This window comes from Pectinophora gossypiella, chromosome 19 (genome assembly GCF_024362695.1).
Source record: "Pectinophora gossypiella chromosome 19, ilPecGoss1.1, whole genome shotgun sequence".
Classification (NCBI taxonomy): domain Eukaryota; kingdom Metazoa; phylum Arthropoda; class Insecta; order Lepidoptera; family Gelechiidae; genus Pectinophora; species Pectinophora gossypiella.
The window spans coordinates 4242315-4530672 of record NC_065422.1 but is presented as its reverse complement, the minus strand read 5'-3'; the positions used below and the strand labels follow the sequence as shown (position 1 = coordinate 4530672).

Genomic DNA, 288358 nt, shown 5'->3' with positions numbered 1-288358 from the left:
AATCCTGTGGTTCTTTGGCTTGCTTCTCAAACGGGGCGCCGGTTCGAACCCCGTACTTACACCAATAAGTTATTATTTATCTTAAGTGCAGTTTTCACTAACATTGGTAACTTGGCTCGACCATTACCCGATTCTCTAGCCATAGAGGCAGCCAATCCGCTCGCGACACCAAACACGTCAGGTCCTTGATATCGACCCCGCCGGCGTGTTCGACGATTTCCCTCATTCAGCGCTTATCGCTATCGACCCACTAGGGTCGATTAATTCTTTCAAATATTTTTCCTCTCAGACGACGCCCTGAGCCGAGGTTTGCGCCCAACTGGGCACCCTCAGGCCTGTTGTCTTAAACGTTGTACCGGGTGAGAGCCTTCAGCGCTCCCCATTTGTCCGGCCAAGTAGTTAATGCCATCTGCGGCAAATCTACAATAAGTCACGTCAAAAAAAAAAGAGCTCGACCATTATAGACGGCGATACGGCTCACCACCTATTATGTTGGTCTAACAGAAAGCTCGGTTAGGCGTGGGTACTTAGTTCATCTTACGATGGATATATCTCTGACTATTCAATTTGGGATATAGTCGTGAGCATAAGTTGTGTTATGTTATGAAAAAAAAAATTATAAACTTACGTTGCCGACGCTACCTGTCACTATTGAATCAATGTAACAAATCGCTAGCTCTCTTTGTGCTGACCGTACGCGGTGCATTCATATCTGTGATTTATTTCTTTTCTAACCGTACTTCTGTAGTGCACTACAATCACTTTTGATTCAATATATTTTGTAGACGGTATTATTAAGACCATAGTTTTAGTTATACGAGAATTTCATTTGGACGAAATCTATGATCGCTAATTAATAACTCAAAAACAAAACTGCATGTCATGAATTTCTTATTTTGGATTTTATTTTGGTAGTCATAGTCATAGTCATTTATTGATAATAATAATTACACGTCACAGATTTATTACAAAATTCAATGACATTAAATATTATTACGGAATTCAATTACAGGTCGTCAAAACTATAGAATGCCTGCTCAATAAGCCATTTTTTAAGTTTAAGTTTAAATATAGTACAATTCTTTGCTTGTATGATATGGTCAGGCAGTTTGTTGTACACACTTAGTGGTATTGGAGATGTTATTAGAAAAGGTTCAGTAAGATCTACCTTGAACCGGCGTGCGTGTATGAAACGATTGATGAATGTGGAGGAAGCAAGAGAAGTGTGTCAGGATCGAAGCAAATGGAATTCCGTAATCTCTGCTTACCTCTATGGGAAATATGCTTGAGTTTATGTATGTATCTATGCTGGAATTTCTACAAGAAGTTACATTTACCTTACTGTTTAGTATTGTATGACATGTACTTAATTGTCTTTATAATCTATTCTGTATTTACTCAAAAAACTGTATAAAGAAATAAATCTTCTATCGTGTGGGTTGTGAGGTGGATAACCAACGCCATCAACCATGGTGTCAGGGTTACTATGTGTGTATGTGAGTGAAATAAATTTACCGTAATTAAAGTCGTTACCCCGAATGTCCTTTTAAAATTCATATATGCATTAAAATACTTCTTGAATAATATTAGTAATCACATTTTATCACGACGTTTTCCTTCATTGTTACATCCCCAAAACCATTTTGCTTTAGCTTTACAATAATAAAAAAAATAAATAAAAAAAATATGAATTTATTTCTGTAAATCAGTTACAATTATTGGACAGATCTCCCCAGTAAGTAATCAGATACTTGTGTTGGGAATGACCCGCAACTTCCCTTAAGGCTAGGTAACTACAGTTTTACAGATAATTGAGCCTCTTAATTTTATTTAGATAACAACCAGTTTAGATAATTTAAGTTAATTAATATAAGTTAGTGTTTAATTTATAAGTAAGTTATAATTTTTGATGTAGGTAGGTTTATATTTTAGTTACATGCGTGTGTGTGTATATGTGTGTGTGTGTGTGTGTGTGTGTGTGTGTGTGTGTGTGTGTGTGTGTGTGTGTGTGTGTGTGTGTGTGTGTGTGTGTGTGTGTGTGTGTGTGTGTGTGTGTGTGTGTGTGTGTGCGTGTGCGTGTGCGTGTGCGTGTGCGTGTGCGTGCGTGTGTGTGTGAGTGGGTGAGTGTGCGATGGTACAGTACAATCCACATATATACAAAAATAACATTTATAAAATGCTATTTGGAATTAAAAAGAAAACATCATACGCGAGTGATGATACTTCAGATTTCAAAGAGCCTACTAAACAGCGCATATACGACATTACTTTGTAGATGTCATTAATAATATACATGTGTGTGTCTGTATGTTTGTTGCTCCGAAAGTGCTTTTTTATTTAAAAACGTAGTGAATGGGAAGAGCTTTGACGTTTGCAACTTGCGCAAGAGCCCTCAAAGAGGGAATGTTTTCAAACGATGGAATAAAGAAATGAGGATTAAATTTGTATGTCTTTGACGAATACTGTCTGTATTTAAATACTGTGTAAGTAAATGGCTTTAACGGAATCATCCCTTATCCAGAGTTTGTGCATCCTATAACGATTTATTTTTCGATTCACAGCGAGCTCTCAAGAGCAAGCTGACAAGACACTATCTCCATTAAAAAATTGTTATATTAGTATAAGTAGTTTATTTGTTTTTTTTACCAATTTGTGGAATAATGTAATATTATGATATATTCATGTTATTAACTTCATCGTAACAGTTTTTTTTTGAAGAATGTTGTGTTCAATTGGCTTACACATTAGTACTGTTTTACTTTGTTTAATTATGAATAATAATAATATGGCGATACATTTGCTTGGACGATAAAAGTGCAGGTAAATTAATAGTCCATATAAATTCCAACGTTTCGCAACTTTTAACTTTAATCTAGTTAATATTCATGTTAGATATTGAGATATCTATTTGCAGATAATTAAACTTCTTTTAAAATACGCGGGATCATGATACCATGAAGTAATTTTTTCGCCTTACGCTCATGTGATGGTAGCGAAAAGGTGCGATATAGTGAGCCCACAGCGAGATAATGTCTTCAGATCGACTCAGATCGGTGGCTATTGGTTGTATAATCAAAGCAAACCTAATGAGGTGTCCAAGCGGATTCTAGAATGATCCAGAAGATCCTAGTATCTATTGAAAACGACTGGAGTGACACGATTTGCATTATTGCTTTTGAGATTCCATATTTGAATGTACACTTGTTTCTTTTTTACGTCGCCGGGTTCTATACCTTACCCCGATACCGACCCGGCCGGAGTAGTCGACGTTTTCCCTCATTCAGCGTTTATCGCTATCGACCCGCTAGGGTCGATTCATTCTTTCCAATATTCTTCCTGTCAGATGACACCCTGACCGACGTTCGCGCCCAACTGGGCACCCTCAGGCTTGTTGTCTTAAATTTTGTACCGTCAAAAAAGGTGGGAAATAGGCGTGTATGTATGTTTATTTGTTGAAAACACCACACACTTTATCTATCGACAATGAATACCAAGGTGTTACCATCACACCTTATCCGCTTAACAAACTACCTAACTACTAGTGCTGGGTGATTTCAAACATTCGAATATACGGTAAGTAAGTAAAAATGATTCGAACTCGTCGTTCGAATGAAAATTAATCATACGAATGATAATTCGCTGGAATGTTTTATAAACGAAATAACTTTTTCAAATGTTTTTTTGTTTTATTTAACACAGGTATATAATAATAATAGTTTTTTTGGTCACAATAGATAACTTGAAAAAAACTAACATAATAAAGTACTTTTAACATTAAATTACTATTCATGCGCACGATGAAAATTCATTCAAAGAATGTATTTTATTCATTCGAATAATACGAATAGTTTTTTTCCTACAATCGAATGATTCAAATACATGCACCTTCGAATTAGTCATTCACATTAATACGTCACTACTAACGACATAAGATCACGACAATATCCCAATTGGGGTAGTCAGAGTACATTCATCGCAAAATGAACTAAGTACCCACGCCTCACCGAGTTTTCTGTTAGACCAACGTGATAGGTGGTGAACCGTATCGTGCGGCTAACGACTTCATCAAAAACGTCACTATTAGTTGTATAATCTCCTTCGCAACGCTTAAAAACACATAATCCACATTGAGCCGAGGAAATGTACTCGTAAGTACATAAACGTGGGGAATGTAAAAAAAAAACTGTTTTTCTCTAAGTGGCTTGGCTCAAAGGCGAATCGTAGACTGCATGTTAAGCACTCGGTACGCAAACGGTATAGCTTCGTTCAGATAACTTTGGTTTGGCGATGGAGTTGTTTTTTTTAATCCTTTTCTAGTGACGTGACTTTAATATGAAATTATGTAAGCAAGTCAAGTTCGTTTTTTTTTTTAATAATGCAATGGCATTGGCATTGGACACTTGCGAGAGGAACTGGCTGGAGTACAGGACCGCGAAAAATGGAAAGAGGAAAGGGAGGCCTTTGCCCAGCAGAGGGATCTTGTAGGCTAGATTAGATTAGATTAGCAATGACAAAGCAACTACGAAATATAACCTTAAGTTGTAACTGTCATAAGTGACAGATAAATCAATTAAAAAAAAATATATGAAGACACCGACAAGAGCGTGGCTCTTAAATTGATGATGATTATATGAAGACAAGGAATTTGCATGATTAAAATCCTAGGCTGTTCGTTTTTACGCATTTTTCTTCAAATATATCTCTTATTTGCGTGGATAATGAATTCTGAAAAAATAAATATTGTGTTCAGAAAGACAAAACCTCATAATATATTTATAACACAGTGAATTTCACACTCGATTTATAATATAATATGATATAAGACGGCAAGTAACATACTGCATACACTCTGTCAGCTAATTATCGTAATTAGAAACAACTTTTTGCCGGAACCCGACACCAACCGATAAGTGGAGTACGGCATAAAGACGCCGACGATCGTAAGATAACGCTAAACCGTTGCCCACGCGCAGAGTGGAAGGGGTTCTTTGATGCAATATACTTCCTTCAAATACACAGGGTGTTAGTGACATCGTAACGAAAACTACGAGGGATGATTCAGACCATGATTCTGAGTTGATATCAAGGGGAATTTTCCGTCGTTAAATTATGGAACTGAAAATAATTTTCCGATAGGAGATTCCACTTGATATCTACTCAGAATCGTGGTCTGAATCATCCCCGTCAGTATTCGTTACGGTGTCACTAACACACATACCTACTTGTATGGCTACCTGTATTTACTTGGAAGGGATGTAAGTGACATCGTAACGAATATTGAGAGGGCCTAACGCTCTAACTACTAAAGCACGGAGGCTGTTAATATACTTAACATAGTAAAGTTACCACCACCAGTATTTCGGACACTCCTATTCTATACAAAACCTCAATAAACGCTAATAATTAAAGCACATAATAACGGGTTCTTACCGCGTTTAAATGGGGATATGAGACTCCCGATATTTCGACACTGTTGCAAGTGCCATGATCACGGGATGACTGATGAGATTGGAGTGGAGTAGGTAGATCCATAATTTTCTACGGGCATATCTGTCTACCCTCTTTCTACGCGGTAGGAACCCGTTATTATGTGCTTTAATTATGATAATAACCGCGTAAACTTAAAACAATGAATAAACGCTAAGTCACAAGTAACGGACAACTAGGCGGCGCCAGGCGTTTTTTTATTATTTTTTATTTATTTTATACTTATACAAACTTATAAACTAAAAACAATAAATCTCATCAATAAACCCCAAAGGGGTTTGTCCTGATGAACATTCCGCTTTAAAATTACTAAAATTTACTTAAACTAAAATAATATTTATATTTATAAACTAAGATTATAATTAAAATTATAATAATTATGTATTTACTTAACATCCATACTTATGTTGTGGATATACCACCAATCCCCACTAAACGTTTTGCCTCTTCCTTTTTGATGCGAACTGCAAAAGTCTGGAACTGTCTGCCGTCGTCTGTTTTTCCAACTCGTTATGATCTGGGAGTCTTCAAGGCTGGAGTGAATAGGCATTGGCTAGGTAAACGTGATCCACCCTAGACCACATCGTCACTTAACACGAGGTGAGATTGTGGTTAAAACGCGAGCCTATTATGTTAAAAAAAAGTATTCTCGCCATTAGTCTGGCCACGCGCCGTCAAAGTAAGTAAGTATACTTTGACTTTTTGATCAACTCTGTCCTCTTACTTTGACGTTGACTAAATCAAAATAGGTCCTCGATAGACCCTTTATAGACCTCTGGTCCATTGTACATTGGAAGGGGAAATATCAAAGTGAAATCACTCAATTGGGACTTGAAAAGATCAAATACATGTATTGAAGTAGGTAACTTTCGAATGTAATGCGATAGGAATTGGATTTGCCTGTTAAGTTTGCAGAAGAATTTATTTATAGTTATGATAAGTAACTAAGTAGGAGTGGAAATCTGTTATTCGAGCCATACATCCCAACAGGGGATAAAGGGATTGAAAGAATAAGAGAGGATAAGCAACAGTCTCCGTGGTCTAGTGGCTAGAGCGTCGGACTCGCGATCTGGAGATCTGGGTTCGATTCCCGTTGGGGACATTGCCGAAATCAATTTGTGAGACTGTCCGTTGTTTGGTAAGGACATTGCAAGTTTGATTCATCGGATTGTCCAAAAAAGTAAGATAGTTGGGCTTCGGAGGGCACGTTAAGCCAGGCTACTAGCCCACCTCCAACATCCTGCAGTGGAGCAGCGTGGTGGAGTATCTACTTCCTCCAGCTGATTGAATGGAGGCCTGTGCCCAACAGTGGGGCGTATATAGACTGTTTTATGTTATGTACAGTCATGAGCAATATAATGTACCCACTTTAGGACTCTGTCGCACTAACATATTTGACATTTAGTGAGACTTACAGTTCAATTTGTCAAAAAAGTTAATGTGACATGATACCAAAGTGATATACATATTAATGCTCGTGACCGTATGTATGTATGAAGAAATAAAATTACAATAATTGGGATCCCCTAGTAGGTAAAGTAATTTACCTGTGTGAGGAGTATCCACCACTTTCATATGTCTTTAATATTTCAACTGATATTTTTACTCTTAAAAAAAAATAGTAAGAAAGAAATTAATAACACAATTTTATAATATGTATTTATGCATTTCGAATTTTTTCAACCGTATTTTTATTAGCTTCTCTATTCTCTTTTTTATATCTTAAACAAAAACTCTTGTCTGCTTGTAAGTACGAGCACTTACCTACCTGCCTACTTGCCTCACGCATGACCTAATCACTCCCGACACAACATCTCAAGTCATACTTAAATAAAAGAAATCAAACACACCGCCGACTACCGTTCGGTTGCAGCTCTATGGGTGGCGCAGTATCTTACCATCTAACTTCATTATGATCCGGCGCAACTCATCGATCATATCTATACACGCAACTATTTGTACTATCTAACAATAGAGGGCGCTTTCCAACTAACAGACTAACACACAATTCAGCAGTATCATCTACCAATTAATGTATCTACTTCTCTTTCTCACACGTTTATTTACCATACGATAAAAAGAGACAAAACATTTGGTGGCTTCAAAGGACCGTAATGACGAAGCCTTGATTGTAATTGATGATGCGTTTGTCTATGCCGCTTTGAGGTCGATTTTTTAAATCGTGCATTTCTTTCTTTGCAGGTCACGAAATGGCGCAGTTTTAGGTGCTCAAGACGGTCGGAATCGGGTCAAAGATTACGCTTAAAAACAGACTAGACTTTAGGTTAATCTTTACTGTTATACTCGCGAAAATTTATGTTGGTTTAAGTGTAGTTTTTTTTTATTCATTTTAATATTATCGCAAAGATTAAGCACAAAACAGAGGGGCAACATACCTAGGGGCAATTTAAAGTTTTTAGACGGGGGTTTATAGTGGTTGCGCGCAAGTTTGCGTGGTGGCGCTTCACGGGGGGTGGGGGCGGCCGGCGCCGGCGCCCGCGCACGCCGCCACCACGCTGGTTGGCGGGCTGGTCGCGCCGCCGCGGGAACCCACCACGGCGGCAGAAGCATTTTGGAAGATGCCCCACAAAGGTATGTCTTATCTGATTTTTATTGTTTGTAAGCTATATAATAAGCTATTAGAGAGATATGTATTGCTCACAGAAGTAAGAAGACACAAATAAAAAAATACTTAAGTTTAAAGTAGGCAAAGGTAAAGGCTAGGGCAGCCTATTGCCAAAAAAATCATAAATAAATAAAAATTGAAAATTTTAATATATTCATAACAGACTGAAGGAAGGTCTCCAATTGAGGGAAAATACTATTAAAATACATATTTATTTATCTGTTATATGGGGTTTAAACATAGCTGGCGAGGAGTTAAAAATATTGTTCTCCTAACCTCTGCCTAACCCTTCGGGGTACTTTATTATGATGCTATTTTATGTTATTTTTTTAGTTATTAAATATTATTTTATAACGATAAAATAAATTGTTATCGATAGCGTTGATGTCTTTTATATAAGAACAGATTATTTTAGGTTAAATCACACCTCGGACACTTCATACAAAACTCCTTGTCCTACACAGACACTACACATTTACGTTATTGTACACCTTTAATAGTACCTATATCTTCTTCTATCGGCTGGGTTGTGAAGTAACCAACCTCATCAACCCTGGTACCAGGGTTATTATTGAGCCGCCAAAGGCTCTTGACATGGCTCATGTAACGACTACGTACTTATACCACTAACTACCTAACAGGACCAACGGCTTAACTTGCCTTCCGAAGTACCCCCTGGTACGGCTGCCGAATGCATCCTATTTAGGGACATTACTGAAAAATATCGGCGACTGAAGGACTTACACGATCCGATTTTACATTTATTTTGTTTTTTTTTTTTACTTTTTTTTTGACGATTTTACGATCTTGACGAGCCGATTCATCATTCGATCGAGACTAGCCACAGAGGCAGCCAATCAGCTCGCGACGACAAACACTTCAGGACCACGAAACCGACCCCTCCGTCGTAGTCGACGATTTCCCTTTCGAATCTACGTCATTTCGCAAGGTATTACTGAGGAAAAGAAATAACAAGAAACTACAACAGCAACTCGTTATTAACCCTTTCACGAACAGAGACCATGGGTCATTGATGGTTCATAATAGATAGTATGACACCTTGGAATCGGAACGTCCGTAGACGTTCTGTCCTTGAAAGTGTTAAATCAATGTAGGTTTACATTCCGAGTTATATAATAATTACCCAAAGCAACACATTTTATACTAGATCACAGTCTTAATTTCTTTTACGTAAACGCTTGAATAATCTTGAAAAAAAAATAATTGAACAAAACAAAGTAATCTGGAGTAGCATACAATAACTTAAACTTCAGCTGTTGAAGTCGCAAACAAGTTATCTTCCAGCAATGAGATAACGCTAACAAGTGAAGTTGTCGTGTTTACTACAACGACTACAAGTGGCGAGTGAAGTTTACTATGAACCAAGTTCACCAGTTTTACCGGCTTCCTAACTAACGGTCTTGGGATTGGGCTTTGCGAGTTCTTACTATGGAAACTCGAATGTAATTCACCTTCTGAGGGATAGTGTACGGTCTACAGCCGCACACTGCACTTTCTGCACTTTTGCCACGTTTTTTTTAATTAGGAAAGGTTTGCTCTTGCCTTCATTCTTCCACGAGGAGAAGAAGAGATCGACGTTGGAACGAGCTTACCCAGAAAATGCCTATTCACCCGTGATTACATAAACTGCCTATATACGTCCCACTGCTGGGCACAGGCCTCCCCACAATCAACCGGAGGGGGTATGGAGCATACTCCACCACGCTGCTCCACTGCGGGTTGGTGGAGGTGTTTTACGGCTAATAGCCGGGACCAACGGCTTAACGTGCCCTCCGTAACATGGAATCACCTTACTTTTTCGGACAATCAGGTGATTCAAACCTGAAAAGTCCTTACAAAACAGTCTCACAAAGTGATTTCGACAATGTCCCCATCGGGAATCGAACCCGGACCTCCAGATCGTGAGCCTAACGCTGTAACCACTAGACCACGGAGGCTGTTACCCGTGATTACCGTTTTGTAATAATTAGGTCATTACCAGTCAGTCCGCGTTTAGCAAGCATTCAGCGTGTACTCATATCACTCTATCATATAGCATTCTTCTTCTTCTATCGTGTGGGTTGTGAGGTGAATTACCAACCTCATCAACCCTGGTGTCAGGGTTATTATTGAGCCGCCAAAAGCCCCTGATATGGCTCACGTCGATAATAGGTTAAGGTCACGCTAAGGGTTGCATCACATCTAACAGCTCGGAATCGCACTTTCCTACGCTTCTATATTTTTCTCTCACTCAAACTCGTCATTTGCTAGTGAGCCGCAATTCACGGGGCAGTTGGAGTGCAGTCTCACTTCTACTCTTTATCTCGTCAATAAAACACAATCGAGAACCAGAAGTAGTGGTCCCAAGTTTCCATAAAGCGTCGCTAACGGCGGCGTGGTAACCGCACGAACTTGGTCTTACAACTACCGTGCCCCGACTTCTACGGATGTGGCTACTTGATCTAATTATTGTTCGGCTGGTTTCGTCACGGTTTGTTTCTTAGGGGGTAGGTGGTGGATAAAAAAAAGATATTTTAATCATAATAAAATAACATCTGTGTACGAGTTAGAAAATGTTCACATATCATCAGGTGAGGTTGTGGTCAGAAACAATCCTATATTAATAAAAAAAAGTAAAATGTATCTTTGAGTGGATACACCTCCAACTGACTTTCACGACATGCCAAGAGTATACGTTAAGTAGTTGAACGCAATCTATTGATATTCCTTTTTCGTTACTTTAAATACATCAAAGAAGTACCCAGAACACCCGTTAGATACAACGATAAATACAAATACATCCACAAATACGGATACACTAACGACCAACTAATTACCCAGAACATAGTATTGTAGAGCAACTCGAACCAAGTTGGGGGCCGACTTAAAGTTGCCAAGTCGTTAAACTTAGCTGACCTTTGATCAAATACTGCGCGGGTTATACGCAACTTTGTGTATCTTACTGTTTGTACGACTGTTTGTGATTAAATGCCTTTATTACTTCTTAAAGTAAGATTTTACAGTGTAAGTAATTACTTATCATATTTATTTTCTTCTTCTAAAACTGCCATGCCCTATCAGGCGTCGATGACGTCGTAAAGACTTCCCTATTCTGGGTCAGTCTGGAGAGCTTTTTTTGACGTGACTTATTGTAGATTTTCCGCCGATGGCATTAACTACTTGGCCGGACAAATGGGGAGCGCTGAAGGTTCTCACCAGTCTGCAAAGCGCGGCTACGTCTTTCTTTTGAGTACATTTTGTTATACTATCCAGCCAGTTTATATATTTTTGTTTATTTTATATTATTATATTTCACTTTTAAAAATGGAAGGAGCTTGTTAAATGAACATCACTTTACTTGGTCTCTGATTTTCACGCTCGTAAAAAAAAAAAAATGCTATATCACACCTGAATTTTGTTTTTAAAGAATTTTTTTATTAAAAAGTATTTTTTTTATGTTTTTTCACCAGTATAATAAATATCTATAGTATAGATATTTAAAGACACAGGTAACACAAATTACAAATGATGGGTGTGTGAAAACTATATATCGATTCAGGAATCAGTCAGCAAAATATTACCAAGATAGGTGTCCATAGATAGGTCATAGATAGGTCAAGGTGTCCATATTATTCAACTTTTTTTACCGTGACTTATTCTAGATTTGCTGCATATGACACTCACCCAGTCGATTATGTGTTTAATAACCAGTACACTACAGTATATTATCTCCTACATAATGATTTATCGTGATATGTTTCGTTACACTACCCATCTGTGTTGTTACACACAAAATTGTGTATTTTTGTAATATAGCAACACCGTAGTTTTTTCTCTGTCTTCTACCCTATATTTGTGTGTTGATTTTTGTATAATAACAGATAATAACCGTTTTCATTTAAATATTACAGTCCATATTTATAACTTTTTTGTTTTTCCCGAATGGCAAGGCAAAGGGAACTATGCCCATACAGGCAAGTCCTATGTATTTTTTTCTTGATGATGATCAATGAAATGATGAAAGGTGATGGCGATGAATGATGAAACCTAAGCCCACACTATCTGAGCAGACTCTTCTCCGAACCCCAACCGAATTAACTCAGTTTTCATAAACTTTCCAAGTTATAAAGCGGCTTCTTGGCACGAAGCGAAAATAGATAGATACACTTTATTGAATATTCCGATATAATAACACTATCGCGAATGTTTTCCGACTAACTTAATACGATTATTAACCATAAAACACCACTTCGTATTAATTATTTAGATTATTGAATGAAGAAAGAAACCATGTCATTCACGTACCCGCCAAAAAAAAAGTTCCCGCATTTATTATAACAACTTAAACATTCGTTTTCATTTAAGTACCTAAGTACTTATGACCAGCGATGCACGTGCTTTTGATCCTTCTAGTCGAATATTGTACAGAAACTTTCTTTACCTTGTTAAAACCTCCTTTATTTCCCTGTTATCCCAGTAAACCCTGTCTCTATCGCTTCATTCAAAATGCATACTGCAAAATTAATAGTGCCTTAACTCTTGGCTGGTACAAAGATATAATTACTACGCTACGACAAGCCAAGCAAACGGAGCATGCGACAATCCCGTCACATTACCCGCTAGATAAAGACAAATAGACCGGAAAAACAGCCGTTAGAGTGAGATAAATAGCGTTTTCTTTATCCCGCTTTAAGTGAGTTTTAATGATTTAATGCGAGCGGTTAGTGTTCGTATGTCGACGCGTTCAGGCTTCCAATGTAGGATATGCCGAAATGTTTTCGGTGTTTATGATATCCTGGTACCTATTTATTATCGCTCTTCCCTGTATCATTATAATTTGGAAAACATACCTAACACGTTTATTTAAAGTAAGTAGTATAAGTAATATTTCAACTTACCTACGTGATAATGTTCAAAAGAAATCAGTTACTTTTACTAAACGTCAAAACACAAAATTACTGTGGATTTTGTATGAAATAGCACACTGTCACGTCATAGACAAAGGTGATGTCGAACTTATTATTACGTTTTTTTTTTTAATTCGTAAGTAAGTTGAATAGAAAAAAGAAAATGTTTTTCGTTAGTTCTAGATCTGTCGTTATTTAGTAATCAGAACTTCATAATTAATCTTGAACCTAGTACACGACCCAATTGTCAGACTTAAAGTTGATTAGGCAATGGAATACAGTCGTACAGCCTGATCTGCAATTCCGACTTCCATCATAATGACTTTTTGTATCTGCATTTCAAATTGCCAAACTTGATTAATGTAAAAAGTGTATTTTGTCCGAATCTATGCAGTAAGGAAACACGAGTACATAATGTGTATGAAATTAAAGTTATTTGCAAATTTTAGAAAAAAATCCTTCCGCTTATCATTCTCACAAGTGAAATCAATCATACAAGACCCTTTTTCTGAATGGCCAGTCATTAATTGGCCAGAAAATGTCACTCGGTCACTTTAAATCCGATATAAGTTTAATAATCCTCATTATGAGTAAGATTTTATCTCGGATATGATTCACAAAACGCCCGCAGTTCCCAGAAGCCGCCGCCTTGAGTCGAAAAAAGTAAAAAAGGTACAAAGGAGTTAGGACGCATGCGCCAACCTTTTTAGCGTATGACGTTTGCTGACAGCTGTTTAATTATGTGATAACGCGTTAATTCTATTCTAAGGATGAATTTCCCTTACCAGCCATCGAGGATCATATTGACAGACTATCAGGAGCCAAGGTTTTCAGCAAGCTTGTTCTGAAGGATGCATTCTTTCACCTGCGAGTTAGTGAAGTATCCGTAAAGTATACGTCTTTCGTTACTCATCAAGGTCAATATGAATTTTTGAGAGCACCTTTTTAATATTCGTATTTTTAACAGCCTCCGTGGTCTAGTGGTTAGAGCATTGGGCTCACAAACTGGAGGTCCGGGTTCGGTTTTCGATAGGGACATTGTCGAAAATCACTTTGTGAGACTGTTTTTTTTTGTCTAAGAAACCACATATTGAATCAATCACCCGGTCCGAGCTACTAGCCTAAAGGCTTCCACCAACCCGCAGTGGAGCGTCGTGGTGGAGTATGCTCCATACCCCCTGTGGTTGATTGAGGACGTTTACAAGCTATTCATGTAGATTTGTAATTAACGTAGTTGGCAACATTTTCTCAAAAATTCTGAATTCTGTTTTATGGTTTGTATGTAGCCTAGTTGGTAGAACACTTGACTCTCATTATGAGGTCGCAGGTTCGAATCCCCGCATGGGCTTAAACCAATCATTTTAGAAATGATTATCACGTGCTCAGCGATGACGGGAAACATCGTGAGGAAACACACATTCCCGAGAAATGCGTTTCGGGGGTAAGTGATCTAACCTGATTGGGCTGGGTTTTCCTTCGCGGGTTGAAAGGTTAGGCAGTCGCTTCTGTCTTCAGGTTAGGTGAGCGGACGCTATGAGAAACGGGATAACGCTAGGGTGATGATGATGATGGTTAATTAGATGTGTTTTTGTCTTTGGAAATTAGTTTCTAACATTGACGTAAAAGATGTTACTATTGAGTTCATAAGTGAGTTCATCGATTGTCAAACTACCTTAGAAGTTTGGGTACCTACCTACTATCTAAGTTTGATAACATACGCATAACATAAACATAGACTACTCTGGGCACCATTCTACTCTCGTCAGACAGAGTACTGGGGGGCGGAAAGCAAGAGGGAAACCACTGCCCTATTTTTCCCTAAAAAAGTAGCATGGAGCATGCTACATCGACAAGAGCGTGGCTCTTAAATTAATGATGATGATGAACATACATACATAAACTCACGCCCGTATTCCCTAATGGGGTGGACAGAGCCACAAGTAAAAAAAGACATCTTGCAGCTACTGTTGACACGATGTAAGCTGGATATGATGAACCTTATGGTGGTAAGGGATCAGCCTGTCGCTCATTAGTCCATCATTTTAGAGGACACAATCCCTCTGTCGGATTTTACGACATGCTCGGGAAGACAAGCAGCTGAACGTGTTTACGTACGTCGAGTATATGTTAAGAATAAGAAAAGGAATAAAATAAATTTATTGCCAGTAACAATTTACATTTGCTATAAGAACTAGGTAATTATGAATATTACGAATACGGGCAAAAGGAAATGGCGCAGCTTGTGCTGTGATGGAGCCATACTATGGCGCGTTAAGTAACTGGTACTTACACAAATATCTAAAATCTACTTATTCAGAACATAAACAATTTTTGCTAGGAACAGCTTAGATAAGTTACCTATTACTTTTCGGATTACTTACTCCATAAAAATATTATGAACAGAAGAGTAATATTATTGCATATAATAACTTTTTTTTGGAATTTCTCACGATCATACTGCCAGATCTGCAGTTTTTTTTGTATTTTTTTTTGCGTTAAATAAGTCTGATAGTCTCATTAGTCGTTTTTTTTGTATTAATATGACAATCTAATTTAATGAGGTTACGGCGAAAAGCTAGTAATACTTCAAAGAGTATTATAACTACTTAGGTATATTTAAACACTTTTGAAGTCTTTGTTATTTTAGAAATTTATAGAAGCACAGTTACAAAACTTTTCAAACATTCCGAGTACTTACTTGAAAAAGTAGTTTTTAATCTTTTATGGACTCAACAAAACAGGTTAATACTTGAAAAACTCTTTTCTTTTGTCTTTTAGTGTTAAGGCTTAACATTACTAATATTTTAAATCCTTTTGTGTATAATATTTCGATTTGCTATTTAGTTATTACCTTTTGTATTTGGAAACCGTTAAACTTTTATCAATCTACCGTTACTTTTGTCATTAAGCTGAAAGCACATCAAGATTCTTCCGAATCGTACGCGCTTATGTTTTGTTTATCTTGAAAAAATCCGATGTGACCCAGTACGATATTACACACTGATTTTTTCAAAACAAACAAATCCAAAATCGACCCTGTTACGTGATAGTGATAATAAATCCAAATAAAACTGAAAATTCTGATTGCGCAAACGATTCGGAAGAATACAGCGCGTGGAAAATGACTTGCACACACTTTTGATACCTCTTTCTAAGAAGGTAAACGACGCCACATTATTAAATCCCTGTGTCGATTTTTAAAACCAAAAAGAAACAGCATGTATGAAAATACATTTCTAATTCATCTTTGAACTTTTGAAATTAAACTTAAGTAAAATTTATGTACATTTATAAAATGCCCTCTGACCATGCTATATGATCACCATAATTTTATTTTTATTTTCTCTGTCTACCCCGAAAAAGGATATGGTATGTATTATTATTATCTTATTGTACATTCTTTGCTGTGTTAATTTGATTCATTGCTTTGGTATATTATTTTTTATTTAATATTCGTCAAAGAAGTTAAATATTTCATTTTCAAAAGTCTTCTAAAATAATTTTGTCAATTATTAAAGTTTGCTAGTAGATTTTTCTTTTGGACAAAAATCCTTTTACCTTTTATCTGTCAAATTACTTCTGTTATATGTGTTAGTAATAAAAATAAAGAAAATAGGTAATTAGTTCATGGATGGCATAAAATACGTTAAACTGATTCAGTTTTTTCAACACCCTTTAAAAAGAGATATTAAAAATCTAGAAGCACTGTACCTAACATTGTTATAACAAAAAATCACAATCTTCAACTTTACTGTTTACAAAGTCGTTAATAAATATACTTTTTCCAAACGTGTCTATCCTCTGGTACTAACGATTGAACTCGTCCGTGAATGGATGGTATTTTTTGCACCACTAAAGGGGCGTGGTGGAGTATTTCACATAAATTATGTCGCGGGAGACAAACGGTCGTTGTTCAATGGAGAGCTTCTATAAAACGTGTCATTTAAAATAAAAAAAAATTCCGTGAATGTTTTTTTTAAACGCCTTTTGCTAAAATTGATACGCATTTAATTTTTTTAATACATTTTTGAGGTGAATAATCTGGGTTTTTCGCCGCCAACCAGTGGATAAGCGTGGTGGAGTATGCTTCCTACCCGTTCTGATCTATACGTAGATGGCTGTGCCCAGCAGTTGGACGTAGCAGGCTCATGTCATTAGTTTCCTTATTCCACTTATACGAGAAAATCGCTTGGCCGATTTGGATGAAAATTGGCACGCAGTTATATCGGAATCCATGAACAGTCATGAGCAATATCATGTACCCACTTTAGAACCCGGTCGCACTATCATATTTGACATTTAATGACACTTAGGGTTTAATTTGTCAAAAAAGTTTATGTGACATGGTTTCAAAGTGGTATACATATTAGTACCTACTCGTGACCGAACACAAGTATAGGCTAGATATCTACTTTTTAAGATGAAAGCAGAACAAAATTCTTTCTTAACGTACGCGCAGTCAGAATTATCAGTTTTATATGGCATTATACCACTGTTAATACGAAGTCCAAAGATGGATATGATGAACCTTATGGTGATAAGGGATCAGCCTATCGCCCATAACATTAGTCCATCATGTTAGAGGACACAATCCCTCTGTCGGTTTTTACAGTGGCTGCAAGTTGTCTTTGATTACTTATGGCTCTGCCCACCCCATTAGGGATTACGGGCGTGAGTTTATGTATGTATGTATGTATGTATATGGCATTATAATCACTATCATGGAACAGATAAATGTCAATTTATGTATTAAAAATTAAAAAAAAATCTACTTTCGTCATCAAAAGATTTCGAAGCGTAACGTAACTGGATTCTACTAAAATGAGCATTGTTGATCAGTCCATACACAAAATTACAATTTGCCTTAATATTATCGTGTTGATGGCAAACTAAATAGTATCGGCCCAAAACTTGGCAACAAGTATGGCGCTATCTGCAGCGCTCATCAGATCCTAGAGAGATGTTCCATCGTCTGGGGAACAGTGCCGCAGTTGCACTATAAGTCCGAGCCATCCGAGAAACCCCACCTGAACAAATTGTCGTTACTTCGGCCCACCTGAGTCCGAAGTCTATTTAGAGACTTCCAGGTAAGCCAAGGCAAATCAAGACCTGGCGGAGGTCTCTCGGACGGCGAAACAAAAGGGTTTGGGAGGTGTACCCGTTCCTGCCAGATCCTGCATCTTTCCTTAGAGCAATCATCATTATGTAGAGGCGATACTTTTGCGACTTTTCAGCCTTAATGTTCACTGTCTATTTATTTGTACTCTCTCGTGTAAGTTGTTTTTATTACGTGATTTGATTGTAAGTTATGTGTTATTCCGTGTTTTGTTTTTAATTTGTTACTTTGGTGTCCCTTTATAATAAACGTTTCTTTTTTAAATTTGGAATTAACAAAATAAAGAATCAATAATCGATCTTCTCTATGTGATACTTAGTGATTATAATTCCATGTGAAACTGAAATTCTTATAACGCGTACGATGCGGAAGAATTTTGGGTGTGCTGGCACCATTAGGAACAAAAAAATATTTATTAACAACTTACATAGGCATTAAACATAACTGAAGTGCAAACAATTCTCCCTTCTATCGTGTGGGTTGTGAGGTGGATTACCTACCTCAGCAACCCTGGTGTCAGAGTTATTATTGAGCCGCCAAAGGCCCCTGACGTGGATCATGTAACGATTACTCACTTACATTAGTAAGAAGTAACCGGGACCAGCGGCTTAACGTGCCTTCCGAAGCACAATCAGGTGATCATCCTGTAATGTCCTAACCAAACCAGGGATCACAAAGTGATTTTTGTGATATGTCCCTACCGGGATTCGAACCCGGGACCTCCGGATCGTGAGCCCAACGCTCAACCACTGGGCCGCAGAGAGAAACTGACTAAATAGAAGGTGGAAAACTAGTGAAAATATAAATTTTCTACTTCAACAGCTAATAAGCCCTAAATGCAGTGTTTGTGGCCACAAACGCTTAGCACCGCTTTATGGCCCAACGGGACTTGGCGCATCGAAAATGGCGCTTGCTGTCACAATTAAATCTCCCCTTTAGATTCGAGCAATAAGCAATTCAAAAACAGATACAAAATAATAATAAGCCGGTTTAGGGGGAGTGCAGACCAGGTGCGCCGTCGAATGCAGGGATGGGCAACGACCCTTATGTATAGTCTAATATACGATTATGTAAAAGTGTTTGATTAACGTTAAAAGGACCGTTTTATCATCTGAAAGAGATAGGGATAGAAAAGAGGTGATGTAATTGTCACTGTGTATTGACTGTTTAAAATGTAGAGACAAATAACAAATGCAAATTATTTAAAGAAAGAAAGAAAGAAACGTTTATTATAAAGGGACACCACAGTAACAAATATAAAAAATTTAAATATTAAATTACAAAATAAAAATTAAATAATAATTTATATGTATTTTTTTTTGTATTACATAAGTATTGTAAACACGAGGAGCTCGGTGGCGCAGCGGTTAACACGCTCGGTCTGCGTTTGTTGAAGTAAAGCAACTTTCGGAAAGGCCGGTCATAGGATGGGTGACCACAAAAAAAAAACAAAAAAAAAACTAAGTTCATCTCGAGCTCCTCTGTGCTTCGGAAGGCACGTTAAGCCGTTGGTCCCGGCTGCATTAGCAGTCGTTAATAACCATCAATCCGCACTGGGCCCGCGTGATGGTTTAAGGCCCGATCTCCCTATCCATCCATAGGGAAGGCCCGTGCCCCAGCAGTGGGGACGTTAATGGGCTGATGATGATGATGATGATTGTAAACACGTTTCTCTGGTCCTGTGGTACACCACCGGCTTGCTTGTCAAACGAGGATCGCCGGTTCGAACCCCGGTATCGGACTTACACCAATCAGTTATGAATTTAAGTGAAGTTTCACTAACAGCGTTGGCTCGACCATTATAGACTGCGATACCACGCAGCTATCACGTTGGTCTAACAGAAAGCTCGGTGAGGTGGTACTTAGTTCGTCTTGCTTGCGATGGATGTATGTGACTACCCCAATTGGGATGTAGCCGTGAGCTTATGTTACGTACTTAGATAACTAAGCCCAAAACACGACATTAATAAGTTCTATAATATTTTATTTTTAATTATAACCATCTACCCACTGAGATTAAAAATACTTAAACTCTAAATATCTTTAAAAAGGCATTAAAAGCCCACATTCTTAAACATTATTAATGGTTTTAATCGTAGTGTGAATCTTGTGTTGCTGGTGGATGGAACAATTAAAGTGTCAACGCATATAGAACACAGATACCTACTAATTAGTATAGTAAGTCTCGGAATGTTATTTAAGTACCTACCTACCTTAGTTCAATTCCAATGCTGTTTAAACTACTATATTAGGAAATTGATTGTTTCTCAGTAAGCGAATCAAATGTATTCTTTTGAGAAATAAAGTATCTTAAACCTATAAGAATAAGATTTACTTACCAGAATTTTCTAAGGAGACGCCTATTCAATTTATTTTCGTAAACTAATTCATATTCTTTGCTTAGTATTATTTATAATAACATAATATAGAATCACGCGGAATTATTATTTATATGCATAAATGTCAAATAGAAATATTGGTTTTTTGGATGAATTGTTTCGATGTGGCTTTTTTGCATTTAGTGTATTTTTGTTGTTGGATTTAAAAAAATAATATTATGGTCACCTTAAAAATTTCAAACAATGTAAGTAGATAAATAATTGTCTAAAGTCTTCTGGCCTCTATTTTTAGACTTCTTTAGACTTAAGTACTTACCTCGTTTGCAATTTTAAGCTAAGTATATATACATACACACATATAATATAAAAAAATACACTAAATGCACAAACGGGTTAAAAGACTGCATCGAAGCAATTCAACTAAGATTATTTAGATTATTGTTTCAGTGTGGCCTTTTTAACCCCCCTATTCATTTTATTTTAATCCAAAACAAAAAAAAACTAACGTACGAGAAAATAAAAATTGACACGGTGAAACTGAAAATAGCTCCCGCGTTCTACTAGAGAACTATAATAAAAATAAAATACCTTACAACTACGTGGGGGTGAAATTTATGGCGGCGCCATAAAAACGGGGATTAAAAATAAATCGCTTGAATAAATTGCACTGCTGAAATTAAAACACTCCCCACGATATGTGTACTGTACTTGCGCTATAGCTGCAGGTGCGAGCTACAGGCGATAGCGGAATCATTAGCGGTAGCAGGGAACAGATTTGTTTTTATATTTATTATGGATAACTTACAAGCTACACATTTTATTTTATTTTTATTTTATTTTATTTTATTCGGGTAGCTTACAGCCTCTTTTACAAAGTAGATATTTATATATGTAAACAAACGCCAATTACAAAGCTACCACAGGTGAACCTAAAACGTTTTACATGTCAAACGGGCTCAGTCACCTAACCTAAAATTAAATAAGGTTCCTTGTTCAGCAAGGTTTTTAAACTTTGAGTACTACTGCAGAACAGGTCAAAGCGAGAATCAGTATTGAGCTTATTAACTAATCTTAATGTTCTAGGAAAGAAGCCATGCAAAGTTACATACAATAAAAAAAAGTTAAAATATAAATCGTAAAACTTACACTTATTGAGACTTCCCAGTAAGCAAAGACATTTATAACTATGATCTAACTTATCATATCAGTTTTGTTGTTGGTGTGTTTGTTGTGACTCCATGGTGTCCTAATATGGCCCTAAGTGAGGAACCGTCCGCTTGTCACTTGCAACACCACTCGATGACTAGGAGTGTGCCCCGCCGATGTCCATTGTTCTTTTAACAGCCGACTGCTCGTTAGTTCGAGGTGACGGTGAGAGTTCATAATAACGAATTTTGGCGTAAAATCCAACACCTAATTGGTGTAAATTAATTTGCAGGGCGTAAAATACCCCTTGAGTTTCCAGTACGAAAAATATAGGTACGGATTAATTGAGGATTTGTGATGGTGCAGGCTATTCTATTATAGGTTTATGTTTGAAATTACAAAGTCACTTATGTATGTTTTAGCACTATTCCATTTTTCCCAGGGTCCGCTTACCTAATCTGAAGATTCGATAGGTCCGGTTTTTTACAGAAGCGATTGCCTGTCTGACCCTATAACCCGCGAAGGGAAAACCAGCCCAATACAGGTTAGGTCACATACCTCCGAAAACCTGAGCAAGTGATAATTATATGATCCAAACATGAATTGAAGCAGCTCAGCAGCGAGTGTGGCGGAGACACGAAGCATAAAAGACCTAAATCTTGAAGGCCTCTCAGACCATACTCCTCACATTTTTGAATACCTCTTCTTAGCTATGCGATATTAGTAAAAACTTATTCGCGGCGTAAAAAACAAAAGCGAATCTCTTATTCGATTCACGCGCCGCGAAAATTATCCTGACCACAAAAAAGGGGCAAAACAGTGTGGCACCCCCTTTAAGGTTGTAATCAAGGCGTGCCCCAAATTCGCCCACAAATTGCACCCAATTGTTCATTTTTTACCCATGTTTGGAGGGTGTGGGCCTGTAGGAGAATTATCCGTGTAAACCCGGTTGAACGCATCCTGTCTAATGCTGGCATTGAAGAGTAGTGGCGTGAAAACATCGGCCGGCGATCGTAATTGAAGACAACTGCGCTGGTTAAAACTGTATACCAGAGGCCTTTCTGTACTCTGTATAATAGAGGAACGTCTGTTCAAATACTTAGGCATTGGTACAGTCATGAGGAATATAATGTACCCACTTTAGGACTCTGTCGCACTAACATTTGACATTTAGTGAGACTTACAGTTCAATTTGTCAAAAAAGTTAATGTTACATGGTACCAAAGTGTATACATTATTATTGCTCGTGACCGTACCTAAAGAAAAAGGAAACATAATATAGATTGCGTTCAACTGCTTATCACACCTAGCATGTCGTAAAAATCGGTTGGAGAATTCTGTCTACTCCAACATGATAAACATAGCATCGCGCCTGTAACCCCGGAAGGGTAGGCAGAGATGTATAGTGTACACACCAGGCTCGCCAGCTATGTTTTAGTCCCATGTAATAGGAGCGAGCCTAAATTGGGTGCAAATCCTGAAAGCCACGTGATATCAATAAGAAGTACTCTTTAGAATGTTTTTGAATTTTTTTTTTATTTTTTTTTTTATTTATTTGGATCAACCAACAATGATACAATATGGTTTAATAATTAATATTAAGTACAATATTTGACTTGATTTTTTGATTTTTTTTGTGTACGAAAAAGATAAAATAACTTACCAATACCTGACAATTTTGGTAGAAATTGTACACGTTTGAAATTGGGTGTAAGCAATCAATGATAAGTAACTGTATGACTTCACGACAAATGTTTGAAGTAAGTAACTGAATATGTTTATGTCAATATCAAGGATATACACGAAGGACCTAATATACGATCCCGACAACTCGATTATTCTAGCCATAGAGGCAGCCAATCAGCTCGCGACACCAAACACTTCAGGACCCCGATACCGACCCCTCCGGTCTGGTCGACGACTTCCCTCAATCAGCGCTTATCGCTATCGACCCACAAGGGTCGATTAATTCTTTCAAATATTTTTCCTCTCAGACGACGCCATGAGCCGAGGTTCGCGCCTAACTGGACTCCCTCCGGCCTGTTGTCTTAAACTTTGTACCGAGTGAGAGCCTTTAGCGCTCCCCATTTGTCCGGCCAAGTAGTTAATGCCACCTGCGGCAAATCTACAATAAGTCACGTTAAAAAAAAGGATATACATATTTGTTAAAAACTTCTGAGACTATTTAATAAAAATCGCTTTTTATATGACTCCGGAAGGTTTATTTCTATGTTCATGCATCTGTCTATTTTTTACGAAACATAAGTAGAAACTTATTACCAAGATTCAAAACCTTGCGGCCTATTTTATACCTCAAGTGGTGCCAAAAACTTAAACCCAAAAAAGGTTTATTTGAATCGCGGTTCTTTCAGATATTTATCTGTACAAAAGTTCTATCTACCTTCGGAGCCCATCTTCACAAAACTAGTAAAAAACTTAACCCGTTTAAAAAAATAATCCGCTTTGCGAAAAAAAAAGGATTTGAGTTCTGCGGTACTTCTCTTGAAACCACAATTTTTATCTAATCTCAGAATTTGCGAACATTTTTGGTTCTATTGTACGGGAACCGTTAGGTCAATTGCAAAATTGTTTTTTACTGTAAGCACAGAATACATACAGGGTGCTAGTGATTCCGTAACGTAAACTTTGAGGGATGATTCACACCATGATTCCGAGTTGATATCAAATGGAATTTTCCGTCGCAAAAATATGAAACTAAAATAATAAAAAAGAACACAAAAACTATCAGTTAAGTAGATTTTGATAATCAAATCAAATCAAATCAAATATACTTTATTGTACAGAACTAAAATTTCAACAAACAGACATAACACATGAATACAGTACAATTTGGGCGGCCTTATTGCTCTAGAGCAATTTCTTCCAGGCAACCAACAAAAGGAAACAAACATTTACAACTTGGATGCGGGATGGTGCAACAAAAAATAAATAAATAAATACCTAAAAGTAAAACTAAAGTTAATATAATAAATACTCTATACTATACGTACAATACACTGTACGTACGTACGATAATAGGTTGAGATATTAAAATTTATCAAAGGTGGTTATCCAGGTACATAAACAACCTATGCATCTACTGGGCACAGACCTCCACCTCTGAGAACCGTTAGGAACCATTATTAGGGGCGATGAGCTGACTCTGCGCACCCAATTATGGATAATCGGCGTGATTTGTATTCTTACGATTCGTTGCTCTACTCCGGATAGAGATTTTACTTACCATATACTTTCAACTCCGGAGTTCATGACAGTCTGCTAAACCCAAATCTCCTTTGTCCCCAGATGAGTTGATGCATAGCGCGGCGATGGGGGGCGGAGCCCTATTCGGGTGCTCCTCTGCCGGCCACAGCGGCATCAACCAACTGGGAGGGGTGTACGTCAACGGGAGACCCCTGCCGGACTCCACGCGGCAGAAGATCGTGGAGCTGGCGCACTCGGGGGCGCGGCCCTGCGACATCAGCAGGATCCTGCAGGTCTCCAACGGATGCGTCTCCAAGATACTCGGCAGGTCAGTTGATAAAACTCACTGTTGACTTAACAAGTTATCAGTATTATGGTGGCGAGACTCCATTAGGGTGCTTCTCAGCCAACAATATGGGCATTCACCATCTATTCTGGGAGAGATATTATATGTCAATCGGAGACCCCTGCCAGACATGAGCAGGATCCTGCAGGTCTTCAACGGATGCGTCTCTAAGATACTCAGTAGGTCAGTTGATAAAACTCACTGTTGACTTAAGAAGCTGCCAATCAGTATTACGCCACGCACGAGTGGCAAAGATCCTTTCGCGTGCTACTCTGTCGACCATATCGGCATCAACCAGCTGGGAGTATAATTATTACGTTAACGGAAGAGAGAGAAAGAGAGAAAAAAAAATATTCATCAACTTGTGACACATTACTTGAGACCCCTTGGGAGACCCCTGCCGGACTTCGCCAGTCCTACAGGGTCATCAGCAAGATCCTATAGGTCTTCTACCGATACGTCTCAAAGATACTCGGCAGGTCAGTAGTTCCTCCCTGGTTTTTGAAGCGACTGGTATTAGGCCGCGTATACATACCTACTATAGGTACGGTCACAATCACAAACATTAATAGGTACACACTTTAGTACCATGTCTCATTAACTTATTGATAAATTGAATAATTATAAATCCTACTAAATATAAAATATCTTAATTCAACAGGGTTCTAAAGGTATGACTGTACTATTTGCGCTCTAGCATGGGGCGTTATAGAGGACATCGGAAATGTACAGTGTAGACTAATACAAATAGACATACCAAGACAATATACTATTCTGACTGCTGTCCTAAGCACCATGCTATACCTAACACAAAATTATTATAATAAATGTACCTACTTAATATTATTTACCTTTCCTTGGTACAAAATTTTACGATGAAGTTTACCTATCTACTTTCGATTTCTTTCGAATAAGAAGATGCTTATAATAAATTCTTTACCCGTATTTCATTTTCAGCTTACTAAAATTTTGTAAAACTTGTCTTCGCTTCTGATTCCCTCTCAGACATAAACGTCTCAGATTCCATTTCTATACAATCATAATGGACGAGTCTAAATCTTATTAAAATGCTTTAGAAACTCATGTTATTATGTCAGCACCCAACACAATTAAATCGAGTACTATAACAGCGCGAATGAACGAATTATTTAGCACAGAACCCATTGTCGTATACGAATACAAAAATCGATTGAGAACAAGAAAGAACAAGATGGGGTCAAAATCTCGCCACGCGTGGCCAAATTGACAGAATTCCCATAATACCGCCCAAGGTAGCGCACAATGGTCCGGACAATGCTTCGCGGGCAAAATTCAAGAATATTTCAATGACTTAATCAATACAATGAGAGTTTGCATTCCCATAGAGTATTGTTTTTGGTCGACGTGTGCTCGACGGGGTGTTGGGTGGTGGGAATCGACATCGGGTGCTCATGGGGTGCCGTTAATTTCGCTCAATTTTATTGTTTGATTGCGATTTTATCACGCAGATCAAGACCCTCGCCCTCACAAATGCCGTAAGTGCACGATTGTTTTCGCTAATCGAAATGGCGTTGACAAGCGTAAAATAACCAGAGCTAGGTACGCTACTGGAAAGCAGACTTATTTATTAAAAAAAAAAAAACAATTGTGGAATGGCAATAAGGTTATTGAGTATTGATATAAGTAGTCAAAGAAAATCTGTTAGATTTCTAGATACTTATAGCTCAAAATAATGTAAATAAATGTGGTGATGAATGTTAAATTAACAACCCGTTTCTATAGAATATCAAAAGAATATTCCAAAATCACGACATTCCCACATTTGTTTCTAACCGAACATTGCATAATAGCACCTAGTCAATGGGAACACAAAAGTCAAAAGTCAATTTGGGACAATGAAAAAATGTAAAAGACGTCAATCAAAGAAACTAGAGCTATTTTAATGTAGGGTGTGCCTTTCAGGGCTGTCCCACCACCGCCCCTAAATAAAAATCAAAATAAAACATTATTTTCTAGTAATTGGCACCCCTACTGCTAGACTGCTTGACGCCACTTGAAGAGATCTTATAGGAAAGCAAATTTTGCCAGGGGGCCCGAATTGTGCCCTCCGGGCGCATGTTATTATTTTGTAATGTTTTACTTGTCGGAATTGGGGCGACAAGTTGATTCTTTCAAGAGGTTTATACTTGACGCTAACATATGACGCTAGAATATCGACAGCAGCGTTTTGGGCTATAGCGAATTTCCTGACTGAAAAAATCGTGCTTAGATTTGCGTTCTTTTTAAAAAAAAGTTATGTACTTTTCCTATAACGATTTTGTTTCTTAAAATATACCTACTTATACAAATGTTGGAAAAAACCTGCCTGCTTTTTCCCGCAAATCTTGCTGATTCGATCCTTGATCCGGCTGCAAGTGCTACTTTCTGTATTTTTCCCACACACCCCAGAACATTCTTATCGTGCCAATTACGAGAGGAAACCCCTTTCGATGTTCCTTAGGGCTTATAGAAAGGGCAAGCGTGGCAGGACTCCTAATTAAGGAGGCCCCCCGCTGGCTACTTGCGTTATTTTATTCCCGACTTTTACTGTTTGTGGAAAAAAATGGTCCAGTTAAGTGTTTTATTTATTGAGAGTAGCGTTTGTTTATTTTGCCAATTTTTTCGTTTTCATTCGTAAGCTTAAAATTTTTCAAGCTTATACATTGTTTTAAGTTTACGCGGTTATATTATCATAATAAAAAAGCATCATAATATCATAATATCGGGAGTCTCATATCCCCGTTTAAACGCGGTAAGAACCCGTTATTATGTGTTTTTCAAGCTTGTTTTGCGAATTTAGGTTTTAATATTAATTTAAAAAATGGTCCAGTTAAGTGTTTTATTTGAGAGTAGCGTTTGTTTATTTTGTCAATTTTTTCTTCTACATTCTTAACTCAGAATTTTTCACGGTTGTTTGGCGAATTTAGGTTTTAATATTAATACAAAAAAAAAATATTTGAGAGTAACCATTGTTTATTTTGCCATTTTTTTCGTTTTCATTCTTAAGCTTAAAATTTTTTAAGATTGTTTTGTGAATTTAAGTTTTTTAATTGTACTTTTCCAAATTAAAATTCGAGTGGCTCACGCTTAAAATTCGATCGCCAGATGCTGTTTTCGCTTCTGTCGCCGACATGTTTAGCAAAACGTCGGTTGCACCGCTAACTCACTTACATCCGAATAACCACTTCAAAAACAATCTCAGATAAGTATCCCATTTGGTTTCGCCCCCGGAAAAATGTGCTATCTGCATCGGATCTGTGGCCCCCTGGCTGCTGAGTTTAATCTACATCGCTGGTGCCGCTCTTGGGGGCTTTATTAGCGCAATACAAAACTGGTAATGGAAGGTGCATTAATAGCTCAGTTGGCAAGCGATTTCGATCAATTTATTATTGTTTGACGGAATAATTGCTGGGTCGATCGGCATTTGTTTGCCAATGCAATTGTGGTGGAAATGTAGTTAGTAGATACACAATTTGGTTTGGTTTGCGTGCACCGCGCGCCTATGAAATCGGTTTGGCTAAAATGTTAGGACGTTTTTTTTGTTTGAAATCTATTACGAGACCAACCATTATCAGATAGAAAAAGGTAATGAAAACATAAAAACTGTTATGTTTTTATAAATTTTTACAAGTCGAATCGTCGATTTGCCGTTTATACATATTCGAGTGAGTGCATAAGTGGTTACCTCTTCATGGGATTATTCCAGCCTCAAATGATTACATTTACGTAAATTAACAAACCGCACTTGATTACACGGAAGTAATGCACTATATACAGTCCTTATGATATTTGACATCCATTCCAAAACAAAATGTACTAAGTGCATTTATTTTTCTTTCCTTATAGGCAAAAACCGAAATATACTAAGTGCAGTTATTTCGTTTCCTCTTTGGCAAAAAATCGTTTACCGATTGCCTGGAGCATCGTGGAACATTGTGGGGATCTTAGCAATAATAACGTTCTAATGGTTCTTGTATAAACAACCGGCAGATGACACGATTCCGATTTGATACTGTTTACTTTGGGGTTGACATTACTCTGCACAGTGGTTACGTTATAACGGTTTTTTGGACAAAAAGAACAATGTTTTTTTGTTTATTGAACACCAGCTTTCCGCCCGCGACTTTGTCAGCTCCTTGTTCAGTCTTATACGGGGTGGTTTTCGGGATTAAAAACTATCCTATCTTCTTCCCTTAAAGCGTTTTAAGTGTGAAAAGGTTACAGAGAGACTGAGTTATTTTCGCATATAATATAGATGAAACTGAGATAGTTTCAACTATATATACGATAGGTTATCATTTAATTCGCAATTATTATGTAAATAAATTTTTTAAGTACCACTTTTTTCTGATAATATGGATAAATAAAATTTACAGTCCTACTGTGGTGTGGTATGAAAAGGCATAATGTAAGATTTAATAACCCTACTTAATTTAATACAGATATTTTCGACCACTGTGCTAAATCAATATACCTAGTTACTTACCTACATAGAATAGTAATTGACGGGTCATAATAATTCTATGCAGATATTAGGCTGTGGCCACGGGATTTCTTTCGTGGTGCAGACTCAGTTTGCTCTAATCTTATATATTTCTAATAAATGCTTCTAAAGTCAACCGTCATTGAACTTCAACCCTAAAACCGATACTCTTTCAGTGGCACACATAACGATTGAACCGAGCAAGAGCGCGCCCTTTGGATTGAACGTCTCAACATTGACACAGTATTGACAATCGTATCGCTCCCATATTAGTTGAAATATCGACACATGTCGATCTCACAACAATAGAGCCGCTTCAAGTACATCCTGATTCAATGCCAAGATTATTTACCGCTCGCTAAATTTCATATAGAATCCCCTTTCATACTTTCTCTTTGAATTACCAAGGAGGTTTCACTTACCGAACCGCAAACGTAAGTTTGCTCTGTAGATGTATTTGTATGGGTACTCGAAGTTAAGGGGATAGATGCGGAGATTATGTTTTGTAATTGTGTTTTAATGCCGTTTAAGTAGTAAGGGAGGTTGATGAATGAAATGGTTTTCTTTTGTAATATTCCTTTGCTAGACTATCGGGCAAAAAGTTACTACTAGATACCTATAGGTATATATCACTTACAGGGGAGTTAAAAAGGCCGCCACATCTATGCAATTCATCTAAGAAAGCAATATTGCAATTTGATATTTGCGTATATAAAAGTAAGTGCGCAATGCACAGAAATATCAAATAGCAATATTGCTTTTTTAGATTGCTTCGATGTGGCCTTTCTACATGAAGAAAAAATAATTTGATATTGACCATTTTCCAACCAGATCGCTTATAAAACTATGTTAGCACTAACACGTTTTGAAGTGGCAGTAAATTAATATTGTAAGAACTTAACATGAACTAAAGCATAATTGAAATTTTAACTTTCAATATTACACTTGTCTTTGATGTTCCTAAATACTTTATAGAATATAAAAAAATAAATGAATTTGTTCATCACCACAATTTCAAATATCAAAACCCCTCGCTTACCAGACTACGCTTTCACCATTTCCCACAATCCAAACTAAGGTCAGACTTGCACACAGATACTACGAGACTGGATCTATCAAGCCTCGGGCGATTGGCGGGTCAAAACCTCGGGTGGCCACGACCCCAGTGGTCCAGAAGATTGCCGACTACAAGAGGGAATGCCCTTCAATCTTCGCGTGGGAGATCAGGGACCGTCTCCTCAGCGAAAACGTGTGCAATAACGACAACATTCCAAGCGTGAGTACTTATTTGCTTTTTTGACAGCATGCTATCAGGTTGCGCAGCCAGTGTGTGGTGGTCGACTTTTAAGCTTGACGCATACAGAGTTTGCACCGGAGGCGTTCCAGGCTGAAAACATTTTGTAGTGTTCGAGTTTGTATGTGTGGATATAAACATTTGTGTATGCGTAATCATACAAACTTCCGACTTCCGTTCCGCAACGCTCATGGTACGCCTCTTGGTTTTTTAAAAGGTTTAATTTTGCACGAGTATATAATTAAAAGCATAAGTAGATTTAAAATAGTATTTAACCATTAAATGGAAGAAGGCTTAATTACTTGAACGTTAAAATTAATTCAGAATCAACAACTTGCTGGTTCAAAAACTAGCTACTTACCCATCTTGGATAAAAAAAAAATAATACTCAAATCTATCTAAGTTTACCAATCGCCTAAAGATGTCAATCAAAATAGCTCTCTTAAACAGCAGTTCCATTGACAGTCGAAGTTACATTGTTACGTCAAAACACTTCCAAACATACACTGAATTTAATTAAACCAAGCCAAACATATGTCCCGGTTCCTATTGTAGCCGTCCCGAAATAAGCTGGACAAAACCATCTTTAATCCAATTTCGCAATTTCAAAAATATCTGGGACATATGTTTCGGACATGGGTCCATTGTCCGAGCGGCCTTTTCAAGATGGGTAAAGGACTCCATTCTACCAACGTTATTGATGATGGCTTATAAAATTTTCGGCTGTCTCCTTTAAGGCACCGTTTTATTGGGCCTTTGTTATACCGAAGACACGCTTGTCTATTATCAAGTTTGAGAGTTCATAAATTTTGTGTACGCCATGTTGTTTGCTTTTGCTAATAATCTGACAGTATTGTTAGACCTCTGATTTAGACGTTGAGCAATTCGGCCGTTAAGTCGCAGCGCACGGGTTCGATTCCGTTTTTCTTTCTCAATTCTTACTGGTGTTGGTATTTTTCGTGATAGTGCAAGGTCTTAGTTTATAAAAGTACTGCCCAACTTTTGTAAAAAACAAGTCGCGTCATAGTCTATATTGCTAGAGCTAGATAATTAGAAAACAAACAGAAAGTAAAAAGCACCAGCTACATGAAACTGTAATTGCTATACACCATAACACGCTTGTAAAACAACCACAACGAAGCAATATCCTATCTCGCGATTAACGATACGAGCAAAAAAAATAAAACCGAGATCCCTATGAAAAATATCACATACAAGATATTAAATAAAGCTGTGCTCGAAGTGACGCGGTCGGTAATCGAAGCAGACGGAGCGACATCTGCCCGGCCAATGAACGCAAAAAATATCAAAGCAAAATTGTAAATTTCATCCATTCACCGAACCAATTTTTCTGTTAATAACGTCACAACTTCAAAATGCCGTTTTTGTAATTCGTCCCATCGCACGCTATAGTGTAAACACTTGGCGACACAATGGCACGATCAAAAAAGTTGTTTTGTGACATCGACTGTCGAAATTGTTGGTTTTGTGGAAATGTTAACATAAAACACAAATAGATATGAAACTATTTTTTACAACCTTTGATATTCAAATCGGTTTATGTACGGTACGATATTTTATAAATCAAATAAGGAATAACCAAAAAAGGACGCTAGACAGAATAAAAGGAAAAAGACACGAGCAAAACAAAAGAATATCATCATGAAAAGAGAAATGAACTTCAGACGAAAAAATGAGACAAGCTCGTAACATTGGATAAAACATCTCCATCCCTATAGCTAATAACAGCATACCTATAGGTATATTATCCACCCTCCGTGTAACAAGAGGACACAAAATCGAAATACCGAAAGCCCCTAGAAGATTCGGCGCCAAAGGGGCTATTTTTATGACTGTCGTACCTACGCACTCGGCCCACTGGGCAAATAGGTGAACAGCACGGAGGATTCACTTACACATGTGTTAGAGTGAGATGGTTATATTTTGTACGTCACGTGGCCTAGTCATAACGGTCGAATGGGCGTGATGTTTCTTACCAACTGAAAGCGGACAAAAATACGTGGAACAATCGATTTTTGCTCAGAAGCAAAAGGGCGTATGTGACAGCTGTATTTACTGGGGTAGAGCTCATTTTTGAAATGGTTTTTGTTTTATTTTATTACAAAATACTATGAGTATTAACCTATTATTATTATTATATTATAAATTAATATATATTATTGATTCATGTTTTGTAAATTAATTAACCTTGTTTGAGACTGATAACGCAAATGTTTCTAATTCGAGATTCCTGTTAATAAAGTTATTTTGGTAGGCATTTTCAACTTGTTTAAGAGTTATAATTAAGTTTCACGCCTATTTATTTCGTTAACTTCTCAATTACGTCTCAAAGATGTTTTAACTAAAATAGAGGTTTTATGCCTTTTTTGAAGACTATTTACTTGGAAGTAAATTTGAATTTCTATTAAAAGTGTCTGCAAGTTGTCATCAGATACCTTGTGCCTCTGCCTACCCCTTAGGGATAAAGGGCGTTAGTGTTAACAATGTGTGATAGAATTGTATATTTTACTACAGAAAATTCGAGACTCAAATATGTAGTGAAGAGAAACCGAAGTGAGTGCTCGAACGCTTACGTCGTTTTTATAGTGGACAGTTTTACTATAATATTCTGACTTTACGCGTGAGTGCACAGAATATTTGTTGTCACTTTCACACCCGCGGTGTAGCCATCAAGATCTGCATTGGGTCGTATTGCTTTCTTTGTCAGGCGGATTAACGTCAACTGCCTGCGGTATACGAATTGACAGTTGTGTAGGTAGATATTTTATGGTAATGTTAGGTTAGGTTAGACGCATATGATATGTATGACATGGAATTAATTAAAAGGTGTAAAGATTTGATTTTTTATTAAATTGTATTTATACTTGTCAAATAGGATAACATTGTGGTCAGTAACTACAGTTGTTAGGCATACTGTTACGTGATAGAAGCTGGTACTAAAATATAAAACTTTATACCTATAATTTGAAAGTTCAAGGTCAAATAATATATAATAAACTAACAATAAAAAATTCGTTAGCATTGTGAGTCTTGCGAGTGACATATAAATAGGTACACATATATGTATAGGTAGGTACACATAATATTTTACTAGCGTTATAAATATACGAAGGGAATGGTAGATAACCTTATTTACAAACCTAGATAATTGAATTACCTACTTAACAATTAAAAAAACACTGTTAGGTACTTAGGTAAGCAATCATCCAACAAACCACCATTATCGTTAAACATGATTTGGAGACATCAAATTTAAGAATTCATAAGTTTACAGCCATTTTCTTCACAAAAAATATATTCGAATTTGTACGAAACTTTGCTAAGAGGTTTTTACAAATCGCGCTACTTGTTGTTACCGCCACAAAGTGGACAGAGCAAGAGCTCTGCAGACAGTTGATAATATTTTGATAACTGCGTAAGTATGTCAAATGAAATACTTACGTGACATAAATTCAAGCCCATAAAAATTTTTGAGATAGTCAAGTCCTCAAACGATTTACTGATTTCCATACACTACAATTATTTTCATTTTTGACTCAGCAGTTTTACCTACAGGCAAAACAATACCAAATGTTCCAGATCATGTCGTCCTAAATTGCGTGAATAACCCCCCAGTGGGCCAGGTAACCCGACTCCGTCAAACTACTGTGCAGCATTTCGGAGGCTTCCGAGTAACGTATTATGTATACAAAGTATTACGTAGCGTTATGTAGGTTTCGTTTCGTTTTCGTTTACACGCAAATCGTTCGTAACTCGAGAATATTTACCTCACACAGTGTGAAGTGAGAACTGCGGGGCAATTTGTTAGATATTAAACACGAATTTCGAGGAGGAATTAGCTCAGTTAGGACGTCCGTTCTTTTTATTTTGGTGCAATAAAGTGTATTTGTATTGTATTGTAACGTCAGAAACACTGTGCAATTTTTAAGTTCTATGTCATACCCAGCCTATTCTATTTGTGTTACGTACTCCACTGTGTATGAATAAAAACAAAGATGAAAACCAAAAGAATCCTGAATATATTATGTTGAAACAATCTAATTAAAAACAATATTCTCTAAGTAGTATTAAACAGAACGTCTTGTTCAGCACAATTAGTGACTATATTTCAATATACCTAAATAATGTTTTACAACAGCTTCAATGCACGGTACGAGTTAGATTTGTCATTCATTAGCATAGTGATTTATCAGTCGAGATTAGGCCGTTTGATTCTATTTTGTCTAATAGTAGCTACTGGATACATTCACACCAATGAACTAACACTGGAAAGATCCAAATGTGCTCTTCAAACTAAGCTATAACTTACGTCTAGTCTTTCAATAACAATGTCATAACTTTAAGTTATCCTTGGTAATATAAATGTCACCGTAAAATTGTAAATAACGTTAGATTATAATCTATCTCGCGAGATTGTGAACTGTCGAATAATTATGAATCGTATCATATTGCTTACAATTTAACGTATTATTTTTCGGTAGATTATAATTTATCGAAGTGAAACCGTCAAATTGTGATACGAAACGCACCTCGCGTGCTATACCATAGAGTTACAAAACTATTAGAGTGAGCATAATGTTAATTTGGGATTCTCTTAAAATGCATAAATGTTTTTGTCATAATTCTAATTATCATAATCCTTTTTGCATAACGTTTTTTAGCATAATAGTTTTACTTTCCCATAATAACATCTAGGAATACTGGTTTGTTAGGTATAACTTATTTTTGGGATTAATAAATAGATATCCATAATTCTTTTTTAGAATAATAGTGTTTTGTCATAATTTTTACAAGGCATAACAGTAGGTTAGGGTGCGGCGGGGGTGGCCCTTGGGCCACCCCTATGCCGCCAACATGTTTATCTTACACACGAAAAGTATACTGAATGATACGTTTCAGATTTTTTAATTTTGATACATTTTTTCTTACCATGTGATGTCAGAATTATTGATTACTTACTAAATAATTAATAAATACGTACTTGATTTCACAATCTTGAAGAGCATTTATTTTATTTGACTGACACCTGTGTTTTATTCCTAACTACTACTACCATAATGTTAATTTGGGATTCTCTTAAAATGCATAAATGTTTTTGTCATAATTTTAATTATCATAATCCTTTTTGCATAACGTTTTTTAGCATAATAGTTTTACTTTCCCATAATAACATCTAGGAATACTGGTTTGTTAGGTATAACTTATTTTTGGGATTAATAAATAGATATCCATAATTCTTTTTTAGAATAATAGTGTTTTGTCATAATTTTTACAAGGCATAACAGTAGGTTAGGGTGCGGCGGGGGTGGCCCTTGGGCCACCCCTATGCCGCCAACATGTTTATCTTACACACGAAAAGTATACTGAATGATACGTTTCAGATTTTTTAATTTTGATACATTTTTTCTTACCATGTGATGTCAGAATTATTGATTACTTACTAAATAATTAATAAATACGTACTTGATTTCACAATCTTGAAGAGCATTTATTTTATTTGACTGACACCTGTGTTTTATTCCTAACTCTATGGACTCAGAACGGTCTACTGTAAGGCCGACCAATCAGGGACAGCCGTCGGACAGTTGACAATTTGACAATTGTAAGATTGTGATTTAACAGTTTTACTTCGATAGATTATAATCTGACGAATAATAATACGTTAAATTGTAAGCAGTATATTACGTTTCACAATTTTTCGACAGTTCACAATCTCGCGAGATAGATTATAATCTAACGTTATTTACAATTTTACGGTGACATAAACACCACGGAAAACATCGTGAGAAAATCCACATTCCCGAGAAATGCATTTCGGAGATATGTTACCTAACCTATATTGGGCTGGTTTTCCCTTCACAGGTTAGGTCAGACAGGTCAGAAACCGGACCTGTTAAATCTTCAAATTAGGTAAGTGGACCCCGTGAAAAACGGGATATCGCTCGGGAGATGATGATGAATATAAGCACCAAGTGCAAGGTATTATTCTGAACGGTGACGACGTGTTTAATTCGAGGAGTTCCCGCCCTCCGTCACGCAGAGTTAATCTCGTTTACTCGCCAGCTTGCGTGACATTTCAGAGGGTCCTGATGCGGGGGAAAACTGGAGAAACCTAGAACAGGCTGAATTTCGTCTAGTAGTTAGGCCGTAAAAGGCGAACGAACGAATGATAAACGACGGGAACGATAGGTTTATGTGAAGGAAGTAAGAGTGTGTCAGAATCGAAGCAAATGGAATTGCATTGTCTCTGCTTATCCTGGTGGAAAATGGGTGTGAGTTTATGTATACTTGTATGTATGTAGTTAGGCTGTGGGCGCATTTGTTACGATTAAGCTATAATATTGCTTTCAAGCTCATTTGTATCCAAATTTTCAGAAAAATTACGTGTTGAACATGGGCCACCAGAATCACATATAGACGCGCCATCAGAAATTCACCCTGGTGTTGATATATTTAAAATCATCTGTAGGTATGAAAGTCTGGTTGCAATTTTAGATTCTTATTTTAAATTGCTGGGATGTTTGACTCGAATAACAGATTATCACACCTCGCGTTTTTTTGCAGCCTCTGAAGCATGCCTCCATGATATGTGATGCAATTGTTTAGGTAAATAATGATGATTGTTATCTTTATTGAAAGATTACAATCTTTAATGTAGATTTTCCAGTAAAATATATCTTTCTTGAATAGGTAAAGCCACACCTTTCCGAAAAGTACCTGAAATTCCTTAATCATTTAAGCAAAATCAGTAAATGCGACCGGAATCTGTCACCATTTTAAACTTCTTAATCAATAACCAACAATTTTTAATTTGTTAAATTTGTAACACATACATAAAGATCCAATACTATTGAGCTTCATTCCCGAGTATTCCACCATCTTGTCTGTTTCCTCTACGTATGGAAGGTCCGTCCCTTTTCTCTATCTACAAGCACAATATCTTCAGTTATACATATATTATCTCTAATCCCCACATAACGAAACGTCCTTAGCCGTTAATGAATAAATACTTTGTGTGTAGAAACAAATAGTAGGATGTACATTTTGTGCTTCCTTTTTCCTATATCATTTGTTACACTAATTGCTTTATTTAACGTATTATACATTAAATGCGTATCGCATTTAAATTATACTAAAATAATTGTCTTTATCAGTTAATAGGTAAGTAATGAATAAAAAAGTATTAGCTCTAGACTATTAAAATCATTATTCTTAAAAAAATATTGAAGATTACTATAGGATATGACTTGTCACGAAAAGGAATCTTTGTACTCGTTCCTTTAAAAATAAAACTTAGCAAAAATGTAACGTTCTTATTTTAAATTAAACTTATTAATTAATTGTTTTGTCTTTTATCTTTATTTACTGTAATTGTCGTGAATGTACTTTTAAATAATGTTTATTTTTTTAAAGGGGATGTTTTCCAGAATTAAAAACTAAATAAATTAAGAAATGAAAACTTAAATAAACTTTTATATAACAAATTATTAGCATAACAAGATAGTTTCTCCGAAACTGCATTATGTCACAGTCAAAAACCTCCAGTCGAAATACCGTCAACAATTTAACGGCCATAATGAACTAGCGAGGGTCCATTCACGAAACAATCTCAGACCCTTGCAAAAAACGAAACCTCACCCTAACCACTTTCCATAGGGAATACAGAATCACAGGTCTCCTCGGGTTAAGCGGGAACGCTAAAATGTTTATAGATAATTCGTAATAGTAATTCCACTCTTAATTCTGAGGGGATGCGCCCCTAAAGGTATGTGAAGTAATAGCTTTGTCCGGAAATCTCGTAAGTATCGGTTAGATGTTGAATAGGCAAGGAAAATGTATTGAAATGGTCCTGCGTTGGGGTTGGTCGGACCACTGTGCAAGAATTTGTGGAACGATTTTTTGACTAGAATTTTCGCATGGGTGGAACACTGTGTTTGATGTATATTTGTAAAATTAAGTTAATGCTTTAGTTAATAAAGGTAATTTATTACGTAATTGAGTAAAATGTACTCTGATGATGTGACCTCTTCTAGGCACATCATCTTGGTTGCCAGGCGCGGTATTTTTAAAGTAAATTAAACCTTTAATAACGTCTTTATACAGGAGGTGTAGACGGCACCGTGTGCCTAGCGCCATGTTGATTGTTTCTGATTAGATTAATGCTTCTACTCAGTTATTTTTCTGTTTACAAGTTTATGAAAAAAACGAAGAATCAATGATACAACTGCGATTACCTGAAAATTAATTATTTCTGTATGAATATCCCTGACACAATAAACACTTTTAAGTACAGTACCTATAAATGCTCTTGGCTACACTTTATCAAAAAGGACCAGTAGGTAAGTACACCAAACTTCTTAAAATTTTAACATTATCATCAAATGCGACCGAATCCTGTCACCATTCCAAAACTCTATAATCAATAACCAACAAATTAAAAATTAAACAAATTCGTTTAACCGCATAAACGTCAGTTTTGCTCCACATTATACTTGCCGGACCACCAGGAAGGTGGATCTCTAACACTATCGCTCGCTAGATGATCTATCGCCGTGTCGCTGTAATGTGCGCCGGCGCAGGCCGCGTGACACCTGTCAACTGTCAACGGTGATGCGGGAACGCCCGCGCATTGATATGATGTATGGGCTAGAGATGCGTTTCGTGTACTAGTAACTTGATATCTAGGTTGTTAGATTTTCTAGTTCTAGAATAGTTGTAATTTTTTGCTATACTTAGGTAGATTTTGCTACCTAATAATAAGTAATAAGTAGGGCTGAGTGATCAAATAAACTTAAGCAGCCTAAGGGTTTACTTTTATAGCTCAAATACTATTAAGGTATTAGCGTTCACGCCAGAAGAATAGAAAAAAAATGTATAGCATTAACATAATAATTACCGCGTCGTTTGTTAAATAAAAATTGTTATAATTAAACTTACCTGTAAGTAAACTTCTAACTTAATTATACGAAGCTCCTTGTTCGAGACGGTTAACAGTGTAGTCTACGTGTATAATCATGTATTTGTGTATAAATACTAAAAAAACAGACATATAATTGGGAGCGATTATGTTCAAAATAGTAAATGACTGTGTAAATAGTTTCGAGTGCCGTCCTCTTCACATACGAAGCTTTGAAAAAGTAGCAGTAGCAGTGTCCCCAAAAATATTAGGTACTCTAGTATCAGCTCTATCACCCGCTATCACTAGTGTCCGTTGCGAAACCTGATACGTTCACTTGTAATTAGAAACTACGGTTGATAATTTGATTTTATCTTCGTCTGTGATAGCAATGACGGTTTTAGACTTTCTAGCGTTAAATGTTTTCCTTTTGAAATAACGGCCTTTGTGGTCAAGTCGTTGAGCTTTGGGATCACGATCCGGAAGTCCCGGGTACGAATCCCGGTAACCTGCACTATTAAATACCTTCACGAAGCCACTGACAATGCCGTAAGTGTTGACAATTATTGATCAGCAAAAATATAGTATCGATCACCATCGACCCGCAAAGAGGAAGAATCCCGGAGGGGACATGTCACAAAATCACTCTATGATTTACAGGCTGATCAGTGAGATGATCCGTGCTTCAGAAGGTACATTAAGCCATTGGTTCCGATTACTACTTACTCATATATGTAGTCGTTACATAAGTCATATCAGGGGCCTTTGGCGGCTTAATAAAAACCCTGACACCAAGGTTGATGACATAAAGTGTCTATTGATAAGGATGCAGCGCTAAGGTGGATATGATGAACGTTACCATAATTTGAATCTAAAACGTACGTAAAAGCAGGGTCCACATAAAAACAGCGTCGTGGTTCACGCCGCGACTTGTGCTGAGTGAGGCCCTTTTATCTCAGGACGTCCACCACCACCTTATGACCATTCTAATGAGCATCCTCTATGCTTTTCGCACCTAATTATTTTGTGAAAATTTTTAAGTGATGTTATTGTCTTGTCTTTGTGTGTAGCGTCTTTTTATAATAATTTCTATTCTAAGTATTCTATTTTAAAAAAATTGCGTGATATTATTTCACCTGTCATATAAGGCGTCAGTTTAAGATAATCGATGTCAGTATCATGTTTCAGAATGACTCGGAACGCTCTACGGTAGTTGGTTGCCGAAATTTCAGGCTTCATTTAAAGTTTAATGCTTGATTAGGTTTTTAAACGGTTCCGTTTTTGAGTGAACGCTGAAGAAAGTATTTTATTACTCGTGGCTCAGCCCACCCCATTACAATACAGAACTCTTTATTGCGCTTAAAACAAATATTAAAAATACATTATGATAATAAGATAGGTAGTACAGGGGCTCGGTGGCGCCAGGTAAACGCGCTCGGTCTGCGATTGTTGAAGTTAAGCAACTTTCGCAAAGGCCGGTCATAGGATGGGTGACCACAAAAAAAAAAGTTTTCATCTCGAGCTCTTCCGTGCTTCGGAAGGCAGGTTAAGCCGTTGGTCCCGGCTGCATTAGCAGTCGTTAATAACCATCAATCCGCACTGGGCCCGCGTGATGGTTTAAGGCCCGATCTCCCTATCCATCCATAGGGAAGGCCCGTGCCCCAGCAGTGGGGACGTTAATGGGCTGATGATGATGATGATGATGATGAGGTAGTACAACAGGTGGCCTTATTCCTAAGGTAGCAATCTCTTCCATGCAACCCATTAGGGATTACAACGTAAGTTTATGTACCTATGTGTGTATTTCTGATTTTGTATTACTATGTTACCTATTAACTATTATGTAATTTCTAGTGTTAAATTATCTCTCTCTCTCTCTATTTAAGAGCTGCGCTCTTGTCGGTGGAATAACCGCCATTCCTCTCTTCTTCCCGCCAAAACCTTCACCTCCCGATACGACACGACCTGCACCTTCTCTTTTATTTGTTTCATAAATGTTATCCTAGGTCTACCCCTTCCTCTCTTCCCTTCAATTTTTCTTTCTATAATGCCTATTTTTGCTTCTATAATGTGTTAAATTATAAGTACTTATAATTATTTTTCTAATTATCATATTTTAAATGCCTACAAATGTAACTAACTAGATATGGAACTTGAATTTGAAATTAACATTCTGAATTTGAATTAGCGACGTTCGAAATTGCGATGTTTGAATTAGGCAGAATGATGATAATCGAAAACTGCTATAAAAAAAAACTATTTCAATTTGCGACTTTTCACTAACTTTTCTAGATTTTACTGGTCATAACAATTCAATCCAAAACTAAAAAAAAAAACAAAATTGCATAAGATGAAGAATAAAAATAAAATAAATTTATTGTCAGTAACAGTTTAAATAAGTTTATTTGTTTCACCATGCTACATACCATTTTAAAAACATGTTTTAAAAAGCGTGTTTATTTTAAAATCCTGTTTAAAGCCCCCTCCCAACACAAGCGTTCGGCTCGAGCCTAAAACTGCCGAAAGTTTTAGACCCTTTACACACATCAGTGAACACTGATTCGGGTGGCTCGGATCAAAAAGGGTGTAAGTCCAAAAAGTGTATTTTAAGTCCACACCTAAGAAGAAAAGTTGTTTTAAACAATAATATAATTATATTCTTGTTTGGTTAAGTAGGTACTTTTAACTTAGAACGGTAAGTTATATCATTTTGAGTATTTATTACTTCTTAATAGGTACGGAATGTGGTGAAGTATTATAGGTTGGGAGCTCTCAGCGCTCCCCATTTGTCCGGCCAAGTAGTTAATGCCATTTGCGGCAAGTCTACAATAAGCGACATCAAAAAAGAAAAAAAATAAGTATCATCATCATCTCCATAGCATTATCCCGTTTTACAAAAGGTCCGCTTTCCTAACCTGAAGATTTGACAGGTCCAGGTTTTTCTAATCTGGTCATTAAAATCTATAAATCGTACAAAAAACAGTATTTTAAGCTATTAAAAAGTAAAAAGCTCCAATTACCCAATCTTCTTCTTCTTATCGTGTCGATGGCAAACTAAATTGTATCGGCCCAAAACTTGGCAACCCAATCTAACACAATTCTATTTTCGTAAAACCAATTAGATAGATAACCAAAATGACAATGGAAGGCATACACAAAGCCAATTAATCGAACAAAGTATACAAAAGATACGTTAAAAAAAAGCAGCTGCGTTTGTCCTTGCGTAATAAATGTGATAGGTACAAGTCGCATTCGATTTTACAAAATGGTGACATCTGTGTAAATAACTAAGACATTCTTTAAATAAAAAGTTTTTTACTCTTTTTTGCCACGTGCTATTTGTACATAGAGATCGGAAATGTGTTCTTATTAACACGTACTTTCCATCGTGATAATCGATGATTCATTCCAGCAAACAATAATTCTAGTTTGATTATCCACGGAATAGAAGAAAGATGTTGGAAGGGTCAAGTGAGCAAAACGCGCCATACATGCGTATGAACAAATTATAGTTCATACTTCAACTTTGCACTCCACTCGACCGCAAACTTTACGACACACGGAGCTCCGCGATAGTATATTAAAAGATCGTTTTAACAGCCTCCGTGGTCTAGTGGTTAGAGCGTTAGGCTCACGATCTGGAGGTCCGGGTTCGATTCCCGATGGGGACATTGTCGAAATCACTTTGTGAGACTGTCCTTTGTTTGGTAAGGACTTTTCAGGCTTGAATCACCTGATTGTCCGAAAAAGTAAGATGATTCCGTGCTTCGGAGGGCACGTTAAGCCGTTGGTCCCGGCTATTAGCCGTAAAAACACCTCCACCAACCCGCATTGGAGCAGCGTGGTGGAGTATGCTCCATACCCCCTCCGGTTGATTGAGGGGAGGCCTGTGCCCAGCAGTGGGACGTATATAGGCTGTTTATGTCTTGTGCATTATAACCTGCAGGGCAAAAAATGAAATATCGACTATCATGCAGGAAGATCCGTCCTTATCACAGGAAAGCTAAATAAAAAAAACATTAGAATGATCGGCTATTTATCAAAAAAGATACTTTTGTATGCAGTATCTTTAGAAAAGTAACGATAAAATTGCTGCCTATCACATAAGATATACATTGCCAGTAAAGTGGCTATGGAATTTGAGAAGTAGTAGAGCTATCGTATTAATCAGTTTGCAGGAGTAGTAAAAGAGAGCGGGGTTGAACCGGCGACAGCGGTTCTCATGCAAAATGCGCGTTAGGACCTTTCCATCTTCTTTCTTCTATTCCATGATCTAATCCAACACAGTAAAAAGCCTGTAAGGAAGTGTAGTCAAAGCTGGGTGAGTCCGGCATAGAAGAAAGTAAGTACTGTTATATAATTGAATATTTAGACACTTTCGATAATATTTTCGTGCTTTACAAATACAATTAGAATAACGAATAAAAAACTATAAGAATCGAAGATGTAGGAAATTTCCTCTATGCCGGTCTTCCCCGTATTAGTCAATACGGGGAACTAGATATTATTTAAATAATGATGACCAGGTTGATGAGGTTGGTACTCCACCTCACAACCCACACGATAGAAGAAGAAGATAATATCTAGTCTATACTACATAGTAACACTTAACGTATAAAACAACTCGCAACCTAATAGCAACTCTACTCTTAATCTCTTGGCTCTGATTGGCGAATATGTTGTCAGAAACAGAATTCTTTTAAATGCGCTTTCTTATTGGCTCGCCCCGCATTCTATATTTGAAATGTTTCACTCTAGCTTTTAGAATTGTAGTTTTTTATCGATTTTTGTTTCTGATTCGAGTCTAATGGCTATTCTAATTAGACTGTCAATCTAGAGGTATTAATCTAGTTGGAGATAAGTCTACATTAGAATGTGTTTGAATTGACCTTTCACTATTGTAGAATTACTACTTACTAGATTAGATCAAAGTTTTTTACTTGTTATGTCATATTTTAAATAGTAAGTTGGTTAGTTAGTATTTCTCACGCTTGTTTAAAATATACATTATAGATAAAAAAGTAAAATGTTTAGCAAAAGATAAGAACTAAAGATATCTAATTTAGTAAGAAAATTAAAGAGATATATACGTATATATATATATTCAGACCAGCAGTGCCCAGCAGTGGGACGTATATAGGCAGTTTATGTTATGTTATATATTCAGACAGTACTAAATCTTTTCTAAGGACATTCCCCATATTTGGTCTTTGGTCTTCTAGGTCTTCTGCCAGCTCTACGAACAACCTTCGCCTATACTTTATATAGGATATGAATAACATGAATCACGTTTTTGTATCTTTAAACAGAGTAGATATCTAGCGGGTTACATCAAAGTAATTCGACATTTATTGATATTGAAAGAAAATGAAATGTGTTAAGTATCACTTTGCGCACTTACATTTATTTGTGCCAACGTCAAATTGTAATATTGCTTTTTAAAGTCGTAACCCCGACAGTTCTTTTAAAATTCGAACTCCATTGTTTTACTATTGTGTCTGGAAACCTCGGCTTTACGAGGTTAAATGAATTGCTTCAATGTGGCCTATTTAGACACTCTAAACTCTTCGCTAAATAAGGAGAGAAATATCAATACTAAAAGATTAAATTGTCTTTTAACTCGTGTCTCCATCTTATTTATTAACTATTGCAAACCTCAGTCCAAGTAGATTGTCATTCAAGGCTAATCAAAAATATTTGAATCAAAAAATTCCTGCGACTTGAATACGAACTGAACTTTCAAACCTTTTATCCTAATAGAGCTTTGGCAATCCTTTTACGAAACAGGTTGTAAAATGGCAACACAGTACTACGCATTGGTTTAATCCCGTGTAGCGCTAATGGAAGATAATGTACCACTACCACTATACCACCACACAACCTACCTGAATGGGGTTGTGGGGAACCCACTATTTCATTTCGAATAATGTGAGTGGTCCGATATGTTTATACCTACCCACATCTGTTTTGTAATGCAGACATTTCATCGGAGTTTAGAATCGATCAACTTTTTGGGAAACTGAAAATTGTTGTTGTTAGTTTTTTTTTTAATCGTCATACAGGGTGATAGTGACATCGTAACGAAAACTTTGAAGGATGATTCAGGCCATGATTCTGAGTTGATGTCAAGTGGAATCCCCATCAGTAATCGTTACGAAGTCACTAACACCCTGTATATACAGCGTAGGTATTAAATTAGTAAAACCATAGACTTGGTATAAAAAATAGACAACCAAACTCTGTAAAAGTGTCCGTGGCTCATTTTGTAACGACACTATTTGAACAATTAACAAGTAGTTAATGCCATTTGCGGCAAATCTACAATAAGTCACGTCAAAAAAAAAATGAGTGGACGAAGTTATACTATTATACATATTGCAGGTTTGACAATTTTTTTCAGTTTATTTTCTGAACACTTCGACATTGGCAGAATGGTCGTACTCCTAAGCGACCCATTGCCATAACTTAAAAAAAATACATAACATAATATGTACGTATTCATAATACTATTCGGACGCTTTAAAAAAAAAACTCGTTAGCGTATATTCTATTTGTTTACAGAATGTCAATGAGTAAAACATAAAATATGTTTATAAATAGAACTACAGTCTTCGTATGTTCTAAGATATCTCTACCGTTTCTTAGCTTCAATTTGCAATAAAAACAAGGAAATAATATAATTTATTTAAAAAGAACTGACTGCAGGTTGGTGGAAGTGTTTTTTTTACGGCTAATAGCCGGGCTTAACGTGCCCTTCGAAGCACTTAATCATCTCATTCTCATCGAAATATAGTAAACTAACCGAGAATGCCTACATAAACATACATAAATATTAATAGTATTTATTTATTTATTTATGGATCACTTACTGCTATGCATATTATAACATTTAGTTAGAATATAATTAAACAAAGTAAAACAGTACTTATGTGTAAGCCAATTACAAGTGAACACAACATTCATCATAAAAAGAAAACAACATCTAGTCTGTTGAGACTAATTTCTCAACAGCTAAAATCTCACTATTAATAACACTAATATATCATATTATTGCACTAGTTGGTACAAAAAAAGAAATAAACTATACTAATTTAATACATTTTTAATGGAGATAGTGTCTTGTCAGTTTGCTCTTCAGAGCTCGCTTATGTGACAAAAGTAATCTAATTAGGTATAACGAACCTTCAACGCTCCGAACAAGACATTGAATCCTCTACAATGTATTAAAACAAGGTTGCCCGACTATTACCCGGCTAAAACTGTAAGGGACCACGATTTCATATAACGCACATTCTCGCCCCGCGCACCCCACCCCCGCCCTACCACCCCTGACACAGGGAAAAATACATTTTCACCGTTGCCAATGGCAACAAGAAAACAGATAGATATAATATCTATGAACGCCGCACATAACTATAACAATAGCTAAGTACTACGTGTTAAAATGGACATATATTTGTGTGAGTCAGGTTTTTACGCATGCGTGGTTTTTCGGCGAAAGTAGACAGATATTCGTACTACAGATAAATAGGTATTGGGGTCTTTAGACCCATAAGGGAGGGAGGGGTTGCCCTAATCTGTGTCCCTTTGAGGCCCCGCGATTGGAATTTAGTAATCATATTAGATTTTAAATTACACGTGTTTGTAGTTTAAAGGGGCGTTTCGCAATTTATTTCCTATTAGATAGTTATTTACAGATTGAAGGGTGGGTGAAGCTAAATTACTATGTCTACCTTTTATATACTATGTGGCAATTTATTCATGATCGTATTGGAAATAATGTGTTTAAAATATTCATTCGTTATCGTTGGAAATGTTGGAATTAAGAGTCGTATTCAATGTGAATTGAATTTGATAAGTGCTCACGTAATATTTATGCTTTCGATGCCATTTTATAAATTACTTTGGTTTGGGCTTTGATTTTCAATAGGGCTACATTTTTGCTTGTTGTATTTACGGATATTCGGGTGATCAGCGTGTAATGTTTTAACCAAACTGTGGATCACAAAGTGATATGTCCCCACAGGGATTCGAACCCGGGACTTCCGGATTCGATTCGAAGTGACAACTTGTTGGAGTATTTCGCCCGATATGAAGAAGGCCATTGTACCTTGACTTTTATAAACTCACATTAAAACCCGCCTCTTCCCAGGTATCTTCAATCAACCGAGTACTAAGGAACCTGGCCTCGCAGAAGGAGCAAGCGGCGTCTGCGCAGAACGACAGCGTATACGAGAAGTTGAGGATGTTCAACGGGCAGGCGGCGACGGGCTGGTGGTATCCAGGGCTGCCAACCGCACCGACGGCGCCTGCGCTACCAGCGCCTCTACCGCCGCAGTTGAACAGGACAGGCAGTGCCGAGGAGCATAAAAGAGGTAAGAATTTCAACCTTAATAAGGTTATACATTGTTTTAAGTTTCCGCGGCTAATATCATAATTAAAACTCATAATAACGGGTTCTTACCTGCTTTGAACGCGGTAAGAACCCGTTATTGTCTTAATACGGTTACATAAAACCTACACACCTTTCGACCCACTAGGATCGATTAATCTTTCAAATATTTTTTCCTCTCAGATGACGTCCCGAGCCGAGGATCGCGCCCAACTGGGCACCCTCAGGCCTGTTGTCTTAAACATTGTACCGGGTGAGAGCCTTCAGCGCTCTCCATTTGTCCGGCCAAGTAGTTAATGCCACCTGCGGCAAATATACAATAAGTCACGTCAAAAAAAAGATGTTATGTGCAGAGTCGTATGCGGAGATTTGAGTACAGAGACAACCGTATGATGTTCTTTTTCCATTTCGCTTTGACGCCGTCCTGAGCTCTCTCGGATCAAACGGAAAATGTAGGGTTGCCTGGCCTATATAGAACATGGCCTACATTTACTAGTCTTTCGTACGTACATCACTTTCTCAACACTCGTAATATAGGAAGTCTACTGACGCAAATTTAAGCAGAGTCAAAGAATAAAGAGTAGGTAATAACGAATTGTAGCGTTAACAGTGACTCCCCGAACAGCGACTGCTTGACATCACATCTGTCATTTAAGTACATGTACAGTTCAAAACACAATTTTAATCACGCTACATAAAATAGATATGAATGGACACCTAATAAGACACGACGAATATATTAAAAACATCATAGAAGGAAAGCTAGAAGGAAAAAAAGGAACGGGAAGACCAAGAAGAGCTTACATGGATTAGATTAAAGAAAAGGTTAACGTTGTGTCGTATAGGGAAGTCAAGGAATTGGCATTTGATAGACAGGAATGGAAAATGCTACACAGACAAGAGCGTGGCTCTTAAATTGATGATGATATATATAAAATATTTTTTTCCACTGATATAATTGCATTTTTGGTTCATTTTTGTTTCATAATATTTTTGGAAACTTTCCAGCCTATTTTATAAATGCAGTCTTCTCTTCTATCGTGTGGGTTGTAAGGTGAATTACCAACCTCATCAACCCTGGTGTCAGGGTTATTATTGAGCCGCCAAAGACCCCTGACATGGCTCATGTAACGACTACTTACTTACATCAGTAAGTAGTAACCGGGACCAACGGCTTAACGTGCCTGCAAAAATCAAATCAAAATTAAATCAAATGCAGTAATCTTATGGGATTAATAAAATATGTGATACAAAGCCACTATATATACTACTTAACATCTTATCTCGATAGAACAACATTTCTCCGCCCTGCACCGTTTCGCACCAATTTCACCCCCTCTAACAAAAGACCAAACTAAAGACAAGAAATCTGCTAAGGAAAAAGGTGAAACGCGCCGATTGTCTGTCTCATTCGCACTTGCGCGTTAGGCGGCTCACGGTAACTTACGACTTAATTCAAGCTCTTCTGACGTCTACCCCGCAAGGATTATAAGCGTGTATGTATGAAAAATACCAACGGTAAGACGGGTTGTGTAAAATTATATCGCAAGCAATAGACAGTGGAAATTATATTGCAAAGTTCAATACCGCGGGTAACCCTACCCACCCCCCTTGGGAGGGGTGGCGTTGTTACCGAGTTTCTTCCCAAACAACTCCGCAGTAAGATTATATGCCTGTTTTGTGTTTTCGACGCTAATTTAGGTATTTATTGTGAGATGAAAATTTTGAAAATGTTTTCATAACAAATAGGTAGGTAAATATTTACATTTGGTTAGACGCCTTCGTGCTACTAACTACGTAAACAGCCTATAAATGTCACTTTTCTGGGCATAGGCCTCTCCTCAATCAATCGGAGGGTGTATGAAGCATACTCCACGACGCTGCTCCACTAGCGAGTTGGTGTAAGTGTTTTTTTTACGCTACGGCTTCACGCGCCGAAGCACGGAATCATCTTACTTATTATTTATTTATTTAGGTACACATACAGCAATACATATTAAACTTTTACAGACAGCATTATAAATAGAAAGAAAGACTTGATATATATGCTTGCTATATGCTGCTTGTTATTCGAACAAGCAGGCGATTCAAACCTGCAAACTCCTTACCAAACAAAGGACAGTCTCACAAAGTAATTTCGACAATGTCCCCATCGGGAATCGAATCCGGACCTCCGGATCTGTTAGACTAGACTACGGAGGCTAATTATTACACATAACAGATTATTATACATCATCTGTCGATCGTTAAATTGGGTCGATCGAGGATCTGCCTAGGCAGATCGTGAAATGCCGGCATTTTATATAAACCCCTTCACTCGGGCTCTAAATTACTAAATTCGACTTTATGAGTTTAAATTCATGTTTGGATAATTGATATCACGTGGTTTAAAGCATTTGTGACTCGTCCCCTGTATACTACACCTCTGTCTACCCCTTCAGGGATGCAGGCGTGATGCTACGTATGTTATAAAGTATATAAGTACGGTCACAAGCATTAATATGTTTACACTTTAGTACCATGTCACATTAACTTTTTTGACAAATTGAACTGTAAGTCTCACTAAATGTCAAATATGTTAGTGTGACAGGGTCCTAAAGTGGGTACATTATATTGCTCATGACTGTACAATACGGAATCCTACGTACTTATTCTATTTTAGTAAAATTTCTATGGCTGAATTTTCAGCTAATACTTTCGTAAAACCTGACTGTGGGTGCTATAAATTCATTGTCCTTAGCAATTGCAGACATTATGCGATGAAATATAAGCCTTTTGATATATGTTTTACGGGTACCTTTTGGATGTAGAATAGGTTTTATTTTATACTAGCTTTTTCCCGCGGCTTCATTCGTGTTAAATTCGTAACACGGTTCCCCTTTCCTTATATGTCATTTTTTAGCTTCCAACCTTGAAAACTGCGAAGAGTCCCATATAAAATGTGACCCCCTCTTTGAAGGGGTTGGAGGCAGATTTCCAAAAAAATTATGTAAGTAAGTAAGATGATCCGTGCTGCGGAAAGCATGTTAACTTGTGTAAGCAAGTAGACGTTACATGAGCCATGCCACGGGCCTTTGGCGGCTCAAAAGTAACCCTGACACCAAATTCGGCCAAGTAGTTAATGCCACCTGCGGCAAATCTACAATAAGTCACGTCAAATAAAAACCTGATACCAAAGTTGATGGGGTTGGTAATTCACCTCACAACCAATACGATAAGATGGACCCGCTATTACTGTGTTAAGTTTTCTTTTATTTGGTAAATAAATATTTTTTACTTTTTTAAAATTTTTAACATAATATAGATAAACTCACACCTATTTCTCACCGAGGTAAATAGAGACTACGGAAATCCATTTGCTTCCATCCTACCACGTCTTTTGCTTACTCCACATTAATTAGTCGTTTCATACACGCACGCCGGTTCAGAGTAGATCGTACTAAACCTTTTTTTAAGGACATTAAAAAGGGGATTTTACTTTTAAAGTAAGTAAAAACACAACAGTAAACAGTTTTAAGTTCTGTGCAGTAAAATATATTTGATTTGATTTAAATAGGAATCAAAAATGACAAGAGGAGCGAAACAACGACACTTCATACAAAACACCTCATTTTACACAGACACTACACATTGACGTTATCGTACACGCGCATCTGTGTGTGTAACGTCTGACGCCATACGATTGCAGACTAAAGTGTGAACTGATATTAGTTAGGTAGCTAAATTACTCAATTGTATAATAATATTTTATGTTTTTTTTAAAGAATGTCTAGGGCCCTGTGCCGAGGTTTTTCATATACACTATACAGGTTGTGAGACGCTGCAGTAGTTTTAGGCGGATGAGACGTTCGTTATGTAAAAATTCAAATTGTGACTATGTTACCTACTGAATAAAGATATTTTTGTTCTTTTTTTTTAATTTGAATTTGTGACCGAGGGAGTGTGGTAAACCTAGCTCAGCCGCTGGTGGGGAGCGGAGAGTTGCCGTTCTACACGTCGTATTTTATTCCTTTTTCTATGCTCAAGGGTCCTGTTGTTGTCGTTTAGTGACCTCACGTCCTTGACTCCTACTCCGGCGTTGTTTAGCCGTACGTGACGTGAATCTCGCACCCTGGACAAAAGTCCGGAGTCCCGGAAAGAATTCCAAGCACATTCTTGTTGAAAACTACCTCATATTATCAGCTATTTTTTATGATAAACAGTGTTAAAATGTATTATTCTTTCTTTGGTGTGATAACCAGGTACAGTCATGAGCAATATAATGTACCCACTTTAGGACTCTGTCGCACTAACATATTTGACATTTAGTGAGACTTACAGTTCAATTTGTCAAAAAAGTTAATGTGACATGGTACCAAAGTGTATACATTGTATTAATGCTCGTGACCGTTCTTAAACTAAACAAAAGTTTATAATATAGGTATCCGCTTTAAAAACACCACAGATAGGTACACGAAAGCTGTAAGATTGAAAGTAATTTTTAACATTGAAATTTTTATAGGTTTTTATAGGATACACTTCGGTGAGTGTGCGCAGGAACTTTACGAGTTAATTCCACCCACTCCATTCCATCTACGGACAACTAGATATCGGCGGGCATTTCATCCTTTTGTTGTGGATATACCACCAATCCGCACTAAACGTTTTGCCTCTTCATTTTTGATGCGAACAGCCAAGGGCTGGAACTGACTGGCGTCGTCTGTTTTTCCAACTCGTTGTAATCTGGGAGTCTTCAAGGCTAGAGTGAATAGGCCTTGGCTAGGTAAGCGTGATCCCCCCTAGATTACATCGTCACTTACAATCAGACGAGATTGTGGTCTTTTTTTTGACGTGACTTATTGTAGATTTGCCGCAGATGGCATTAACTACTTGGCCGGACAAATGGGGAGCACTGAAAGCTCTCACCCGGTAACGAGGTTGTGGTCAAACGCGAGCTTATAATAATATTATTTAATAAACAAATAATTTCAATAAGACGATCCGTACTTCGGAAGGCACGTTAAGTTTGATCCCGGTTACTACTTACTGATGCAAATACGTAGCTGTTATAAGAGTGAAGTCGAGCCTCTGGGGGCTCGATAGTAACCCTGACACTAGGGTTGATGAGGTTGGTAATTTACCTCATAACCCACACGATAGAAGATTGAAATTTCTATGACAATGACCACGCGTATGCATCACCTAGACAGTAGTTACATGGTAAAATATGTAAATTTAAATTTATATAATTTGAGTTTTAAATGTGAAAATATATTTCTCACTTCATAATCAATAGAGGACTGCAGCAAAATAAAATCCACATTTAAGAATAACCAATTTTAATGTTATTACTATAAAACCCATAGAGGAGCTCGGTGGCGCAGCGGTTAACGCGCTCGGTCTGCGATTGTTGAAGTTAAGCAACTTTCGCAAAGGCCGGCCATAGGATGGGTGACCACAAAAAAATATTTCACCTCGAGCTCCTCCGTGCTTCGGAAGGCACGTTAAGCCGTTGGTCCCGGGTGCATTAGCAGTCGTTAATAACCATCAATCCGCACTGACCCCGCGTGATGGTTTAAGGCCCGATCTCCCTATCCATCCATAGGGCAGGCCCGTGCCCCAGCAGTGGGAACGTTAATGGGCTGATGATGATGATAAAACCCATAGTAACGTTACCAAAAGCCATATCCGCAACATTGAATGCCTGTATTTATATACTTTGTGTACACATACCTATCTGTCGCTTTAATTAACTTTGGTCGATGTATTCAGCTTCATAAATTCGATTTGTGACTGGCCGGCTCGCCGCCGTTTTTGCAAAGTTTGTTTTTATTACCTTTTCACTGTAATGAACAACAAAGTAGGTATTCCTTCTTCTCTCGTGAGGGTCGTGAGTTCAATAACCAACCTCAACAACCCAGTAGGGCTAACATGCGAACGTGATAATATTTTGTCACAGTCATTGTATCGATTATGACGTTTTGTCGATTGGTGCTAATATGTGAACCCAAATAAGTCAAGTCGTTCTGTCAAAAGACGAACATAATCACATGGCACGCATTTTAGGGAAACATACAATCCCTAATGGGGTGGGCAGAGCCACAAGTAATCAAAGACAACTTGCAGCCACTGTTGATACGATGTCGTAAGCTGGATATGATGAACCTTATGGTGATAAGGGATCAGCCTATCGCCCATAACATTAGTCCATCATGTTAGAGGACACAATCCCTCTGTCGGTTTTAGGAATTTTAGGGAAAAACCAAACTTATCGATTACGACAAAATTTATTGAATCGATCGATAATTTTATCTCGATGCGCTTGTTAGCCCTGCTGATGGTGTTATTCGTTTGTCATGTTGTAATGAGTTTACAGTATGACAGTTGGGTCGACCATTATAGATGGCGACTTACCACATTTATATCACGATGGTCTAACCGAAAGCTCGGTGAGGTGAAGGTATTTAAATAGTTCATTTTGCGATGGATGTACCTCTGACTACCCTATTAGGTTGTAGTCGTGAGCTTATGCTCTGTTTCATAAATAGCCTATATATGTCCTACTGCTGGGCACAGGCCTCCCCTCAATCAACCGGAGGGGGTATGGAGCATACTCCACCACGCTGCTCCATTACGGGTTGGTGGAGGTATTTTTACAGCTAATAGCCGGGACCAATGGCTTAACGTGCCCTCCGAAGCACGGAATCAACTTATTTTTCAGACAATCAGGTGATTCAAGCCTGTAATGTCCTTACCAAACAAAGTACAGTCTCACATAGCTAGGTTAGGCGTTCGAGGAATGCCTCACATTGTTTCGTAATTCTAGGCACGTTGTGTATCTCAACTCTGATGATATGCATTGTTTGAGGTTAACGCGGTTATTATCATAATTATAACACAAAAAAAAATCAAATAAAAATAATACTTAATCGTTAAACTTTCACTTTCACAGGCCTACTGGAAGAAATTTCTGTTAGAAATAAGCTGTGCTTTTTGTCTCTCGTCATGTTGGCATATTGTTTTATCCTGTGTACAATAAATTATTAAATAAAAAATAATAATATCGGGAGTCTCATATCCCTGATTTTAACGCGGTAAGAACCCGGTATTATGTGTTTTAATTCTGATGATTGATTGTATGTAAATAAATAAATAAATGAATGTTATAAATGTGACGAACGGCGATAAACTGACCTATAATCCAATTACACATTTTTTTTTTTGAAATACGAATTATGATAGCGAAAGCCTATAATCCAATTACAAATTTATATTTAAAATAATACGAATTTTGATAGCGAGAAATTTGATGCAGGTTTTCGTGTTCGTTAGCTTACCAAAAGAACATCGCTTGGAGAGATTTATATTTTGAACTTTGAGGTCCATTCAGACACATGCAACTAAAACAATCCAAATACGTTTGAAATCCGGGAGCAATTCCGCTGGTTCCACAATCAATTAAACACGCCAAATCCAATGTTTTCCCTATCTTTGTTTGGTGGCCTACATTTTTTTAATATTCCGCGCACTGTTTTGTTCACGCGTCGATAACTTTAGCCAATGTTTCGGAAGTATGAAATAAAATAAAAATTCAAAATGGCCGATGCGTTTTCGTGATTGAACGACACCAATAAATGGGGAAAATTTTACGCGTGACGGGTGTAAACAAATTCAATTTGCACTAACGTTTATCTACTTATTATTTTGTAGTTGGTGCAAAAAAGTTACCTTCATGCCTGTATCCCTATAGAAAGAGGTGTACAGTACATCCACTCCTCGCCAGCTATGTTTAAGTCCCAAGTAATAGGGGGCGATGCCTATTGGCGTAAACTTGGCCCAAATGCTGGACACTACGTGATCAATTTTATTATGATCCAAACATGAATTCAAACTTATAAAATCGAATTCGATGCTAGTGCACAATAAATGTTAAACAATAGTCTATTACACGTTAGTTCCTAAACAAGTGTTTTTGTTAGCACAATTTAGGCAAAATTTGTGCAATTATTTGTGCATAGCATTCCACTGTGCAAATGTTGCATGATTTTGTGCTGGGCGATTTTAGTTTGTTTGTTTACGATATTACTGTGGCATAGAGTGCATTCCTGACAGTTTAGCGGTAGTTATGAATTAGAAAGTTGCTCGGTTTGACTAATCGTCCCAGGAACTTGTATATCTACGGGCCCCGATTCCTGCATGCACCTCCTAATTTTATTTTAAGTTATGCGCGTGTAGTGAAAAACCTACTGCTTTAATCGTGTTTAAGCCACGCGTCCACGTCAAGCAAATGAGACTGATTTACCGGATTGTGCGTCGGTTTAACAGTTTAAACATTTATTTTATACTAGCGACCCGCCCTGGCTTCGCTCGGGTGCTGAGGAAAAAATGAAATTATTTACGACATCACATTAAAAACCTCAAAAATAACAGTATTTCTCCACAATTTAATGATGTTATTATACATATAAACCTTCCTCTTGAATAAATCTATTGAAAAACCGCATCAAAATCCGTTGCGTAGTTTTAAAGATTTAAGCGTACCTACATAGGGATATAGGGACAGAAAAAGCGACTTTGTTTTATACTATGTAGTGAAGCGCAAGCCAATACCGCTATGGAATGGCAATTTCACCAGGTCATTACAAAAACTATTTTGTTGAAGACTACTAAGTCCTAAGGGAATATGTCTAAACCACCATTATGATACCGGACTGTTAATAAGCTTCTTCTTCTATCGTATGGGTTGTGAGGTGGAGTACCAACCTCTTCAACCCTGGTGTCAGGGTTACTATTGAGCCGCCAAAGACCCCTGACATGGCTCATGTAACGACTACTTACTTACATCAGTAAGTAGTAACCGGGACCAACGGCTCAACGTGCCTTCCAAAGCACGGATCATCTTACTTTCGGACAATCTGGTGATCAGCCAGTAATGTCCTAACCAAACTAGGGACCACAAAGGATTTTTTGTGATTGGTCCCTACCGGGAATCGAACCCGGGACCTCCAGATCGCGAGCCCCACGCTCAACCACTGGACCACGGAGGTCGTTCACACGGGGCACTCAGTTCCACTTTCAGGAGTTTGTATTCATGTTTGGATCGTAGATAATTAATATCACGTGGTTTCCAGCAAAAGCCTCGTTCATAGGACTTATACAAAACTTGCGAGAAGTGGGTGTATATAATAAACACATCTGCTTAATACAATACAATACAAAAACGCTTCATTGCACATATAAACACAACACTAAAAACTCCTTCTAGCTTACTCCTTTGAGGATACAGGCGTGATGCTATGTTCTGTTATCCTGAACTTGATCAGATTATGTCAGGATTGCAGTAAGTTGAATTCCGTGGTTACTGCACTGCCTATCTCAATGAGAAACTTATGTATTTAAAACAGATTAATAAGTAACCTGCATTCTATTCCTGTAAATCCTATTCGAAAATCAACCAATCAGAAGCGTGGAGGATGACGTGATAAAGTTACGCTATTGGCCCGTTTCTCTTCACTTAAACGGTAGCAGGTGTTGCCATTTCACGAGCAATTACAAAACACTATCAATTTCATCGCACAGCCACCTAAAGAGCCCTCTGCCATCCATCGGAGTAATATTGAAACAATACCAGTTCAATTGGAATTGCTAAGTGGTTTCAAGTCGAGTCGACTCTGATATTACAAGTACACTTCAACAGTGTAACACGTGTTATAGTTAACATTTTTTTTATTGCATGTGTTGTACAGTCATGAGCAATATCATGTACCCACTTTAGAACCCTGTAGCACTATCATATTTGACATTTAATGGGGCTTACGGTTTAAATTGACAAAAAAGTTAATGTGACACGGTTGCAAAGTGTATACATATTAGTACTCGTGACCGTACTATTAAAAAAAATATTCGTAAGTACGCTATTAATAAGGTCTTAGTCTAATCGTAACGAATACTAAGGGGCATCCCTTCAGATTATGATTCTGAGTTAATATCAAGTGCAATTTTGCAATTTGACATTTGCGCGTGTAAAAGTACCTAAGTGCGCAATGCAAACAAATGTCAAATAGCAATATTGCTTTTTGCTTTTTCAAATTGCTTTGATATGTCCTTTTTACCCCCCTAGTCGTTTTGCTTAATAGTCGGTAAAGCTTTTTTTATATAATGGAATTGTCTGGATTCTATAGAAAATTTAAGGTATTTTATACATTTCGCCATCCACCAGAGGTCCCCCTCAAAAAGACGATCCCACTCGTACATTAGTATCAATTGGTCCACTCGAACTCACAATAATAAAAACTAAACCTTATCTACCCTCAACTTACTTAGATGACCCTACATTAAGCGAATGGTTGATTACAAACAACCAATTTATTTTGATCTCTCCCCTCGACTCGTCGTGATGATAAATGTAAAGGTGTGGCCGTGAGTTGGAGGTCTTGTGAAATTGGACAGCGTTAGTTAATAACATTTCTTTATTAAGGCGCGTAGAACGTATGAGCGATTAATTTCGTAAATTATTGGTATTAGTCTTATTGTTATATTTAAGTTTGGAAACTGTCAATTATTTTTATTAGGTACTTATTTGTTGTTAGGTACCTATGTAATTACTGTGTAACACGTTCACTATGTAACTGAAAATTTATTTATTTATTTAAGAAACACTAATAAAATTCAACGGACAATGACCGTATGTTATGCCATTACAGGCGTATACAACAGCCCTAATGAGAAGTAGCCCTAGTGAGAAGAAGCCCAAGTGAGAAGTAGCCAAAATGAGAAGTAGCCCAAATGAGAAGTTGCCATAATGAGAAGTAGTCCATTTGCGAGTCGGTTGCCATAATGAGAATTAGCCCTAATGCGCCTAAATCCATTCAAGTTAGTTTTAAACAAATAATAAAACAACACGCACCCCTGTTTGAGTTAACTTAAAGCTAGAGAACTTAACCTGAAGATAGAGAGAAAAAAATTGGATAAAAATTAAATATCGACCACTCACTTGTAATGTTATTTTTTGATAAACACAATAGAATTTATGTACATAGACACGATGGTAAGAAAAAACAATCTGAAAAGCCTTCCGTCGGTTTTTCCGATTTTCCCTAGTGCCCCACATATGGGACATGCACGTATGAGTTTCAAATTTAGTGCCTCACATGTGGTTCTCACACAGTGAACATGTTAATAGAGATGTGCTGACTACAGTTTTAGCGGACAAGCGCCATCTATTTAAGTAGTTATTTATTTTTAGGGAACGTAGCTTGGAACGTCTCTCATTATTAGATAGTCTACGTATAACTATGATCGAAGATTCCTTATTATTACTTGTGGATTGGTGAATAATGCTAATATTACTTAAGTATATTATATTTAGGTACCGAGTTTTAATACCAAGTATTTCGTGTCCAAATGTCACCAAGTTTGGCTGCGAGTTCTTGCCTGATGTCTTATTGTTCTGCCTTACCCGATAGGGATTACGGTCGTGTATGCTTCTGTCTAAATTCATGGAAGACCGCGAACTAAGACACGATTTAGCACTTCTTTCAGGGCGTAACGAATTAGACTCACGCCTGTACGGTTGTGGGCTCTTCTGTGAGTGGCTTAAGCTATGAGCGGAGTGGCTTGGAAAAATAGTTTTGAACTTAGAAACCCCACTTTCTACTCAGCCTGTATCCACCCTCTGCCACTGCCGTAATACGCGAAACGCCCACTTTATTTAAAGTTTTGTCAATCATAATCGTATCATTTATTGCCTTCCACATGGTAGGAGGTTGGTAATTAAGGTAAGTAACACATACGGACCCGGATTGTGCACAGCAATTTAAAGGAGAGTTACAGCAAATGTTTTTAGGCTTAAACTTATAAAAAAGAACAAGTATACATAATTTAAACATAAAACTAAAGTAAACAATTAATCATTAAAAAACTCCTGCAGAGTATAAAAACTTTTGTCTATTAGATACTGTTTACATAGATGACGATACGGCTCACTACCTATCACGTGGGTGTAACAGAAAGCTCGGTGAGGTGTGGGTCCTTGGTTCATCTTGGGATTAATATACCTCTGACTGACAGTGAGCTTATGTCCTGCGGGCCTAGCACCGTAACCACGCGACTCTTTCTCGCCGCGACAGAAATCATCTGTCTCTCTTTGTGCAGTACTGTGAGAAAGGGACGGGTGACGTATGTCGAGGCGAGAAAGAGTCGCGCGCTTACGGTGCTAAGCCCGCAGGTATGTGTTGTCAACTATATCCTCGTAAGGCCCGGATTTCCAGACACAATAGTTAAACAATGGGATTTGGATTTTAAAAGGACTTTGGGCCTTACGACCATATTCAATGTCCTCGATTTTCACATTGGAAGATTTGATTATTTCAAGTTTCAGTTTTAACTTCGACGTGCTTACTCTACATGTATTATTTTTTACATCATTAGAATTTAATTACAATTCTAAATTGCTAGAGAAACCCTTATTTTTTATGGTATTTCGAAAAACTATTTAAACTAAACTAACTAAAAACTGTCATTGTGATCTCATTGTCTAAAAATAACTTCTTGTTTCCTAGTACTTCACTGTGCTTACACAGAATTTGCATTAGCATAATGATGTTGCTTTTGGGACGTACTCTTTTGAATTAAGTACCTAATAAGCGTACATAGCTGGACATTATTGAACCTCTGTAGCCCCCCCCCCCCCCCTCCACTTCCGCTGTGTCTCGTGTCTCGCGCGACCGTTGAGTGACAGTATCGATCACGTGATCGCGGCGGCGAACGGTGCTCGCCCCGATGACTTCAATTCCGCTTTATCTCCCCGACCCGACTTTCTTCCCCTTTGTGCTTATTTTCTCCAATTTTTTTCACCGCCCCCACTTTTATTTCTTTCCCTTTTATTTTCTTACTATTATTTTCTCCTATGTATTTTTTCGTGTTTCATCCCGCCCTCCAAGGAAGTTTGTTTCTTCAATCATTTGTAGGTCGTTATTGGTGGAATTGCGGGTAAGTGCTTGGCCGAATCGATATTTTTAATGAATTCTTCCTTTATATTCGCCGAGACGATAACAATAATGAAAACGTGGATTGTTAAGATGGAAAATATTCGAGTCTAACAAACGAATGGGGATGAATATTTTTCCGGTTTTAATATTCCGCGGAGGCTTCGGGGTTTACCTGTGGATTGCGTAAAAGATTTTCCCTCTCCAATTGGACTTTTTGTAAGGGACTTACTAAGATATACTTTGATCAAATACAAAAATGTTTGTCTATTTTTGACTTTTCTTTTCTTATAACATCTTGAAGCTTCTCGATATAATTATGTGGGCGGATGTTTGCAATTCCTTTTAGTGAAGCTTTAAATACCAGTTAAGTTTCTCTATTAATAATTTCTTTTCATCCCAGTATTTGCATTATTACGATTTAAAATTTTGTCCAAATTTTCGCCCGCACATATTTTGTGGAGGGTATGTCGAAGAATTATTCTGAAACAACTCATTTGTGATGACACGATCTCATTAGAAGCCGTCACGGGGCGTGCGAGCATTGGCGACGATCAATCAAAATTGTCAACCGATTGGAAAGCCCGCCATGTTTCGCTGGCGAATGCCGCATCAATCATGTCACACTCGTGAAACGGAACGCGCCATGTTCTAGTTTTAAAATGTTGAGGTTTCGAGAGGCGTCGACGTGCTTTTTTCTTTTTATTTTTAGGCCACACACGATGTTGTATGCTTAAAATAGTGATGTTGACAAAAATTCGACTTGTTTGAGGTTGGATTTGTCAATCGATTACTGAAATGGATTTTTCTGAGAATTCTTTATTATCGAATACTCTTGTTCCTTTTTCATGTATGTATTTATACCACCGAATTACCAACCTAAGTATCTCCTATTAGCACAATATCGTCACCTTATATCGTGACAGTTGTAACAATAAAATATGAAATATATCGCATATGGTAGTGTATTTTTTAACGATAATAATTATCAAATTGTTTTTTTTTTTAATAAGATTATTTTTAAATATTTTATTTTTACAAAATAAGAATGCGATTTTTTATCTGTGTATTACAAGACCCGAAACACGGGCGGCCTTGATTGAGCTTTGTGTGACGTCATATTTCACAAGTTATACTGTTTGACAGTTTCTTTGTTTGTTGAAACGTGACGTCACTGGGCAAAATGTCACGTGACCAATTTTTTTCGCGTGAAATTGAAAATAATTGAAGAAAAATGAGTTTTTTTCTATTGTATAAAGCTTTTTTTAGAAAATAAAATATTTTAAGAGGTATAAAATAAGCGTTTGTAATTTTTTAAATACTTATCCGAAAACTGACCAGTAGCCAATCGCGTGTATTTGCACGCTTCCATTATAGATATTAGTCACATGCCCACATGGAATCATCGGAAAAAGTGACAGATTGCGTAACAGTCCTTCTATTCAAGCGAGTCAGTAACCCGTGCACCATTACCGAGCCGGGAATCGAACCAGGGTTCAAGTGGTCCGACCATAAAGCAAATTAATCAATTAGCTAGGGGCATGTCGACAACATTACGAGCAACGTTTAATTTTGCTATCACCCTTACACGGGGGCCGTATGCAACCGGCTTAACATGACCCTTTCTGGGGATACAACAGTTCGGACTTACAGGTCAAGATGACTGGCTGTCTACGTAATTTTTGTCTGTAATTCTGGGGGGTAATTTGTGCAATTCTGCTGACGCATTTGGCTGATAGCCGTCGAGTGTTCAGTGCGAGTGCTTTGTGTTGATAGTTCATGATGAAGAGCTCTAAACTCCCCCATCTTCAAAAGCTTTTTGTTAACAGTTAAACATTCGTGAATTGGCGCCCAACATGGGGCCGGCAACAAGTCGCGTTATGAATATGCTTGGGGCATAGTCCCTTGTAAAACACTGTTATTATCATCATCGATCATAATTAACTTGTCTCTTGAATGCAAAATCTAATTGTCCATTGACGTTAAAGGAGTACTGTTAATAAATGCCTTTGGAGCGCTTTAATTTTGCAAATAAAAGCATCGGTAGGTAATTGATTTCCTTATATATATACTAGTAATTATTTAAACATATACATAAACTCATGCCCGTATACCCTTATGGGGTGGGCTGAGCCACATGTATTAGTCAGAAGACATCTTACAGCAGCAGGATTTGAGGAACGGTTTATAAAAAATATATTATTATATTAGAAATGACACATTAACAATTTGCCATAAAAACACAAAATACACCAAGATACTAAGGTCGGTTATTGGCCCCACAACCTATACGATAGAATTAATTACCAAATAAACAATATGTACATAGGATTGGTTTTACTTAGGATGCAGTAAAAATGCTACTAATCTAACCTAACCCCCAAACTTATTGTGTAAAATATAACCTAACCTCTAAAATTATTGTGTAAAATATAACCTAACCTAACCTCTAAAACTTATCGTGTAAAATAAAAACATTTCCTTTCATCTCTCAGCAGATCCCCTACAGTCAGAAGCTGGGTCGGACGGGAACAGCGAGCACGCATCATCAGGCGACGAGGATAGTCAGATGAGGCTCCGGCTGAAGAGGAAGCTGCAGAGAAACCGGACCAGCTTCACCAACGACCAGATAGACAGCCTTGAAAAAGGTAATAGAACAACTTTAGATAAATACTGGAACCGATTCCTGCAGACACCTCCTAATTTTATTTTAAGTAATAGGTACCCGTTATTTTCTTATCCGCTGAAAAGGAAAGGGACGGGTGATTGACAATTGTTAATTTTAAAATGAATGAATAACCCGAGCGAATAAAATAGGCTCCTCGCTGGTATGCAACCCGTTTGACGTGTGCTGTCGACTTAATTCTGTCGGGTTATTGGCCAATATATACATTTTGGGAGGATTTTTTAAATTCCTGCCGTTGACGTGTGTTCGATAAATTTTATGCCTGTCGATTATCCGTCCCTTTCCTTTTTGGCGGATAAGAAAATGACTGGTATAACTTAAAAAGCTAATTTTCATGTTCATCAGTTATTACATTTATCGTGTATCAGAATTTGAATTCAAAACTGAGTACTTTATTGTTTCAAATACAACCAATAAAATACTTATTTCTGAATTAAAATTCTAATTTCTTAAATTTTATCAGATTTATCGTACTTATATCTGAATTTGAATTCAGAAATAAGTACTTTATTGTAGTTTTTTTTGCAAGAACAAAACAATGTATTAGTAAATTATTTACATCTTTGGATGTCGATTACCATGTAGGTATATTGAAGTATATTTTACATAAAAACCTATATGGGTACATGGGTCATCGTGTACCCATGGGACAGACCTTCCTGACAGGGTTCCTGAAAGGGTCGTTTAATGAAATGTACCGAGCTGCGGTCTTTTGAAGTTTAAAAATAGGTTTTTTTCTCTTTTGTCGCCGAGGTTATTGGTATATACAGGCAGGGGTAGATATTATACATTTACTTATAGATGTTTTTTCTATCAATACAATCATCTATGAGTGGTATAGATACTATATAACATACTTACTGTTAGATAGCAAATAATCGATCGACTTAATAATTTTGTTTCGGAAAGGGTTAACGGCTCTGGCCTAGTATTTTAATCAATAATCTAACATGTGTTGTCATGCCGAAATAAGAACAAAAAGAAGGATTTTCCAAATCGTCCAGGCGTTTTCGAGTAATCGGGGAACATACAAAAAAAAAAAGATCCCGACGAATTTAGAACCTCCTTTGAAGTCGGTTAAAAAGGAAGGTTAGGATATTGCAGGCTGTTCACCTGATTGTCCGAAAGTAAGATGATCCGTGCTTAGGGAGGCACGTTAAGCTGTTGGTCCCGGTTACTACTTACTGATGTAAGTAAGGAGTCGTTACATGAGCCATGTCAGGGGCCTTTGGCGGCTCAATAGTAACCCTGACATCAGGATTGATGAAGTTGGTAATCCACCTTGCAACCCAAACGATAGAAGAAGATTTACTTACTCGTAATTATTTCATTAGTAATTCCTTTGTGGCAACACTAAATGTTATTGGCAATTCCAAGCAAAGCCAACACTCGTCATAAGGGCTCCCTAGGGTCTTCATAAACCTATTTTTGTCCCTTGTTTACTTACGGGACAGTTATTAGCAAACAAATAAATAATATTGTCCCTCCTATTTGCTCAACTCTCGAGCCAACGCAGAGGCCAATTATTAGTGTTATTTTCGATTCGCTTACTTTTTGCTCTGTTTATTTACACAAGCATTGTTGGTTATTGCTTTAGTTATGATTTTGTTTTCATATTGATGTTAATAAATTATCCGCATAATATACTGTACTAAAAACAGACTTTGTATTAGGCAATGAAATCGGTGTGAATTCGACTTTATGAGTTTGAATTCATGTTTGGATTTTAGATGATTGATATCGTGTAGTGTCTAGGATTTCTGCCCGATTATTGGCATTACATACATATACGTCCTCCGTCTGCCTATATACGTCCCACTGCTGGGCACAGGCCTCCCCTCAATCAACCGGAGGGGGTATGGAGCATACTCCACCACGCTGCTCCACTGCGGGTTGGTGGAGGTGTTTTTACGGCTAATAGCCGAGACCAACGGCTTAACGTGCCCTCCGAAGCACGGAATCATCTTACTTTTTCGGACAATCAGGTGATTCAAGCCTGAAAAGTCCTTACCAAACAAAGGACAGTCTCACAAAGTGATTTCAACAATGTCCCCATCGGGAATCGAACCCGGATCTCCAGATCGTGAGCCTAACGCTCTAACCACTAGACCACGGAGGCTGTTCGATCGATCGTTCGATTGGCAATAGACTCGTCCCCTATTACATGAGATTTAACCGTAGCTGGAGAGGACTGTATATTTGTATATTATTAATTTGTTACTAAGCTTAATATATATTATAGACCTCTCTCTACCCCATAAGGGATACAAGCGTAAGCGGTCTTCTCTCGTGTGGGTTGTGATGTGGATTACCAACCTCATCAACCCTGGTGTCAGGGTTATTATTGAGCCGCCAAAGGCCCCTGACTGATGTAACGACTGTGCATTTACATCAGTAAGTAATAATCGGGACTTAACGTGCCTTCCAAAGCACGGATCGTTTTACTTTTGGACAATCAGCCTGTAATGTCCTAACCAAACTAGGGATCACAAAGTGATTTGTCCCCACCGGGATTCGAACCCGGGACCTCCAGATCGCGAGCACAATGTTCAACCACTGGACCACGGAGGCCGTTATGTTTAGTTATGTTGTTCAATACGGTGGAGTCAGAAAAGAAAGAGCTTAATCTTTTCTTTTGTTTAAATAGTGACTTCTATAGAAATATTTGTTCCACTTTGACAATTATTCCTTATTTCTATGACTATGATTAGATTTCTTTTGTCTCAAATATTATGTACTTAAATAGATAAATGTTTAGACGCATGATCATAGATACAAAGTTTTAAGCAATATTTTACACCTATGGGTAGGTATTTAAATTGTGAATAAAATATACGTATTCAATACGGTAACGCAATGAAAGGAAACATCTAGTAATGTGCTGATGGCTGCAAACCGTGTTTCTCTGTTCAAATATTTCCAAATTCGAACTGTCCCGTTCGAAATTTAATCCCGTAATGTCTGTCCACAGAGTTCGAGCGCACCCACTACCCCGACGTTTTCGCGAGAGAACGACTGGCCGAAAAGATTGGATTGCCTGAGGCACGTATCCAGGTAAAATAAACTCCAGTTTACACGGTAAGGTGGCTGTATCGATGAAAGTCTTTGCCTCATTTACTAACCATTAAAAAGTGAAAAGGAAAATGGCGCCAAGGGACGTGTATCGAATTGTGACTAACTTCACTCGCTTACTTTTTAACGTGTTTTGTAGGTAAGTATATAGATTTGCTTTAGTAGTAATACGAATTAACAGCTAGTTTACTTATTAATTAAAGTACTTATTTAAGTGTTTCGAAATACTAGGTACGGGATATTATTAAACTAATATGATAAATATTAACTTTAGGATTTTACCTTAACTTTTCGCGTCCATGGCCGAATTCCACTAAAAGTATTTAACCAATCAGCGCTTGTTAACACATCAGAATTAAATCCACTGAAATTGTACAAGGGCGTTTTATTAAAAGCGGTTCATGAATGCGTTCATAAGGGCTTGTTTACATTCACTGTTTGCGTAGGCCCGTCCGCATGTAGATGCGTCTTTAGCAAACAAGCTAAAAAAACAAGGGCCATGCCCCACCAACACATCGTGCAAATAATCTATATGCGTATTACATAGCTTAAGTAAATATATCAGGATATTGCGGAACAATAATATGTTAAACAATGTTTTTGTTGTTTGAATTTTTCATCGGGCAGTGTTTACTATGGTGCTTTTAAAATGTTGCCAGTTTTCACAGTACGCAAACTGTTTGCCGTAATAGGGTTCAAAACTGCCTACCTATTTCCCCCACCAGGTGTCGTTACTGTTGAGTGTTCCTAAACTTTGACAGCTCTCGTTTCTATTTGCGTAAATAAACATATTTTTTGGTTATATTTTCACACTATAACCCTTTGCGCAGCGTTTAACTGCAATCCCTAAAAATCGGAATGAAGAAAACTTAGTAAAACTTATTTTCAATAAAAAGGCTGGTTTTCTTTGTCGTAACTCATCCTTTAGACGGGATGCACTCCACGTTGCTCCACATTTTATAGCAATTTATTAAGTTACCTACGAATTTTAGCTGGACTGTATGGAGAACTGTCAATATTTAGGAACACTCAACTGTGCTGCCGCCTACATTTGAGTTTCTAGTTTTTATCCTCATTGGTAAAAAAAAAAACTACACGTGCAAAGAATTACCGTGAATGCAAAGGCTCAAATTTTTATCACATAGTCGATTGAAATATACATTATCTCAGTAACTCAGTACCTATGAATAACTACTTGTTTTTTAAAAACCATTAACTGGCAACGCAAACAACATAAAGATCCCATTTCTACTCAGGACGGTGTTGCCAACATTTTAAACGATCATTTATCATAGCTCGGGAGTTTTATAATGGCTTGATGCAATTTACACTGCAACCTTTTAACTATTTTTACAGCACTTAGCAACGAGAAAAATTGAATTAAAAGATAAAATGCAGTGTAATTCTAAACGCATTATAGAATATAAATTATTCTCAGTTTTTTAATGTTCCATCATTTAAAATGACTTTTTGAAGGTTGCAGAATGCAGCCATTGACCTTTTTCGCTTTTAGAAATATTGGAATATTGTATAAGTAGTTAAGATATATGGATCGATGTAGATGATTATTAAGTATAAATTTTATTATCATCCAGTTTTCGGGAATAGTTTTCCGCTTCCTGCTTCTTTAAACTTGGGTCCCTATATACTTACTTCGGTAGATAAGTGGAAAGTTTTAAACTCCAAAAAAGGGTTTTACCCTATCATACTTTACTGATCTGTGCTGTGACACTAAACTGTTTATTAAGTATTTTTTATTTTAAGATAACAGGTATCAAAACTAAGTACTTAGTTCAAAATTATTTTTTCTGTTACGTATCTTATTTTTTAGCAGTCCTCGTATTAGTAGGCACTCGTAAGTCAGAAAAACAGTATTGATTCACGCTTTATATAAGTATACCTACAGTCTATTATATCACAATCATACAACTTTGTATTTCCTTCCTTATTCATCCTAATAGCCACGAAGTTGGCAAAGAACAGCCATTTTCCGAAACTCCGATACAAGTAAAGTGCGAAACTTCGGACCGGAGTTTTCTTCAAAAAAAGAATCCAAAATGGCGTCGACATTGTTTTGAGCGCGAGCTAAGCGTTCACATTAACCTCTGTCGGGCGGTAGTTAACATTCGCGGTACGTACGATGCAACGTCACTTCGCCCGCCAACCATTGAGAAGTAGTCTTTAGGGCTGCCAAAATTCAAAATTAAATTTCAGGAACTATGGTACCTACACGAATATGACATTTTGCCAGGAAGATATGCATTTTTTAATAGCTGTGTTAGGTACATGTACTTGTCATGGCATGCTATGCCAGGGGCATGTCAGGAGTTTATAGCGGCATAATAATGACCCTAACAACGCGGTAGGCGAATCCGATCACTGAAATTACAACCTATACAAGAGATGATGTCAATTGGGTATAATACAACTTTTTTAAAGGATTTAGGGAACAATTGGTCTGGTGGAGCGTAAAGCAAGTTCTGCCCTAACACGTGTTTATTTTGGTTCTGATTGGTTAGCCAATGTTAAAGTTTTAATTACTTAGTCATTAACTTCTCGGAAACATCAAAAATACTGTTTATTACCTAAAACAGAATGTATCATCTGACCTATAAAGCGGACATGTTAAAAATCAACACAAGCAGAAATCAGAATAATTTTGAATTAAATACCTACCTTACGCGTCAACCTTACCTCGGTGCGGAGTCATCACAAGCCACATTAGACTCTAACAGAGACGTGTAAAGCTCAATTTGAGTGTAAAACGGTGTAAGACCGGCGTGAACATCGTTTTGTATTCAGACGCCACGTGTTGCGGGGTTCAAGGCTGTGCAGGAATGTTGTAGGGGGGATAAGAATCTGGGGGGTTCTCGGACTTGGGAAAAATTTACTTTTTTCATCAAACGAACGGAGAATACAGACGGAAAACAATTTCTTTGTAGGATTAAAGACGCAGTTAGACACTACCCACGAACAAAGGTACTGCTTACCACGTCATCCCTAACGGGGTGGACAGAGCTACAGTAAGTAATCAAAAGACAATTTCCATCCACATTGCATATGATGTCTTAAGTTGAATGATGGACACATCATATGAACACCTCTACTATAATCCCTATAGGGGTGGGTAGAAGTACAAGTCTCCTGGAAAGAGAAATCCTATGTATCTATTGAAGGATTTATTTTTGACGTGAGGTTTGTTTCGGATAGCATTAACTACTAGACCGTACAAAATATTGAGATTGAAAACAGAATTATAATAATATAGGGTGTCAGGGATATCATAACGAATAATGAGGGGGATGATTCAGATCATGATTCTGAGCTAATATCAAGTGGAATTTTTCGTCGGAACTTGATATTAACTCAGAATCACGAGCGAAATCATTCCATTCAGTATTCGTTATGATGACACTTACACCTTATATGTACGGGTGTTAGTGACATGGTAACGAAACTTAAGGGGATGAGTCAGACTATGATTCTGAGTTGATATCAATTTCCTGTCGGAAAATTGATGAAAATTTTAGTGTTTTGTTTATTTTTAGTTCCGTACTTTTGTGAAGGAAAATTCCATTAGATATCAACTCAGAATCATGGTCTGAACCATCCCTCAAAGTTTTCGTTACGATGTCACTAACACTATACCTACTATGTATTTTATATTCATTGCATGTAATGTAAATAATTAATGATATTAGTCTGGAAAGTTACAGTTCAACGTATTGGAACGAGGTAAAGAATAAAACTTTGAATAATATTTAAATTAGTTACGAAAATAATTTGTTACTCAATTTTGCCTGGTGACTACAAGATTGATATCCTAAACGAATCATTCGTTTTCAACTGTTTAGCAAAACACGATACTTGTAACAGTTAATATTAATAGCTGCCACGCGTAATAATTTGTAACATTGACTTTAAAAAACTTTCTTAAAATAATTAAACACACATCGAACCTAAATAATAGGGTAGTTTCTAACTAGTCAAATCAGTTACTATTTACTAAACGTCAAAACACGACATTACTGCGGAATTTGTATGAAAAAGCAACCTGTGACGTCATAGAAAAACGTGACAAAATGTCGCACGTATTACATTTTTCTTTATTAAAATTCATAAATAAGTTAAATAGAAAAAAAGACACCGTTTTTATTTATTAATTAGAATTTCATAATTTATATTTGACCTAGGAAACTACCCAATCCTGTCTAAAAGGACACTCGACCATTTCACAGAGGTCACCTTAAAATACATGATATTAAAATATTCATACTTACATATTTCCATCTAGTCACCCTAGTGAGGGGTCGTATCGATCCTTCAGCCTACAGGAAGCGGGGGCGCGTTTCCGCTCACGAGAGGGAGTGTTTTGAAAAATTGGCACCCGCACAAAACTGAGCAGATTTACCCCAAAGCGGGGAGATTTTTACCCTAGCCCTCTAGATATAAGGGTGAAAAACTGCTTCAGACATAAATAAGTGGCGAGGCTTGTGGTGCAACGGCTTTCAGATTTATCTTGTTTTTATGTTTAAGGTGTTACGATTAATTGTTTGTTGCTGATAGAGACATTCAAAACTTGTTTCGCGTTGTATAAGTCATTGCGTTATAATATGAAAGTCTTTAAAACATAGTATGACACAATATGTAGGTACTTACTTATAACAGCGAGGGACTTTTCAGACTAAGTTCCATCAAAAAAAATATAGATGGCGTTGTACAGAGTTGCCTTCATTTAACTTTCTAATTACATTGATAATAGACAAAAAGCATCTTTTATCTTTGTTTTTGGGTATAAGTGATGGCCCTTGTTATTACACCCAGGCACAACTCATCTTCCCATTATTATTCTGATCAAAATAAAGAGAAGCAATATAGGTGGCAACATAATTCTATACCACATCTGATCCGAATAAAAAGCAATTATTTTTATATATATCTCTACCATTACATTATATTTTTGAATAAATAAGTTCCCGAGGAGCTCGGTGGCGCAGCTGTAACCGCGCTCGGGCTGCGATTGTTGAAGTTAAGCAACTTTCGCAAAGGCCGGTCATAGGATGGGTGACCACAAAAAAAAAATTCTCGAGCTCCTTCGTGCTTCGGAAGGCACGTTAAGCCGTTGGGAACGGCTGCATTAGCAGTCGTTAATAACCATCAATCCGCACTGGGCCCGCGTGATGGTTTAAAGCCCGATCACCCTATCCACCCATAGGGAAGGCCCGTGCCCCAGAAGTACCCGAGCAATGAAAAAACAGCTAATTATCACGTAAAATCTGGACAGCGCCATCTATTTTGATTTTGGGGAACGTTGCCTGAAAAGTGTCTCATTGAAGTTGGAATAATACGTTAGACGTGATGTTTTATCTATTAATATAACTTTTAAAATATATTTTATTGAATATCTAATATTTAATATACAGTTCATTCGCTGTATGGTTAGGTTTTGCCATTTTACATTCACAACCATGCATTACCTCGTATGGATAACGAGAAAACTTCCTAATGAGGAAAAACAAGTCGAAATGAACACAACTAAAATACATGTTGCAAACAAAATTTAAAACTATGGTTCCAAGCAATAATCTTGTTAGACACAAAAACAATTATAAGCGCGCAACTCGACTGCGAAATAACGGAATTATGGTAAATTCCATTTGGTAAGAACCCTTCTGTAACATTATTTCGTCCGAACTATGAGGGTTGGAACAATTTATAAAAGGCCAACGGGAAATGACAGGAGAGGCGGGAAAGGGCCTGTCATCGCTGTCAGGGAGAAATATCTATAGGCGGGATGGGAAAAAACGAGAAACGTCATAATGTTTTATTTTACTGTAACGTAAAGTGTGTTGTACAATAGGAGGGTGAATCTCTCTCGTAAATTGAAGTATTTTGTATGTGTTCATTTGTATATGAAGGGCCTCGTAGAGGTTATTTCATACTTTTAAATGGTGAAGCTTATTTCCACGTTCAAAATGCGTCAACTTTGTCAGCGTGTATTTTATTCTAATTAGCCGATTTAGTTGGATGGAGTTTTGCGTAGAGTACATATGTCAGGAGTCATTTCCGTAGTAAGGTATTGCTTATGGGACAGTGTAGGTATAAGTTCCGGTTCCGCTATTCCTATTTCACTATTCACATAAAAATATATATTCGACGAGCATCTTTTGAATATGTACGAAATCGTTTGAAGTTACAACTTACTAATACTTTTTCGCCTGCCTCCTTTCCTCGTATAAGCATACATTTTTGCGTAAAAGTAGTGGTATTGAGCCCAGAAGGACCTTTATGTAGGGTAGGGATAAAATATTGTAGGTAACATTTTGCCGATTTTGTTCGAGGCCGAAGCAATAATATTATGACATATTGCCTTCTGTGACCTCTTTGAACGCGGCTGGTTTTTCCGAGCGTTTCCTTTAGGAAAAATATTGCTTGATAATGTTACTATTGTTATAGATGTATTGCTGGAGTAGGTACCTAATCCTTGTGTTGGTACAAAAGTTTGTTTGAGTCAACATTGGAGTAAGTATTTAGTAGGTAAGTAGGTATATTCAAAGTAGATAGGTTTCTACTTCAAACAAGACGTAATAGCATCTCCAAGGTAGCCAGTAGTCACCCTGTATGTACATGACATACATATAACTATTATAAATAATTTGTCTAAAGATGATTAAAGGAAATGAAATAGGTATCTACCTAAATAAAAGTGACCTGATCAGTAGAAACAATAAAATTCAAAATAAGGAAATCTTTTAATCGGATCTTAAGGAAACACGACAAAATAGAAAGCATTTACAAACAATTAGATTAAAGCCGTCTTCAAGCTCCACTGAAAGCGCGGGAAAGCCGTCCGCCATATTGCCGTCGCCATGACTGTCGGCAGCGGAAGAGACGCGCACGTGAGCGCTACTTCCGCTTGCGTTCCGTTTCACGCAGCCCAATGTCACATAGCACGGTCGAATTATTCAACAGTCCATTCACAACTTCAGTTTTCAAGACTCCTAACTTTATTAAACCGTTTTGTTGACAACTTGACTTTGTTATTTGATGAAAATATACGAAAAAAATTTACTTGTTAACTCTTGTTAAGTAGAATTAAAATACTCTGGTAGTGTACCTAGTTCGAAATAAAAGATATAAAGCAAACAATAATTTTGCTGAAACCACCGCAATACCATCCCTGTAAAAGAATAGAATAGAAATAGTTTATTATTAAAGGGCGCCACGCACAAAAAAAGACAATAACATCATATCAAATTTCCACTAAACAATTACAAAATAAGCAAGACGGATGTTTGTCGAAATGATCATTTGGTGGTGGTCGACGTCCTGAGATAAAAGGGCCTCACTCAGCACAAGTCGCGGCGTGAACCACGACGCAGATATTATGTGGACCCTGTTGGGTGACGCACATCAAAAGCATATCAAATCTACCTAGGTATCTATGGAGAGGAATGAAAAGAAGATTTCAAGTGGTGTCTGTGTTTTTCCGTTTCATAACATTACAAAAAACAAATAACGAAAAACAAGGAGAAATCTAACCTCAAGTACGTAATTACGGTTGAAGTTAATTAAAATAATGGAGTAGATTTTACATGTGGCCCCCTACGAGACTATCACCGTCATAATTACTTAGTTTCAATTTTAATACAAGCCATAATTAGCAGCGTAGATGACACGCCATCGTTAGTTAGCGTTATTAAAATTATGACGTCATATACGTGGTACTTATGTGTTATTACTTACTTAGACACTTTAAAGAGCCAAGCCCGTTATCGTAAGTAGTAATTTAAAGGCTAGGTAAGTACCTATAGAAGTGATTTCGTAATCATTAAAATTTGTAGTTATAATAAAGTTATCGCAAGACGCCCGTTTGTTCCCTGGCAGCCTAGGTGGCTTATATTCAACACATACCTACGTAATATTATACTAATTGCAATTTATTAACATAACAAATATTGCACAAACATTAAAAAACAAAAGAGAAATAAAAAGAGTACAACAGGCGGCCATATTATTCGATTTTTAAAATTCAAATTGGTCCCATGCGACTAATTAGAATGCCTAATCGCGATGAGAATAGTGAAACGAGTTAGAATCATTTATTCGAATTAAAATAAACGATTTTCCTATTGGCGCCCAACCAGGGACTGGAGTTTTTCACTTTTATGTTTTGGTTAATAACTAATAGGTTCAGAAGTTCATCATACACGCAACTTACTCAAAAAATTAAAACGGTGGTGGGGTTATAATGTAAATATTGTCTTATGTGTGTAATTATGCTAAAGTAATAGCAAATATACTTACTAAATGTAATGTCTATACCTAGGTACCTAGAATTAAAGATTGGCCTGTATTGGATATGTCAACAAATAACCACATTCTAAAAACAATTTGGAATTGACTTGTGCATACAGTTATAAAATATTACACTTTACAATTGATTTCTCTACACTATTCAACCTGCCCACATAATAAAAAGAAATTCAACACTCAAAATTGGAACGTGACAATATTTTAAAAGAAATTACTTTTTCATTACGCGCAATTTATTAATTATTTTTTTATACACAGGTTTGGTTTTCGAATCGGCGCGCGAAGTGGCGGCGCGAAGAGAAGCTCCGAAGCCAGAGACGGGACGCGCCGGCGGCTTCGCCCCCCGCGCCCCCCGCCCCGCGGCTCCCCCTCAACGGAGGCTTCAACTCCATGTATAGCCCCATACCACAGCCCATTGCTACTATGAGCGATTCTTATAGGTAAGTCAGACAATAACCAAGAAGTATCAGGAACACTCTTGTCGGTGTAGCATTTTCCATTTATCTGTATCCTTCAATCGAAACTTTTTTCTTATCTCAATTCTTTGTTATTTTTTATGTGACATGATTTGAACAATAAATACCTAATAGGTACGGACTACGGACAAGTAATCGGTATCTAAGGTAAAGGTGTTTTTGGACATGTGCGTTTTTTACGTAAAGTATACCTAATTAATGTAAAGTATAAAAAAACTGAATTTAAAAAAAAAATCTGTAGGACATTGAAAAGAAAACAAACAATTTCTTTATTTTGAAAGAAATAATAGGTTTAAAGAAAAACCACCTCCGATATTTCTTTTGTTGAAACTAATACGAAACAATGTCTAAAGATTGAAAATACATTCATTTTATAAATTCATTTGACGACGAAACATCAATAACGAACCGCAAGTCCAATAAGCACGGGTTTTCAGTGAGTCTATTGAAATTCTCATACGTGACCTCCTTACGCCATCTATCGGCGGGTAGCAGCACTAATTGAATTGCGCGCGAAATCGAGCGGCAAAGGTCGCGCCTCCTTGCGTTTTCCCGCCAATGCACCGAGACGTTCTAAAGTTCCGCCGAAGGTCGTCCGACTTTCCACTTGGATTGATTTTTAATAGTGAACTACGGGCTTTAGCTTTTGTCGTCGAGCAAATTAACTTAGTGAGACGAGAAGTTGCCCCTTTAGTTCAGTCTACGGAATAAATTTCGTTATATCCCTTTTTTGCAGTGTTCACACTTTTCCTCCTCGTAAGTTTTCATAGGAACTTGAATTAGTTCTCGTCTCGAAGAATACTTAGCGGTCGTTAGTTTGTCGGGTAATCATAAGTAGGTACCTACTTACTTTTAGTCTGCACTAACAATTTGTTGTATGAGGTTTACTGCATTTACTAAAGTAATTTTATCGTACCTATAAATAAGTATAAAGAAAGAAAAATAAATAAGCATAAAGTAAGATGATCCGTGCTTCGGAAGGGACGTTAAGCCGTTGGTCCCGGTTACTACTTACTGATGTAAGTACGTAGTCGTTACATGAGTCATGCCAGGGGCCTTTGGCGGCTCAATAGTAACAATGACACCAGGGTTGATGAGGTTGGTAATCCACCTCATAACCCACACGAGAAAAGAAGAATAAGTATATTGTGATATCATGACCAATTTTAGTTTTAATTGTAAATATAAAATGTATATTTTTTTTTCATTTATTTATACCATTTTCTTACTGTATTCTGTCTAGGTACTTTTTTAATTTTGATCACAGACAATATTTTAATTATTATTTTCACTCCATTCTGTCTATTTATTCGTATTTGTTTTTCGAATGTGTATTGACAGTGCCATTGCTTCCGACAGTTCGATGTCGGGTGGGCTGTCGTCGTCGTGTCTGCAACAGCGGGACGGCGGGTACCCTTACATGTTTGGTGACGTGTTGGGTAGTGGAGGGTACTCCAGAGCACCGGCGGCGCATCAGCAGCACGGGGCTTACTCGCAACCGCAGGCTGCTGCTAGCACAGGTAAGCATCTTTTTTATTTATTAATTTTAAGGAACATTAACTCATTCAATTATGTAGTACTAGTATTATGTTACAAAGCCTAACCTGTTGACATTACCAGAAAAGTTGGGATTTTTAAGGGTTTTTACCGATCCGAAAACAGAGAACGCGATCTGAATCTACATTGTCCGTCAGTTCATACTTTTCTTATTCTTAATTAAAATTTTGTGCTTGTTCGTAATTTAAGTGACCATGGGGCCTAAATACAACATCATTGTCATAATTCTGTACGTCTAATTTGTGTCACAGTTGTGTAAAGTAATACGGAAGTAAGAAAATAGAAAGACCAACCGCTGAGCGTTCGTATCTCCGATACGACCACCTTTATAAAATACAATGTTATATAGATTACAATGTTAAAGTTATGCTAATTATCACATCAGCTTAGTAGACAATGAAAGAACGCCTAACTTACATAACGTCTAAGCAAATTGGTTAAACCTCAATAAGATATTCTTCACGTAGCTTGCAGACTAGAAGCTTAAATAATGAAACGTCTAGATATTAATAAAACCCGCATAACTACAATTATAGAATTCAAAGCAAAAGTATAAAAATGTTACAAAATCGACAAAATCAAGAGAGGCCTCGGAAAATATTTACCAACTTCCTAATAAAATGTAAAAAACGCTGAGTCAAGAGCAAGGGGCGTCTAGCTCACAAGACCGCGACATGACGGGGGAAACAAAAAAATAAAAAAGGGAGGAAAGAGGGAAAATAGGAGTTCATGCCCCGATTGGATTTGCCGTTGTCTGTTCCTTACAAATGGCTTTTAAATTGATTTTGAATATCGACTGTTTCCGTTAACAAATATCCAACATAAGCACTATTTAATTTCCGTATAGATACCTACATAGATACCTACCTACATATACAAACACACAAATTAAATTTCGCAGCAAAAAGAAGCGTACGCAGCGGCGCTTTAATTTCAGCGCTGCTACAAAAATGCCTAAACATAAAAGCAGATTTATTATTCAGGAAAAGAACAAACCGTGAGGCGTTGGCGTTGCCATTGTTTTAAAAAGCCGTAACTTTTCCATTTGATGTTATATATCATGCGGCGGACATTTTTAGCCGTAGGTGGCGGAAAGCGGTATGAAATATTGTTGTTTGGGGCGTTTCGTGGCATTGTTCGACTGCCGAGTTTCCACTGCTAGAAAGAACAAAGGAGTTTTTCAGTTTTTCAAAATGCACGCTCTCGTTTCATTTACTCTTTTGCGCCGTTTCGACGGCTGCATTTCCACCATTTCCAGCTTCGCGGTATTAAATAATGCGAATTGTGCTATTTTTTCGTATTGTAAAGCGTTCTTTCACGATTTCAGAGTTAATGTGGGGTTCTGAATATTTCTGTCCTGACTGTCATTTTTGTCTTATTCTGTTTTTAATGACAAAAGTCTCTACTAGTGTTGTGACTGCGATATGCTTTCGCATGTAGACTGGCCATACTTTGATGGAATGCTGTTATTCATTAGGTATCATTATCTACCCAGTGTTATCCCGTTTCACAGGGATTGGTTGTCTGACCTTCCAACCCATGAAGGTAAAAGCCTATAGGTTAGGTCACACATTTCAGAAACGCATTTTTCGAAAATTTCCTCTTCACGGGTTCGCCGCGGAGCACTGATACACAAACATGAATACGAAATAAATTTAGGAAATCATCGGTTTAGGCCCGTGTTAAGATTCGAACCAGCGACCTCACAATGAGAGTCAAGCATCCTACCAACTGGAGTACCACGGCTCTAATGGAAACCTATCATTAGTACTATAAAGATTATTTTCATTTGTTAATTCAGATCATGGTCTTTATTTTCTGTTGAAATCCTTGAACACTGTTCAACGCTTCAGGTTATTTCGATATCTAGCTATCTACCAAATCAAATCTCAATGCAATCAGGAAGGTCCAGCCACATAACTCTGGCTACAAGTGACGTCACTCAACACATGCTCGGTCCAGTCTAGGCTATTACGACCGTGTACCGTCATCGATAACAGGATTCTGATCGTATTCCGTTTATTACACACAATCGTATTACAGCACGAGACGATTGCGTTTGATATCCGTAGCAGGATGCTATTAGGCTACCTAGCTTGCGGGTTTGGTATCTGTCTAGGAATTGGAACAGAATTTGAAGGGGTTTTCGTATCTGCAGATCATCTGAGGTAAAGTTAAGGAAGAATTAAGAATACTTAGGGGAAGGCTGGCCAAAGTGAATACCCCGGGCAAAGCGAATACTCCCCACTACTCCTAAAATATTAGATGTTAATTCAACACACCACTACTGTTACGTCGGGCCATCTTGGATTAATACGCGGCAAACATAGAAACGAGAGGCCGCGTCGTGTCCCTTCCGCGGAGTGGAGATTTGTGTTTTCGTAAATAAAAGATTGATTTTAAGCGGTAAGTACATTGATTAATTCTCCTATATTACTAGTTCTTGATTATTAGGAATGTCTTAATTCAGTAGCATACCAAAGTAGATTTTTATGGTATATTTAACAGAAAGTCAGAATTATTAGTTTTTGCATGAAATGTGTTAAGCTCAAAATTTACCTAGTGGGGCAAAGTGAGTAGGGCAAAGTGGATACCATATCCACTGATGACTTATTATCTAAAAAGGTGTTTTACTTGTTTCAGATTATGAATAAATATAAAAAAAAACTGTTTTCACCGATGATTAGGAAAATATATACAAAAGAAGACGGTAAATTAATTGAAAATTGGATTCGATGTGACATTTGTCAACAATGGTGTCACGAAGATTGTTCTGCTTTTGATGGCACATAAGGGTATACCTGTGACAATTGCCAATCTTAATTTTATAATTTTATGGTCAATAAAAGTTATTTGTTTCAGTTAATCAAAGTTATTTCTATATTTTCAGAGTCTGATTATGGGTATTCACTTTGCCCAAGTGCGGTATCCGCTTTACCCGGGGTACCGGGCAAAGCGAATACAATCGTACTTTTTTTTATTTTAACTGCAGTTGATTATTGTTTAAATATTCTTGGTTACTGATATTCGTATTTGTAAGAGCAATAAATAAAGATTGATTTGTGATAATTATTTTGTTTTTGTATTGTAAATCTTTTCTGCTATAACCTTAAATACCTTAAGGTATCCACTATGCCCGGCCTTCCCCTACACTATTGTTTCGTTTTTGTATTGTGATATTTTCCAAGATATCCATGAGTTTAATTGACTTACAATTCGAATAGTACTTAAAGATAAAAACCCTAAAAACGCCTGTTTAGAGCTGGTTTTCCTTTCGTAGGTTGGAAGGTCAGACAGTTTCTTTTGTTAGGTAAGCGCACCCTAAGAAAAAAGAGATAACGCTAACGTGATGATGATGAATTAGTTTCATATAACCTAACACAAATAACCCAACATAACCTCAACGCCAATTTTCGCGCTCCTATTTCCCCTTTCCCGCCATCGCCGGCGTGCAGACGCGCGATAACGGCTCGCGCCACGGGGGTTAGCGTTTACACTCATTACTCGTTATTATCACCCCTAAACACGTGAATAACTACACCGTTTTCGCGGCTATAGTTACGCACTTTATATGGTGCTTACAAGATTCAAACGTCGATTAAAATAAACGAGCATTAATAAATAAAACTGAATATATAAGAGACTACTCACTTCGAAAAACAAAAATAAAAGTTTAAAATCTAAAACCCGACTAAGGAAAAAGGATGAAACAAGAAAATATTTCTCTGAAATTATCCCGTGGTCGTATACCGTGGTAAGCAAACTCTTAGGACAGATCTTAGATTGGCATTCGTCCACGGCTATCTCGAATATTTTGTTATGTACTTTTTCCGTAGTTTTTGTTTTAGTCTTTAAACTTTTATTTATATTATTTTGGGGTCTTATTTATGAAGATAACGTGCTTCCATTAGAAGTTTTATGCAAGATTTGGAGATAAAACCTATCCGGAACATACATAGTTAATGTCCACTTAAGAGCCTATTCAATTTAGGTATATTACGAATAAACTCATTTACTTAATTTATGAAAGGTTGTTTAAAAGTTAGGTGGCAACAGACGTGCATACACACATACATATATACATATATAGCAGTCAAACAAATGACCCTTTTTGTTTGCTTCGCCGTAATCGGGTTAAAATACGGAAATTGTAGCCATTGCAGAGTTACATAGGACCTTATTATACATTAGGATATATTGGAACAGACAGGCTACACTTTGATGATAACCGATTTCGCATTCAATTACGAACCTTGCTGCATTATCGAATTTTGTGAATCTAATGATTTAGTTTAAAATTCTTAGTATACCTACGTATAGGTTAGGTTTTTATTATTTACATATAACAATCTATTGAAAATGACATCTATTCCATACAGTGGATAATTATTATTCCTGCATCCATTAAAGGGTTGACGTGTAGATTCGTTAAGGTTTATTATCTGTTGTAAACAAGGTCTTCAAAGTTGGAGTCTATGACCGCTGGTTTATGGTATATCGTGAATCGTTTAGATTGTCTCTTTTACTGTCTGTCTCGTACTTACTTTGTAATGTCGAACTGAAACTTTTATATAGAAATCTACTATTAAAAACAACGAAGTATTCACGTAACTTTACACCATAAATGTTGTTCATTCTTGACAGATTGAAAGATCTGAATCTTGAAAGATTGTTATCAGTAACTGTCTGATAGGTTATCCAGAACATATTCGGCATATAGAATATCAGGCAGTTTATCAGCATGTGGTAAAACAGGGCCATAATCTTGTAAAATACAATATTTGTCAACAGCAAAAGTCACCCTCGCAACAGAAGTAAAATACTAGGTAATAATCCGTCGCAATCCTTTATTTACCCCATTCCTTTTGTCGTAGGTGTAATATCAGCGGGGGTGAGCGTGCCAGTGCAAATACCGTCGCAAGGGCCAGACCTCGCGTCGAACTACTGGGGACGACTTCAGTGATCTCAGCTATTCGGGTTCCCGCATCGACTCCTGTCGATGTCTGAGAACCCGAATGCGGAGTCGCCATCTAGCGGCGACCTCGCGCACAACTACGCCGACGCGCATTTGTCTATGAACGCACTGAACATGACGGCAGGACAAGACGCCAACGTGTTGGCGGGTGAAATGCAACAAGAGAACAACTCAGTATCGTAATTCGTAAGTTTGAGACTGTTATTCAATTCGAAGTATTTTCCCAGTGATTTCATTAGTACCTAAAGATGTTTGTTCAGGACTTTTTAATTCTCAAATTGGAAATGGTGCATTATTATTATTAATTTGTGTACAATAGAATGTCAGTTATGAATGTAAACACGATTTAAACGTTAAGAAGCAACTGATGATGTTCAAACCTAGTTTTAAGACTGACTGTTTACTGTAAAGTTTTTCACTCGAGCTAGGTACCTAAGTAAATTTTTTGTGTTTATAGCAAAAACGCCAATTTAGTTTAAATTTAAACTAAGTACAGTCATTGAATAGAAGTGGAAAATTTGATAGAAAACAGTCGCATTAAGGAAATTAGTAAGCTAGTAAAACTGAATACATTATATTGTAAATATAGATAAGCGCCATCTATTGTTGAGTAGAGGAAGTTTCGCGCCGAGTGGCGTGTTCGAATAAAAATGTAAATTGTTTGTGCCAACGTTTGTAATAATTGAGTGTGCCCTTTGCACAACCCTTTTTCTTTGATGTATGCATGGGGTGCGAGATATTAATGCTTTGGGAAACGTGGCAATGGGCTTCGTTACAGCGATTTGTTTTCACACCCCTGCCGCCGTTGAATAGGCAACTGGGCGATTTTTGTTATTACCCACATAAAAAAAAGAAAAGTAGAATATAATTAAGTCATTTTACTGAGTTATGAACATTAGTATTTTTCTTCATAGTGACAGGAATAATGTCTCTTTGTAACTTGGTGAGTCATAAAAATAATGATACTGATTCGGGCAAACACCCACTTAATTTTAACTGAATTTGACAGGACTAAAACTAGCTCTATCTCTTTCTTGTACTTATTGTTAGTGAAGGACGGCACTAATTTAAGAGCAGTCGAACTAGAAATTAGGTTAAGTTTGTGTGCGCCCGAATAGGCACCATTGAAAAATCTCTCAGCTGCCTATTTCTAAACAAACTTATCTCATTTATAATTGTATAAAGATAATAGATGTTGTACGTACTGTGTCTCCAGCTCTTCTATAGAATACCTACTCCGAAACGAATTAATTTATCTTATTTATTACTGTAACGATAAGAGATCAATATTGCTGTGATTATAATGTAGTATAGATTATTTTTAACTCGGAAAGTTTTTGGAAGCGTTTGGATATTCAAAAGTGACGTACAAAACTGTATCAGGATAAGTACAGCTTGTTCTTTTTTTAAATCATCACTGGTATAGTTGGCCACATGACTTCCGCCGATTAAAAAAAAGGAGTGAAAAAAAGTGCGAACGTTATGATTTTCTTATTCTGGCAACATTTAATTTAGCTTTTGCGTTGGTAAATGATTAGGTACATTTAATTTCTATGATGCACTGCAATAAAAAAAAAAAAACATTTCCAGTGCTATTACGAAACGAGGACTAAAACATAAACTAAAAAAATATAGTCCGTGCGCGAAAGTCCCGCGGTAGCGGCGCTACTGTCGCATATTGTATGTCGAATTATTATGAATTTTCAAATAGTTTCATTAAAATCTCTCGTGGCGCGGATTATTAATTTAAAACTAATTTATCTTTAGTCTTCGTTTTGTAATAAGACTATATATTATATCAAATTGAATATAATATTTTGTACATAATAAAGAATATTGCGATATAAACAATAAATAACATTGAATATTATTCAAATTATTCTTTATTTGCATACTATACTGGTAATGTTTGCATTTTTACAGTCTTAAATTATAAAGGTAACTTAACTGACCATATTTATTATTGAATAACACTGTGTGACCAACTGTCCCGGTTGTAATTTAACAATTTGTAAAAATAGTATAATTATAATATATTTTTGAGTAAAAAAAAACGCAATACAGACGTGGTATAGGCGGTAACGTGTATGTATTCTAGTGTGGATAAGTGTAAAATAAATTATTACTCGTTTATAAGTGCATATAGATTGAGGAGATAACAGTGAAATTTATTAATAAATATTGCATTAACCATTATCTGTTTGTTTCTATGAAATCCCTGTAATTTGCGGGTGTAAGTGATAGAGTTGGAAAATGAAGGCTTAGGCGTACGGTCACGAGTACTAATATGTGTACACTTTGAAACTATGTCACATTAACCTTTTGACAAATTAAACCGTAAGTCTCATTAAATGTCAAACATGATAGTGCGACAAGGTTCTAAAGTGGGTACATGATATTGCTCATGACTGTACAGACTGGGAACACATTCAGGACGTCAAGAGTATTCTAAACCATCATGTATGAGGACTTCGATTAGAGTTGAAGAAGCGAAAGTGATGTCAGGATCGAAGTAAGTCAAATTCCGTGGTCTTTGCCTACCCTACCCGGAGATAGGCGTGATCTTACGCACCTATATTTACGTACCTTATTTTTAATGTTACAATTAAGTTTTGGCCTTTATTTTTTTATCTTCTATCGTGTGGATTGTGAGGTGAATTACCAACCTCTTCAACCCGGGTATCAGTGTTATTATTGAGCCGCCAAAGGCCCCTGACATGGCTCATGTAACGACTAGTTACTTACATCAGTAAGTAGTAACCGGGATCAACGGCTTAACGTGCGTGCGTGTGTTTTTTATGATAACTGTAGAAGTAATCATGTTTCCAATTCTAACTAAAGTCAATAATATCACTCAACAACCCTCAAATACAGTTATGATCGTTTATAATGACCGATGGGGATGCTCAAGTGTTACTAATACGAACACAATGGCCCAATAAAGAGGTGCATACAATATTATTATTAATACAGGCGCACAGTCGCCAGATGGCGCGCAGCGTGCCGATTGGCAACCTTATTGCGCAGTGTTGCCACCCCAAAAATATTTGCCCGAAATTATGCCGTTAACTATATTTGGGCGGTACATATTAATTTTGTGTGTTGGCACTTTATAGCGGTGTTTTGTATGGGGTAGTTACCCCTGGCTTGCGTAGGGAGGGTCCGATGACAATGGGATGGGATTAAACGTGTTGCATTGTAGGCATTATACTGATCTAAGCTTTGTAGGGCGGGCAGGACTTTGCAGGGTGTTCATTTCCTACTATATTAAAAAAAGATTGTTTTTCTGATTTTACAGTCCCACTTTAAATCACTTTCCGTACCATATCAATCCGTTATTTTTCCTTATCCGATGAATTACCTAGTTACGGCCATATGCGGCAAATTTATAACAAGTGACGATAAAAAAACATTATAAAAAAAAAATATATCGCAAGTCTCATATCCCTGATTAACGCGGTAAAAACCCGGTATTATGTGTTTTAATTTAAAAAAAATAATGATACGATACATATTTTTGGTAAATTAGCATAAAGTGTAAAAATCTATTAAAAACTCTGATTATTACCTACTGAAAATCAAGAAGCTTTTTGTTAACTCAGACAATACCTGTCTCTCTATTACCCTAAAGGTATCTATCTCCACGTAATTTTCCTTGCGTAGGGGTACTTAACTTTCTCCACCCCGTATAGGAGTATAATGGAATTTTATCAAAAACACGCAACGAGGAGGCGGACGCCCTCTACCGAAGCCCCGATGATCGTCAGATTACCAACGCATATAATTGGTTTAGATCTGTCCCCGTCATCAATTGATTCGGGCCTGACATCTGCGCTTGATTTCAATGCTCTAATCTCCATACTTTGTGTTCTGTGCGTAAGAATGGGACGTTCGTTTATATTTGACCCTGCATGTATTTTAAATTAAAACAGACAACATGCGTAATTCGGTGCGTGACATAAGATTAAGCTGCATTTAGTCTGTGAAATTCTACTAATATTATAAACGCCAACTTTTGTCAGTATGTATGTATGCAATGTTAGGTATATATGTATGTTTGTAGCTCTTTAGCAACGTGAAATCTACTGAACAGACTTTGATGACACCTGCCAGTAATATAGCTTAAATAAATACAACAGAATAACACAGGTCAAAATATATGAATAAAATTACTTATTCGTAGATTTAAATTAACAGTCTATTGAAATAGGAAGTGTACCTATAAAAAAATAGATAATTGTATTCGTTCTTAAATTAAAATAGTTTTTAAAACTCATAAGAATTTTACTAAGAGAGGAAGAAGCTTTTATGGAACAAACGTTGTCTTATAAAGAAGTAAAAAATCCTTTGCTAGACAAGAACAGACCTGACAGAGGACAGCAGTCTGTCAGTACTATTCAGAGGCAGAGAACAGGAGTCCTAGTACGGCTTAAACTACTCTGGGCGCCATCCCACTCGCGTCAGACAGAGGAATGCAGGGCGGAAGGCAAGAGGGAAACCACTGCCCTATTTTTTTCCCTAAAAACTAGCATGGAGAATGCTACACCGACAAGAGTGTGGCTTTAAGATTGATGATTAGGAAAACTACACAATTTATACAAAAGATAAAACTTTATTGATCCTTAAATGGGAATGCTATGCTTACAAAAACATCACATGAAGCAGTCTTGCGATATTATTTATATTTGGTTTTCTAGACAAATTGTGATATCGAGACAGCTTATAAAATATTAATTAAAATTATCTCGTTAAATATAGTACTAAATATTTATTATGACACTAGGAAGACGAAGTAGTAGACCAAAATATTAGTTTTTTTTTGTTGTAATATCGTTATATTTCGTTATATCGTTATCTATTATGATTTGAAAAGTTTAAATTATTTTAAGAACAGTAGATAATGGAAAGGTTAAAAAGAAAAGTGTTTTATTTTTTATTTTTAGCGTATTAGCCACAGACAGAAAAGAGTAGACAAGCAGACGAAGAAGAATAAGGTGTTGCCATTGCATAAAAAGTATAGGTAAGTACTGTATTTTTTGTAAAAGAAATATGTGGTGAAAAAAACGAGATGACACTAAAGGGATCGTAATACACTTTGGAGATCGCAGGAAGTAAGTACACCTATCTAATAATTAAATCTCGAACGTATTTGACGAGAATAGAAAAGTTTCTATTTTAGTTTCAAAAACGTTTCAACGGATCGATTGAAAATGTTCATAATTTTAAGCAAACGATACGCGCAAATGTTGTAGCATGCAATTAAAATCTTTATAGGCACGCATGTACGTAAAAAAAATACAATAAAAATACCTAGTTAAAAACTATTACGACTAAAATAAATAGGTAAATATAATTTACCGATAATATTGTTTGTATGTTAGCTTATCAATGTAGGTTATTACAATAAAGGAGTGCGTTCATTGGTGTTGTAATCCACAATTGTCGGGTCTCCGCCTGTCTCCACACTCAAGTTCCTGTAATTAAAAAAAAAATGTTTACTACTTCATGCATTAATACAGTATAATATACTTATACAAGGGAGCGACGTATCCTGGGCATCAAAAGAACTGGGGGTATAAAAGGCCAAATTGAAGCAATGAGGATACTACTGCCCATTTCTCCTATCAGGTGTTGCTACTGTTGAGAGTTCCCTATATTTTTTGAGTCATCATCACTAATTTAAGAGCCACGCTCTTGTTGGAGTAGCATTCTCCATTCTTATCTATCAAAGACCAATTCCTTCACTTCCTATTATTATTTGACTAAACAAACTTATTGTTTCGGTTACATATTTACACTATAACCCTTTGCGCAGCGTTTAACTGCAGATTCATAGATTTATATTTATTCCCTGAAGATCGGAGAGAAATTTTGAAGAATTTTTTTCCAATCAAAACTGCCTTTATCCAACTGATGGCTTTTCTTTTTCGTAACTCATCCTTCAGACGGGGAAAATTTTATATTAGCCAATAACCCGACAGAATTAAGTTGCCAGCACACGTGAAACGCTGCATATCAGTGAGCTTAGATGCCTATATCATTCGCAAAACAGTTGTCAATCTCCCGCCCCTTTCCTTTTCAGCGGATAAGAAAATGACGGGTATAACTTAAAATAAAATTAGGTGTCTGCAGGATTCGGGGCCATTATATTTTTATAAAGAATTATAGAAGTAAAATACAATTAGGTATACAAAACAGAGGATGCGGTGTCGTCGGTTAAAATAAAAACCGTGTATTTGACTGCACCCTTATCCGAAATTACCTATCCGAAACTTTTAAATCCTTTTACGTCATTTTCCGTTAGGTACGGTCTCGGATAGTTTTTATTTCGGATATCCGACAGTTTTGATTAACTTTCCGGATCTCCGTAACATCCCAGAGAGCCCCGGAGCGGCCCTGAACTTCGACTCAGGGCAGAGTACATAGGTTGTATTTTCGTTGCTTGGGGAGGGACAATTATCGTCATCTCGCTTTGAATTAAAACGATCACAATTATGATTGCATTTTATAAAATTAATAAGGTATTTTGGGTAAAGTTTCGACGTAAGTAAAGGTGCTTCAGTTAATGATTTACATATTTTTTTCTTCGTTTTAGGCAATTTTAAGAAGCCGCGTTATTTAATTATTCACGTAAATTAGTTAAGATCGTTTAAGCGCTTTTTATTTTTACACGAATTTGTTATTTCATTAGTTACTTAAGCATTTGATATTTGCAACAAAAAAAATATTATTCTTTATTTAGCTTTCACCTGTTTATTTATACGAATTCGATATTCGTTTTATACGAATTCGGTATTCGCTTTATACGAATTCTCGTATCAATTTCTAGAGGCTCGTCTAAATCTAAGACGGTCCTCGTAACTGGTGCGATCCATCCGCATAGGCAAGTACGATTGTTGTGATATAGTCCTGTTGCGACTGTAAGAAATATTAAGACAAGATATACAGGGTGTTAGTGACATCGTAACGAAAACTTTGAGGGATGATTCAGGCCTTGATTCTGATGATATCAAGTGGAATTTTTTGTCGCAAAAGTTATAAGGACTGGGAGTCTTCAAGGTCTAGAGTGAAATAGTGAATAGGCCTTTGCTGGGTAAGCGTGATCTACGCTAGAACACATCGTCTCTTACCATCTATATTATAAAAAAGTATGAAACTGGAACTATGAAACTGAAAATAATTTTAAAAAGTCTTGAATTTTCCGACTGAAAATTCCACATGATATCAGCTCAGAATCAAGGTTTGAATCATCCCCTCAGTATTCGTTACGATGTCACTACCACCATGTATAGAATGTTATTTTATTTATTAAAACCTCGATTTCTTTTAACTAAAATCATTTATTATTCTGAGTTGATATCACTCAGAATCACGGTCTGGATCATCCCCCTCAGTATTTGTTACAATGTCACCAACACTTTGTATGTACTTGTACACGTTTTAAGTGAAATCGTAACAAATATGATTCAGCTCATTAGTGGAATTTTCCATCGCAAAAGTATAAAAAAAAACCATGAATTTTACGACTGAAAATTCCACTTGATATTAACTCGGAATCATGGTCTGAATCGTCTCCCTCAGTATTCGTTACGATGTCACTAACACCCCGTATTTATTGCATATATTTATATTTTTTTAAATACCAATTAATTTGTTTTTAATGATTTATTTATTCGCTTATTGTACCTACACCCTACAGACAAAAGGTTCAGTCTTGTTTGCTTGACTGAAGTAGTTTCTTCCTCCTAACCATATATGGAGAACAATTGTGCCTATTCGGACATAAAAAACTTATTACTTTGACTGCTCTTGAACTACTGTTCTCCTTTACTCAATATAAGTGTAAGAAAAAGATAGACTTAGTTTTATTCCTGTCAAATTCAGTCAATATTAAGGTGGTGTCCTGAATCGGCAAAAACATTTTTTTATGTTTATGGATTACGTACCATGTACCTGCTTAAGCATAGCATAGTAGACATAAACAAAAAAAAGCGGCCAAGTGCGAGTCGGACTCGCCCATGAAGGGTTCCGTAGCAGCAAGTAACATAATATTAAAGTTCTTGTAGTTCGTTAAAATTTTAATACTGTGCATTTTTTTTAAGTGGAAGTATCTCGCTCAGGATCGGGTATAGTGGAAGGACATAGGGGGACGCCTTTGCTTAGCAGTAGGATCGAATGGGTTAATAATAATAATAAATTATTGATAAGTAAACATAATTAGGTGGTATAATAATTATACCACCATCCCTAATTATTAGGGACAAGAGGGGAAGAAAGGCGGATGTTGGATGGTGAACATTTGTATAAAACAGTGAAAAAGAACAATAAATTCAGTCTCTCAGTGAACATCCACAGATTGTATTCACGATACCCTCAATTTCTACAGAATGGGGGTTCGTCCGGGATTTGAACCCGGGACTGTATGTATATGATGGTTCAAAAGATTTCCTTACCGTCGTCCCCTGTTCCCAATAGTCCCGTAACTTGTAGGTTCAGGCATTCTAGTGCTGATGCTGCGAGGTGGCGGCGGGAATGGCGGTTTTCCGCGGTTGTGGTAGTGCTGGAAGAGGAAACCGCTGGTCGCCAGGAGTACCCAGAGCAGAGTTGCTATTGCATCTGGAATTAATTTCACCACGTTATTACAGTGGTATTGGCGCTAATTCCTGCAGACACCATCTAAATTTATTTTAAGTTATACCTGTCATTTTCTTATCCGCCGAAAAGGAGGACGGGTAATCGACAGGCATAAAATATATCACACGTCAATTTTAGGCAGAAATCTAAAACAACCCTTTACAAAGTTTTACATTGGTCAATAACCCGACAGGATTAAGATGACAGCACACGTCAAACCGGTAGCATATCAACGAGATGCCTATTTTATTTACCCGGGTTATTCATTTATTTTAAAATTAATAGTTGTCAACCATCCGTCCCTTTCCTTTTCAGCGAATAAGAAAATGACGGGTATAACTTAAAATAAAATTAGGTGTCTGCAGGAATCAGGGCCATTGTATGATTATTATTTTTTTACAGTTGGTTGTCCTGTTTATAATACTTTAATTTTGGAATCACGATTTCAATGGTTACCTTTTATCAATGGGTACCTTAAAATACTTTAGAACCAGTCGCGCTTTGCTTGCGTTTCTGTACGAATTCGACTCGTGCGCATATGTAAATAAACGCTACAACTATTCCAATCTTGCAAGCAAGGACGAGATCCAATAGCGAGAGCGAGACAAACAACCCCTGCGCTCTCCCTTACTACTTAGCAGCTTACGGCCATTTACGACTAAAGTAAGACCCAGAGGGGGTGAGGTCAGCGCCCGATACGAATTGGTGCGCGCGGGGGGGGGGGGGGGGGGGGAGTTACCGTTCTTTACGTCGCGTTAATTCATTTCTATGCTTAAACCTATGTCATTATGAGTAATAGAAAAGAAGTAAAACGTACTTAAAAGTACCTATATTATTCATAACGAATGTTACCATCATAATTTATTATCGTTTTCAATTGCCTACGTGTTTCGGTTTGGTTTTCCTTTAATGAATGTACAATACAATAGGGACGTGAGTATGGTTTGTGTAGCATTTAGTAGGTACAATGAATCTCTATTTATTTAATTAAATATTGTAAATGCGAATGAATGTTTTCAGCAATGCATGTAATTACGTGTCGACGCTAAAGAACCTCGAATAATACCAGTAATAGAAAGCTAAGTTAGTATGTCTATAATTAACACAGGAGCCATAACCGCAAGGAGAGTGTCTATTTGTTTGTCCGTCTTTCACGAAAAAATGAAGGGGGGGGGGGGGGGGGGGGTGAGGTTAAATAGATAATGAATAAAATCAAAACAACACATAGTACTAAGTTTTGCGGGTCTAAAAAGGCCACATTGAATATTGCCGCTTAACTTCGCATTACGCACTCACTTTCATATGCGCAAATGACAAATTGCAATATTGCTTTTTAGACCAATTGCTTCAATGTGAGCATTTTAGACCTCTGAATTCGAATTCTGAAAATGAAATTAGCATTCGTTTGTACCCGGAACTGGGATGATTGTCGAGTGACATTAAAAATAAAGATAACATAACACACTGCTGGGCACAGATCTCCCCTCAATCAACCGGAGGGGGTATAAACCGTAACCTGCTGACCTAGATGTTGGTGGTATTATACTGCTAATAGCCGGGACCAACTTCTTAACGTGTCGAATCACGGAATTATCTTACTTTTTCGGACAATTAGGTGATTCAAGCTTGCAATGACCTTACCAAACAAAGGAGTCTCAGAAAGTGATTTCGACAACATCCCCATCGGGAACGAACCCGGACATCCAGATCGTGAGCCCAACGCTCTAACCATAAACTTACCTCTCCACTGATACGGTGGTGCCAATACAGCATTATTGAAGCTCTCTACCACGGCACGCCTCATGGTATTGATCACAATGTACTTCAAATTCGAGCCGATATAGTGGTCTAAGGCGAAGACTGTGGCGTATGCGCCGAGGAACGCGCAGCATAGTATGTTAGACAGGTACGTCACGGGAGAGAGCGAGACAGCTGTTAGAAGCATCAGGACTACGAAGATAGTCCAGAAAGTGCCGTCGTTTTCGAATATTGTCGGCCCGGCTGAAAGGTAAAGCTTGATTAGGAAACTCAGGAAATTCAGGGTGTTAGTGACATCATAAGGAAAACTTTTAGGGATGATTGAGCCCATAATTCTGAGTTAATATCAAGTGGTATTTTCCGGTATGTATGAATTGGCATAGGACCACGGCTATTTTCTAAACATCACTATTTAGAAAATTTTCTGAGAAATATGCCTATTTTCTCGTAGTCGGGTTTTAGTTTTTAAATATATATTTTAAATGATAAAAAAAAAATCTTACCTGGAGCCCTATAATACACGATGGCAGCCAAAACATACCCCAGATACATGGTAGACAAGAACACAGACAACACAGGGATCCCGTAGAACCACCAGAATAACAACCATATAGCCCCCATGAATATTCCTGACATGCCTGAGGCGAATAGCAGTGCTGAAATTGAAGGTTTTGTTTAACAACATAAATTCACGTTTATATTCTCAATTGGACATCACCATCATCATTCTGACAGACGGCAGCAATAACTGTCAGTACTATTCAGAGGCGGAGGACAGGAGTCCTAGTACGGCTTTGAAATAGACCACTCTAGGCGCCATCCCACTCGCGTCATACAGAGTTACGTACTGCGGGGCAGAAGGCAAGAGGAAAACCACTGCTCTATTTTTCCCTAAAAGGTAGCATGGAGGATGCTACACCGACATGAGCGTGGCTCTTAAATTAGTGATGATTCTCAATTGGGGTAGTCAGTAGTGTTGCCTATCGATAGGCCACTAAAAATCAATAGTATTGATAACGATAGCTCATTTAGAGTATTCGTCCTACTGGGACGGTGTACAGCAATACTAGTAGCCGCCGTGAGCCATGGCAGCCCAGTTGGTAGAACGCTTGCCTCTCATGTTGAGGTTACAGGTTCGAATCCAGCACAGGCCTAAATCAATGATCGTCGAATTTGTTTTCGAATTCATGTTTGGATCATAAAAGATTATCACGTGCCTAGCGATGAAGGAAAACATCGTGAGGAAACCTACATTCCCGAGAGAATCCCGGAGGTATGTGACCTAACGTATATTAGGTTGGTTTTCCCTTCGCGGGTTGGAAGGTCAGACAGGCAGTCGCTTCTGTAAAAAACCGGACCTGTCAAATCTGCAGGTTAGGTAAGCGGGCCCTGTGGAAAACGGGATAATGCTAGGGAGATGATGATGATGACTCACCAGGTCGATCCAAATCAGTCCACATGGGTATTATCGTGTATGTTATTAAGATTCCAGAAAACATGCCGACTAAAAACATCTCTGTCGTGAAGAATCTATGGCCGAAGTAACAAATGAAGAGACCGATGAAGAAGAGCGCAGCACAGAAGAATTGGGATGTTATGTCATCTGCAAAGAGAAGTGTATTACAGAAGGGGACACTATATTCAGGGCGTTAGCGACACCATAACGAACATTTTGACGGATGATTCTGACCCTGAGTCTGACCATGATTCTGAATACTGAGGGGGATGATTCAGCTCATGATTCTGAGTTAATATCAAGTGGAATTTTAAGTTGCAAAATTCATGAACTTTTTTTTAAATATTTTCAATTCCGTACTTTTGCGACGGAAAATTCCACTTGATATTATGAGCCGACTCATCCCCCTCGGTATCCGGTACGGTGTTACTGACACCTTGTATAAAAGTGTAACTAAGGTCACTGACTGACTGACTCACTCACTCATAACGAAATCTCAGAAACTACAAGTTAGGAGTCTCAAATTATGTATGGGGGCTCCTTTTAGGAGGTAGGTGCTCACCAAGCCAGGATTATGCAACATTCAACGATAAAAAGGGTGGCAAAGTTGGTACGCAACTTCTGTAAGTTTTAATACTTAGTAGTCTTTCACGCGTACCTACATAGTTTGATATAAAGAGAAAATTAAATCGTTTTTATTGACTCACGCGGGATTTGAACCCGCAGCTCTCGTCAAGCAGACCAGCGTGTTAACTATTGTAACAACGGGTCCTCATAATAAATATCAATTTTAGGTGTTGTCCAATATAGACGTAACATAGATAAACGTACGAATATTGATCAAAACCCGCGAATTACAACGCGCCGCGCGCGATAGCGTAACCGTGCAGCCACCGCGGCGAGACGTCGTAAGGTAAATATGTACTAACCAAGAATTTCGCATCCTTCCAACGGCGAACAGGCGTAAGTGTGCGTAGGCACATAAATGGAATAAACACTATTGTTCAATATATGATAAGCGACTGCTACGTATATGGACCCTGTACCGGGATATGCACCCAGTAAACGTCGGAGAAACTTCATCCTCAAGGTTTGTGGTACCTAAAATTTAAAAACAATGCTGTAACAACAAAAAGCATTTACTAACTAATATACGTAATATGTAAATAACTATTTATAATCAACATCAACGATATAACATCTGCACTCGCGGCACAACAAACGTGCCGCGCGCGGCGCGTTTTATATCGAGGGCTTCGACCAATAGCCGTACGACGTTTATCTACGTAGATAACATTCGCTGCGTCTATTGGTCGAAGCCGGCAACGCGTTTACCGTACTGACCCTGCCAATGGACAATGTTAGTGTTTTTTTTAAATGGCTTTCCTCAAAGTTACTCTTAATTCTATTAATTACCATTCAGGGTAAGAAGCATACTTAGTCTAGGTATCTAGGAACGCATCTCATGAAAATAATATGAAAACAATACTATACAATTTTGACCATACTACAGTCAGTATGGCCACTTCCTTAATAAATTATTTCAATATTTTCAATTAACCAACCTCATCTCCATTCTCTTGAATCTTAGCCAACGTCATCATATTTCTCAGACCTTCAAAGTAACTGTCTTCACCAAAGTTTCTCTCATACAGATACAACCTATAGAACTTCATAGTAATCAGTTTATTTACTCCAAGACAATCTGGATCCTTAGGATGTTGGGCCGATGAAGCATCGACTGAGATCATATCTTTGGTGTACTTTACGTACATGAACGGGGAAATGTAGAGTGGGAATTCCAGATTGCATCCACCCGGTATAGGATCTAAAATAGTTTGAATAAAAAAAAAATAGATATTAAGAGTGGCAACACTGTTAGCGTTTTGAGCACCTTTGCTTCAGGCAGAGATAGTCTGTTCAATAAGACAGTATAATTTTATTGTAATGTTTTTACTTTTTTTAGTTTTATGCATTTGTTTATTTTGTCCTTCTATAAATATTTTTTTGTGAAACAAATGATATAATATAAATATAGTAACACACATAGAATATCTTAGAATTGGCCTGGATTGTTGAGAATGTAACATTATAGCTCTCAATGAATATAGTTATCATTGCCAAATTATCATTGATAAAGTGTGTTGCAAGGTTTTCTCTTATAAGGCCTTCACTTTATATCTTCATACATCATTACAGAACCATTCTATACAGACTTCTCCTCAATCATTTGCAACATGGAGACTACAAGTTAGTAGAGACTCTTTGACAGTTCTGACGTTTTCACGGTTATGATCTGCATTTTTTCATAGACTAAAAAGAATGTATCTAGCCAGGCGCAGTCGGTCAGTCTCTACATGTATATGTATATTTAAAATGGTCACAATATATTCAATATTAATGAGGGAAGGAAACTACAAATTAATAATTGTATAAACATAGCTACGCAAGCAAAAGCCACTAAAATAGATATACAAGGTAAAACTTACCAGAACTTCTATATCCATGTATGGAAATGTATAACTTTATGTCTATTGTATTATTGTTTATAACATAATAAGTATCCGGAGGTTTAACTTTTCCATATAGGCCAATATTTGTTCCCGATATGAAGGAGTTTTGCGTTAATGTATTGTTGTAGAGAGTAACATTGTACAGGTGGCTATGTACTTGAAATATGATAAAACGAACATATTTATTTATATCTGTTAGACTTAACCGGATCACAGAATTGCTTTTTATTGTAACAAAGTCTCCATACAGCTCCTTATCAGCTAAAGTTATTGTTTTATTCAACGGTATTGTGATATTTGCATCTGCAATAAAGATGATAAAAAAATTAACTCATATAAGTAGATGGTACCTTCGTGATACGAAATAGGTCATATATACTCACTGTCTGCACTAACTACTACAAAGGTCGCTATGAACAATAACAAATAGCTTAAATAACTAGGCTCCGATGTGTGAAACATCTTAATTGCCGCATCTAATAACGTCGATTGATTATAATCATAGTTTTGGCAATCCTGTACACGAAAAACTGCCAAACCACATCAGCTGATTATTTTTTACAAATCAATAAGATTACGAGTTTTCTTGTCGATAACTTTCAAATGGCACTGTTTCACATTGGTTTTGTAATCTAAAGAAAACAATTCACTGAACCCAAATAGTTCGACGTTCGATAAACAATGAAAAATAACAACGGGCAAAATTCCCTCCCACCACAACAGCTGATAAATGACTGATTAAAAGAACGAATTATTCCAAGAACATCGAATGGCGACCGAATGAAATATGTATGAAAGAGAAAACGTTAGGCACTTCCTACATACGTGCGAGCAAGACAAGTAATTCGTCGTTATCATTAACCATAGAATGTAAATAATATTGGGATTTTATGTCATTTCTTTAGTTTTTTTTAAAGCCTAAAAATATGAAACACATAAAATTTTAATTATATTAATTTAATTAGTAATCTTGCTGTAAATTATTAAGGAAAACAAAAAAATAGCACAAAAATTAAGACCGAATATACAATGGGAGGTTACGTTCTAAGGCAACACGGCGATCGATTCCGTCACTGGCCGCTAGAGCGAGCGCACTCACGTCAAATTAGTAAAATATGGCGGCGCGATCAATGAAGTTGTGAAGTGTTGTGTGAAGTGAAACGTAAAATATTGAAATGATTGTACTCTGTGTTGATTTTGTGTATGAAAACATTCTTTAATGGGCCATGGGAAGAGGCCAGGAGTTGCTGGACGCGGCCCGGGAGGACGACAGGCGAACGGTTGAGAAGATTATTGGGCAAATATGTAAAAGGAGTGGTCCGTTTACAAGGTGGGTCTTATTCATGTTTTGCTGAAATCTAAGAAACTTTTCCAATTAGACATGATTCCTGAATCATTCATATGTCACGTAGTACTTCGCAAATTTTTACTTTGGCGTTCTGGACATATAAACTAATAGTAAGTATTGTTATCTTTATCAACAATCGATGTTATGTTGCTTGTAAGTTTTTGTAAATGTTTACTTGCTTTATCTCTTTATCTTGGGATTATGGTGGTTCAACGATGATGACTGGTTGGTCTGTTAGCTAGATACCTATCTAGTACAAATACGAGCATTGAGTTGGCTACTGAGAATCACCAATTACAGAATTGATGGCAAGGCCAAGGTATTAACTTGTTTCGTCTTATAAATTGATAGAACGCTGTCAATAAGCATTTATATGAAGGGCATTATGGTGTTTTACGTAATAATTTATATGGAAAGTCCAGTATTCCAGCATTTAGTTTATTCCCCATGTTAATTTTACGACAACTTGCCACATCAATCAGGGATTGGTGCCAAGGCATAATAGTCTATATTACCAGTGCTTAAAACAGTAGGATGTTATGTAAACATATGTACGGGCATTTCTCTGTAAGCTTGCACAGGTCCCATATAAATGCTGTCCTGGTATATTTTTTGTACATTTGTCATAAAACCGAGTTGTATTTTGAAGAAAATTAACTAATATTTTAGTTAGATAAGGAAGCTCACTGAATTTATACGTATTTTCTGAGATATTAGCGATTTTAAAAAAAAATCATGACAGGGGACTTTTTGAGGCATCAGGGGACTGTTTTGAACGTGATAGGGGATTGTTAAGTCAGAAAGAGGACTGTTATACTTAATGAAAAGCCATTTTACACTCTTCAATATTTTTTTTATTTCTTCCAGCAATTTCTGGTGATTGTTGTAGGTCAGTATGTTAGCAGTATGAAGTGCGCTCAGCTTCATATCCACGTTGGTGTGAACTACGCATAGACATGTATCGCGGTTTTGAGTGTTTGGTTTTACAACCCACAAGAGATTAAAAACTGTATCAAGAAGATACCTCTTCTGTTTCCTGACAGTATTTCTGCTTATAAATTCTTTTTTACCGGCTGCCATACGGCTATTACTATTATCTTCAAAGAAATTCTGAACAGCCCGTTTATAACTTTCAGGTATTTTACAACGTCTAGCTAAAGGTACGTCCAAGCCACTGAGATTGTCTTTTTTGCCGTTTCTAGAAAACAATTTAATGTCCTTAGGTATCCAGTGCCTGTACTTTTGAACAATACTGCCCTCAACAACTTTTTTAAAGATTTGTCTCTCTTTGGTACGTTTCAATGTGGAATAATTCTGTACCGTCGGTGAAAAGTAATACAAGTCCAAAATTCAAGTTTTGAGAAAATCGAGTTTAAAGTTAAAAACATTCTAGTTCGCGACTTATAAGGAATAATGGAACAGAAGTTAGATGTGTCGATAGGTGATGATGGAAGGTTTCTTTTCTAATATTTAGTTATATTTAGAACCTAAACAGAAATGGTAGAGGATCAAAATAAATTACATGTATCACTTGACACCAACTTTTATACCGTGTAAATTGATACAAGTCTACTTATACCTTTTTACACACATAAGTATACAAAAGTCATCGTTGATATATCATATTTCAATTAATAATTTTACAGTCTTATTCTACAAAAAACAAAATGTCTTGGAAGAAAGTTTATTTCATAAAGTTGTAGAAAGGCAAAATTCTATTTATTTTCTTTAAAAAGTAAAGAAACTTAACTTATATCAATTGACACAAACGATAAACTATAACGAATTTGTGTCAAGTGGTTTAACATGACTTATTTTTTCGGTTTTATTGTGTAAAATGATACATGTTTAAGGCCGCCTATTGTGCTTATGTTTTATTCGTATGTTTATGTCCTTTGTATATGTTGTTGTGCAATAAAGTATTATTGATTGATTGATTGATTGATGTTTTTACGAATTTCTAGTAATAAATACATATAAAGATGGTACACGTATATATAGTGTAAGGTGGCGATAATAAGATATTTTTTTATGATTTTACTCTCAAAACTCATAAATAACCGGTCAAAACCACCACTGCTGCCCGCTACAAACATATTTTGTCCACTACACTACGCCCCTAATCAAAACCACTTTAGGTTCATTTTATGATAATATTTCCACCCCTAACAAATGAAGGTAAGAAAAATCATATTAAGACTGGTCATTAGGAATGTTTCGAGCTAGCCAGGCAGTATGACCTGGAGATAAAGGTGATGTACCTACGTACTTTTAAACCAAAATCACACAAACGGGTAAATGTTACTTCTTTCCTGCTGAAACTATTTAAAAGATCACAACTCATTCCACAATCAAAATCCCCTAAAGTAAAGTAAAATTCGATATTTCGAATTATCAAAATTCCCGGTGTAATGGTAGCCCGCAACATTGACAGAACGATAAACGGAGTCGAATCAATGTTGACGATAAGAATAGGTAGTGAAAATGAAGATCATTGGTTCACCTCCAAACCTATAGGTTACACAGGGCTATCCTCAGGGTAGGTCTTATCACCTTTACCATGGTCTGTTATGGTTAAGCTAAATGAGCTCGTTTCCGCAAAACTCTACACGTAAGCACACGTGGGGGACTTTCCGCGTATCCTCGCGTATGGACCACTATTGTGAAGTGGGCAAACTTCCCACTATATCATCATCATCCTCCTGCCCTTATCTCACTCTAGGTGGGGTCGGCACAACATGTAAGGGCAAATATCCCATCTTCTTCCCTTCTATCGTGTGGATTGTGAAGTGAACTACCAAGCCCATCAACCCTGGTGTCAGGGTTATAACTGAGCCGCCATAGGCCCCTGACTTGACTCAATGATAATAAATACTCGAATGTCCCATATGTAATATTATTTTAATGGGCTCAGTTTTCCGCATAAACGCAAGTGGTCCATTATGCGTGCTTTTATTGACTATGTAAGCCAACTAACTCCTTTCAGAAGCTCAAATACCTCCTGGGATTTTTACAAACTTTGTGACCTGGTTTAATTAAGGGTTTATGCCCGTGGTGTTGCCAATTATTTATTCTAATCTAATCTATCCTACAAGATCCCACTGCTGGGCAAAGGCCTCCCCTTCCTCTTTCCATTTTTCACAGTCCTGTGCGTAATTCTCTCTTATGTAATCAAAATACAGAAAAAAAAATATTACTGGTGGTGCTCAAGAGTTCAGAGTAGTTATTCCCTTTATAAAAATGAGGAAGCTCGACAAATTTACACCATTCAACGTGTTTGAGAAACTGGTAATCTTCTCTTGAGAAGATATGGCAGATCCCGATGCTGCCGATGCCGAGCTGGATCCCAGTAGGACCTTAAACCCAAAAGTATGTACGATCATCTACGGCTGTGTAGGTTCAAAAATACCACTACCGGCGCTTGCATCAAAGATCTAACCAGCGTGTATTGAATGGCTTGCTTATTAATAGGAGCTCGATAATATTTGGAGCCATTATTTCACGTCTACAACCTCCTTAGCAATGAAGGCAGCATTCAATCTGCCACCGCTTAACCTGCATGTAATCAAGAAAACTATGTAAAACAGCTTTGCTTCGAGCTAAGGGAAGGAGACTAACGCCAGTTATTACAAATCTCAAATACCTCTTGACTAACCCTGCCATGGTGATAACAGCGCCATGATCAGGACCCACAACTTATTGAGGTACTGTAATTAAGTACTTCAAGGTGGCTATAGCAGAAAGAGAAAAAACACGGTTTGGTCTGAAGTACTAACTTAACCTATACCCATTCGCAATGCGGATCAGATATGGTTTGCTGTGGCTCTAGACAAAATGTCTTCCCATAGACAGGTTTATGCGGAGGTCACCCTAGGATACATACTGGTGGCGCATGGAATCGAACTTGTATGTATCATTATACACGACACGTTATTGATATCCAAGATCGTATTTTCTGAAATATTTTGATATATATTAATTTATATTACTTTTCACGAAAATTTAAATTTGGTGTTTGATGTTACAACTAAAATTATATCATTAAACACTGACCGTGAGAATTCAAGGATTGCGTGTATTTTAATATATGTTGAGTTGCATTTACTTACACCAAAATATTTCATGAAAATCTTCATTTCACTTTAATGCAAGTTAAGATGAATTATGTTACACGTATTATAACAGCATGAATCCTTCACAAACAGTACTTATATCACTAAACACAAAAATTATCTCCGTATTTATAATAGCTACAGTTACGAGAATTAGACAGAAAGAAAGAGAATTTTTTGAAAATGAAGTATGTGCTAATAACTCAAAAGTGATACAACTCGAGTTGTATTACTTTTCACCGACGGTACAGAATTCTCTTTCAACTGTTCACTAATGACGTCACCAAATAATGCTTCCTTGACTACTTCTTTTCTTTGATCGGGCTCGTCTAACATTTTAAATATTTTTGTCTTAGGGGTATCTTCAACGTTCTTTTTTATTTTACTTTTAAATCTCGCTAATCTTTTCTTGTACTTCTCAATTTGCTTTTCTAAATTTGCGATCTTTTCATTTCTTTCTCTATTATACTTCTTTCGTCTCTTTGAAGCTTCTTGTTTTCTTTGCTGTCGTCTAGCAATGGAAACGGGTAAGCTTGGCGCTGGGGATATTTGAACTGGAACTGGAGTGGTAGATCTTGAAGGCGGAGTATCTACTTCTGGATCTGACAACGGGGTATTTTCTCGTAAAAAAGTGTTCGTGACGCTTTTAAGTCTCAGTCTTTTGGCTCAGTATACGGTACAATGTTCTTTCCACTTCTTTAAGGCAGCTCTATGCTCACGTGGCGTCATATCCTTTACTAACTTCCGTAAACCTTTTTCTTTCTTTTGGTATTTCAATTTCTCCTTTTCTCTCATTTCTTCTCTTTTTTGTGGGTCATTCTTTCTTTTTAGGTATCGTAGTTTTTCTGCTTCCCTCTTTTTCTGTAGCAATTCCTCTCGGGATAACTTTTTCTTTTTAGGAACCATTTCATGTGTGTTTGATCAACCTGAGTAAAAAAAATGAGTTTATCAAAAAAATATGCTGCAAATTATTAATCCTGCAATCAAATTGCTTATGTAATTTTGCAGGACAATGCATTTATACCAATGTAATAATAATAATAAATACTGATACTTTGATGATTCTTACATAAATAAAACTAGCGGATAAATTAACACAAACAATACATCAAAATAACAACCAATACACAAGTCTTCTGTTAATCAGAACAGTCCCCTGCTCTATTTTCAGGCAGGGTACTGTTGCCAGGGGACTGTGTATTTTGGCTAAATTTCACTACGATTACAAAACTAAAGTAAATAGTTTTTTAAGAAATTATCGATCAATTAAAACATAAATGATAAACCAATAAATTATATCTCCAAATAATTAAAGCAATTTAAATAAATATAACTACTTACCAGAGGACTGTGTGTGGTAGCGGTCCTACCCCATCTTTACCTCACAAATGGTGGTCTGACACTAAACAAAATGGCTTCTCGCCGCCGCCTTCAGCATGGTTGCCAACTTCACAACAATTGCGTTTTGTTTCACTCAAAAAAACGTTTGTAAACATTACAGTTTTGTTTTATTATGGCTTAATTTTTTTGACAGGGGCCTGTATACAAATTCTGGGGACAAAGTTTACAGGACTTTACAAAATTAATAAAATAGATAATTAGACCTTTTTTACTACAATAACATAATTTAATTATTTTACTATATGATATTAACTGCCAGATATATTTAGCTTCACTAACTTTTCCGTAAATCTCATTTCGAGAAGGAAATACAGTGATGGGGACAACCAGGGGACTGTATTTTTAGAGTTTCTATTAAGTCTAGACAAAAAATTAAAATAATTATGGCTCTAAAACAAAATGGCCCCTAAAGTTTCGGGGTTGAATTTTCATTAGAAGTGATTTCTTTTTAAATAATTTAATTACTTTCTGAAAAAATTTGTCGGGACAGCCGATTACGACCTTACAGAGAATCGCCCGTACCACACATTTAACTATTCTTGGTAATTTAAGGTTGAAGTGTAGCTAGGTAGGTATCTAAATACAAAGATTAGGTGCAGGTTTTTCCTTGATTTATTTTTCGGTGTTTTTGCCTGAGCCTTGATAAAATTCTAAAATCATAAGTAGAATTTTATAAGAAAGAAGTATTCAGCAGTTCTTGGATTTATGTCTAATGTGATGAGGTGACTCATCAACCTTGGTGCTTATGTTCAATTAACATAGATTCCTATTTTAGTTTGATGATTAAATTGAATATAAAATCTTCAACATTGGTTTAACTGAGTATTACTAACAAATACCTATTTCTGAAAAAAATATGTAATTTAATCACCTACCCAGTTTCAAATGATTGAGTAAATGTGTCAGTATTAATTGTGAGAAATAATTAGTTATTCTCTATTAAGCCATTGTATTCTAGACCTTTCATGACTAAAGGGAAAAATTACGCGTTTTGTATTAGGTAGGTACCTACTTGCTAGCTGTATGGTAACAGATGTGATAAGGTGCGTTTTCAAAAGGCAGGAATATTATTTTCCTCTTTCACTCTTTAGTTAGACATGGGTAGTTATATTATATTAAAACAAATATTGTTTTGGTAATGATGTGCCTCATTTTATTATGTAATACCCAGTTTTTAATGTTAATTTGAAAGACAAAATATTTGGTATTACTTTTTTAACTTTGTTTTTTTGACATAAAATATATGCACTGGTCACCGTACCTACATACTAAAGTTATTTGATTGTCAGGTATGCTCTCTTTGAGAAAGCATAAGTACCTACCTTGTACCTACTAATCCTTTGTCTCATTTCAAAGACCTTCCAGTTTTTCTACCTCTACAAAATACCTTTTACAAGTAAACAAAGCCATGTCATTTTCTTATCTGTTTTTTTTTTTTTTATTGAATGTGTCAGTTTTGGATAACTCTTATCTAAATTTTAAGTTTGGAATACTTCACTTAAAGAAGTACAATAGGATTTAATGTATTAATTGTATACAAATGTTTTTATATATTTTTTTGCCACCAAGATGTTTTCGTTTAGTTTCCTTTAACTACCTGAGTAGACAAAAAGGTAAAATAAAAAAAAGGAAAATATGCCCAGGTAAGCAGGAATGTTGGTTCAAACATAATTTAGGGCATTGCTTGGAAATGGTCTTGACACTCTATGAACTCTAGTCTCTTTAAATCAAAATTAATTGAAATTAAAAAAAAAGTGAGTGTCAGGAAGTCAAAAAAAATACATGACAGAAAGTAGTAGGTTAGGTAGGTCCTGCTCTGCACTTATACCCTACAAAACACTACATTAGAGTGACATAATATCTCCCGTCTCTTTCGTACTCAGCTGTATGTACAGTTAGTACGAAAGAGATTTTCGCGTTTTTCATACGGGCCGCTTACCTAACTTGAAGATTTGACAGGACCGGTTTTTTACAGAAGCCACTGCCTGTTTGACCTTCCAACCTAAGGGAAAACCAGCCCAATGCAGGTTAGGTCATATACCTCCGAAAATGCATTTCTTGGATTTCCTTCACTGCTGGGCACGTGATAATCATTTATAATCCAAATATGAATTGAAAAATAATTTTGACATACATTGGTTTACGAATGTGGTGGGATTCGAACTTGCGACCTCAAGGTGAGAGGCAAGCGTTCTACCAACTGGGCTACCACGGCGTCGTTTTCGCCCGACTGAATTGCTCAATATAGATAGGTCATATTAATATTGCTACATTGTCAACCGATGCTTCTAGAAATGAATCTTAGTTTCATGTAAACTATAAAGTAGGTATCATATTGTAGGAAATATCAATAGTATAATACCAGCATTGAAGATTATCTTAAAAGGCGGTAGTTATCTATTTAAGGAAGTATAAAGTGGAGTGTTGGCTGCGAGCCAGACGGCAATCGATGATCGGCACATTGAACTTTTGTTCGTCTGCTTGTACCTTCTCACCTATACGTAGTGATGCACGAAGCTCGACTCCTGATGGAAGACTGCCGAAAAATGGCTAAAAACTATACTTAAGTAATTAATCTTTCTCCTTACCCCAAAAATTTAAAGAGGAAGGGAGGCCTTTGCCCAGCAGCATAGAATAATACTACGTATAGAACAGCAACTCTCCGCTCCCCACCAGCGTCTGCGCTAGGTTTACCCCCCTCGGACATAGTTTAGACTTGAAACGTGTGGCGTCAAACGTCACACACAGATGCGTGTGTACGATAACGTAAATGTGTGATGTTTGTATAAAAAGAGGTTGTTTGTATGATGTTTCTGGGTGTACCAGCAGTGAGATCTTCTTCTTCAGCCCCAACCCCTTCAAAGAGGGGATGAAATTGTATAATGGGACATTTCGAAGTTTTCAAGGTAGGACGCTATGCTATATAACGAATAGGGCAAAAGCTAGTAAAATGTAAAATACCGATTTCCAAGTTGTGTTCTTTTAGAATCTTTTAATAAAAGAATCAACTCTTTACTACGGATGTATTTTTAAATAACTTGACCTATATTTTATGCTTGCACAAGTTGCTGGGTTTAAATATTTGAGTCCAAAGCCTGGGATGTATTTTCGCGAGATTAAAACCGTGGGTCCCTTATTATGTCTAGATCCTGTTGAAGCACTCTTGATCATTAGCCTTTGTTACTAGTCTACTGCTTGCGTGGCAGAAGCGTATCCCAAGAAGTCCTAATAAGCCTGATCTTCGGATCTTCTATTCCATAAATTTGCGTAAATAACCTCTCCACTTCACTTAGCTACGGACGAAGCTTAGTTATTCCGTTAAAATACGTGCAGTCATTCACTATTTACCATAGAGTTTTGTGCATCACCATCACTAGCTTCGTATCCATATGTAGCTATGCATTTGTATGCAGAGTTCGTCTTACCACACAGCGTTTACGACTCAAGTCTCACATATCTACAGGTACATTCAAAAACTTGTTCTTTAGTACGGCTGCCTGGATTGCAATTGTTATGCACTCACTGTTTGGTTGTTATCTGGATGTATTTTGCATTTGACAGTAGAAACACTTCTACTATTAAAATTAGACTTAACTTTTTATCTTGTAAGATATTGGCCATCTGATGGGAGCCATCGGTACGGCAATGCAGGACGGAAGAGGCGAGTCACAGGGACTGTAACCTGGGACCTGATAGAGGTTACCAGTAACTGTCAGTACTATTCAGAGGCGGAGGGCAGGAGTCCTAGTGCGGCTTTGAAATATACTACTCTGGGCGCCATCCCACATCCCACGTCAGACAGAGTACTGCGGGGCAGAAGGCAAGAGAGAAACCACTGCCCTAAGAAAGTAGTATGGAAAATGCTATAGTGACAAGAGCGCGAACACCATACATTTTATTCCTGTCGATTACCTGTCCCTTTCCTTTTCGGCAGATAAGAAAATGACAGGTATAACTTGAAATAAAATTAGATGTTGTGTACTGGAATCAGCATCTATGTGTAGGACAGGCAATCTGGGCAGTGACTCCTGCGTTTTTTATCCGACACAAAAGCGACTTTACCGTACAAGAAAATATTTCAGAGTTCGACAAACTTTCTAAAATCCGAAACAAAGTAATCGATAAATACAAACAAGTATACTGACCCTTTTCTGTCGGAAATTTTCGTAGAACAAGGGTTTAATTTAATACATTTTGGAGATAACGAGTTGATCAAGTTACGAAGTTTTGGGTGTGAGTACGTATTAGGTTTCATCTTTAGAGAGATGGTTTAGCTGATTATGAAAGAGATGGTTTAGTTTTCCGTCGCAGTATTAAATGACGCAGACACTTCATTAACAACGCGTGTCCTGTCTTCCTTAATCACTTTGAAAAATGAAAGTTTTATGTCTTTTGAACTTACTTTTTAGGTCATGATTAAAGTACATTATTGTATGGGTACAATTGATGTACCTATTAGGTACGAATTATTTTCGCCCTTTTAACCTATTGTCTGAAAAAGTAAAATGATTCCATGCTTCAGAGGGGACGTTAAGCCGTTGGTCCCGGCTACAAGCCGTAATACATCTCTACCAACCGGCAATAAAGCAGCGTGGAGGAGTATGGCTTTATTCCGGTTGATTGACAAGAGCTTGTGCCCAGCTGTGGGACGTATATAGGCTGTTTATGTTATGTAGATAAACCTTTTGCCAATTACCTTGTAACATATGGAAGTACAAAATATGCTAAAATAAAGTCCACCCAAAAAATACTGTACACCTCCGGAGTGTTAATTAAAAGCTACTTGTAATATAGCACAACTGAAATACCAATTTCCTTTAAACAATTGAATTTAGATATCCGAAAATAGACGCAGAAAATTCGGTTTCACGTCGAATAGCAATTTGATTGGATAATTCTCTTATCAATCGGGCTCACTTTGTGCGATTGACGCTGATTAATTTGCTTAACTGGTTTAGCGTTGTCCAGTACCATTCCTTGCCACATATTTATTTGATCATGAAGCAGGAAAAATAATGATTTGTATAATAAACCTTTTCATCTTGTTGGGTCTACGAAGCTTCCGATTGAGATGATCATTCCAATCAGTGGGTATCTACATTACTTCAAAAATATAGTCACGAGAATTGAGAACTGGATGCGTAGATATTGCTTGCGGACATGTAGAGATAATGAAGAAAAGTAGACTTACGAAAGAGAATTAGGTATGATGCAGGTGTAAGTTGGTTGCATGAGGAAAGCCTAGGCATACATACATACTGCGATTAGAGCCAGGATGTTTTAAAGACCAGGGGGGTTAAAAACGCCTCATCAAAGCAATTCATCTAAGGAAGCAATATTGCTATTTGACATTTGGTTGCATTGCGCACTTACTTTTATATGTGCAAATGTCAATTTTCAATATTGCTTTTTTAGATGAACTGCTTCGATGTGGCCTTTTTAACCCCGCCAGGTACCCTAAGGCGGCGATGCATGAAGTCTTCTGATGACAGTGGAGGAAGCGAAGGTGGTGTGTCAGGATTGTAGTAAGTGGAATTCTGTGGGTTACTCTCGGAAATAGGGGCGATCTTATGATATTGTAAGCAGCTATTTGTTGCTCTGAAAGCAACTTCACTGCTATCCTCATATAATTTCCACATGTCTGTTAGTTCCATACTGCGGAATGAGGTGCGCACGTAATGTTGTCTACGTATACAAAAGTACTGAATTGACGTTTGTCAACATTAACTGTTGCGTTATGTGAATGTGTCTTCCAAAGACTGCTGTGCGATTATATTTCTTCTTCTTCGAATTAGGGATGCGCGATCCAGATCGTCGATCCGATTTAATCCTATTATCTTCAGGTGTAGGGCTTGAATAACAGATATTTCTTCGCGATCTTTTGTAGCCTCTGTAGCTTGATGCCATGACATTCCGAGAGCTTTTAGTTCTCGGTTAAAAGAGCATCGCCAGGTCCCTTTGCCCCCTTTTCCGTTTTCCATGCGCACACAAAGTCAGACCTCGCCGGGATGTGTGTTCCATAGGTCTTCTAAGGACATGATCAATCCACTGCAGAGAAATATATTTATTTATTCGGAATCCATCTTCTCTGACGTAATAAGTGTGAGCTTACGTATGCATCGCAGATTTTTTTTTACAATTCTTCAAGTAGCTTTAATTATCATCATCATAACGCCTTAAGTAACGCTTGTATTAGATTACAATAAATGAGCAGTTCATGCTGGCAAATGAATATTCATTTGTTGCTGAGGCGGAAATGAATGCCATCATTAAGGAAACAGAGGATTAAGTCTTTGTTCCAAAGAAACTTGACTTGGTAACATATTTGGAAAATTTAATAAAAAAAACTCGCGTTTTAAACAGAAGGATGAACTCAACGACCGGATGGAGCCCATTTAGAAATAGGTCTGATTTTATCTAATACCTTGAACCAACTCAATGTAGCGGGCGCGGGCAAGTCTAATGCCCTTGATGTCATCATATCAGCGGCTATTAATTTAAAGGCATTTACTTTTGTCATAATAATAGACAATTCTACTATTAAATAAGTAACATTTTAAATCATTAAACAGTGCGACATTAAGGCGATACCCAGAAATTTGATTTGACCTATAAATACATAAAGTACCTTATATTCCATTTACGTATTTATATACGGGAAAACAGGTTATCGTACTGTCAAGCTGTCAATGGTTTTTCCCGTAGGTAGGTATTCAACACACATCGCAACAATTTCGTTTTCAGCGGAACCTCCAGATACTCATCGAGTGAAGTAATTGTTACGGTCACATTGTTAACATTGCAAACGGAAACATCGATTACGTGTTGTTCTATTGTTGACTAACAATGATTGGCATAATGTGAGTTTGATCAATATGCTCCAAAACTGGCAATCATAACGAATTGAATTCCAGCACAACAGGTGTTAAATCATGACCGGGTCACTGAACGACAATCCAGGCGTAACATTGTCAAAGTTGACACTAGTGCCAACGTATACTGTCGATTTACAAGTAAACACTAGTTTCTTGGACGTTTGGTTTTGAAAGTACAGTTTCGCAGCTATTAACGACTTTGCGAATAGCGTTTCTTAGGTACTGGGAAAGGTGTTGGCGAGTCAAGAATCATGTAGCAACAGGATCGGCCAAGTTTTTACCAAACAGAATCGTGACTTGGAGATGAAATCGTTTCCAGCAACAAGTTTCTGGTTTCCTTTGGTATCACACTCAGCCGATCGAGCGCAGTAGACCATGTCTCCCTCACATAACTATTACAGGATAACAAAGTTTACAGAAATTGGAAATTCTAAAACGCTATGAATGTTTCGCAAAACAACAATAAACAATACGTCGCTCATGAACAGTTAATGTTCAAACATGTTTACAAATGACAGTAAGTTACTTACACAGTTAGATGAATATACGTTCTAAATTCTAATTAGACCAGCGGCCCAAAACCCGAACAACGGTTACTCGCAAAAAAACCGCAATAAAAAAGTTCTAAGTGAAGCGACCTGTTGGCCGTACCTATGATTCATCAACTTGCTCGGTTAGTCACTTACCGTCGTTGGGCCGCTCTGTTCGCTTTCTTGTAAATATTTTTAAATCAATATTTGACCTGAGACCGACCATGATAACATAAACGGCGTTTCAATCTGTTTTTAAACGGTTCGACAATCATTGTTATGAAGTTATGGCGTTAAAATGTGTGTAACGATTTATTGGTGATCGAAGTGAAAGATGAAATTCAAGATTCCCTTCGTGACACAAAACAGCATGTTTAGGAAGTTTAAGCGCAGATTCAGGTTGGTGTGTTCATTGTTAATTTACGGAGATCGCGAGATAGCTGCAAAAATTAACGGGTCGTTCAACTTGCAGTGCGTTAGGTATCTAGGTTTCTGCTGCATTAGTGTTATAATAAGTTTAAGTCACTGTGGTCCTGTGGTTTACCGGCTTGATTCTCAAACAGGGAGCGCCGTTTAGACCCGATACCGGACTTGCACCAATGAGTTATTAGTTTATTTCATTGCTGTTTTCACTAACACAATTGGCTCGAACATTATATACGTCGTTGGTCTAACAGAAAGCTCGGTGAGGAACTAAGTACCTACTTAGTTCATCTTGCGATGGATGTACCTCTGACCCAATTGGGATATAGCCATGGGCTTATGTTATGTTCTTCTTCTTATCGTGTGGGTTGTGAGGTGGAATACCAACCTCATCAACCCTGGTGTCAGCTCTGGTGGAGCCGCCTAAGTCCCCTGACATGGCTCATGTAACGACGACATACTTACATTAGTAAGAAGTAGCTAGTAGCCGGGACCAACGGCTTAACGTGCCTTCCGAAGCACGGATCACCATACTTTCAGACAATCAGGTGATCAGCCTGTAATGTCCTAACCAAACTCCCTAGTTTGAGGAGCTCGGTGGCGCAGCGGTAAACGCGCTCGGTCTGCGATTGTTGAAATTAAGCTACTTTCGCAAAGGCCGGTCTTAGGATGGGTGACCAAAAAAAAAAAAAAAGTTTTCTTCTCGAGCTCCTTCGTGCTTCGGAAGGCACGTTAAGCTGTTGGTCCCGGCTGCATTGGCAGTCGTTAATAATCATCAATCCGCACTGGGCCCGCGTGATGGTTTAAGGCCCGATCTTCCTATCCATCCATAGGGAAGGCCCGTGCCCCAGCAGTGGGGACGTTAATGGGCTGATGATGATGATGATGATTACAGGTTTGGGATCACAAAGTGATTTTTGTGATATGTCCCCATGGGGATTCGAACCCGGGGCCCCCGGATCGTGAGCCCAACGCTCAACCACTGGACCACGGAGGCCGTAATGTTATGTTAATATTATAATACTAAAACTATTTCCATTATGCACGTAACCCCGACCAGATACGTTGCAATAGTCCGTTATCATAGCTGCACATGGCCCGACATTAGTTCAATATTTACAAAGTGTAACAGGTGTATTTGCGTGAATGATTAATTTGATATCGTTTGTCGGTGTTTCATTAGTCGATGTATCTATTCTGTCCTGTGGATTGATGTGTTTAGTTTCACAAGCTGCGTGTGTGCGTGCAAGAAAACTATTAACACCTTACAAATATGTTCTCGCTTCAGTGATTCAGGAAATTTGCATAGTTGGCTGTTGGATTAAGTCGTCTGTTTTTGTTGGAAAGTGTTTGGGAGTCATTGTCTTCTTCATTTGCAGTTCATTGGCGTGATAGTCTTTAAGTCACTACACCTTATAGGTAATTACTTGTCATTAGAAGTTTTGCATTAGGAGTTATGGTTATAAAAATAATTTGCTTCGGTTATTGAACATTGATATTGATGGGAGTCGAAGAATGTTGTATTTTCAGTAAAAGTTGAGGTAGTTTCTGAATAAAACATACCTACCTACTTACGATACTTGTCAACGTTCTTTTCTTATCCTGAGGTGTTCCACTGCTGGGCAAAAGCCTCCCTCTATTTCTTCCAGGGCTCTCTCTCCAGTGCTTCCTCCGGCCAGCCTTCCAGGAAAGCATCCAAGTCATCGCGCCATCTCCACCTCGGTCTGCCGCGCCTGCGTCTGTCTCTATTCGGAGACCATTCTGTGGTGATCTTAGCCCACAGGTCGTTAGGCATCCGACGTTAACGAATTACTGTTACATATACATATACATGTATAACTAAATATAAACATTATCAGCAACTTGTATAAGTTGCTCAGTGCTCACCATTCATTGATACTATTTTGATACTTGCTTTATATTTGCTCCTAGATGTTTACATGTAAATGCAGTGATTATCAATCACGTCTCTACCAGCTCACTACAGTAGAGTAGGTGTTATGTAAATTTTATCACGTATAGTTCATTCATGTAAATCTTTAGTCAGTTGTATTAAGTTTACCGACGAACTGTTTATTTCCAAGCAAAACGTTAAAGGTTGCCTGGTAGAAGTTGCTATCATTGCAATAAGTCCGCCTCTTGTACTAACTAACTGATTATACTTAATTGTTTGTTTTAAATGGAATAGTTTTGTATTTGTAACGTACCGTTTATTGCTATTTTCCAATGCGATACGATATTGTTAAAATATTTATCGGATGACGGAACATATTCCTGGTTCCTGCACGTACCTGCTTCTATTTGAAGTTTATTTTAACTTTTCAACTACCTATTATATTAGTTACTAGCTTTTGCCCGCGACTTCGTCCGCGTGGCGTGTTATATAAGAGAGAGATCTTTGTGTGTGTGGGAGTGCATACTTATGCAGTTTAGATTTTTTCATACAATTTTTTTCCTAATAACTCCCATTTTTCAAAATATTACAGCCAAAAATAAACTTTATATTTACTAAGGTATGCATGCATGCTAGATTGAATTAATTGATTGAATTGATTTTTTTTTTAATTGATTGTTCATTGAGTTTTAATTTTAATACACACTTCCTCTCTTCCCTTCAACTATGCTGTGCCCTACAGGGTCCATGTTTTAGTTCCTATGCCTATGTAACACCCCATTGTACTACATGGAATGCAATAAATAATTTAATTGAATTGAAAACATCTATCTTACGCGGTTTCGATTTTTTCATACAAATGTTTTTTTCCCGCTAACTCCCGTTTCCGTGGGAATTTTGCAATAACCTGTTGCAACTAAGCTTTAAGTTAACTAAGGTACCTGCATGCCAAATTTCAAGCGTCTAACTTAAGCGGTTTAGATTTTTCATACAAAAGGATTTTCCCGCTAATTTCCGTTCCCGTGGGAATTCCGGGAATTCCTTTCTTAGTGTACCTCTACGGTACCTAAGCTATGTCCCTTCCAAATTTCAAATGTCTACGTTTAGCCGTTCAGGCTATGCGTTGATATGTCAGTCACTGAGTCAGTCAGTTTCTCCTTTTATTTAGATTTGACTTTTTTCATACAAATGTTTTTTCCCGCTAACTACCGTTCCCGTGGGAATTTTGTAATATCCTGTTGCAACTAAGCTTTAAGTTTACTAAAGTACCTGCATGCCAAATTTCAAACGTCTAACTTGAGTGGTTTAGATTTTTCATACAAAAGGATTTTCCCGCTAATTCCCGTTCCCATGAGAATTTCGGGAATTCCTTTCTTAGTGCACCTCTACGGTATCTAAGCTATGTCCCTTCCAAATTTCAAATGCCTACGTTTAGCCGTTCAGGCTATGCGTTGATATATGTCAGTCACTGTGTCAGTCAGTTTCTCCTTTTATTTAGATTTGATTTTTTCATACAAATGTTTTTTCCCGCTAACTACCGTTCCCGTGGGAATTTTGTAATATCCAGTTGCAACTAAGCTTTAAGTTTACTAAAGTACCTGCATGCCAAATTTCAAACGTCTAACTTGAGTGGTTTAGATTTTTCATACAAAAGGATTTTCCCGTTAATTCGCGTTCCCGTGGGAATTTGGGAATTCCTTTCTTAGTGCACCTCCACGGTACCTAAGGTACCTGCATGACAAATTTCAAAGGTCTAACTTGAGTGGTTAAGATTTTTCATACAAAAGGATTTTCCCGCTAATTCCCGTTCTCGTGGGAATTTCGGGAATTCCTTTCTTAGTGCACCACTACGGTACTTAAGGTATCTGCATGCCAAATTTCAAACGTCTAACTTGAGTGGTTTAGATTTTTCATACAAAAGGATTTTCCCGCTAATTCCCGTTCCCGTGAGAATTTTGGGAATTCCTTTCTTAGTGCACCTCTACGGTACTTAAGGTACTTGCATGCCAAATTTCAATTGTCTAACTTGAGTGGTTTAGATTTTTCATACAAAAGGATTTTCCCGCTAATTCCCGTTCCCGTGAGAATTTTGGGAATTCCTTTCTTAGTGCACCTCTACGGTACTTAAGGTACTTGCATGCCAAATTTCAATTGTCTAACTTGAGTGGTTTAGATTTTTCATACAAAAGGATTTTCCCGCTAACTACCGTTCCCGTGGGAATTTTGTAATATCCTGTTGCAACTAAGCTTTAAGTTTACTAAAGTACCTGCATGCCAAATTTCAAACGTCTAACTTGAGTGGTTTAGATTTTTCATACAAAAGGATTTTCCCGCTAATTCCCGTTCCCGTATTGCATTAAATATTGTTGAAAAAATATTTAATGTACAGAATTGACCTCTCTACAGATTTATTATAAGTATAGACTATGTAATGAGTATTTGTTTGTAAATGTAGCGGCCCGGTGCGCGTTGAATTACGAACGTGTTACGTTTAAACCCTTATATAAATTATTATAACGTGCTAAATATATCTCGATAAATTGACGGGAAAACCCGCTCAAGTTTGTTATAATATACATGATTCAAACCCACTACGGTTGAGTGAGGAAAGGCCAGTGACAGGAGCACATTGGGTTTTTAAAGTGGTGAAATCCTTCGAAAATAAGTGTTAGATTGTGGTCTCAAATCCGGCCCATTAAAATTATAGCGGCCTGATTATGCCAATGAGGAAAAATTGGTTCGAGATCGATGCCCACGCCAGCAACTGACGGAGTTCATGACTAATGGTCAGACCAACTGACCCGCCTTTGTGTCAGGCTGCAATGGATGTTGATAAAACACCAGCCATTTCACCAAGACCTATTGCAGAGCCTACATTCTTCTATCGTGTGGATTGTGCGGTGGATTACCAACCCCATCAACCATGATGTCAGGGTTATTACTGAGCCGCCATAGGCCCCTGACATGACTCATGTAACGACTACATACTTACATCAGTACTAAATAATAACCGGGACCAACGGCTTAACGTGCCTTCCGAAGCACGGATCATCTTACTTTTTGGACAATCAGCCTATTTGCCTGGACACGGGCACCGCCTCAATCAACCACGTTTGTTTGCGAATTGGTGGAGATGTTTGGTCTAGTAGCCAACTCTTCTGCCAGAGTTTTCAAATGGTATTTTCCTGCTTGTCTTTCCCTGGTTTTAGACAAATATAATTGTCTTAATGAACTCTATAATATTTCAATAACAAAAGCGTAACATTTGCGATAAGTACAAACAATGAGGTGTACATATATATCTCTTCCTTGGTCCACTTCAGTGTAATCTTATCTTTGCATAATCTAATCAACTAGGCGATTGTTAATATGTACGTTCTCACTTCAATTAGTGTCTCTGCTTTCTTTTACTGCTTGTGTTATTTTGGTTTTAAGCCATGTATGGTATGAAGCCCTATCATAAACATTTATAGTGTTTGTTTTCCTGTGCGTCACACTACCAGCACTATTCTTACCTTTTAGTTACGTGTTACTGGTCATTTGAAAAGGTTTAGTGTTATAATTTCGTGTTGAAGAATCCTAATTTGTGCAGGAAATGGGCGAGTTTGGAAAAAAAATGTGTTGTGGTGATGAGTTCTCTTATATGTCTGATATTGTAAAGTTCAGTTTCAAAAGGAATTGGATTATCACAAAGAAGTTAGGTGCCAAAATTTTTGATACTGATAGGTAAGTGAGGATAAATTGTCTTTTTTGTGAGTATGTTTATCTGTGTGATTGACTTCAAATATCAAATATTGATGAGTCAAAATGATACATATATCTAGTACCTATTGAGTCATTTCTTACTGTTGAAATTAATAAAATTAATAAAATTCTAAACATCAGTAACTGCTGTCGGTATGAGCTTAAGTTTAAAATTCAAAGGTGGCTATTGGAAATGGACTACGAAAAAACGGAAGACCTAATAAAGTTTGTTGCCTGATGTTTCCATACACACTCACACACACACAAACACACATACACTCTAACAAATATGAACACTAATATTAAGTATGTATTTTAAATCCGAACAAGCTGTTATAACACTGGTACTGTACTGTTATCTCGCATGCACCGATCACTGCTCCTTAAGATTCAGGCTATCCTAGTTTAAGGAGCAGGGTTCATGTTTTGAAGCTTATGTTTTTAGTTTTTAATCTATTGTCCTAAGTTTGTTGTTCTTATGGTCAAATAAATATTTTTATTATTATTAATTGTGACGACGCACGAGTATTCCTGAACAAAAATATGTTAATAAAATAATATTGATCATTTAATTAAACTCCATGTAATGTAATTCCATGCCTTATAAGTAACTCTGCTGCGACTTTTTCGTCATCATCACCATTCTGTTGTTTGTCCCAATCTTCTTTTTACTCAGCTTGCGATTTATATCAGTTATTTTTTGCCCCCAAAAGTCCGAATCGAATCAAGATTCCAATTCAATTTTCGCTTTATTTTGTCAGAGATCGTCGACAAATTATAAACCGATTGCGGTGTCTTTCTTGGTGCCTTCTCAGAAATGGTCGGTGGAGCGTAATTTCCGGTTTTTGGAATTCACTGACTATTATAGGCTGGTTTTGTAGCTTAAGGCGCGGGCCCACTGCAGTGCACAGAGAGGCTACGCGCGTGTATTGATCTTCGCTTTTTAAGAAAATGTATGTGGTTGTGTCCACTGCAACGCACGCATAAATTGGCGTCATTGACACATGTGTAGCTTGCTCGAATAGGCGGTTACATAGCTCAACGCTGTCGACTTGGGTCTACGTTTCCACTCTTAAATCGTCTGGGTTGTGAGGTGCATTACCAACCTCGTCAACCCTGGTGTCAGGGTTACTATTAAGCCGCCAAAGGCACGACATGGCTCATGTAACGACTACTTACTTACATCAGTGAGTAGTAACCGGGACCAACAGCTTAACGTGCCTTCCGAAGCACGGATCACCTTACTTTCGGACAATCAGGTGATCAGCCTGTAATGTTCTAACGAAAGGGATCACAAAGTGATTTTTGTGATATGTCCCCACCGGGATTTGAACCCGGGACTTTCGGATCGTGAGCCCAACGCTGTAACCACTGGACCACCGAGGCCGTTTTACGTTTCCACTGGAATACACGAATATGACCCACGACTAAAGCAAATATTGACTAAATAAAATAAAGCCGCCTCTCCTGGTCATCAAACGCACGAGTGCACCACGTAACCCAGCAATTGGGTAGTTTCCTGGGTCAAAGATAAATTACGAAATCCTGATTACTAAATAAAGACAATTCTAAAGGTGACAAAAAGTTTTCTTTTTTCTATTTAATTTATTTATGAATTTTAGTAAAGAAAAACGTAATAACAAGTGCGACATTTTGTCACGTTTTTCTATGACGTCACAGTGTGCTTTTCATACAAATTCCATTGTAATTTCATGTTTTGACGTTAAGTAAAAAGTGACTGATTTGACTAGTTGGAAACAACCCTATTGAACCCTCCAGAAATGGACCCCGTGTCCGTGGATTGCCACTGCAAATGCACGTGCGTAGCCTCCGTCTTCCGTGCACGCTATACATAGTCGTGTGTGGGTCTCTCATCATCATCATCAGCCCATCATCGTCCCCACTGCTGGGGCACGGACCTTCCCTATGGATGGATAGGGAGATCGGGCTTTAAACCATCACGCGGGCCCAGTGCGGATTTATGGTTATTAACGACTGCTAATGCAGCCGGGACCAACGGCTTAACGTGCCTTCCGAAGCACGGAAGAGCTCGAGATGAAAACTTTTTTTTTGTAGTCACCCATCCTATGACCGGCCTTTGCGAAAGTTGCTTAACTTCAACAATCGCAGACCGAGCGCGTTTACTGCTGCGCCACCGAGCTCCTCTACTCCAATGGAAACGTAGACCCACGTTGTCAAACAAACTAATACTCAGCATGCGTCGCTATGGGCACCCGCCTTATGCTGTATAGAGTCCAATGTAAAAAAGATGTCTGTTATTCATTCGTGCGTGGTTATTAATTTAGCATGGTTGTCATCGACCTTGAACGTTATTTATGGATTTACTTCTGATACCTTGTTACCTGTTTTATATTTCGCATTTTATTGTAATCCCTCCATGTATTATCCTATCATTGTCTGAGAGTTAATTTAATTTCATATTAAATATATTATGTCTATCATCTACTATAATCATTAACGGTAGTTTTCATAATAAGTACTGAAATGTACTGAAGTATGTCAGGATCAAATCCATGGAAATCCATATTCTCTGCTCACCCCGAAAAGGAAATAGGCGTGAGTTTATGTATGTATGTGTCTACTGAAATGTGAATCGATGTTTAAAATATTCGAAACTTTGTTAAGACAAGTGGTATACTTACTTAAACATATAACAAGACTTAATAAACAAGAAGATATAAACCATGCTCACAAGAAATGGAGTTGATATTGTTATGAGGCTAAATTTACGACATGAGAAGGTGCATTGTTAAGGAGGTCGTTGACCGTACCATTAAAGGTCAAGGACGGATGCCTTACTTTATAGAGTTACACTTATTTTTTTCTTACTAAAAATCAAGTTTTAAATATAGGTTTAATCAATTCACAATGCTTACAATTACGGTCCCACGACCCGATTACTCTAGCCATAGAGGCAGCCAATCAGCTCGCGACACCAAACACTTCAGGACCGCCGATACCGACCCCGTCGGCGTGGTCGACGATTTCCCTCAATCAGTGCTTATCGCTATCGACCCACTAGGGTCGATCAATTCTTTCAAATATTTTTCCTCTCAGACGACGCCCTGAGCCGAGGTTCGCCCCCAACTCCACCCTTAGGCTTTGTACCGGGTGAGAGCCTTCAGCGCTCCCTATTTGACCGGCCAAGTAGTTAATGCCATCTGCGGCAAATCTACAATAAGTCACGTCAAAATTTAAAATTTAAAAAATGTTTACAGTGGGTTATAAAATTACATGTCATATGCATGATTTAGCATTAAATTGCTCTTAATAAGTCAAAGATGTAGATGGTCAACAACAACAACAACAACAACTAATTAAGCTTAATTTACAAACATAAAATGCTACGTAATATTTTTATTGTATTAAGTAGGTGACGTTCAGCTTGTAACGGACTTTTTCGCGACTTTACACATCAGCAGTCGTGGCCGAGCGGTTAAGGCGTCTGACTAGAAATCAGATTCCCTCTGGGAGCGTAGGTTCGAATCCTACCGACTGCGAACTTTTTGAGTTTTATTTTCTTGTTTTTGTTTTTCAATTTGAAGACTATTTTGTCTACGTTTGATTTTAGGTGTTTTGTGTGCTTTTTGATAATTATTTTAATTTATTGCAGTCTTCGACGAGGCGCGGGCGTCAACGTTCAAGACGACAATGGGTACACGCCACTTCACCACGCTTGTTTGCGGGGGCATAAGTAAGTAGAAAAAAATATATATTTATTATTTACTACATTATAATTTTGGGGCCACCAACAATTCCCATTGCCTTAGCTACAGCAGTAACTTGTATTTTATAGTACGGCTATGTAGTTAATACGATCTGAAGCAAATTAAATAATTTAAAAAATATATCTGAAAAAGCTAAATAAACAGAGTACTTAATGCAAGCGCCTTTTATTAAAGAAACGCTTTGACAGTCTTAGAATTCTTTGCTCGGAAAGGAAGCACAGGCGTTACAGTCGGTTCCTCAGTTGAGTTGGATGTTATAATATTGCCATACAATACTATTGTTGTAAGACATTGACATAAATATAACAATGTCAGTCAATTCAAATAACGTGTTATAAGACAGTAAACATTGACTGCATAATGAATTTATTATCAAATAAAATATTAAGAAGTAAAAAATTATAGTCACATACGTAGTACCGTTTTTAGACGCAGTTATTTTTTTATTGTTTTCCTGATTCCCACGTAGTTCGTTGACTCTATTTTTAAAACTGCCATTGCACTCGGCGATACTATTTTGAGCGTAAGCAAATTTTTATGTTTCTGTCATACATGATTTGGACTTTTGACAAGTTGTTAGAATTAAACTAAAGTAACTATTACTTTTACTACTACTACTTTACTATTACTCGTTACTCGTTTTACTATTACTTTTTTTGCTTCTATGCTGTTCTGGGAGCATATAAAAAACATAGAACACGTTCAGCTGCTTCTCTTCCCGGGCATGTCGTAAAAACCGACAGAGGGATTGTGTCCTCTAACATGATGGACTAATGTTATGGGCGATAGGCTGATCCCTTATCACCATAAGGTTCATCATATTCATCTTTGGACTTCGTATCAACAGTGGCTGCAAGTTGTCTTTGATTACTTGTGGCTCTGCCCACCCCATTAGGGATTACGGGCGTGAGTTTATGTATGTATGTAACTATTACTTTTCAACTTTTTTTCTATTTTGTTATTTTCTCTTGACCATGACTTTCTGGAGGTGGAGGCCTGGAGTCCTAAAACACAGGGTATCCTAGTTTAGGCTCCAGCCTCTACAAATATTACCATGTACTTTTGTAAAGATAATAAAAAAAAAATATTTACAACACTAGTCATCTTGCAAGCACTCTTGGCATTTCGGTCTTTCATTAATTTCATTTATTCATTGCAAAGTCACAAGCAGTTAGGTGTTACATATATGGTATTAGGTACTTATATCTGATCTAGATATAATGTGTAACCTGTGTATATTGGCTCTTATACCCTTCTATCCCCTCCCCCCCTCAAGTCACACACACATACACACACAGAGATTCAGTTGTTTATCACACCAGCTTTTCTGTTCAATACAAACCATAAATTCTATCACTTGGGGATTCCATATTTTTTTTCCTTTTTCCTTGTTCACCTCATAAAGGGAACTTCGGTACATTATTGTGTTTTGTAAGTCCCAAGGGTTAGGATTTGATTTTTGGTATAACATAGCATCACGCCTGTATACTCATAGGGATAGGCAGAGGTATACTCACACACTCCTCGCCAGCTATGTTTAATTCTCTTGTAATGGAGGACGAGTCTAATGACATTACCCGGACACAAGTCCTAAGAGCCATGTGATATCATTTATGATCCAAACATGAATTCAAACTCACACAGTGTTACTACAAAACACAAACTAAAAATAAACTAGGTTTGAAATAGTATTTCGCGCCACGAAAGAAGTCGGCGGATTTTAATGAAACTAACTTGACAAGTTATGATAATTCTATGCAGAATCTGCGACAGTAGCGCCGCGGCCTTCGGGACTTCTTTCGTATACGGATTATATTTTAAACATAGTTTATCTTTTAGTCTTTGTTTTGTGGTAACACTGACAAAGTTTAACCAGTGGTTTAGAGCCCGCGTCGGTATTCGAACCCGTGACCTTAAAATGTAAATCTCACGTTCTCCGAACACAGATATCACAGATTTCGAACACGGCTATCATTGGTTATTTTTTAATTTTATTGTTGTTGGAACATAAAACCCATCAACTGTTATACAAAACCATGAATCCTATGCGAATAAATGATTTGATTTGATTTTGATTTTGATTTTCTTGTAGAGAGATAGTCCAACTTCTTCTGTCGGTGGACGCGTCGCCATGTATCGTGGACAAGAAGGGAGCGACTCCCCTCCACCTGGCGGCGTGGAAGGGGGACGCCGACATCGTCAACATGCTCCTGCAACACAACAACCCCCCCAACATCGACCAGATGGTGAGTTCTCGAAAATTTTTAATAAATTTTTATTTTTTTATTTTTAATAATAATTAAAAAAAAATACAATTCAATTCAGGCATGTAATCCATATTTAAATCCATATTTGATTATATTTCAGATTATAATATTAAATTTTTTTAAGTTACAATTTCGAAATCAATAAAAAATAAAAATAAGTCAAATTAGAAAATATTTAAATAAAAATGAAATAATTAAAATTAATTAAATACATTTTTCATTTTTTCATTATTCAGACATTCATTACTTATAATGACTATAAGCTTAGCCTATTGCCCTACTGCTCCGACCGTACATAACACTACTTTTATGGTATGTATTGCGAAGTATGCCGGAAAGCAATGGGTACGACTTGCACAGGACCGGAAAGGATGGCGTGAAAGAGAGGAGGCCTATACTCAGCAGTGGGTGGATACAGTAGTAGATAGATAGATAGAATGGATATTCCACTCTTTCTACATTATTATAGTGATTAGGTGGTCCACCAGCTACTTTGATGTGTTATTGCTAGGTTTTTTCTTCTTCAAAATAAAGCAAGATTAAGGCACAACTTTCTTGGCGCACGAGACTAACTTCCTGAACTTTTGAAAAGTGTGGTTTTCTACTTTCCGTCATGATATTGATTCGATCAATTCCCCCAACAGACATCCGACCAGGAGACGGCGCTGCTCATAGCTGCCAGGTCGGGATTCGTAGTGGTGGTGGAGCAACTCCTGGCGAATGGAGCTGACGTCACCATCAAGAACATCAAGGATGAAACGGCGCTGGACCTCGCCGCTTTCTACGGCAGGTCAGTTATTTCATGCAGCTTTAATAAGGTATTTTACTGGATACACATAAACTCACGATTATATCCCTTTGAGGTCATCTTCATCATCATCATCATCAGCCTATTAACGTCCCCACTGCTGAGGCACGGGCCTTCCCTATGGATGGCCCAGTGCGGATTGATGGTTATTAACGACTGCTAATGCAGCCGGGACCAACGACTTAACGTGCCTTCCGAAGCACGGATGAGCTCGAGATAAAAAAAAAATGTTTTGTGGTCACCCATCCTATGACCGGCCATTGCGAAAGTTGCTTAACTTCAACAATCGCAGACCGAGCGCGTTTACCGCTGCGCCACCGAGCTCGTCACCCTTTGAGGTGGTCAGAGGTATTTCCAACGTAAGATGATCTGAATACCCCACACCTCATAAAGCTTTCTGTTAGACCAGACGCTTGTGTAAAAAACCGGACCTTTCTAGTTTTGCGCAATTTTTTTTTGCCAGTGCTGCATTGGCCCAGATAACAAAATCAAATCAAATCAAATATACTTTATTGCACGCAACATACAAACCAAATTCACACAGATGAAGATAGATACAGTACAATCTGGCGGCCTTATTGCTAAGCAGCAATTTCTTCCAGGCAACCAGTGGATAGGAAAAATTATTACAATTTGGTGCGGGACAGTGTAACATCTAGTATAAAATAATAAATACTATAAATAAAAAAAACAAAACAACAACAGTAATAATAATATGAATATGTGTCCGTTAGATTAATTTCATTGTTAATCATAGATAAGCTAAGCACCAACATACTTCTACTGCGCGTGATCATGGGTAGGTAGACGATAGGTTTATGCTAATTAATAAACTAGGGCAATAACATAGCACATATAATATTGTTTTAAATTTACGCGGTTATTATCATAATTAAAACACATAATAACGGGTTCTTACCGCGTTTAAAGTAGGGATATGAGACTCCCGATATTTCGACACCGTTATTATGTGTTTTAATTACATATAATGTTAACAAAATAATATAAACAAAACATAACATAGCCTGGCATCCCCCCGAAGGGGTAAGCAGAGGTTTATAGTATAATACACACTCCTTCACGACAGCTATATTTAAATATATAACCTTTACCCCCCCCTTTCATATTGTCCCCTTTGTCCCCTATCATATAGGTCTTAAATCTCATGCTGTTGCAGTTTCTTGTCATTTCTTCTCCTCAGCCATAACACCTTGCGAAATGACGTAAATTCAAAAATGTTACATTGACCTTCAACAAGTTTGTCCATGATAATTACGTTGTATAAATGATTCTGATTTCTGATTTCATGTAATAAGAGGAGGTATAGCCATTACTGGGGCACAAATCATTTTCATCTCCCTGGTATTATTCCGTTTTTCACAGGGTCCGTTTACCTAACCTGAAGATTTGACAGGTCCGGTTTTTTACAGAAGCGACTGCCTGTCTGACCTTCCAACCCGCGAAGGGAATACTCCGAAAATGCATTTATCGGGAATGTGGGTTCCTTCCATGGTTCCCGTCACCGCTGAGCACGTGATAATAATTTATGATCCAAACATGAATTCGAAAACAAATTCGACAATCATTGGTTTCGGCCTGTGCTGGATTCGAACCTGCGACCTCAAAGTGAGAGGCAAGCGCACCGAGGCACAAATGGAAACCAATAATATATAATATCTATGATTCAAACAAACTAGAGCGTATAACCCTTTTAGATTAATATTAGACATATCAAACATAATTCACATCTTCACAAATATGTGACCACAAATTATCTATAACGACCAGGTAACTCAAAATGAAATACCGGCAGGCAACCTCATTTGCGGGGAATCTCGGAAAAGGCCAAGCCGTGAGTTGCGAACTTAAGTTTTTGACTTTATATTCCTCCGCCAAGTTTTGAAGTTGGAAACTTGGCAACCGGTCAGGGTTGCCACACATACAGGGTGTTAGTGACATCGTAACGAATACTGAGGGGGATGATTCAGACCATGATTCTGAGTTAATATCAAGTGGAATTTACCGTCGCACAATTCATGATTTTTTTTAGTTTTTTGTAATTATTTTCAATTCTATACTTTTGCGATTGAAAATTCCACTTGATATTAACTCAGAATAATGAGCTAAATCAGCTCCCTCAGTATTTGTTACGACGTCACTTACACCCCTTACCAGTACATACAGGTAGCCATACAAGTAGGTATGGGTGTTAGTGACACCGTAACGAATACTGAGGGGGATGATTCAGACCATGATTGTGAGTTGATATTAAGTGGAATTTCCTGTCGAAAAATTTATGATTTTTTTTATGTTATTTTAATATATTTTCCGTTCCATACTTTTGCGACGGAAAGTTCCACTTGATATCAACTAAGAATCATGGCCTGAATCATCCCTCAAAGTATTCGTTACGATGTCTCTAACACCCTGTATATTTTGGAATTTCCCCATTTCTTACAAAATTCTCCCGAATTTGATTAATATTAAACTATGCACACTACTTTGACCGCGCATAACTAAAATTCCCAGCTAAATGGCCGAAGTAAAAAAACTTTAAATTGTATCAAGTCAATTTAAATTTAATTATCTGTCTCACCAGGCGTGGGCTAAATAAATAAATAAAAAGCGTTTATTTCGGACATGTTCCATAGTGGTTAGTAACAAGCAATAAACAACTTAATCTAGTGTTAGAAATAAGTTAAAAAAATTAAAATAATTTCACCCTAATACGTTCACCGTCGTTCATTTTCCCCCACAAAATTTCCCCAACATGTAATTTTTCCCGAAAATTGTAAACGGCTCCCAATCTGGCAACCCTGTAGCAGGGTAATTATACGAATGGAGACCCGACAAGTTGAAAAATTCCAACTTTTCAGATTTCTTATGTTTGTTACCCAATTTCGTAACAGCTGTGGCTAAGTATTTTGGTGGTTAGAGCGTTTTATGACTAATAGACTTAGATAACACGTTACCACAAAACACAGTTGGCTAGACCATTATAGACGGCGATACAGCTCGACACCTACCACGTTGGTATAACAGAAAGCTCGGTGAGGTGTGGGTACTTAGTTCATCTTGCGATGGTTACCTCAATTGGGGTAAACTTATGTGTTAGACTTAGATAACTCATGCCCACATGGTTTCCAGCATTTATGCCCGGTTAATGGCAATAGGCTCGTCCCCTATTACATGAGACTTAAACAAAGCTGGCGAGAAGTAGATGTATGTATTTATGTACTATACTGCTCTGCCTACTCTTTCAAGAACGCATGCGTGTCGCTATGTTAACTCACGCCCTGTAAACCCTATTAGGCGTAGAAAGTTTTTGTTTCAAATAATATTATGAAGTAAGTCTTTGATGAAGAAAAGGAGAATATAAGAAACGAAATACTTCATGAGTTTTTAACTAATACTTACTTAAAAAAATATAATAAAACGTACTATTAAATACAACACCAGTTCAGTACAATAAGTGATTATATTTCAATAAAGACAACATTTCACAATAGCCTCAATGCGCGGTAAGAATTAGATCATATAAAGTATGTAAGCTAGTGTTGTGACGTTCATTAGTATAGTAATATTATATCAGTCGAGATTAGGTCATCGATTGTTTTCTATCTAACAGTACCTATAGGGTGTTAGTGACATCGTAACGAATACTCAGGGGGATGGTTCAGACCATGATTCTGAGTTGATATCAAGTGGAATTTCCTGTCGGAATTTTTTTGTGTTTTTTTATATTATTTTCAGTTCCATACTTTTGCGACGGAAAATTCCACTTGATATCAACTCAGAATCATGGTCTGAATCAGCCCTCAAACTTTACGTTACGATGTCACTATTACCCGGTATATGTAAAGTTTCGTCATAAAATATCAATACTATGTAACTTATGTCTTCTATGTATAAGATGTATCTCTTAATATAAGTACGTGTAAAGTTTAACAAGAAATTAGTTAACCACATAAGTTTGTAACCCGGCTCCCTGTCCATACTGCCACAAATTACATTTCACCTCTTCCCGCTTTGAGGTCGGTTCTGCGAATAGTTTTGAAGACGACATCTTTGGCGGTTTTCATAGTTAATAAAGTATGATGTTCTCTTAATGTGGTTATACAAACTAACATGGACGTTCTGAAATACATCGGTTTGAATCTTAACAGACTTTATGAGGTTTCTTTATGAGAATTCATGTATAGATCATAGATAAGTGATATCAGGTGGTTTCAAGGATATGTGCCCGGTTGCCGTCACAGCTCGATGGGAGGAGCTCGGTGGCGCAGCGGTTAACGCGCTCGGTCTGCGATTGTTGAAGTTAAGCAACTTTCGCAAAGGCCACAAAAAAAAGTTTTCATCTCTAGCTCCTCCGTGCTTCGGAAGGCACGTTAAGCCGTTGGTCCCGGCTGCATTAGCAGTCTTGAGGACCCCGATACCGGTGGAGTATGGCCCATATTCCCTCCGGGCCCAGCAGTGGGACGCACCTATATTCTTGATGTAGTCATAAAGAGCAATACTATGTATAGACTGGCAACTCTGCTCTCCACCAGCGGCTGAGCTAGGTTTACCTCACCCTCTGTCTTACTTTACTATACGTTTTTAGTGTTATAAAAAAGTCATGCAGACTATTAATTTCACGTTTGATCACCAGATTGGAGACAGTACAGCACCTGCTAAGAGTCCGGCCTCAGCTCGTGGACCCGTACAAGTACCCCAAATGCAGAGGTCATGTCTTCTCCGCCACGCCTCTGCACCGGGCCAGCAAAAATGGACACAAGTAAGTATTATTTAAACGCATAGTTTAGTTAGGACCTTACAAGCTGATCACCTGATTGGTCCAGACAGCCAGATTGGTTCAGGTCCGGTGGTCCAGTGGTTCCAACGTTGGACCCATGATCAGGAGGTCCCGGGTTCAAATCCCGGTGGGGACATATCACAAAAGTCACTTTGTGATCCCTAGTTTGGTTGGGACATTACAGGATGATCACCTGATTGTCCAAAAGTAAAATTATCCGAGCTTCGGAAGGCACGTTAAGCCGTTGGGCCCGGTTACTGCTTACTGATGTAAGTATGTAGTCGTTACATGAGCCATGTCAGGGATGTGAGCTCCCAGTTGTATGCTTAACTGGGAGCGTATAAAAGACTGAACACGTCTCTGCTTGTTTGCCCGGGCATGTCGTAAAATCCGGCATAGAAATTGTGTCCTTTCTAACGTAGACAATCAATTGTTATGGACGACAGTCTAACCCATGTTACGTCTTCGTATCAACAGTGGTTCCAAGTTGCCTTTGATTACTTGTGTCTGCCCACCCCATTAGGGATTACGGGTGTGAGTTTTATGTCATCATCATCATCATCATCATCACTCAGTAGCATTGTGTTTAACTCTACGTCAAAGTACATACATTAATATATGCAAATGTAAAGGCGCGCACACGGTGACAATCGCTTGATATTCATATTCATTCGTTCGTTATAACGCTCCAATCGGTCTCTGTGCAAATTACGTTGGCGAGACATAGCGTTATGTAACGCTAAGTTTGTGTGGATGCCGCTTTGCTATTCGGTTTACTAGTACAGTTAGCATGCATGATTTGAAATATTACATTTTTTCTTCTTCTATCGTGTGGGTTGTGAGGTGGATTACCAACCTCATCAACCCTAGTGTCAGGGTTACTATTGAGCCGCCAAAGGCCCCTGACATGACTCATGTAACGACTACGTACCTTACATCAGTAAGTAGTAACCGGGACCAACAGCTTAACGTGCCTTCCAAAGCACGGATCGTCTTGCTTTCGGACAATCAGGTGATCAGCCTGTAATGTCCTAACCAAACTAGGGATCACAAAGTGATTTTTTGTGATATGTCCCCACCGGGATTCGAACCCGGGACCTCCGGATCGTGAGCCCAACGCTCAACCACTGGACCACAGAGGCTGTTTTTCTTGGTTTATTTCATACTTGTTCTATCTTGGTATATTTCGTACTTGTCCTATCTTAGTATATTTCATATCTGTCCTATCTTGGTATATTATTGATATTTCATACCTGTCCATCTTGGTATAATTCATACCTGTCCTATCTTGGTATATCTATTCTGGGACTTTGCAACAAATGTTATCTTTATTTTGATCAGCATAATAGTGGTTGCAACAGCCTCCGTGGTCTAGTGGTTAGAGCGTTAGGCTCAAGATCTGGAGGTCCGGGTTCGATTCCCGATGGTGACATTGTCGAAATAACTTTGTGAGACTGTCCTTTGTTTGGTAAGGGCCTTTCAGGCTTGAATTACCTGATTGTCCGAAAAATTAAGATGATTCCGTGCTTCGGAGGGCACGTTAAGCCGTTGGTCCCGGCTATTAGCCGTAAAAACACCTCCACCAACCCGCAGTGGAGCAGCGTGGTGGAGTATGCTCCATACCCCCTCCGGTTGATTGAGGGGAGGCCTGTGCCCAGCAGTGGGACGTATATAGGCAGTTTATGTAATAGTGGTTGGAAGATGTGTTGTCCCTGGGTGTAATGATTATTATGTAGTCTGACATCCATGCGATTAAAAGAGTAAACAAAAGCAACGTTATACAACGCCATCTGTGTTTTTATTAGGAAACCTGGCCTGGAGAGTTCCTCATTCAGAGTACAAGGTTAATGGACGGACGGTTTAAACTTTAAATAGCACACGTTGAAATCTTGACATCTTACAAATTAGGTAGTTTCCTAGATCAAAGATATATTATGAAAATCTGATTAAAAACAAAGACAGATCTAAAGGTGACAAAAAACATACAAACAGCCTATATACGTCCCACTGCTGGGCACAGGCCTCCCCTCAATCAACCGGAGGGGGTATGGAGCATACTCCACCACGCTGCTTCAATGCGGGTTGGTGGAGGTGTTTTTACGGCTAATAGCCGGGACCAACGGATTAACAAACAAACAAAAAACGTTTTCTTTTTTCTATTTAACTTATTTATGAATGTAGTCATTATTGCGACATTTTGTCACGTTTTCTATGACGTCCAAGGTTGCCTTTTTATGCAATTTCCATAGTAATTTCGTGTTTTAGTAAAAAGTAAGTGATTTGACTAGTTGGTAACTACTATATTGATTCCACGAAATGCTGCCGTCCTTTATCTAAGATAAGTGCAAGAAAGAGATACTGCTATACTGATGCTATTATACTGTAGACGAATTTTTAAATGATAAGTTTTAATTTTAATACACACTTCCTCTCTTCCCTTCAACGTTGCTGTGCCCTACAGGGTCCATGTTATAGTTCCAATGACTATGTTTTACATGCCCATTATACCCATTATACTACATGGAATGCAATAAATAATAGAGAATTGAATTGAATCGAGAGCTAATTGTAAAACTTTCAAAAAATAAAATTAGTTTAGTGTCTGTCAGAATCGGTATTAAAAGCTTGATTGTTAAATGTTACTCTTAAAAATACACATTTCATTTCTAACCTGTAGACGCTCCAGCCTATTACAGCATATTTATAGGCTATGTGTACGCGTGTCAATTTTCCGCTTCACGCCACCACGGCTGAAGGGGTAAATTGACACGTGGTGATGCTCGCCTTGTGCTTGATGACTTGGGAACCAAGTCATAGGGGTTAGCGGGAAACATACTTTATATCGAAAACCACATGAGCGCCTTTTTGAAAAATTGCAAGCAATTGTGATTTTATTCAATAAAACATTAATTTCAATTAATTTAATTCCGGATAACAATTAAAACCACAAACTGCACTATATAAATAGTTACGCGGTCAGAAGATTTGTTAGTCGCCCTACGAACTGTAAAACATTCAAATCGATTTTTCTATGCGATGTGCAATAATTATAACAGAGATGTACAAAATGCGATCAAACAGCGTTTCCTACTAATCGAGCATTCATTCTGTTCGGATGTATATAGGGTGTTAGTGACATCGTAACTAAAACTTTGAGGGATGATTTACACCATGATTCTGAGTTGATATCAAGTGGAATTTTCCGTCACAAAAGTTTGGAACTGAATATAATTAAAAAAAAACTAAAATTTTCATAAATTTTCTGACAGGAAATTCCGCGTAATATCAACCCAGAATCATGGTGTGAATCATCCCCGTTAGTATTTGTTACGGAGTCACTAACACACCCATACGCACTACACAATATACCTGTACGTACTTGTACGGGGTGTAAGTGACATCGTAACATATACAGAGGGTGATGATTCAGCTCATTATTCAAAAATTCAAATTCAAAAATATCTTTATTCAGTTGGTAACAGTCACACTTTGAATCGTCAATTTTTACATAACGAACGTCTCATCCGCCTAAAACTACTGCAGCTTCTCACAACCTGTATATTCTGAGTTAATATCTGGTGGAATTTTCCATCGCAAAAGTTTAGAATTGAAAATGATTTAAAAAAGATAAAAACACAAATACGCTAAATGCTTGTGACTTGTGTGCTTGTTGTCATTACAATATTAAGCAAATTGAGGTTTGTTAGACTACCAGATTTGATCTATTGTTGCAAATCAGTCCTGTATAGAGAATTTGGATCGTTACATCTTTACTTATAAGGGAATAAATTCCATTTGCACCAAAAAATAAAAAGCAAAGAGTTACAAAAGGCTCCACATAAAATCATATAATAAACTAAGTGCAAATGAGATGAATTTTATATTTGCTTGAGTACTTTATTTAACTTGTATAGTAGTCATGTAATATAAGTAAATAAATAATATAATTTTAAAAATACCTATATATGGGATGGGGCATGAAGGAAACGATTATTTTCGTTTCATCATCATCATCATCATCAAGTTAAGAGCCACGCTCTTGTCGGTGCAGCATTTTCCATGCTACTTTTTTAGGGAAAAATAGGGCGGTGGTTTCCCTCTTGCCTTCCGCCCCTATATTTGTTTACCTTTGTTTATTTAAAACGTATTATAATTTTGTACGTTTTCCCTTTTCAAAAACGACCGTCCGCCATTTCCCTGTCATTCCGCAATACACTCTTCTCTCTCGCTCACTCCTCGTTCTCTCTTTCACACACCTTTACGTTACGTTTCATTCGGCCTACCATCCCACATTATATATTTTGGACTGTATTATGAAGCTGCTATCACTTCTTACGTCGCTGTGCTTCTGCATGGCATCACATGTACCTAACACCTTAACTGCTTGTGACTTTGCAATGAATAAATCTTTTATCGTGTGGGTTGTGAGGTGGATTACCAACCTCATCAACCCTGCGGGCTTAGCACCGTAAGCGTGCGACTCTTTCTCGCCGAGGCGAGTCGCGTGCTTACGGTGCTAAGCCCGCTGGTGTCAGGGTAAATGAATGAATAAATGTATATGAATAGATAGTCATCAATAGAGAGACAGATAGTCCGCACGATTTCACCCTTATTAGAGCGGCTTGCGACCATTTGGACTAAAGTAAGTCTCAGAGGGGGTGAGGTAAATCTAGCTCCGCGCCCGATACAAATTGGTGGGGGGCGGAGAGTTACCGTTCACGTAGTATTTTATTCTTTATTCTAAATAGATATTTATTTACCTACCTATTCACACGTAATAGAAACAAAATAAAAAAGGTACGTCAAAATATGCGATTTTTACTGTGAAAAATACAAAATTTCGTTCATATCACGCCGGCATTGGATTCGTTAGTCGTATGAATATTTATGAGTGATTTTTGAACGTGTGTACCAATAGCGCCAATGCGTTTGGAAAATCACTTTTTTATACCTGCGCTTTCTAAATGGTTATTTCATTAAAAGTTGTCCTGACTCCAGTACACACCATCCAATTTTGTTTTAAGTTATACCGTCTCTTCCCTTTTCGTTGAATAAGAAAATGACAGGTACATAACTAAAAATTAGGAAGTGTATGCAGGAATCAGGGCTATGACTACGTATTTACGCGTTAACTTACCTTCCGAAGCACGAATCATCTTACTTTCGGACAATCGGGTGATCAGCCTGCAATGTCTAAAACAAACCAGACTTCATAAAGTGATTTTTGTGCTATGTCCCCGCTGGGACTCGAACCCGGGACCTCAACCACTGGACCACGGAGACCTGTTACTGTTCTGCAATAATTGATCACATGTTTTCTCCAACAGGGACGTAGTAACAGCTCTGATCAAAGCCGGCGTGGACCCCAACATCCGAACATACAACGGTACACCGCTCCACGAAGCTGCGTGCTTCGGCAAGGCTTCCGTAGTGCGCATCCTCCTAGCCAAGGGCGCTGATCTGAACGCGGTAGACAGGAGAGGGAAGACTGTACACGATCTGCTGGCTGATTACTCCGAAGAGGCTACCAGGAGGGTCAAGAAAGTTATTAAAGGTGAGTTTCTAGTAGGAAAAAACTTATAGGGGTCGTTTTTCTTTTTTATCGACAATAAAAAGACATTTTCTCGATTTATCGGATTTAACATCTTTAAAATTATAACGGCAATAAATATTTTAAAACATCATATAAAGATGTGTCTGTAGAGGACTATTTAGTGGTTCTCTTTATCTTGGTAACATACTTTTCTTTGCAGGCGCATTCCAAAAAATATTGTGACAGAGTGGCCCTTTTCATCGGAGACAGCATTTCAATTTACCACTCTGTCACATAATTTTTGAAAAACGATCAAGCTACGTTAATAACTAATTGAGGAACCGATTAGTATTTTGCTTGTATTTTGAGTATAATAAGATAACTATATTTTTCGACAATCAAAACATGAAATAAAATTCTAAAACATAACTTATCAGAAGCAGAACGAAGGACAGATCATTGTCGATAAAAAAGAAGAACAACCCATAGGTAATATACGTCATTTGCAAAGAGAAGTGTATCAACGAATGGAACAATGTGAAATGAAGAGAAAATTAGATTACACAATACGACATACACAAGCTCACGACTATATGCCAATTGGGGTAGTGGGGATACATCCCTCGCATGATGAACTAAGTACCCACACCTCACCGATCTTTCTGTTATACCGAGCCAACTGTGTTAGTGAAAACTCATCTCTAATTTAAGAACAGTTTTCACTAAGTCAAGGGACTGTTACCTGGAATCTAACAGGGCAACAGTAACTGTCAGTAACGGCCTCTGTGGTCCAGTGGTTGATCGTGGGGCTCACGATCCGGAGGTCCCGGGTTCGATTCCCGGTGGGGACATATCGCAAAAATTACTTTGTGGTCCCTAGTTTGGTTAGGACATTACAGGCTGATCACCAGATTGTCCGAAAGTAACATGATCCGTGCTTCGGAAGGCACGTTAAGCCGTTGGTCCCAGTTACTACTTACTGATGTAAGTATGTAGTCGTTACAGGAGCCATGTCAGGGGCCTTTGGCGCCTCAATAGTAACCCTGACACCAGGGTTGATGAGGTTGGTACTCCACCTCACAATCCATACGATAGAAGAAGAATGTCAGTACTATTCAGAGACGGAGGACAGGAGTCCTGGTACGGCTTTGAAAGGCAGCTCCATATTTCTTAAAAAATTGCATAGATAACGCTACACCGACAAGAGCGTTGTTTTTAAATTATGATGATGAATGGAATACTTACTTAAATAGGTCACTTAGGTGCTTACTTAATCACTTCCTAGATTTTTTTACTTTTTTATTGGTGGCACATTTTTTTTGTAACGGTAAAAGGACAGTAATTGCTCATTACATAATAAGGACTCAGTAGCACAGTTAACAAAACGTAATCACTGGTACATAACGAATAATAAGTGTCTGTAGTATTTGCAAATAAGTTGCATGGTCCCGATACCTGTAGACGATGTCCCCCATTCAGCGCTTATCGCTATCGACCCGCTAGGGTCGATTTATTCTTTCAAATATCCTTCTTCTCAGACGACGCCCTGCGCCGAAGTTCACGCCCTACTGGTCACCCTCAGGCCTGTTGTCTGAAACGTTGTACCGGGTGAGAGCCTTCAGCGCTCCCCATTTGTCCGGCCAAGTAGTTAATGCCATCTGCGGCAAATCTACAATAAGTCACGTCAAAAATAAAATACCTGTAGAGTAGACACCTCCTAATTTAATTTTAAGTTATACCCGTCATTTTCTTATCCGTCGAAAAGGAAAAGACGGATGAATGACAACTTAATTTTAAAATGAATCAGTGAATGAATGAATAACCAGGACGAATGAAATAGGCATCTCGCTGATATGAAACCCGTTTGACGTGTGCTGTCAACTTAATTGTGTCGGGTTATTGGCCAATATAACATTTTGGGAGGGCTTTTTAAATTTGTGCCCAAAATTGACGTGTGGTGTGTTCCATAAATTTTATGCCTGACGATTGCCCGTCCCTTTCTTTTTCGACGGATAACGAAATGACAGGTATAACTTAAAATATAATTAATGGTGTTTACTAGAATCAGCACCATTGAGTGAAAGTTATTAGTGTAAGTGTATATGTGTGTGTGAATAAGAAGTAGTATAAAATGTTTTAAATTTCTCTTTTGGCCAATTGGCCATTGGCTATCCACGGAAAGTCAGATTATCATTCACAAGGCTTAGATTAATATTGGCAATCTCCAAAGTGTCGATTAAACCCGGGTATTTGTCAATATGACTCATTCAAGAATGCCAAATTCGCCGCAATATAACTGGTTTTAGTATTTGCACCGTATGACGTCTTTTTCCTTATCTCGGAACTAATTTATCTCGCATTCAGTTTATGTTCGAACGTGCTATGCCTCGCACGCTATAGAAATGTTATTTAAAATAATATTTTACGAAGTTTTTGGAAGTGGTTTTTAGTGTGTAAGGATGTTGAAGCGTGTAAACTTTGGTATGTATTTACTTTACTTTATCCGTAGTTTTGTATATTTGACTATGATGACGCTTTGACATAAAAGAGTACAGCTATTTGCTCCTTTAACTTTATTTATTATTACATTTATTTCAGATTGTACTCCATATTATTGTTAGTAAGAAAAAAGGCGCTTATAAACTATGTTAGTAAAGTAACACTAGGTAATATCTATTTTTCGTAGGCACCAGAATTAGGCATAATAAGTACCTTCATCCAGTGTACTACGATAGGGCAGTCAACCCTCTCGGTTAACGCGCTCAGGTACATGTTGCCGCTGCCCCGCACCCTGCGCCTCAGGGAGAAGATCCGCTTGCGCACTATGGTCTCAAAACTATCCGTGCGTGCCTCAGCAAACATTAACGTTAACGTTATTAACAAAGATAAGACTCGAACGGGGTTTCCAAGATTTGTGCCCGGTTAATGGAAATAGGCGAGCCCCCTACATGGGTGGTATTAATAAACGAATCTCAGCTGAAATTGCCCTCGAGACCACGCTCAAGTCTCCTTTTTTATATGAGAACTGTCACATTGACATGATCTTGAGAGCAGTCTCGAAGCTGAGATTAATTTGTTAATAACTGGTACTAAATATGGAACTAAATATATCTGGTGAGTGGGTGTTAAACTATACACCTCTGCCTACGCCTTCAGAGATACAGGGCGTAATGTTATCTTATATAATGTTTAACCTACTATCAACATTCAGGCAAAATAACGTTTACTTCATAAAAAAAATTGTGTTTACTTCATATAAATATATGTGTATCACCTACTGATAACAAGCGTGTGTTGTTATGTTATCATTGTTAATATTTATTATGTTACGAAGTTATATTTAGATGCCTCGTTACAACTGTAATGTTCCTTATATGTGATGTATGAAAGTGTAGGTAAAAGAGTAAGATAATATAAGACGAACGAGTTAGAGAGAGACAGGTATGTGTGTGAAAGAGAAGAGATATGAGTGAAGACGTATTCGGTTGAACAGAGTGGAAGAGCGAGGGGTATGAAAAAGAAAGGGACAGAAGAGGAATGGAGGACGACGCGGGTGCGCGTCGCTGAAGGCTTTTTTCTCTAATTCGAATATTAAGGTATTACTATTATGTGCTATATAAAATCATTTTAAGATAATATAGCTGGTTATAAAGGGCGAGGTATATAAACTAACCTGTATTGGGCTGGTTTTCTCTTCGCGGATGGGAAGGTCAGACAGGCAGTCGCTTCTGTAAAAAACCGGACCTGTCCAAATAAATTTAAAAAGCTCATGTGAAGCTTACTTTATATATAAAAGCTTATTATAAGATTAATGATTACCTTAAAATGTCTCGTATTAAATGTGTTCTTCTAGTTATTAAATAACTTGTAATGTATACCACCATTGATTTAAAATATGTGTTGCCTGCAGTTTCTTGTCATTCTTCTCCTCAGCCATAAAACACACATTCTTATATTCTATCGTGTGGGTCGTGAGGTGGATTGTCAATCTCATCAATCCTGGTGTCAGGGTTACTATTGTGCCGCCAAAGGCCCCTGACATGGCTCATGTAACGACTACATACTTACATTAGTAAGTAGGTAGTAACCGGGACCAACGGCTTAACTTACCGTCCGAAGCACGGATCATCTTACTTTCGGACAATCAGGTGATAAGCCTGTAATGTCCTAACAAAGTGATTTTTGTGGTACGTCCCCATCGGGATTCGAACCCGGGAACAAGTTTATCTATGTTAATTACGTTTAATGAATGATTGTGATTCCTCTTGTTCTAGAGTATGAGAGCTTGGCTCGGAACACATATGAAAGCGAGGAGGACCTACCTCCCTTCCCGGTGCAAGACTACAGCCCCACTGGCTACCCGAACCCCGCTGGAATGTGAGTTCCCATTTACTATGTCTACTTGGTATACACGGTGTACAGTCATGAGCAATATAATGTACCCACTTTTGGACTCTGTCGCACTAACATATTTGACATTTAGTGAGACTTACAGTTCAATTTGTCAAAAAAGTTAATGTGACATTGTACCAAAGTGTTATACATATTAATGCTCGTGACCGTAAGTGACATCGTAACGGAAACTATGAGGGATGATTCAGACCATGATTCTGAGTTGATATCAATTGATTTTGCCATCGCAAAAGTTATTTCCAACTCGTGGACTGAGAGTCTTCAAGGCTAGAGTGATTACGCATTTGCTAGGTAAGCGTTATCCACCCTGGACCACGTCGTCACTTACCATCAGGCGAGATTGTGGTCAAACGCGAACCTGTATTATAAAAAAAATATTGAAAATTATTAAAAGACACTTGAATTTACATGAATTATCCGACCGGAAATTCCACTTGATATCAGAATCATGGTCCGAATTATCTCCCTCAGTATTCGTTACGATGTTACTAACACCCTGTACAGTTAGGCATGGTATAGTATGGTAGCTTTGTAGACAAAACCGCGTAAGCGCCTTTAGAAAAATCAAATTCGAATGTCATCAAGTCAAGAAGAGAAAAATCAAATTCTTTAACAAAACCTAGACTTATTTTAACTTGAATTATTTCATCGCTGACGTCGCTAAATGACATATCTGAAATTTTTGGCGAATCTGATTTGACCTTTTTGCTATTGTCAATAATACACAAATTATTTTAGCAAAAAATCGCAGATACGTCAGTTTGTAAAGTCAGCTACGATTTGCTGGGTAACCGTGATCCCTAGACCACATCGTCACCATCAGGTGAGATTGTGGTCAAACGCGAGCTTATATTATTTTTAAAAAATCCGCGTACTACTTACATTTTTTCCTGGATTAAAGCTAGCGTGTCTGTTGCGAGGTTTTGTTAACAAAAATCACATCCGAATGTTATGGTTCAAATAGGCGCTTTCGTGGTTTTCACTGTAAGACAACGAATTATGTTACTATCTAGTGACTATTGATTATTATTGCCATTGATAATGAGTTGTCAAATTACACAAGCATTGAGTGCGTAAATATGCAACATAACATAAACAGCCTATATACGTCCCAGTGCTGGGCAAAGGCCTCCCCTCAGTCAAATGGAGGGGGTATGGAGAATATTCCACTACCAAGTATGCAAAATTTAATCTAATTGTCAAATGATACGATTGAACTTTGTCTGTCAAAAACTTACGCGTATCTTCAACGCTTGTGTAATTTTTATTAGTAAGTTTGTCATAAAATCCATTGGTTTCCGTGAAAGTTATCATTGGTGTTTAGTGTGTGTGGTGTATGGGGTGTATTCTTTTCTTATTAGTTTGCTTTTTAATCAAATTAACAGCACGGTTTTGCGTTTTCTATTTTCTTTTTCTTACTTTTGTCTTTTTCTAATAAAGATATTAAATACATATTTTTTTAAAAGAAACGTAGTAAAAACTTGCATAAGTGTAAAGCGCCTGTCTATAAACAACATAACCGTCGGCAAAATAGTCACGAGTATCCTTTTGAGCAAAATAAAAAGACCGTAGTATTCTCGCCGTCCTTTCAGACTAAATATTCGTGTCACAGGGCACGGTAAGGGCTCCCTGTAATTACTTTAAAGATCCGAGCAAGAAGCTCTGACTCTAAACATTCGGGCTTAATTGGAGAGCGGCATCTCAATTACGACACACGACGTGTCTCAATCTCCCCACCTTTGACTTCTGATTGCTCTCTCAAAAACTCCCTTTTCAAGTTACAAACGACGATAATTTCTAGAAAATTTACTCAAAAGCAAATCTCATTCGTTTTAGTCAGCAATAAATAGAGCACTCCTAAACACCTCATTAAGGCCATAACTTTTCTTAAAAAAAAAAAAGATAATTAATACCATTTTTACGAACACTCAAAAATGTAAACACGAAACGACGTAGCGTCTCTTTGAAATAAATATAATTGTGGATTCCACAAAAAGTGTGCAAAACAAAACTGTCGATGTAGGCGCCTCATTAAAATCTTCCGAGTGTTTGATTTTGTCTAGATACGGTCAGGTGAGAGGCTTTCGTAGGAAAAAGACTCTCGTACCGGCATCCTTTGATAGCGGGCGAGAGCCCCCGCCTGAGACAGCTTTCGAGTAAATGATATGCAAGTTTAAAGTAAACGAATATAGGTACACGACATGAATTATTTCATACGAATCGCAATAAACGATCTCACTATGAAGGCAAAATAACGTCCTAATTATTGTTTACATACAAATTACAATTTGCAGGTCTAACGAATCTATCCACCTCAATCAATCGCTTGCCTCTCAAAATGCTTTGTCCACTAACTTTTATACTGCATCACCTCATAATTCTACTACCAAAATTGAAGTGTTGCCATTACCACCATCAGGAGTACTGGCCAGTTTACGCAGATCTACAGATGAATATGTTCAACTTACTCACAGCGATTCGAACCTATCTCGTAATAAGAACAGCCTCCAAGATCAAACAGAAGAATTTCAAAAAATAAGGAATTCTTTACGCTGTGCCTCATCTGAGCATTATGAAAATATTATTTTGCAAGTACCAGAAAAACGTAAAATGAATAAAGACGTTAAAAGTGGAAATAGTGAATTTCTTATGGATTTAAAAAATGCTTTAAAAAAGAGGCCAGCTACAACACCAAAGCCCCCGAAAGAAATAATTCGAACTAGTTCAGACGTAAAACTAGCCTATCAAGATAAGCTAGATTCTAAAATCGACAGCAAAGTTTGTGCTAAAGAAGATGTGAATGATGTTGTTAAAGAAGATGGCTTTGTTAAAGAGGATGACAATAGTCGTGAAAATGATTCTGCTAAAGGAGATGTCGAGGAAGTTTATGCTAAGGAAAATGATGTCGAGGAATGTGACGGAACTGCGCATACTGACATTTATGAAAACATGACAGTATCAAATGTATCTGACGACGTCAAAGCTAAACTATCCAATATTTACGGGGATAAAGCCCAGTATGTAGCAATGGATAACCATAAAAGACACCAACGTAGGAGGTCTACGTCTGATGCAGTACCTCATTTTCCTCTGACCTCTTTAGGGATATATGCTACAATGGACGGAAACACCAGACAGAAAATTAAATCCAAATTTAATTTGAAAAAACATTCCTATGAACCTTGTACTGAAAACTTTCACATAAAGGGCGACGACGGTTGCATTTATTGTCCAATAGATGTAAGCTACATTTATGATTGTAACCCTAATACTGTCGATGGAGACTCACTATTTGTTAGATCTAAAGATAAAATTTATGCGCCGCCGTGTTTTTGTCCCAGGAACGGCGACAATTCAATACCGATTGAAAAAGACATATTCTTTAGCTGCGAAGATATTTATGTAAATTTCAATAATGTTGCCATTAATAATACTGATGAAGAAATAAATGTAAACACTGATTTTAAAGAAATTAAAAGTTCTATTAATCTCGATGAAAGCGACGATGAAGAATATGTCATTGAAAAATTTGATAAGACTCCTACGGCTTCAACTAACTCAGTTCCAAATAGTACCGGTAGCAATGATGTACCCAAGTCTAGTGGTGTCTTTAAGAAAAAGATAACCCAAATAAAACAATTATTTGTAGACTGGTAAATGTTCATGGTAAAATAAGTGTCCCAGTGTTGGTGGTGGTAATATAAAACTTTCGTTACTAACATTATAAAATATATAACTTACTTATATTACTTTATTTTATAATTTATTTTATTTTTGTTGCTTTATGTGTTTTACAGGAAAGCCCCAGAGACCCAGAAAAACACTAACCCTAATGTTGGCATTTCCCCATCCCCATCTTCATCGTCAATAACAAAGAATCATCCTCAAAGTTTTGTTAAAAAGCTTGCTTCCAAATGCTTGGGCCTTAAAGCAAAGTTCAACTCTGCTCCTAACATTTCTAACAGCGCAGGGTTAGAGTCGGTGGTCGAAAATAAATTAAAAAATTCTGACCACAAAAGTACGAACACTCTGCTAATTGGCAACAGCAAGTTTTTCAAAATACTGTCGAAGAAGGAGGATTCGGGTGAAGTCGTATGCAACGAATTTGATACTATATCGTTAGACAGATTAGGTACGCTAAACAGGGATTCGACTGTAAATAGAAGTAATAGAAGCTGCCCAGGTTTTAAAACATCACTTCCTAATATATCCGAAAACACTGAACTCAGCGAATGCGAGTCTATTGCGGAATCCGTCGTTATAACGGAAATTGACTGTGATAATATTAGTACTGACCTCAATAAGGTTACAGAAGCTGTTAATCCTAATGCAAAAGATATATTTGAACCTAGAACTAAAAGTATCAGAAGGTCGATCGTGTCAAATGCATCTTGTGAATCAACACATTTACTAAATGAATGTTATGAACCTTATGAATTTTCGGAGAAAGAGATGAAGCTAAACGCAGCTAATAATAATAATGTTACTCCAATACCCCCTCCGCGACCTACGATAGCTACGTTAGAGGCAAAGAAAACAAATGTTATATACGAAAATGTGGTAATGGAAAGTAAAGTTACTAAACCTACTCCTGCCGCAAGAACTCACATACCGCCGAAAATACCCCTTGATGAGGTAGAAAAAAAAGTCGTTTACGAAAATGTTTCTCTGTTGAGGGAGAAAAAACCTGATCCGCCAAAAAGGACGATTATACCAGTGCCTGTGCAAACTACTGATTTAGATGAAGATAGCTCACCAAGCGTAAGTAGAACTTCTACTCTTTCAACGGATTCTATGATAGATGAAACTAATTTAGAAGATATTTTGCTGTCGGAAAAGTCTAAGTCATTCCGCCACAGTAAACAAGTTAATTTGTATCCAAGTTTAGGTGCAGTCGAGAATGTAGTTAGTAGGACAGTATCAAATGCATCTGAATTGTCAGATGTTACACAAGCCAGTGCTATAGAGAATGTTGATTGTACGGAAGACGCATCTATATATTTATCAATGACAGGCACTTTGCCCAATAAGAAACCAGAACGCAGGGTCAAGAAAAAAGTACTATTTAGACACAAAACTTTCACAAACATCGAAGTAGACAGAAATTCCACAAATGTAAGGGATTTACCGAAATGGAATAATGAAGTTTTAAAAGATACTCTAGCTAACTATCATATAAGAGGAACCGGGCATTGCATGTACAAAGCACCTACAGTACAAGAATTTATATATATTTTCAATAGAGAAACATTGTATAAAGATGTAGAACCATTTACAAAGGTACCCAATGATAAAAGAGATAGTTACTTTGAAACAGCAATATGCTTTTGTAAACCTAGGCCACCAAAGCATCATAGTAGCGCTGAAGATTTATTAGAAAAAGCGCCTCAAGCTAACGAATCAACAGTATCCATAGATTTAGATGCGTTGAAGAGTAGGCAGGAGATAATAACGTCAACATTCCGTTGTTTTTGCGATTCAGAAGAATGCAAATTGCACAATAAACGACGTGAGTCTGCTAGCGACTTCGCTGTCAAGTTCTCTGTTATCAAAAGAAGTATTTCTACTCCCGATATCACCTTAGACTTCACTCCTAATTCGACAGTTGATAAAAAAGGCTTGAAACACATAAAGTCCGTTCCTTCCTTAGAAGAACCCTATGCAGTAGTCAGTATTGAAAATATAATTTTGAGAAACAAGCAAAACGAAAATCGGAACACTGAAGATGTCCCAAGTAGTCCAATTTACACTACAATGTCACATCCTTCCACGTTGTCTTCATCATCAGCTCGTCCTTATTCCATCAAAGATATTTCAGAAGTGATTTCTTTAAACGATTCCTCTTCATCAACCGACGCTAGCCTTACCCGTGCTTATGGTGTCTCGCTACGAAAGTCGTCCTCGGAACATTCTGGTCATTGGTCGTTGCATACTTGCAACTCGAATGTTACTATCAAATCTGACGCGTCCTTCAAAACTTGTTTCGAAGATTCAGAAGAAGATTCAGACGACGGAACCTTACATTCAGACGATAATTCGGACGCAGAAACCGTTAAATCCGATGTTAGTACAGCTAAACGACCTTGGGTTCACAGTGACTCTTTCAGGTTTGGTTCGAAAGATACTAAATCTGAAATGAGCATGATTACCGAGGAGAATTCGTCTAAAGAGTCAGAGTCAAAGTTTGAGAGTGGGATTAGTGTGGAAGGGTCTGAGAGTTCGTCTGAGGGTGGGGAAGACAGTGGTGTTCCGAGGGCTGACGATGTGTCGCTTGGTGCTTCGCTTGAGCGGGGTTGCGGGGTGGTCGGGGGTGTTCGCAGCGGGTCGGGGCGGCGGCGGTGGGAGGAGGCGGAGGGTACAAGCGAAGGCGACGCACTCAGCGTCTCCAGTGCCGCCTCCAGCTGTGCGCCGCTACATCTGGCACATCATCATGACTACAGTAAAGTCTCGGTGAGTTACTTTTGTGTATTTTAATATTGTTTTTGCAGCAAAATGTAGAAATACGTTACAATGTGGGCACAAGTCCCCTCGTCACATGGCTATCCCGTGGCCTTGGTTCTTTTAAAAAATCATATGCACACTGAATTATTAATATCTAAACTGTTTTGTTGCCGATCCGTACTTTTCACGTGTAGGTACATCACATTACGAGGAAACAAACCAGTTGGCATCGCGGTAATTTGCGACTAATATGATGATCACAATAAGCTAGATGTCATTTATATTAATAATATAAATAATATTAACCCATCTTAATTAAAAAAAAATATTTATATTAATAATATAAATGACGACAAAAGCCGTCAAATCATTTTAAACAACATATTCAAGCATAGATAAAACGTGGTAATAATATTCAAGAATTTTGATATCTCCAATAATGGTGTTTTTCTTAGAAATAGAATCAAACCGGGCAACCATTGTTATAATGGTGACGCAAGTTCAAACATTATTCTATCTCCGTCCCCACCATAAAAAAGATGTTTAATTGCTCGTGAGAATATTCTTGTAATTAACACCAATTAGAATTATCATTGTGACATTGTTAAGAAGGTACTTTAACCGCGTTTATCGTTTCATAGGTCTAAATTAATTTATTAAATTCAATATAATTTATTTTAAGTCATTTAGGTTTACTTGTCCCTTTTATGCTTTAGGTAGATTATAAATAATAAATTCAATATATGGTAAATTCTAGAAAATGTCTCATATTGGTTGTACATTTATTAATACTAAAATGTTTATGATCTTAAGGCTTAGACCCAGCGCCTTCCGATGTGACTACTGCATTCATTCATTCACACTGATTCTAAAGATACATCACACAGGGTCCGCGTACCCAACCTGAAGATTCTACAGGTCCGGTTTTTTTACATATGCGACTGCCTCTCTGACCTTCTAACCCGCGAAGGGAAAACCAGCCCTATACAGGTTAGGTCACATACCTCCGAAAATGCATTTCTCGGAAATGTGGGTTTCCTCACGTTGTTTTCTTTCACCGCTGAGCAACATGAATTCGAAAACGAATTCGATAATCATTGGTTTAGGCCTGTGCTGGATGTGAACCTGCGTCCTCAAAGTGAGAGGCGTTTTACAAGCTGGGCTACTACGCCTATTCTAAAGATACACAGAATACGATATAATAAGATAAATAGAACAGTAAAAAGAAAATATTTTAGTTTACAGTTTTGTCGACTTATCTCTTTGCGACGCAACGCGTTTGCGTCTAAACCGCAAATGGCTGTTAAGCACGTTTCTGACAATCTGTGGCTCTGTCTATCCCACCAAAGATAACTGTTGCGGTTTTATGTTTTGAACGACTTATTCTTCTACTGTATAACAATGGAACGAACTTCGTATCTGAAAACTTTTCAGTAGAACTAACATGCGCGACGTGATAAAATTTTGTCATGGTCATTTTATCGATCCTCACGATACAATTATGTCGATTGGTGCTAATACGTGAACCGAAATAAGTCATGTCGTTCTGTCAAAATACCAAAAAAGTCACGTGGCACGCATTTTAGGGAAATTCTCAATTCAATTCTCAATTATTTATTGCATTCCATGTAGTACAATGGGGTGTTACATAGGCATAGGAACTAAAACATGGACCCTGTAGGGCACAGCAACGTTGAAGGGAAGAGAGGAAGTGTGTATTAAATTAAAACTTATCATTTAAAAATTCGTCTACAGTATAATAGCTCTTTTTAATTAGCATTGTTTTTAGATTTTTTTAAAACCAACAAAAAACCAACTTATCGATTTTGACAAAATTTATTGAATCGATCGATAATTTCATCACGTTGCGTCGTGCGCCCTGCTGGTCAAATAACGTAATTTACTACCTTATGTTACACATACTACCATTTCAATTTCAAATCCCTATCGCTCACGAATTCATAACCAGGCCTAATGAAAAACAAACTGGCCATAATTAAATTCATTAATTATGGAAGTGTTATGTTTAGTTTACGCCCTGTGACCTGTTGCTTGACCGTCACGCTATGTTGGTGACGTCATCATAGTGAAATTGGTTTTTGATGTAGTGCAGGACATTCGGGGACTTTTCGGGTGAATTGCTAGGTAAAGTTTTGTAAAGCGTTTTGAAAGATACTATATTTTGATTACAACAAATTGACATATTTCGAAATAGCATCTAGTCTAGGAGACACAAGTTTGTATTCGGTTAATTGGGTTCTGTACTAGGTTCAAGATAAATTGTGAAATTCTGATTACTAAATAAAGACAGGTCTAAAACTAACGATGAAACATTTTCTATTTGACTTATTTATGAATAATCAAGAAAAGCGTAATAATGAGTCCGAAATTTTATCACATCTCTCTATGACGTCACAGGGTGCTTTTTCATACAAATTCCGTTGTAATTTCGTGTTTTGACGTTTAGTAAAAAGTAACTGTTTTGACTAGTTGGAAACTAGCCTTTTATCTATTTATCAAATACAGCGGGAAATAGGCGTGATCTTATTTATGCATGTATCCAAAACAGGATAGTAAATAGCTGTTGGAAGAATTTTATGGTTACTTTATCGGTTTTTAGGGTTGTTAATTTTTTTCTCCCAAAAAGTTCCGACTTAATACTTAAACAGATGGAAGAAAGATTTTGAAAATGTTTACTCATTCGCTACCTACATCAATCGTTTGTTGTTTAACTTTTTTTGATTAGTTTAGTTCAATGAACAAGCGCAATTAGACCAAGAGCAAAAACTGTTCTACTTTAAAAAAACAAGTCTATTTTTATTAATATTGTAAGCTGTAAAATCTAAAGAAGCATATTGAACACCACTGGCCTTGTAGACACAAAGATATTTATACCATGATTCATTACTTAAATGATGAGAGTATTAATGAAAAGTTATGGAGCTTGACAAAAAGTAAAATGAGTCGTGAGAAAAGCAATAAGCAGCGTGATCGTTATAATTCTTGCCAGATGGCTGGCTGGTACTTGGCTTGTGAAGATGTCTTTTTGTATCGTAATTACTATACTTGTAATGAATGAATAAACTTCTTTGCTCAAATATTAATAGGGGTCTTAATAAAAAATACTTAAGTTCGCAAAGGTGACTTGATTTTCTTCTTCTCTCTGTTCTTCTGTTGATTCGATGATATGCAGCTAGATTTGATATTAATCTTGAATTACCTAAGGTTTAATCTTATGTTAGAATAATGTGGTATACTTTTTCATTTTTAATTAGGGAGAGAGCTTACATAGAATCTTTCATCTTCTTATTAGGGTTGTGAGGTGGAATACCAGCTTCATCAACCCTAGTGTCTGGGTTATGATTGAGCCGCCAAAGGCCCCAGACATGGCTCATGTAACGATTACTCATTTACTCAGTAAATAGTAACCGGGACCAACGGCTTAACGTGGCTTCCGAAGCACGGATCTTTCATAAATTGCATCTATTTTTCAAATCTGACCCTAGTGATGCAATATAAACATCCTGAAAATATCCACATGCAAATCTTTATTAATTTTTCACGAGAATCCATACGGTCCCTGCAAACTTTTTATAACAGTTAGGACAATGGAATTTCAACTCAACGAGCTAGAGTAAAGCAACCGTTTGTGTAGAAATTAGTTTGTGAAGTAGTGGGACGTGTTAGAGGAAAGATATTCGTTAGCCAGTCGCTCCCGTGCGTAAGACATCGCCGCATGCGTTCGGATTTTTCGGTCCACATTTTCGGTTGGTTTTCGCGTGCGTTCGGGTTTCGGTCTAAATCGGTCATTCGGTCATCGATTTAATTGATCGTAATTATGTTGTTGACAAATTCGTGTTGTGGCTTGTTTGTGTGCTGTGATGTGTTGTGATTGTGTTGTGTTGTTAACGGATTGAACTGATTGAATATCATGTAAGTTTGATTGGAATTTGTCAATGCTATCATTAAGTACGTTTAAATAAGTTTCATTTAAAAAATGTGGTTATTGAGTCGGAATCCATTATTATTCTTGATTCATTGGCGTTTTCTCAGCTCATTGCTGATTACGTTTGATCTAAAATATGTAGTTTTTGAATTTTTAGAATTACAAATTATTTTGTTTTCATTCTAAACAAATTCTTTGCTGAATCCTTCTTAATTTTCTAATTATTATCTCAGTTGTTGGTAGGTAGCCCTTATCTGTTTCCGAAATCGATACCGGAATGATAATTGTTCATATTTGGCTTTTGTTTCTCTGGACTTAATGGTTTCTTCTATCTTTGAGTATCCTAATTTCCAATAAGTTCAGACTCCTCAACTAACTCAATATAACATTTTGTTTTTTCAGCAACGTGGTTCAGATCTCGTGTATAGTTTATTTTTAACTAATGAGTCATTGAAAGGGTAGGTCACTGTGTTAGTGGAAGTACTATAAAACCCGTGTCAAGGGTGCGATAACCTAATTTTGTTGCGTAAGTTTCAGCATACTTTGCTAATACATATCCACAGAGTTTAAAATTATCGACTGGAAGGATACTGTGTTTGTATTGTAAAGATCAAAAAAATTCACTAACACAGTTGGCTCAGCCATTATAGACGGCGATACGACTCGCTACATACGTTGGTTAACAGCAACCTCGGTAAAGCGTGGGTACTCAGTTCATCTTGCGATGTTTGTACCTATGCCTACCTCAGTTGGGAGTGAACTTTTGTGTTGTAGAGCGTTGTGTCGGTTAGTTTTCATTCAAAAATATTGTTTACAGTGACGAGTTACAAGTTTATCTTAATATTATTTATGATTATGTTGATAAAAGTCATTTGATAACTACTTGATTTCTTACTCAACTTCATAATGATAAGCTGTTAAATTTTCTGTTAGTTCCATTACTACTACAGGTTTTCTTATTTTATCTTTATTAGTTTTTAAAACAAAATTACCAATCCTTTCACCTACTTCTATCATTTCATCTAATTCCTAATTAACCGTTGTGGCTGATGCAATCAGTAATAGTCGCCTAATCGCCAGACGATTATCTAAACATCTGGTTACGTTTTGTTTATTCTTTGGCGTGGTCATAAGTTCGGTATTCACGAAAATAGTACCGATGGACTCGCGTTTGGCATAATGCCCGATAGTATACGAAAATACGGACTTAAATGTTTACATGTTACTATTGTTACTAGATTCGCAATGGGCGCCGATGTGTGTTCATGTTTTATTAACTACTAATTGATAACTGATATCGTCATCTCCCTAGCCTGACGATTTGACAGGTCCGATTTTTCACAGAAGCGACTGCCTGTCTGACCTTCCAACCCACGAAGGAAAAACCAGCCCAATAAAGGTTAGGTCACATACCTCTAAAAATGCCTTGGGATGTGGGTTTCCTCATGATGTTTTCCTTCATCGCTGAGCACGTGATAATCATTTATGATCCAAACATGAATTCGAAAACAAATTCGACAATCATTGGTTTAGGCCTGTGCTCATACAACAGATCAATTAGTAATTATATTTCAATATAGATGATAATTATTTAAAATAGCTTCAAAGCGCGGTAGGAATTAGATCTGTCAAAGTACAGAAGCCAGTGTTGTGACGTTCATTAGCGTGGTAATGTATATAAGTCGAGATTAGGCCGTTAAAATCCTGTTAACTGGTAAAGTATATTTTAGGCGGTAGAGTAAGTTATTGCCTAACATTATAATATTAATGAAATGAGATTATTAGCAGTAGATAAGCTGATCTTGAGCAACCATTAAGATCTTATTATGGATAAGTAAAATATTTTAAAAATATTTGTGTAATTAGGTACTGTCTTTTGGATCTATAATCTTGAGTCCAAAAATCTTACAGATTTTGCTGTCTACCGAGTTGACGTTGACAAACACATTAAGGCCTATCCAGATATGCATCTCTGTGTTGTTGGATACTACAATAGTTGACTGGAAGTTTAGACGAGTTGTGTTAGCTGCCAAATTACCTCTTTACTTTCCTCTTAAATTAGCTAAAGGGAAGCAATGGCTTTTGTTTATTAATAATTTAATTACTCATCCTTTTAGTTACGTACGTCATATGACGCATATTTCCCCTTTGCAGATAGAATAGGTTTGTCAGGATCAAAAACTCCATGGTCCCTGCATGGAGTTTTTGATCCTGACAAACCCCTTTAACACTACCATCATCATCATTGGCCTTATATGTCTGTCTCAGACGATTTATGACGTTATTGTCAACTACCATCAAAATCCTCCCATGTTTTTAAAATATCCTGAATTTGATGCCCGTATGTTCATCTACGTATTTCTCTTCTGTCTCTGTGCGCAGTTTCTCCCCCAAATTTAGCGATCATTTGAGACTAAAGGAAGACCTAGGGGGGGGGGGGGATGAGGTCGACGCCCAATACAAATTGGTGCGGGGAGCAAAGTTACCGTTATATTAGCATTGCGTTGAACGTGAAGTATGCCAGCAAATCAAAGTAGACTTAGAGCTATGTTTTGTTTTGTGCCATGACTGTATAAGTATAATCAAAGGTTTTATGTCATGCTATAATGTCAATAGCACATCTCCTACCTGATACTTCAATTAGACACAAGGTTTTATTGTAATATAGTGTTTAAATATCTCGGAAATTAATAGTTTTGTGCTAGGCCGTCCATTGTCTTCAATGTGTAATCTGGCCGTATGTATTATTTACGCAGCGTCGTCATCAGTGTTCCTCCGGTTAGGGTTAATAACAGAAATAATTCGGTTATTAACCGAAATAAATATGTGTTAACAGTACAGGCGTATACCGAAACATTTCGGTATTCTTTATCAAGGGGGTTAATGCGAACACTGTTAACAGAAATTAAAGGTTAACAGGAATGATAGGTTAACCGCTTTACAAACGGTTATTTTTGCATGTTGCCATTCCGTCGTGCGAAAAGAAAGCTGGCAACGCTGCGCCAAGCAACCTGCAGGCACTTGTCGGCGTCGTTTAATCGTTCCACGCGCTTTGTTTTTTACTATTTCGACGTTTACTTTTTAACCAGGGACGCTACGCGGAAAGGTCGTAACGTAGTTGCAGAACGCATGATCCGATTTGGTTACGTTTTTTTTTTGTTTGATAGGTGATAATTACGAGAAGATTTGTAGACATGACGGAAGGATCCAGGGTCTGATGATGACCAGGTTATATTATATTATTATATATACTCCACAAAAAAATTACGCAAGATCGCCGAATTGAGTTTGTTTGACTTGTCTTGATGAACACTCTGACCCTAGGTGGTTGTTGGTGGTTGATACTCAGGGTGTGATGATAACCAGGTAGTTATAAGGATAGGAGCTCGATATTAAAATAACGCTAGACCTCCGAGTTTGGGCTTGTTTGATTTGTCTTGATGAGCCTTTTAGCTATACTTCGCTTTGGTGGTTGGTATTCAGCGTCTGATGATGACCAGGTGGTCATAAGTTAGGAAATCGATATTAAAATAACGCGTAACCTTCGAGTTTGGGCTTGTTTGAATTGTCTTGATGAGAACTTTATTGGTGGTTGGTATTTAGGATTGGATGATAACCAAAAGGTAGGAACTCGAAATTTAAATGACGCAAGACCTCCAAGTTTGGGTTTGTTTGATTTGTCTTGATGAGAACTCTGACTCTAGGTGGTTGTTGCTGGTTGATACTCAGGGTGTGATGATGACCAGGTGGTCATTTGTATTGTCAACTTAGAAACTCGATGTTAAAATAATTTGCCTTGACGAGCATTCTAGCTCTGGTTAGTATTCAAGATCTGATGGTAACCAGGTGGTTATAGGAACTCCATTTAAAAATGACGCAAAATATGGTTACTAGTATCAAGTCGGAAGGTAGTCGTCATGGAATCTAGACAATATAATAACGCTCTCTAACTCACTTGTTTGAGTGATCTTGAATATTACTCTGATCTGAGATGGAATTGGGATGCATCTTAATATGTAGCCATAGGATGAAGTCCGTATCGCATGGTTTAGGCGTATGGTACGTTACGGTTTTGTATGATGCGTATATTCATTTAAAGACTTGAATCGAGTCTATTTTTTAGTCGAGGAATCGACTGGATTCGACTAGAATCGATTAAAATGGACTGGATTTGACAAGCACCTAGAATCGTCACAATCAGCTTGAATGGACTTAAACTGACACAAATGACTTGAATCCACTCCACTAGACTGGATTCCACAAAATCGCCTGGAAACGACTAAAATCGACAGTTTTTTATTAATAATATAGGCTCACGTTTGACCGCGTTTGAAAACCGCGTCAGTCTCACCTGGTGGTATGGGACGATGTAGTCTAGGGTGAATCACGCTTACCTAGTAAATGCCTATTCACCCTAGCCTTGAAGAATGCCAAATTATAACGAGTTGGAAATGCAGACGACTGTTCCAGTCCTTTGCTATTCGCATCAAAAAGGGAGAGGCAAAACGTTTAGTGCGGATTGGTGGTATATCCACAACATGAAATATCTGCCGACGACTAGTTGTTCGAAGATGGAATAGTGTGGGTGGAATTAACTCATGAAGTTCCTGCACACACTAAACCGCACACCGAAGTGTATCCTATAAAAAACCGCTACCCTTCGTCTGTGTTTTAGACTTTGGAGTCGAGTCTTCACTAACGACTCATTGTCTACGAGCTTTAATGCTCAACGCTCCACCAAGTCGAGAGCGGCCAACCGAGAGCTGGCAGAGCCTTGCCAAAGGTGACAGCAGTACTCCATACAACAACGAACCTGTGCTGTGTATAGATCGAGCAACTGCTCTGAGGGGAAGTATCATCTGACTTTAGAAAGGATGTCTGATTTTTGGCTGCAATTTTGTTATCGACTCGGTGTAGCAGCCGAATTTTAGGTTGGCAATTAGGTCCATACCATAGAGCTCGAGATAGTTGGTAATTGTCGTGGATATTAGTGATGGTGTAACGAATGTAAATTTTTAGACATTCGCGAATGTGTATACGAATATCTGCAAAAAATATTCGCGAATGCTAATATTCGTTACATCACTAATGGGTACACTCCGAAACATTGGAGCCAGATTCGTTTCGCGGTGAACAGACATGCCTGGGTTTTGGAAGCGCTGAATTCGACCAAGTTGTTGTCACCCCGTTCTGAGACGGACTTAAGAGTCAAATTCACACGATTCATAAGATTCTGATAACAAGTTCTGATAACGCTGACATCCCTGGTGCTTGTTCTCCGTCACTGTGCTATCGTCTGTATACCCATAGGACATAAATCAGCAGATAATTGATCTGGAGCAGGAAGATAGTGGGAGAGAGAACAGATCCCTGAGGGACTCCGGCACTAATACCATGTAAATCAAACGAGCACCCATCGACGACTTCCCGAATCCGTCTATTCCTCCGGAAGTCAGATATCTAATTACACAGGCTTGAAGGGATCCCATATGCCGGAAGCTTTCCAATAAGCCTATGGCTATATTTCCAATAAGACTCTCCCAAACCCTATCAAAAACCTTTGTGATATCAAAGGACACGGCAAGAGCCTCGCAAGTGTGTAGCGTACACAAGAAGATCGCCAGTTGACCTATTACGGCGGAAACCAAATTGGCGGTCACTAAGTAGTCGATCGAGTAGAAGGGAATTGTTCAAGTTCGCTGAGATGGGGCGGTAGTAAGCAGGGTCGGCACGGCACGACTACCTTTTTTGGACACAGGCTGCACATAGGCAAGCTTACATGGGTTCGGGACTAGTCCTGAACCCATAGAGAGCCGGTAGAGCCGTGTCAGTACTGGAGACGACTCAAGTGCACAGTTCTGCTGTACGATTGCTGGAATACCATCTGGACCACGGAACTCATTCACGTCTAGAATGTGAAGCATTTTTAGGACCTCATGTTGCCGGATACAGATCTCTGCCATTCTTCTTCTTCTTGTAGTTTCGATGGCATTCAATTTTTTTTCAGACCAGTATTGCCATTGCCAGATCACAAGGAGGTACACTAGGTGGAATATTGTTCTCAGCATCTAGACGAGAGTCGCAGGTGAGGAGATAAATAAATTTGCCTTCTCGTGCGCGGTATAGGTCAGCGATCCATCAGGTTTCAGCAATGGCGGCAACAACAGACGGCAGAAATTAGCTAGATAAATACCAGTTGGGTACTTAGCCAGTTTCGCACCGATTTGGCCTACTTATATGGTCGAAACGAGCTCCGCGTATTGTCCTCTTGCAAGACTTGACGGCGTTATTCGGAGTTTTCTTCAGAGTTAGGAGCTTTGCAGGTATATTCTTCAGCCCACACCCGGTATGCGGGTCTGCGCAGCTCGTCGGGTCTTCTGAAGAAAAGCATACCTCACTCCAAGGATAGGACGCGAAGAAGTGCCGCATCTCATCCCAGTCTGCTAACTTGTATCGTCATATTCGCCTGGATTCTCTGCGGTTAAGATCAGATGGGGGATAGACAGATAGAGATCTCACCAAACAATGGCCGGAAGTTCCTAAAGGAAAGTCACTGATACTTGATATCGGTCCGGATCAGTTGACGGCAGAAGGTCCAAGCAGTTGGCGGTATGATTGGCAACGTCAGGTACCCTTGCAGCGCAATTTACCAGCTGTGAGAAACTTAGTGACAAGGCAAAAGCCTGCACCTCTTTGTCAGCCTTTGTCAGCATGGTCGGTCTTCTGGAACGGGTACAAACACTCTTGATGGTAGGCGTTGAAGTCCCCCAGAAGAAAAAGTTGCGTTGAGGGATACTATACTCCGCATTACCAACTCCACTTTGCCAACTCCGATGTGTCATTAAGGTAGGTGAATAACCTGGAATCCAGTCGAGCGAAGTGGAATCAATAAATTTTAAAAAGAAATAAAAAAATTTTACTCGAATCCAGACGATTTTAGCCGATTTTTAACGATTCCATTCAATTTTGTCGAATATAACCGATTCTTCAAAAACGCTTGTTTCCCGTTTATACCCATCTTTCTCTTTCCAGCTGAGTTTGTTTTAATATTTTACTCTTCGTTAGTAATAACCTATAAAACCGAGGTTAACCCTTGATATGTGTTAACAGGTTTCAATAGGTTAACAGATTAACGTGTTACCGTAATAAAAGGATACCGATTGAATCTGTTAACCTTTTATATCGGTTAACTTTTTAAATGGGTTTTCCGAACACTGGTCGTCATTTGCTTCTTTGGTAATTTACTTCAATTGCAGTAGTATTATTTGCAAATGCAAGACTATCAGTTTTGACTTCGTCCTCATCTTGCGATGGATGTACCGGTGACTACCCCTATAAGATAGGTATAGTTGTGAGCTTATGTTATGAACTACTTTATTGTGCATAAAAACAATAATCTAACTAGTGTCAATATCAGCCTATCGCCCATAACATGTTGGTAAGGATCCCTCTGTCGCATTTTACGACATGCTCGGAAAGACAGGCAGCTGAACGTGTTCTGTGTTTATCAAAATATTCGTAAACTCTTTTATCGCCTAATCATACAAAAAAACATCGTTTTACAGAGACACTCCACATTGAATATATAGAAGTGTATCTCTGTTATTGTGACGTTTGACGCCCATACGATTGAAGACTAAAGTAAGACCGAGGGGGTGAGGTAAACCTAGCTCAGCCGCTGGTGGGAAGCGGAGAGTTGCCGTTCTATACGTAGTATTATTCCTTATTATGTCCTTCTTCTTATCGTGTGACTTGTGAGGTGGAATACCAACCTCATCAACCCTGCTGTCAGGTTTATGATTGAGCCGCCAAACGCCCCTGACATGGCTCATGTAACGATTACTCACTTACATCAGTAAGTAGTGACCGGTATTATGTCCTAATAGGTAGGTATCATTTGGCCTACACAACATACAACGACCATTTCCTTCAAATTTCTATTTAGTTGGGTATAGCATCCGTCTATCAGTTTCCTTTATTCGTCCATAGTTTCGAAACCAATAGACAAATGGGTATAGGTAATTATTGCGTCATGCGGACACATGGCCAGGCGTATGCGTTTGTTTGGCTTTAAGGCTGGGGGTTTGAACACGAGCGGAGCGGTGAGACGACACGCTTTAAGATTTTGTATAGGATAGGCGACAGCGGAAGCGTTTGTTTTAGACCGCGAACAATAGGCAATATACAAAAAAAATACTTTAACTCTGTATAGGTACGTATAATTTTATTAAGAATTTTTCTGCTAACATCTTATTATCTACTTTACAATAGTGGATAACTGTAATTGGCCTCATAAGTACGGTCACGAGCATTAATACACTTCTCATCAAAAAAATCGAAACACTTCCGTTTTCATTGTTTCTGTCGGAATTTAACACAAAAAAGAATTCATACGATGAAAAAAAATACATAAATGTATAGCTGGCAGTGTGGCCATTACAGTAATAAGCGAAAATTCTAAATTCAAAATTAGAATTTCATTTGTTTATCTTATAAACGAAATGAATCACTGTTTTGAGACAAATGTGTGTTTAGGGTTGGAGTACATTTAGCGTTTAAAAACTAAAAATTGGCGCCTATCCTTAAACTTTTTGTTTTTTATTTCAATACTGTGACTTTGGGACGTCTGAAAAAAGGTTTTTTTTCTAAAACGTATGGATACTTCGCCCACAGAAGCCGCCCAAGTTGTGGCATTGCTGGATTCTGGCCTTAGTCAGCGTGTTGTGGCTGCAAGACTGCATCTAAGCCTGTCATCTGTTCATAGAGTCTATAAACGTTATCGGGAGACTGGTTTGTTCACGCGCCGTTCAGGATCTGGCAGGAATCGGGTCACTTCTGAGCGAGATGATCGATTTATTGTAACAACTTCTTTAAGAAATCGACGCCTTAACGCTTTTCACCTGCAGCAGCGGCTTCGTGTTGTACGAAGGGTGGCTGTAAGTGACTCTACAATTAGAAGAAGGTTGAAGGATCGTGGACTGGTACCGCATAAGCCAGCAAATGGGCCGAAATTAACTGCAGACCATCGAAGAGCGCGCCTTAACTTTGCACGTGAGCACCTAAATTGGTCATACCTACAGAACCGCCACCATAGCTGACCTTTTCTTCAATGCAGCATTGTGCATAGCGTTCTCCGTCTCTTCTGTAGACCTTGTTCCTTCCGTCGTTACCATACAGCATAATTTTACACTCATCAGAAAAGAGAACTTTGCTCCACTGTAGGTATGACCAATTTAGGTGCTCACGTGCAAAGTTAAGGCGCGCTCTTCGATGGTCTGCAGTTAATTTCGGCCCATTTGCTGGCTTATGCGGTACCAGTCCACGATCCTTCAACCTTCTTCTAATTGTAGAGTCACTTACAGCCACCCTTCGTACAACACGAAGCCGCTGCTGCAGGTGAAAAGCGTTAAGGCGTCGATTTCTTAAAGAAGTTGTTACAATAAATCGATCATCTCGCTCAGAAGTGACCCGATTCCTGCCAGATCCTGAACGGCGCGTGAACAAACCAGTCTCCCGATAACGTTTATAGACTCTATGAACAGATGACAGGCTTAGATGCAGTCTTGCAGCCACAACACGCTGACTAAGGCCAGAATCCAGCAATGCCACAACTTGGGCGGCTTCTGTGGGCGAAGTATCCATACGTTTTAGAAAAAAAACCTTTTTTCAGACGTCCCAAAGTCACAGTATTGAAATAAAAAACAAAAAGTTTAAGGATAGGCGCCAATTTTTAGTTTTTAAACGCTAAATGTACTCCAACCCTAAACACACATTTGTCTCAAAACAGTGATTCATTTCGTTTATAAGATAAACAAATGAAATTCTAATTTTGAATTTAGAATTTTCGCTTATTACTGTAATGGCCAAACTGCCAGCTATACATTTATGTATTTTTTTTCATCGTATGAATTCTTTTTTGTGTTAAATTCCGACAGAAACAATGAAAACGGAAGTGTTTCGATTTTTTTGATGAGAAGTGTATGTATACACTTTGGTACCATGTCACATTAACTTTTTTGACAAATTGAACTGTAAGTCTCACTAAATGACAAATATATTAGTGCGACAGAGTCCTAAAGTGGGTACATTATATTGCTCATGACTGTACAACATTAATGTAACTTTTTAAGCTTAAGGTGCTGTTGTTATCCCAAATATATAAATAAACTAGCTTTTGCCCGCGACTTCGTTCGCGTGGCATGTTATAAAAGAGAGATATTTGTGTGTGTGGGAGTGCATATCAAATTTCAAGCATCTAACTTATGCAGTTTAGATTTTTTCATATATTTTTTTCCCCGCTAACTCCCATTTTTCAAAATACAGCCATAACTGTGGGAATTCCGGTAATTTCTTTCTTAGTGCACCTCTACAGTACCTAAGCTACGTCCCTTCCAAATTTCAAATGCCTACGTTTAGCCGTTTAGGCTGTGCGTTGATATGTCAGTCAGTCAGTTTCTCCTTTTATATATTTAGATAAATGCTCGCTCCCTTATTTCATGTCGGGATTTCAAGGATGGCGCGTGAAATGCTCCATCTCTTCTCTACTTCGTTGACTGACTTTGCTAACTGACGTATCTGTATTTTTTTTTCTAAAGTGATATGTGTACAATGAGCGACTTTCCAATCGGCGTTCCCAAAAACACGATAGATGGCATTGTTAAGTTTTTCTTCGTTTAAACTTCTAATTTAATTGATGACAGACATATGCATCTTTAATCTTTGTTGTTGTGTATAAATGATAACCCTTTTTATTACACCAAGGTACTATTACAACTTCCACCCATTATTATTTTGGTCAATATAAAGAGAAGCAATATAGGTAGCAACATCATTCTATACATAATGTGATCATTCTATACAAATATCAAACAACAATTCGTTTTATATATGCTTCTGCCATTCGTCACCAGCCCATTAACGTCCCCACTGCAGGGGCACGGGCCTTCCCTATGGATTGATAGGGAGATCGGGCCTTAAACCACCACGCGGGCCCAGTGCGGATTGGTGGTTATTAACGACTGCTAATGTAGCCGGGACCAACGGCTTAACGTGCCTTCCGAAGCACGGAGGAGCTCGAGATGAAAACTTTTTTTTTGTGGTTACTTATCCTATGACCGGCCTTTGCGAAAGTTCCTTAACTTCAACAATCGCAGACCGAGCGCGTTTACCGCTGCGCCACCGAGCTACTTAGGAAACGTCGATTGGAAAGTCCCTCATTGTAAAAGTTACAAATCAGTTTCGCCAAAAATTGCAGTTACGTCAGTTCGCGACATCAGCGACAATATCTCCCCGCTCCCCGCTGTAGTGTGGCCTCGGCCTAACGGCACTGATTTCATGGTTATTATGTAGGTTACTGGGACTAAGGAAACTGTTTATTAATATTGAAACTTAACCCATTTTCTTGTCGAATTTCTCAACGCTGACTTTGTTTAGTTAGAAGAAATGTGGCTATGAGTTCTGGGGGGTTATTAAGGCCACATCGACACAATTCGTCTAAATGCGAAATGCAAACAAATGTCAAATACCAATATTGCTTTCTCAGGCGAATTACTTTGATGGGGCCTTTTTAACAGCCCTGGATACCTATTCAGTTATAATAATGCACGTCGCACCATATTCCATTGTACCGCACCTATACAGTGTTAATTACATCGTAACAAAAACTTTGAGAAATGATTTAGACTACGATTCTGAGTTGATATCAAGTAGACATTTCCGTCGTAAAAGTATGGAACTGAAAATATTAAAAAAAAACAAACATTTTCATGAATTTTCCAACAGGCAAATCACACAAGTCACTTTAAATCAACTCACCATATGTACTTGTATAGTTACCAGTACGTACTGAGTACTGAGAGGGATGATGATACACCTCATTATTCTGAGTTATTATCAAGTGTAGAATTGACAATAATTAAAAAAAAATACTTTACGATGTCACTAACGTAAAAAATAAGATATATAATAATTAAACGAACGTTTCAAAAATACTGCTTTAGTTCGTTTACCTTGTCTACCGGGAAGACGTAGACATGACAGGTAAACATGTGGGTGTCTTGAAAATATTTTCAAGAAGATTGTCACCTCTATTTCCTGTTTTTGTAGTTATTTTTCTTAAATAGCCTGTAGTAATAGCCAGGGTTAAACAATAATAAAACACTAATCGCCCGATTTTCTAATAGGCCCTTAAGCCGTTGGTTCCGGTTACTACTTACTGATGTAAGTACGTAGTCGTTACATGAGCCATGGAGGCTTTTCGGCTCAATTACAACCCTGTGGTGTTGCTGAGGTTGGTCATCAAAGGGACACTCCCCGCCCAGCTCCAGTACCAATTTGGAGTTTGATTTATCTCGCCCTCTTATGATATTGGGTATTAAATAGCCACCTACTTACAAAATAATTAAATTTTCTCTTAAACAAGGCTTGACGAAATTTGGGATAATTTGGGATAACCTCATTTTCTTTTGAGGACATTTAAAAGGTTTTAAGGCTTTTATATCTGCCCTAATCATTGGGTAATGATGATAATAGGTCCTTAAGCAAAGAAATTGTGATTTCAGTCGCATAGTTATTATTTAAATAAAATGATAATTATATCAATAATTTATTTATATAGTTTCCGTTTCATGAACGGACCTTTAACACTGCAATAAACATTTTTTAAATCAATGAACCTCATTGGTCATGGATGATGAACATCCGCCATTCCAAATTCGAACGCGCCAATCACGGCGATCCCGTTGGCGCCATATTAATGCGTCTGTCAGTTAGCAGCGTGACGGTTGCGCCTGCGCATCTAATTTATATCTAGTCCTTTGATGTACTTTGTTGTCTGAAATGAGCTTGTTTTCTCAGTAACACGCTTCGTTAAACGGTCTATGGATAATTGTTAAATCATGGGCAGGACTGAGTTAACATACATTAATAAACTCACGTCTATTTCCCACCGGGGTAAGCAGTGACTATGGTATTCCATTTGCTTCGAGGGAAACCACTGCGCTATTTTTCCCTAAAAAAGTAGCATGGAGAATGCTACACAGACAAGAGCGTGGCTCTTAAATTAGTGATGGTGATGCTTCAATGTGACGTTCTTTTTTTTTTTAATTTTTAGACACCCTGGTTATCTGGGCATATCGTAGAAATAATACCACTTAGTGGTCTAATTCGTAATGATGAGGTAAGATAGGTTTATTTCAGTATAAAATATAGAAAAAATTGCTGCTTAAGAGTATTTTGTGAACTAACTAGGTAAATTAATCTTACCTGTCGTAAGTAAGTAAAATGTTTATTTTTCATAAAAATACAGAATAAGTATATTGGTACAATAAAAACCCCATAAAACCTGGACGTTCGTTTAAAGTGAGGCGTTCGATACTATCATACCAAAAGCTGCCAGCTCCCGCGCAAATTGCCGTATCTAAATAACAAGAACTATTCATGCACTCATTTCATTGTTTCCAAAAATAAATTAGTTCGCTTCTTAAAGTTCCGTGTAAGTATTTATTTACGCACGCAACGAAAATAGGACACAAAGGAGTAGAGGAAAGAGGTAAATATTTACGTTTTATTGACTAGCAACTCAGACGCTTCCTATATTGCAAGAAATATAGACAATAAATCTAAACTGCTAAATCATTGACCTCGTATATAAACAAATAGACTACAGGGGGGTTAAAATGGCCACATCGAAGCAATTCATCTAAAAAAGCAATATTGCAATTTGACATTTGCGCATATAAAAGTAAGTGCGCAAAGCAAACAAATGTCAAATGGCAATATTGCTTTCTTCTTTCTTTCTTTAGTTTTCATCTCGAGCTCGTCCGTGCTTCGGAAGGCGTTAAGCCGTTGGTCCCGGCTGCATTAGCAGTCGTTAATAACCATCAATCGGCACTGGGCCCGCGTGATGGTTTAAGGCCCGATCTCCTTATCTGTTTAAACAACAACAACTCCTTAATATATTATGAGGGAAAGAACTTATAGTACCTTTTTTCTACTTCCTAATTACACATTTCATAAAACGAAAAATTTTTCATCAAAAGAAAATTACTTTCTACAGAATATAAATAATAAATATAACAAAAAAAATAGAAATAGAAGATGGAATTATATAAATAGGTAATACGTATTACATCTATAACAATTTACACTCCTTATGCTACTCGCTCAGTCTTTTTGTCACTCTCTTTATTTTATTATTTTTCTTATACGGTTTTTCCTGGAATTCAGTGAACAAGTTCAAAATTACATTTCAAAGGACAGTGCGTGTCCATTAAATGTAATTTTCAATTGACGATTACAATCATCTAATTATCGACCTCGTCCTGAACTGTATCCAAACCATTATCAAACAGTCCTTCAGATTCCGATCCAGTCGTTATTGGCTTGTTCGTCTCAGTATCGTGTCTCGAAAGGCTGTTGTGCAGAAAATTGACCATTCATTGACCGGCTGTAGCCAATTTGCCCCTCATCCGCGGCTCAATATTGGATTACCCGGCTTGGGACGAAGGGTTTGGTGCAAACGACGGGATTTGATATAAGCGGACCATTTTTCGCAACTCGACGTTTACCGCTTATTTTTACCCGACTGACTATTTTTTTTATTATTATTAAAAATAAGTACAATACAGTTTTAACAGTTGACGGTGCAACAAAAACCAAATTTGGTTTGTCCTAAAAATTTGCTTACCACGGCATACGGTCGCGGCTATCTCCTAAACATCACACTATTCAGTTCATTTTCTTATTTCATACTTTTTAGAGCGTGATTTTTCCGTAGTTTCAGTTTTTTAAACTTTTATTTTTGTATGAATCCTGAAGTGGATTAGATTTTGTCAAGCCAGCTCAATTTCCAAATTCGCATAAAATGTTTCGCCTCCTCGTTTTTAATAACCGGGCCCTCAGCACTCGCCAAATCTCTGGCCTAATGCCATCTGCGGCAAATCTACAATAGGTCACTGTTGCGGCGTCGTTCGTAACTTGCACCACATTTAATGTTATCTTCGTCGCCATTCTAATTCCCTATTACTCAATTGCGGACACTTATCCCGGTTGCGATGACATCGAGATGAGCTAAACATAGAAACCCATTTAGAATCTAGGCGGACTTTTCTTTAACGGGACTAAATTGTTCAATTGTCGTGGTAAAATAGTTTAATGTTTTGTTGTGGCTTAGATTGTCTTCATTCTACATCTGCATTAGATATATTATATAAACAGCCTATATACGTCCCACTGGGCACAGGCCTCCCCTCGATCAACCGGAGATGGTATGGAGCAAACTGCACCACGCTGCTCCACTGCGGGTTGGTGAAGGAGGAATAATTAATACAAAAAAAAGGAAATTGCTGTTTAGCAATAAGGCCGCCTATTGTGCTTATGTTTTATTCGTATGTTTATATTTTTATTTATGTTGTTGTGCAATAAAGTATTATTGATTGATTGAATAATAGCGGGGATCAACAGCTAAAAAAATAAAAAAATAAAGAAATAAAAAAAATTCAAAATGAAAGCGCCAGGATTCAAATCGTAGTGTCACGGGTTCGAAACCCAGCTCGGGTACTAAAGCACTGAAATCGGTTTATGACTTTGAATTCATGTTTGGATCATAGATGATTTATATCACGTGGTTTCCAGCATTTGTGCCGGATAATGGCAATAGGCTCGGCCCCTATTACATGGGGTTTAAATATAGCTGGCGAGGAGTAGATGGACTATACACCTCTGTCTTCCCCTTAGGAGATACAGGCGCGAAGCTATGCTATGTATTTTGGATGTCACCGTACCTTTAAACTAAGTGAACCTCAACTAACGATTCCACTCTTGTTCACAGCCCACACCTCCAAAGAAGCCCCCCCGGAGGAACCTGTCGGTGTCCCCCACTCACGCCAATTCCCCCTCGTCCGGCTACAGTTATGAACTGAGGGCCCACGCAAGGAGTCAGGACGATTTGGATGATATTCCGGTAAGGTTATGAATTTGAAATTCGTATGATGTTGATCTTCCAGCGTGTAGGTTGTGAGGTGGATTACCAACCTTATCAACCCTGGTGTCAGAGTTATTATTGAGCCGTAAAAGACCCCTGACATGGCGCATGTGACGCCTACTTACTTACTAACATCAGTAAGTTAAACTTTCTTAAGCTTACCGTGCCGTCCGAAGTACGGATCATCCTACTTTCGGAAAATCAGGCGATAAGCCTGTAATGTCCTAACCACTAACAACTAGGGATCACAAAATGATTTCTGTGATATTTCCCCACCGAAATTTGAACCTGGGACCTCGCGGGTTGGAAGGTCAGACAGGCAGTCGCTTCTCAGGTTAGGTAAGCGGACCCTGTGAGAAACGGCATTATGCTAGGTTGATGATGATGTCAATACGTTCTCTTGTTGCAGGGTGCTAAACACTACCTCAAACACGGTCGTTCCGTCGACCAGTACGTGGACGGGAAGCTGTCCTACTCAGAGTACGAAGAGAACCACAACTCGCCCCGACTAGCACCTATACCCAACCCTCGGCCCAGTCTCAAAAACAGGACACAGCCCGTCGCAATCACTGCTATGTACGAGAACGTCGTCATCAAAGAACAGAATCCTAGACGAAAGTTACGAAGGAACAACTTACAATACGAAACATTCGAAAATAGAATGGAGAACCGCGTCCGGAAGTATTCTAACCAAGAGAGGTCATCACTTGAGAGTCTGTTAGACGATCAATCAATGAGTCCCAGTGATTGCGAGAGGTATGAGGGGCAGGTTCCGTTGTCCCCGACACATTACGACCAGCCTCCTACGCCGGACCACCCGCCCCCTTCAGCCAAACAAGCGGAAAACAGCATACACGAGAGGATAAGGCCGCTAAGTCAGGTTAGTAAGCCTGATTGAGCATGATTTGGTAGTTAGCACCTATTTCCAGTGCCATAGGATTCACTTGAGTCACGCATCGCATGCGAAATTCACACATTACAGTAAAGTAACATTTTCATGTTTGTAAAGCAAATGTGTTCCTTCTAGAACATTCATTTGTTTAACACACTTAAGTAGTTACTTCTAATTTTATTTATGCATGTACACAGTTTATTACTTTTTAATATAATAACCATCCTGAACTTGAGAAAAGCATTTATTCTATAATTGTCACAGTAAGAGTATATTTTCTATTTTAAGTAGTGTTATGTATTAACACAGTTTTATAATTGTCTATCTCTGTTTATATTAACCTTATATTAGTAAAAATGTGAGGTTATTTATAATTGTATCGTAGTAGTCTTCTATTAACAGATTTAGGTATATATTTGTTTATAACTTTTGAATAATAATAATAGACGCCTGATTAAAAACGTAAAGCAAATTAATAGAACATCAAATATTACGTCACATCACAACAGGCACTTTTGCAATGGTTTTGTGTAATTCCCTTTAATTTATCAAGCATGCTTTATTTTCTTTTAATTTGAAGCTACATCTTTGTTTTTCTAAATATTTCAGCTTATAATGGAGGTTGTAGAAGAAATAAGAATTAGAAAAAAATCGCAGGGTGACCTAACCAGTAGTTAAATCGTAAGCCAATAAAAAGCCTATTTTATCAATCAATAATGAATTGATTTTATAAAACAACTAGCGACCAGCCCCAACTTCGCGCGGGTGCGATGCTGAGGAAAAAATGAAATTATTTACATCACATTGAAAACTTCAAAAATAACAGTATTTCTTCACTATTTAATGGATGTTATTATACATAAAAACCTTCCTCTTGAAACACTCTATCTATCAGTAAAAACCGCATCAAAATCCGTTGCGTAGCTTTAAAGATTTAAGCGTACATAGGGAATTAGGGATATAGGGACAGAAAAAGCGACTTTGTTTTATATTATGTAGTGATGCAGTGTCTTAAAAGTCTAATACCCTAGTCTTAAACACGTGCTATGGTGCTGAAAAAGTTATGATTTTTTTCTTCAAATTATATAATCTATGTTGTCTGTAAATAGTTAATGTTTTATTTTAATTGAATAAAGTATTTCATAAGGTGCTACTACATAGGTTAGGTATTAGTTCTACTAACAAACAAGTTATAGTTAATAGACAAGGTCATTTTGAACTACTTACATAGATGTATTGTTTTTTCTTGTTTGAAAATTACTTAAAATGAACAGCCTATATACGTCCCATTGCTGGGCACAGATCAATCAACCGGCTTGAAAATGATAGGCATTTATAGGTCTTCAGGATATTTTCTTTTATTATTTCTGTTACATCTGTGTGAATAGATATCATAGGTACGTGATTGTAGGATCCCATACTCGACATAATGTCATAAAAACGTGGTATAAGAAGACCAGGTATGCTCAATCCTATGACAAGCCACAGAAAGATAAAGGTCTCTCAAACCTTTTTAAAACATAAAATAATAGACATAAGGTGCTGGATAGTTTTCAAAATGATTTTGTTTGTGTTTTATAGTGCTACCTTCATGACAGTATCTTGATGAACTATTGATATCTACTTATTATAAGAGTTATTGTTATGCGCTGTGATGTGCTGTTCTCAAAATGGGAACATTCCCGCCAGTAAAAGGGCGCAAAAGTTGTGTAAAAAGCAGTGATGTTCCGAATATCCGTATCCGTATCCGCGGATATCCGAGATAAAATAAAAATCCGTATCCGTGTCCGTTACTTTTCACGCGGATCTTTTACGGATCTTTTTCAGGTGATTAAGTAGAATTATAAAATAAAAAGGCTATAAAATTCCATTCAGATTGTTTTTATTTCTTAAAATCAAATATATGGCACCTTCATATTGCAAACATTTAGATAGATAGATCTTTATAATGAAAGCAAGATATAATATCACTTTTATAACAATGAAATAACTAAAACTTTAATCTTTTTGTTTAAGAAAGTAAAGATCCGTATCCGCGGATCTTTACACTAAATATCCGTATTCAGATCCGTATCCGCGGATATACATTTTTAACGATCCGGCACATCACTAGTAAAAAGAGCTTTATTACCTAAACCTTTAGGCAGATAAAGGTGCTAATTCCTGTAAATACCATCTAATTTTATTTTAAGTTATATCTGTCATTTTCTTATCCGCCGAGAAGGAAAGGGACGGGTAATCGACAAGCATAAAATTTATGGAACACACGTCAATTTTAAGCACAAATCTAAACCAACCGTCTAAAAATTTTACAACCGTCAATAACCCGACACAGTTAAGTAGACAGCACGTCAAACAGATTGCATACCAGGGACGTACCTTTTGATTCGCCCGGGTTATTCATTCATTTACTCATTCTTCCTAAAATTAAGAGCTGTGAATCATCCGTCCCTTTCCTTTTCGACGGATATGAAAATGACGGATATAACTTAAAATAAAATTAGGCGGTGTCTGCAGGAATCGGGGCCAAAGTCTGAAGAACAATTTGAATAAAGAAAAGCAGCCAGTGTCCTTACCATTGAAGCGTCATTCCCACTTTGGCAATATTCCCGGGAACGGCACATCACTGGTTATGCAAATAAAATAAGTAACTTATAAAATAATTGGCCACATAATAGTATTACTACGGTTAGATTTTTTTCACATAAAGTTAGTGGAAAATACAAAATTAGACTGAAAAGATAATTCCTAAAATTGTCCAAAAGAATAAAAAGAATTTAAGATTCTGTATAGTTAGGCATTTGAAGCTTCATTTAATTTTATTGTAAACATTTTTATGTTAAGCTTTTTGTGTATTATTTACGATTTTATTAAGTTACTGCAATAAATTACTTTTTCTTATTTTGTGTTTGTTTTATTTTCTTTATTCAATTATTTATTATTTGACGTAAGTACAGACGTTTAAGGTGTTTCTAAACGCGTCGTGCGAGAAACGCCTGGTCACGGTGACGGAGCAATTTGGTAAGACGAGCTTCTTTGACTTTGCTTGTAGTAATAAGACAGGATAATTTTCACTTTCATACCTGAGGCAAATATATCTGTACTATAGACAAGTAAAACTTTAACACGTTTACAATCCACATACAAAATGTTTTGTTTTTGACTTCCTTATAAGTCCCGCATATTACTTTAATTTTATGTCATTTTAGTTTACTGAAAAGTAAAGCTGAATAAACAGACCATTTTTGATTATTTGAATATTTTTACTAAACCTTCAGTCACTTCAGCCTTTATACAGGTAGACAATAGCATTCCTCAAACATACTGTAATACAAACCTTTGCTAAGTTACCCGGGATCCAAGTGGACCATTCGCCCTGAGTGCGTATCTGGTCGTTTTTAGTGACCCATGTATGGGCCACAGACGAATGCAGCTAGTCCGTCATGGCCCGTATATGGATCACTGGACTGTCAACGTGTTAAATATGAACTGCCTTACACTTAAATTCCGGACTTAGGCATGTGATAGACACCATATATATTGTTTGTCAAAGTTCTCATATTTAGTGAAGTTTTCATATTTTGTTTTCCTAAACAAACGTACATATTTCAATAAAAGAATAATAAGAGTTTTTAACAAGTTAATTGGAACAAATCTAGGGTGAACGTTCGTTCAGCGCCAGGTTTTATGGAACACACGTCAATTTTAGGCAGAATTAAAAAAAAAACAAACTTTTATGTTTGCCAATAACCCGACAGAAGTTGACAGCCCACGTCAAACAGGTTGTATATCAGCGAGATGCCCATTTTATTCGCCCGGGTTATTCATTCATTTTAAAATGAATAAGTAGATACTTAGTTGTCAATCATCCGTCCCTTTCCTTTTCGCCGGATAAGAAAATGACAGGTATAACTTAAAATAAAATTAGGAAGTGTCTGCAGAAATCGGGGCTAGTATGGATAGGTAAATAGTTAATGTACTATATTATTTATGTGGAAAGAAGAATAGATGAAACAAGAAAAGAAAAAAGTTCAATTAGGAATTTGAGATAGGTAAGTATGTAAATTAGAGAGTAAGTACATAAACCCCTGGATATGCCAAGCAGTCGGTAAGTATTATTTTTAATTTCAAAACCTTAAAAATAATTACGACTATGTTACCAAAAATGACTAGAAGTTGTCTATAGCACTTCTTTGTTTAACTCTTCTAGTGCCTCTGCCATTTTTTGGATTAAGACTAGAACTACTTAGCATAAGCGTTTTAACCCACTTACCTACCTACCTACTCCACCTACCTACCCCACCTACCCACCTACCTACCTACCCCACGTACCTGCCTACCCCACGTACCTGCCTACCCCACGTACCTGCCTACCCCACGTACCTGCCTACCCCACGTACCTGCCTACCCCACGTACCTGCCTACCCCACGTACCTGCCTACCCCACGTACCTGCCTACCCCACGTACCTGCCTACCCCACGTACCTGCCTACCCCACGTACCTGCCTACCCCACGTACCTGCCTACCCCACGTACCTGCCTACCCCACGTACCTGCCTACCCCACGTACCTGCCTACCCCACGTACCTGCCTACCCCACGTACCTGCCTAACCCACGTACCTGCCTACCCCACGTACCTGCCTACCCCACGTACCTGCCTACCCCACGTACCTGCCTACCCCACGTACCTGCCTACCCCACGTACCTGCCTACCCCACGTACCTGCCTACCCCACGTACCTGCCTACCCCACGTACCTGCCTACCCCACGTACCTGCCTACCCCACGTACCTGCCTACCCCACGTACCTGCCTACCCCACGTACCTGCCTACCCCACGTACCTGCCTACCCCACGTACCTGCCTACCCCACGTACCTAACCTACCCCACTATATAGATTTCTATAGAGACCCAGGAAGCGATCTATACGTACTTGCGTGCCAATTTTCATCTTACTTATACATATTCTTAGATGTGAAAGGTAGGTAACATAGAGTTAATGGAATATCAAGAGTTAGCTTTGGGATATTCTCCCTGGGACATAGCGAAAAAAGGACAATAAGCTTTGCAATAAACTATAAACACCTCTGTACGCTACGCTAAGCGCAAGTCACAAGGAAAAGGGCGATAGGTACGTATCGTTTTATTTCGACGCTTAAAGCACACAGGTCACACTTAACAGTTTCCTAAGTAACATAAGTACGTCTCAGGATACATCTGAGACTTGAAGGAGCTAAATTGGTATGTATGTTAACACATAATGGGTCTGGCTGAAAATCGGCGTCGTATTATCCCTTATGTGGGTCGATACGACATTAGCCGAGCTAGTACCCTTTTTAGTTTTAAGTCTTACATTTCATGTAAGTATGTTCAAATTTTAATATTAAGAAGTGTATGTAACGTCTTAAACCTAAACAAAGATTCTATCTATCTAATACGATAAATTATACGTACCTACTTACTAAGAGCCATAATACCACGCCAATTCCCGTTGGGTTAGGCAGACACCACGGAGATCCACTTACTATAATCCTGGCACACAATTATCACTTCTTCCACTCTCATCAAAAAATTCACGCACGCTCGCCGGTTTATAAATCAGAACATTATAATTAATAAGTACTTATGAAGATTATGAGAAAGGTACTTCAAGATAGGTATGTCAGAATCGTAGGAAGAGTTCCGAAATCTCGTCACGGGTGGAATCGAAAATGACGAGACTTTTCTTGAGTTTTAATTCATCATATCACCAATTTAAGAGCCACGCACTTGTCGGTGTAGCATTCTCCATGCTACCTTTTAGGGAAAAAATAAAGCAGTGGTTTTCCTCTTGCCTTCTGCCCTGCAGTACTCTGTCTGACGCGAGTGGGATGGCGCCCAGAGTAATATTCATTGCACACAAACTTAATTTTGTTTTGTTATCTGTCTTTGTGCCTAATGTATATAACACGTAAATATTTACTTACTGAACTTACAGTGAAAGATGATAATAAATAGGTAATCTTGCCTTAAAAATATCAAAGTTTAATTCTTATCTATCATTGGGTACTCTACTGATTATTTAATAGAAACATTTTGCTACTTCAACAATTAAGGTGAATGAAACAAAATACTTGAGAAGTGTACATAGTGTACCTACCCCGGTGGGAAAAAGGCTTGAATTTATATATTACCTATATGATACTGTAGACTGAAAATCCAAGTGTTATGTTGATAAAAATCGAAGACGTGGTCCCGTCATGATATTGTAATAATTTCGGTAAATCGATTTCACCTCATTCTTATAATTATATTCACATAATCATTCACAGAATAATTATTATTATGTCAATGGGAGATAGCTCGTACTTACGAGTATAGCATAGGTTTTAGGTACTTACCTAAGTACCAGCAGCTTGTATCTGTTGTTTCTTTCACTATCATAACTGCACCCATAGTTCTTAAGTTGATTAGTCCAATAAATACATTTTACCTATTATTATTGTCTGGACGGTTACATACATTCAGTTAGTCCCAACTTTCCACTTCCTCAAGCAAGTCTTCTTCGACAGGAATATAAGCGGCGCTCCGCCCTCCGAGACAGCTACACGGAGACCGAACTGTGTCTCCTAAGAGCAGCATCAGCCGCGTCTGTCGCCAGCGGCGCCACAGACAGGAGCGGAAACACCGACAACTGCGTCGAGGAGTACGTCTGCGATGTGCCTTTTGCTGGTGAGTCTTAGATTTAGCTTCATCATCACTAATTTAAGAGTCACGCTCTTGTCGGTGTAACATTCTCCTAACTCTCCATGCTACTTTCTTTAGGAAAAGCTAGGGCAGTGGTTTCCCTCTTGCCTTCCGCCCCGCAGTACTCTGTCTGACACAAGTGGGACGGCGCCCAGAGTAGTCTATTTCAAAGCCGTACTAGGACTCCTGTCGTCCGCCTCTGAAAAGTACTGACAGTTACTGCTGTCCTCTGTCAGGTTGTATGTTACAGTCCCTGTGACTTGCCCCTTCCGTCCTGTATTACCGTACCGATGGCTGTCATCATCGCCTCTGCAACCGTTTACCGTGAGATTTAGTTTATGTGGGGTAAACCAGGCGTCCGCGGCTCCGCGCGGGATCTACCTCCGCTGGTGGGATATCTCAGCCGTATCAAGCAATAACCTTCGTTTTTGCTTCGCTGTAGTCTAGTCAAAACTAGTGCTCCAGAGCTGTTATCCAGGGTGGACCGCTATATATAGTCCTCCTTGTCGTATCCGATAACGGCGACCTCAGTCTCTTCTCTCGTGCGCTCGAATTTGACTGGCAAAGCCAAATTTTGTTCTGAAAACCCGGTCACATTGGAGGCAGAATAGGTGGACCGTTAGGAGGTACCTAAAACACCCATTACTGAATACATTTCCTAAAATTAAGTGATGACGCGGCCGGATTCCTTGCATTTTTTTACAATTATGGCAGAATCACACAGACAACTGCCTCTGTGGTAAAGTGCTTGACCGTTTGGCTCACGATCTAGAAATCCTGGGGACTTATCACAAAAGTCCCTTTGTTTGGTAAGGACTTTACAGGCTTGAATCACCTGATTGTCTAAAAAAAATAAGATGATTCCGGGCTTCGGAGGGCACGTTAAGCCGTTGGTCCCGGCCTTTAGGCATTAAAACACCAATCCGCAGTGGAGCATGTCTCCTTCAGACCTCCAGATCGTGAGCCTAACGCTCTAACCACTAACACGGAGGCTGTTAAATAAAAAAATAATAAGTTGACAATTACAAAATATGTGTCGCTTATGTATGCAGCTGTCGAGAGACATAATGAACGCGGCGTTGGAGAATCGTTTATGATTAAATCGTGAACTAAATCACTGACGTTCCAACGACAATTTGATCCCAATTGGTGACCAATTGATATTATGATTATGTTGGTACTCGTTTGCGGTGTAAGCATTAATAAATGTCGCGCGTATAGGAAACAATGAGGAGTTTTCCACTTAGTTCCATCATTATAGAGAGATGGCGTTGGCATTTATTTTATTCTTCTTCTTCTATCGTGTGGGTTGTAGGTTGGAATAGGTACCAACCTCATCAACCCTGGTGTCAGGGTTACTATGGAGCTGGCAAAGGCCCGTGATATGACATGGCTCATGTAACAATTATTATTTACTTACATCAGTAAGTACCTAATAACCGGTACCAACGGCTTAACATGCCTTCCGAAGAGATCATCTTACTTTCGGACTATCTGGTGGTTAACTTATAATGTCCTAACCAAACTAGGGACCACAAAGTATTTTTTGTGATATGTCTCCACCGGGAATCGAATCCGAGACCTCCGGATCGTGAGCTTAACCGCTGGACAACGGAAGTCGTTATTTTTATTTATTTATTTATTTTATGACATCACATTAGGAGAACTTTAACGATAATTAGCGTTTCCATGTTCAAGGGATGTAATTATTAAGTAATTGAGACTGTTTCATTTTGTTTACATTTATTTGCTTAAATAAACTTCTAAAATTAATTTGAGCGCCATCTCTTCTTATTAACAGAACTAAAATTACTTACTAGGTTATCTTTAGGCCTGTCTTATCATCTAAGACATTATAAAAATCCTACTCGAAACGCAGTATCGCATATTACGTGCTTTATTTTGTACCTGCCTATTGGACATTTGCCCCATAAGCTGACGACTAAAACCAAAGCATACCAACGAAAACTTTCGAAAAATAATACCAACGCAAAAATTTTGAATATCGCGTTCCAATCCTGGCTTGCTTGTTTCCGGTTCGCACTGTAAATATGGCAACACACGCACCACTGGGTTTGCCAGACTACAAACAAAAAGTACAACATTTCGAATTCCCGAACTGAAATTCCGTCGTGAAATTTCACGCCAATATTTGATAAGTTGGACAGTTTTTGAATTTTGAGTTTTATGTCGGTGTTTTGAGAACTTTATGTTTAGGTATTTCATTTTAGTTGGCTGTCGAATAGAAGCGACGGAAATTTTAAAAAAGCACACACACACGCTGTTCATAGGAAAGTGGAGTATAATTTTCCGTAGTATCTAGTATCAACTCCACTTGGGCGATACAATGTAGAACAGCTTTCGCTAGCCCGACTCTGCATACTATATTTTCGAACCGAATGAATTCAGATTGATTCAAATTTCATTACAGGTATTAGTGATATTTACCAGGTGTTAGTGACACCGTACCGAATACTAAGGGGGATAACTTATGCAACGGAAAATTCCACTTGGTATCAACTCGGAATCATGGTCTGAATCATCCCTTAAGAGTTTTCATTATGGTGTCACTAACTTGTATAACAAGTGTTTAACACATTAGATGCCATGGGGGTCACCGGTGACCGGCACTATGTGATTTCAATGAGGCCATGGGGGTCACCGGTGACCGGCAAGGTAGACCAATGTTTGGACGTTCGCTAAGCGTCGCCGGTCACGCGTATACTGCGTTTTTACACGCAATATGACCCGCGCGGCGCCCAGGAACATTGCTTACTGCTTGGTTCCGAGTTATTTTTCTAAGTTTTTGAGTTATGTTCGAAAATATGGTGAGTAGAAGAAAAATTTTGGTTTTTTTTGTATGTCACATTTATTATTATAATTATATTAAATAAGAAACCAAAAATGTCAAATAATCATACTTTTAATTAAAGTCTTTATTCTCTTATAAAATTAACTGAAAATAATGAAATAAAAAATGTAATCTTCTAACATTTTTTTTGGAAATGAACAAAAAAATTTAACATACAATATTCTTTTCTATGCATTATAATCGAAATACGTGTAACAAAATAATAATAATAAATCAGTGCAATAACTACAAGTAGCGATGTTTCTTGTTGAAACACATCAAGCAATAATGTGGCTTCAAAGGACAGTCAGGACAAAAAGTGGTTACTTTTTTTGTTTTATTTTTTGCAATCTTCCTGCCCAAATTTTGCGTATTGGCTTTATAACAACCTTGACACCACCTACGTGTTATGCGGGCTGGCCCATCTTTGGTTTTCAGCTCGTGCTTTAGACGTCTTGGGCGGGAAATTGCAACGAGAGCTTCGCTTCCCGTTCCGGTTTCGACGAAATGTTTCACAATTTCTTTTCGGAATTGAACAACTGAAATATTTTTTTTGGTTGTCATTTTGTACAGAACCATTGCGTTTACCATCGCCGTATTGAGCAATAATTCACAAGCCAGTTTCCGGTACCATTTTACCGTCTTTCGAAGTGGTGAAGAGTATGCAGTCATTTGGTCGGAGCTAAGCGAATAGGTGCGAAAGAGACAGATGACCGGCACTGTGATCCGCGTGGCCTATTGCAATGAATTTACAATCTATGGGCCACGGCGCCCACCGGTGACCGCATTTAAAAAAAACCGTATTTTTCGAAAATTACCTTTCAAAACAAAAAAATATTTTGTGTACATATCTATGAAATCGTCTACTATGTATATGTGAAATGGCTTGAACAGTAAATATTGGTCAAATTAACGTGGCATCTAATGTGTTAATATACTAAATAATTAAAATTATTGTAACATAACAGTATACAACATAACATATATGTAAATATTACTATGCGATGTAGGTACTTTATTAAATCTACCTAATATTTAGTAACAATTTTTCTTGAGAAATTGGTACATAAAACAAAGTCGCTTTTTGTGTCCCTCTATCCCTATGTACGCTTAAATTTTTAAAACTACGCAACGGATTTTGATGCGGTTTTTTTTATAGAGAGTGATTTAAGAGGAAGGTTTATATGTATAATAACATTCATTAAATAGTGGAGGAATACTTTTATTTTTAAGGTTTTTAATGTGATGTCGTAAATAATTTCATTTTTTCCTCAGCATTGCACCCAAGCGAAGCCGGGGCGGGTCGCTAGTGTTTAATAATAATAGAAAAGGAAAACATTAGCCACTAGAAATATTAGTAAATTATTTTTTAATACCTCTGACTACCCCCATAGGGATATAGTCGTGAGCTTATGTTATGTTATTTCTTTCATGTCTTGCTGTGGCCATGGGCTTACGTCTCTGGTATTTGAACCATTAAATTGCTGTTTATCACACAACTCGTGCGCAATTACTGTTTTTATGAACCAATCAATCTCTATCCTCATCAAGACGCGTACATGTATCAAGTAGACGTACTAGTTACGAAATACTAGGTACGTTACTTTTAATGTTGACCGACATTGCTGTCACGAAGTGTGTTATGTTATGATACTTTTTGGTTTTGCAATGTTATTAGGTTAAACATGGATTGTATTTAAAAAGATTTCATGGCTGTGAAGGTAGATAAAATATACAGGTGTTTTTTTTTTTAAGTTGGAGCCTTCTTTAAATCTTTTAACAGCCTATATACGTCCCACTGCTGGGCACAGGCTTCCCCTCAATCAAACGGAGGGGGTATGGAGCATACTCCACCACGCTGCTCCAATGCGGGAGTTGGAGCCTATTTAGGCCTTATTATTTCATGCGCTGTACCACTGTAAATGTTTTAAGTATCGTCCGAAGTAATCTTATCGTATGTAGCCTATTCGAACCCACTTCAAATCTAGCCATAGAGGCGGCCAATCAGCTCGCGACACCAAACACTTCAGAACCCCGATACCGGCCCCGCTGGCGTAGTCTACGATTTCCCTCATTCAGCGCTTATCGCTATCGACCCACTAAGGTCTGCTTTCAAATATCCTTCCTCTCAAACGACGCCCTGAGCCGAGGTTACCTTTAAAAAAGTTTTACCAAAGTCTTCGAGCAACTCCCATTATAATGTTTACCAATTTCTCACATTCTATAAAATGAACGTCTTAGATTGCACGTTACTAAAGGGCTACAATTTGATGATTGATGACGATTGCCACAGCGGGGCTTGACCTTTGGGTTAGGCGTGTGTGGTCACTTAGGGCGATTTAGCGATCTTCTTATCGTGTCGATGGCAAACTAAATAGCATCGGCCCAAAACTTGGCAACAAGTATAGCGGTATCTGCAGCGCTCATCAGATCCTCCTTCCTGTGTGCAGGTCTTCAGCCACGCAGGACACGATGTAAGATGTTCCATCACCTGAACAAATTGTCCTTACTTCGGCCCATCTGAGTCCGAAGTCTATTTAGAGACTAGAAGTCTAAGCCAAGGCAAATCAAGACCTGGCGGAGGTCTCTCGGACGACGAGGCAAAAGGGTTTGGGAGGTGTACCCGTTACTGCCAAATCCTGCATCTTTATCCTGCAGATTTAGCGATGTAGGCAGACCATACAAAAGTCTCGTTCTAACGCTTAAGTATGTACTCCTTAGCGGCTTACGGCCTTTTAAGACTAAAGTAAGACCCAGAGGGGGTGAGACCGTCGCTTGATACGAATTGGGGCGGGGCGGAGAGTTACCATTCTACACGTAGTATTAATTTTTATTCTATGGTTCTGATTACTTGTGGCACTACCCATCCCATTTCTGAGCGGGAGTTTTAAATTTATTATGTGGTTTAAGTGCGTTGTTTAGGTTTTTTCTTTCACGAGAGTGGAGAAAGAATGTTGTGTGTTGTGAAGAGTGTTGTGTGAGTGGAGTTCCGTGGTCTTTGAATAGGTATCAAAATCAGCTAGACGCTAAACCTCTCACAGTCGGAAGAAGACATTGCCACGCAGTCTCGTGTGAAAGGCGTAACGTCTACGGATAATGTTATTGTACAAGGTTTCTTACTAGGCGTAGAAAAATATAATTATTTAATACTCGCCCCGTAGCTCGCCCCTTATCATATGTGACATAAACATAGCTGACAAGGAGTGGGTATATGTATGCAACTCTTCTTACTCCTTAGGGGATACAGACGCTGCTATCTTATGTAGTGAAATATTTGCGGTGCAATTTTTACTAACACTTCGGTTGACCATTATAGACGGCGATAAGGTTCACCACCTAACACGTTGGGCTCGGTGTTTGTATTTTAGAAAGATATATACAGGGTGTTAGTGACATCGTAACGAAAACTTTGAGGATGATTCAAGTCATTATTCTGAGTTGATATCAAGTGGAATTTTCCGTCGCAAAAGTATAAAACGGAAAATAATTTAAAAAAATCACTAAAATTTTAATGAATTTTCCGACAGGACTCTTCGAATCGTCCCCGTCAGCATTTGTTACGATGTCACTAACACCCTGTATATACAGAGTGGCCCATAGGTTCACGTTCAAAATGAAAAATTAGATAGAGGGGCTCATTGGCAGCGATTATTTACGGTTTAGCCAATGGGTCCCTCTATTTAATTTTTCATTTTGAAAGCGTACCTCTCGACCATCCTGTATGTATATTGATAGAATGTATTTTAATATACTTAAATAAAAGATACAAATAGATTACAGCTTTCGTTTTCATTATACCATGCCAAGGCATTCTATGAAGAGTACTTTTTTAAGTTTTGTTTGGTAATAAGCAGCTGGCATACAATTACGAAGGCTTGATTGCGATCACGAATAGCGGAGCGAAAGGCAATCAACAAGATAAATAAGCGTGGTATTTGGTGCGCAAGAGTCGAGTAAAAACCTTAAGTGTAGTTGTGGTATTGAAAGCGTTAGAGTGGCTTTTATATAACACAACATAACATAACATAGCGCTTGTACCTCTGGAAGGGGTAGGCAGATGTGTGTACTATATTTTCCACCTCGCCAGATTAAACTATTTTAAAGTCGTAAACCCGAATGTGCTTTTAAAGTCCAAACTCCATTGTTTACTTATAAGTCTTGAAATCTCGGGAGGTAAACATACATGCCCGTAATCCCTATTGGGGTGGGCAGAGCCACAACTAATCAAAGACAACTTGCAGCCACTGTTGATACGATGTCGTTAGCTGGATATGATAAACCTAGCTGGATAGGAGTTAAAAACCCATGTAATAGGGGACCAGCCTATTGCCATTAACCGGCCACTAATCCTGGAAACCATGTAATGTCAATTGTCTGAGCAGGGGCGGCGCTGGGGCGGCGTGAGAAGGTACTTCCACCGACTGTAATTGGAATACCATTGTATTTAAGTCTATAAATTATGTAATACAAACTGGATTAAAAAAAAAGAAAAGAAAGGAAAACATGAAACAGTAGGACTAGGGCCCTGTGCTGGGAGGTTTTCTGGCCACGTCTTTCCCTCAGCGTTACAGATTCCGATGTGGTAGTAGTTTTACAGCTAGTTACATAATATGTAATTTCATTTTGTTTGACGTTCAAAAAGCGCTTACTTTGTAAGCCAATTTTGAAAAATAAATATTTTTGAATTTTTTTTTGAAGTGTGCGACCGCACCAGGCACCGAAATGGGGGGAAGGGTTCAAATTCAACCGAGACTGGTTCACCCTGGCCGCAAACTAACTTCATCGGGTTAGATTGCTCATACCTGGTGGCCGTAAGCAACATTTTTTATTTCAAGGGGCTGAGGGGTGCGCTTTGAGCCGCCACTGTGACTGAGGTCCAAACGTGAATTTGAAGTCATAAAGTGGTTTAGAGTCGGAGCATGAATTCAAACGCGTGACTACTATGTAGGTCACGCGTTTTCCGAATAGGACTCTTCATCATCACTAATTTAAGAGCCACGCTCTTGTCGCTGTAGCATCCTCCATGCTACTTTTTTAGGGAAAAATAGGGCAGTGGTTTCCCTCTTGCCTTCCGCCCCGCAATACTCTGTCTGACGCGAGTGGGATGGCGCCCAGAGTAGTCTATTTCAAAGCCGTACTGCTGACAGTAAGGGCTATTTCTTAAAACGCGCAAATGACAATTTGTCTTAAGAGTTTGATTACCACAACGACCACGGCTCTCTCCTAAATATCACTATTCGGAAGAATTTCAGAGAATGATACCTATTGACTGTTTCATACTTTTCAGAGCGTGATTTTTCCGTAGTCGGGTTTTAGTTTTACATACAGAAACTCACGCCTATTTCCCACCGGGGTAAGCAGAGACTATAGAATTCCATTTGCTTCGATCCTGACACACTTGTCTTGCTTCCTCCACATTCATCAATCGCTTCATACTCGCACGCCGGTTCAGAGTAGATCGTGTTAAACCTTATCTAAGGACATCTCCAATTTGGTCAATGTAAGTCCTTCTAGGTCTTCCTCTGCCAGCCCTACCATCAACTTTCGCTTTATATACCGCATTTTTTAACTAAAGTCACCGACATAGCTCGGAGAATTGCAAAGCTGAAGTGGCAGTTGGCAGGACACATAGCGAGGAGAACCGATGGCCGCTGGGGCGGAAAGGCTCTAGAAATGCGACCATATGGCGGACGACGCTCAGTGGGTAGGCCCGCTACAAGGACCGACGATCTGGTGAAGGTCGCGGGAAGCCGCTGGATGCGGGCAGCGCAGGACCGATCGTCGTGGAGATCCTTGGGGGACGCCTATGCTCAGCAGTGGGCATTGTACGGCTGATGATGATGACCGCTTGTTTGTTTTTTTACCTATATTTTTATATTAGATTTCCCATGGGATTCCCATCTGCATCTAGTATACTTAGTAATAACAGTAATAAGAGACGCATGTTTGTGGTTACCCCAGTAATGTAGTTTACATGAACAAACCTGATTTTACTACGACTATGAGGAAGATAGACTGCGGTTCCTTGCTTCAGCTATGTAGTGTCATTTTACGAGAAAAGGTACATAAAGTAACTCCCGTTATTTCCTACAAAGTTATTTCATTAATTTATTTAAAAAAAAAGTAAGTAACCAATGGCCTATATAATAAAACATTACAAGTTGAATTAGACTTTTTTATTATTATTATTTTTTTTTTAGACTGTTACATAAGCCCTCCGGTTGATTGAGGGGAGGCCTGTGCCCAGCAGTGGGACGTATATACGCTGTTTATGTATGTATAAGCCATGTATAGGTGCACACAACACTTGCAGTGTAAGACAACGTAATCGTTTAGGTAGATAACTAAATTATACAAATACAATTATGCAGATAATCTCCTTCTTATCGTGTCGATGGCAAACTAAATAGTATCAGCTCAAAACTTGGCAACAAGTACGGCGCTATCTGCAGCGCTCATCAGATCCTCCTGCGTGCAGGTGTTCGGGCACGCAGGACACGATGTAAGATGTTCCATCGTTCATGCAGATAATTAAAAGAAAAAATATTATGCTGGAGGACATAAATATTTATAAATTTTATCCTTATACTGCCTTATAATTTCATAAAAATAGAAGTTTCAAAACTAAAACCCTTTTAAACCATATTTATTTTTTTAAACCATTTTAAACCATATCCAGGACATGGGTGAAGAATGCTTTAGTGTGGAATTGTTAAAACAATTTCGTGAGGTTGACTTTCATTCATTTAAAATTGTGTTTGACAGTAGCAAAGCTGAAAAGTTTTTAGATAAATCATTCTGGCCTAGGGGTCTTGTCTTTCGTATTTTTAAGGAACGTACTTCTATCGCAACTTCTAATAAATAATTATGGATACCAAGATTAAATTAAATATAATTTCGTTCGCTTCATTTAATTGCAAGTCTATAAAGCGGTCATTACATCATGTTAGGCAAATATGTAAGCTAGTAGGTATCGTAGCCCTACAAGAAACATGGCTGCTCCCTTGTGATGTGAATTTTGTAAATGAGATTGACAGTGACTTTGCTTCGTTCTCAAAATCTTCAGTTGACACGTCGCTAGGGGTATTAAGGGGGAGACCATATGGGGGCCTAGCCTTACTGTGGCGTAAGTCTTATTTTAAAAATGTCACAATTATTGAATGTAACCATGACCGTATTATAGCTATAAAAGTTAATTGTAATAATCGCACCTTCTTGGTTTTTAGTGTATACTTACCTTATGATAAAAATACGGATGATAGTCTTGTGGAGTTTTCGAATTGTCTAGCCGATATTAATGCAATTATTAATGATAGTGGTGTTGAAGCCGCCTACGTGCTAGGGGATTTCAATGCAAATCTTGGTACGCGCTTTGCTAGCCATCTGTCCGCATTTTGTAATGAGGAACGGTACGTGTGCGTGGATGTGGAGCAGCTTGGGGCGGGGTCCGGCGCTTACACATTCACGTGTGAAGCGACCGGGGCCCGCCGCTGGCTGGACCACTGTCTCGTCACGGAGGCCGCTCTTTCCTCGGTGTGCAGTGCCAGGATTCAGAATGAAGTCTGTTGGTCTGACCATTACCCATTATACGTGGGGATTAATATAGATTTAGTTATAGAAACAACTGTGATACAGGTGTCGAAAACTAAAAAGAGCATGTTGTGGAATAACGAGACTTGTCTACGATATGGTAAATTGTGTTTTGATAGATTTAAGGAGGTAAGCGATGCTAGTCAATGTAAAGATTGTACTTTAGATTGTAATTGTAAAGATGACCATTTTCACAAACGTTTTATTAACGATTTATATAGACTCATAATTAATATTATTGACAGCGTTAGCTCAACGTGCTCCCGTCCTCGAGCCGGTGTATGCAAGGCTCGGCAGGTGCCTGGCTGGAACCACCACGTGATGGAGGCACATGAGATCGCCAAGATGCGCCACAGAATATGGATAGACCGTATTTATTGATATGCGTGACAGTAGGAAACGGTTCAAAAATAAAGTAAAATGGTGCCAACGTAACGAAGAGCAAATTAAGTGTGATATCTTAGCTCTGCACCATTCCAAAAAGAACTTTCCGAAATTCTGGAAGACGACGAAAGCAATGAATTCTAGGGACGTTCTCCCTGTGGCTGTAAACGGGGTGCAGGATTCGTTAATGATAGCGGAGTTGTTTGCGAGCCATTTCAGGGTGGAACCTGTGTTGCTGGTGGAGGGTGTGCAACGCGCTGGTTCATCGTCAGACCTGCCGGCTGCTGTGCAGGTTGCCGTACGTTTCACCTCTGAAGACGTGTCTAAGGTGGTGCGCAGTATGGCGCACGGCAAGGCACCGGGTCACGATGGGCTCACCGTTGAGCACATCCTCTTTGCGAGTGATGAGGTTTATCGTGTCCTGGCATTGCTTTTTAATTCCTGTCTGCGGTACTGCATTTTACCCGACGACATGATGAAGACCGTGGTGGTTCCAGTTGCCAAAAATAGGACTGGAGACTTATCTAGCACCAGTAACTATCGTCCTATCTCTCTTGGCACCACTATTGGAAAGATATTTGAGCGTCTGTTGCAGCCCGAACTTGCAAAGAGATTGAAAATTGACGACGCTCAGTTTGGTTTTCGACCAGGGCTGTCAACTGATTCCGCAATAATGAGCTTGAAGTATGCTGTCGACTATTATGTTAATAGGGAGACGACGGTATACGCATGCTTCTTAGATCTTAGCCGCGCCTTCGACCTTGTCAACTATAGTCTCCTCTGGGATAAGTTGGCCAAGGCGGGTATTCCTAGCGATGTGGTAAATCTTTTGAGGTACTGGTACGGGAATCAAACTAACAATGTAAGGTGGGGTGACACGCTATCTAGCGACTTCAGGTTAGACTGTGGTGTTCGCCAAGGTGGGCTGACCTCTCCGGACCTTTTTAGCCTTTATGTAAATGACCTTATTGAGGAGTTGAGAGGTGCCGGCATCGGTTGCCATATTGGTAACATGTGTGTTAACAATTTGAGCTACGCAGATGACATGGTACTTCTCAGCCCCTCAATAAATGGTCTCAACAAACTTTTGGGAATTTGTGAAAATTTTAGTAAAATAAATGGTCTTGTCTATAACGTTAAAAAAACCGAAATGATGGTCTTTAGGGCTGGAAAGGGACCGGAGAGGGTTTTGCCAGTTTTTCTGAACGGGTTGCCAGTTCGAGTTGTGGAGAGGTTTAGGTACCTCGGCCACATAATAAACGACAGACGGACGGATGATGATGACATGGAACGGGAGCGCCGGGCTCTCGCGATGCGCTGCAACATGCTCGCTCGCAGGTTCGCACATTGTACGGACGCGGTGAAGGTGACCTTGTTCAGAGCATTCTGTCAATGCTTTTATACGTGCCAATTATGGACAAGGTACACTAAGCGTTCGTATAACGCATTACGGGTGCAATATAACGATGCTTTCCGGATCTTGCTGAAACACCCCCGTTTTTGTAGCGCAAAAAGCATGTTTGCGTCTGCCAGGGTCCCGGACTTCTTTGCAGTTCTTCGCTCTCGGATTGCGTCACACTGGGTCCGGGTGAGTGGTGCCAAGAATGAGATATTGTCGCGTATTAATGATGACCTCGATGAGAGGTTTAAAAAACACTGGTCGAGGGTGCACTGGCTCGGGAACGGTAGATGATGGTACATAATAACCAATTTTATAATGATGTTATATTTTTATTGTATTTATTTTGTTGTAATGTGGATGATGGGTTTTTACCTAAATAAATAACATATTATTATTATTAAAACACACTACTCTATTGGACAAAGAAATACAGACTCGAGGCCTTTACAATGGGGTGTTGGAGGAGGATGGAAAGAATAAGCTGGACAGAAAGGGTTACTAATAAGGAAGTGCTAGTAAGAGTAAGGGAAAAGAGACAAATATTGAGGGTTACGGAGGACAGAAGAGACAAGATGATTTGACACTTGTGCCTGACTGTAATAACAAAGGTTATCATTTATACCCAAAAACAAAGATAAAAGATATATTATCTCTGTTATCCATGAAATTGGAAGGTTAAACGAAGGCAAATCATATGGAGCATACTCCACCACGCTGCTCTAATAGCTAATAGCCGGGACCAACGGTTTAACGTGCCTTCCGAAGCACGGAATCTATTTTTTCAGACAATCAGGTGATTCAAGCCTGTAAAGTCAATACCCAACAAAGGACAGTCTCACAAACTGATTTCGACAATGTCCCCATCGGGAATCGAACCCGGACCTCCAGATCGTGAGCCTAACGCTCTAACCACTAGACCACGGAGGCTGTTAACTTACAATACTACTTACTTAATACTTAAAATAAAAATATCTTTACACATTTGCAAACACCGGAACAAATTGTCTGCGATATTTCACTGCTGGTCTGCCCTTAACTACTGCGTATATACGTACCTACTACATACATAATAATTATTGCAATACATAAACAAGCAGTATGGTAACTTCGATTCTGTTATTGTACCTAGAAAAATAGTGTTGATTCAGTCATAATCTAAAATTTACTCCTTACCTTCCTCACACCCCGGACACTTCATACAAACAACCTCGTTTTACATAGACACTACACATTGACATTATCGTACACGCGCATCTGTGTGTGACGCCTAACACCATACGATTCAAGTCTTAGCTGTGTTCGACGGGGGTGAGGTAAACCTAGCTCAAACGCTAGTGGGGAGCGGAGAATTGCCATTCTATACGTAGTATTATTCCTTATTCTATGCCTTCCTGTTCTTTTCATTTTAACTTAAGATCCAGAACTAATTCATAGAAATAAAGGGGACCTGTCCTAGGCAACAATGCGCTGTTTGTGACGATCTGGACTTTAAAATCATAAGGTTACAATCAATGGTTAATCATTGCGTCTGAAAAACCGGACCGGTCTTTCTTTTAAGTCTTTAATAAATTATATGTGTCGACTCCTTTAACCTATCCTATGATTGGTTCTTGTTACGGCTGGCGGAGGGAGACCTAGAAGGACATACATTCACCAAATTGGGGATATCCTGAACCGGCATGCGTGTATGAAACGATTGATGATTGTGCAGGAAGCAAGAGAAGTGTGTCAGGATCGAAGTAAATTAAATTCCATAGTCTCTGTTCACCTCGGTGGGAAATAGCCATGAGTTTATATGTATGAATGTGAAAAAGGATACGCGTGGGAATGATGTGAGTGTTGAGATGACGACTGACAGAGTGAGAAGAGAAATACTTGTTGTCTCAATCCCACTTAGAGTGGGATAAGGGCAGGAGGTTATTGATGATTATTGTAAACTCGTATATGCAGTGTGAAGCGGATTTTGTTTTTTTTTTAACGTGACTTTTTGTAGATTTGCCGCAAATGGCATTAACTACTTGGCCGGCACGCGGATTTAGTGAAGCTACCATATTACCAATATATATGTCTGTCTTCGCGATGCCGCGCGCAATATCCTTGTAATGGCGCAAAAAGTGCAATGAAACGTGCGCAGGCGCCAACCGGCCGCCGCCATCTTTCATGCTTTTTTTTATCCTTTTACTTTTTTATTTCCTTCCCCTTTCATTTGTCTCGCTCGGTGTGTTTAAGGTGCATGCTTACTTTGGCTGTTTATTAGCTTAGATTATATGGTTATTAACTTAGTTTTTTTTACGTGACTTATTGTAGATTTGGCGCACTTGGGATGTTTTACTTGACCGATAAAACATTATCAGATTCTCCAAAAGACAGTCACCATTATAATTGTCATTTTAATTAGGTATTGTAGTTTGATGATATTTTTTACATGGTAAAATGAGTTTAAAACTTCAAACGTAACTTTCACCTTTTTAGAGCTCAAATCAGCTCAATCTACGTCGTGTTTGTACTCACCTTTATTTTAAAGTATAAAATAATATATTATTATGTTTAAGTACTAACCCAAATGTCGAAGGTTAAAGTTTATTTGTTAAAATCTGGTGAAAAGGTTAAAAGTATAATGTTACAAGTAAATAAATGATTTCACGGCAATTTCAATAATTTGGGCAATTTATAGCACGGACGTATCGCAATTCATGCTCTATTTAACAAAAAAAATATTGTTTTTAATTAAAGTCAAAAGTCAAAAAAGTATTTATTTTCTTTTCTTACATGGTTTTTCTTAAACTAGTTACTGGAGCCTCCTTTTAAGCAAAATATGCCTGTACCAGGAGACCACGCTATTCTATAACAGTAGTAAATAGGTAAGAAAGTTTTGTTACCTTTAAGTTTTACAAATAATTAAAGAATGTTTGAATAATGTGTGTGTGTGTGTGTAACGTGTGTGTGTGGGCGTGCTCGGGCAATGAGGGTAGATTCCTCCTGTCTAGCCCTACCACGAAAGTCTTGGGGTCGGTTTTGAAGCCACTAGACAGGAGGAGTGTATAAATGATGATAAGTTTTCTGGCAATGACCCTTCCGGGGTAGAAAGAGAGCAGATGAATGTAGAGGAATGTCGGCAGTAAACATCATATGACAATAAAAACCGTACTGTGTATTTCTTATTCAAAACCGGACCTGTCAAATCTTCAGGTTATGTAAGCGGACTCTGTGAAAAACGGGATAATGCTAGGGGGATGATGATTGTATATTTCGTTTGTATCCAAGATCTTGATCCACTGCGGGTTCTTCTCTTCTTATCGTGTGGATTGTGAGGTGGAATACCAACCTCATTAACCCTGGTGTCAGCGTTATTGAGCCGCCAAAGGCCCCTGACATGACTCATATAGACTACATACTTATATCAGTAAGTAGTAACCGGGACCAACGGCTTAACGTGCCTACCGAAGCACGGATCATCTTACTTTCGAACAATCAGGTGATCAGCCTGTAATTCTAACCAAACTAGGGATCACAACGTGATTTTTGTGATATCTCCCCACCGAGATTCGAACCCGGGGCCTGTGGATCGTGAGTCCAACGCTCAACCACTGGACCACAGAGGCCGGGACTATACATAACTGCGGTTTGGTGACTATACATAAATTAACCGCTGTCAATCATCCGTTTAGCCGTGGTAGCTCAGTTGGTAGAACGCTTGCCTCTCACTTTGAGGTCGCAGATTCGAATCCAGCACAGGCCTAAATTTGTTTTAGGATTCATGCTTGGATCATACATGATTATCATGTGCTTTGCGGTAAGGAAAACATCGTGAGGAAACCCACATTCCGAGAAATGCATTTTCATGCATGTGACCTAACTATTGGGTTGGTTTTCCCTTCGCGGGTTAGAAGGTAAGACAGGCAGTCGCTTCTGTAAAAAACCGAACCTGTCAAATCTTTAGGTTAGTTAAGCGGACCTTGTGAAAAACGGGATAATTTTAGGGAGATGATGAATCATCCGTGCGTTTCCTTTTCGGCGAATAAGAAAATGACAGGTAGGTGTATCGTAAAATAAAATATGGTATCTACAGGAATTAACTTCATCAGTAGTAAAGCTACAATGATCTATTATATATTATTCTATTTTTCTAACGGCCTCCGAGGTCCAGTGGTTGATCGCTGGGCTCACAATCCAGAGGTCCCAGGTTCGAATGCCGGTGGGGATAAACAAAACAAAAATCACTTTGTGATCCCTAATTTGGTTAAGACATTATAGACTGATGACCTGATTGTCCGAAAGTAAGACGGTCCGTGTTTCGGAAGGCACGTTAAGCCGTTGGTCCCGGTTACTATTTACTGTTGTAAGTACGTAGTCGTTACATGAGTCGTATCAAGGGCCTTTGGCGGCTCAATAGTAACCCTGACACCACGGTTGATAAGGTTGATGGTAATCCACCTCACAACCCACACGATAGTAGTAGTAGAAGTAGTATCTATTCTATGCAAACACAATAAGCTTATATATTTACAAAGCGCACGCCAAATGACTGCGGTGTACCAATGTCTATCGCTTCATTACTTTTGCGGTTTACTATTATGAAATTGCTTTTGAATTCCCATTTCGGTTTATATTAGAGAAAATCGTTTGTTTTGTAAAGTTCAAATTGCACTTGTATTATTTAAAACCGTGTAATTTGCTTCTGTGGCGAATAAAAAAACATAGAATGCGTTCAGCTAATTGTCTAATGGCCTCGTTGGCCTGTAGTTGAGTATTGTGCTCACGATCCGGAGGTCCTGGGTTCTAATCCCAGTGAGACATATCACAAAAATCAACTTGTGATCCCAAGTTTGGCTAGGATGCTAACAACCAACCAGCGGCTTAAAGTGCCTAAGCACGTAATCATCTTACTTTTTCGGATAACCAAGTGATTCAGTCTGTAATATCCTAACCAAACAAAGGACAGTCTCATAAAGTGATTTTCGACTGTGTCCCCATCGGAACAAACCCGGACCTGCAGATCGTGAGCCCAATGCGCTAACCACTAAACCACGGAGAAAATATATCATTCTGGAAAAGACTATAATTAGTAAGTTTACTTAATTAGCAAGTGTTCAACCAGGAAGAGTGAAGAACAACATCCTTAGATTACATCGAACGTAACATCGGCGCACGCGCACGCTTACACAAACACGACATGTTGAATGCGAACCCGGTCCTGTTCGCATTAACCTCTGCCCTGTATAGATTCGAAACTTGTATAAAAGCTAGTGTTGCCTATCGATAGACCGCCAGTTTAAAAAAAACAATGATATCGATACTATCGATAGATCATTTAGAGCAATACTATTGTTGTACAGCAAATGCTAAGGATATAATTTAAGCGATAAGGCCGCCATTTTCCATGTACGTAGTTAAAAGTAGTTTGTAAATATTTCCTTTTATTTTGGTGCAATAAAGTATATTTGTATATGATTCTGACTATAGCAAGGACTATCGATATTATGCTTGCTTGTGAAACGATAGTTTGATCGAAATTATTGCTTGATTTAAATAAGTCATCGATACTATCCGTAATACAGATATATTATGCACTTTAAGATGACAATGACCACACACACACACACACCATTCGCACTCACACACATACACACGCACACACACACACACTCACTCACAGACACACATTCACACATACACACACACACACACACACACATACACACACACGCACACACACACACGCACACACACTCATACACACACGGCATACATAATAATTAGAACATGATAAATAATCTTTCAAGGTTGTAAGTATCGCTACCCATTATGAATGCTGATCTGGAGGTGGAGGCCTGGAATCCTATAATACACGGTATCCTAGTTTAGATTCCAGCCTTTACACATGATCACCTGTTTTGTTTAATCTAATGTCTAATGTACACTTTGTATCATGTTGTGAAGGAAATAAAAATATTTTATTATTATTATTATAATGCCAGGATGACCATGATGATGGCCATGTCAGGGGCCTTTGGCGGCTCAATAATAACCCTGACGCCAGGGTTGATGAGGTTGGTAACCCACACGATAGGAGAAGAGATTAAGATTATGCGGATTATGTTATGTATGCGTTTTAATATAGACCCGATTTTCAAAGTCTACAATCGATATTCGAAATTCAAACTATCGATAGTTCGGCAACTGTAATAAAAGCTTCTATATATTGTTGTAATTAAAGTACGACGTTTATTGAGTTCTTAGGTTGCCAGGGTAATCACAATTACTAAAAAGTAAGTAAAAAATAACCCAATAATAACCGACATCAGGGTTGATGAAACTGGTAATCCATCTCACAACCCACACTATAGAAGAAGAGTAAAGGATTCGTCTCAAATTTAACAATAAAATATATTTTCCTCATCACTTTGAAGATGAAGAAATTTGTAGGGAAGAAAATAAAACGTGCTTAGCATTATTTCTTAGTTATAAAGCGACCATATACGGTATGCTACCAATTCCAAAAGTGGTTGCAGGTTTGAATGAAAAATTAGAGGCGTGGGTTTATGTATCTAAAATATCTATTAGTGTAAATAGGTTACTTATTTACTTCATCTTCAAAGACGAATGATTTGATAACAAAACAACGGTCACATAGCAAAACGCGAGGACACTAACATGACAAGTGGACAGACAAAAAGCCGCTGAAAGAGTAGCTAAACAAGCCATCTTGTTCACAAACATGTCCTAAACATGTTTCAAACAAAACAAGCCGTCAAACATGACCTAGCTCAAGTGCCGCCGATTCACCGATCGTCGCCTTGATGTCGCGTCTGTATCGTCCAGAAAACCACACTTAAAAACCTTCATACTTCACCTCTCAAACACCAAAATCACCCTTAAGGTTTACGACTTAAGTTCTTTAACAAATCAAGTCAAACGTTAAAGAAAACTTTGTAAAACGCTAAAACAAAGACCCTGCCCTTTCCGGTTACAAGCGAGGGTAACCAAATTGAACCCAAACTTAATAGACTTAAGAATGATGAAGCTTTTTGTAAGGAGGAAGCTTAATTTGGTGTCTGGATCCTTTCCGTATGACTACTGAACTGGCGGCAGACAATGACTGTTTCGATGTTTATCTGTTTATGATTATCGAAATTAACGTATAAGATACTTAAGGTATTAAGAAAGTTGATATCATGCATTCAGATGATATATGCTATGTCAGAATGCGTTGTAATGATGTAAATAACTGCGAAGAGAACAAGATTGATGAATATAAAATTTGGGGGGTTAAAATGGCCACATCGAAGCAATTCATCTAAGGAAGCAATATTACTATTTGACATTTGTTTGCATTGCGCACTTATTTTTATATGCGCAAATGTCAGATTGCAATATTGGTTTCTTAGATGAATTGCTTCGATGTGGTCATTTTAACCCCCCTGAAATAAAAAAGATTCAAAAAAAAGTTTGTTTACATAATTAATTGCTTAGTTACATCGAATGAAGAAAATATTGACGTGCCGAATTTTAAAATTATTTGTTTACGTAAAATGTTCTACATTATACGCTGAGTTGGAGTCCTTTTATTATTGCTATGCTGTCAAAATATTATTGTGTTTGTCTTGTGCATTCATGAACATATCCAGTTAAGGGAATGTCTAGTAAATAAAATATTCTAGTAATATGAGTCAACATTCGAAGTTATACTATTATTAATAAAGGACTATACAGAAAATATAAATAAGCACAATATACTACTAAAATATTCAAATTTAATTTTCTGTTATCTCTAGATAACTGGCGATTGTGTAGTAATCTCAATAGATTTCGTTTCACAAACATTGATCAAAGTTCTAGGACTCTTTCTTACTTCACGACGTTATCAACACAATACCTAGAAGCTTATAACAAGCACGTGACAAAGTGCAGTTCTTATATCTGTTCCGGTGACGTTTCGCCATTAACGTGCTCTTTATCTCGCACGTCTGTGTTGACGTGTCAATCCGTCGCGACATTGACTGACGTCACAGCCAGACTCCAGAGAGTTTACAAGTTTCCAGTAAGGTTCGACACAATGCTTGAGTCATACGAGGCACCAAATCATGATGATTTACTTAAGGAAAGTAACTTTAAAGCCGACAATGACAATACTATAAATGGTAACAACAGAAAAGGTAAAGCACATAAAAGGTATCAGGAAACAAATGTTTCGGTTGATTCGGAAGATACAGAATTTAAGATCAGAATAAATATTGCATTCGAGGATATGTTATGTGCAATGCCAGTTTAATAAAAGCATACATACATACATAAACTCACGCCCGTAATCCCTAATGGGGTGGGCAGAGTCACAAGTAATCAAAGACAACTTGCAGCCACTGTTGATACGATGTTAATAAAAGAATAAAGTTAACAATCTAGGGATCTGAGATTTAACTACTCCTTAACGAACAGAGTAATCGATATTTCTATTAAAAGAATAAAAATTACACTAAATTAATATCTTCCCAGTAAAGTATAACCAATCTAAGGCAATGCCAATAAAAAGGAGATGAGAAAAATAACGTAACGAAGAAGCCGCAGATAGAAAAAAAAATCATTAAAAGAGGACACAATAGAAATACTATAAAATCTTAATGACAATGCAAAACACGCAAGAATTGAATACAATTGTAAATGGCTTTCTGAAGTCTGACTAGATAATTATAACAATATTATACTTATGGCAATTTATTACAGAGAACATCAGTCATTAAAGAAAAATAATATAAGTTAGGGCTACATAAGTGTTGTAGTGTGCCACTAAAGGTTTTGGGACATATCGAATTAACAGAATGTAATCCATGTTTTTATTTTTAACATAACACTGACTTTGACTATTTACGGTTCTGATGATGTATTCAAAGGTAGTTAACATTTAACCCATACAATATCTAAAATGAAACAAGACCTTTCTCAAGACAGGGCAGGATAATTTTACGAGTATCTACATAAATCCATCCACGTATAGGAAATTAATAATTATGACAAAATACGCTTTCTAACTACCTTTCAGTTTATTAGAATACCTCGTCTTTATCATAAATCTATATAAACTTAACCTACCATAAAGGCTAAGAAAATATTTTACTGCTAACATTTTACTACTAATTGGGTCGTATATCGGTTAGAATTTAAGTAATTCCTTTTAAGTATGTCTATATTCATTAGCTTGAGATTTACTAGAACAGCAACGACTTATTGCCATTATTAAAATTATTTACAGATTTAGCTATCTAAACCTTTTTGTGATGCTTCTTTGCTTTAATTGCTTACGGTTTTAGCGTCTTCTTGTTCTTTTTGGTAATTTTTAATGTTGTTGTTTAAGTGTTTGCGTGTGTGCAAACAGAAAAAATATATCCCTAGGACATTACAATATTAGCACTAATCAATGAATTATATAGTGTATGTTAGTGTGCGAGAGAAGTATGTCCGGAAAGACCAAATAGAACTCTATAGTCCCTGCTTATCCCGGTGGAAACTTGGCGTTATGTAGTTTATTCCAAAGAAACAAAGAATTATAATAATTTAGACTTCTATTTGTCCACTTATACAAGATAAAAATAACATAAAATAGATAATAACGAATATGAAATGAGAAACAGTGTCTGAACATTTAATTAACCTAAAATTTGGCTAAACATAGGCCTCCCCCAAAGCGCGCAAACTCGATTTTAGTGCTCTAGAATCAGTTAATACCTGTCTTGAGAAGAACACGATTATATTTAACGTGATCTAAAAGATTAATTTCAAAACTAAATCTGATAGAATTGACTTCTAATTGGGACAGCTGATCGTTAATGACCTACTAATTGTGCACAAAAAACCTTAGTTCGTTTCGCGATTAGGACAACACATGTTGATTGAACTCCCGTTTTTATGTTCATCTGTGTGAGTGCCTATAAACTACACACACATCACTGAGATTCAGAATGTGCGATATGGGGATGACTTTTTAATTCAAAGCCAATACGTAACCAATAAACTATCCAGGTCACACGCATTAAACAAAATAACAATTCTATATTAAAACGTGATATGATTACAAAAACACTGTTCACATTTATCGTTCTTCCTTCCTTATGAGTTTGGGTGCGCAGGAGTGGACAGGAGTGCGTTGACACCGGCCCACTGTTCCGTGTTATTGATCCAAATCGATCCGACCCGAACGATCCATGAATTTAGATCGATATATTTGGATTCTGAACGGAAGACATGATTTGTCCTGTGTTATGGTTTCAATTGAGGTTGATTGATTGTATCAAATGCATTACAAAAAATTGAAGTGACCTACTTGTATAGTAAATTTCTACATAACCTCGTCAGCCCTGATCTCGAGACACAATAGTGAAACAATGGGGTTAGAATTCAAGTTCGAAAATATCTTTATTCAGTAGGAAACACTTTTTATTATCAAATTTTTACATTACGAACGTCGCATCCGCCGCTGCAGCTTCTAACAACCTATATTTTGATTTTTAAACGAACTTTATAGCATTTTCCTGAAATTCCTACTCCTCTGAAGGCAGGTTTTGTTGTGATGTAATAAGTACAATGATACTTACTTGTTTGTATACAGAGATATACGTTTACATTGCGTATTTCCTGCCGTTTGTGACAAATGGTCAATTGTTAAATTTCGGCAGTTTTCGAAATGCCATTTTAATGCGATGTGACTGATCTGATCATTCAACTAAAATCATCGAACTCGTTAAATAAATGTAAATTACAATTACGATACTATTAATAAAAGTTGTAGCTGTGACATTAATTAATTTCAAACAAGACTTATTCATTTATATCATATGTAATGCAGCTAAGGCAAACGAGTTTAGATTCCGGTTCTACATCATGAGTATCAGATGAAATCTAATATTATTTCGTCATGCTACTTGTATTAATCTTCTTAGCTAACATATTATCGATTTCGTCTTCAAAGATGACTTTTACTTTGTTATTTTTGTTATCTTGAACTGAACCTCTCCCAACTTAATGTTTAGAAATAACATTTTATGAATAAGGGTTCTAATGAGTCAAATTGTGAAGCCCTTGGCCCTAGTTGCTACCTGCCCTACGTATTACCTAAAAATACATCAGTTCACGGTGTATAAACACATTGACAACCGACCGCGTTGAAACTTCATCCATTTAAGTAATATGTAAGCGTCGGAAGGTGTTTTAAACTTAGCAGGGTTATAACTGCGCCGGCGCATGGGCCGATGATTCCTCCTGTCAGTTGCTTTCGCGCATCGATCGGCGTCGCCGCGAGTTTGTGCGTCACATAGAACTCTATTGATCGTTTTAAATAGATCCGTTTGTGTGAATCTGTGGAGCTACCTAAACAATTGTGCATTATATTCTCTGTGCATTATCACCGTTTGGGATTCATACATCTGTGTTTTCACAAGGTATTATTGAACCTTTAATTTAGTCTTATCTAAGCCAGTAGTAATTTTAAATTTATTATCGTTGGAGATAAAAGTGATAGTGGTTTAAATAACATTTTGAACGTAGTCTTCTAAAGACTACTTTTGATATATGAATTTGTGATTCTTTGATATAATAGTTATATTATGTTTGGTGAAATCGTTTAATAGGTCCACGAGATGAAGCAAAAGTTCTGAATCATCGTTATATTGAATTAGACGTAGTTTTAGTGTTATGTGTCACCGGTAGCATGGGGGTCATCAGTGATAATATTGTCAACATAATTATCGCATAATATAACAACAATAATATATGTTATTTACGTAATGATAAAGTGTTATTGTTTACGTTATCGACTCTATCGCCGTGTTATTTAATAAAGGGGTCGAGTTATGGGTACTATAGTGTGGTAATATAATTTTTGTAGTGAAAGTATTGTTTCTTTTAATTGATTCTAAAATTCTCACAATTTAAAAATATTTAGAAACTAGCTATCTAGCTAATTAACTTTTTGTAGAGACCATTTAAATAAAAACATAGCTGTCTAAACACGTTTTCAATAATGATTTCCGATTGGGTTTAACGCTATAAATATAATTATCTATTAATACTGTAATTTACAAAGATCAACTTAAGTCTCATTTATCTAACGAATCATAACATAAAAATTTTCAATTTACATCTATAAGCAATTTCCGAAGACCATCGATTGTGTGAACTACGTCATTTGTTCTGATCATGAACTTTATAGAAGCATTATCAACAACATCAACTAGTTTTATACTTAGCAGATTGTGTGAATAGATAGAATAGTAGGTACCTACATGATCAACCGCTTGATGTTCCTTCCGAAAAACAGAATCATCTCATTATAAGAGATTGAAGATGCTGGAAAAATCTTTATTACCTACATTGTATGCTATTTTAAAATGTTCTCTTCTTACTCACATTTACCTGCCCACGGTAAAATTAGTCGCTATGATATGGGCCGGCTAAAATATCATATGCCAATTGCCAAAAATTGCACCAGAAATCGCTTGGATAGCAATCAGACATAATGATCGTTAAGTCAATTAATTTGTCCAATTGGTCTTTACCTTTTGTTTTAAGTAGGTGAACTTTTATTGCGCATTTGGATACGTTTTTGTCCGTTGAATCTAATGGTCAATGAGGCCCTAATTTTTTTGTAGTCAATACTTCGGAAAAACCTACAAAAATGCGCCACTGACTACATACTCACACACTTTAAACAAATCATCTAGAGCGGGTAATTCATATAGGTATCAAATATTTGAGGCTTTAATTACATAATCATAATGATTCATTTATCATTTTAGAAGCCACCTTCGTAGCATAGATGAATCATTATTGGTTTTGGTCGATGTCTTGCAAACAATATGGGTGTATTTACTCTGGCACTGTTTACTTAACCCGTGATATTCGGTCCCTATCGGAAGATCACGAACTACAAGCTTTTCAAATACATTATTATTGTTACGATGAGGTGTTTGAAGTCACGTTTCTGGTACTACAGAAGATTGCTCTTTGGTTGTACTTGAATTTTCTGTAGACATTTTGACGTTAAGTACAATCTTCATAATGCTGAGTATTTATGAGTGTCTATTTTGCGTGATATTGCCTTTGCTATATATGAGAATGATTCAAAAAGCATTCTGTGCTGGCAAAGTCGTTTTTATTTTTATTTTAATCAGTTTATTTAAAAATATAATTCTTACTTTACATCTAATAATAAAAATGGTCAGTTCACGTGAAGATTTTGTGGCAAAGAAGAGAAAGTTAATTGTCAATCTGAGTAAGTTTCTGTTTACTCCAATGAGAAATAGGCTTGTTCTTATGTTATATGTTACGATTGAAACTACGAATTATCATACAGGATACAGCAAAATATAAGGTCAAATTGCAAACGACTTCCAAGGAAAGTGTTATCTCAAACGATTCTGGGTTATTCAACTTTTAGGTAGATACAAGGGGTGCTTCATGTTCAGGTACTCTATGTTGTTTCAATTTTTTTTCTTTAGCGCCTAGCATTAGCATTTTATCGTCTTCTTTAATATTGTATGCACTTTCTTTATTTGTTTTAAACTTTGGAAGATTTTTTCCGCTTTTCTTAATTATCATTCTTATTATTGCAACCTATCTAATAAATCTATATAAACTTAGTCACAATATGTCAAGACACCTCTACCATCGTCACTATACGTCACTTAATTACAGCCTCCATATTTAAAACGTTGATTAAATATACAGTTTATATATTCTGATTTTTTTAAACATATCTTTTCCCACGGATAACTTATTTCATTTCCCTGACGTATTTTTAGTTTCCGCCATTGGGTAACTCCGGTTGGCAACGATTAGGTACTTACGTTTTTCGCTAAGCAAAAAATACCGACGATATGCAACGTAATATTGACATGTGTATTATTTATCCTCTACTTTTTATAATAATAAATAAAAAAGTTTATTTAGGTAAAATCTACGACACACATATACATTTACAACATTAAAATATACACACATTTTCATATTAACTAAAATATTAAATATTTGATCTCGCTCGTAATAGACTTACATTATGTGGAGTTTTCTTTGTCTATTTGATACGTTATGTTTGGAATATACATCTGTTTTTTTTTTGTATTAAAGGTAACTCAAAATGGGTCTCTCGACTAAAAGAATGTCTTCAAATAGCTGACATAATGATGATGAATGATTGTATAACGATTTTTTACCATTTTGGTTTCGAATATAATAAATTATTATTCCTTCCGAAACCAGTTGCTGATCGTTTTTCAATTAAATGAAATCTTTAAATTCTTCTGCGTCTCCGACAGATATGGGCGGACTTGATTAAATAATTTGTTTTTTCTTTTAATTATCTCGTCGTCCCTTTTAAGGTTCTTGTTAATTTTGTTGATTGATGGCGTGTAAACTTTCGAGCTTGGGTGTGAAATTAAAATACTTTGGAGACCATCTGACGTTTTATGACTTATTTTGGGGTCTTTAATCTTTGTTTTGCTATACTACCTATAGGTATGTTTGGATGGGAAAGATTTTTTCACAGAAATATCATTGTCATCATTTTGGTTATATACATGCTTATCTGGTAATTGTAATGAATATATGTATGTAACTGTATGTATGTGTGTGTATTATGTGTGTGTTACATACCTCCATGTGGAAATGGCAAGCTCTGTATCTTTTCCTTTATCTACTTCTAGTAATAGTTTTAGTATCTTCCTGCTACTAATAAGTACACTAATAGGTAATGAATCTTAGTCTACAATGACATCCTTATTCAGATAGACATTTTATTCTAAAACAAAACCCGTTGCTTTTATATTCGTATAATTTTTTTTTACGTCAACGAAAAGAATATTGGACTATATTTGTGAGTTTGTTGCCTTTATCATCATAAAAAAACACTTACAAAAAAAGCACTATCAGTATTTGATATTAACCATTTTTTATCCAGTTTAAAATTTTATCTGACTTAAAATTATCATCCAAAAATAAACAATTCATTCGAAAGATAGCTAAACGTTCACCCGGTTATAGTGCTATCTTAGGAATTTTGTACACATTTTAAAGATTATACTCAGAACCTCACATGGTTGCTAGTAGATATTTATAGATAACCAGTAACCAAAACAATGACAGTGTTACTAGGGACGTACCTAATATAATAATAATATTAGCCAAGCGGCAAGAGATGAACAGAATGCCAACGCTATTAAGTTTGATACCGCACCGATATAACTTCATCGTTAAAAACGCAGTTAATAATTGAGATACACGTACACATACATACACATACATAAACACACGTCCGTAATCCCTAATGGGGTGGGCAGACCCACAAGTAATCAGTAATCAAAGACAACTTGCAGCCACTGTTGATATGATGTCATAAGCTGGATATGATGAACCTTATGATGATAAGGGATCAGCCTATCGCCCATAACATTAGTCCATCATGTTAGAGGACACAATCCCTCTGTCGGTTTTTACGACATGCCCGGGAAGACAAGCAGCTGAACGTATTCTACACGAGATATACGTATGCTTGGTAATTTAAATTCACTCAGATAAACTCCTTGTAGGTAGAGCAGCTATTAATCATCGACAAAGCAAAAACCAGAAACAAAAAAGTTCTACAAAATATATAACTTCGATGTACTGTAGATAATTATGTGTTGTAGAATGTTACGAATCTACCAATTAATATTACACCTGGATAATGCCTGCTCATGACTTTGTGGTTTATTAAACATCTTTTTTTGCAATAATGTATCAGTAACACGTGATAGTGCGTTCGGAGAACGCATGTATTGTGACTCTCACTAAGTCTGAATTTTTATGAGTTTGAATCCATAGATAATTGATGTCACAATGTTCCCGAATTTGTGCCCGGTTAATGGTATTTGCCTCGCCCCCTAATTACATGGGACTTACACATAGCTGGCGATATACTACTACTATCGTGTGGGTTTTAAAGTGGAATACCAACCTCATCAACCCTGGTGTCTGGTGTGTGCTGGCGATATAGACGTGATACTTTGTTGTGTTAAAAGTAGAATGGCGCTCAGTAAAGTTTCAGACTGTATATAGAACACGGTTTGAACTTGAATTTTTCAAATGATATGAGAGTCTCCACTCGTAACATCACTAGTAAGAATGGGCAGACCATAACTAATGGCAGAACACAGATAAGTAAAGATAAACTGACCACGTGTGGGCAAGCGTGGGCGTGGACAAGTAATAAATAAATAGTAATGAGAAAGCATTAGTGTTAAAGTACTTGGGTGAAGATGAAAAGCTTTTTATAGCTCTTATTTGAATTGTAAGATATCTTATTGTTTAGATAACGTTGAATGAAGTGGTTCAGCAAATGCGGATAACAATAATTGGGGCTATCTAAATCATTATTGAGATGACCTTTCGCGGTTACGCTCAGAATTTCTAGCTTGATATGTAACTCTTTGAACTTTGTTTTTTTTTCTCGTTCTTGAATATCTTTGTCTTGTTAATTTAAATCATCGCGTCTGTCACGTACCCTTTTCATTAAACTTTCGTCTTTCACTTCAACTAAAGTAACAACCTTATGAAATTTCGCATCGTCGTAAACAATCAATCGTTCAAGTAATGATCACCATTTTACAACATAGCGCTATAAACAATAAACTGACTATAAAATATGTACCTAAAATCTTTCTTAACCGACTTTCCAAAGTTGCACCATGTTAGCATTAGTAGAATGACTATGAAGCAATCTTTTATCAACGTTTCGCCACCGGATGACTGCAGGTAGTTAACAAACAAACCGGAGGAAGTGCGCATGATTTGAGCTAAAAAAATTATGGGACTTCCATTTTAAAATAAGAAATAGAGGAAGAAAAAACTGCGGATGTGGTAATGAATGATGGTTTGGTTTGCAGGTTATTATTTTTTTGTAGTCAATTCTGTGGGGAGATACGTGAGCACCTGTTTAAAATCTCACGGTGAGATAGGATGCTCATTATAGCTGACTGCAAAGATACCTTAATATCAATATAAAGTGCCCTAATCACACCCAAAGATTGGTATAAAGACTAATTCATTAGCACTAAACTAGCATCAACATTTTCGATATTGACTATCTTCTCCTCACCAACATGAGTTCCGTGTGAGCATTTCAACATGGGTTTTGGTCACCCGATTGTCCGAAAGTATGATAATCCGTGCTTCGAAAGGCACGTTAAGCCGTTGTTCCTAGTTACTTACTGATATAAGTACGTTATTGTCACATGAGTCAAGGGCCTTTGGCGACTTAATAATAAGCTTGACACCTGGGTTGATGAATTTGGTGAGCAGAATCCACACGATAGAAGAAGTATATTTATTATACAATTATGAAAGCGCCAATTACTTACTACTAAACTGTGTTTATTCCTCTTCAGTTCCCATCTAATTCCATGAATATACAAAATCGTTCTCATTCTAATTTCCTCTAATTTTCACAGTCATCCGTCACGTTTCGTTGAACGCAATGCTCTGTACCATTGTTATCTGCGATGATTCAGCCTGCATCACCAGCTTTGTTTGACCTTCCCTACACTCTTGTCCAGTTGTAACAAAAGGACACAAAAGATGACATGTTCAGTTATTGACAGATCTTTCTATTCTGGATGGGCCGTGGCCTCCGTCGGACCCCGCTCATCGCATCAAATGATATCATCTATGCAGGTTACGACCTTCAGTTTTAATCCACATCTGTTATGGGAGTTTTTGGAGTAACAGAATTCGGTCGTGAAATCAATTTCGACGCGGCTGTTGTTAGTTTGCCTCGACCTTGCTCTATTCCAGATAACTGACAGTAATTTGTCTTCTTGAATAACGCTGTTTAGTCTGTAAGAATATTTTTGCAATATATTTCTCATTGCCTTTTCAAGACTCTATTAATTGCATACAAGATGATACTAATAAATGCTAACTACGTTGTAAGGATAAGATCGCCCACTAAGGCGGTTTATCCTTGAGGCAAAACCTGGCTATTACTATTCTTTAACCAGATAGCCATTTCAACCGTTTATACTTTTTTCTGGTAGTTTCTGCGCTCGCAATTGCTTTATAAGCCATTAAACCTTAAATAGACACCATTTGTCTCGTCGTTTTGTCGAGTATTTACTTCATCCTGCCTTACTCGTTGAAACCCTTTTGTTGATATATCTTCAACTGTATTTCTTTCGCCGTTAGGTTTACCAAGCTTGGGTGCTGGGCCTCCATTATCATTGTTAATTTTACAATGCAATGTAATCCTCTTGTCAATTGCTTGATTACAACAATTAATAGCAATTGGTTGGAATTTGTTCGGCTTCCTACCTTATAATAATTGCGAGTTAACTAATGGTTTGTGTCCTTTGATGTTTGCTGCATCTGTTAAAGTATGAGTGGTCTATTTTACAAAGATTATAGCAGAAAATATGATTGATAACACACTCCACTTTCGTAAATAACTTATTAGCTGGCGATAACGTATCTTGATTACATTTTGATCCATTTAATACATACATGTAACGTAGAGTAGCGCTATCAGCCTCCAACATACTAAAAATATGTGTCAAACTGAACATACCTATAGTTAATGTTATATAGGCTGTTTATGTTTATGCTTTATCTGTGTTTTTTGCGTAATGCTCCTAGTAAACATACTTAAGTTTGTTAACTTTTCTATTTTCTTCCTCTCCTGTTGTTTCTCGATCATCAACCTCTTTTCTCCTACCTTCAAAAATATCTCTCGATCCAAAACTAGGTAATGAGGTTTCTAATATAAATTCATAGTAGTTCAAAACTATTTCGTCGAAACACAGGAAGTTGTCTATAGTTAGACGTTGAACGGTTAGAACATTTACTCATTAGTAAACTGTGGTGGTGTTTACATTACAAATTAGTTGTTGTGAAATTGTATTTCATATTCAAGGACTACTGTCTGTGAATACATGATTATGTGGCTTCTGGGGCCTTAGCAGAGTTAACAGCGTCCGTGGTCCAGTGGTTGAGCGTTGTGCTCACGATCCGGAGGTCCCGGGTTCGAATCCCGGTTGGTATATATCACAAAAATCACTTTGTGATCCCTAGTTTGATTAGGACATTACAGGCTGATCACCTGATTGTCCAAAAGTAAGATGATCCGTGCTTTGGAAGGCACGTTAAGCCGTCGGTCCCGGTTACTACTTACATCAGTAAAAGTACTTAGTCGTTACATGAGTCATGTCAGGGGCCTATGGCGGCTTAATAATAACCCTGACACGAGGGTTGATGGGGTTGGTAATCCACCTCACAACCCACACGATATAAGAAGAAGCAGAGTTGACAGTGTTAAAAATGTCGCCTTGTCAACTCTATACATTTTTATCACTGTCAGAGTCTTCGTAGCGATTTTTGTAAAATTTATTATTATTATAAACAATTGCAAAGTACATTTTTATAGTTAATACAGTACATCACAAACTTAAAAAGTGAGTGGTTAGATTGCTTGGATAGAGCAGTAAGACCGCCGATTGTACAGAAATCTTTTTTGTTCTTTTTTTGTAATTATTTCTTGAGTCTGCACAGTAGCGATGACTTTGACCAAAACCACACCCCGGACACCTCATACAAAAGAAATACTCTTACCCCGCCTTACGCGTAGGTGCGAGCAATACACAAGCTTTCTCTCTCTTACTCCTTAGCAACTTAAAAGTTATTTAAGGTTAAAACCCAGAGGGGGTGAGGTTGACGCCCGATAGAAATTGGTGCGGGGCGCGGTTTTATCCGTTCTATACGGAGTATTACTCTTTATTCTATGCCAAGACTTAGATCTTAGGTAAGATTTTGTTTCCTACCTGCATTTTAAAAAGAACAGCCCATTGCATTTTCTCTATCTTTATACTAATGTGTATTTCGTGTCGATGTCTCCTACTTAACGCTCGTTACGTCCACGGGAGGTATGTTGGAATGTTCTGTAGGTATTATGCAAATACCTATCGAGCCACCGTACATGGAGACCTCGTCCTATAACAAACCTTGCGCAAACGCAACAAGAGACAAATTCCCTTAACACATTTCGATATAGTATTACTTTGCCTCGTCGATAGTAAAAACATAGTTAACGCTTTAGGAAAAGAAGTTTTAAATCAAATGGCGTATGAACTAGATTTGTTTGACAAGTGGTGAATAGTTGAGCTGTGTTGTGACGTAATAAGAGCGTGTCGCGGTAACATGCGCGTACGCACCCGAATGTGCCACTTGGACCGCTAATGTGAGCTATTAACGTGCCTCTATTTTGTATTTGTTGTATGTCAAACTGTTTGTTTTGGGAGGATTATGTAAGTCTGTTATCCTAGTTCGGGTTCGAATCCTGACTCCGGCTGAAATTCATAGTGAAATTCCGGAGTTGGAATTCATATTTGGATCATAAATAATTGATATCACGTGGTTTCCAGGGTTTGTGCCCGGTTAATGGCAATGGGCTCGCCCCCTATTACAAAGGGCTTAAACACAGCTGGCGAGGACTGGGTGTACTATGCATCTCTGCCTACCCCTTCGGCAATACAGGCGCGCAGGCGTGTGATGTTAGAAAAAAGATTTATTAATAATGTTGGACGCCACAGTACAGTCATGAGCAATGTAATGTACCCACTTTAGGACTCTGTCCCACTAACATATTTGACATTTGGTGAGACTTACAGTTCAATTTGTCAAAAAAGTTAATGTGACATGGTAACAAAGTGTATACATATTAATGCTCGTGACCGTACAGTATCATGTTCTTTCACCCTAATTTGGGCCCCGATTGTACTTACTGCCTTTTTGTAATTATTCTTGTTCTAAACGTGAAGTATTTTTGTCTAATGGACCCGATTCCTGCAGACACATTCTAATTTTATTTTAAGTTATACCCGTCATTTTCTTATCCGCCGTAAAGGAAAACACAGAACTTTAACTTTAAAGACATCTGTTAATTTTAAAATGAATTAATAACTCGGGCGAATAAAATAGGCATCTCGCTGGTATGCAACCCGTTTGACGTGTGCTGTTAACTTAATTCTGTCAGGTTAGTGGCCAATATAAAAAAAAATTGTTTTTATAAAATGCCTGCCCAAAATTTACATGTAACGTGTTAAATAAAATGTATGTCGAATAAGAACATGACAGGTATAACTTAAAATAAAATTAGACGGTGTCTTTAGGAAACAGCACCAATACATAAGTATAACTTTCCCCGTCGGGATATCAAACATGGATCTCCCTAAAAGACAATGTAATAACTACACCACAGACGTTGCACAATGTGCACATGCTAATAAGGTGCAGTCGTGAGCCACATTTGTCCCGTTAAGGTCCAGGAGATAATTAAAACAGTAACGGAACCCCTTTTAAACATGCTGACTTACTTTTTTTTTCAGAACATACTTTACTTACTTTTGTTATCTCTATCAAAACCCCGTTTCGAAATAAATTTAAGATAACATAAATGTTTATTAAAAAGAATTAATTAAGTATGTTTGCATATTCATTTTTGCTTTTACTCGTAATCAACACTATAAAATAAATTAAGATAAGCAATAATGTTTATTATGCCGTAATAATATAATTATATTATTATTATAATCTTAGTTATTTTTTTATTTAGGTGCTTACTCTACCTCGGAATTTTCGTCCCGAGAGAGTAATTATCACTTTCCATTCAATACTTTATGGTTCAATACTTTTTGCCTGTGCCCAGTAGTGGGACGTATATCGGCTGTTTATGTTATGTTATGTACTTTATGGCGACGGAAATATTATTTTATTGACATACTTAAAAAGCCTTCAAAGCCTACCTAATTTAAGTAGGTACTTTAGGTATTGGTGGCTGAAATATTTGATATACCTAATGGGCCACTAACAGTTGGTCACGCACAAAATGTCGGTAAAAGCAAAATATGAAATGCCCATACCTATTAAAAGATAAAGATTTGTATTGTGTATAAATTTAGGTACAAATAATAGTTGCAGTTATAATTGTAAGTATGTTGTTATATTCAATAGTATTTTTATTTTGAGAGGCCATTTTTGTAGATTTCTCTTCAATAAACATAGACAAAATAGTAGGTAGGAATATTACAGAGTTCCAATATGCGTACGGTAAAACGTAAATGTATAAGTATTTATGTTTCTTATGTATCCATAATTCCATATCCTGTTTTTTTTTCTGACACCCTTATCAGTCGTGTAACAGAGGAACTAATAATATAAATATAGCGTTTTCAAAACCAGCTGCTTACAAAAAAAAAATGGCTGCCCTGCAAAAAGGCGGCTTTCCTTTCGACTTCGAATTGCGAGAACAATATCAAAAACAGCATATTGACAGTCTCTATTTGGACAGACGGACAAAATATGTTAGTAGTTAACTGGAGTGATTTACAGCAAGATTTTTTCTCTTGTAAAAAAAAAGATATAAACTACATGTGTCCGGCGTTTACAAACAATGTGACGGGTCGTTTGCTGTCAAATGTTTTTGTTTATGTCAATTGGCACCAGTTTTTGTACTTCATTTTAGTTTAACTTGTAATAAAGTTGATCTATAGCGTCATTTTGCCCATTGTTAGTAGTTGATAATGAAGTTAAGTGCCTATGACCAGTTAGCTATACAAATATAATATAGTTTTATAAGGCTTTGTCTGCATTAAAGCCATTCAATGCAAATTTTATCATTTCCGGTAGGTATCACATAGGTAGATGGTAATTATTTAATATTAGTAAAATGAGGATTTTTCTACTAAACATCATTATAATAGATATGTTTTAGAATATAGTAATTAGTCTCAAAAAGCGTATCTAGTATTGAATCTTATTGGCAAACCAATAAGATGCCATCGACCGACTTCGTTCGGGAATAGAACGAGTTCTAAATTTAAAGCAGGCCGTTAGTGAAGCGCCGCGGGAACATGCATTCTAAATTTAATTTTTAAATTTCGAATCCTGTCGTTTTGTCACGTTCAAGGTCGGACTTATCCGTCAGCGATCAAATTTAAAACAGATTAAAAAATGTTTATTTTTTCTAAACTGAAAACATCTGGAGTAAAGCCACAAAATGGTTAACTATAAAATCCGAATGGTCGGAATTGTGATGGTTTAGACTGGCTTGTTGTGCCATTAAATGTATTGTATCTTTACGATCAGTAGCCTTGTAGGGTAATCAAGGATCCTGTGGGTGTTTGCTTGTATAACGAGTTTAGGATTTACAATTCCATTAATAGTAAACAAAACGTTCTTGAGATAAATCGTACCGACCATATCATTTAACTCTAGCTAGCAGCCTTTCTGTTCACGTTTTCTATAAGCCAGCAAAAAATTACGAATATTTTAAATTCCAAAGACAGTGTTGGCAAATATCGCGATATTTAATTTCTACTATATTTGCCAAATGCTGTTAGCTATTTTCGAAACGTGACTTTATTACCAACTCCAACTTAAATGGAATTTCTAGGTACGATAAGAATAGCAAAAACGAAATTAAATGTGCATACAAAAAAAAAAACACAGAACATTTTCAAAATGAGACTGTGTTGAAAGTACCTTTAACTAACCTTATTGCTGAAAGGTAATTTTATCCCGACAATTTTAAAATTCCACCTTTAAAATACATTACTGACTTGACAATCCTAATTTTAGAAGTGGAGATATATAATCCTAAGCAGACACAAGGGGCACTAAATTTTCATATCCTGTTGACAGACAGACAAATTGGTTTTCTAAATCCTGTGGCACTTTTAGGTAACACGGAACCAATAGATAAAGATCCCTGGATCAATAAGCTTAGGTAGAAGCCTGAAGGTCAGTGTTGGTTGGTCTTGGTTTGTTTAATTTCGGTGTAGAAAATAATCTTGGTGAAATCGCCGGGAAGGTGACATGTACGACCTTAATTTAGAACTATAAGTAGTACCAGATGTTATTAGCTTGTAAGTAGGGTTCCAAATAATTGAAATAACAAAGGAAAAATATTCTTTAAATAAGTATATTTAAAGATTTTGTTGCATTACTTTATAGAATGGAACTCAAATGGAAACCACAAAATTGTACTTTTATATTTCTCGAAAGTCTCAAAAGTTCTTTTCACTTAGATAAATATTGTACTAAAGATATGATATCGCATATTTAAATAAATATAAGTCTCTAAAATATTATTTATGTAAGCGATACTATGAAAACAAGTTTAAATGTGCGGTTTCCTTTTTGACACGTTGTGATGGATTCCAAATGTTCTTTATAAGCTGCCCCCGTAAAGGTTTTTTTAATTGTGTATTACTTTACAAAGGGCTACATTATTAGTTACAGACACAACATCTAATAATACCTTATTCTTTTTATGAAAATATGCGTAGATTGTTAATTATTTCAAATTTAGAACCACTATCACTTTAGTTTCAACATAAAATTATTATTTTTTTGTTTAGTTTTTGTTTTTAACTTTTGTTTTATGATTTATTTCTTCTTTCAAGGTTATCGATATTCGAAGTTCAAATACGAAAATGAGTGCGTGCGAAATTTGACGATCGACAGTGTTACCATTGAGATAAATTTGGAAATGTCAAGTGATTAGCTGTGGTTCGAATGGTGTGTACAGGCCTTACAATTCCGGACTTCGTATCCACTGAGGGGCAAATGGGTATGTTTGTATATTCATTTATTTTTTATTTGAAGTTGATCTTATTTGTTTAGGACATAATATGTACAGCTAAGTGAACTTTGTTGTTCTTTACAAATACCAAACAGGGTTCACGTGCCATATCGAATAATATTGCTGATGGTTTCAGTAGAGGTGACTGAACTTTGATTTTATTTATCAGAGTAAAAAGAGAAAGACAATACGGCTAACGAACGGATATTGGTGGTCGACGATACGGCTACCTATCATGTTGGTCTAACAGAAAGCTCGGTGAGGTATGGGTGCTTAGTTCATCTTGCGATGGACAAGGACCTCTCACTACCAATACTACTAATGTACGTATATGTGATCTTAAAAAGAGAAAGACTATCACTACTTCCCTCATAAAGTCGTAACTAGAATGTAACCCTCATATATATACCTCGATATATGTAGACAAACATGTATGTTCTTCAAACAATAATACTAAAAGACATTCAACTGTCACTTTGCTTTCTACATCAAAAACAAATCCAGTGTATAATTTCAAACGGACTGAATCAAATTATAATTAAATGGGATCCTACAACGGGATACGAGCAAAAAACACGAATGATACACGACGCACATTTAAAATTAAACCCCATACAAAATCAGGAGCGGACTATAATGACCGTTTGTGTCAAGATGCATCTTTAAGTGTAAAATTGTATGGGCATTGTTCGACTTACCAAAAAAACCGTTCTAAATTCTACTTCGTGGGCCTTAAATCCTTTCTGTTACAGCCTTTTTTTCTTCACCAGCTTACTTTCCTACCTCCATTAGTTTACCTTTATTAAATCTTGCATCTGCAACGTAATGGACCTTCAACTTTATAAACCTTATGTTAAAATTCAGTTTTTAGTACAAAAACTTTGACCGAAACTTCATTGTTCTGGTCATCTGCTTTGCTTTGGCTCTCTTGTTTGTGACTTTCAACTTTATCACTCTATCTTTTAGAGTTCTCTTTCGCATGTCAGTTTTAATGCTGCGGCTGTACCTCTTTATATCTTTCATTGTGATCAACACGTGAGCAGAATCTGTTTACTTTTTTCCACCAACTTTCTTCAGAAAAGGTGTTTTTTTTATTAAAGCATTGTGTCGGAACAATGAGATCAAATGACGTCGTGCACTTCATACTAATGTATTGTCATTCATGGCTGGATAGTTTTATCATGTGTTATTCATCTAGTGAAGTAAAAAGTGGTAATTAAATATCCTACGTGTTGTTGTTTGTAGAAAGTTGAAATTGTTTGGATCGATCTTGAAAATGTTTCGTTTTCAGTGCATCTTCTTCTTCAGTTCAATCGTTTCAGTTTATTTTTTATATATTTTTTTTTTGACGTGACTTATTGTAGATTTGCCGCAGATGGCATTAACTACTTGGCCGAATCGTTTCAGTTGGTTTCATTACCTTTATACCATAATTACGACCTTTCTTTAGAGGGTACAGTTGAGATAAATATTGTTAATTTCTACATATTACTTATGTTCTAGTTTCCATGAGTTCATTTGTATGGTTTTGATACGAATATACTTATGAATTATTTGCTATTTAGTTATTTGCACTTATTCATTTGAATACGGCTCGGGCTTTAAACTACTGATTTTTTTATGTGTTAGAATTCATGTTTGGATCATAGACAATTGATATCACGCGATTTCCAGGATTTGTACCCGGCTGTTCATCCTCTATTAAATGTGACTTAATAGCTCGCGAGTAGTGGGTGTGTATACTATACACCTGTGCTTGCACCTTTGGGAATACAGGCGTGATGCTTTGTATGTGGTTATTCATCAGTTTTGACCCAGATTCCTGCAGACACCGCGTAATTTTATTTTAAGTTATATCCGTCATTTTCTTATCCGTCGAAAAGGAAAGGGACGGATGATTGTCAACAAGTTAATTTTAAAACGAATGAATAACCCGGGCGAATAAAATAGGCATCTCGCTGGTATGTAATCCGTTTGACGTGCTGTCTACTTCACTCTGTCGGGTTATTGGCCGATGTAAAATTTTTAGACGTTTGTTTTAGATTTCTGCTTAAGATTGTCGTGTATGCCATAAATTTTATGCCTGTCGATTATCCGTCCCTTTCTTTTTCAACGGATAAGAAAATGACAGTTATAACTTAAAAATAAAATTAGATGGCGTCTGCAGGAATATGCACCATTATATACTTTGCTACAGACTCTGCAACCTGCACAACCATATAAATAAACAAAATAAGTACTCCACTTTGTTCCTGTCTGTTTACTGTAGGCTGTCGAATCACATCAGTCATGCTCTGTGGTATCCTCGTACTCTCGTATCAAACGTCCGTCACTTCTTGTTATAACACTGACTCTAATCTGATATTTTATATCGACATTTTAACATAATATTAATTGTAATCATCATGGATTTTTTATTTATAGTGGGTGTTAGTGTCATCGTAATGAAATCTTTGCGGGATAATTCAGATCATGATTCTGAGATGATACCAAGTGGAATTTTCCGTCGTAAAAGTATGGAACTGAAAATAATATTAAAAAATCCACTAAATTTTTCATAAATTTTCCGACAAGAAATTTCACTTGATATCAACTCAGAATCATGGATTGAATCATCCTCTTCAGTATTCGTTAGCGTCTCACTAACACTCATACGTACTCGTATGGATACCTGTACGCATTTGTACGGAGTGTAAGTGAATTGTGACATGCACTATATTTAAAACCTAGTTTATGTTTTAGTGTTCATTTTTGTAAACACTGTTTTAGATTAACCTAAGTTAATAAATAACGACCTCCGTGGTCCAGTGGATGAACGTTCTGCTCACGATCCGGAGGTCCTGGGCTCGAATCCCGGTAGGGACAAATCACAAAAACTACATTGTGATTTCTAGTTTGGTTAGGACATCGCAGGCTGATCACCTGATTGTTCAGAAGTATGACGATCCGTGCTTCGAATGGCACGTTAAGCCCGGTCCCGGTTACTACATACGTAGTCGTTACTTGAGTCACGTTAGGGGTATTTGGCGGCTCAGTAATAACCCTGACACCAGGGTTGATCAGGTTGGTCATCCTCCTCACAGCCCACACGGTAGAAGAAGAAGATGTTAATAAATGCAATGCGACTGCTGTGATAAAAGCTTATTCAATATTTCAAGTAAGTACTTACTCAAAATGTTCAATCGCCCGATTACCTATGCAACTGACACGGTGATTTCTATTGTCTGCATTATATTTATGGCCATTTTATTTGAAAGTACGTAGGTAATAAATCTCTACATCAACTAGACAGGTACATCCGTTCGACCCTTTGGAAAGCCGGAAACAACTTCCGTCCTATTCTAATTCCAATATTGACCAATGTCTGTCCATAGACCCTTTACGATCTTTTGTCGCCATAAATAATAGGAATAATGGAATAATCAAACATGTAACATTTCAGTCTCTTAACTATAGTGTCGGTTTAGGAATATTTACTTTTAAGATTATTATTATTATTAGATAAGATTTCTATGGCCATATTAAAGCAATTTATCTAAAACAGCAACGTTGCTATTTGATATTTGTTAACATTGCGCACTTACTTCTACATGCGCAAATGTCAAATTGTTATTTAGATGAATTTCTTCAATATGGCCTGCTATTTTAGGACCCAGACGTGGCTTCAAATTGTCTCGTGGACGACTTGCGGCTCTACCCACGCCAATAAGGATAGTGGCATCATCTATGTTTGTTTTTTTGTAAGAAAGTATATGAACAACTTAAACTAAAACTTCACTATTAACTTGAGACACGCTCTTGTTGTGTACCAATCTCCATTGTTGACTAGCACGCAACGTTTGACTTCTTCCTTAATTTGTTCCATGTAAGCTCTTCTTGAACATCCCTTTTTACTCAAACTTAGCAAGTATATAGGATTTTTATTGTTTGCTACCACGCTTAACGCTATTAAAAAATGATAATCACCATTGCAGCACTTTAATGTAAAATAATGTGCAATCTGTAAAGCAGATGTTGCAATGTCGTTTAAATTCCGCACTCTTACATTTGTGTTGTATTATTTCAGTAAGCTTATCATGAGTTCTTATTGAGATCCGGTTTAGGACGTCAACATAAAATGAGGACGAGTGTAAGCGGGAACAGCTTGTCATAACTTATGTGCCATTTGTACTGGTCATCTCTTTTGAGATGAGCGCATGACGTGCCTGAGTAGTTTATTGTAAACCCCCTGATTGCCAAGAGTTTCTAAGTTTTCACTATATATTTTAACATTCATATAAACATAAATATTTAGCTGAATCGATATATGTTGCAATAATAATTTTACTACGTACTTCGAGGCTTTGACAATATTGTGAATACGTTGAATAGCAAAAGGCCTAGAATCAAGCCTTGCGACACTCTTGCCTGCCTTAAAGCCTGCTCCTACTGAATCTAATTTATAGGCCCATCTCTGCTTGAGTTTTCCTTGAGCTAGATTGCGTTATATCACACACATATCAAAGGCAATCGTATGAAATTAATGTTACTTACGTATATTATAAACCACCTAGTTTAAAGTTATTTACACACTTATATTCTTTTATGTTTCTTATCAAAGTTTACTTATTTTAAATGAACAATGAATAATCTGTCATTCTAAAAACAAAAGGAGTGCTGATTTTCGAATTATTTTAGATAGTTGCAAAACAAGACAAAAAAAGTATTGTTTTCTTTTTCTAAATCAAAAGCCTTTGCTCATACGTCATTTTCACCTTTGAAGCTCCCAGAACATGAGTCGTGCACATTTTTATTACACAAAGGTTATTGTATGTACCTGATTATTAGCGGCCTGTACTCCATACGACCTAGTTACACAGATAAGGTGCTAATGAGTTTAGGGCCATTTTAAATGCTTGAGAAGCCGAGATTGCTCACGTGCGTGGAACTTTCCATATTTACAACTAAAAAGTATAAATAAAAAGTCCAAAACTTGCATCTGGGCTGCTTGTTGACACTGTTAAAGTCGTTAGAGTAAAAGTGTGTGCGAAAACAGTTGTATTTATAGGGTTATAACATGAACACATGAGACTACTCGTATCTGAGAATACTCAGAATAGGCTAGTTTTCCACTAGTCAAATCAGTTACCTTTTACGAAACGTCAAACATAAAATGACTATGGAATTTTTATGAAAAAGCAACCTGAGACGTCATAGAAAAACATTTGTCTTTATGAAAATTTCATAAATAAGTTACATAGAATTTGTTAGTTTTACATCTGTTTTTATTTGGTAATCAGAATTTAATAATTTATTTTTGACCTAGGAAACTACCCAATTATACCCAGTACGGGATGGTGTAATTTATTTTCATTCTTATTATTCCTTGTCCAGCAATATACTTCAGATTTTATTTTTCTTCTTTATTGTCTGATTCCTTGAAGACATTTGCTGTATTATGTTATCAAAATGTAGGTATATGGATTATACAACGCTATTATGTTCATTCGGTCATAAGGTTTTACAGCTGGGATTTGTGCAAATATGAAATATATTTAAGTTTTTTGACGTTGCCGCACGTTTGTGTCTGAGTCTGTCTGAAATTGTCACTAACAAACTCTTCACAAAGATAACGTTAACAATTTCACCATTTGACACAAAAACAGTATCTGTAGCGAACAAAACTATCTTAAGAACCATCCACTCTTACACAGCAAAAAACCACAACAAAAGTCTTACATAAAACTCCTTTAATAAACTTTTACGGCCAAACAATGCATTTATTCAACAAAAGATTCAATGCGAGCAGGTTCGAGATGCTTACATTTTTTATAAAAAGTGCTTAAATAAAGATACTGTTAGGTTGAATTTTTATTGTGAAATGAACGGTGGTTCTTTCGTAATAGTAACGTTCTTTTTCTTAATTACATTTCCTTCTATAAGTATTTTTTGGACTTTTGGGAGTGTTGGTATTACATGATTGCTGGTTTTTTGATGAAATGCAACTAACAACTATTCTAACCCCCCAGAATAAAATATCTAAGTACCCCCGGTAAGTAGCGTGCCCCTCCGGTTGATTGAGGGGAGGCCTGTGCCCAGCAGTGGGACGTATATAGGCAGTTTATGTTGTTGTTGTATTTTATTCTATTTCTAATTTAATAATAAAACCGGCCTCCGCGGTCCAGTGGTTGAGCGTCGGACGATTCGGAGGTCCTATATGCAAATAAAGAATATTGATTATTGAATGTTCGAATCCCGGTGGGGATTTTTCGTCAGGAGCCTTTGGTGGCTCAATAACAAGCCTGTCACCAGGGTTGATGAAATGCATTTATAGGATTACTTCTATCGTATTCACAGGATAGAAGAAAACGAACCAATCACTTCAAGCCTTTTTCCCGGCCAAGTAATTTCGTAAGCTAAGTATACCTACTCAACTTGGTAAGCATCATACAAGTCCATATTACGTCCAAAAGATAAGCTTCTCAATTCTACAAATCCAAAGATGTTTTCTATATCGAGGTAATCTATATTTAAGTACTTACCATGACTTACGACTTATTCGATATTCATTTCGCGTAACAAATTCTATTTCCTGGGAAAGCAACGGTTTTGGAAGAGATTTTATTTACTATTGTCTTTTGTATCTTAGTCTATTATATTCTCTTGCTATTGATACTATGACATTAACTTTACTGTTTATCTCTTTAATCTTGTATAAATTAAAAATACATAAACAAGTATATTCCATTCAACTACAATTGTAACAACATACATATTAATAAAAACAAATTTCAAAATAAGAATAAAAAGCCATAAGTAAAGAAAGTCCTCCAGCTCACCACATCGAGGCAAAGTCCCCAGAATACTGGCCACGTTGCCTCCCTGCCCCGCCAAACTGACCCTTTGGGCAAAATAACTGCCTGCTCTAGGGTCGGAAGTTGCCTCGATGAGGCGAGCCGAAATCGTCTTTAAAAACTGACGTGCTTCTGGACTTTACTGTTAACTTGCATGTTTTGTTTTCACTGTTTCTTTTTACGGAATCAAGTGTATTTATTGCAGTATGTTTTATTCTTATCCTTATTTCCCAATTCTTATTGCCCATGTCCGAGGTTCCTCGTATTCGTCTTAGGACTTCATATCAACAGTGGCTGCAAGTTGTCTTTGATTACTTATGGCTATGCCCATCTTATTAATTATAAGTGAGTTTTTGTTCATGTATGTATTCTTATTTAAGTGAGAAGCCAGTTTCTGTTATTATAGGTACTTTTAAGTCGCCTCGCATTAATTTATGCTCGTGTAGATAAAGCGTTGTGGCGTTCTATAACAGCTGCAGTGGTGTAATAACTCATAGTAATGCTTTAGGTTATTTATTTACATTAGTGAGAGAGGCTGGTATTAAAAATAAGACCAAGCCTAGTGCAAGGTCAACAGGTGGAGAGGGTCAGTGCTACTTGGATGTACATTTCCATTGTCACACGATAAGTCACTATAATACTTCATTACAGTGCTTCTACTTTCTTAATGTTCAGTAGTCTAGTCGATCCTGAGGCCCCGGGTTCAAATCCCGGTGGGGACATATCACAAAAATCACTTTGTGATCCATAGTTTGGTAAGGATATTACAGGTTGATCACCTTATTGTCCGAAAGGAAGATGACCCGTGCTTCGGAAGGCACGTTAAGTCGTTGGTCCCGGTTACTACTTACTGTTGCAAATTGGTAGTCATGAGCCATGTCAGGGGCATTTGGCGGTTCATTGTAACCCTGACACCAGGGTTAATGGGGTTGGTCATTGATCTCACAAGCCACACAACAGAAGAAGAGTAAAATATTAATTTGTATACAAATAAATCCACCACCAACCCGCCTCCGGTCGATTGATGGTAGACCTGTGCCCAGCAGTGGAACGTATATACGTAGGCTGTTTATGTTTTTTTTTTTATGTACAACTAAATCCAAAAATATAGACGTAGAACATATATTATTATTTGAAACCGCATCATCACATTAGTTGCAAGCGCAGTGCAACCTACCAACACATCGTACACGAAATGCAAGCGAATTGCAAACTTGACGCTTATTAAAGTGGACATGCGTTCGCGCAGGGTCAACGACCCGCCTTTGTCCACTCTTTATGGAAACGATTCGTTGCAAGGGTCGTTTGTGTTTACCAAATTTTATGCAATTTTTGTGTTGATTCTTTAGTATCTTTCTTCTTGTCTTCACCAACTTATGTATCTGTTTTTTCTTTGTATTGACCTCCAAAATTATAATTTATGACAGTCATGTTAGTGATAAGTTACCCTATCGCAAATACTTATGATGAAAAGCATGATGCTTATGGTTTTAGCTGTAGATACTTAATCATTCTCTCTAAGCACGATGTATTTGCAATTAAGAATCGCAACCTAGACGTTGTAAGGGTGTGTGTAGCCAAGTTGCAAACTATTGCGACAAACAACATTGTAATAGAAGAAAATGTATGGGATGTTAATGACTTAACACTTATAAACGCAAAAGTATGTTTGAATTTATTTATTCTACTTCAAATGTCCCGATGAAACAGCTGGACGGACTTGAAAGAAAATTGGTTGAAACCCAGAAACGAATAAGCCAGATAATTGTGAAGGGTAGACTTAGAACTATGTACACGTTTTAACGAAAATCCACGCGTATGAAATCTCCTATAGTAGATTTATAACAAGGTAAAATAAACCTAGAAAAGACTTCTAATCACGCGCTAGTTTTTCTGTCCAATTATTCATAGCCAAACATCTCATTACCTATAGATTCATGAGCCTATAATTACGTATAATTTAATCAAAGTCAAGGCGAAGTGATAATTGTACCTCACACTATGAGAGCAAAAAATGTAATCGGCTTCATGAACAATTTAACATTAGGCATACCTATTGAACAAAAAAAATGTATATTAGAACATCGATCATAAAGATTTATCTAAACTTACATGTGATAAAAAAATAAGTTACTTAACTAATGATAAAGCAAAGGCTCTTATAGAAGATGACTATTATGTTTTTGAGAAAGAATTTGATCTACACACGGTTGGTTAAAAACAGATCCAAAATGTTTGCATTCATTTCTGATCCTAAGAGATGAGGTTATTTTTCAATGACACTTACAATAATCATCTAAAGTACATGGGAAGAAAGGCTAATTTATATTTTATAACCGACATTGTGCTATTTGGCACCTAATTTGTCGATTGCAAAGCATTTCATATGACAAAAATAATAAATTAGGAAGTCAGACCGCTAATAAACTGTAGCGGTTATCAAATAGTTAGCATTTTTACATCCTATGACGATAGCATGACTCATAGTAACGTACGTACTTCATGAGTCATACGATGAGGAAACTCCTGCGCAGGTGACTTTATAGATTATGCTAAATTATGCAGACTGCAGGACGTCCTCGTTGTTTTGAATTAAAAGTAATTAGAGGTTTTTTTCCTGAATTTTATCAAAACTTTACAGTATTTTTCTGGGTTGCTGAGGTTAGTAATCCACTTCACAACCCACGCGATAGAAGAAGAGTAAATCGATATTAAAACTAAATAAAATCAGGTTATTTCGTCTGCCAAATCAGCATCATTGACAATTTAGCGTAGAGACCAAATATTGTTATATTAACACTTTCGGCAGAGCAACGTCATTACACGTCAAAATGAAAACACCCACATGTGACGCAACTTCTATAAACGTTGACGTTGTTAGACGTTGTTCCTTTTACTAAAGATCGTAGTATAACGGTTATGATAGAACGCTTATATACGACGACGTTTAGTAACGTTTGTGCCATATTTCACATTATTCTTCTTATAACAAAATCAGAACGTCCTTCAGCGTCTCCTAATTTTGTATGGAAAATTAATGAGTCATAATACATTTTTTTAAACAGCCGTCCGGTCAGCCGAAAGTGTTAAAATTGAGAATGATCCTGATTTGGTAGGCGAAGGAAACCTATTTTAATTTAGGTTTGATAGCGAATTACTTGTCGGATAACACCCATAATAGGTGCAAGAAAACTGTCAACCTAAAATAAAATTAAGTTTATGTTTACCAGAAACACTAATTCGTGCAAAATCTTAGCCAATGAGCATAGCTGCAAGTCGACTCATTGTTAGCATACATAGTGTTGTTATCGTATTTATCATTCTTAGGCTGCACCCACATTGGGCGTTGGCCGAGCGTACGCGTTTCCTGAGCGTGCTGCCGGCGTCGGCGCGGCGCGGGCGTCGCGTCAGCGCGCCGTCTGTGGGGCGCGGGCTTCGCGTTGTCCAGCGCCGCACAAGCGCTGCGTGAACGCCGCGCAGACGCCGCGCTTACGTCGTGTTCCACGGGCGACTGACTGACTGACTGAGATGCTAGCGGGCGCGGGGGGGAATGTGTGCGGGGGGCACGGGCGGCCGAACGCCCGTCTGGAATCAATATTATCAGAAAAGCAGAAACTATCACTGATGACGTTCTAACAATCTCCGATTAAATTCCCTTCGTCATTGCAATACAAAAATGCATGTAACAGGAAATACAATATTTTCCTGTCAGTCATTTTTGATAAAGTAAACAAAGGACGCATTGTAAGCAAATTTTATTTCGGACTGATGATTAAGTACCAGCTGTGTGGTACTTTGAAATGTAATAGTTCTAAGAAGAGAGATTCCCATAATTTTGTTTTTAGATGTTCATGAAATTGTTGAAGACAATTTTCATGCTCACTTCCAGGAAATATAAATGTAGAGTGAGGATTGGCCATAATTTGTTTTCTTTTGTACAAAAATATAGCGTTTCTGTTACTTTATAGGTGTATTTCTTATACTACTTTCGATTTATAGTGAAATCTAAAACTTAGAACATACATATCTATTACCTATGCTAAGTTTACACCTATATTTTACCATTGCTCTAGTTTATAAATAGTTCTTTATATCATCAAGACGGTTTTAAATAATCTCAAGATTCTCAAGGTTATAAAATATATTTTTATCTGAACTGGCACAAATTCTTGAAATATATTTGGGATTATGTTTATCAAACGATCCAGACTTCAGTTAGAATGGTCTCTTTCTCGCTCCACCTGCTTAATATTATCATTAGCCACAACATTTTGACAGTGCCTATGTAACTGTCACAGTTTGCTGCAGGACCTTTCTCCCCAAAGGTGATATTTTCTCACCACCTGCTTAATAATAAGGATTTCATCACTATCAATATTTCAGGCTACTTAATGTATAAATTTCTCTCAATATAAATAAACCTTATCAGTTATCAAGTTCGTAAATGATATCTCCGCCTCAAAAACAACTCGCTCGGAACATCTGTGTCGACATTTTAACCCAAAAATAACAAAAAAAGTTTAAAACCGCACAGGAACTATTGGGTTACACTATTTCAACCAGATAGCTTAATTTTAAACACGGTTCATCCTGCTAATTTCAACTTTAATATCACGTTACTGAAGCTAAAATCGTCTGTGGGTCAAATGATATGTTAAATTTCAACTGAGTTACAAAAGTTGACGTTTAAGAATTTCACAGTGTAAAGTTACATTAGGTTTGTTTTTATCATTTTCTACTTTTTTAATGTTAGTTTTTGTGGTAACTTTGGTATTTCCTTCATCGTTAGTCATATATTATATGAGGGTATGAAAACGAATTCCACTTAATATTCACATCTCAGTTTTGTTTTCTGGGACATTAAAAAGGCCATTTTCAGGCCACCTAAAAAAGTAATATTGCTATTTAACATTTGTTGGCATTGCGTTCTTACTTTTGTATGCGCAAATGTCTCTATTTTCTTCGAAACAAATTACCTAAGCTTTAACTCCATTCAACTCCTGCTCAGACGCATCAATGTTTATTGTTCTAAGAACAAGAACATTCATATCTGGCATCCAACGATAAACCTTGGCCGTGATATCCCACATGCATATTGTGATGGTATTACTACACCCACTCTGAAAGATAAATTTCTTCGATCGACAGCGATCGATTGTTATTGGTTGACGCAGATCTATTCATGATTATGACTCAGAAATAGAACTATTATATAAGAAAGCGTCTATTAATCGATGTCAGTGTACTGTTAGTTTTCGAATATTTATTCTTTCTTCTTTAAACATCTTCATCATATTATTCGGATTTATCGATGTTATAACACATATCTAATTCCCTAGTGAGATTAATTATGTTATAAATGACTACGAGATCCAGTAACGTTTACAAAGATTTTGATAGACGTCTATTCTGTGAGTGTAGCAACACCCTTATAATATGTAACCCGAACTTAATTGACAACATGTGCTTATGGATCTCGTTTGTTAAGAAACACTAAATTGTTATGTTAAAGTTTGTTAGTGTTAATATAACTTACTACTTTGTTGTTCTAGCGAGCAGTTATTTTGAGAAGGTTGGCAATATTGGAAATAAATTATGGTTGAATGAGCTGATTATAAAGCGTTTGGAATGTCCTACACAATTAGTATTAATAGTTAGGTATCATCTTATCAAGGCATTATTGTGTTACAACACGACATGGTTCTTAAGTTAGCGAAATGGTAATCAACGAAATGACAAAATATTTTTTGTTGTTTTAGATTTTGTATCAACTATTACCATATTAAAACACCAGTTTTTTTCATAATTTAAATAAAGGTGAGAAACTGGTCTGATCTGAATGCCGTTGATTAATGCGATCATAGATTTATCTGGTATTTTGATATGTAAATCTTATGAACCAGTTGTATTTAACTTGCGTCTTAAACTTGACAGCACTGTTAATAATGATTCAGAAAAATTCAGAAATGGAGAGGACTCTAAGTTAAAGCGGGTAGAGTTCACGATTTACATTTATAATTCATTTGGCTTATATGGCTTTTATATCTCACATGTAGACACACTCTCACATGGACCCAATGCAATGCATGGAGATTTGGAACGGAAATACTTGATTTCAATAATGTGTTTAGAATATGTTAATGTTGTGCACTAGAGCTGATATAGTGGCAATGACTGAGACGAAAAGTAGTATTTTTTTTAATTTCTAGACACGCGACTGCGTGTCAAGCCAAGTTCAAGTAACAGAACTGGCCAGCAGCGCCGTGTGTAATTATGTCCTACACGACAGTTGTCATAAACGTGGACCCAAAGCAATTAATTATAGGCTCTGCAAGAATCTAGAAGAAGTACATGTAACTAAACAGTAAATCAAAAGTCCTTGAACAACTGGTATATTACAAGAAATAAGTAACACATAAATTCTTATGTCAGATAAACGCAATAATATGACACTCCTTTATCGTTTGATAAGCGAGCCACAACATTCGCAGAAGCGCCTCAAAAATAATCAGATTTTTATCCGGTTTGCGGCTTATCTTTACTTTTGTCAAGACCTCACTTTGTATAAACATCCCTACAAGGCTTTCTTTCATCTTTGTAAACTGAATTAAAAACGGCACTTCACAGTCAGTGTATTTTAAGTGTCTGACCAAAACTGTCGTGTCCCTCTTTATTTGATCGAGTCAATTCTGATACAATTGTGTTCATGAATAAATTGATGCAGATTAATAAAGTGGTCGATAAGTGACGTCGGATCGTTCTTATCAATATTGCAAGTCGTCAGTTTGTGCGCAGACGGCTGCTCGGGCGAGCGTATATAGACTTATATATTTTTCATGTCATCGTTAAAGTTTTCCCAAGTGTTTCCAACAGCTTGCGTGTGTTCTCAAGACCTCTATCTATCATCGCAGAACAGTGTCACATTTATTATATGTTTATCATAACCGGTCGTGTTAGTGTGAGAAGTGTGTAGCATTTTGTAATTTTTAAGGAAATAAATCTTACTAATGTAGAAATGACGGCGGTAGAGTCCGACGGAATATTTAATGATCGCCATACTGATGGGAAACTGTAAGTAATAATGGGTTTTGATTAAGGAAAATGGGTTTAGGATGTAATAGATTTTACGTTGCTTCGATGAGGTAAATGCACTTTAGTCACATGTATTGTATGGGCATGCATCATGTTGAGTCATACTCCGTGACAGGTTTCCCCGATTGTTATCTATGGTTTGAAATTGCGATTTCTGAGAAAATATGAGAAAAATAATTCATGTTATAATGTGGGTCAGTGAGACTACATGACAATTACATAAACATGGTCGTTTATAAAGACTACAACCAACTGACAACTTGTTTAAACATGTCTGCAACGAACAATGAAAACAATGTAATTGTGTATGTTCCTTAAACTAAAACATTATAATGATGTATATTTTATGATTATCAAACAATTAATTTGATAAAAACATGTATCAAATACCAGCCTATATTGTGAAGAACATTTCAGAGGGGTAATAAAGAAAGAAAGAAATTATTTATTCGGCAAAAAATACATAATTACATATTGTTAAGTAGTAATTAGTAATTAAAAATAGAATTATAAATTCTTAATGCCGAAACGGCTGCAGCTCAGCAAATGCCATAGCTGTAGCTAGATTAGCATTGATTTTCAGCTGGTAGATATTATGATCATGATATTATACTATATACCTATTGATGACAATACCAACAACCATAGAATTTCCATACTATATAACTTATGTCTCTCGCAGAAGTCCTTTTATTGAGCGTTGAAATAACTACATTACTTTAGACGTTTCCCTTATAACTTTCAACTAATACTATCTAATATCCCGTACTTTATATTTATTTTATGATAAAAATAGTATGTCATTGCATGTTTGGTTGGTAACATAGTTAAGTATGAACACGTGTTTAAGTTTATATTGTTATGACTGTACTTAAAACTTACAAATAATTTCATTTCACTGGATATTAATTTACTTTGTCTACGTCTTATCCGTGGTCTGTTCTGTTATTTTAATGCGACCAGACACTCTCTTTGCTTTCATTCAAAGCCATAAGTCGTAAAGTTAGAAAACAGTACACTGTTTTCAAATTTTATGTTCAAGTCATAAACGTTTTCTGCCTCTGAAAGGCCGTTTATTTCATGTATAATTTTAATGTTGGTAACTATTTGGTCTTATTGACTACCAACACTCATGTTTAAATTCATGTCGACAATTTGTTTTATGATTTGTTTACTTTAGCTTTTATTGATAATTATTGGACTTGAATTCTGTATTTTACTATCCATTATTTTAGTTTTATGTGCTATTTACATTACAAAATATGGTTTAATTGGAAAGTGTTATTGATAGTGTACCTAGTTCTGGCAGACACCAGCTTAATTTTAATGTAGCTTGATAGTTTTAAAACTAGGTCTGTCTCTTTTTGCACTTATCGTTAGAGAAGGGTAGCATTATTAAGTAAAGACTAAGTTTGTGTCAGCCAGAGTCGGCACCATTAAATAATTAAAAAATAATACTTCATGTTTCGGGCATTTTGCCCAATACTTAACTGAAGGACTGAATAATTAAATGTCACGGATTGAGTTGTTTCTGTTTGTGTCAATAAATCTAAATACTCTTGATTGAAGATAATGATTATATTCTACGTAACATTCCATTACTTTATGAATAAAAAAATGTAGAAGGTAGTTAGATGTACATCCATCTCAAGATGCACTAAGTGCACACTCTCCGAGCTTTCTTTCTTTGCTAACAGAAAAAAGAAATGTAGCTTGTAATTGATGAACTTTCATATTTCGGTTAAAGGTTTCTTCTTCATCTTTTGAGTACGGAACCCCATCTCATTTTAAATCCAAACCGGCAGGTTTATCGTAATTGCATCGTGCTGCAACATCGGTAACGAGTGGAGCCTACAATGGCCCATTGTTACCTTCCCTATTGTTACCGCTACTGTCACTTGCCCTCTCACTTAACTACAAATGGCTACAGGTTGGAGCTAAGATTTCTGTTTCGGCCCTTACATATTAATTTTTTATGTTAATTCTGCCTCTTAAGGTAGAAGTGACCTATAGGCAGAATGAAACGACTGCTTAGCTTAGCATCACGATTCTGAAAAAGTTTAAATCGCCAAAGACCTTTGACTTTGTCTAAGGGCTATTTACATAGGTTGTTAATCGGGACCAACAATTTAACGTGGCGTCAAGAGATTACTTGGAAGAATAATCACTGCTTTATTTTGAAGTTTGTTTCGATTCGAAAATTATATAATTATATGGACACATTCTTCTATCATTTGGGTGGACGTCTAACTGCAGAAATCCTGTAGTTACCCTGTGTTATTCAGCCGCCAAAGGCACCTGATATGGCTCATGTAACTATGATGAAATAAATATAAGTTTATTATATTATTAAGGAATCACTATTGATAAATTAGTTATTGCTGGATGTAATGACTAATATAGAATGAATCGTTGCTGAACCTAAAAAGCCTTTTCCATATTATTAAATTTTCTGTGCTGCATTGTAACCAAAGGTATAATTAAAGTTGTGATATGCATCTCGTTGCATGTGCATACCAAACAATTCAGGTCAATTGTTGCAGCCCGTACAATAATGATATGAAGTCAGTCGGTAGTAATTCTAATTGCTGGTCGCCATGTACTAAAACTCTGTACGGTTTAGCTTGACAATATTGTTGATGAAATTGAAATACTGGCAAAAGAGATTACTGTTGGAGATAACTATAGTGTCTAGGTGCCTATAGATAACAATTACAAGCGACGTGTTACTTTTTAAAGTTTTGCTACTTCAGTTCTTTCTCAAGCGAAAAAGTTTTGAGTGCATAAATAACGAACTTCTAAATACACACACGTGTGAATAAAGACTTTCTATAAAACACTATATAATACAGTGACACTTGATGATCGTGTGATGAATCCTAAGGCAAAAGAGGACATCAAATCAAAATCAAATCAAATCAAATATACTTTATTGCACAGAACTAAAATAAAATGCAAACTGGACTAAATCACCAAAACCAATTTGATGTATTCTTGTAGTTATACACCGATATACGTAGAACCGCCAAACATAAGGTTTACCTAGGATTAACTAAAAATACTTCAGCCAAAGATTTATTTGTAAAAACATGTTGTTACATTCTTCTTTTCCCTTGTCCACAGGCCTCTTCAAAGGCTCAACCACGACGCTCGACGGTATTGGTCTTCGGCCGATGCCAGCCGAAAGGCCGAAAACGTTGCGGAAGCTAAAGTCAGTGTACGACGCTTCTCCAACAGAAACCCCGCCTGTCAACAACTCTAACTTAAGCAGCAATGGACAGGCAACAGAGAAGAATATCAATGGAGTCGAAGACGAGGTCAGGAGAAGAAGTAACACAACCAGTTCGACGCAAAGTGGGGATAAATCGCTTTCAATTCTCAGCCCCTTCGATGAGCAGGTAATATAAAATTTCATGTTATAATTTTGTTAGGATTAGTTGTCAGATTTTTATCATCATCCTCTTACCCTTATACCACTCTAAGTTGGATCGGCACAACAGTCATGTCCTAATCTTCCATCCATCTCTGGTAGTAGTCGTCTCAGTACTCAAACACATATCCATTTTTAGGCCATTCATCCTAACTTTCATGCCTCTTATACCTATTCATTTAAAAAGGTGGAGTTTCTCAATTCGTCGGATTTTTTTTTATGTATGTTCCCCAATTACTCGAAGACGCCTGGACCGATTTGGAAAATTACTTTTATCCGGAATGAGGTTTTGCATTTTTTATCGGATAAAAACCTATGTTCTATTTTGCTGAAGCCTTTCACAACACTAATTTAAGAAACACTCTTGGCATTCCTCTCCATGCTACTTTTTATGGAATAATTGAGTAGTGTTTTCCCTCTTGCCATCTGCCCCATGCTGATGCCATTACAAAACAAAATTGCATTATCAGAAATTGCGAACAACACAATCAAGGTTATCAAAGGACTCTTGATTTATTGCATGAATCATAGTTATAAAGACTATTGCACCTTGATATAACACAATTCACTACAAGTGCTAAAGACCTCAATAATTATCAGTATTATGGTCAGGTGCAGTCGATAAGTTCAACAAGGTGTCCCAGTAATAGATGTTATATCTACTTTATCATTATTTCCGTCCTTCTTAGTTCGTTGCACCAATACTTACTTATTATTATCGTTTTTATCAAATATAAGCGTTAGTATTTCTATAATCGACAGCGCTTTTTCGATTAATACAGAAAACCCTTTGTATCGACTTTATATTGCATTGACTTTTTATCGACGTTCTTTAATTTTTACTTTCTTTTATAGTGCATTATCTGTCGATAGCAAAACACAATTTTTTATGACTAATCCTCTGGTCATGATAAACTGAATTCTTTGGTCTAACAGAAAGTACGGTGCGGTGTGGGTACTTAGTTCATCTTACGATGGATTTACCTCTGACTTGGGATAGCCGTGAGCATATGTTTTGTAATATTCTTCAGTCAAGCAATATCTGCTTTAGAAAAACAATCTGGTTGTATGATAATCACGTCTTTCATGACAAAGGGTATACTGTATATTATATTCATACTCCATACCTTTATTGGCCATTTATTGGAGGCCTATGTCATGCAAATAGCATACAATTAGACTTACGACAGGTTTGGCTTATTGCGAATTGTCAACAGCACAAATTCAAAGCCAGGAAGTCGACAATTGATTCCGAAGCCATTTTAAAACAAGGACGTTTGCGGTTTTGTAAGACAAGGTTTGTCAAACCCAAGGTTTGTCAGATAACCTGGAAAACTAAATTACTGGTAATAACTTTAATGTTATCTAAGGCCTTTCTGCTTGGGCATTTGTTTGGAGTCGGGTGTTTTTTGAATTGGTAAAGCTAATAATTGTTTTCATTTGCTGTGTGGTTGCTGTTAAACCCCATACAGAATCAACCTCCCTCTATCAATTACAGGTAAAACAGACAATACTCTATACAGGCTGTTAAAATTTCAGAATTAAAAAAAAATACCTGTGTTTTGCGACGGAAAATTCCACTTGATATTAACTTAGAATCATGGTTGAAACATCCTCCTTAGTATTCGTTATTCAGTAACCAGGTGTATACAGGGTGTTAGTGACATCGTAATATATAATATATATAAAGGCTTCGATTCCTGGTGGGGACATTGTCGAAATCACTTTGTGAGGCTCTCCTTTGTTTGGTAAGGACTTTTCAGGCTTGAATCACCTGATTTTCTGAAAAAGTAAAATGATTCCGCGCGGGCACCTTAAACCGTTGATTCCGGATATTAGCCGTAAAAACACCTCCACCATCCCGCAGTGGAGCAGCATGCTCTACTAATACTTCACAGTATGCTCCACACCTTCTCCGGTTGATTGAGGGGACGCCGAGCGCAGCAGTAGGATGTACATAGGCTGTTTATGTTATGTTAGTTGCCAGCTGAACACATCCTAACATCTACTACAACAAAAGATGTCCCTTTATCACCTTGTCGTCTGTCACCATGCGGGTCTACAGTTTATTTTTTATTATCACCATCAATGCAATAATGTGCAGATGCAACATTATGCAGGTAGTCAGCTGGTGTTGTGCAGGTGCAGTCTGTTTTGTAAACTTTGTTTTCCTGTGTTCTTAAAATCGGGTTCCCTGTGCATATTGCATTGAATCATTCGCTTGGTAGGTCGTAGTTTTACGAGTTGATTTGAATATTGAAGCAATGTATTTGAGAGTGTCGAGTGGTAAGATCGGGATTGGTAACTTAGTAAGTGACATGACTTTCGTTCATTCTTGCAACACCATCACCATATTTTATAGGTTCTTTTTGACGTTCGTAATGTGACCGCGTATATACCATAAATACTTGATTGACTACTCAGTGGTGAAGAAAAACATCGTGAAGAAGCCCAAATTCCCGAGAAATGCATTTTCGGAGGTATGTGACCTAACCTGTATGCGGCTGGTTTTCCCTTCGCGGGTTGGAAGGTCAGACAGGCAGTCGCTTCTGTAAAAAAACCAGACCTGTCCAATCTTTAGGTTAGGTAAGCGGACCCTGTGAAAAACGGGGTAATCCTAGGGAGATGATGACTTGTTTAACTTTCGATAGAGTGCTGGTTAAAAAGGACAAAAGCTGAAGTTTTAGGAACCGCGTATATTGTACACCAGTATAGAAAAAAGTATTGCATTATTGCCACACTTAAATAAATAAATTTAAAAACTAAAATGTTGGGGTTGCCAACTGGCAACATTTTAGTTATACTTTGTTATTGTTTTACAAGCTAATAACCGCGAGTTCTTTTACATCTGATTCCGCAATATTAATCATTGATCAGCTATAGGGGAAAATTCAAAAAATCAATCCTATTTATTTTATAAAAGTTAGTGAGTATGTATGGATTGATATTTGGTATCTTTCATAAAAAACGACTTATCAGATTTTGATGGAATTTTACTATGATATTGCTTATAAGTACATCAGAATATCAGATCGGCTGTAATTTTTAAAGATACCTACGCAGATGACGTCACGGGCGGCTGCTAGTAAAAAAAATCTTTTTTTTTGTTCTCAGGAGGAATGGGCCAAGATATCCGAGATAATGGCGTCATTTGGCAGCAAGTTGGTCAGAGAGTCGGTGTTCGTGTCAGAATTGGAACAGGAGTTCACTTCCCGGTTAGGGCTTAGTTGTTCAGAGTCCAGTTTGAGCCCCTCCGTGGCATCCAACCTGGGACTCTGGTTGGCTGGGATCGGTCTACACGATTACGAGCCACTGTTCCTAGAGAGTGGTTATGATGATATCGATTTTATTGTAAGTATTTTTTTCAAGATTCTAATATATATGTGACTAGAAATAGAAGTATATGTTATTTGATAACATGGCGATCGGAATGAGAGACTTTCCAGTCTACGTTCGTCAAAAAATATAGATGGCTCTGTAAAGAGGCGCCTTCCTTTAGCCTTCTAATTACATGGATAACAGACATATGCATCTTTTATCTTTGTTTTGGGTATAAATGATGACCTTTGTTAATACACACAGGCACAACACATCTTCCACCCTTTATTATTCTGAAAAACTAAAGAGAAGCAATATAGGTAGCAACATAATTCTATACCATATAGCGTAAAAATATACCTAACCAAAACAATATGCTTGTTTACTCAAATAGTATGAGGAACTGTCAAAATTTAAAAACACTCAACAGTAGCGATATCTGATGGGAGAAATACGCAGATTTTATCCTCATTAAGTTATATCATTTCCTATTGTTATCATTTTCTATTGGTGAGGACCTGTAAATGGCTGTTTGTTTTTTAGTATGAACTATTATTTTGTAATATTAGCTGTTGGTCTTCCAATAAAATAATTAAATAAATAAATCATATTTCAAATTCAAACTTTTTTTCGGTTTTTTTTACATGCATAGTTGTTAGTAAATAGCCTATGAACTATGTTAGTAACATCAAAATACAAACATAGAGTTATTGGTTGAAGATCTAACTAACATAAACCTTTTGTTACAGAACGGTATACTAGACGAAAACGACCTCCGAGAGATAGGCATAGAAGAAAACGATAGACAAAAAATACTAGAGTCAGCCAAACAATTACCTCTTAAGATAGCAGAAATAAGCAATAATTATAACAATAATAATATTAGTAAAAACCAATACGAATCCGTTGAGGATTGGCTAAAGAATATTAACTTAGAACAATATAATGATACGTTTAGGAAGCATTTGTATGTTGATATGGATAGAGTAAGGAGGATTTGGGAGGTGGAGTTAACGGCAGTACTGGAGATACAGAAACCTGGGCACAGGAAGAGGATCCTGGCTTCGGTGTCCGGTGAACAGAATGGACCTGCCACTAACATGGAAGATATTAGCGCTGATCTCAACAATTTGGTAAGTTCATTTTTAAATGATTTTTGTTTTTATAGCACTAATCCGTGCCTAGGGAAACTCAGAAAGAGAAAATTATATCGAAAAAATTAGACAGGAGAAGAACCTAGTGTAATGGTTAACACGTTTGTCCCGGCTTGATAAGAGCTGCGGGTTCAAGCAGAGCCTGATTTTTTTTTATTTAATTTTCCCTTTGTGAGTTTTTTTTTCGCCTTCTTTTTAATCTGTTCCATGTAAGCTCTTTTTGGTTTTCTTCTTCTTCGTGTCTTATAAGGAGGTAAAGGAATTGGTCTTTCATAGACAAGAATGGAGAATGGTACACCGACTCTTGTCGATGCCATTTAAGAGCCACGCGAATGATGATGATGAGTTCTTTTTTAATTTTGAAGCTAATAGCGTGACTATTTATATAAACTCTTGCGACCGAGATTGGCGTTTGGATTTCAAAATGCCGAACGTCTGTTTCAAGTCCAAACTGACCGACCGACATCTTACGACTTTTATCGATATTTTTCTTTCTTTCATTGATTTTTTTCGATTTAATTTTCTCTTTGTGACGTTGACGTTCCCTAAGGATTGTTCCAATGAACTAACATTTCCTAATAATACTTATTTGAAGGTTTTATTTTGTCGTAATATGTTGGCAGATTATAACACTTCAATTTAAATGTTAAGGTGGCACTTAATATTATCTATGCGTGTAGATTGTACCTCATAAGACTAACACATAATCGTACTACGGGCGTTCTTTGCATATGAAATGCGCAATAAGTAAGAGGCTCTATTGGAATTTGCATAATGGAAATATAGATAGCTATTTAGAATATTATTATATTTTATTATTCTGTTGCTTTTTATTTGCATTTAAGATAAAATAATTAATAGGTACAGAAACTTAAATAAAATTATAGAATATTTATAATAATAAATAAGTTTATAAAAACAGCCTCAGTGGATTAGTGGTTAGTGCGTTGGGCTCATAATCTGGAGGCCTATGTTCAAATCAATTGTGAGATTATACTTGTTTGGATAGTAACGTGATTGTCCGAAAAGTAAGACGGTTCAGTACTTCGGAAGGCACCAACCCGCAGTAGAGCAGCGTGGTGGAGTATGCTCCATACCCCCTCCGGTTGATTGAGGGGAGGCCAGTGCCCAGCAGAGGGACACATATAGGCTATTTATGTTTTATAATATAATAATGAACTTATTAGTAGATATTTTTTAGAAGAAGAAGACGCTACTAATAGGTTATTTGAATTGGTCAAAGATAAATTATAAAATGTAAATCTAGAAATAGAAGCCTAACATGACCAAACATCTATCTCATGTTACTTTTCAACTTATTTTCGAATTTTATTTATGTTTTAAGTAACAATGAGTACGACGTTTGACCGCGTTTATTGATGTTGTCACAGGACTATATTTCCATCCGAAATCCAAAGAAAACTTTCGTTTTGACGTTTCGTAAAAAGTATCTTATTTGAATAGGTTGTCAAATAGCCTATTCATAGTTACTTTTATAACAACACTTTATAACGTGTTAACATGAACATCAGCGAGACAAAAGACCATAAATTAAACATTATAAAGCCGTAAAATGACGGAGAAATAGTTAAAGAGGATATCCTGGGCATGCACTCATGACCACATCAAATGGATTAGCATTGGTGCTGTGTTGCCATACTGTATAAATAGAATGAAAATACAGTGGTTAAAGAATTGCAAAAAACAAGGCTAAATGAAAGGTTTGGTCGTATTAAAGATTTGATGGTAATGTCATTTATTTAAAGTAAAAACATAATTGCATCTGCCATTAGGAGTATCTTATCAACTCAAAAATTATTGGTAAGAGCAACTTTATTTGACACTAATTTCAGACGATATTAAAATCTTTCGTTCGAAATTAACTTCGTTATTGAAAAAGTATAATTATGTAATTCAATCTGCATATAAAATAATAAAAGTTATTACAATTCAATAATTACATGTTTTGCTTTGAAATCTGGATGTCATGTTTTATTATATTTCGCAATAATTTTAAATATTTACTGGAATTTTATTAACGTCTTTTACCATTTGTAATTAATTTGCGATACTACAAAGGAGCGCCGACGTAATGATAAAAAGAATTTGGAAATTATTAGCGACCCACTCCGGCTTCGACGGGTAGTGTATTATGAAATTATAGAATAGATCATTTTACACCCCCACTGTAATATTAACAGAAAGCTCGGTGAGACGTGCGTACTTAGTTCATTTTGCAATGGATGTACCTATGTGAGCTTTTGTACCTATAATGCAATTCACTAGGTGCCGATTAGTTTGGTAGGGCACGTGCATAAAGGCTAGGTATACTGAATACATAACATAACATAAACAGCCTATATACGTCCCACTGCTGGGCACAGGTCTCCCCTCAATCAACCGGAGAAGGTATGGAGCATACTCCGCCACGCTGCTCCAATGCGGGTTGGTGGAGCTGTTTTTACGGCTAATAGCCGGGACCAACGGCTTAACGTGCCCTCCGAAGCACGGAATCATCTTAACTTTTCGGACAATCAGGTGATTCAAGCCTGAAAAGTTCTTACTAAACAAAGGACAGTCTCACAAAGTGATTTCGACAATGTCCCCATCGGGAATCGAACCCGGACCTCCAGATCGTGAGCCTAACGCTCTAACCACTAGACCACGGAGGCTGTTAGCATAAAGGCTAGGTATACTGAATACAGTATTAATATGCCGTTGTCAATCCGAGCAGGACGCAACATCCTCTAAAAATTAATTCCACACTCGTATTGCTATTAAAAGTTTATTTTATGCACCTGTCACCGTGCTGTTTGGCTGCATAACTTAGGTTTTTGTATATTTAAGGCTGTAGGGACCTTAGTCTAGTTCCTATTCGTTACCTAGATGGCGTACGTGTAGCGGTTTCAGTGTAAAATGTTAATAATTTCGTCTGTTTCTTATTTACCATTATTTCTGAGGCTTCATTTTATTTGCGGTAAAATAATAATGAGGATCTCGGTGGCGCAGCGGTAAACGCATCACCAGCCCATTAACGTCCCCACTGCTGGGGCACGGGCCTTCCCTATGGATGGATAGGGAGATCGCGCCTTAAACCATCACGCGGGCCCAGTGCGGATTGATGGTTATTAACGACTGCTAATGCAGCCGGGACCAACGGCTTAACGTGCCTTCCGAAGCACGGAGGAGCTCGAGATGAAAACATTCTTTTTTTTTGTGGTCACCCATCCTATGACCGGTCTTTGCGAAAGTTGCTTAACTTCAACAATCGCAGACTGAGCGCGTTTACCGCTGCGCCACCGAGCTCCTCAATAATGATTATTAGATACATTTAATACGCTAAAGTTCTGTTTGCTAATAAAAGTAAGAAGGTAAGAATGAAGAACTCTAAATACTTAAATTTAAAAAATGCACTCAACTGCTAATCACATATTCATTAATTACCCCATCGATGTCTTCCCCCTCAATCTGCGACGGATTACCCATAATTCGGGGTAATCCGTGAAAATTGCTCATGTTGATTACCACACCTGATGTAACCAGGCAACACCCTTGCAGGTGTGACAGAGGGGTAAGATAAAAGTAAGCTTAAAACGGTAACGAATAAGCATGGATAACTCCCTGTACCCCAAGTGCTATTGCTCTTTTTCAGTGATTTTCAATGAGGAGGGTAGGTGAAGAATGTATTAAATTTTGTGATGGACTTAATAAATTCTACGATTATTTACACTTCACTTAAAAAATATAAACATAGCATCAGGCCAATCAAGTCTGTTTACCCGAAGGGGTAGGCGAAAGGTGTATACGGTCACGGGTACTAATATGTAAACACTTTGATACCATGCCACATTAACTTTTTTGATACGGCCTCCGTGGTCCAGTGGTTGAGCGTTGGTCTCACGATCCGGAGGTCCCGGGTTCGAATCCCGGTGGGGACATATCACAAAAATCACTTTGTGATCCCTAGTTTGGTTATGACATTACAGGCTGATCACCTGATTGTCCAAACAGTAAGATGATCCGTGCTTCGGAAGGCACGTTAAGCCGTTGGTCCCGGTTACTACTTACTGATGTAAGTTACATGAGCCATGTCAGGGGCCTTTGGCGGCTCAATAGTGACCCTGACACCAGGGTTGATGAGGTTGTTTACACCTCACAACCCACACGATAGAAGAACTTTTTTGACAAATTAAACCGTAAGTCTCATTAAATGTCAAATATGATAGTGCGACGAGGTTCTAAAGTGGGGACAAAATATTACTCATGACTGTACATGAGAGTGGAGAAAGCGAAGGTGGTGTGTCAGAATCGTAGTAAGTGGAGTTCCGTGGGCTCTGCCTACCCTTACGGGAAATAGGCGTGATCTTATGTATACGTATAACTTATAAAATAATGTTAGATACAAGGTAAAATGATTTAAATTCATTGTCAACTGAGATCGGCCGGAGACTCAAAGTCAGAGGGGGTGACCCTAGGTCTGCGTCTTACCTGGTCCAACGCCTGTCAGTGGCTGTGCAACGGGGCAATGCCTGGGTTCGTTTAGACCAGGTCAGATTCAGAACACTTAAACGCCTAGTTGGACGTGACGAAGTAACGTATGTTTCTGATTATGCGACAAATTGTGTTATTTTATACGATTTATTTGTGTTTACGAGTTATTTATCAGGTTGATTGATTGGTTTGTTTGAGGAATAAAACATTTCATTGTAATGTTTGTGTCGACTTAAAATTTATGTGCCTTAAATATAATTTTAGTTAAGTGTTTTAAACAATATTGATGAGTGGCACATTGTTATTGGCTTCAGTTTAAATCCAAGTACTTATATACTATTTCAATGAAAACAAAAAAAAAACAAAAAAAAAACGCATTTGTTAGTCACAATAATAACAAAGAGAAAACGTACAAAGTGACACCTTCACAAAACGAACAGTAATTAGATCGAAAGGGTTGCAGCAGAAAAAACAAAAAAGAATGATAGTACCGAATTGCAATAATTGGATAAGTGTTCCGTACAAAAATATACGTAATTGAATAACACACTTTAGTGTATGTTTAGTGTGTAATTAGGTTGTTTACAACCTAATTGCATGTTTTCTTGCTTCTTTACTTCATAATTTCAACAATAAATTCCTGTTTTAATCCGGCCAAGTAGTTAATTTGCGGCAAATCATAAAAAACTCAAGTCAAAAAAAATATATTTTTATTCTTAAGGCAAACTTATCTGTTACTTGTTTCGGATCGATTTTCTACTACACATGAAATTAAAGGCGTCTACTATTAGTATACCTAATTCATTTACAAAACGTAAACAGACTTCTTCACATGGACTTCACTTCATGAAGAAGCTGGGTCTCAAAGAAGACGATGTTTGTCAGCAATATACCTGGCGCCGCATGATTGGGAAAGCCGATCCCGCCTAGCGAGAAAACGATGAGGACAAAGTAGAAGAAGAAACCTCGGAATAGGAGAAAGAGTTTGGAAAGGCCCAGTGAGGGCGAAACGCGCGCCATACAAGTATGAGCAAACAGTTCATACGTCAACTTTGCACTCCGCTCGTCCGCAAACTTTACGACCCACGAGCTCCGCGATAGTATAATATTAAAAGGTCGTCTTGTATGACCTGCAGGGCAAAAAATCAAATATCGACTATCATTCAAGGAGATTCATCCTCACACGAAGAAAGTCCTTAGTCCTTATGATAGGTTATTTATCAAAAAATACGTTGGTATGCTTTATCTTACGAAAAGCAATGATAAAATTGCGGCCTATCACATAAAATATTGCCGGTAAAGTGGCTATGGAATTTGAGTCTGTTTGCAGGCGTAGTAGTAAAAGAAAGTGGGGTTGAAGAGAGTGATGCGATAGCGGTTCGCATACAAAATGCGCGTAAGGGCCTTTCCAATCTCTTTCTTCTATTCCGTGGAAGAAACCGACTTCTTAAAACCGACAAAACTCCATCTAAATCTGATAACCAAACGTTTTTTTCCACATTAGCCAGGGAACACTAAAAAGCATCATCGAAACGCTTCACACGTCGAGGTGCGAAACAATGACGCAATGCAGAAACAACTTGCTGTGACGTGATAGCGTAAAATTTTAATTAACACACTAAATGGGGACAAAGGCAGGCATAATTGAGAGACGTCTAATTTTAGAGGGCCATTTGAAGTTTAATAAAAATGAAAGGTGTATTCACCAGTGAATGCCATGATGTTCCGATGGATGCGTCTGAATGGTACGGAACCCTAGTTTGTAACCACGGGTTTTCGTTCGCGAGTTTTGCTTTTGATATTTTGAAATTCAATCGCTGAAGTTTGTGTGGTTGGGGTTTATGTAAATTGTATTTAGAAAGTTCTATTATGATTATTGTAGGTGGCATATTTACCTCAACTTGGTAGTAGTACATGATATAGAGATGTTATTACCGTTTAGTCTCTTTTGTAACTATTTTCTTTTATTTTCGAGCAATAAAGTATATTTGAATTTAGAAATGAGAAGATAAGCAATATTATACTAGAGATTTCCTTTTCTTTCTATGTTTGTTATTATTATAAGTTCCTCTTAGTTTAAATATTTTTTTTATTCTTTAGACAGGAAAATTTTGAATAATGTCATAATTATTAATTACCTTAACTTTGTAGGTACCTCTTTTTCGTGACTTTATGTATTTTTTCTTTCTTTTATTATTTTATATGCTAGGAAGCACTTCTCATCATCATCATCTCCCTGGCATTGTCCCGTTTATCACTGTCCGCTAACCTTAACTAACTGAAGATATGACAGGACCGGTTTTTTACGGTGCTAGGAAGTATTTCTAAATAAGAAAATGTTTTTATCACTTCCGGTGTATTTTTGTAGTGCTAGGACGTATTTCTAAATTCAAAAAAAGTGTTTTTATCACTTCCAGTGTATTTTTCAGTGCTAAGACGTATTTCTAAATTCAAAAAGTGTTTTTATCACTTCCAGTGTAGTAAAAATCATAATTTCGCGTAGTAGTTTATAGTTAGTGCCTTATTCCATCAACAGGCCACAAACCGCCCGAGTGGCTCTCTCGGCTCGTATGAATGGCGCGCGCTGAATAGAGCTCGATTCGCACTAATTACCTATAGGGGACTGCCGAAGTGTGAAATTAAAAAAAAAGACGCGCGCCATACGTGTATGTCTACTGTATGTACCGTATATGTCGCTTGGTGCCTTTATATTAGCTTTAAAAATTGAGAATTCTTTTTTTACGTGATTTTTGTTTTTATAGCACTCACTCGTGCTTAGGGAAATTCACAAAGATAAATTTAAATCGATTTTTTTTGACTCGGACGGGATTTGAACCCGCAGGTCAAGCCAGGACGAGCGTATTAACCATTAGCGTCAGCTTTATTTTTTTTACGGGCATGGACAGTAGGAGGACCCAGTGGTGTAATGGTTAACACGCTCGTTCCTGCTTGACAAGAGCTCAAGTTCTGAAGCCGGGTTCAAGTCCCGTCCGAGTTAAAAAAATCGATTCAATTTTCTCTTTATGTTTACGTGTTAACTAGGTTACCTATTGAATAAGATATTTTTGAGTTTTGAGTCTGACATCATCTAATTCTCCTCAGAAGAGCAACATCCAACAACTGAAAGAAGAAATCAAAGAAAAGCTCCCACCATCAGAGAACTTGAAGCCAGTCCCACCACCAGTGGTGCCATCACTGGCGCCTCCTGGTGGGGAAACCCTGAAACGCAGCAAGAAGAACAGGCCAGCTCCACAGCCGCCAAGGCCTTCGGATTTGGAGATCAGAGCCCCTTCAGAACTGCTGGTAGGCGTGCCAGGGGCGTTGAAGACTCAGTGGAAACATCAGCCCTTCGTTCTGGTTACTGGAGCTGTTACTTACGTAGCAAATGTAAGTAGAAACAGTATTTGGAGATGTGTTTCTAGAAATAATGGAAATTGGATTTCAATAGTAATGAAAAACGCGTCTTAGAGAATTGCCCCTCGAATTATATAGTCTTAAACAGAACGTCTAATTCAGTACAATAAAATTAATGATTATATTTCACTAAGATAATGTTTTACAATAGCTTTAATGCGCGGTTCTAGTTAGATCTGTTAAAATACAGAAGCCAGTATTGTGACGTTAGCATAGTGTATCAGTCGAGAATAAACCTATCGATTCTGATATAACAGTAGGTTTTTTCATGAAACAAGATGTCCTGACGATAAAATAGATTCCTGTTGTATAGAGGAAACCAAATTCTGGGGAAAACAGTATAACGAAAATGACATGTGCTTTGCAGTGGGATATGTTATTTAGCTAATATAAAGTGCCCTAGCACTGGATAAGTTCTCAGAAATATTACCATCCTTCTCTGTCTCGCTCGAAATGGATAAGCTAGTTCTAAGTTTATTATATTTATATTATACACCTTCCTCAACAGTACTTAGGGTCAACAGTGGTGAAAGAACTAAGAGGGACGGAGTCGACAAAGAAATCTATTCAGAAGCTAAAGAAGTCTACCAAAGAACCGAGAGACTCTCCCGACATCATCCTGTCCATCAGCTATAGAGGTGTCAAGTTCCTCAACACTATCACTAGGGTGAGTCATCAATAATAAATTAATCCTTCTTCTCTCATATGAGTTCTAAGGTCAATAACCGACTTCATCAACCCTGGTGTAAGGATTACTATTGTGTCGCCAAAGACCCCTGACATGTAACGACTATTTACTTACCTCAGTAAGTAGTGACCGGGACCAACGGAACATCTTACTTCAATCATGTGATCAACCTGTCCTAACCAAACTAGGGATCACAACGTATTTTTTTCGAATCCTGGACCTCCGGATCGTGAGCCCAACGCTCAACCACTGAATCATGGATGCCGTTTAGATTTACGTGTATATTTTGTGCAAAAATTATTAAAGCTCATGTACAACTTTAACACAGAATCATGAGCGGAATCATCCCCCTCAGTATTCGTTACGATGTCACTAACACTCTGTATAGTAGGGCCAATTTAATAGTTCACATTACATGATTCCTTAACCTCATAGTTATCAGGTATAATTTTCCATGCTGGTTTCTGTTTAATATGTGTATGATGCTGTCAAATATAATCATGGCCCTACTACAGTCAATTAGTTTTATCCATGCAGAAGCAAGTGTTGTTCTTGCAAGTTCATCGGAAAACCTGCTTGGGATCATTAGCTTTACTCAAGTCAACTGTAAACTGACCCAACTAGCGAACCCCTTCACAATATTTCTTGTTACAAAAGATTGTTTGTTCTTTGAAAACCATTCGCCCAAAATAAGGGTAAACTTCCCTTTTTCTCCGATACAACAGCGTCAACAACTCTGACTTTGCCTGCTTGACTTTTAATTATAACGCTTCACACTTCATCGGATGACTAGCCAGCCTTTGTTTCTTCCAAAAAAGAAGAAAAAACAATCTTATTCTCCAATTTTTATCTTAAAAGTGTTCACGGCTGGTTAAAAGGGATAATTAGTGATTTTTCAACATTCCGCTTGCTTGGTCTCAAATTTCAGAAATTAATTTTGTTGTTTGAAGAAATTGTTGAGTTTCTTTTTGATGTTGCACTTAAAGGGTTAACAATAACAAGTTTGGTTTTTTAAGTTTTATATTAAACAGTTAAGAAAAAAATAGGTGCTTGATTATCGTCATTATTTGCCCGAATCAATTTGTTTATCAAGCAGATAACTCTTATATTATGGTTGGGATATCGTACCTTTTTCTATTTCTTTAAAATCTGTTTGTCTCAACGGTACGTAACGTGGAGCGTAACCATGTTAAATTTTATTCAGGAGCTGATCTGCGAGCATGAGATCCGGAACATCCACTGCGCATGTCAGGACGCCGATGACCTCACTCACTTCGCCTACATTACCAAAGACCACGCTACCAGGAGTCACTACTGTCACGTCTTTAGGGTCGCTACTATGGTGAGCATTGATATCAAATAATCTTAATGCGAGTAGTTGCGATGTTAAATTAAGACGTTTCGAACATTCCTCATTTCTTTGAGTATCATTTAAATATTTTTTTTGGGATACCTTTCTAAAACTTTGCCGTTAGATTTTGATGTTCACATAAGTCTTATTAAATATGAATAGGGACAAACGTGTTCAATGTTTATTGTTGAATATGATAACGATTGATTATGATGTAGAGTTGAGGAGGAAAGCATTTCTATCTTTTCCCACTTTTTAAACCAAGTAACATACATACATACATACATAAACTCACGCCTATTTCCCACCGGGGTAAGCAGAGACTATAGAATTCCATTTGCTTCGATCCTGACACACTTCTCTTGCTTCCTCCACATTCATCAATCGCTTCATACACGCACGCCGGTTCAGAGTAGATCGTATTGAACCTTTTCTAAGGACATCTCCAATTTGGTCATCATAAGTCCTTCTCGGTCTTCCTCTGCCAGCCCTACCATCAACTTTCGCTTTATATACCGTTTTTGCAATCCTATTATCCTTCATCCGCTCTACGTGTCCAAACCAACCTAACATCCCTTCTCAATCCTAGTCACTATATCGTCTTTTACACCACATCTCTGTCTTATCACACTGTTTCTCACTCTATCACTCAACTTCACACCGCAGATGCTACGCAAAGACCTCATTTCTACGGCATTGATCCTACTTTCATGCTTCTTCTGCCATACCCAACATTCACTACCGTACTTCAGCGTAGGGACAAGCACTGCATTGTGAACAGCCATCCTCGCATCTTGCGAGATACATTGGCTACTAACAACTGCGTGCATTGCCCCATTCACTGAATTACCCAATCTCACTCTCCTTTCTATATCTTCATCACATTTACCATCCCTTGTAAACATAGTACCCAAATACACAAATTCATTCACTTGTTCTACCATTTCATTCCCAATCATAATTCTACACTCAGACACATTTTCTTCTCTTTCCATCACCAAAACTTTCGTCTTATTAACATTCACTCTCATACTCTTCTTTTGTAATTCATCTACCATTAGAGATACCATGTACTGAAGATCCTCCGCCGATGATGCTACAAGAACTTGATCATCAGCATACAGGAGGCACTTCAGAAGCAACTCCCCCATTCTTACCCCACTCACAGATTCTTTCAATTCATTCAGACAACTATCCATGAATAAATTAAACAGCCATGGTGACGCCACGCATCCCTGCCTGACACCAACAGAGATGTCGAACCAGGAAGACAGAGCGCCATTAACTCTGACACACGCACTAGAACCCTTATACAAAGACTTCAGTGCGCGTATCAGGTTGCCGTCCAACCCATACTCGGATAGTACACACCACAGTTCATCTCTCATCACTCTATCATAGGCCTTCTCTAAATCTATAAAGGCACAGAATACCTTCTGATGAACTGCCAGTTGTTTTTCGGCGATGCATCGAAGAGAGAAGACCTGATCCATGCATCCCATACCTCTTCTAAATCCCGCTTGTACGTTCCAAATTTTCTCCTCTGTTTCTTTCATCACACGTTCAATCAGTACTTTCGCATACAGTTTACCAACGACACTGAGAAGGCTTATGCCACGGTAGTTCTTGCACTCTTGCTGTGAACCCTTGCCCTTAAACAACGGCACAATAACCGCCCTACACCAATCACTTGGCACAAGACCGGACGCCCAGCATTTATTGAAGAGCAAGTACAGCATGCTCACCACCGTGCCCCCGCTGTATTTCAGCATCTCCGGTGAAATCCTATCATATCCTGCAGCCTTTCCAACCTCCATACTTTTTAAACCTTTCATGATTTCTTCCACACTAATGACACTTTCATTCGCATTTCTGCCATTTACACACGTCGGTACCCTATCGTTCTCTCCTCTATTGCTCATCTCACCTTCGAGTAAACTCTGAAAGTAACGCTTCCAACATTCCAATACCTGATTTTCGTCCTGTAACAAACTTCCACTTTCATCCCACTTTAAACCAAGTAACTTGTTTTATATTTCTTCTTTTATCCATTTTATTTGTGAAATCAACAGTATCAGTCTAGTAATACACATTCAGAGGCCAAGTGTATCTATTTCAGAAGAAGAGTTTTTAAAACCTTTTCTATTTACTTACAGGATCAAGCGACTGAAGTCATTCTTACGCTGGGAGAGGCGTTTGAAGTGGCGTACCAAATGGCTCTGAGGGAGCAGTCAAACAGAAGTCGAGTCACCCAGTCCATGGCCAAGACTCCAACCCATGACCCTATGACTACCTCCAACAAGGAGAAACCAAACATGAACCACGGAAGATCACATTCCATTACCGAGATAAAGTTGAACGGGCATCAGTTGAAGATAGCTCCGATGCCCGCGTCGTTATCGAATGAAGACTTTCAAGCATCTGCTAGGAACTCAGACGGCTCACGAAGTCCCAGGACACCTTTGCTAAAAGCGCCTATTGCGTCTACTGAAGAGTTGTGAAGTTATTTATAAGCAACCGATAGAAGATTGTGGATATTTTCGATCAGAATCATAACAGACATAAAGTCAACGACTCTTTCCTCGTAAACCGAGTCGATACTTCGCTCGATGACTTTGAAATTTTGTCTTCCGTAATGGAAAACATCAACTTCCTAAGAAACAAAGTTATTCGAATGAAAATTAAGTATATTCTCGAATTTTTAGTGTTATTACCGGAGTAAAACATGTTATTCAATATGATTAGGTCGGTGTTATAGTTACGACGTCAAATGGACCAGAGGAAACTTAACTGGTCGATAATTGATTCATTTTAGTGTAATATTTACTATATTTCAATTTCTACACTGCTTTTATGAACCATAAACCTAATTTATATTATAATATTGTATTGTATATTATTAGGTAAAATAAGCGATTTTACTATTGAATAGTAAAATAATAGGGGCTGTTATATTTATAATAGTTTGTAATGACTGTATATTTTTGTTTTTGTAGTATTAAAGTGTGAAATGTTACATCACTCAGCGCAGTTCGAGCAGCTATTTTCAAGATTTTTTAAAGAGATATGTGGAAATTATTACAGTTGTACTAAATGTAGTGTTCAAACAGAAACAATTATATATCGCATGTCAAATTTGTAGGTGACAGTGAATATTGAAAATTACTATAAATATATTGATCGCATTCAAATATACACTAAGTAATGAAATGTTTGGAAAAAATGGATATTAAAAAGGGTTAGTAAGTTCTGTCGTTTTGGGTAAGTGTACCCTTATCTAAAATATTTAATGAAAAATATATTAATGGAAACATATATCGGACTCAAATACATTTTTGGAAGTAAACGCTTTGTGTTTATTTAACGCATGTTGGATGTATATTGATCTATAGGCCTAAAGTATAATCTCGATTTTAAGCATAAAAATCTTACTCAGTACGTTACCAGATAATTCAGTGTCGTACATGTATGGATAATGGTGCTAATTCCTGTAGACACCGTCTAATTTTATTTTAAGTTATAGCTGTCATTTTCTTATCCGCCGAAAAAGAAAGGAACGAGTAATCGACAAGCAGAAAAAAAGAAAAAAGTTATGGAACACACGACAATTTTAGACAGAAATTTAAAATATCCAAAATTTTATGTTGGCCAATAACCAACAGAATTAAGTTGGGGTTGTATATCAGAGATGCCTATATTATTCGCCCGGGTTATTCATTCATTTTAAAATTATCGCTTTCCTTTTCGGCGGATAAGAATATGACAGGTATAACTTAAAATAAAATTAGGAGGGGTCTGCAGGAATCGAGGCCATTGTAAATAAATTGTTAGATTTAAGCGATCGTGTATATTCGGAGTTGTTACACATCTTATGGCAAGATAAAAAGGTTCGCCTAACATATAGTACATAAAACATATCAAACCATTGTTGAAATATTACTATTGTGTCACAAAATACTTTGACCATGTTACTGACTTCTTAAAAATAACCTAAGTAATGGAAACTTTGGAACGGTAATCAAAGATAGTACTCGTATGTTAAATGGACGAAAGGTTCGCATGGTCAAAAAGTATTTTAAATTATTTAAAAGAGCTTCCATGTTAATTTTGCACGTAGTTATATCAAGTTGAAATTCGTTGTCGTACAATAAACATGTCTCAAAATGACAAAAAAAAAGTTTGGAAATTGTTTCACGTTTCAATTATTGCAACTGTTTGCTCAAGCCAGTGGTGTTTGAATTATGCAATTATTGTAATAAATTTGTATTATTAATAATCATGGATTTTTAAAATTATTATCTGGCCTTACAGTATGTTGCTAAAGTCTGAATATAATTTGAGATTTTTTTGTAATCTTATGTGATATGAAAAGTAAAAGCATTCAAATTATTTTGTTTCTTTCATTTAAGAATCATTGACCTTTTAATATATTTATACCTTCTATATACATTGCTAGGCTATATCTGTATGTATATGTTGCAAAGCTTTTTATAATTGTTACGATGTTATAAAACGATATATGATATTGTCATAGTATGATAATAGATTACATTATAATATATCAATGTTTGGTTTGATAATGTAGAATATATTGATATTTATATTATGATAATTATAAATAATATAAGTAATATTATGAATTATGATATAAATTGTGCCAAAATGCAATATTACAGGTTTAAAACGCCAATATGAAAACCCCAGAATATTCCACATACAGTAAAAAAAAACTGCTCATTTATTGACACCAATAATTAAGTGTAATAATTAATTAATTGTAAAGGCCTCATTTTTATATATTTATAATGCATAGTTCCCGTCCTTTTTTAAAACTGGACGTAGGAGACATTTGATTAATTATTTTCTACAGAATAATTAAATAAACGTTTGATATAAATGATTTGCAAAGGGTACACATTTCAAGGGTACACGTTGAATTGAAATGAATGGTAAAGAACTACTCAAATTTGTAGATTAGTGTTGTTATCGATACTATCGGGACCGACATAACATACATAAATAGCCCATATACGTCCCACTGCTGGGCACAGGCCTCCCCTCAAACAACCGATGAGGATATGGAGCATACTCCTACATTTTTACGGCTAATAGCCGGGACCAACAAACAGCTTAAAAGGATTAGAACGGATAGATTCAAAAAAGCCTGAAAAGTCCTTATCAAACAAAGGACAGTCTCACATAGTGATTCGACAATGTCTCTATCGAGAATCGAACCCGGAACCGACACTATCGATAATTTTACAGCACTAAAGTAGACGTAATATTCTAAGGTATATTATAGCAAGATAAACTTGCCCTACGAAAATTTAACATGATTTCTTAACGTAATTATTTCAAAATTATTTACTTAGAAAAATACTTATTTATAGCCCGGAGAACGCATTACCATAGAATAGTGAATAACACTACGTAAATAACGGCAACTCTCCGCTCCCCACCAGCGTTTGAGTCAGGTTTATATCACCCCCCCCCCCATTTTTAAGGAAGCGACTGCCTGTCTGGCCTTCCAACCCGCAAAGGGAAAACCAGCCCAATACAGGTACATACCTCCGAAACTGCATTTCTCGGGAATGTGGGTTTCCTCACGATGTTTTCCTTCACCGCTGAGCACGTGATAATCATTTATAATACAAACTTGAATTCGAAAACAAATACGACAATCATTGGTTTAGGCCTGTGCTGGACTTGAACCACCGAAGAATTATCTTGCTAAATATATTTTAGAGTGTAAACGTGACTTGTATAAAGAAATCGGTCCTGATGAGAGACTTGAAGACAGAAAAGCTCAGGTTGTACTATGACTGGTAGATGAAAAGACTAGGCGGTGTGAAATAGAATTACCGGTGTTGCTATACGAAAATATACTTATGATAGATATTATTGTTATTTTAAGGGCTTAATGTCTTACATTCACGGAACCTCATTTTTTTCATCTCGCTGTCAATATCTCATTGAATTTTATATGAAATCTCCATAATTATATTCGTATTTTGGTTAAATATCACAACTTTTTAGTGACTTGATACATTTTAAAAACTGATACATTTCGTAACTGATACATTCTTTATAAAAACAGATGTGTTCTAGTGTCTTTTACCTAATACTATCTTGTTAGGTACTAAAATTGTTTTAGAGATATGATAAGTTGGTACTTGGTACACATTAAAAAAAAAACTTGGTACACAGTTATTGCATTTTTTATAAGACAATATTAAAATATCTATTACATTAGGAGATTCTTAAAAGCTTCTTTTTAGACTTGTCATATCTTCTACATTTCATTCATTTGTTATTTCCTCCTTAAACTGACTAATAATACGTTATATTATATTTATTACCATGCTTTATATGTATAGATATATCTCTATAACTTTATATAGATAATATATGTATACTTACCAAAGACATTACGTAGAATAAGTATCAAGTAGATGTAGGTTTCAAATTCAAGAAATTGCTAAAAATAAACATACTATAAAAATTGTTGTAATATTTGACCATCGTTATAAAGCAATTTTATGCGAAGAATAGAATCAAAAGTAATAATTTATATTAAAATATTAATATAAAAATAACCACTGCCAGTGAAAAACGAAGATTTCGAATTTTCTATTTATTTTTTACATTTTCGTAATTTAATAATTCATTAAGTACTTCATTTTACATTAGTAACTTGCGATAAGGAATAGTATGCATATGATCAAGACCAACCACTTTGGAGGATTTCGGGTCATGAGGGATTTGCCAGGCTACATTCTCAAACAAAAAAAAAAAAAATAGATGGCACTGCACACATTTAACGTGATAATCACCTATATTCTCATTTCTCGGGTAGAGGCATATACAGGGTGTTAGTGACATCGTAACGAAAACTGAGGGATGATTCAGGCCATAATTCTGAGTTGATATCAAGTGGAATTTTCCGTCGCAAAAGTATGGAACGGAAAATAATTTAAATAAGCTCTTAAATTTTCATGACTTCTCCGACAGGAAATTCCAATTGATATCGACTCAGAATCATGGTCTGAATCATCCCCTTCAGTATTCGTTACAGTGTCACTAACACCCATACCTACTTGTATGGCTACTGTATGTACTTGTATGGGGTGTAAGTGACATCGTAACGAATACTGAGAGGGATGATTTAGCTGATTATTCTGAGTTAATATCAAGTGGAATTTTCCATCGCAAAAGTATAGAATTGAAAAAATTAAAAAAAACTAAAAAAATAACATGAATTTTGCGACGGAAAATTCCACTTGATATTAACTTAGAATCATGGTCTGAATCATCCCTCTGAGTATTCGTTACGATGTCACTAACACCCTGTATAAAAATAATTGTAAACTGATATTTGGAGTAGCCTACGTTGCCTAATTATGGTAAAAAAAAATACCCAGGTGCAACACCCATTATTATTCTGATCAAAATAAAGAGATAGATATATAACGTTACACGTATTACGTTATTACGTTGTAATATAATATATTACTTATGTATAGAATTACGTTGCTATCTTTTTATGTTGATCAGAATAATAATGGGTGTTGTACATGGGTGTTTTTTTTTACCATAATTAGGCAACGTAGGCTACTTGTTAGTTACAAAAAATAACAAGGGTAATAACAAGGGTCATCATTTATAGCCAAAAACAAAGGTAAAAGATGCATAGGTTTGTTATCCATGAAATAAGAAGGTTAAAAGAAGGCAACATTGAATAGTGCCATCTATTTTTTTCCCTCATTGAATTAAATTAAATATTAATAGACAGATCTCCAAACTAGGCTACGACTCTTTCCCTCATTCAGTGCTTATCGCTATCGACGAACTAGGATCGATTAATTCTTTCAAATATTCTTCCTCTCAGACGATGCCCCGAGCCGAGGTTCGCGCCCAACTGGCCACCCTCAGGCTTGTTGTCTTAAATTTTGTACCGGGTGAGAGCCCTCAGCGCTCCCCATTTGTCCGGCCAAGTAGTTAATGCCGTCTTCGGCAAATCTACAATAAGCCACGTCAAAAAACAAGGCTACCACTCGCCCTGAAAAGGTTGAATCCGTGCGTGTGTATGACGTTAAAAGTGACAGAAACATACGTATCACCTCACCTCCCTTCATTTCGAAATATACGCATTTACTAAAAACAGCTTATACCATTTTACGCTTAATTTTCACTGCAATTTTAGCTGGTTTTTTTTTATTTTCATAGAAGAAATTTATTGCCATAGAATAAAACTCAGAACGGTTACTTTACGCCCCGCACCAATTCGTATCGGACGCCAACCTCACCCCCGCTGGGTCTTACTTTAGTCTCAAATGGCCGTAGGCCGCTAATGAGTAAGGAGAAGCGCGGAGACTATCTCGCTTGCTCTTACGCGTCAGGCGGCATACGGTAAAAATGAGATTTATGTATGGAGTGTCCAGTCTGTGGAATTGTTTAAGTTAACTCATGCATAACTTGAACAATTCCTGTTCCGTCACAGAATTTGCGGAGCGTTTTGTTGCAATTCAAACTCTAGCTTCCCGGAACGATACCGCTATCTCGTTTATCTGCATTGAGCTTATGACCACGTGGTCACTTAACAGAAGATTGTCGTCAGAGAATAATGACCATTATAATACAGTTGGTTAAAATATAACCACGTATTTGCTTTTTTTCTCGTAATAATATAATAATTTCTACCTTCTATATGTCTGTATATTATGTTTACCTATAAGTAATATAGAAATATTGGTTGTGTACCTATTTTTATTTGTATGTAGCTTTAAAATATATTGTAGTGAAAGCAAATATTATTGTAAATACCTACCTTTAATGATATTATATTCAGAATTCAATAAAATGTGAAATTGACCTGTGCTTTCATTTGTTTGTTACCTACCTGCTTTAATAAAATTCCTATTCTTGTTACGTACTTAATTACACATAACTACAAGCACACGCCTATAAGAAAGGTGGGCGCTGCGCCGAAGTTTTTCTTACAGCTTTTCCCCGGCTATACAAAATCTTTATTCTCAATAAGAATACAAACTCACTTACTTGAGAACTTAAAAACTAAATATACGTACAAAAGCATTTTGAGGGTATATGATAAATAAGAGCTGCAATATACAGTTTTTTTATTCGAATATGGTATAGCTTGCATCACCAGTGTATTTTGAGTTGAGATCACAATGCGTTCGCAGCATAATATTAAATCACGCATATACAGGTTGTGAGAATCTGCAGTAGTTTTAGGCGGATGACAATTCAAAATGTAACTATTATGTTACATACTGATTCAGATATTTTTGATGTTTTTAATATACTTAATTTGAATTTGAATTTGAAAAATAAATACGGTGTCAGGAGACAACACTAAAGAACAATACTACCTAATATCTTATTAAAGAGAGATAGGTACCGTTAAAATTTTCCTGTACCCAAAGGTTACTTGGAAGAAATTGCTGCATGAGCAATAAGGCCGCATGTTGTGCCTTTCTGTATCTGTTGTTCTCATCTCTGTATCTTGTGTCGATTGTGCTCAACAAAATATTTTATCTATCTATCTACCGTTATATATCTACGTAAGTACTTTAAGTTCTTTAATCAATGGTATAGCTGCGAATTGTCTTCTTAATATGGTATTATTTTTATTTATTTTTTAATTCCATTTTGGACAAATTGTTTACTAGGATAAAAATATCCTCCCAATAAAGCTTTCCAAAGCTCGGAAGTGATTGTGCAACAGCTTCCGCGTCATTAGCTGATGGCTATAAAGCTTGCTGTATACTCTATGGGTTCTTTACTTAATTGTGAAAGATCAAAAAATCACATTTATTAGGAAAAGCCAAATTCTTCACTATGTCCGAAACAGTGTTAGGTGTTTTTTGTTTCTGAAAATATTACGGCGTTTTTCGGTGGTCCCAGTAATATGATGTGATGTTTTGAAAGTATTCTAAAAAGCGGTTTCAACCGATTAAAAATTATTTACTTACGAATAAGAAACGCCTAATAAGAAATTCACAGCAAACACATTTGTCGCCGCTTCTCTACAAAGTATTAACTCCGCAATCTAAAGTTCTAGCCAACTTGTTAATGCTATTTGAGGCATTACATACTTGGCCGGAACTTCGATTTCGACAAAAATATTTCGAAAAAAAAAAACAATTTTCGACCTGCAAGGCTAACATGCGCGTGATAAAATTATCGATCGATTCAAAAAAAAATTGTCGAAATCGATAAGTTAGTTTGTTTCCTTAACATGCGTGCCACGTGATTTTGTTCGTATTTTGAAAGAACAACATGACTTATTTGCGTTCACATATTAGCACCAATCGACAAAACGACATAATTATGTCGGCAGAATCGATAAAATAACCGTGACAACATTTTATCACGTTGCGCATGTTAGCTCTACTGGAGTGAAACTAGCTTAAAAAAAAAACGGTGTGGTTTAGGTTTAAAAATCACATCCGAATGTGACTTACACCCCATACAAGTACGGTCACGAGCATTAATATGTATACACTTTGGTACCATGTCACATTAACTTTTTTGACAAATTGAACTGTAAGTCTCACTAAATGTCAAATAATGTTAGTGCGAAAGAGTCCTAAAGTGGGTACGTTATATTGCTCATGACTGTACATACATGTATGGGTGTTAGTGACACCGTAACGAATACTGAGGGGAATGATTCAGACCTTGATTCTGAGTTGATATCAAGTGGAGTTTCCTGTCGGAAAATTCATGAAATTTTTTGTGTTTTTTTTTTTATTATTTTCAGATCCATACTTTTGATATCATCAAATCATGAGCTGAATCATCCCTCAAAGTTTTCGTTACGATGTCACTATCGCCCTAAATACCTATATTATACGTAGATAAAAAACGATATAGTCACCTAGCTACCATTATTCCGGGCTACCATCGCTTAATGTCTAATCGACCGAAAGAAGCCAGATTAATAAATTGCGCTTAAAATTTAGCCTTTTTTCGGGTAAACTAATGGTGCTTGAATAATTAGCCGCTTTTTATAGCCCCGGAGAATTTATTATTGGATAAATTTGCCTTTAGGTTGTAAGCAATGAAATATGTAGGAGTGATGGTTTTTGTATAGAGGCTTCGTATCCGTTATATCCTTGTTCAGAGAATGCGTGGCTTGCATCGTAATGTCACCGGGTTCGATTCCCGACTAGGGCTCGAAACCAATCTTCTTAACGTGTGGGTTGTGAGGCGGAATACCAACCTCATCAACCCTACTGGGTGAGAGCCTTCAGCGCTCCCCATTTGTCCGGCCAAGTAGTTAATGCCATCTGCGGCAAATTTACGATAAGGCTGTAACGCCTGCCGCGTTTTACTACTGAGTGTAATTGCTCTTGTTTTTCTGTTAGGAACTATCAAAAAGTTATCATTGAAAACACTTAAAAACTACTGCTTAAAACTAAAATATTATTACATAAATAAACATATACTAATTAATTTAACAAACATATCTATTTACAAAATAATTCCGTTAATATTGTACGACTTTAATAATTATCACATTGCGTAGGTAGCCGTACCTACATTCCACAGCCGAGCCGCTACTCTTCCGATCGGATGTTCGACACAATCCTTCTGCCTTTGTAGCGAGAACACCTCGATTACTCGTATATTTTTTAAATAGGTACTTTTTTTTACTAATTTTGTCTACGATATAATAATTTATAGTGTTGTGTTATCCCCATTAATTGGGGTTCACCCTTCGAGTTCAGCAACCGCTGGACCCACTACCGGTCCTGTACTTACCTGCACCGTTTCACCTTTCGGGTTCTACAACCCGCTGGATCCACTTTCGGTCCTATACTTACCCCACCGCTTCTGCTGCCCTGCTGCGCGCGCCGGTGTACCCCGTGTCGTCGTGGGAAGAGTTACAGGGAAGTGGTAGTTTTCCTACTGCACCAAGGTTGCTCAGCCAGTATCAAATTACCTGCGACCCAGAGATCCGATCTATGTACTTGCTAGGGATTTAATGTCAATAAACTTGGTTTAATTTCTATATACCGTTTTATTTTCCCTAGTAAGTACAACCTATTTGATTCGCGTGATAGAAGCGACAATGGCGCCCAACTAAGGAAATACTGAGCTGAGTATCCTTTTTGCTGGTTTTGGCATTTTTGGTCATCTTTGGTGTTGGTCTGATTATTTTGTCTAGCTCTAAGTGAATTGTAACTGCAACTTTTGTGTGCTGTGGTTGCTTTGTGGGAATACCTTACTATTTCTCTTTCAAGGTGATTGCATACAATTAAAAACTCAAAATCGAACCTACCACATCGCACAGAAGGAAATCTTTGATTTTGCACTGCCAACCTCTGTCTATCCCTGTGTTTTAATTGTTGTGTACTTTTGATAGTAGCATTTGTTTTCTTGTTATTTTCCTTCTGCCGTTTGTTGTGTTTTAGTTATTAAGACTTCAGGTACTTGCAACACTTACTCAAAAAATAACTATTCAATTAAACTAATTACAATTAAAACATAAAGTAATAGAGATGTCTCGTCCAATCAAATATTTATCACTTCAGAAAGATGAACTCCTTTATGAAGAGGTACATGGCATGTCAAGGATATTAAACTTACAAACTATTCTAAATAATTATATCTAAACTTTTACCTAACTAAAATAAAACTTTCTATATTTACAAAACTTCCTTGCTGGGATGGAAGTGAGAGAAAAACATAGAATCCCCCAGCTGCTTACTAATTCTCGAGCAGACTGTAAGAGTCAGTCAAGAGATTGATGTGTAATACCATCTAACGCCTTAGGCCTGCCAAAAACTTAAATCTTGAGCATGGCATGCGTCTTCTAATATCTTCTAATATTCTCTAAAAATACCTTAAATACTACTTTATAAAAAAAAAAAAACAAAAACTACACTTACTAAAACTACCAAAACTTATACTAAAAAATCCAAAACTAGCCTAAAACAATGTCTTACTTACTAAAACTACCTACCGTCTTAAATATATTTACTTATATATAGTATTTCTAATTTTTCTTTTTTACAAAAAAAAATATTGAATCTCCAGGCCCTACCCCTAGGACATTCTAATTATTTTATCTTCGGCCCTACCCCGAAGATAAGAAAATTATACTATAAAAAGAAAAAAACAGTTACCTTAAATCTCCTATTGATTACGTGTGAGTACTAAGCTGCGGTTAAAAGTCTAGTACTCTTTTTGAAAAGGACGCAGTCACTTAAAACTAAATAAGATAACTGTTTGTGTGTGAAAGGGATGAAAGAAAGTAGGGGGTGAATGGAAGGGTTGTAATGAATGTGTACCACGTAATTTTTAGAATGGTCAATAGTAAGAAGGACAGACTAGGTTACATTTTAGTCAGCGGATTTTCTTAGCGAAAATCCTACCCAAAAAAGGGGGGTATGTAACGCCTGCCGCGTTTTACTACTGAGTGTAATTGCTCTTGTTTTTCTGTTAGGAACTATCAAAAAGTTATCATTGAAAACACTTAAAAACTACTGCTTAAAACTAAAATATTATTACATAAATAAACATATACTAATTAATTTAACAAAACATATCTATTTACAAAATAATTCCGTTAATATTGTACGACTTTAATAATTATCACATTGCGTAGGTAGCCGTACCTACATTCCACAGCCGAGCCGCTACTCTTCCGATCGGATGTTCGACACAATCCTTCTGCCTTTGTAGCGAGAACACCTCGATTACTCGTATATTTTTTAAATAGGTACTTTTTTTTACTAATTTTGTCTACGATATAATAATTTATAGTGTTGTGTTATCCCCATTAATTGGGGTTCACCCTTCGAGTTCAGCAACCGCTGGACCCACTACCGGTCCTGTACTTACCTGCACCGTTTCACCTTTCGGGTTCTACAACCCGCTGGATCCACTTTCGGTCCTATACTTACCCCACCGCTTCTGCTGCCCTGCTGCGCGCGCCGGTGTACCCCGTGTCGTCGTGGGAAGAGTTACAGGGAAGTGGTAGTTTTCCTACTGCACCAAGGTTGCTCAGCCAGTATCAAATTACCTGCGACCCAGAGATCCGATCTATGTACTTGCTAGGGATTTAATGTCAATAAACTTGGTTTAATTTCTATATACCGTTTTATTTTCCCTAGTAAGTACAACCTATTTGATTCGCGTGATAGAAGCGACAAGGCACGTCAAAAAAAAAACATCAACCCTGGTTCTAGGGTTATTACTGAGCCGCCAAAGACCCCTGACATGGCTCATGTAACGACTACATACTTACATTAGTAAGCAGTAACCGGGACCAACGGCTTAACGTGCCTTCCGACGCACGGATTCGAAACCAATGAATCCGAGTTTATGAGTTTGAATTCATGTTTGAATAATAGATTTGATATCATGTGGTGACCAGGATTTGTACCACAACACGGCCCGTTAAACTTAGCTGGTAAGAAGGGGGTGTATTGTATATACTATACACCTCTGCCTACCCCTTCGAGGATACAGGCGTGATGCTGTGATGCTGTGTGAGGCGTGAGGCGTGTTAAAAGAGCATTTCATCATCATCATTATCAGTCGTACGACGCCCACTGCTGGGCATAGGCCTCCCCCAAGGATCTCCACGACGATCGGTCCTGCGCTGTTTCCCCGATACCGACCCCCCCGGCGTGGTCGACGATTTCCCTCAATCAGCGCTTACCGCTATCGACCCACTAGGGTCGATTAATTCTTTCAAATATTTTTTCCTCTCAGACGACGCCCTGAGCCGAGGTTCGCGCTCCACTGGGCACCCTCAGGCCTGTTGTCTTAAACGTTGTACCGCGTGAGAGCCCTCAGCGCTCCCCAGTTGTCCGGCCAAGTAGTTAATGCCATCTGCGGCAAATCTACAATAAGTCACGTCAAAAAAAAAAATCCTGCGCTGCCCGCATCCAGCGGCTTCCCGCGACCTTCACCAGATCGTCGGTCCACCTTGTAGCGGGCCTACCCACTGAGCGTCGTCCGACACGTGGTCGCCATTCGAGAACCTTTCCGCCCCAGCGACCATCGGTTCTCCTCACTATATATCCTGCCCACTGCCACTTCAGCTTGGAAATTCTCCTGTTGCTAAAAAGAGCACTTAGAACTATTTTATAACAGTAATACGCGTAGTTTCCACCAAACACAGTTGCCTCGAACATTATAGACGGCGATACCGCTCACCACCTATCACGTTGGTCTAACAGAAAGCTCGGTAAGGTGAGGGTACTTAGTTGATCTTGCAATGGATGTACAGTCATGAGCAATATAATGTACCCACTTTAGGACTCTGTCGCACTAACATATTTGATATTTAGTGAGACTTACAGTTCAATTGCCGGAGCTCGGTGGCGCAGCGGTAAACGCGCTCGGTCTGCGATTGTTGAAGTTAAGCAACTTTCGCAAAAGGCCGGTCATAGGATGGGTGACCACAAAAAAAAAGTTTTCATCTCGAGCTCCTCCGTGCTTCGGAAGGCACGTTAAGCCGTTGGTCCCGGCTGCATTAGCAGTCGTTAATAACCATCAATCCGCACTGGGCCCGCGTGATGGTTTAAGGCCCAATCTCCCTATCCATCCATAGGGAAGGCCCGTGCCTAGCAGTGGGGACGTTAATGGGCTGATGATGATGAAGATGACGGTTCAATTTGGCAAAAAAGTTAATTTGACATGGTACCAAAGTGTATACATGTACATATTAATGCTCGTGACCGTACACAAGTATACTTTATTGCACCTAAAATAAATAATCACACTGAAGACAGACTTAAAATCAATGAGATATTAAGTATACAATATTGGAAATGATTATAAGTACTGTTTTAAGGTAATAATTATATGTTTTTTTTCTGCTACCGATTAGATTTGACTTTGGCTTTTCGGCTCTGCCTACCCCATTGGGATATAGTCGTGAGCTTTTGTTATTATAACATTAATGAAGTGACGAGCTAAATATAAATCGATACACTCCCGCAGTAACGTTCATTGGGGTGTAAATAAGCTGTTAACATGGACAAGTTGCTCTCTGACTATACAATTATAACTAATATTATGTAGTAGGTATACCAGAGGGGAGTATTCTTGTGTCGCCCCTGCTTTTTTGACGTGACTTATTGTAGATTTGCCGCAAATGGCATAAACTACTTGGCCGGACAAATGCGGAGCGCTGTGGGCTCTCACCCGGTACAAAACTTAAGACAACAGGTCTGAGGGTGCCCAATTGGGCGCTAATATACTTTTACATAACATAACATTAACAGCCTATATACGTTCCACTGCTGGGCACAGGCCTCCCCTCAATCAACCGGAGGGGGTATGGAGCATACTCCACCACGCTGCTCCAATGCGCGTTGATGGAGTTGTTTTTACGGCTAATAGCCGGGACCAATGTGCCCTCCGAAGCACGGAATCATCTTACTTTTTTGGACAATCAGGTGATTCAAGCCTGAAAAGTCCTTACCAAACAAAAGACAGTATCACAAAGTGATTTCGACAATGTCCCCATCGGGAATCGAACCCGGACCTCCAGATCGTGAGCCTTACGCTCTAACCACTAGACCACGGAGGCTGTCACTACTACTACTTACTGTATACTTTTAAAATGAGTTTATTAACAGAAATTTATTTATTTTTTATGGACATCTTACAAGCTACACTCTGCACATGCAAAGTTACAGACAATAAAACAAAGATTAAGAGCTAGCTCAATTACAAGTAGTCACAGCATGCACAATCAAGTGAACAAGAAAAACAAGATATAAACTATATCAAAAAAATAACAAATAGACATAATTTAACAAAAAGCAGCCAGTGCAATGTTTTTATATGCATTTAAGGGCATAGTAATGTCAAGATCATGATATCTGGCCAACATATTATACAATTTACACAACTTGGAAATAGTAGCATATTGAAAAATATAAAAGATAGATAGAGCAAATGGCTGTTTATACAGTGAAACCTGGTTGAGTGAGACATCAAGGGACCTGCAATGTCGTTTCTCTTATAGAGGTATTTCACTTACCCAGTGTCTCAGATATACAGGTATAAATAAATATCTGTCTCATTTACAGAGGGTTCCATTAATAGAGGTGAGAATACAGGTTATTTCAGTTATACAGGTGCGATCATTAAATAAAATAATGTGTTATGTATTTTTCAAATAAACATCTGTATGATAGTACAGCGAAACTAAAAATGAAGGTAATTGAAGCTCAAAATTTGTACTTACGTACTTGGAATTACGTGTGGAATTTGTGGGTAGAATAAGAATGAGTAAACAAACAATGTTATCTCAGTTACAGAGGTTTATGCATATAAAATTTACTCGCTGTCTCAGTTATAGAGGACTGAGAAATCGAAAGAACGAATCCCAGATATAGAGGCTTACCTCGTCCCACTAACAGAGGTAATTCAGTGCCAAAGTGTTGGGACCTCAGCATGAGTTCCAGTTATGGAGGTTTCTCACTTATCCAGGTCCCACTTAACCAAGTTTCACTGTATTAGGTAAGTATCTAGTTGCGGCTAGAATAAAAAAATCTATAACAACACATGCCACGTAATTAAGTTACAACCTACCCCATAATACGATGACGATTTCTATCAAAGTCGAGGGGATGAGTACAACCACTCCAGTGAAGTTCTCTTCACGTTATTGCAACAAATGTTTTACTTTGAATCCAATTGTTATGATTTGATAATAAAATGATCACAATATGGGATGGGAAAATGTTTTTTTCTTGACGTGAGTTATTGTAGATTTGCCGCAAATGGCATTAACTACTTGGCCGGACAAATGGGGAGCGCTGACGGCTCTCCCCCGGTAGAAATTTAAGACAGGCGACAGGGTGCCCACAGTTGGGCGCGAACCTCGGCTCAGGGCGTCGTCTGAGAGGAAAATATTTGAAAGAATTAATCGTCCTTAGCGAGTCGATAGCGATAAGCGCTGAATGAGGGAAATCGTCTACAACGCCGGCGGGGTCGGTTATATTGTCCTCAAATTATATGTAGAATACAAGCAACGAAAGGCGATCATCGGATTTTTTCTCTCTTTCATATTTGGGCCGGGCAAAGTATTTCAAGCGTCTATCTTTGTAACTATAAACCCTCACTTATAGTTAAATAAGAAGTATATTGCAATTTAAATATTGCCTCATGGTCTCCTATTATCACTGAGAAATTCTTGCATCAACCCGGTTTAGCCCCCCCCCCCCCCCCAATACACACTACATGGTAAAGTGTATATCCTGATTACCTATCTGCATACCAAGTTTTAACTTTCTAGGTCATCTGGAAAAAAAAAATTGAAAAAAAAAAATGGGAAAAAAATGAGAATGGGAATGGAGAAAATGCTACACCGACAAGAGCGTGGCTCTTAAATTGATGATGATGAGGTCATCTGGAACTGGGTTAGAATTTTGATCTATCTAAAACTCAGTCAGTGATAAAAATGTCAATTTTTGAATGTTAATATCTAAAATAACCTTTAGAGATGTGTTTAATTTAAAGCACATCATGTATCTCGCAATTCTCAATTATACGAGCCAAATTTGACACGTGTATGTGAAATAGTTTTTGAATTATGAGGGGGTCAAAAGTGGCTCAAAATGGTTCGTGTAATATTACATACGGTTCTGCTCGCCAGTTCTGTTACCTGAATTTGGCTTGACACGCTCCTCCGTGTCTAGATAAGTAAATGCAAATTGCTATTATATTAATAGTGGTTGCTTTGTAATATCAAACTGCACTGATTCAATCCACACTAATATAATAAATGCGAAAGTAACACGATCTGTCTGTTATCATTTCACGCTTTAACCCCGTTGGTCCCGGTTACTACTTACTGATGCCATTTAGCAGTCGTTACATGAACCATGTCAGGGGCCTTTGGCGGTTGAATAGTAACCCTGACACCAAGGTTGATGGGTTTGGTAATCCACTTCACAACCCACACGATAGAAGAAGACGCTTAAACCGCTAAAGCGATTTATATGTTTATTACATTGAGACCTAAGGAAGAATACAGGATAGTTTTTATCCCGAAAATCACCCTTAAAGGGATGAAAAGATGGGAAAGCCATCAAACAAGACTACACGAACGACGTCGCGGGTGGAAAACTAGTCATCTGTAAGACGGAGTAGGTGACTAGTGAATATTGGATATCATTTAGAAATATCCTACTATATACGGCAGGAGCTCATTTTGAATAATTTTCCGCTGCACCGCCCATACTTCCGTGTGGGCGGGCTTGAAATTTCTCATTAGAAGCCGTGTGATCGCGATCAGGCGATCACGGGGATAATTGCGTGCTCCCCGCAATCTCGAGCTAGGATGGGCAATTTTATAACGGCTAATACCGGGCCGATTGGGTACGATGTCATCGGAACGTTAGCAGCTCACGGTGCGATGCGATATCGTATCGATCTGCGATGTAAAGCCAGCTGGTAGTCGCTGGTATTGGACACACAAAGGTCCAACCAAGTAGTTAATGACACCTGACGCAAACCGACATATGGGCATTTTTTGATGTCTTCTTCTATCGTGTGGGTTTTGAGGTGGATTACCAACCTTATCAACCCTGGGGTTAGGGTTATTATTGAGCCGCCAAAGGCCTCTGACATGGCTCATGAACGACTACGTACTTATATCAGTAAGTAAATAGTAACCGGGACCAGCAGCTTAATGTGCCTTTCAAAGCACGGATCATCTTACTTTCAGACAATCAGGTGATCGGGCAGTAATTTCTTAACCAAACTAGGGATCACAAAGTAATTTTTGTGGTCCCCACCGGGATTCGAACCCGGGACCTCCGGATCGTGAGCCCAACGCTCAACCACTGGACCACGGAGGAGAGATGTGATAACTAACTTATCATTTCATTCAAATTCCATAACACCTTTTGATATTTCGTAAAAAAACATATCTCTGTTGCCATCAGCCTGCCTGACATAAATTTAAATAATCCATTGTTTTAACATCTATTTGTTTATATATGTCACCGTAAAATTGTAAATAACGTTAGATTATAATCTATCTCGCGAGATTGTGAACTGTCGAAAAATTGTGAAACGTAATATACTGCTTACAATTTAATGTATTATTATTCGTCAGATTATAATCTATCGAAGTAAAACTGTTAAATCACAATCTTACAATTGTCAAATTGTCAACTGTCCGACGGCTGTCCCTGATTGGTCGGCCTTACAGTAGACCGTTCTGTGTCCATAGAGTTAGGAATAAAACACAGGTGTCAGTCAAATAAAATAAATGCTCTTCAAGATTGTGAAATCAAGTACGTATTTATTAATTATTTAGTAAGTAATCAATAATTCTGACATCACATGGTAAGAAAAAATGTATCAAAATTAAAAAATCTGAAACGTATCATTCAGTATACTTTTCGTGTGTAAGATAAACATGTTGGCGGCATAGGGGTGGCCCAAGGGCCACCCCCGCCGCACCCTAACCTACTGTTATGCCTTGTAAAAATTATGACAAAACACTATTAATCTAAAAAAGAATTATGGATATCTATTTATTAATCCCAAAAATAAGTTATACCTAACAAACCAGTATTCCTAGATGTTATTATGGGAAAGTAAAACTATTATGCTAAAAAACGTTATGCAAAAAGGATTATGATAATTAAAATTATGACAAAAACATTTATGCATTTTAAGAGAATCCCAAATTAACATTATGCTCACTCTAATAGTTTTGTAACTCTATGGTATAGCACGCGAGGTGCGTTTCGTATCACAATTTGACGGTTTCACTTCGATAAATTATAATCTACCGAAAAATAATACGTTAAATTGTAAGCAATATGATACGATTCATAATTATTCGACAGTTCACAATCTCGCGAGATTCAAATCGATAGATTATAATCTAACGTTATTTACAATTTTACGGTGACATATATAAAAAAAATATGTGGCTTAGAAACAATAGGCTATTTGACAACCTAGTGAAATCAGATCCTTTTTACGAAACGTCAAAACGAAAGTTTTCTATGGAGTTTGTATGGAAATACTGTCCTGTGACTGCTGTTGTTACGTAATTCATAAATAAAATTCTAAAATAAGTCGAAATGTAAAATGAGATTGATTTTTGATTATCTTAGACCGGCTTCTATTTCTGTGGTGTCTGACGTGTCTCTGAATCTATGTGTGTGACATCTGACGTCCATACGATTGAAGACTAAAGTAAGACCGAGGTAGACATAGCTCAGCCGCTGGCGGGGAGTGGAGAGTCGCTGTTATATACGTACATAGTATTATTCCTTATTATTTCGCAACTTTCGCAAAGGCCGGTCATAGGATGGGTGACCACAAAAAAAAAGTTTTCATCTCGAACTCTTCTGAGCTTCGGAAGGTACGTTAAGCAGTTGGTCCCGGCTGCATTGGCAGTCGTTAATAACCATCAATCCGCACTGGGCCCGCGTGATGGTTTAAAGGCCCAATCTCCCTATCTATCCATAGGAAGGCCCGTGCTGTGCCGTGCGTACGTTAATGGGCTGATGATAATGATGATTCCTTATTCTATGACCAGGGTCCATGTGTTGATATAAGTACGTCTCTCACAATCCCCTGCAAAAGAAGAAAGAATTGATCATTTATACATAAACAGCCTATCCCACTGCTGGGCACAGGCCTCCCCTCAATCAACCGGAGGGGGTATGGAGCATACTCCACCACGCTGCTCCAATGCGGGTTGGTGGAGGTGTTTTTACGGCTAATTTCCGGAACCAACGGCTTAACGTGCCCTCCGAAGCATCATCTTACTTTTTCGGACAATCAGGTGATTCAAGCCTTCAGGCGTCCTTACCAAACAAAGGACAGTCTCACAAAGTGATTTCGACAATGTCCCCATCGGGAATCGAACCCGGACCTCCAGATCATGAGCTTAACGCTCTTAAGATCATTTATAAGTCCTCCAAATTATAAGTACTCATTATTTAACTTCACAATCTTTCTTTCAAAAGCTAATTAAATTACAAATATGACATTTGAAAGTTCACAATATGCATGCGGTTGTAATTCGTCGCGAGCTTCTAAGTAGGTAATACAATTTCCCAGGTACAAAGTCAAAGGCTCCACCTTACCCCCCCCCCCCCCCCCACACACACACACACAGGGGGTTGGGAATGGGAGGTAATACCCCTCCGTGTCGCAATAAACTTAATTACAGTAATGCCGACCTCAATACGTGCCTGTATGACGAGGGGTGACTACTTAATTTTATGACTTATTAATTTGGATTTAATTACGTCAGTTATTAGCTTTTTTATGTTTTGCCCTGTACATTAAACATAAGGTAATCTTTTTGCATTCAAAATGTCCTATAATAAGTTCATTTATTCCAACCTCGCTTTGTAAACTTCATTCGTAATCCTACTATCCTTCATCCGGTCCACGTGTCCAAAGCTACTTAACATTCTCTTCTCAATCTTAGTCACTGATCGTCTTTTACACCACATCTCTCTTATCACACTGTTTCTCACTCTATCACTCCTCATTGCTACGGCATTAATCCTATATTCATGCTTCTTCTGCCGTATCCTACATTCACTACCGGATTGAAGCCGAAGCGTAGGGATAAGTACTGCATAGTGAACAGCCATCCTCGCATCTTGCGAGATACATTGGCCACTAACAACTGCATGCATTGCCCCATTCGCTTAATTACCTAATTTTACTCTCCTTTCTATATCTTCATCGTATTTACCATCCCTTGTAAACATAGTACCAAAGTAGATAGATAGATACCTAAAATACTTTATTGAACACAATGGACACAAAAAAAAGAAAAAGAAAAAAAGTGAAAAAAAAAGTATAAGTGTAACAGTGTATGTGTGTGTGTGTAGTGTATAGTGTAGTGTAGTGTAGTATAGTAGTAAGTAAAAAGTGAAAGTATTTATTTAAGACTACATATCTGTCTTAACATACATTCATCTAACTGCTTATTTGTAGACGCAATCTTTTCTCCATCATTCTCATGTCAAGCATATCAAAAGCAGTTCGCATAGTTTAGCACGTCAATAGAACATATTAACCCTCTGATATTTGCTCGCGTGTGTAATTACGTCTAATTGCGTACACTTCGCACGCTTCGCCGGCGAAGTGGCGCGAAGTGTCGCGAAATGCGCGGAACTCGAGTTTCTTGGCTTTTGACATATCTTTATAATTATACATACAGGCAACTAATTAACTAGTAGTTTATTTGCTCCTGTAAGTTTGGATTAGTCTGAAACGATTGGAATTGGGAAGCAACGTTTGGATTCGACGAAAGTTGATGCTAGTTTTATCCAGGTATTCTATTCCGGGGGGTTAGTCAAATAGCAAATGATATCGAAAAGTGACAAGTGATAAAAATAATGGGAATAATATGTATTGTCCAATACAGGTTAGGTCACATAACTCCGAAAATGCATTTATCAGGGATATTGGTTTCCTCACGATGTTTCTATATTTCAATACGTTTCGAATCCAGCACAGGCCTAAACCAATAATTGTCGAATTTGTTCGAATTCATGTTTGGATTATAAATGTTTATCACGTGCTCAGCGGTGAAGGAATGCACTTTCGGAGGTATGTGACCTAACCTGCATTGGGCTGGTTTTCCCTTCGCGGGTTGGAAGGTTAGACAGACAGTCGCTTTTGTAAAAAACCGGACCTGTCAAATCTTCAGGTAAGGTAAGCGGACCCTGTGAAAACGGGATAATTCTAGGGGGATGATGATATTGTAGAATTGCCGCAAACGGCATTAACTACTTGGCTGGACAACTTTGTATAACAGCCCGGACACTCCATAGAAAAATTTCATTCTTACCTTGTGCTGCCTAAAGCGTAAGTGCGAGTGAGACATCTTCTCCTATCGTATGGGTTGTGAGGTGGATGACCAACCTCATCAACCCTGGTGTCAGGGTTATCAGGGGTGTCAGGGTTAGCGAGACATATTCTTTGCGTTCTCCCCCTTACTCCTTAGCGGCTTACGGCCGTTTAAGATTAAAGCATAGAATAAGGAACAATACTACATATAGAGCGACAACTCTCCGCTCCCCACCAGCGTTTGAGCTAGGTTTACCTCACTCCCCCTCGAATATAGTTTAGACTTGAATCGTGAAGACTACGCGCGTACCGTTGCTTTTATTTTTTATCAGTTTAGTTTATGTGTTCGAATTTTGAAATTGCACGCCGACGTTCTTTCGTTTGATTCAAATATTTGATCTCACAGTAATTGCCCGCGCGGAGAGTTACCGTTCTATAAGCAGTGTTATTCTTTAGTCTATGATTTTATTCAATCCCTGATCCCGACATTCTCGGTCGCATGCGCACTGTCTCACACGCCACCGAAATAAAAACCACGAGATTTGAAATCTTGTAGCGACCCCAGACAGGGAACTGAAATTCTAGACTTTAGGGTGCTTTAGGGTGTTTCCTGTTTAGCCCACACCACACACCACACCACCACACCACAGTCACCACACACCACACACACCACAGGTGGTGGTGGTGTGGTGTCATTCAGACACCACAGTCATTCTTCATTCGTTGGCGTTGAATCCATTGCTCATGTAACCGCATCTCAAATCGAAGTTCAGTTTTGTAACTCTCATCAGAGCGATGCCTTACCAAACAAAGTGCAGTCTCACAAAGTGGTTTCGACAATGTCCCCATCGGAAATCGAACTCTTATCCCCTGATCGTGAGTCCAACGCTGTAACCACTAGACCACCGAGGCTGATTTTTCATATCTGCTTTTGGAATTAATGTTTTGGCATTCGTAATTGTTATGGTATTATCTTAACGGCCTCCGTGGTCCAGTGCTTGAGCATTGGGATCACGATCCGAAGGTCCCGGTATCGATTCCCGGTGGGGACATATCACAAAAATCACTTATCCCTAGTTCCGTTAGGACATTACAGACTGATCACCTGATTGTCCAAAAAGTAAGATGATCCGTGCTTCGGAAGGCACGTTAAGTCGGTGGTCCCGGTTACTACTTACTGATGTAAGTGAGTAATCGTTACATGAGCCATGTCAGGCGTCTTTGGCGGGTCAATAATAACCCTGACACCAGGGTTGATGAGGTTGGTAATTCACCTCACAACCCACACAATAGAAGAATTCTAAAATATTTTAATTTTTTTTAAATCAAATTGGTTTGTTCTTGACATCATTTTGCTTCTAATTTTTATCGAAACTCTTGCACATTATCTGTTCGGAATCATGTAAAGAAAAGCGAAATGAGAGTGCGCCGATTTTCCACATATTTCCCCTTTATTTAAGGAAAAAAACTGTCATGGCGGCGCTTCACGCGCGGTGGTTTCCAATGCCCTATTGTTGCCGGATTAAATTATATTTCTGACAATATACCCATCGTAGCGGGCGAAATTGTTTCCCGATCCACTGACGCTATAGACTTCGGGTTTATTTACTTCGAATTAGGAAATAATAAACGTATCAAACCATATGTTTATTATTCCCTAATGCTGTATAATGTGTTACTGTTTGTACACTCTCCCAAAATGTTTCCACTTATAACTAATGGACACCTACATTACTGAGAAGCAAATATAAAAAAGTTAAATCAGTATTTTTTTTTATAGTTCTCATAAGAATTCGCCTTTATATATAGTTCATTAAAATTATGTAGAAAATTTAAATTCATTTCAATTTAAGGGTTCGCCGCCGGAGTTGGCACATTTTGATATTCACCTTTATAATAGATTGTAGTACATGTTAAGGGCCGATGGAGCTGGCATGTTTTAAAAACAAAAGTTCCTAAAAATAAAGAGAAAAAAATCAATTTAAATTTTCATTTTCATTGATATTGCGTAATTGTGTTTAGTATTATTCGTGGCTTCAGAGTAAAGAATATAGGTAATATATATTATCTATATAAACTGCAATCTAATATTTTATGTGTAAATAAGTAAATACATTTTTTTTTTCAATGTTGTCAGAATTATAAATTAATTCAAAACATTAAAGTTCTAAGTATCAGTGGAGGCTGTACGGAGGCTGTTTAAGAAGAAATGAGGTTCGGGTTCGGCGAGATGGCTGATTTACCCTGAATTCCATTCACGGAGCACGACTATCCTCAGTATGGATTTATTCTCTTTCATAACGCGAAGAATAGAGTCTTTATGAGAAATTGTAAGTTATTTATTTTATACAATTGAAAGTAATCTGGATTTTTAGGCAGTAAGTAGTGGAACCCGGACTCTCAACTAACGCGTAAGTGCGAGGGAGATAGTCCGTGCGGTTTGCCTCTTACTCCTTAGTGGCTTACGAGCTAAAGTAAGACACAGAGGGGGTGAGATCGGCCCCCGATACGAATTGGTGGTGGGGGGCGGAAAGTTACCGTAATGGTCTGAATCATCCACTTCAATATTCGTTACGTCACTAAGACCCAAACTTATTTGTATGGCTACCTATATGTCAGATAAACCACAGGCGGTTTCTTTTAAACATTATTATTATACAGGGTGTTAGTGACATCGTAACGAATACTGAGAGAGATGATTCAGCTCATTATTCTGAGTTAATATCAAGTGGAATTTTTCTTCGCAACTCCACTTGTCACTTTACGATGTCACTAACACCCTGTATAATAGTAATGTTTAGAAGAAACCGCCTGTGGTTTAACTGACTCCAGCAAGGGCGTGTCAAATATTTGTGATGCAGTGTGCGGAGTGGAGATTACTCCTGTGGAAGTGGAGGCACGACGTCACGCACTTGATCCCACCACATGTCTCACGCGGACATATATAGAGCTCGCAATAGACCGAGACAACCCGTATTGTGGTTTAACGGTATCAGTGATTTACCTAACAATGTAATACTTTAATGATATAAAGAAATATAAAAAATATATATATAAAAATACAAAAACCGTGATTGCCCTGTTCGGAAAACGCGCCCTTATGGCCTCCAATCCTGGCGACTTTGGCTCTTAAACACTGAATTCGACTTTGAAATACAATTCTTGTTTGAATCATAGACAATTGTTTTAAGTTTACGCGGTTATTATCATAATTAAAACACATAATAATGTGTTCTTACCGCGTTTAAATCAGGGATATTAGACTCAGGGGAGTCTCATATCCCCGATTTAAACGCGGCGGTAAAAACCCGTCATTATGTGTTTTAATTATCATAGACAATTGACGTCACGTGGTTTCCAGGATTTGTGCCCGGTTAATGGCAAGCTCGCCCTTTACTACATGGGACTTAAACATACCTGGCGTGGAGTGTGTATACTATACACCTCTGCCTACCCGTCCGGGGATAGAAAGAAAGAAAGAAAGAAAGAAACATTTATTATTTAGGACACCACAGACACGGATTACATATATATACATTATAATGACATCACAAACAGATACAGATACAGATATGGATACAGGCGCGATGCTATGTTATGTAAAATGAAATAAGATCGAACACTCAGACTCAGACTCAGATAAGAGTTCAAGAAATATTAATACTTAATGTTTCGTATAGTTGGCGCCATATAGATGGAGATTCAGTGGTACTGATTTAAATCCCGTCCGATTCAGAAAATTGCGATTTATTTTTTTTATTTTCCGTGTGAATTGTGACATGCAAACGCATGCGCTGATGTATTTTTATTTTTGAAGTGGCTTTGTACCTATAGGTAGCTTTTGACATTTGTTTAGTATCAGGATCAGGATCATTTATTCAACGTGATTATCATAGATAAACTTGTTGAAGGTCAATTAAACATTTTTGAATCTAAGTCTTTTCGCAAGATGTTATGTGAGGAGAAGGATTGGCAAGAAACTACTTCAGCAACACCTGTTTTAAATCCATGTCGGTATACATTAAAAGTTATTTAATAACTAGAGAAGCACATTTAATAGCAGGCGTTTTTATCATTTAGGTAATCATTACTTTTAATAATCATTAGTTTCTAAAAATAAAAAATAAAACAGAAAAAACACACGTTGTAACAACTCTGTAAGATATTATAAGTTGGGAGCGTGGCTTACAATCTGAGTGAGATACGTGACGACTTGCGCCGCCGCATTCACACGTTTGGCAACTGATTTTATGTGGAATGTTCCTATTTACATACATAAACTACCGCCTGCGCCTGTATCAATAAATCCAATCGCTGTCGCAAAGTTATTGATGACGATACTTCTCCATTCACATAAGCAATATGATTTCTTAACTTTACAATCCTTCAAAAGACCTTAGACAGCACTCATTATAAAGTGAGAGGTCCCACGCGATATTTCTAAAATACTTTATGACTGGCACTTATAGGTACAGATACCTGTTTAGGCAATAAATTGATGATTTATGAACCTTCACAAGCCAGGTTTACACGACTAATAGTTAATAGTTGTATGGTCAAAATATAAAAAGCTTCAGTCCATACTAAAGCGTTTAAGGCTTAAACTTTAAGCATTTGTAATCATCATCTCCGTAGCATTATTCCGTTATTCACAGGGTCTGCCTACCTAAACTGAAGATTTGACAGGTCCGGTTTTTTTACAGAAGCCACTGCCTATCTGACCTTCCAACCACCGAAGGGAAAACCAGACTAAAACGGGTTAGGTTACATATCTCCAATAATTATTAAAAATAAAACTAATCATTTATAATACAACGGCCAAAAATCTTAAAACTCGCCACCAAATCACAATGGCAGGATAGAAGTTAATCGACAACCCTACTAAAATCCGGGAAATCCTTTAACAAATCTTATAATGCGATCTGCGCTGGCGCCCTCAAGCGTGTAGCAGCGTTACGTCCTGTCAACCGAGAAATACCGAATACGTAAGGAGCGTAGCGAGTCGTCTACGCCATTCGTAGCATCGAGCTACGGTAGATAATTCTCAGGAAAATCTTTGGTTTGGTTGAAGATTCGGGTTTGAGGTTTTTGGGTTTTGTTTTGTTTAAGAGTGTTTTTTTTTTCATATATTATATTAAATAATATGTTACGTCATGTATCCAAACCTAAAGAAATTTATAAAATAAAAAAGGGGACTGACACAAATAATACAATAACTGTATATGTTTTTTTATCCTTTGGCGAACATCGAATTTTGCTTTATTTGCGCATTAAAAATCTACACATTTTTTTAATTATTATATAGTATAATATACTTAAAAAAAAGAGAAATTTAAGATTTAAAGAGATTTTTTTACTAACACTCTGACTTGACCATAATAGGCGGCGATACGGCTTTCCACCTAGCACGTTGGTCTAACAGAAAACTCGGTGAGGCGTGGGTACTTAGTTCATCTTGCGATGGATGTACCTGTCACACCCCAATTTGATATAGTTGTGAGCTTATGTTGTGTTTTGTGGTATATTTAGATTCAAAGAGGCCAAAGTATAATCTGAAGAGACTTAATCCAATAATAAATCGGATGAGGATTTCATAATTCCAAACTTGTGAGTTGAGAAGTTGACGAGATCACATCCGGATCCGCCCGCCATGGCCTTTGCTAATTATTAATAGCGAAATATGCTAAATTTGTTGTCTCTTATTTTGTTGATTTAACTTTAGACTGGGGTGTCTATGATTCTGAAGTAGAAAGTTTTTTACATAAATATTTTAAGTATGACAGCCTCGGTGGTCTACTGGTTAGAGCGTTAGGCTCACGATCTGGAGGTCCGGGTTCGATTCCCGATGGGGACATTGTCGAAATAACTTTATGAGACTGTCCTTTGTTTGGTAAGGACTTTTTAGGCTTGAATCACCTGATGGTCCGAAAAAGTAAGATGATTCCGTGCTTCGAAGGGCACGTTAAGCCGTTGGTCCCGGCTATTAGCCGTAAAAACACGTCCACCAACCCACAGTGGAGCAGCGTGGTGGAGTAAGCTCCATACCCCCTCCGGTTGATTGAGGGGAGGCCTGTGCCCAGCAGTGGGACGTATATAGGCTGTTTATGTTTTTATTTTAAGTATGAGTAGCGTGATGGTTGATTGAGAAGAAGTGTTCTAATCCTTGTATCCCCGTTGGGCTCGAATAACTGGGGTGTTAAAAAGGCCAAATCGAAGCAATCGATCTAAAAAAGCAATATTTCAATGTGACATTTTCGCATATAAAACTAAATGCGGAATGCAATCAAATGTCAAATTGCAACATTGTTTTCTTAGATGAATTGCTTCGATGTGGCCATTTTAGCCACCAGATTTCCATTCTCGTATCAGCTTCCTCAGTATTTTGCCAAGTCAATCTCCACAATGTGCACAGTAATTGTACGTATATAGGTATATAATTATTTATGTCATATAAGTATGTATACAGTGCAATTTTATTAATATTTTTTTACAAATACAAACGAATGCTAATTTCAAAGACTATAAATTATTAGATTTATCTTGTATCTTTGATTTCAAAACTAAGTACTTTATTGTTGTGCTGTAGACGCGGGCATCAATACAAAACAACAATAAAATAATTAGTTTGGATTGCGACATCCGAACATACACAACTCAGTTAGGCCCTCAACAAAGAAATTGATATTTTACAATTATACAGGGTGTTAGTGACATCGTAACGAAAACTTTGAGGGATGATACACGCCATAATTCTGAGTTGATATCAAGTGGAATTTTTCGTCGCAAAAGTATGGAACCGAAAATAATTTAAATAAGCTCTAAAATTTTCATGACTTCTTCGACAGGAAATTCCACTTGATATCGACTCAGACTCATGGTCTGAATCATCCCCTTCAGTATTCGTTACAGTATCACTAACACCCATACCTACTTGTATGGCTACTGTATGTACTTGTATGCGGTGTAAGTGACATCGTAACGAATACTGAGAGGGATGATTCAGCTGATTATTCTGAGTTAATATCAAGTGGAATTTTCCATCGCAAAAGTATAGAATTGAAAATAATTTAAAAAAACTAAAAAAATAACATGAATTTTGCGACGGAAAATTCCACTTGATATTAACTCAGAATCATGGTCTGAATCATCCCTCTGAGTATTCGTTACGATGTCACTAACACCCTGTATAAAAATGAACACCATTGAAGAAATAGATTATAGATTTGGTATGATTTTGTTGAATATAATAATTATAAGGGAGCGGGAAAATAAAATGCGTCATTCATCGTTACTCCATTTTGTATCTCTTTTTATTTGGCGTTGATTACTAATTTACAATTTTCCTATCATAAAATATGAACGTAGCCAGCTAGCTAAACTAAATTGTTACAATAGGTTTGCGCTAGATGGCGCTTGTCTGTGACAACCATTTATACGTTCCTCTGCTGGAAACAGGCTTCCCTTCCGTCGAGCTAAAAGGGTAGGTATAGCGCATACTCGATCACGATGCTTCACTGTAGGTAGAGGTGTTTTATACGGCTAATAGCCGGGCCCACGAAGCACGGAATCGTCTTACTATTTCGGACAATCAGAGGATTTAATCCTGCAATATCTTGAATCATCTGATTGTCCGCGTATACCACTTATCACTGTTACCCTACTCGCGATTCTCCGAAACTCGAGTCCGTTTTAATTCTACCAGTGCGGGTAAGATAATTAGAATTTCAGATTGAGATTTTCATATTCGTTGTAATGTGTTTTAAGGATTTAAATGGAATGTAAATTTTGTAATGAAATAAAGGTTCCTTTATAATCGGGTATATTGCATTGTCAAGAACATGACGCTTGAAAAACTGGGGATATTAGTAACAATACGTATAAATAACTAGAGTACTTTTGTTTTGTAAAGGATTTCTAAACAGAAATAAGTACTCCATACCCCGTTTGCTTGATTGAGAGGAGCCCAGTGCCCAGCAGTGGGATGTATGTAAACAGGCTGGTTCGCACCTATATCAAAATAATAATCCCATGTCAAGCAACCAATCAGCTTACTCCATTAATTTATATGCTAAAAAATTGTGATTGGAAAAATGATTAAAACCCGATCAAGTGACAAGACAATAGAGTTACGCCCCCGAATGTTGAAGGGCAATTTTTGCCGAAGTCTGTGCGTGATCGACGTTGATTAATGTCTGTCTGTCTGTCTCGGATTAAAAAAAACTTTGTGTTTCAGTGACGCAGTCGAGGACAGAGAATGGAAAAGAGAAGGCTGTGACTAAAAATATTTGAAACAAGTTTTTTTTTGTCTGTCAATATGCACCAAATGCAATCTACTACAAGGAATACAACATGACATAGCATCACGCCTGTATCCTCGAAAGGGTAGGCAGAGGTGTACAGCATATACATACACCCACTCTTTTCCAGCTATGTTTAAGTCCCGTGTAATAGGGGGCGAGCCTTTTGCGATTAATCAGGTACAAATCCTGGAAACCATGTCATATCAATTATTTATGACCCAAATATGAATTCCGTAAACTCAAAAGTGGTTTGGAGTCGAGATTCAAACCCGTGAAACTACGATGTAAGTCATACGGTCTGCGAATTGGGCTATCGAGGGTCGCTAGGAAAAAAAAAAAAATTTTTTTTTCAAAATTGGCTTACAAAGTTAGCGCTTTTTGAACGTCAAACATAATTAAATTACATATTATGTAACTAGCTGTAAAACTACTACCACATCGGAATCTGTAACGCTGAAGGAAAGACGTGGCCAGAAAACCTCCCAGCACAGGGCCCTAAGTACTATAATAGGAACATCTAAGTACTATAGGAACATCTAAGTACTATAATTACAATAAAACTTCACACTTTTTTTACGTTTTTTTTTTAAAGCGTCCTCTCTACTCCCCTCGCATCTCAGAGACATTTGATTTCAGTGACATCTGGCGGAAGTAATGGATTCTTTCAGTTAGCTGAAGGTGAAAATTTAATCTATGACGATAAGTGTCGCCCAGAAAAATAGGACTCGGGCTTAATGTTACACATTTTGTGGTATTTTAAACAGGGATTGAAAGCGGTTGAGGTAGACAGGTTAAGGTTACGGTGTCGCTTTACGGACCAATAGGAATTTGGTTACTGGTCGCATCAAATTGTTGTATACAGGGTTAGTACTGACACGTAACGCAAAATTTGAGGGGTGATTCAGACTATGATTCAGACTATGATTCTGAGTTGATAGGTTTTAGTTGCCGACGGCAACGTGGCCTGGCCACGTGGACGGGTTGGTAAAACCTTCCCTGATGGAGTAATGCGCGTGGGAGTTACCACACAAGCCCGAACTGTCCAGTCCATATCCCGAGGTAGAATTTATATTTGGTGTTATTTTTATACTTACATTTTTAGATGCATGTTTTTTGGTATTTGCTTTTATCGGCTACCTAATTTTACTGTTGCCACAAGAGAGGCCAGCATGTCGCCGATAGAAAACCTTTTTGATATAGTTTACTTTTTACTTGATTTTTTATTCTTTTATATTTGAATTTAGATATAATTATGATTGTTTTTTACGTTTTTAACATTATAGTTTTTTACTGAAACTAAGCTGAATGGTTTCATTTTCGATATGAGATATCGATAGTATACAATAATAATTGTCATTGTTACAACTATCTGCAGACAATTTAACGATAGTTCCGAAACAGTAATATGCATATCATGACATCAGAACCCCGATACCGACCCCGCCGTCGTGGTTAACGATTTCCCTCATTCAGCGTTTATCACTATCGTCCCACTATGGTCGATCAAATGTTTCAAATATTCTTCCTCTCAGACGACGCCGTGAGCCGAGGTTCGCGCCCAACTGGGTACCCTCAGGCCTGTTGTCCTAAATTTTGTACCTAATGACAGCCCTTAGCACTCCCCATTTGTCTGGCCAAGTAGTTAATGTCATCTGTGGCAAATCTACAATAAGTAAAAAAAAACATCATGATAATATAACAACATCTTTCAGTATAAATAGAAGAGCGGTAGGTAATAAAAGCTATTAAAATCCAAGAAACCATATCGCGAAGACAAAGTTTATCCATTTGACTCCATTTGTCATTATTGTACGAAATTATTCTGTTTGAGATCTGCCAAGAGGCCAGACGTAGGAATATGAATATGGCGGGTATTATTATTAAGTTTTTCTATACATATGTCCGTATTCGTCTAGGGATAGGGCATAGATACACAAATCACTCATTTAGTTACGTTATATAAATTATGTTATGTGCCCTATTGGCATTATTATACAAAATCTGTGTAATTATAAGTCTATTATGTATTGTCTTTATCTGTTTGTGTACCTAATTTTGTAAGACGTGATGTGGCGTGACGAGACGTGACGTGATGTGACGTGACGAGACGTGATAAGACATGACGAGACAAGTTGTAAATTCGCTTCTAAAAACAATATTTAAACGTCATTAATAAAGATAGATATGGCATCCAACTATTTCTACTAGTCTACTTCTACGATTTGAGCATTGGCAGCAAGTCACTGAGAAATGAATTCCAATTTTAAGTTTCTTGTATTCTCTTCTTCTATCTTGTGGGTTGTAAGGTGAATTACCAACCTCATCAACCATGGTGTCAGGGTTATTATTGAGTCGCCAAAGGCCCCAAAAAGAAAGAAAAAAACCCAAAGTTTTTTGTATTTTCTTCACGTTTTGTAGCTGACGGAGCGGACAAAAAATCCCGAACGCTGATTTTAACATTCTTTCCTTTCGAAGTTCCAAACTTCGAACCTTTTAAAACATTCCTCACCACCACCTATAAACCCTTTAACTCAATCTCTTCGCAAAGTACTCTCTCTAGGTAGTTATAAGGTAGTAATATTGAGGAGAAGTCATCAAAGTAGAGTTAGGCATAGTTGTAATGTGCAGTTCCGACGGCAAAACTTGAACGGTGCGCTTCGAGATCTACATCGTCGGTTTGTAGAAAAACTACGTAAATGCCTTTAAGAAAAATCTCATTTTTTTGCTTTGAATTTTTTCAGCGAAACCTTTAATTTATTCTTCTTCTATCGTGTGGGTTATGAGGTGGAGTATCAACCCCATCAACCCTGGTGTCAGGCTTACTATTGAGCCGCCAAAGGCGTAATTAATTAATTTAATTGTTAATTTATTGTAATCCGGGTTCCACTTGGATTGGAACTCGTATTTTTATTAAGAGGTAGTTACTTGATATTTGTACTTCCTCTTCTTCTATCGTGTGGGTTGTGAGAAAGATTAGACATGGCTCATGTAACGACTAACGTACTTACATCAGTAAGTAGTAACCGGGACCAACAGCTTAACGTGTCCTCTGAAGCACGGATCATCTTACTTTCGGACAATCTGGTGATCAGCCTGTTATATCCTAATCAAAGTAGGGACCACAAAGTGATTTTTGTGATATATGTCCCCACCGGAATTTGAATCCTGGACCTCCGGATCGTGAGCCCAACGCTCAAACCACTGGACCACGGAGGCCGTTGATCTAATTAAAATCCGTCGACTTCTTTCGTGGCCCGAATCCCGAATCGTTTTGTAATATTCTGTTTATGTTTTTTCTGAAGTATACTTTTTGACGTAAATAAAAATAATTGAAAAGCGACAAATTGAAAATGGAATCAAGGTCAAAAGCTCTCAAACTTGTCGGAGCTTTAGCAGGCCTCACCAACCCACCATCTGTGAATTCGAAGGCACGCATCGGTGCAAACACGAGCTTTTAAGCTCCAGTGCAAGTTTCAGCTTGACTGAAAACAAGGGAGAAAGCTATATAAAGGGTCCCTGGAGAAAAGAGAATTCAGTTTAGTTTAGATGGTTTCGTGATTAAGAAGGAATTTGTGCAGTAATTTGTGCGCGTGAGTGATGATTAGTGATGTGAGTTCTCGATGATGCGACAACTCAACTACGTGGTGTGGTAAAAATTGCAGAAGTCACCCTTCATTCATTGTCTGGACTAAAATTACCTTTGATTTACTCCACTTTCAAGATCTATCCGGCATGATAAGTCACCCATCGTCTTTTCTCGTATATGTGTGTTCTTCTCTGATGTCAGGGTTAACACGTTCATTGTGTAACAGACATCAGAATCATTTATTCAACGTAATTATCATGGATAGACTTGTTGAAGGTCAATGTAACATTTTTGAATATACGTCTATTCGCAAGAACTGAAAATTAGAGATGGACCCCTCACGAGCAATGTTATTTTTCAATAAACACATTGGAATTTATGTACATAAACACACTATGGCAAGAAATAAACAATCTGAAAAGACTCCCGACGGATTTACCCCACATATGGGACATGCACGTATGAGTTTCAAATTTAGTGGCTCATATGTGGTTCACACACAGTGAAAATTTTAATATTGAAACGCCAACGGCCCCTGGCACGGCTCATGTAACGACTACATAGTTAACAGTAGCCGTCGAATGCTTAACATGGCCTCCGAACCACGGATCATTTTACTTTCTGAGAATCATGTGATCAGCCTGCAATGTCCTAGCCAACTTAGGAATCACTAAGTTATTTTTGTGATATATCGAACACAGTACCTCTAGATCGAGAGACCAACGTTCTAACCAGTAGACCACGGAGGTCGTTATTTCCCACTGGGGTAGGCAGACACTACAGATTTCTAGACACTTCTCTACTTCCAGAAGAAGTAGCTAGTCTCAATAAAATCTTTAAATCAAATCAAATCAACATTCGCCGGTTTAGAGAACTAGCCTTTGTTCAAAATATTTTGGATTAATTTAATTTGCCTTTCTCTTTTGAATTACTTACATATATACATACATAAACTCACGCCCGTAATCCCTAATGGGGTGGGCAGAGCCACAAGTAATCAAAGATAACTTGCAGCCACTGTTGATACGATGTCGTAAGCTGGATATGATAAACCTTATGGTGATAAGGGATCAGCCTATCGCCCATAACATTAGTCCATCATGTTAGAGGACACAATCCCTCTGTCGGATTTTACGACATGCCCGGGAAGAAAAGCAGCTGAACGTGTTTTGACTTACTTTCGCTTTATAAATCCTTTACCTTTTAAAAAAAACTAAAAGCTGATAAAAAATGCAGATCACAAGTGGTAGTACAAACTCAGTACCTAGGTACGACCATAGATATACACTCTGGATATTGACTGGATAGCGTACGGCTACGGACGGTAGGCTATTCATCTCGCCAGTCGCACAGAGTAATGTATATTCTAATATATTTGCTGGGAGCGACTTTTCGTGCTTACCGGCCCGTGTGGTCTGCGGTCGAGGGCAGTGATGGGACACAATCAGATTCATCGATAATTAAAAGTCGATACTTATAAATAATTGATGAAATATGCCGTAGAATGAAAAACTGTTTTCTTTAATTTATTTTACTTTTATTTTTTTTTACAAGAGAAAGAATACAAAATATGTAAGGACGGGTAAGAACCCTTGTAGCGTTCTCTGTAAATTGAAGTCGTCAGAAAGTAGTTTGAATAGGTGAATATACCCTATATTAGGGTACTAAATAAAAATACGTAACCAAGTTTTGTTGTGATTAAACAACTGAATAAGCCAAAATTGATCTAATTCGAAACCATGCATAATGTGTGGTTATTTCGTAAATATCTCACCTTTACTTTCATTTGTATTTTTTTGGTATTATTTTATCAATTTTATTCATCCATCCAGCCATTCATCCATCAATTCTATTCATCTTAGAACTTGGCATCAACAGTGGCTGCAGGTTGTGTTTGATTACTTGTGATCCTGGACATAGCTCACGACTATATCCCGAATGGAGTAGTCAGAGGCACATCCAGGTTAAACTAAGTACCCACACTTCACCGAGCTTACTGTCAGACCAACGTGATAGGTGGTGAGCCGTATCGCCGTCTGTAATACTTGTGGTTATGTCCACCCCTTCTTCTTCTATCGCGTGGGTTGTGAGGTAGTTAACCAACCTCATCAACCCGGTGTCAGGGTTATCACTGAGCCGCCAAAGGCCCCTGAGATGTACGACTACGTACAGTCATGAGCAAATAATGTACCCACTTTAGGACTCTGTCGCACTAACATATTTGACATTTAGTGATACTTACAGTTCAATTTGTCAAAAAAGTTAATGCGACATGGTACCAAAGTGTAAACATATTAATGCTCGTGACCATACTTACATCAGGAAGTAGTAACCATGCCCACCCCAATAGGAGTATTATGTACGTATGTGTTCTATCGATATTACGTCACTAAACCCCCCTCACTAGCCGACCCCGTATTTACTCTGCACCTCCGCAGTTCATCTTCATTTTTTATCTCGTTCACTGGGAAAAGGCAAAAAAATAAAAACGGTTCTAGTAATGAGTGTAAAAAAACCCTGCCGGAAGATGTTATCCCCATTCGGAAATGTACCTTCCTTTTTTACCTTGCGAAAATGTTGATTTTATCGAATTGATTTTTTTGCTTCCTCACTTGTGTTGTGACAAATATTCGTGAGGAAATTGTTAGGGATATTATTAAAGGGTTCATAGTGAAGAGAACTGATAATCTAGACAAAATTTAGTTTTACGTCTTATGAGAAGTACCCCAGACAAGGTAAGAAGGTGCCATGGCGTTTGTAATGTAAGAACTTTTTAATAAACTAAAAAATTATCGAATTTAGTTTTATTCAGTACTTGATACATGAAATATAAATAAATAAATAATAAAGAAAATAAAAAAATTGCTATTATGCAGGACTATGAGTGTATAACCAAATTCAAAAATGTCTTTATTCAGTAGGTAACATAAGTAGTTAGTTACACTTTCAATCGTCAATTATACGTAACAAATGTCTCATCCGCCTAAAACGTATGCAGCTTCTCACAACCTGTATAGCCGAGGAAAGGAAGCTGCAAGAAAAACCTCGGCACAGAGCCCTAAACCTTTAAAAAAGCATAAAATATTGTTATACGATTAAGTAATTTAGCTGCCTAATATCAGTTCCCAAACAGTTAATCCCATGCATTCATATCTACTCGGCTCATCGAATTCACCTTACGTTTTCGTAACATCAGTGGCTCTGCCCACCTCATTAGGAATTGCGTGCGTGTGTATTTTATCTAAGTATGTATTGTGTGTTTTTATTTTATGTTCTCGTTACAAGACAAAAAAATAAACTGACAATTAAACTTTCATCCGCACCAGTAAACGAAATGAACATCAATCCGCTCCCCTAATTACCAAACGTAGGCCTTGGAGATGCGTTGAACACGCGATCATTTCGCACGCGATTCATGCGTGCGACGTGTATGCATGTGACGCGTGTTCACGCATCGCTGGGTCGCTTGCACGCGTTTGGCGGTGACTTGTGTTCGAATGCCGGATGATTTTGATTTTGGCTTGCGTACTGATTTGCGTAGGTCGCGACGTATCGAATGTTATATTACAAAATTGTAAAGATTTTTCGTACCTCATGTAGTCATATCTTGAGCCGTGGCCCGTGGTAGAGCCCAGTTGGCAGAACGCTTGTCTCTCACTTTGATATCTTAATTATTGTCGAAGTTGTTTTCGAATTCATGTTTGAATCATAAATGATTATCACGAGCTCAGCGGTGAACGAAAACATCGTAAGGAAAACCACATTCCCGAGAAATGCATTTTCGGAGGTAAGTATGTGACCTAACCTGTATTGGGATGGTTTACTTTTCGCGGGTTGGAAGGTCAGACAGGCAGTCGCTTCTGTAAAAAACCGGACCAGTCAAATCTTCAGGTTAGGTAAGCGAACACTGGACCTAGGATTATAGTTACTACTTCCTTTTACTTTTTATAATTTTATTTTTATTATAAAAAAGCATATATACTTAAATGCGATGTATAACTTTGAAATGATTATTGAGAAATTACCTTAGAAAAGGTTTTTTAAGGTCAAGCTGAAGACATGAAGCATCTGCTTACACCCCACAATAAGGAGGATACACTTAATTGAATCGTAATCTGATGAGGGCCGAATAAGACAACCAGTGGACCGCTAACTTAGGTTTGCAAATTGAAGGGATGATTCCCTTCAATGAGGGTATGAAGGGTGATCAAATTCAATATGGGATTCAGAATAATTCTACATGGACGATATAAGGTTAATTATGTCAAGTTAATTTTATGGCTGAATTTTGGAGTATTGTGATAACTTCCTCCTCCAACAACAACAGCCTCCGTGGTCCACTGGTTAGAGCGTTAGGTTCACAGACCTCCAGGTCCAGGTTCGTTTCCCGATGGGGACATTGTCGGAATCACTTTGTGAGACTGCCCTTTGTTTGGTATGGATTTTTCAGGCTTGAATCACCTGATTATCCGATAAAGTAAAATGATTCCGTGCTTCGGACGGCACGTTAAGCCGTTAGTCCCGGCTATTAGCCGTAAAAACACCTCCACTTACCCGCAGTGGAGCAGCGTGGTGGACCATGCTCCATACCCCCTCCGGTCGATTGATGGGAGGCCTGTGCCCAGCAGTGGGACGTATATAGGCTGTTTATATTTTCTTTATGCATGTGATAGCTTATGACTCAGCCTACCCCATTAGTTACGAACTAACGTGTATATTTCACATGTCTATTTTGTCCGGCCAAGTAATGCCATCTGCCACGTCTGTCATTTGGTTCAAGGATTTGTGCCCGGTTAATGTTACATGGGACTTAAACATAGCTGGCGAGGTGTGTTATGTTGTCCTTATGTTTTTTTTATTATTTAAACGTCTCTTCAAATTCAAAAATGTCTTTATTCAGTACGTAACATAAGTAGTTACACTTTCAAGCGTCATTTTTTACATAACGAACGTCTCATCCGCCTAAAACTACTGCAGGTTCTCACAACCTGTATAGCTGGGGAAAAGTAGCTGCAAGAAAAACCTCGGCACAGGGCCCTAACCGTTCCTTTTTTTATTTAAAAGTTAGTTCCTACCTAGCCTATAACTGACCTAAAAGCTGCAGATTAATTATAGAACCTCATCATCTCCCGTTCACTATCCCGTTTTTTCCAGGGTCCGCTTACGTAACCTGAAGATTTGACAGGTCCGGTTTTTTACAGAAGCGACTGCCTGTCTGACCTTCCAACCCGCGAAAGGAAAACCAGCCCAATACAGGTTAAGTCACATACTTTCGAAAATGCATTTCTTCAAAATTATACAACCTAACGATGATTATTACATACAACCAAAGTAGCACCTGTTACAAAGCTTTATGGTACATATACACATTATATAAGGCACAATATATACCTATAATCAAAATACATTTCGCAGGTAAATAGAATGCTACAAATATGTTACGTATTTCTCTATATTTGAGAATTAATTAAACGATTCAACAGGGCGAGAGGATATACGACGGAGGCTCACGCGTGACGTGACAACATATATTAAATTATCCTCACATGTCAACTGCTAGAATGTTCAAATGTATCTGCGTTCAGAATTTGTTATGGAGATCAGCGGTCAATAAGGTCGAATTGCTGGAATTAGGTGAGGCTGGAATCGGTGAGATGTGTGCGGGAAATAATTAGGTATTTTGACCTGCCACGTTATCTTACTTTTAAAGATTTATACTTATTTTCTTTTGTTTTTTTATTAGGTTTTATTTGTTTTAGTTTTATATATGGACGCTTGTAATTGGCGTTCTTCTACCTTTGTATTTATTTGTAATCGAAGCTGTTAGCTCCCTGAAGAAAATAAAATAAGATAAATTTTGTACGTGGGGATTTATTCTGTACATTAACGGGATTTTTATATAACATTCCATCCAAAAAAGCATGGTTGCCTAGTTGGTAGAACGCTTGCCTCTCACTTTGAGATTACAGGTCCGAATCTAGCACAGGCCTAAACCAATGATTCTCGAATTTGTTTTCGAATTCATGTTTGGCTCATAAATGATTATCACGTGCTCAGCGGTGAATTGAAGTATTTATCAAAACTTTAGTCTAACCTAATGGTCTGAGAAATTCTCTTGGGTGTTTGTTTACTAAAAGGCTCCATCTCAAAAAGAGTATACTTAGGTACTTCATAGTATAACTCTGAACAAGTTTACGTCGTGTCCACCGCACCGCAGGTATCTACATTAAAAAAAATAGTATGAGCCAAAAAGCTTAAGTCAAATCTAATCGGTAGAAGAAAAAAACATATTATATTACTTTAATTTGATATTATTAAAACAGTACTTATATCATTTCCAATATTGTATAATATTTTGTAAGCGATCAGATCGCCCCTTGCTATATCACATTGATAAGTCTGTCTTCAGTGTGATTATTCATTTTAGGTGCAATAAAGTATACTTGTATAGGTACGTAGGTACATAGGTTTCCCAATATCGGTGAACGGTTCCCAATGGGTCGACCACGCACCGGGCGGGGCAGGCAAATCGCCGGCTGCAGGCAACGACAAGACATTTGCCCGCCATGATTTATGGAGCACTGTTATCGACACGCCGCAGCTACCCTTCTCCTGTCGACATCGGAACAGAGTCAATGGAGTCGACACTAATATTGCATCCAAAAATAATAATACAGATTTACGCTATGTTTTTTGTCGTGACTTATTATCGTGACTTATAAAGTTTGTTTCAAGTGACATAAAGTACTTGCGCGGAAGAATGAACACTTTGGTATATTAAAGCAAAAGCCAGGAGTACTTATAATGTTTTTTTTTAAATAAATTTAAATGTAAACACTGTCATCTGTATTTATATTACTCATGTTTAAGCAAATAAATTATCTTTATCTTTATCTTTATCTAAATAATATAGGCTCGCGTTTGACAACAATCTCACCTGATGGCAAGTATCGGTGTGGTTTAGAGAAGATAGCCTTGAAGACTCTCAGATTATAACGAGTTGTCAAAACAGACGACGGCAGACAGTTCCAGTGCTTTGCTGTTCGCATCAAAAAAGGAAAACGTTTAATGCCGATTGGTGGTATATCCACAACATACGTAAGGACGAAATACCCACCGACGCCTAGTTTTACGTAGATGTTTTGCGAAATAAATTTAATAATACATAACGGAAGCTCACGACTATATCCCTATTGGGCTAGTCAGAGGTATCATCGCAAGATGAACTAAGTACCCAGGTTGCCTACTTACCTAGCTTTTTGTTAGTTTTGTGTTTCTATACGTGCGTGTGTTTAATTTTTCTTAAATCAGAGTTAAGTCAAGTTCTTATAAGTACTTTATACAAATTATTAATCAAAAAATATGAAGTACATTTCTACCTACTGAACGCAAATGTTCGATTTTAAAGGTTAACCTTAAAATAGCTCAATTAGAGCAGACGGATTTCAGCAAAATAATAATTTCAATAGCAATTTCGGGCAGCGCAGGACCGATCGTCGTGGAGATCCTTGGGGGAGGCCTATGCCCAGCAGTGTGCGTCGTACGGCTGTTGATGAATAATAATAATTTAACAGAACAATAAAATTAGGAGTCGTCTCCACCCCACATCTGTTCCAGTCCTAAATCGCGCGACTACTAGTGCGTAAGACCCTCCGCGACCCGCGATTTTTTGTAAGATTTTCCAGAACACTGCGCCCGCGCCGCTCTGCGACTGATTAATCGACTATTGATTGGATCCGACGGGGGTTAGTTTTTGAAAATTCGAACGTTGTTTCTGGGCGAGAATTTTATTAGGTATTTTCACAAGTTTAACCGTCGAATATATGGAAAAATAATCTCGCTAGTTCGACAATCGAAGTAATAAGAACTAACATGACCCTCGTGACATAATGTCTGATTTTAGCTCCCTCGCCATACTCAACGACAAATATAAACACTCATACATATAATTATAATCCAGTCATAACGTCCTGTAGTTAGTAATAGTTGTAACATACGACCTCAGTAGAACCGCTAACCGCCAATTTGTCTCGTGATCAAAGATGGCACGTATCGAGCGCTGAGTGTGCCAATATTTGCTGGCAGTGAGCACCATGCGGTACATATGGACCGGTTACACGAAGTGTTATAATAAACAATACTAATTAAAGACACTCTACGACCTGCCTCACACCGATACGATTTTGCAGCGAGCATGACATTATGGCCTTAAAGACACAGATTAAAATACGTACGAAAATAGTTACCTAGTCACTTATAAAAACTAAAACATTAGATAGCTCAAAAATTAGAAAACTAAATATAGATAGATAGATCCCGGTATGTATTTAGAAGTGGAGAAGCACACTATTATTTTACTCGATGGATAATGATAGTCTGCCATCAGACGGTTGCGTCGCAACCGCGCGCGTTCAAATCAGCAACTGCGCGTAGTCATATCAGCAACTGCGCGTAGTCAAATCAGCAACCGCGCGCAGTCGGATTAGCAACCGCGCGTAATCTCTATAATCAACTCCATGCTATCTGTAGTCGGATTTGACTTCACACAGTTGTCGCCACGCATCTAGCCCAGGAGCTCAGTGTAAAAATGGACGTCAAAATGGACACACTGTGTACATGACTGTAGTGTAGCCTACCACGTGAAGTTGATATCACGACTGTACGAAGTCGAAGGTACAACTGCATGCACGAATATAGCGACTGCGTGTGGTTGCTGTGGTGCAGTGCGTTTGATGACACCTTAAGTTTATTATAACATGACATTAAACATATCTATTTCCATCGCAAAATGAACTAAGTACCCACACCTTCGTTCTTCGTTTAAGTAAAATTATATTATGATTTTACTTAAACGCCAATTAGCAATTGTGTAACCGGCCCATATTAATTCACACGTGTTCCCCGCGGTTGAACTATCTTCGAAGTAATTTATATATTTTACCAAATTATTTGAACTGCCATATGAACTCTCAGTTTACAAAGTGAGTTTGAATACTATTTAACTTAAAAACATTTTAAGTATATTGCTTCTTTGCTCAGTGGAAGGTGAGGGTGAGACAGGCAGTCGCTTCTACAAAGAAATTGGACCTATCAAATTTTCAGGTTTTAAGCAAGAGGTTGTGGAATTCCATTTGCTTCGATCCCTTTTGTTGACTTCCTGTTGACGATTACAATTAATCTTCCATATGTACATAAAGTCACGCCTATTTCCCACCGGGGTAAGCAGAGACTATGGAATTCCATTTGTTTCGATCCTGACGAACTTCTTTTGCTTCTTTTAGGTATCGGATGAGATGCATCAGCGCTCCTCATTTGGCCAAGTAGTCAATGCCATTTGCGGCAAACTCATACACTCAATTATTTGTATTTCTCGTGTAAGTTGTTTTTATTATGTGTTTTGATTGTAAGTTATGTGTTACTCCGTGTTTTATATTATATATTTGTTTTATATTCGTTACTGTGGTGTCCCTTTATAATAAATGTTTCTTTCTTTCTTTCAAATTTAAAATAACTAAGTCACGTCAAAAAACAATCTTTCGTCCTGCACATTCCTGTGCCACAAACAAGCCCAAATTGATATTTGCAAATGATGCCAATGCACTGCCGTCAATATCGAAATTGCTATAATTCAGAGCGAGTATTATGTTAATAGATCACGTAAAACGTTGGCCGTCGTCCAAATAATTTCAGTTTTCACGGTCCGCTCACCACTTGACCGCTGAATGGGGGTTGTGTGTGGAATGGACTTCGAGATTGTTGTGTAGTTGGAACGTAAGTTCGATCTCTGATTTTGTATTTTTCTTTTTAAACTAAATAAATGTACCTAACAAGCTAGTGTAGACCCCCACAATAATTCCTCAAGTAACGAAACTTTGTATAATGTTATGATAAAGTATAGTAAATTAAACGTCTTTTTATAAATATCCAAAAAAAGATAATGTTAGAAAATTTTACCCAAATCTTAACATAACGTTGCATAAGCTCAGAAATCAGAATCATTTATTCAACGTAATTATCATGGATAAATTAGCAAAGGTTAACATTTTTGAATCTAACGTCATTTCGCAAGCTGTTATGACACCTTGGTGGTCAGGGGCCTATGGCGGCTCAATAATAACCCTGACACTAGGGTTGATGGGGTTGGTAATCCACCTCACAACCCACAAGATAGAAGAAGATGGCCGACAAGAAACTGAAACAGCAACACATCTTTTAAATCAATGTACATTCTAATGTGATTTTCTTAGTGCTTTTTTCACAAACACAGTTGCCTTGACCATTATAGTCGGCGATACGGCTAAACTATCACGATGGTCTAACAGAAAGCTCGGTGAGGTGTGGGTACGTAGTTCATCTTGCGATGGATGTACCTCTGACTACCAATTGGGATACAGTCGTGAGTTTATGTTATGTTATGTAATTACATTCCGGGTTAAGATTGAGACTAGAGTTTTTTACCTGAATTGAAACTAGCTTGTATATTGCGCTTGCGTGATTACGTGGTTTTGACTACAAGGCTACGATACGATATTTGTTTTAATTATTTTTATGACACTATCATTTATTTCCAGTTTTTTTTTAGTTCATCTTGCGATTGACGTCCCTCTAACTGCCCCTCGTCATCTTATGTTTGTTACACACACACTCACACACACATAATCTACCTTTCATATAAACCACTGGTCTCATATTATACTCATAGAAATAAATAAATAAATATACTCATATACACAAATATGGCATATTTATATCTTAATTTTAATTATGTTAAATTTCTGTTCTTTTATAAATTTTCTTTTCGCAGTCGAAATGTTGTGAATCATTAAGCTAAGCTTGTTTCACGAATCTGTGTCCACAATCTAATAATATCTATAAATGATTGTAGCTGATGCCTATAGCACAGGGTTGAGTCTATTTTAGACATCAGCGTGTGACATCAAAGTGGCTTTGTGTGGAAATAAATTTATTATTATTATATCGTTTTCATCCCTAAATGTGTGTGTGTTATTCAAACATAACAAGCTACAGCTATCCCTATTTCCCTATAAATCGGGACAGATTCCGCATCGGATTTGATTCCTGTCCGGCACTTACTAGTTAGTCATATGCACTCTCGACGTCAGTCCGTATACAACGGCCAACGTGCATTGCATGTCGAATGAATCACTGGCCGATGCGTAGAGCTACAAGTATATAGACAGGTGCAATTTATTAAAATCGTATACCTAACATATCGATGTCATAGAAAAATATCTTCTTCAATCGTGTGGGTTGTGAAGTGAATTACCAACCTCATCAACCCTGGTGTCAGGGTTATAATTGAGCCGCCAAAGGCCCCTGACATAGCTCATGTAACGACTACTTACTTACATCAGTAAGTAGTAACCGGGACCAACGGCTTAGCGTGCCTTCCGAA

General features: G+C 37.5%; 3 protein-coding genes and 1 non-coding gene across 8 annotated transcripts; 3 read left to right on the top strand and 1 right to left on the bottom strand.

Moving 5' to 3' along the window:
• Positions 1 to 24935: 24935 nt before the first annotated feature.
• On the top strand, positions 24936 to 82310 carry LOC126375525 (paired box protein Pax-6). The gene is made up of 8 exons (XM_050022499.1): positions 24936 to 25153; positions 30768 to 30948; positions 48036 to 48258; positions 63739 to 63888; positions 66898 to 66980; positions 75573 to 75754; positions 77150 to 77310; positions 82222 to 82310. Exons 1-8 carry the CDS (start codon positions 24936 to 24938, stop codon positions 82308 to 82310), a joined length of 1287 nt encoding a protein of 428 aa, XP_049878456.1.
• A 4604-nt stretch (positions 82311 to 86914) lies between these two features.
• On the bottom strand, positions 86915 to 97405 carry LOC126375484 (transmembrane 7 superfamily member 3-like). Of its 2 annotated transcripts, XR_007567598.1 has the most exons (10): positions 97067 to 97405; positions 96660 to 96986; positions 95736 to 95998; positions 95100 to 95271; positions 94150 to 94317; positions 93218 to 93370; positions 92697 to 92957; positions 90776 to 90938; positions 89072 to 89240; positions 86915 to 87796 (listed from the first exon to the last, which is right to left on the bottom strand). XR_007567598.1 is itself a non-coding variant. In XM_050022437.1 (9 exons), the coding sequence occupies exons 1-9, from the start codon at positions 97143 to 97145 to the stop codon at positions 87721 to 87723; spliced, it is 1662 nt and encodes a 553-aa protein (XP_049878394.1). In that variant the 5' UTR covers positions 97146 to 97405; the 3' UTR covers positions 86915 to 87720. The 2 variants fall into 2 exon arrangements, 1 of the variants encoding a protein (XP_049878394.1); XM_050022437.1 differs by lacking the exon at positions 89072 to 89240.
• Positions 97406 to 97764: 359 nt separating this feature from the next.
• On the top strand, positions 97765 to 245601 carry LOC126375445 (ankyrin repeat and SAM domain-containing protein 1A-like). 4 transcript variants are annotated; one of them, XM_050022364.1, is made up of 18 exons: positions 97765 to 98013; positions 120645 to 120725; positions 122852 to 123005; positions 123671 to 123816; positions 128486 to 128611; positions 133957 to 134183; positions 138437 to 138539; positions 144896 to 145025; positions 164792 to 164923; positions 165354 to 165824; positions 172388 to 172547; positions 226490 to 226764; positions 229911 to 230147; positions 230864 to 231247; positions 238862 to 239146; positions 239682 to 239840; positions 241066 to 241203; positions 243369 to 245601. In XM_050022364.1, the coding sequence occupies exons 1-18, from the start codon at positions 97910 to 97912 to the stop codon at positions 243711 to 243713; spliced, it is 3657 nt and encodes a 1218-aa protein (XP_049878321.1). In that variant the 5' UTR covers positions 97765 to 97909; the 3' UTR covers positions 243714 to 245601. The 4 variants fall into 4 exon arrangements, with proteins under 4 accessions (XP_049878321.1, XP_049878322.1, XP_049878320.1 ...); XM_050022365.1 differs by lacking the exon at positions 97765 to 98013 and adding an exon at positions 111139 to 111348; XM_050022363.1 differs by lacking the exon at positions 97765 to 98013 and adding an exon at positions 116806 to 116992 and having other exon boundaries at positions 238865 to 239146.
• On the top strand, positions 120450 to 120531 carry Trnas-aga (transfer RNA serine (anticodon AGA)). Its single transcript has one exon. It is a non-coding gene; the product is annotated as a tRNA-Ser (tRNA).
• Positions 245602 to 288358: the final 42757 nt, after the last annotated feature.

Bases quoted from the DNA above. Each gene is read 5' to 3' on its own strand.
- LOC126375525 (XM_050022499.1), top strand. From the start codon at position 24,936: ATGCATAGCGCGGCGATGGGGGGCGGAGCCCTATTCGGGTGCTCCTCT. The intron at 25,154-30,767 runs GTCAGTTGATAA...ACTTGCACACAG, and splicing joins GTCTCCAAGATACTCGGCAG to ATACTACGAGACTGGATCTA. The intron at 75,755-77,149 runs GTAAGTCAGACA...TGCTTCCGACAG, and splicing joins ACTATGAGCGATTCTTATAG to TTCGATGTCGGGTGGGCTGT.
- LOC126375484 (XM_050022437.1), bottom strand. From the start codon at position 97,145: ATGTTTCACACATCGGAGCCTAGTTATTTAAGCTATTTGTTATTGTTC. The intron at 92,958-93,217 runs GTAAGATTTTTT...TTTACCTTTCAG, and splicing joins CGTGTATTATAGGGCTCCAG to CCGGGCCGACAATATTCGAA. The intron at 90,939-92,696 runs GTAAGTTTATGG...AATTAATTCCAG, and splicing joins ACCACCGTATCAGTGGAGAG to ATGCAATAGCAACTCTGCTC.
- LOC126375445 (XM_050022362.1), top strand. From the start codon at position 116,862: ATGGGCGAGTTTGGAAAAAAAATGTGTTGTGGTGATGAGTTCTCTTAT. The intron at 165,825-172,387 runs GTTAGTAAGCCT...CTTCTTCGACAG, and splicing joins GGATAAGGCCGCTAAGTCAG to GAATATAAGCGGCGCTCCGC. The intron at 241,204-243,368 runs GTGAGCATTGAT...ATTTACTTACAG, and splicing joins TCTTTAGGGTCGCTACTATG to GATCAAGCGACTGAAGTCAT.